General features: G+C 28.2%; 14 protein-coding genes and 1 long non-coding RNA gene across 28 annotated transcripts; 9 read left to right on the plus strand and 6 right to left on the minus strand.

The window, feature by feature from the left end:
• The first annotated feature begins 10,329 nt into the window (after positions 1–10,329).
• LOC149055928 (uncharacterized) lies at positions 10,330–11,530 on the plus strand. The gene is made up of 2 exons (XM_089226974.1): positions 10,330–10,398; positions 10,703–11,530. Exons 1-2 carry the CDS (start codon positions 10,330–10,332, stop codon positions 11,099–11,101), a joined length of 468 nt encoding a protein of 155 aa, XP_089083100.1. The 3' UTR covers positions 11,102–11,530.
• An 11,781-nt stretch (positions 11,531–23,311) lies between these two features.
• Positions 23,312–61,409, minus strand: LOC149055929 (uncharacterized). The gene is made up of 3 exons (XR_016191395.1): positions 61,066–61,409; positions 23,626–23,718; positions 23,312–23,544 (listed from the first exon to the last, which is right to left on the minus strand). It is a non-coding gene; the product is annotated as an uncharacterized LOC149055929 (long non-coding RNA).
• On the plus strand, positions 59,910–121,604 carry LOC107163721 (serine/threonine-protein phosphatase 2B catalytic subunit 3-like). 3 transcript variants are annotated; one of them, XM_089225619.1, is made up of 16 exons: positions 59,910–60,077; positions 60,424–60,662; positions 101,115–101,318; positions 104,866–104,990; positions 107,617–107,728; positions 109,291–109,436; positions 109,541–109,680; positions 112,124–112,201; positions 112,287–112,380; positions 112,661–112,787; positions 112,842–112,922; positions 114,641–114,676; positions 119,338–119,413; positions 119,509–119,606; positions 119,706–119,971; positions 120,065–121,604. In XM_089225619.1, the coding sequence occupies exons 2-15, from the start codon at positions 60,614–60,616 to the stop codon at positions 119,954–119,956; spliced, it is 1,617 nt and encodes a 538-aa protein (XP_089081745.1). In that variant the 5' UTR covers positions 59,910–60,077; positions 60,424–60,613; the 3' UTR covers positions 119,957–119,971; positions 120,065–121,604. The 3 variants fall into 3 exon arrangements, with proteins under 3 accessions (XP_089081745.1, XP_089081746.1, XP_089081747.1); XM_089225620.1 differs by lacking the exon at positions 114,641–114,676 and having other exon boundaries at positions 59,911–60,077; positions 119,329–119,413; XM_089225621.1 differs by lacking the exon at positions 114,641–114,676 and having other exon boundaries at positions 59,916–60,077.
• A 2,088-nt stretch (positions 121,605–123,692) lies between these two features.
• On the plus strand, positions 123,693–129,384 carry LOC149055930 (uncharacterized). The gene is made up of 4 exons (XM_089227545.1): positions 123,693–124,051; positions 124,511–125,474; positions 125,551–126,194; positions 127,795–129,384. Exons 2-4 carry the CDS (start codon positions 124,526–124,528, stop codon positions 128,707–128,709), a joined length of 2,508 nt encoding a protein of 835 aa, XP_089083671.1. The 5' UTR covers positions 123,693–124,051; positions 124,511–124,525; the 3' UTR covers positions 128,710–129,384.
• An 841-nt stretch (positions 129,385–130,225) lies between these two features.
• Positions 130,226–144,034, minus strand: Ask1 (apoptotic signal-regulating kinase 1). 5 transcript variants are annotated; one of them, XM_089227542.1, is made up of 24 exons: positions 143,901–143,919; positions 143,082–143,179; positions 142,598–142,770; positions 142,314–142,508; positions 142,084–142,253; positions 141,811–141,979; positions 141,630–141,739; positions 141,260–141,543; positions 140,711–140,870; positions 140,489–140,648; positions 140,249–140,418; positions 140,001–140,184; positions 139,789–139,922; positions 138,699–138,826; positions 138,327–138,631; positions 138,021–138,256; positions 137,691–137,843; positions 136,539–136,628; positions 135,936–136,332; positions 134,397–134,502; positions 132,274–132,469; positions 130,985–131,240; positions 130,732–130,808; positions 130,226–130,668 (listed from the first exon to the last, which is right to left on the minus strand). In XM_089227542.1, the coding sequence occupies exons 2-24, from the start codon at positions 143,152–143,154 to the stop codon at positions 130,476–130,478; spliced, it is 4,119 nt and encodes a 1,372-aa protein (XP_089083668.1). In that variant the 5' UTR covers positions 143,155–143,179; positions 143,901–143,919; the 3' UTR covers positions 130,226–130,475. The 5 variants fall into 5 exon arrangements, with proteins under 5 accessions (XP_089083668.1, XP_089083670.1, XP_089083669.1 ...); XM_089227544.1 differs by lacking the exon at positions 143,082–143,179 and having other exon boundaries at positions 143,901–144,034; XM_089227543.1 differs by lacking the exons at positions 143,082–143,179; positions 143,901–143,919 and adding an exon at positions 143,935–143,954.
• A 1,166-nt stretch (positions 144,035–145,200) lies between these two features.
• Positions 145,201–152,551, plus strand: LOC107163697 (aldehyde dehydrogenase, mitochondrial-like). Of its 2 annotated transcripts, XM_089227547.1 has the most exons (12): positions 145,201–145,730; positions 145,859–145,950; positions 147,042–147,146; positions 147,343–147,610; positions 149,274–149,464; positions 149,553–149,666; positions 149,756–149,858; positions 149,930–150,114; positions 151,148–151,312; positions 151,520–151,677; positions 152,137–152,211; positions 152,367–152,551. In XM_089227547.1, the coding sequence occupies exons 2-12, from the start codon at positions 145,915–145,917 to the stop codon at positions 152,434–152,436; spliced, it is 1,470 nt and encodes a 489-aa protein (XP_089083673.1). In that variant the 5' UTR covers positions 145,201–145,730; positions 145,859–145,914; the 3' UTR covers positions 152,437–152,551. The 2 variants fall into 2 exon arrangements, with proteins under 2 accessions (XP_089083673.1, XP_089083672.1); XM_089227546.1 differs by having other exon boundaries at positions 145,201–145,950.
• Positions 152,552–161,652: 9,101 nt separating this feature from the next.
• Positions 161,653–170,978, plus strand: LOC107163716 (aldehyde dehydrogenase-like). Its single transcript, XM_089226137.1, has 11 exons — positions 161,653–161,721; positions 162,245–162,349; positions 162,900–163,167; positions 164,601–164,791; positions 164,873–164,986; positions 165,053–165,155; positions 165,242–165,426; positions 165,585–165,749; positions 165,906–166,063; positions 170,176–170,250; positions 170,314–170,978. Exons 1-11 carry the CDS (start codon positions 161,686–161,688, stop codon positions 170,369–170,371), a joined length of 1,458 nt encoding a protein of 485 aa, XP_089082263.1. The 5' UTR covers positions 161,653–161,685; the 3' UTR covers positions 170,372–170,978.
• Positions 170,979–171,859: 881 nt separating this feature from the next.
• On the minus strand, positions 171,860–173,053 carry LOC107163713 (uncharacterized). The gene is made up of 3 exons (XM_015511254.2): positions 172,722–173,053; positions 172,104–172,257; positions 171,860–172,034 (listed from the first exon to the last, which is right to left on the minus strand). The coding sequence occupies exons 1-3, from the start codon at positions 172,847–172,849 to the stop codon at positions 171,966–171,968; spliced, it is 351 nt and encodes a 116-aa protein (XP_015366740.1). The 5' UTR covers positions 172,850–173,053; the 3' UTR covers positions 171,860–171,965.
• Positions 173,054–175,051: 1,998 nt separating this feature from the next.
• On the plus strand, positions 175,052–178,405 carry LOC107163701 (putative phosphatase phospho2). Of its 3 annotated transcripts, XM_089225802.1 has the most exons (3): positions 175,074–175,476; positions 176,195–176,363; positions 176,561–176,649. In XM_089225802.1, the coding sequence occupies exons 1-3, from the start codon at positions 175,405–175,407 to the stop codon at positions 176,644–176,646; spliced, it is 327 nt and encodes a 108-aa protein (XP_089081928.1). In that variant the 5' UTR covers positions 175,074–175,404; the 3' UTR covers positions 176,647–176,649. The 3 variants fall into 3 exon arrangements, with proteins under 3 accessions (XP_015366727.1, XP_089081928.1, XP_015366728.1); XM_015511241.2 differs by lacking the exons at positions 176,195–176,363; positions 176,561–176,649 and adding an exon at positions 177,525–178,405 and having other exon boundaries at positions 175,052–175,476; XM_015511242.2 differs by lacking the exons at positions 175,074–175,476; positions 176,195–176,363 and adding an exon at positions 177,525–178,405 and having other exon boundaries at positions 176,565–176,704.
• Positions 176,649–177,131, plus strand: LOC107163702 (transmembrane protein 203). Its single transcript, XM_015511243.2, has one exon. The coding sequence runs from the start codon at positions 176,649–176,651 to the stop codon at positions 177,072–177,074; it is 426 nt and encodes a 141-aa protein (XP_015366729.1). The 3' UTR covers positions 177,075–177,131.
• Positions 178,406–178,856: 451 nt separating the features above from the next.
• LOC107163706 (dnaJ homolog subfamily C member 11) lies at positions 178,857–184,648 on the minus strand. The gene is made up of 12 exons (XM_015511248.2): positions 184,371–184,648; positions 184,163–184,292; positions 183,973–184,105; positions 183,797–183,910; positions 183,608–183,738; positions 183,402–183,498; positions 183,038–183,340; positions 182,848–182,964; positions 182,580–182,771; positions 182,261–182,516; positions 180,515–180,647; positions 178,857–179,065 (listed from the first exon to the last, which is right to left on the minus strand). Exons 1-12 carry the CDS (start codon positions 184,437–184,439, stop codon positions 179,031–179,033), a joined length of 1,710 nt encoding a protein of 569 aa, XP_015366734.1. The 5' UTR covers positions 184,440–184,648; the 3' UTR covers positions 178,857–179,030.
• Positions 184,649–188,833: 4,185 nt separating this feature from the next.
• LOC107163725 (tyrosine-protein phosphatase non-receptor type 11-like) lies at positions 188,834–194,591 on the plus strand. The gene is made up of 13 exons (XM_015511281.2): positions 188,834–189,330; positions 189,464–189,531; positions 189,601–189,723; positions 189,794–190,151; positions 190,477–190,653; positions 191,943–192,096; positions 192,161–192,240; positions 192,301–192,456; positions 192,519–192,686; positions 193,083–193,278; positions 193,338–193,489; positions 193,569–193,861; positions 194,043–194,591. Exons 2-13 carry the CDS (start codon positions 189,521–189,523, stop codon positions 194,161–194,163), a joined length of 1,989 nt encoding a protein of 662 aa, XP_015366767.1. The 5' UTR covers positions 188,834–189,330; positions 189,464–189,520; the 3' UTR covers positions 194,164–194,591.
• Positions 194,592–195,586: 995 nt separating this feature from the next.
• Lnpk (zinc-ribbon metal-binding protein lunapark) lies at positions 195,587–199,617 on the minus strand. The gene is made up of 9 exons (XM_015511246.2): positions 199,239–199,617; positions 198,532–198,573; positions 198,259–198,437; positions 197,999–198,197; positions 197,813–197,936; positions 197,586–197,747; positions 197,098–197,307; positions 196,940–197,032; positions 195,587–196,033 (listed from the first exon to the last, which is right to left on the minus strand). Exons 1-9 carry the CDS (start codon positions 199,263–199,265, stop codon positions 195,987–195,989), a joined length of 1,083 nt encoding a protein of 360 aa, XP_015366732.1. The 5' UTR covers positions 199,266–199,617; the 3' UTR covers positions 195,587–195,986.
• A 2,299-nt stretch (positions 199,618–201,916) lies between these two features.
• On the plus strand, positions 201,917–207,584 carry snz (sorting nexin snazarus). The gene is made up of 17 exons (XM_015511282.2): positions 201,917–202,273; positions 202,331–202,439; positions 202,505–202,617; positions 202,704–203,002; positions 203,088–203,260; positions 203,335–203,448; positions 203,507–203,630; positions 203,714–203,872; positions 204,332–204,468; positions 204,540–204,665; positions 204,770–204,947; positions 205,003–205,098; positions 205,160–205,302; positions 205,361–205,738; positions 206,660–206,874; positions 206,948–207,060; positions 207,125–207,584. Exons 1-17 carry the CDS (start codon positions 202,173–202,175, stop codon positions 207,319–207,321), a joined length of 2,775 nt encoding a protein of 924 aa, XP_015366768.1. The 5' UTR covers positions 201,917–202,172; the 3' UTR covers positions 207,322–207,584.
• On the minus strand, positions 207,549–238,262 carry LOC107163717 (uncharacterized). 5 transcript variants are annotated; one of them, XM_015511265.2, is made up of 16 exons: positions 238,054–238,262; positions 218,254–218,343; positions 214,586–216,523; positions 214,321–214,508; positions 214,059–214,261; positions 213,883–213,998; positions 213,715–213,818; positions 213,526–213,543; positions 212,156–213,457; positions 211,876–212,088; positions 211,666–211,795; positions 210,653–210,776; positions 210,490–210,585; positions 210,103–210,417; positions 209,947–210,035; positions 207,549–208,606 (listed from the first exon to the last, which is right to left on the minus strand). In XM_015511265.2, exons 2-16 carry the CDS (start codon positions 218,303–218,305, stop codon positions 208,368–208,370), a joined length of 5,127 nt encoding a protein of 1,708 aa, XP_015366751.2. In that variant the 5' UTR covers positions 218,306–218,343; positions 238,054–238,262; the 3' UTR covers positions 207,549–208,367. The 5 variants fall into 5 exon arrangements, with proteins under 5 accessions (XP_015366751.2, XP_015366752.2, XP_015366750.2 ...); XM_015511266.2 differs by lacking the exon at positions 238,054–238,262 and adding an exon at positions 224,976–225,626 and having other exon boundaries at positions 213,526–213,540; XM_015511264.2 differs by lacking the exon at positions 238,054–238,262 and adding an exon at positions 224,976–225,626.
• Positions 238,263–241,408: the final 3,146 nt, after the last annotated feature.

Raw genomic sequence — 241,408 nt, forward strand, 5'->3', positions numbered from 1 at the left:
CTATAACCTATTTTACTTTTTTAATAATTCAAATTTCAAAAGATCATCACTTCGTCGCATGGCACGGATTGTAAATAATAAATTGAAAATACGTGGACACGATAAGACTGTTGGCAACGTTGTCTGTAAAAATCAAAAACTATTAATCCATCATCAGCTACTCAAGTATAAACGGACGGATGTAAGTACAAATAAAAGTAGGAAAACACAAAACAGTAAATATTATAATAACATTATAAATACTGTAGATATTTTTTAACTACAACATAATTGATTTGATATAATATTTCATGAAAAAAATATTGAATTAGATTTAATTCAAATAAAGTACTATGATAGAAAACTAAAAGATAACATCCACAACTGTTTTCGATAAAACAACGGTCAAACTACTCGTATTAAAATACGTGATAATATTGTTGTCTGTTGGCAGTTCTTAATTGTATTATATATTTAAATTACATGACATAGAGATTAGTCTATAAAGAGATATTAATGTTTTTGTTACCTCTACTTTGATGCAAGGAAAAAAATTATAAAAATCATTTTAATGACCTATCCCGGGAAACATTAATTTAGTATCAAAAATCAATGCAGATTTAAACCAGGCATATCATTTGAACGAGAGGTTTTCATAGTGGAGTTACGATGGACTTGATTATAGAAAAAAGCTTTGACAGCTTTTGAGATATTGGTAATTATTTTTATTCAATCAACATTATCGATCTTATAAAAATTTGCATGATTTTGAAGTGTGAAAGTTTAAAAACTAAATTGGATTAGGTATTAAGAATAATGCTTTTGGTGTGCCTCATGGAAGTGTAATAAGTCTGTTTTTTTTAAATATTAAACATAAACAGAATATTTTGTTATTTAAAAATTGATGAGAATATAATAACGTACCTACGCTGATGATATTTGCATATTTATTTTCTGACCCCTATTTTAGGATTCTGTCCATCAAAAGTCAGAAAATGAACTAAAAAAAGTTGTTGGTCTATAATTAAGCTTAAGGAAATTACAATTCAATTATGTAAATAAATTATTTTTATGGCCCTTATTATACCCTATAGCGTGTAAATCTATGTGTATTACATTTGATGAAAACTTAAATTGGGATTTACACTTATAGATAATATAGCTATGTGTTTAATTGGACATCAGTAAATTATATTTATATCTGTATAAATTATGTTACCTTCCGGAAAACCTACGGACGGATCAGTAAAATAACAAATTATAGTGATTTTTTCTTACATGGACAAAATTGTAATTCTATATAATATATAAAGGAATCTGTCCTCCGGAGGGATCACCGTAGAGCTCAGACCACAGGGCAGATCAAGATATCGAGTTTTGCTCTACCCAAATTTCAGCATATGCCAGGTGTTTCACCTTTCCATTCGAGAGCGTTACAAAATTTACAATTTTAGTTCATAGTGCCAATGTAATTTTTATAATCAATTGTGGGATCATATGCATGACCAGTTAATTTGATAATTTCCCATTTGCGCAATGGATATTCGGACCGAAAAATGGTTTTCACGTTTTTTTTTAGCTTACTTGACTTGGTTGCTTCGAGGTCTATCTGTACATCTAGCTCGGCAACGCTTCTTACCTTTATTAATAAAATTGTCTGTGACACTAACATTATTACAAATAGACAAACCGCTGTCTGAAGTAAAAATTATATTTTCTGTAACATTAGGAATATTAGAAATAGATAAATAAGGGAAATATATTGGAAAATATTGCAAGCTGCAAACAATTCACCCTAACCTCCGTAGACAGTAGGATGTTCCATATCACGAACATAATCCTCAGCAATGGAAAAGTTATCACCATATGAATAATAAAACACACTAACAAATGTATTCAAATTATCAGAGACATACGCAACAATTGTATTTCGGATCTTCTGACATCTTTCTCGAGTCTTATATAGATGTTCTTGAATGGAAAAGGCAGACACCATCACTGATAATTGGTACAACTATTTGAGATGTCAACATTCCATTCACAGTAATTTCTTTAATAGATGACATTTTTTTTTAAAGGAAAGTGAAAAAAATAACTGAATAATAAATAATATCTTATGCCCATATTATATTGTCAATGACATCCTCTAATCAATAATAATAATAATAATAATAATTTAATAATATAAATAAATAAATATAATATTAATAATATTATATAATATTGCTCGATAGATGACGCCACTGTTGTATACTTACAACCACTTAATTTTACTTTTAGGGATTGAATTTCCAAAAATCCTTTTTTGAAGCCCGAAATATTAGAATATTAATCCATCTTGAAAACTTCAAGCAGATCTCCCTGTGGTTTGGGCTCTACAGTGATCCCTCTGGAGGACAAATTCCTTCATATATATATATATAGAATATAGATAGATAGCCGTTACTAAATTTCTTTTTTTATAGAATAGCTTTATATAGCCAAAATTATAAAATATAATACATTAATACAATACAGGAAATTATACCCTATCAATACAATCTATTTTGCAATCAACAACGACTGTAACCAATGGCAAACCTATGAATATAAAAATATTTAATTTTTGAAAGCTGAACAAAATTCATGACGTAGTTGAAAAACTCATATAATTATAACTATACATTTTCCAGAACGAGTCTCAAGGAATCTATTGACAGATATTTCATTAAAAACGGGCCAGTAGTTTTTAAATCTATAAAAAATGAACAACAAACAAACATTAATTGTCTATTAGTATTTAAAAGTTACTAATTATCATAAATTATAAAATTATATTTCACCTAAATAATTTGTATATCAATAATTATTTGGTACTTACTACTTATGCATATATATATATATATATATATATATTAATATCAAATATGTTTTAATACTTTCTGTTATCACGAGCTCTAAGCATGAAATACTTTTTTATAGTTACTTCTTTGACTTCAACACAACAAGTGCTAGAAAAAATAAAAAGAATATTAAAGATATATTTTAGTTTAATTATTTGTAATTTATTGTATTTATTTTTGTTTCAATAAAAAAATGCATAAATTATGGAGCTTTTCAGCATCATCACTAAATATTGTTCGTTCACTTCTCACAAAACTTTTATTATAATATTATAATAGTGAAATTAATCATATTAAATACACGTACATCCTGTACAGGTGTGCCAGTGTAACGATAGGTCAACGGAAGCCTCCTCTTCATCGCGTCAATAATAATGACATGCATCTATACGGCAGCTGGTGGTGGAAATACCTCTAATTACACATTATGTTACTACAGGCTACTACTACACATAAAAACAATGTAGTTAGGTACCTATTAAATATTTATATAATACGATGCGACGATATATATTGGGTGATCAATTTAATGTATAAGACACACACTATTTCATAAACTATTAATGTTCTAGAAGATAATTTTTTTAAAGTTTATATTAAAAGTTATTAAAAACAACATTTTTTAATATTTTATATTAAAGTAGTTATTAAAATTTTAATGACAACATTCATTTTTAATTTCTAATTTCAAAGCACAATATTTTTTGATTACTTTAATATATAAAAATCGAATTTAGAACTTTAAGCTGCTTATGAGTTAAAAGTATTTAAAGTGTAAATGAACCTAGTGGTGTGGTACAGAGGTACACCGCAAAATGTTGGTCCACAATTTCGTTTGTATAAACTTTTAATACCTACTTGTCTGAAGAACTGTCTGAAATTTGGTTTTATTTTATATCAAAATACTTTAAATAATATTTTGCTTCGTAAAATGGTACTAAAAATATATGCTGTAATTCAAAACGCTAAAAAACTTTTTAAAATATAATTTTTTTTTTTTAAATTAGTACATTCTAAAATAATGAATGACTTCCATAGTTATGTTGAATCTATAACACAATATACTCATCAGCTTCTAATATATAATCATCAAATTGATTTGGATTCAAATTGAATCGAAGAAGTATAATATTACCTATATTTTTATTTTATTTTCAAACATGAAAATAATATCATTGGATGATAAAAAAACCTAATATATCATTTGAAGATAAATCGTCATTATACGTTTGACATTTTTAATGATACCAAAAAATTTCAAAATTTGAATTCCTCATAAAAAAATTGTTCATGAATTTCGAATTTTTTAATTTCAATTCAAATAAATTGTAATTTATAAGTTTTTACTAAGAAAAATTGTATTATCTATATGTTGAAAAAAATAATTAATACTTTCATTAATCCACTTGGACATTTGGAATCTAAAAATTAACTATGAAATGATATAGAACAAAACAAATTCTCTTCTTTTATGAAAATTATTTGATTTCTTATCCATAAACTATAGTATACCAATTAGCAACGATTGTCTGAAATGGTACTAATTTAGACGTGTAGTGTAATTTTTAGTTACTTTTTAAATTACTCAGTATCAACCTATATTTAAAATTTTGATTATTTTAAATTTCATTAAAGGTGTCTGTATTAAAAACTTAAATAATTGAATATTTTACGTCCTCTTACACACCAATAAATGTTTATTTTAAAATCAAGTTGTTAAATTTATTCATTTTGGTCATATATAGATCGCTGCATGCTGTACAGATTTAACGAATAGTTAATATTATGATTGGTTTTCATGTATGCGTCGATGAGTGAGCGTTTTTGTTGTATCAAAAAATTACAGAACACAAATTGATGTACATAGCGAGCTCATCTTGTGGGATAAATAATAGAAAACTAAACAAAACAAAAATTAAAACAATAAATGATATCATAAAATTAAAATAATCAATTATTCTTCACTTTAACCATCGAGTTTATATATACCTATAGATATAATATATATTTACCAATCACATTACCTAGACTACCTATACAATTATATTTTAAACATGATCGATTTTAAGCGGCTGTATTTTTCATTTTGTCATTAATAATTTATGTCCACATAGACTTGTATATTTCATATGATCATGATGGTATACATAATTAAATTAGCGAAACATTTTTTTAATTATGATGGGAAAATGCTTGATATTATTTATTAATTACACGCAGTACCTTTAATTTATTTAAAATTTAAAACGTACCTATAACAACGAAAAGTGTCACTTTGAGTAATTTATGATGATCAGATAAATGTACAACACACAAGGATATCAATTGATCGCCTAAAAACGTAAGTATACGTACAATACGTACATGCTATTTTTTGTCATTTAACAATTTATTTGTTTATTATTATTCAAAACCGTAACCATAAAGACATCTGAATACAATTGAAAATTCCGTGCCATTAAGGCTAACTAATAATAGTATTTACGTAACAACACTTTATGCATAAAATTCACTTTTAACCTAGTTTCCTTAGATTTGTATAATAATATTTAATAGTATTCGTTATGATTTTAATAAACGAAATAACGATTATGTTGGTAGTCACTAAGTTTCAGTTTTATGGTTGGTCGGCTTGATTTCGTTCAATAGGTATCCATGCAGAGAAATTCTATTAAGAGTTTATAAGATATAACTAATAATAGTCTAGAAATTATCTGAACTCTCATATTTTTCGTTATTAATTAAAAAAAAAAAGTTTATAGGTAAAGACACATTTGAATCTTAGCCAAATTTCTTAGTCCAGAAGATGTTCGCATATCTGTAATATTTTGAATTATTACGCATATTCTAGCATTTTTAATAAGTATAATGCATATATTAAAACCATAGTGTTAAAATACTATATATTCGCAAAAAAAAAATAAATTCACGTTTTTTGGCTATACTGGAAAGAGTTTCACCTAAACGGGTACTGAAAAATCTGTCAGAAAGATAAGATTAAATGATCAGGAAGTATACAAGATATAGGATTTTTTTCAATTTGAATAGGAGCCCGTCGTGACCCGGCCCTATCAAATATCTGAGAGATATCGAGAAAAGCACATGGGCAGAATAATTTTTTTTCTAGTGCATATGAAATTGCATCTAGGTACAACTCTATGAACTTGGTGGATTTTTGAGTGAGTAGATCGAAATCCAAACTGAAAGTCAGGAAGAATGGAATTTTCTGTTAAGCACAATAGAATTCGCTTAAGTATAAGTCTTTCGAGGATTTTAGCAAAAAAAGGTGATAGGCTAATGGGTCGGTATGAGGAGATGGAATCAGGAGGTTTATTAGGCTTAGGAACAAGAATAATAATCTAGAAAGTAGGAAAATATGAGAGTCTGAGAACGGAGTTAAATAAATGTGTGAGGTGGATAATCGCTTTTTTTGGTAGGCATCTGGAAACTTCAGCAGTGATTTGATCGAACTCGGAGGATTTTTTGAGAGGGTATTAACTTTATTCGGTGTGAAGTGTTTGACAGGGTGAACTACTAGAAGTGGGGAGTCTAGAAACTCTTCCACAGTTCTGATGTTATTAAGAGAATATATCAGGATGCGGCTTGAAAATATCTGCAGACAGATGGAGTTTAAACAGTTTAACAAAACAGCCATAATTTTTTTTTTATTGACACGTTTGAAGTTTTAGTTGTGCATATATTTTTTGTTGCTCTCCAAAGGATTACCATAATTTGGAAAGAAAATAAGAACCTAAAAATAAAATAATAATACTCAAAAGAAATTAATTTCTTACTACAATTTATAATATCAAATATATATTACATATAATAGGCTCATAAATTGTTGAAAATTTTTAAATTGAAAAAATCAAAAGATTTAGCATAGGAATTATAATAATTTCTTTTTTTTATATAATATAATGGTCTAACTTTATGTAGTAATCGATTAACTGTAGCAGTTGAAGCTATGAGCACTACATATGTTTATTTTTAAATATGATTTAAAGAAGAAATTATGAAATTTACTATCTATCTATGTGATAAATATATTATATGAGGTAAGGAATAAAAACATTATTAGGTTTGTGAGATTAAGAAGTCACTAATTATTAATTAATGACACTTGGCTTGGATTGATACATTAGAGAATTAAGTTAGAAGATCGATATACCATTTTCTTTAGTATGCAGTATTAAATCTTGAGAATTAATCATCTGGTCTTAATACGATTTCGCTAAGTTAACCTTTTACTGAGGTTGACACCTAAATATTTTATATTGTCGAAACAGGGATGGAATATGTATATTATTTACGGTAATGTTATGACTAAGCCAATGGTCTTAAGGCGTAGGTCATATAAATGGATTTGTACTGCAGATGAAAAAAAAATGTGAGCAAAGAGGTGGTGAAAAATCTCGACAAAGTGTGTAAAGCATTACAATTATTGAATCAGCAGTAACGCGGTGACCGTACTCATGTCAACAGCGGCTGTCGTCGGCAATGTGTTGATAAGTCTACAGTAGTCGTAACCGATTCACACCGCGTTAATATGTACAAAAATGATAACGTTTTTATCACGAATTATAATTTGTCACTACTCAAATCGAAGCCGTTCAATCACACATAAGGCGAACGAGATCCAGTGAATAAAGTAAAATTTGAACTTGATAATTAACGGAATTCGGATGGACATTTTGATAAAGATTAATTTTATAATGAGATAAATATTGAAAAATTAGTTTTTTGAATGTGACAATTAATAAAACTATAATTATATAATTACAAATTATAATAATATTTTAAGATTACTTTCAAAGGGATAAGAATTAAAAAGTAATCATGAAATAAGGTAATAACACACCAGTGACAGACTTGTACCTAAATTGCCTATACAACACGCCGTGTGACTATGTCATAATATTTTGATAGCTGGTTTTTGGAATTACCATTTTTCCGAATAAATTGTTCTATATTTTTAAATGCTTTCGATTATATTTGGTGTAAATTAACAAATTTTTATAAGTATAGAGATTAAAATGCTATATAGTGTAGCCTATGTAATGTAGGTAAAAATAACGATGATAAATCGATAGCCAATGTAGTAAATTTTTCACGAAATAAAGCATACACGATTAGTCATTACTCAATAATTGTATTAAATTTAAATTGTTTTAACATTTTCTTAAGCATTTGATGAGAGTGATATACAATTTTCGATCAATAAAATATAACTACAAGAGGTAATCAATATAAATATTACATACTTCATGAAATGGTCTTTTGGGAAAATAGATCGATATTTTAGCTTTCGTGAAAAAGTTCATTGGGGAATACAGATTTGGGTAAACGTCCAGGTACATCATATTACATTATTTAAATGAAATATATTTTTGACAAAATACTGGTATTGAATCATCCAATATCCAGTTAAAACCTTTTACGAATTATTTATATTATAATACAATCGTACATAATATTTCCGTTTGTTTTTCTATTTCGATTCTTATTAACCAATACATTGTATTGTAATATATCATATATGTTACAGTTAAAACCTGAAATCCGTCAAACCAAGATTTATCTAAGCAACAATATTAAATTTAACAACCTTTTTTCGTCAAAACTGATATGACTATAGTTAAAACTAGAATAAACCAGAACCCTCAACGTTGGAGCTATTTTTATTTAAAAACTAGAAGAATTTAATGAAAATAAATATAAGAATAAATATTTATAGTTATAGTTTATTAGTTTTAACAAGAGACAAAAAAGGAAATAATTATATACATAGATAAGTCATAGAAATTTATTGATTTTTGAAACAAATAACCGAACTTAATGATTTGTTTCGCAGGACAAACTATCATGGAATTTAGAGTAATACTATTTTTTTACGTGCTGTTTTGCATGCAAACAAAGTTCTTTCCTGAATCTGAAGTCTTATTTTTGCATATTTTCGATAAATATTATAGGACTAATATTTACACATAATCTATCTTATTAGATTTTTTTTTACTTTCTTTTTCAAATAAGGAATTTTTCAAAAATACAAAAAAAAAATAATAACAATGATATAAACGTTTATTCATAAATCATAACAATTGAATTAAAAAAACTATAATTTCTATATTGTGACATGTATTGCAATATTGCATGATTTTCACGGAATACGGTTTTGTATGTCTTGTCATCGTGACGTTTTTTTGTTTTAATGAAAAAGTAATTGATATTTTTAATGGATAGTTGGTGCACAGTTCTAAATGTGTATTGTTTTTAGAGACGATAATATATAAGTCCCAAAGTCTAGTTAGCACATGGTAAGATATTATTAGTTTAGTAAAAATGTATTTTTATTGAAATGTATGCGCTATCAAACTAAAGAATTGTGAAATCGAAAGTACATATAAATTAAAATAATACGAGAACACCTACTCACAAGCACCGAAATAATTTGTCTGTTTTCTTGTTAAAATAACTCAGGCATACTAAGTGAACGATTACTATAATTGACAAATACAACTTAACATACTGTTGTATCTTTTCATACATTTATTTTGGTATTTCCGTTAGATTGATAGTTTTTACCATTTTACCAAGAATTTCAATAGAATATTAAAAAGAATTATATATTACGATCAAACGGCGTCCTAGCTAGACAATTTAGCTACATAATATCCGCAGATCAATATTGCTATTGAATAATATATTTTGATCATGATTCATGATAATATTAGAAAGTGGAAGGTTAACCTAGGTATAACGAAATAAATAAATTAACATTAGAAGTCTAGAAAAAGTAGAAAACTATCATTGATGAATATATTGTAAAAATTAAAGCAACAAAAATAAAGTTCAAATATTACTTGTATAATTTTAATACAATATTTATATAAATTGTAAATATATAAAAATATGTTTATAATATAATAGTAAAATTGTATCGTGTGTTTAGTTATATTTTATACATATGGTTTGTCTACCTGGTATAGAGTGCTAAATATATTTCATATATATATTATATATATATCTCGTATAATTGATATCCGCAAGTTCGGATCAATGGAATAATATCACAATAACTTTTCCCTGGGTCTCCATATGATTTTTTCCCCATGATACCTAGTAAGCTTTTGATATTATTCAAAAAGCATCTATAATTTTAAACGAGCCGCTAAACCACCGATATACAGCTGGGTTGTTAAATAATATATAAAAATAAACACAATATTTTCAATATGCTGGCTTCAGTTATAGTTGACATGACAGCGAATATCAACTAACAATTGTATAATTAAAACAATTTGCCTTAAATTATCTAAAGTTATCGGTCATTATATTATATTCGACAAGCTTACATTGCAGACGTCCATTATTCATTACCACAGACTTATTATAATTTCAAAAAATGATCGTTCTTCTGTATGCGTTATTCAATATTAAAGAACTAATCAACATATTTACTCCGATAATGAGTAGCGGAAAAACAAGTGTTGAAATAGAAAATAAATCACAAATGGACGAGACACTCGTCAAAGTGGTAACTAAAAATTACAATATATATTTAAATTATTATATTTACAATATAATACTGCAGTCCTCGATGGAGGGGGGTAATGGCTTACTACTAAACCTAATTTATTAAACCACATTTCCAATCGGTATATTTATATTACTAAATGTAAAAAAAATAAATTTAATTAAATACATTGGTCCACAGTGAAAAAATATGTTCTAGCTATTTGATAATTTATAAACTTTGAAAAAAGTACATTTTACTGAATATAATATAGTATAATAAATTTTTATTGTGAAAGCAAAATAATGTGTGATTATCCTTGTAGTGTGATGAAAAACCCGTGGTTGAGACGAAAGATATTGGCACGCAGATGGAAAGACCGCATGAAAGGGCATCTGAAAGACAGTTTGAGACGCCGTCAGAATGTCCGACGGAAACGTCACTGGAGACGCCGGTTTTGTCAGCACCACACCAATATTATGTGGGGCCTGCAATGTTTTCTTCTCAACCTTTACCTCCATCTGCTGACCATGTGATTGCCTCTGGTTTTTCATTCCCTCCACCACCGCTGCCGGTGTATTATTATGTGGGACCGGCACTATTTCACACTTCGCAGCCACCGCCGCTGCCATGCTGTGTGGCATCGTCAAGATTTTGCTTTTCAGCAATGTTTTATTTGCCTCCACCTCCATTCGTGGAGGATGGCCAGATGCTGATTGACTGAAGTCGTTGTTGTCGCATTGTTTGTAAGATATGGCCGCATGTCTTGTACCTGCAAAGACCGTCTAATATGTTCTTAGCCACTAGAATTATCAAATATGTACGGTTTGTTAGCCTTGCAAGAGGAAGGGACGATTGTATAAAATAATATGTTAATTAATATGATGTATAAAATATTGTTCATAATTTAAATGAAAATTAATGTATATTATGTACATAATAACCATGTAAAAATTGTATAATATGTATATCTCATTAATAGCTACATGATAATAGAATTTATCGTTGCATGACAACAAAACACCCAGGGAATACTTGCATTATAAAAACAATAATACAATATTATCCCAATAAACTGAAAGTATTCAATGTTAATATTTTTTTATCCTTTAAACTCTTTTTGCTTATTAATTGTATATTTTTGTGCGAGACACGCAATTACCAAAATTTAATCGCACAAGTATGTAATGAACTAATGACCTAAAGAGCCTTTAACAATACTTAGCACCCTCGGCTATTATGTCCCCGTCCATCATTATTTTATCATTTTTAGGTGCCTATGGAAGAATAAAAAAAAAAAGGCGAGGGCCTCGCGGCAGCGTTCGCTGCCTCGCTGCCCTGGCCAGGCTGACACTGCTTGCAAGTATATTTTTATTACACTTTTTTGCCAACGAAAAACCTTTATAGAACCAATCATACTAGGAGCGCCATAAGTGCAAATACCAAAACAATATTCCAAGGATAAATTTAATAATTTAAGATAAGAATCAATAATATTAAACGCATCGAGACCAGTTGTCGTTTAATTCATTTCTTTGCAAAAAAAAAAAATTGTTATATAATATTATCATTATTAATAAAACTTTCAGTTTCAGCCTCACTACCAAACATAATACGCACTATTTCTGAACAGGCTGGAAGTATTAAAGATTCACCTATTGTACCTATGTGGTTTTTTATTTTCGACTATTAATTCTACCACTTTATAACTAGCTTTTTCTTAAAAAAATAAAAAAATTTATTTCAAATAATTTCACGGCACCCTAAATAAATTTCGCGGCACCCTGGTTGGGAATCTTTGCGATTAGCCAATAGGCATGGGTAATGTTTATATTACTCGATTTTTGTACTCAGCCCTAATATGTATAAGTCGAATAAGTATATAAATTAGTAATAGATTCGTTATTACTGTGTCAATATTATGTTCATTACAATATAGAATGAAATTCTTTTGATTTTAGATTCTGAGAGGAACGATGAATGCATTATAATTGTCAAATTATATGGATATACTAGAGCATAAATATCACAATTAACGAGGCACAATAATAATTGATATCTGTAAAGCAACTTTTTATTAGTTTTCGCAGTTATTAACAAAAATATTGAGCATTTTCTGGAAGTAATTATTTTTTTTTACAAAAATGTAGAAAAAGTCATGTATGGGAGGAAATAAATTAACATGGAGCTAGAATAAGACTGCGTGGTTATAGCCACTAAGTGTTGTTTTATGGAAAATAAATGAAAAAGTCATTAATATTCTGTCTAGGATTATCCGAACATGCTTTTTAGTTTTATACAATATATTGTATCATATTTATTATTTATAAATAATTATATTGTATATTTACAAATTGTATTTCTAAACCAGAGCTTGACTGAAAAAGTTTTGTTTTGATTATTGGGAGATCAAGTTTTCGTAAAAATGAAAAAAAAAGATTTATTTAAATAACAATGATCCCATACCAAGCAAGTTATGTAACCAACTATAAATTAGATTTTTATCACCATTCGTAAATGTCAAAATATTTGTATCGTCATTTTTCATCAAATCCCATGTTTATTTATTACATTTGTAAATAAAAATATATTACCTACACTCTACTGTATGAAATTTAAACCTTGGTAATAATTTATAAAAATGTAATTCATGCTGCTTTTACCAAACGTTATAGCATTAAATTTAAACACAGAGTAGTTCAGTAATAGAATCATAAACGAGAGCCGCTTGAACTTTGACAAGTTAATCTCATAATAATTACGTCAGTATAGGTACTAGAGTTTGATTTTAGAATATTTTGGAGTTAAATTTCTAAATACTTACATTATTTTATTTCACATAAATGCTACTTATAGTTACTGAAGTGACTTAATATAACACGACTATAATAGGTATGTAAAGATTGTAAGTTATTGTTATGCAAGTTTTATGTTCGAAAATATACGTGAGCAAACTGTAAAAAAATTTTGTTATCATTTGGGCTAACAAAATTGAAAATATAAATTATCCTGTAACATATACTTACTTACCTTTTGGCTTTTATACTATAGTCGTGCACTCATTTCTCATAATATATTTACTTTGATAATTTATAAATTATATTTAATATTAAATATAAAAATTAAATAGTTAATAATATTTTGCAAATAAGACAGACTAAATTATAAGTAGGTATTTCAAGAATTTCAAAAAAGTAAAATTATTATCTATATCATAATTTAAATACATTCCACTATAAAAATATTAATAATAACTCTAATAATTATTGTATAATACAAAAATTATTATTTTTGATTCTTAATATAACATACCTATATGGTAGCTTCGTAATGGATACAATGATATTTATTAAATTTAAATGATGTTTAGATAATTAAGTGTACCTAATACATATTAACATATTTTTGGAAGAGACGTATTTTAATAAAGTTATTTATTTATTTATAAAAGTTTTACATTTTTATAAGATATTATCAATTCATGCATAGCAATATTAAAAATTAATGACTCAACTTTATATTTTATTTCTTGAAATAAATATATAACAACTACTGTAAATAGCAAATTTCGGTACATTAACCAAATATAATATGCATAAATATGTATCTAAATAAAGGACTAAAATCAACTTATTTTACTTGTCACAAGATAAAAAATGATATGTCAAATGAAAGGTTCAAAGCAGAATAATATTATGCAAATCATTTCAAAACGTTGTTGGTAATGGTTTCATTTAGTGACTTAGACAAAATGTATTTAAGAAGAATATTATATATATAGCATAATAATGATAAATATAATTCATGTATTTGATACTTACATATTACGTAGGGTGCGTTTATTTATAAAAAAACATTTATGTATAACATTTTAGTTTTGAAAACAATAAACTTAAATTATATTATATTTACGATTTAAATTAACCATAATATTATCTCTATAATATACATATATCATTAAATAGATAATTGACGTTATATTTTACACTTTGAAAATTATCATATTATACATCAATAATAATCAAAACATTATAATAAAACATTGTCTACATAATTATTATTTTAAAAAGTCCTTAAGATAGTTCTATACTATAGAATTCTCTAAAATCTATAGAATCTATAGAGTATTTGAAAATTGTATATTGGAATTATAGAAATGTATAAAATTAATGAAAAAATTGTTTGGTTTTTCGTTAATTATTTTCATAAAAACAGACAGCTTTCTATTTGATCTCGATCCAAAATAAATTTTATTTTTATCTTTGTTTATAAAAATAATAAATTATGGTATTTTCATCTACTTTTCTTCTAATTTAAATTGAAAAACTTCATTTTTTACACACAAAAAAAAAAACAATCACGGCAATTGGTAAGTTTTTCTTTTGTAATCATCTGCAATGAAGTGAATTTATAACGGGATTTAAAACTTTAAAACTCAAAGGCTAAAAAATGTTCCTTAACTTTTCGCTTTTTGTTAAATAGTTTTTACTCTTTTTATCGAGAGTTAACATATTAAAATGAAATTATGAGAGTTGTAATACAAAAGCACTCCTGGAAAATATGATCTATCTATCTCTCCATTACTTCAGCCAACTTTTTGCGTATAACACATTAAATAATTTGATTTAATTTTTAATATTTAACTATCTATTTTGTTTATTATTATTTTTATTGTTAATACTCTGCATCGCCGATGAACTTTATGAATCTTTAGAGAACATGATTTGAAACCTAGAGTAAAAATCAATATATCTAAAATATATCTCATCCAATAAAGTTGATATAATATGGACAAACTATGAACACACTAACCAGAAAAGAAAAATTAGACGTAAACCGTCTCAGAAATCAGAATAGACCATATCAGATTAACCCACGGTTACCTGATGAAGAAAGAAAATCCTCTAAGATGCCCGGAATTATCTTCAGACGATTAAACACATCTTAACCAAATTCAGGAACAGTAGGTACAAACAACGACGTCAGAATTATAACTTAACAAACCGTCTATATGAAAATCTAAGCTCCGGTACTCCTAATGTACTAAAATTCTTAAACTATACCCACACAAATTTAAAATCGTATATCATATTCATCATTATATTTATCTATTTTTATTTTTAAGTTTAATTTTTAGGTATATTAAGTTCATTGTTTTCTCTAAATGTTAGGTTGTTAAGTGATTCCTCAATAATTGTAAATAAACTAAGATTTCTGTAGCCAATGGCCTAAGTCGTTGTGGCAATTTTCAAATAATAATAAAAAAATATAAATAGAGACATATACGACTCATAATGTGAAATTATACGTTCATATATGTAATTCATAAATGAGTTCAAATGCGTATACGAGAAAGGTTAAAGAGTCACGACCCTTTTTTTTTAAAATTAATTTTATGAAATGTTTATTCATACAAGTTAAATGGTATTATTATTTAAATTCATAAATAAATTAGTTATTTCATTAAAACACATAATTATCATAAATTTCTTATGTTATAATACCAGTAGAAATATACAAATTGTATAGGTACTATATAAATATAAATATATTATAATATCCTAAAACACTGCATAAAACTTGTTTTATGCCCACATCAAAGATCTTAAAGCATTTTTTGTGAATTTTTATGGTGCTTTTTATAAGGTAATATTTTATAAGAATAGATTAAATTAAAACTTAAGACCCTAAAAAGTAAAAATGTAATACAATAGGTAATGAATAATAATGTATTCGTAATAAATTATTATGGAAATTACTATGGTAGGTTGAAAACAAATGCGGTTGTCGTCTTCGCAATTTCACAACATTCAGACAAACGAAATTTCCAACATGCGCAGTAAGATATATACAATATACATGCCTGACCAATAATATGCTTACCTCCATTTATAGATCCTAATAGGTAATCAATTTTTTTAAATTTCTTAAATTTGTTCGTATACTTAAGCACTCTATTTTTAAATACTTAGATTTGTATATTATTTAAGAAGTGCCCTGAGGAGATTCTAATAAGAATCAGCTTTTTCTCCTAAAAATTCTTAGGTCCGTTTCGCCAGCACTGCCACTTTCGAATCTAAATACCAAACCATGATAGTATTTTGTACTTTTTTTTTTGAACAATTTTGTACAACCCCTCAAACACGAGAAAACCCGCGTTTTACTATGCGCGTGTATATAGAATGTAATGTTCTACGTAAAAGTATTCACCGCAATATATATCAATTTATTTAGCTTACAAAATAATATGTACAATGTTAATTATTAATTTTATAAAATATATTTTAAACTTTTAAAAAATAAATATTAAAATTGTGTTACCTTTTTTTATAAACCTTTTAGTTATTAAAATTAATATTGTATTCTTGATATTATTAAAGTGTATAAATTATAACCTCTACATTATTTTGAGTTGGTTTTGGCTGACTTATACTATCTTTTAGGTCATCATAAACTTCCCAATAATTATTTTTTCTACACGCAAATGCCTTGTAGTGACCACTTGCAACTCTGAGACCTGTTCGTAAACCACTATTAAAGATTATAAAATAAATAATAAAAAATTATTTAACCTACTATTATTTTCCAGGACAATCTGATCTCTAAATTCCATTATTTCAATACCTATAAGATCATTAATAGCTTTAGGTTTCCTTCCTCTAGTTTCATCCGCCATTTGTAATAGAAGGAACCTGTTATTTTGAATTAACAAAATACAAATATATTACTGTATAATAAGGTTATAAGATTAATACACAAATAATAAATAATTCTTACTTACCTTACATATTATATAATCTAATAAAAGTTAAACAATACTACGGTTATAATTATTTCAGTAGGCAGCATAATAGTAGCAAGTATAAACAGTGTTCAAATACTTCAAAGTAGTCAGTTTGAATCACACTATTCGAATGCCATCACAATATTAATTTTCAATTTTAGAAATGACCATCTATAACAATCTAACCATAAATAATACAACGTACACGCGCAAACCAGATCCTGGGGTTTTTCTGATTTTACTTATTGTTTTTTGCATTTAAGCCACCATATATCTACTATAGACAGCAGGTATGGTACGGGGGAAAGGAAAACTCGGCTAAACTCAGGTTTTTCTTTACCGCCTTCGTTGGTTATTATCAACTTATTGTCAGCCGTCCCTTTATTTTCGTTCTACAGTAATAGTACTGAACAGGTAGTGCTGCAGTGCTGGCAGTACTGGCGAAACGGACCTAAAATTCTTAACTGATGCGTGGTGACTTATTTAAACATTATCATTCCTTCTTAAATATAAGGTTGGAAACAATGTTTAAAGGTATTTTTTAAATTGTATGTAACATTATTGTTATTAATTTACTCTACCTGGTGCAGTTAATTGTGTTCTTCTAATGAATTTTTCTTGTTTTTCAGGTCGTTCAAATTTTAAATCCATGTAATCTATTTAATGATAAATTCTTTTTGTAGTTAAAGTAATGATATTGTTAAAAATATATAGTTATACCTGTGCATATATAATGATATGACAAATAAATGTATGCTTAATTGTATGTAATTTTTTGTAATAATGTTTACCACTTGCCCCTTTTCTACCTCGACCACTCACTCTAACACAGTCTCCCATCAGTCAATTTCTTTATAGGTCTACTTAAAACTCAATTTATTTGTACTTATAGATTGGTGGTGGAGGTTGGCATAAAGAAGTTATGTAAACGTTCTTGAATAAGTTATATTTTTAGTTGTCAATTTGGTTTGCAATGTATATTAACTTGTTTTTGTATAAAACAAAAAAGTATTTTACATTTATTTTATAGGTGTCAAGTATTCATATTTTCTAATTAGAAGAACATAAATTGTCAAAGTTAATTAAGAAATTACGTGAACTCGTGAACAAATTAGTGATTTTAATTAATATTTCTCGTAAAACACCCCAGAGAAGCAGTTTTGTGTTCATTATACTATTATTCATTATTTATGTTAACAACTTGGTTAACATGCATATAGAATACACAGGTAGATATTATGTACTAATAATTCAATAGTTTTGTACACATCATAGTTATCATATAATATTAGAGAATAATAAATAACAAACTATAATCAATACTTTAGATAATATTATATTAGTATTATAGGTATTCTGATTATAATATTTTTATTTCTGAAAATATGACTATTTACAGTTAGTCCTTGAATGTAAGTACATTTTCTATGTCATTGCCCATTGGCTTATATATTACATATTATAGGTGCTATTTAGGGCCGTAGATAAGAATTTTCTATGGGAAGGGTCCATACCTCTTCCATACTGCCTCTTAAAAGAATTTCCTGGCAACCACAAAGTAAAATATCAATTTATTGGTCTAATTTATATAATTTGAAATTTAATATTATTGGAAATTTAGATAATTTTTACTCTCATACTGATTATGCAATTATTAATTTTACTCCAAAAGTTCACAGACATAAGTTACACCTTACCCTGCTTGGTTCAGTAAAAAATCAAAAATTTTAATTCAGGGGAAAAAAATGCACAGTATATTTTCAAAATCTTACAAACACCCACGACTTATCTTAATTTTTAAAATATTCGTAACAAATGTAAAACTACTAGATATCGGGATTATAATTAATTTATTAATAAAACTAAAAGTTTAATCAAAGTCAACGTTAAATTATTTTGCAATTTTTATAATTTGAGAAATCTACTAAGCAGGTACCTACTTCCAGGTCTTATAAATATTATAAGTTATAATAATGTTGAATCTAATACTGGGATTAATTTTTTTTTTTTTATTGATCGCAAAAAATAACATCGGCAACAAAGGCCATTAGTTACAAAGAGGTTATTATACTAATTAAGTGCTAATAATAATAATAATTTTTTTTTTATATAAGATTGAAAAGTTTTGTTTGTTTAATAAACTTAATTAAATCAATGTTTTTTTTATGGTTGGGTCCAAGTGAGTCGTCTAGGTTGTAGGATATCTTGTGCTCGGCCCGTTCTTGATTGAACATTAAACAGTCGGTTATTAGGTGTTTGACTGTTAACAAGGTTCCGCAGGTTTGACAGATGGGGGATCCTCTCTTGTCATCAGGAAGCCGTGAGTAATTCTGGTGTGACCAGTACGGAGTCTGTTGAGAACCGTATCTTCTTTACGGTTGAGGTAAGGATTAGTCCAACGATGTATGTCTCTTTTTATTTCATTTAATTTTGTGTTTTGTATGTTCCATATGTTTTGCCATTAATATTTTGTACGTTCATTTATGAGATTTTTCGCGTCGTCGTTTGAAATTTTATTAATTAAGACGGTTTCTTTGTTGTTGTTGCGGCGTGTTCATCGGCTATTTCATTGCCTATTATACCCGAGTGGCCAGGTATCCACATGATGAGGATATTTTTACCCAGACTGGAAGCTAGGTTGAGGTTGTTCAGAATTTTGGATGCAATATCACCGGGATTGAAAAGGTTCTGCAGACTTTTTATAGTGCTCAATGAATCGCTGAGAATGATGAATTTCGAATGAGCTTCTTGTAATCTAGTTTCAATAGCCATAAGGATGGCTATAGCTTGGGATTTAATTTGTTAACTTATTTAAGCAACATTTTTCTTATGTTAATAAATTAAATAAGCCAACTAATTACAAAGTTAATAATTATTATAATATTTCTGAAAACTCCTTACTTTCTATTCATTTAATAACTTTTGCACTTATGGAGATGTTTAATGAATTATGGTTTATAAAATTTAATTACTCCACAGGTCCTGATAATATTTCCCCAAATTTCTTAAAGAAACAGCATTTATTTTGTCACCAATTATAACCTTTTTGTTTAATAAGTCAATACAAACAGGTATATTTCCCAACAAATGGAAGTATTTTTTCATTTCACCTATATTTAAAAAGGAGACAAATCTCAAGTCACAATAATTATCGACCAATGTCTAAGATTTCTACACTTCCTACACTATTTTCTAAACTTGTTAACAAAATTATTTACCGCTTTGTGATCAAATTATTATTAATGAACAACATGGTTTTCGTCCAAAGCGTTCAAAAATTACTAATTAATGTATATTTAAACAATCAATTTTAAATTCATTCGTTGATAATGCTCAAATTGGCGTAATTTATACAGATTTTAAAAAGGCATTCGATAAGGTAAACCATTCATTATTAATTTACAAACTAAAATTATATGGGTTTAGAGATCCTATACTTTCTTGGTTTAACTAATTTCTAACAGATCGTATCCAAGTTGTTAAATATTAAAATTTTATATCTAATTCAATAAATGTATTATCAGGTGTTCCCCAAGGAGATCGCTTATCTCCATTACTTTTTATTTTTTCATTAACGATATTAATGAAGTCCTAAATCACTCAAAATGTCTATTATTTGCTGATGTCACTAAAATATTTTAAAAAAATCAAATTTATTGATGATTCGTTGGAACTTCAAGCCGACTTAGTTAATTTATATAAATGGTGCATCAATAATATAATGTCTTTATACATTGATAAATGCTCCATTATATCATACTCTTTAAAAAATATATATATATATCTTTTTTAATTATGTTTTACATAATACAAATCTAACACATAAGTATATCATTAAAGACCCGGAAGTTTCATTTGACACAAAATTATCTTTTAGCAATCATGTGGATTTTATTCGTAATAAATCTATTATTGGGATTATTAAAACGTATGTGAAGTGATTTTAACAATAGTTCATCTTTAAAAATATTAAATTATTCACTAATAATACACTCCCATATTGACTATGCCTCTTTACTTTGACACTCAAATAGTATTTGTCAAAATCAGATAGTCTATCTAGTATATAAAATAATTTTTTGAGATATCTATCTTTTAAATGTCATTTTGAAAGACGCCCTCATTCAGGGTACCTATATTTGGAGCCGGAGTGGCGCAGTGGTCACGCAGTTGACTACGACTCACTCAATCATCGGTTCGATTCATAGCAAAGTGCAAAAAAAAATTGTGTGGTTTTACGCGATCATCAAATCCCCCACGCTGTCGTTCGATTGCGTCATCTGGTTTCCAACTAGGTCCCACTCCACTGGGAGTGAAGACCGCACATGTCTTCTCTTGGATAAGAGTAGTAATATCATGCATATAGTGATATATACATAGATAAATAGATCACATGATCTCCCTACTACCCACTTGTGATAAGCATTGACGAAGACCTAAACGTAACTCAATACGTTGGTAGTACGTTACCCTCATTCAAGTTTAATATAAATACATCACATAGATAATAAAAGAATAGACATGACATATTAAATGTATACAATGTAATGGGTCGCAGCCTCTAATGTGGAAAAGAGAAAAAAGTCTCTCATTTCCACAAGTGGTCGTTTATTATGTTATATATGTATATTATATATGTTTAAGTGTTTAACATCTCAAAAAATTGTTCAATCAATTCCCATGTGATAAGTTTGCATAGCCAATCCACCATTTCACATTTATATAGTTAGATGATACATCTCGCCTAGAACAACACTATAAGTGTGAAGTCATTACGCGTATAACGAGATTTTGGCTGCACAACATCGTTTGAAATTAATGTTTGGTAACCGGATCGTGTATTGTATGGTATAAACTCTCATTTTTACTGTAAGTAAATGTACTTGGTATTCTACCAACTGTCGTTCAGGGCAACAACGACACATTGTTTGAAATTTTTGGAAATATATAGAAAAAGGAGTTACATATCACCGGCGGCGGTGAGACTCGTCGCGACGGTCGTGATGTTCGTTCACGCATAATATGTGACGCTCACGTGAATGCCCATGAGGCAGACATGACGTATCTAGTGTACCGTGCCACAATGTCCACAGCATAGGTGTTGATAAGTGACAACAGAACGGGAAAATCGAATAAAAGGCGGTAAACTTAATTTGTGCTGAAAAATATAATATATTTGTTTGTGCCGGTTGATCGCGTTAAAAAAAAATATTTATATTGTATTATTATGTCTACACGACTCACGATACAAGATATTTCAAAAATTTTTAAATTAAACACCAAATTTTTCTATACTATAGCGATTTCTCATACTTGGCTGTTTATTAAGGAACAAATGTTCACAATATCGTAAATAACTGTTAATAATAATAATAATTTTTAGATTCTGAACGAAGTGATGAACGTATTGATTTTACAATGATGTGTGTTTTTTTTTGTGTCTGTGCACAGCATAACTAGGTAGTCGAAATAATGCTTCAATTTCAAACTTTGAGGGTGGTTTCCGATGTAAAAGTGAATATTATAGAAGTCAAAAGTAAATATTTTCCAACAGTTTTTAAAAAAATGGAGAAAAACAAAAAAAAAAAATGACCGAAAAACTGGAATTTTTACGCAAAACCAGTTTTCGACCAAATCGATTTTTTTATATGGTTGTAATTCAAAAACTAATCGCTGTAAATACTTGAAATTTTCACCAAATGTTCATGTTAGTGTTATATATATACAATTTAATTTTCAACAAGTTTTGACTTTTTTTGGGTTATTTATAGACCACTGAAATTTTCGATTTTTTTGAGAATTTTTTTTTTTGAAGTGTCGGTAAAAAAATGTTGGACGACCAAAAAAACTTGAAAGTTTAATACAAGGTTCCTTATAAGTTGTTCTTATTGTAACTAAAGAAAAATTAAAAATCGTTAGTCACAATTTTTTTTTATAAGCGTTTATAGTTCAAATTTTTACGAAATCTGTCGAAAACGCGAAAATTTGCAAGTAATTTTGAAGTTTAAAAATCATAAAATTGTTTGTGTTCATAAATAAGGATTAAAAATACAACACTAAGTTTTCCGTAAGTTTTCCTTCAAGTAGCTATAGAGAAAATTTGAAGCGTCATTATAGGAAAAATGTTTTGAGCGTTTAAGTTTTTTTTTTTTTTATTAATAAAAGTCCCGCCATCTAGGCAATTGGCTACTATAGATTTATGGAGTTACATTGGAATGAAGTTGCTTAATATTAATATACAATTATTTTATAGATGATTGATTAAATTAGAATTGATAATGAATAAAATCGTGTTCTGGATGTTAGCTGGCTGAAGGGCTTCGGCGAGAATGGATGGTACTCCTGCTTCCCGTTTAAGAATCTTTATTTTTGTAAAATGTATACTGTAATTATAGTTTATATTAGAATTTTGATAATAATTAATATTGATTTAGTAAAACTGTAGATAGATTAATTTAACTCACGCAAATAATAATAACGCGACGTTGGTAAGCTCAGTTGGTTGATATTCAATAGGTTCACAGGTTCACTGTTAGTTCAGAAGGACTATAAGGGGTCTATAAAACAAACAAAATCTCTATCAGAAACATACAAAATCCGATTTTAAAAACGTCCAAATAAGATATTAGTCATATGATTATAGGATAGCAATGCGGCCACACCACTTGCTACTTTAATAGTTTAATGTTTGATCCACATGTATTATGTAATAATAGGAATTATTCATGTTTTTTTTTTTTTAAAGATATATGCAATATATTTATTAGTGAATCATCATACATATCGTTTGGTAGGTAACTTCTGAAATAATGTATTTATATACTATTATTATTATGCATAACTGCTATATAAAGTATATTGTATTCTTCATGACCTATTTCTCCATTAACATTTTATTATTAGAGGTAAGTGTAAATAATAAATTCAACAATCTGTTATTACTTTATCAGTGGCCAGTGCTATGTCTTAAGACATCAGTGGTGGGAAAATACATTAAACAAATTAAAAACAATGCAATTAAATATAAAATCATGTTATAATATAAGCCGAACAGTTATTATTTTATAAGTAACTCAATTATACAAGATAAATTGTGTACCGTATCTCTTAAATTCTTGGGTAATGACCCATCCAAGAACAGGCAACTTGAAGAGGAAATGAACACCAGCAAAAGATGACTATTCTGTCTTCTCTTCCACAATAAAGATAGAACATAAACATTGAGTTAACAATTTTAACACTGGTATCGCAGTCTAATCTCACCCCTGGATAATATAATGTTAGTGGTGCGAGGAGAGAAGGTAAAATTATTCTGGGCTTAAAATTTTGCATGACACCTGTTACACTGATAATATGTACAACAATCAAACTTAATAATTTTGAAGTATTAAGGACGCAATGCAGTTGTTCAAACTTCAAAGATAGACTCTAAAATAGTAAAAACTTTTATTCAATGAACATCAATATTATATTATATCTTCACAATAATAGTTGAAAAAATATTACTACGATTATCTTATAAAATGTAAATACAATATTATGTATTGTAAGTACTTATATTTTTCAATCTGTCTAATCTATTTACATCACAATATTGGTTTGTTCAAAAAACTAATTGGCTACTTATCTATATTATAATTACAGTACCTATTAATGTCTAATTTACAGTTAAAATGAAAATAATCTATTTATATCGTATTATTTAAATCAACAATGCCTGATCATGAATGATGAAAGTTAATTTTGATAATTTATTTTTATTTAGAGCATTATTAAAATGTAAAATGTACATTGATATATTGATTTATAGTTAATAAAACTGTTAATTCGCAATTAAAGAATATTTTGACAAATAGTTAGAACGGTTGATGTGCACAATTAACTAAAATTTAAATTTCCAAATAGGAAATATATAAATTTAACTTACTCGACATTACCAATCTATTAAGTTAATTATTAATTATTTATTGCGTTAATAATCCATCTTTAATCAAATTAAATTCGTTTGAAAATAATAAAAATGTACTTTAAAAGGTACACGGTACCGAGCGAATAAAGTATATCAGTGACCGGTGATGCAACTGGAAAAGTCTAGCCTAGCTGGAAATGAACGTCCACGTGCTATTGAAAAACCAGTCAATGATTTTTGCAAATTATATTGTAGTGCTTTTATTACACACACCAATGACAAATGAAAACATTTTTAAGTATATACATATGAATATTTAATTGATAACATTGACATGACACTTTTTACTCAAATGCATTATAATATTCTGTATGCATACAAATGTACCACGAGTATAAATTCTTAATATATTCACTATAAATTTAAAATGATTGGGTTAATTAGTAATTACAGACAATACTTTATCGGATGTTTATAAAAAATAACTAAAAATATTATGTACTGAATGATTTTCTATGAATAAATAAGGGCCATCATGTAATTAAAACAATGAGTATAATTAAAAAACGTCAAATATCAAAAAAATATTAATTATTATTATTTGTAACTGTATATGAAACACAATTAGAGATTAAGTGTAAGATCAGTGGCTTAATATTTTAACTTTGCACTACAAACCGAGTAAACAAGAACTTATTATGCTAATTATTACGGTTAAAATATGTCTTTGTAAATAATCTTATGTTTATTAAAATTGAACAGTTGACAGCGAGTGAGAATTATTATTTAATGGTATACTAAAATTGCTCCAAGTATACAATATTAATTAATAAACTATATAGGTACCTAATTACAAATATTTTAAAATACGTTCTTATAGTATTAATATTAGTTGTAATATTACAACGCTGAAAACATTAAAATGAATCAGTATTTAAAATATTAGTTTATTATTGGAGTATAATATAGAAACCAATAATTTCACTATAAAACTTTTTCCAATACATTATTTTATACATACTTAGGAAATTTATTTGTTGCTATATTTGTTTCATTCAAATTTTTATCAAGTTTAATTGAACAACAAAAATTATCAATTACATTATAATATCGTAATATAATATGTTAATTACAAAATTTAGTCAATCGAAATGTCATAATTATTAATTATGAAAAGTGAAATTTGTAGTCATAATATTACATAAATATAAATAACATATTATTGGAAACAATGTAAATTAAGGTATTGACGAAAATGACTAGTCAATAACGATATTTCCGATAAAATTAGACACGATATTGATTTCCATTATTTTCAGACAATGATGCATTTAGAAATATTTTCTTGGTAATGAAAATAATTATGATCATTTTCAAACATAATTTATAAAAAATTTAAATCAACTATTCGTTTGCTGAATTAAAAATGCCTTTGTGCTGTAAATTCGATTTATTGATTTATCTATCAGTAATAAAAATAATGTACTTTCTGGCTCTAATAAACTGATGGTGGTAAATGAGGTAAGTACAATATGTCTATCGCAGATATCTGTCATTTATATAGTAGGTATATAATATAAATCGCGATAACTTATTTGGTATAGTAATTAATTAAATAATAATATTTGTATTTACACACGCCTACTGGCACATTGCATAACTACATATATCTAGTATCTACTTATAGTACCTACCTTCAAAAGGCACAGTAATACAGTACATTAAATCGTGAAAACAAATGATTCAATTAATTTTATTTATGTAATATTATGTATAATTTATCTCATATTATTAAATTTCTGACCCAATTTATCTATAAAAAAACCATCAACATTGTCCATCAATAATAGACATTAACGTAATTTCCTAGTTATATAGTAATAAATGTGTTGACAAAATATTTGATTTTCACAACATTGCTTTTGTTATCAATATTATTTAGTTATTACTTAATGCTTAAGTATTTACATCATTGACTGTAACATAGTAACATATATAATGGTATTATACATGATATTATTAACACAACATTAGAATATTTAGCATAATATACCCAAACTTTAAGCATGTTATAATAAATACATACAGAATGTTCTCAGATTTTACGTAAGAACTTTGAAAAATAACAATTCATGTTAGTGAATATATTTAACGTTTTGAAAATGAAAAATTTTCAAGGACACTTTTACGGTATCGACTACCGTTATTACTATATTCAAAAGCCCATCAATTATTATTTCAATGAAAAATGTATTCCCCTAAGACTTTTTGTCCTCCAAATTCCCTATTTCAATATAATATGCTGTTTCACGGTTTTTGAGATTTTCTGATGGCGGGGGGTGTACAATATTCTCATGGTACGTAGGTATCTATTGCAATATATTTAAAATGAAATTAGATAGCTATAACGAGTGCCCTCAAAAACGTCAAAAATAGCTTTTTGATTTCGCTCACTAACACAAGATCATCTTCAACGAAACCCTGAATCACCCTGTATATTATTACTATCATGCGTCAATAATATTCAATTGACGTCATCGTGAAAAAATACAAGAACATACTCGTATTTTGATTATCTAAAGAGATATATTGCGATGTACAATATACCTACATAATATAATAACAACTGTGATATTCCCCATCGTCTTTCATCAACATATTATATACGTATCGTTCGTATAATATGATAATATGTACTTGTACTTATGTGCTCATATTATGTATGTATATTTGTTGAGTATAATATAATTTAATATTATAATAGGTCGTACCAACCAATACGACAAAATAATATAAATTTTACTATCATAATTCATAAGTGTGTGTGTACACATATACAGTGAAACCTCTGAATAGCGGACACTCTCGGTTGCCAAAATTTTGTCCGATATTTAGAGGAAAACATTTTTTTAATAAATAAATAAATTCAATAATTTTATTTAATATTATTTTTGCATTAACTAAACACATGATAATACTAACATTTATGAAGAAAAAAAACCAGTAATCTACCGACATTTTTATTTTATTACATTAATTAAATGCATCTCAAAAAAATAAAAAATAACATTTCTGAAAAAAAATTAGTAATATCAATGTCATAAAAGTGTCTGTTATTTAGAGTGTCCTGTATGGCTGTATTTAGAGGTTTTCCTATACATAAATAGTGAAAATGTCCACGTCCCCGAAAAAAACGTCCGCTATTTGGAGGGGGTCCGTTATTTAGAGGTGTCCGTCAAGGAAGGTTTCACTGTATATGGTATATGCGATAGCGATTCGAGCTATTGAGAATTGCTCACTGGATCGTTCAAAAGCACGATACACTCGTCAGAGAAGGTGGAATAATAATTATATTACTGAAATGTATTAATATATATATATAATCTGCCTTTAATAAGGTGTGTCGATTTAAGCGTGTTGCGTTGAGAACAAGACCGGTGTGTCGATTTTGGTTTCAAAGGTCTAATCTATATAACTATGTGGTGTATATATATATAATCTAACGTTTCTCTAAAATAACCTCCGCATGACGTGCATTTCTCTTTTCCTCGACATCTTTCTCGTCCTCACACACACACACACACCCACGCGCGCGTGTGTTCGGTCGTATAATAATATATATAATATTGGTTTCGGCTTGGCGTGGGGAATACTCACTGGGGACATGGGTTTTTGTAGAAATAGTGCCCCTGGGTTGTGTGCTGGCGTTTCGGTTTACCAGTATATATAAGCATTTATATATATATTTATTTATTTGTGTGTACCTTTGCTAGCATATCATATACGTGGCATGCTATATAGCTGCATGAGGAGCATATTATATACGCACTATTGGTTCGAAGTGGAATGTAACAAATAAATATATATGATAAAAAATAAAAAATCGTTTCCATGTTATGGGTAGTTCACTAGTACGTACTGTTGTGTATTTACTGTTGATGGGGTTATGGAGACGGGTGGCTCCACTTGACCTTTTTTTATGATTTTTTGCACTCCTTGAAAATATTTGTTCATAGAAGATTATTTATATAATTCAGAAAATAAACACGTATCTATAGTAATTATTGGGATTGTTTTAGATGGCTAATAATAAATATTTTATCAAATAACTACAATAATTAAGAGTCATTAATAATTTAATCTTAATGCTCAAATGCCTAATTTGGATTTTATTATTTCTTAGTCAACAAATAAGGGAAAAAATTATAAATTATTTATACAATTCATATACATGTGAACTTAAGGGTACTTAATTTATTTACTTTTATTGATCTCAAGAACACAGCATCTGTAAACATTAGTTATGGTAATATTACAGTTGGTACAGGTGGGTTTATAGGGATTATGCATAATAGTAGGGTGGCAGTATTATATATAATTATGATAATTAAAGTATTCACAATATTTATAAATAATATTTAAAAATAAATTACTTTGGTATATGAATTAAGAACATAAATTTTCGACGAATGGGAAATTCGAAATTTTTCAGTCATTCAATTTTTTAATAATAAAAAATTAGATAAATTATTAAAATTATTTCACCAATAACTATTCTGTTTCGGAAATAATAATAATAATAATAATAACAATAATTTATTTACGAAAATAAATTTTAGTAGTGCACATATTATGGGTTACAACTTAAAAGTAATGTGAATATAAATAACATAAAACGGAATATAATAGAGAAAAGAACAAAACAAAAAAGAAAGAAAGTATATAATATATACAAATATTAAGTATTAAATAACTATTTAGGCATTTTAACTAAAGACATTGTATAAAAATAACATGATATGAATAAATAGTTATATTGTGCGTATATTGGTTTATAAATGTAGGTAGAACTCGGTAGAAGAAATAGAAGGGGGAAAATATGATAGTAGAAAGCAGAGAAATAGAAGAGAATAAGAGATAATTATATCAAATATTAGAAAAATTAAATAAGGTAGTATTAAATAAATCTAAGTCTTTAGTTGAATTATCTGCAGACATAAGTACCTATATTTAAAAAAAAAATATTATAAGATGTATAAATATTTTATTTATAAGCTTTTCCATACATATACATCATAAAACCTAATAAAATATCATAAGGCATTATATGATTATAAGATTACCGTTTCTTACAGATTGGAACCAATTTGAACAGTTGTATAATATAATGATAAGTAATTATTATCAGAAATAAATTCAATATTACCCAATTAAATAGGTTGAGCTTAATTTAATGTAACCAGAATATTAAAATGTCTAATGTCAAATGAAGTCATTGATGAGTTAAGTCTATAAAATATCAAGTTAGACTTTGAGTACAAAATACATTAAAGTCATACTAAATACGTTTATATATAACAGTATTATGGCAATGAGTATAGTATAAATTGCTTTAGTAAAAGATAATTTATCTGCCCATTTGTCAGGTAATGGCCGGCGTACGATTTCCGCAATGTGTTTTGTGTTATATATTTATCACAATTTAAAGTTTATAGTCATGGGGAGAGCAGAATCACACTCAAATCTTTGAACTCTGGATAAATACATATTACATTTTTACCTCTGCCAATAAACAATCCCAAATATACCACTACTCTGTACTACTATTCCATTTTAAGCAATAAAAAAAGTACTTAAATATAATAAAAGTTGTACAAAAAATCAGTTGTGTATGATTTCAAAGGTAATCCTCAATAATTTCTTGACACAAACGATTTGACCTTAGTTCCTTGATGTACGTTTGAAAATAATTAATTAACATCACACTACCACTGTAGGTATTATTTAATCCAAATCCAAACACCAAGCTACAATTACAGTTTAACATTTAGAACTATTCGTGTCTTATATAAGTAAATTGAGCCTCGAGTGACTTCAGATTTAAATCTACCTACCAATGATGAAACCCATGAAACGTACAGTATTTAGAGCCACACGTAAAACAATAACCATAAAATATCGTTTTATGGGTGGTATTGTTGTACTAAGTATTGAAATATTATTAAAGTACATCTTAATAATTGGTACCGTAATTATACGACTAGATGCAAGTGGTTTACAAATGAGTGATGGGCCTAAAATTTATCATATAGGTACATTTAAAAAAATATATATATAATTTTAACCATGAAAATATTAAAATAATTAATAACCACGTTAAATTTTAGAATATTATATTGTATAGGTACACGAAAAATAAATATACTTTAATATTCATTTTCTGCAAGATTTCTCAATAACAATGATAATTATGCGGAAGAAGAACCAGATCAATACTCAAATTGTGGAGTAGCTATAACAGTCAAACACATCATGCTTAATATTCGCAGCTAAGCAGCTACACCGGACCAAATATACAAAGTATTGGAACCTGTCCAAAAAAACATCAAAAAATTCTAAAATTCTAGATAATTACTAAATTGTATAATTCTTCTTTATTTATTTATTGTTTGGTTTTTCCCTATCTTCCTATATATACTTAACACATTTTTTATTCGAAGTATCACACATTTTAATATCATAATGCAAATGTATATATTAATATTTTAAATATCGTAAGCTAATAACCATACATTTAATTAAATGTATTCAAATATTGTGGAGTGGATAAAAAAAAGCGGGTAAGTGCAGGATGTCGCTCTACTGTACATTAGGTGGTGGGGTGGACCTCTGACTATAGGGTAGGTTAGATTTGAATTCAATGATAGGTATCATTGTATACGAAAAACGATTCTGAACGGAGATGATTTGTCAGTCTAGGATATATGATATATTATAATATTTAAATATTGTCATATATTCTATTTTGAAACAAATATTTTATTTTCCAATTAGGATGCATTTTGCATAAGGCATGGATAATCAATTTTTCCAAAAACATTGCATGTAGTTATCTGCATAATTCATAATACCTTATATTATCATAGATACATATACCTGTCCTGGTTTGAGGATAAATCATCGTTATCGTTACGCGATTTCATAAACATTTAAAACTTAAATGTCCAATACTTTCTCAGTAGGTGTCTACTATCTACCTACTTTTTTTCATAGTTACACGTCTACCGCCAAATTTTAGCTTACAGACAACTCTTTCACATCGCTACTGTGGGTTTGTGAAACATTTAAAAACGCGACATTGTCATCTGCACATGCGTATTAGTATTATCAAAATGAAAAATTTGACGAAAGAAAGCGACTATCACTTACAGTATAAATCACAATTTTTTCCCCGGGTAATTTCAGCTATCTAAAAAATATACTGCTAGAATAATCAAGGATTTTGTATTAATTGATTATATTGATTCACCGTTAATGGAATTAAGTAAAAATGACAAACTTGGTATAATTTTAATACTTTATAGTTAAATCATACACTTACGTACAAACAGCACGAGGTCAGCTATCTACCGCAAGTAGATTGCCTACCTGATAATATTATACTTCTGTGAATTAGAATTTTTATTCCAGGTAATGGAAAAGTTAAGATATGTTTTGAACACCATAGGTACACTGATTATTAAATAACGAATTGAACACAGTTTGAGTCATATAGATTTAGTACATTTAACGGGCAACGAATTGCACGGGATCAGCTAGTGTTATATATAATTCACGAAATGTACGAGTAATAGTAAATAGTATAATATCTCGTATAATATAAAGCCTATAAGAGCTAGGCACCAACAAACCTTTAATTTTATATCATATACTTTATTAATCGATAAGTCTTGAAAAAACAATATAATACCATACAAATCAATATGATTAATTCTTCTTTAAAACCCATATTATCGTGGGCTTTATGATCCAAAGCAAGGAATACCTAGGTAATCATTAACTTATCTGCAGTTAGCAGATTTACAACGTAGTTCATAAATTATAGAATTACATTTTTAACCAAAAACCAAAGTCTTCACTGTTTATCTCCACTTATCCACTTAACTATTTACTTGTTACAAGTACAACTTATACAACCCATTTTCAATGTCTTAAGGACTTAAAAAAAATTAAAATTCTTTACTATTTCACTGCAAAATATTATCGTCAAAACCGTAACTGGAACATTTTCATCCTGGTGTATTCACTATTAATCTACTAGCGAACAAAAACATATATATATATACATAAAAACATTAAGGTCCGTGCGCGTGGGGGGAGGTCAACCCCCCTCCCCCGCGAAGACCAAAAAAATCGTGTTTCTCATTTTTAATTATTTACCTATAGGTATGTAATATATTATAATCTTATTTGTAATAAATAATAATGCATAACATATAATAGTATAATACTATAATATAATATAGTGTTGTCTTCATGTTTGTTGTTTATCGACTTTCGTCGTTGCTGATATCGATAAAATATAATGACAATACAATGTATGAAAAACACTTTTAATATGGGGAATGTAAGTTCCCACACGAGATATAGCAGGTAAAAATTACCCCTGGATATTCGTACGTAAGTTCCCACACGACAAAAATTCCCTTGCACGTAAGTTCCTACACGAAAAAAAATTATACCAAACACCAAGGCTGGGCAAAGAAAAGTAACTTAACTTAATTTAAAGTTAAAATTTTCGTATTTTCAAAATAAAAATTTTAGACACATAATAATGTTTATAATTTTAACTTTTAATTCGTTAATGCTCAGCCTTGCCAAACACAAACTTCCTTCCCACTTTATTCAGATTTAGGACTGACAAATAACTTATATAACTTTTATAACTTAAAAATAATTATACACAGTATCATACTATATGGCTATGTGAAGTGTTTGAGCTTTCGCAATAAACCAAATAAAATTTGATTTTTTTTCTATTACCTATTATTATTATTTTATACCTAAAAAAATTTAATTGGATTTTTTTTATCTAATACAAAAACAAAACAAATTTTAAGTTGTCATTCCTAAGACTTAATAACTTAACTTTTTCCGTGTGGGAACTTACGTACGGCCGTAATTTTTGTCGAGTGGGAACTTACATATGTACTCGCTTACCTGCTATGTTTCGTGTGGGAACTTACCAAGCCCCTTTAATATAGGTACTTATAAATAATAAATATAAATATGTTATAATAATATTTGCTAATTATTGATGTATCTATTATTAAATCTTTTTTTTAAACACCCCCACTGGCCCCACTCACTCCATTATGAAATCCTATGCACGAACCTGTAACCATTTCATATAAATTATTACTTATTGCATGTAGGTACCTACTCGTATATTATTATTTATTTTTCATGCAATTTTTAAGCTTAGAACAAAAAATATATTGTCTACGTCATATGTTTGAAACAGACATTTTCTTAAGGCACGTTGCGAAGATAGAGAATTATAAGAATATGAAAATTAAAACAAAATTAGTGTAATTCCTATACATTTATACTAAAAACTGAAGCGTTTGCCAAAAGGAATAAATACTAAGAACAATTTTCAAGAATACGTGACTACAAGCCTTTTTACTCGAATGATTTAAGTCCGACTTTATCATACAAGAATATTCATTTTAAGACCATTTTTTCAATAAAATCAAAAATAAGTTTCGTTTAAATATTCTGAAATGTATGCTCCTATACCTGAATAAATGCTAATTTTTCGTTTTAATTAAACTTTTTAAATATAATACAATTTATACGTTACGAGATTCTTTTTGAATTGAATTCCCTGGACAGATAAGTTCATTAAACCATATCTCTTTACACCTCAATTGTGACATTTAAACATACAAATATATAACATATATAATTAGTAAGTCCTATAAGACTGTAAACGTAAAGTTATAACTTGTGAACCAATTTAATGTAAATTTGATATATATTGTGATTTGTGATTTGACTAATATAATATATTATAATTATTGATTGTGATGTTGTAGTTAAAAAAACATATAATGAAAGAAATTTTCTGGCTGTTTATAAGTACATATAGCATTATGCTTTTTCTATATCAACGACTATGTACACATAAACTAAATATAAATATATTTAGAAGCAAGTGATATTTAATATCAAATTCTCTAAAAGTTTCAATTTCAAATGTGATTTCAGAAACATGTGTTCATCATATATGTGCACTTACACATCACCATATTATAAGTAAATTAATTAATAAAATTAAAAATAATAGCTAAATAGAGAAGAAATTTAAAAAATAAGAGCTCGTTTAAGAAGAGTAAGTTAAATAAGACGAGTTTCAGTGTGGGCTCTAGCTTGATAGAGAAAAACACAAGAGTAAACACAAATATCTTTTCAAGCATTCACATTTTCTTTTACTGTTACGAGTTATTACTATAAATACAAATTGTCCCACTCATCACTTGATCGGTTAATGTGCATACTGTGTTTTAATAATTTATTTGATATCTCAGACATTTCAGTAAAACAAACTTTATGAAAGTTCACAATTTTGTCCGTGAAACAAACTTAAAAGCACATGACGACTACGAGACTACGTGACAACTACGGGCGATTACTTTGAAGGGACTTCAGTAATGATAATATTTACAATATCAACACACCTGTGAGGATGTAGTTATCCAAAGGATAACTATAATACAAGAATCAATAATGTCCAAACTATTGAAACTTAGACGATATCCAATTAATTCCAAATAAATATAAAACATATAATTATTAAAATATAATATACGCATACAGTTATATTATGATGTTGTTGAGTGTTGACACAATCAATATAAGTAACTATATAATATAAAAAAAACTTCCTACATTTTCCACCAATAAGGAACAAGGAATATGTGTGCAAAATTTGGTATCAAATTGTTCACTAGTTCCAAGTCTAAAGGCGAGTGTATGGCCGTATTGGTATACAAAGTAACATTTATTTCGGGTTTCTATAATTCAGAACACCTTATTTCCCCATTGTTTCCTTCCATTCATCCGTTAGTTATAATATTCATATAAATATTTTAATACTGCAATTGAATAAATTAGTACTTTCATAGCGGTTCTCTTTAATGTAAATTCACACTAGCCACTTTTTTAATACATCAAAATATGAGTTTTTAATTTAAATTTATATTAGATAATATTTAAAAAAAATAGGTAATGAAATATAAATGTTGCCAAATTATATTTAAATTGCACATGGAATTATAGTTAATTTCGTCGTATTAAAATACGTTTAAAAATAGGAAATTTAGCAAGTATTTAAATAATATATATAAATATTATCTGAATTACCCGTCGTTGCCAGGTTTATTAATTGTTGTTATCTGGTAAGATTAAATATTGTCTAGTTAAAAATATTTAAATAAGATAGTTTAAAAAAATATGTCATATTATATTAATTGTTTATTAAGCTGATTTTTATCGTTAATATAATATTTCTCTACCAACTACATTAGCTGTAATTCCTGTTAGTGTCAAAATAACTAAACTCGTGGGCGTACCTACTGACTCTGGAGCATGCCACATACAATTGGCCATGTGAAAAACAATCTTCTCTTATATCGATCCCTGCAAATTTCAAGGTTTGCCCTTATGATTTGTTTATTGTCATGGCAAAACATACTTTTACAGGAAACCGCATTCTCTTGAATTAGAAAGGATAATCTAATGGTATCATTGGTATGCGAAGAAAGAACTGATTCACCTTTTGCCGATCCAGTCATGATAATAGCTTCAATCAAATTCTTTGTTAGACCAATAATCAGTAGACGTGTCCCATTGCACTATTTTGGTAGACTGATATTTCTGAGAAGCATTATAGGACAACCAATTTTCAATATTAATAAATGCAGTGGAAATCCAGGAGGGTTGAGTGAATTGAGAAATTTAACTGGATAATTAACTGCATCATCTACTTCTAGTACTGAATTCACTGATCTGTATTCCATATCTTTTGCTTTGAAAGAGTCCAATAATATTTTGTTTATGTCTCCTGTTGTATAATTTTCTGATGTCAATATGACCCTCTCACATAACCAGTCCATTGATATATCTTTTATGTTTTCGATGCCTGGATATATTTTGTCTGTGAGTTCCTTTATAGTTTTTACAACAGTACCTAATCCGGTGGACAAAGTAATTTTTTCTTCATATTCCTGATATTTTCCATCTCCTATTTTTAAGAGTAACTCTGAAAACTGCTTAGCAGTCCTGTCTCCTTTTAAATGTATAGTGTACACGTATATTTATGGTCAAAGAAACTTTTTCTATTAGAGGCCACAATATGAAGACTTGATGAAGGCTACAATTTTATTAGCTCGAGTTCCTCTTGGTACGACTGGTAGAGTTTGTCGAAAATCTCCAGCCAGCCGTACCGTGACTCCTCCCATCAATAAATTCGAATTTTTTAGATGCTTCAGACAGTTGTTCAAAGCTTCAAATCATTTCTTATGAGACATTGGACTTTCATCCCAAACCATGAGCTTAAATTTTTTCAGAACTTTCTACAAATTTGATTGTTTATTAATATTGCACATTGTGGTCTCGATGGTGTTCAAATTGAGTGGCAACTTGAAAGCAGAATGATCAGTTTTTCCTCCATGTAAATGGCAAACTTGCCCTTGGAAAAATGTTATACATCCTTCTTCAAGAACTTGTTTAGCAAAAATGATGTCATTTGAAAACAACCATTATATTTCCTTGTACAATTAATCTAGTGATCCTAATCAGGATGGTCACCCATGAGTAAACTGCGTAACAGTTCTGGTTGCTGTTACAAGATATCGAGTTTTGCTCTACCCAAATTTCAGCACATGCCAGGTGTTTCGCCTTTCCATTTGAGAGCATTACAAAATTTACAATTTTAGTTCAGAGTGCCAACGTAATTTTTATAATCAATTGTGGGATCATATGCATGACTAGTTAATTTAATAATTTTCCATTTGCGCAATGGATTTTCAGACCGAAAAATGTTTTTCACGTCTTTTTTTTAGCTTCCTAGACTTGGTTGCTTCGAGGTCTATCTGTACATCTAACTCGGCAACGCTTCTTACCTTTATTAATAAAATTGTCTGTGACTCTAACATTATTACAAATATACAAATCACTCTCTGAAGTAAAAATTACATTTTCTGTAAAATTAGGAATATTAGAAATAGATAAATAAACATTAAAATGCCCACTATTAATATTTCCAGTTAGACGCAATCTTTTTACTGGTAATATATCTACACCAAATTGGCATAATGATTATTATTATAATAAATTTCAAATATATATGGGAAAATATTTCCAGCTGCAAACAATTCGCAGAAACTACCGTAGACAGTAGAATTTTCCATATCACGAAAATAATCCTTAGCAGTAGAAAAGCTATCACCATTCACCATATGAATAGTAAGAAATATTAACAATTAGATTCCAATTATCAGAGACATACGCAACAATTTTATTTCGGATCCCCTGGCATCTTTCTTGAGTCTTAAAGAAATGAAAGGAAATTGAATGGGAAAGGCAGGCACTTGATAATTGGTACACCTATTTGAGATGTCAACATTCCATTCACAGTAATTTCTTTGATAGATGACATTTTTTTTTAAAGGAAAGTGAAAAAAATAACTGAATAATAAATAATATCTTATGCCCATATTATACTGCCAATAACAACCTCTAATCAATAATAATAATATTATTAATTATAACAATAATAATAATAATTGAATAATATATAAATAAATAAATAATATAATATGAATAACATTAGATATTGCTTGATAGATGACACCATTGTTGTATACTTACAACCACTTAATTTACCTTTAGGGGTTTATTTCACAAAAATATTTTCTTAAAGCCCGATGAAATTATAATATTAATCCATCCTGAAAATTTCAAGCAATGTGGTTTGGGCTCTACAATGATCCATCTGGAGGACAAATTCCTTTATATATATAGAAGATATAGATGGATAAATAAAAGTAGAATAAAGAATGCTTCACTCAAATTTGATTTTAATTTTAATGCTGATGTATGCTATAATCTTTACAGTCATAAAAAAAACAATAGTGGACAACTTATGTTTATACTTCATATTTATAATTTTTTTTTTCCATTTGATGGTGTAAGTAGGTATGGGAAGGATTTATGGTAGGTAAATCTCTCCCTATAGTCTTCTGTTCCTTAAAAAAAAAATGGAATTTCATTTATTTACTAAACATTTTATTTTCACCCATAAAAAATCGTTATGGTCTGACATAAAAATTGTCTTTCTTTTCTTAAAACTAATATTTATATATGAATTTTAAGACGTATTTTATGTGATTGTTAATTTTTAAACGAATATCGCACATGTCACAAGCCATATACCAGGTTTATTATTATTATAATAATCATTAGTCAATTCTAGAACAAAGATAACATACAGGTAGGGAGTAAAATGTGGCAACTATTATTATACTTTATACATATTCATCAACAATTATTCAAGTATTTAAATTTAAAATAAATGGTATTTCTTACACTAAAATACGAGTACCTACTTTAATTTAAATTATACAGATTAGAAGATAAATTGGCAACGGGCACGTTTGTAATGTGATATTTGGGTAAATATTATGTAGATATCTCGTATAATAAATTGTTATTGTTTTACTAAACACACAATGAAAAGCATGTGGTCTTTACATAGCTAACATTATTATAATACTGAGTTTACGTTTCAAACTTATTATAAGTCTTCGGGCACAGTATTGTTTTATATCCCTTCACTGTTATTTTCTAATTCCAACATAGGTATAAAATAGAATAAATTACTTTAAAATTATGTATTTTAGTTACAAGATACATCATGTTACAAATGTAACAGAGTTAACTCATTTGTAAAATTTATAATGCACCTATATAGGTATACCTTACTTTAATTAGTCTTGTATACATATAATATACAACTTGTGAGAACATAATATGTATGTCATTCTGATTTAATCTGTTTATTGAACATGAAAACGGTCATCCGAAAATATTTACCAACATACGTATATAATGCAAAAAGTGTATATTTATTTTGATTTAAATTTTTTTCACTCATATTAGTAGGTATTTAATTTTAGACTTAATTATAAAACAAAAAAATATCGGTCCTCAGTATTTTTTATCTATAAAGTTAAGGTAATTAAAAATATTATATTAAGAACATAGTATAAAATTAAATTTAAATAATTTTTATTTAAAAAAAAATTTACGGGTAAAAATTAGGGTAAATTAAAAAAAGTGTTTAACAAATTACATAAATATGATGCGCTCCTCGGGTTAATATTTGAATAAAAATCATAGAAATAATTAGATAATATATTAATAACATAAAGTTTGTGGAATTTATACAGTAATAATGTGTTTCAGTGTAAAAATGTATGAAATAATTAAATAATGAGTTAATATGACTTCTATACATCAAATGTTGTCAGGACGTGTGCAAAAATAATTTGATTATTATTTATTATACTTATTTACCAGAGAGTTAAAAAAAACTTAACATTGACCTCTATATTTGTTTCATTTATCACAAATTAGATAGTTAGTAACATATTGTAGTAATTACTTTTTTTTTCGTACACGATACACTGATAAATACTAGTAAATGTAGTAAATATTTTCTTTTGATGAACTTTAATTACTTAAGTATAAATATGTTCATCGAACAAAATTATTTTAATAATAATATTAAATAACATTAAAAAAGTTACATTTTCATAACATTATTGCCAGAAAATCACTGAAGCTAGCTGGTTAACTAAATTAGAAGATTTAAATATAGGTACTACTAAATAAATGAAATTATAGTTAATATTGTTATATTATTATTAAGTGAAATCTTGAGAGTAAAGGCATTGGTTTTATGTTGAAAACATTAAACGCATATTCGTACTAATCAATTTATTGTACCCAATATCTATCATGTAAAATTATAAATGCTCTTCACATGCATAACATAACGTAAACTCGAGTAAATATTAAATAGTCATAATGGTTGAATATACAAGTAAATACAGACATAGACATAGGTATATTATATTTATAATAGAAAAATATTATCTTCAATAAATATACCATCGTTATTATTTTGTATGGCGTAGCATACTCATGTAAAGTAATGTATATATAATATACAGGGTGATTCTTTTATCATGAACCACTCATTATTTCAAAAAGTATTAATGATTTTGAAAATAATTGTTCACACAAATAACGTTTTTATTAAAAAATTATATTTTTAAATAATTTTTATGCTTATAATTTTTTAAATTTTTTTATTTTTTGAAAGACAACCTAGAGTTTTAATTTCATATTCCAAAGCATAATATTTTTCTCAGTATTTTGATACGTAAAAATCGAATTTTGGACGAGTAGTTTTTGAGTTATAAGTATTTAAAGTTTAGAGAAGTGGTGTGGAGTGGTACGGGGTTACCCCGCAAAATGTTTGTCTACTACTCCACTTTGTAAAAGAATATTTTCAAAAACATTGATACTTTTTGAAATAATGAGTGGTTCACGATAAAAAAATCACTCTGTATACTATATAATATTAAGTAGTTAAAATTATGCTAACCCATTTATCAAAATATAACTTTCCTTCAATATAAGTAAATGCATATGGTGATATATATATATATGTTAGCGGCAATGTGTATAATATTGGTATTTTATAAAATGTCTAGGAATTATATATAACACCAACTACAGCTGGCAATTTATAAAAATTTTTTAATTACCTAAGCATTATATGAAATGCCAAACTATGTATAGGTAATATATTAAATCCATATTATCAGTACCTATTGATATTTGACAATGTAACTTCACCTAAAATAAATCCATTAGTAATCTGTAATATCAATAAATTTAATGAAGTAGAATTCCTGGACAAGGCTTTATTAAATGTTCATGTTCAACAAGATGTCAAAATAACAGATGTATAAGCGTTTAAAAAATAAAATTCATTGTAATTCAAAATGTCATCCTAATTTACAGTGTTGCAATAAATAAATTTAACCAATTTTTATTAATTTAAACATATGAAATTATTAATATATATTTTTTTTTTTTTGTAATAATAGAATCCTATTATTAACATTTATTTTGTTTTTTGTCTTAACAAAGTTTAAAATAAATTTAAAAAAGTATATTCTATTTATTCTTAATTACGTTCTACATAGATTTTTGTATTTTATAGAATAATATGATAGTAATAATAATTAATAACTGCATGTTAGTACACTACCCATACAATTTACAAATTATTATTTTTTTTCATTTTTATGCATTATATTCTGTAATATTAAATTCATACCTACTTTGTAATAAATATTTTTTTGTGAGCTAATAAAATTAATAATTGTCTTAATTATTATAGAAGGAAATTTATTTTTTTGGATTATTTCACTATTCTACAGATTACCAATTTGTGTTTGTCATTTTATGAAATGCCTAGTTATTATACAGAATATTTAGGAAATGTGTATAACAAAAAAAATTATTATACACTTTTTAAAAACCACCTGGTATTATATAGAATTCCTAGGCATTTTATATATTAAATATGTTATACACATTGCCGCTAACATATATATATATAGCGAGGTATTTTATGCCTCAGATACATATTTTATACACAAATATAACCAGTTTTATCGTTTAATTTTAGAGTAAATTTATCTTTATCTTAATAATAATAATGTTTATGTAATTAATAATTATTATGTTTTCTATAGGAGTTCGTCCATCGTATAATATACAAATATAACTATAATGTGCATTATTTTTAAGAGGATGCCACATCCGCATATTGTGTTGTCTCCATCTTTCAAACGTACAATAATAACTCTGTAAATTCTAAAATTATAATGAAATGATCTGTTATAAAGGTAAGATTATTATCTAAGGCATCTTGGAGCCTTGTATTGATATTTTTACTAAGAAGTAAATTATGATTTTATTTAAATTGTAATTTTTTTGTAAAAATCATTAAATACAATAAAATACTCCAAGATGTCCCAAAATTATAATCTTACCTTTAAATGCTGTCATAAGTCTCAGTTTTAAAACAGAGTAAAATGGATTGTTCTTAACTTACCATGTTGTAAATTTATAAAACGGAAATAACAGCATACTCGTACATGCGTATGTGGTGTCTTCTTAACCAGATTTCAATAAATTTAACGACCAAGTGAATAAGGGACATCTATACAGAATTTAAAATTGAAAAAAATTACTTGTTAAACGGTATACAGTTAATTTTGAACGATAGTTATTCTTAATCATTTGTAGTTTTCGAAATTTTGTCCCCAGGGATCCCAACAAAGTGTCAGTTTCTCGAGGTTATAGTTCTCATTAATCTTGCACAGGCAGTTTGTTTGTTTTTAGCGTCATTCTGTTGTAGTATACAATGATCGTTTATGAAACTATACCAAACTTATCGTTCAAAATATGGTTTTTAAAGTTTAAAAATATGTTATTTTTACAAAGACTAATAATGTTATGATAAATTATGTATGATGTATGTACCTGACTACCTACTTTTCCATCGTATATCTCTATATATTTTTGTTATTTGGTTTATTATTTGATATACATTATATCATTATAACTTCCTTCATTTATCTAAATAATAATATTTTCATTTTCATCTACGAAACTTAATGAAGATAACGATTTAATTAATTACATATATAACATAAATAGTTATTTTATTTTATTTTAATCACACAAATGAATTTGTAAAACTATAAAACTCTTATATGCAGACGCGTATTTTAAAATATAGAATACCTGAACACATATAATAATATATTATTCATTTTAACTCTAATATAGCTAGAGATACCTATATCTTTATACATTAACAATTTGTAAACTGAAATTGTATTTTTGATTCATATTTTAAACTACACCAAAACTGAACCCTTAGGATAGCAATCAAAAGTTAAACTCATTTTGTTGTATACAAATAATTTTATACGGAAAATCAACAAAATATGTTTAAATCGCTTGAAGAGAAAAAGAAATTGAATTCGCTTTATAATAAAATTGGTTATTATAAAGTTACTAAGTTAAAAATATTATGTACTTGCGTATATCTATACTATATAATTCAGTTGGGCAAATATTTTTGAACTGCGTATTAACAGCCTCAGACCTGCCTGTGAATCACTCGTATAAACAACTACGAGAAAGGCGATCTTGAAATTTTATTTTTTCGTATAATATCATTTAATATCATCAAAAAATTTTTGAATTTTTGAACCAACGATTCAATAATAATAAATTCAAACAAATTGTTGAAAAACCACTTAACCAGTAGATATATAATAAATTTATAAATAATAAATTATATTTAATTGTCTTTAGATACCTAGTTAATCAGTAGTTATGTATAATAATCACTACTTAGCCAGATAATAATCCAAACCCTTTGTGCACCTTATTGGCAAGCGGATATTGTACAGCAGTCAGAGATTGTATTATAGACTTTAGTACATTTAATATATTAATTATTATTAACTCTGCTTTTGAAACGCTTTGTCCCGAGAACGAAGATGTATTGTTTTCTATTTCGGTCAAAAATTGCACGAGGTCGATCTATTATCTTCCTGGGATAAGCCAGGGTATATTCTTTTATATAATGCTGTTAGTTGTAAACTACAGCACAACTTAACTTTTTATTCCACTCAGAATTTAAATACGTCTATATAGCGAACTAAAAATTAAAAAATACATATTTTATTTGTATAGAGTCAAAAACTATTTATCAAGCAATAACTTTATATTGTATTGTTCATATAAGATATTTAAAATCAAATATTACATTTTTTAAATAGCCATGACCATTAGTGTATAAGCAGTAATCACTAGTTCAAGTAAAAAATACGATCGCTTTTGCTCATTGTTTTTAATCTTAACTCTTTGTTATTATTTTTAATTAAGAGTTTTAAGAGTTGCAATACCTATACTTGTAAGAATTGAGAAACAAAAAGAAAACGTTAAGAGATTGAGACAAAAGAAATATGCGTTACCGAGAAAAAATAAATATTTCATAACTGCAATCTAAATGGGTTCTTATATTTTGGAATAAAACCAGAACTCTTAACACTTTCAACATAGAATAAACATTAATAAAATAAAAAAATAAAATTTTTGTTTAATAAAATGGAAACATGAAAATGTCTTATTTATTTACAAAAAATATACTATACATATTGTCTTTCTTTTTGTCATTGTTACTATTACGTTTTCAATATTCACTACCATGTATGAATTTTTTTTTATTATCTTAATCGCTTTTAAATAAGATATCAATTGTAGTGAAATATACGGAAATATACATTGTTTAGATTACTTACTGTTATACAGTAATTATTTCATATTAGATAATACCAATGGTCGAATTGTTATTATAAGTAAATATTATAATCTTGATATTTACTGCATAATACCATAATGTATGTTTATATTCCTGTCAAAACGTAGACGGATATAAAGAAAAAATAATTTGTTTTATATATCTACACAATTTATGATATCATATTATATGATATATATATATTATATATATCCCAATTTTATTAGAATTTAAATTTTCACCAAATGCATATAATATTATAAGAGTTAAAATGTTATTATCTTTGTATTTTAAATATTCATGCGCATATCTTTAATCACATATTCTTAAATATAGGTCCTCCCATAATCAATGAAAACTTTTTTTTCTCTTCAGCCTGGTTTGGCAACACAAAAAATGTTCGGTGAAATGTTTAATATCGTATAACCTGTCTTATGCACGAAGGCATGTGGTGTGTAATCGTATATAGTTTGATGAGGGACAATTTTGATTTGGAGAACTGAGTACGGGAAATCCCTAAATAAAAATGACGGTTTGGAATCTAAAAGGTCGACAACGGTGAAATTTACATGCCACCTGTGGGACAAATAACATATCTGAATTCTTTATCAGTTTTAGTGCACTGTGCGCACATAATATATTTAAAAGTACTATACACTCCACCGAATGAGACATGAATTAATAATTACGCAGTTTTCCTTATCTGTAGCTGATTTTATCTTAAATTGCATAATATATGACTCATTATAATAATACAATTTCAGTTTTATAGGTCAAAAATAAATACTTTATGCATATAAAATCCAAACAAGTACAGGACAAATCTAATAAATCATCTATTTATAAATTTTACAAAACTTTAATTTACCTAGTATACCTAAGTACAATCAACGTGGCTGTGAATCGATGGAGAAAATATACAAGTAAAATATATTTGAAGAAAAAAATAATTAATACCTTTAAAAACTTTAAAAACTTTATTGTCCTTATTGGACGGAAAAGAGAAAAAGTAATAATATTAGTAAATTATTTATGGTTTTCGAAAACTTATTGGAACTGCTTTACATATACTTTAGTACCAAGTTAAATAACGTCATCTGCAGTTTGTTAAATTATTGAAAGACTTCATCGATACTTCACCTTACTCAAATCATGCGTATACATATATCTTTATATTTCATTTTATTCCTATCAACTTTGTACTCTACAGAGAACAAACATCAGTTACACACGATTTAATATAATATGAAAGAGTAAGTATTTATAGTAATGTTATTTGCCTAAAATATTCTAAAATATTAAAATATTTAGAGCATATTTAATGTAAAAAAAAAAAAAAACGACCATGCAAGGATAAAATCAAATCACATTGTAATACCATTTTTGACTTATAATACGAAAAACGAAATTGATCATAAAATTCATTTAAACATGTATATAGTACGTATACATTCGATATTCGTTAGAATTTCAATAAAACAACTCTGTACATATCATGTATTATGTATATAGTACACATTACGCATTAATATTTGATTTATGTAACCCAAACATTTTCCTATCAAAATCAATTTCTGTTTGGTATTTTTATAATATTATATATATTATATGATAATATACAATAATATTATGTAATCCATACCCTAGGCTGATGCTGATTTTTCAGCAATTCTATAAGATTTATATTTTGGTTAGGTTATAACCATAACTATAATTATGCTTTTTCACTAGGACTAGATAATCTACTGTTAGGTAGCAGTGGTATAGACATGGGAAGGATCAAAAAATAAAACGACACAGCTTAATGGAAGGGTAAAATTGGAAAATCCCCCTCCATCTAAGACCGGTATTTATCGAAATATTCATGTATAAATATTTTCACAAATTTTAAATTAGTAAATATGAAGACTCGGTCTACGGTGTATGATGACAGTTCTCGTTTATATAAAAATTCATTAAAAATAGTACAACCACGCTATCGGCTTGAAATTTTCAAAGTTTATTGCAAATGTTGTAATCTATAAGCAGTATAAGGTATGGTAGTTTCTTGTACAAGGATCAAAAACTCTGTAGTCACTGAGTGGACGGGTGAAGTTCCACAGATTACGTGGAGTCACCCAGCAGTTATGCAAATTTCACTTTTATAAATGAATTAAAAATCGTAGAACATCGCTATTGACTTGATACCTTCACAGTTTGATTAGGCATGTAATGGACATCAGCCCTAACAATTTTATTTTATGTTTAAGACCTGAAAAGCCTATAGTACAATAGAAGACGACTGGATTTTGATCAAGTACGAGATATCATCCGACCAATTATTGTAAATTTTACGCTTAAAAATGTATTTCAAATGCAAAAATTGTGCGATTGTTTTGAAACTTGCACCATTAGATTACACATATTTTTAGCTAATATCCTGTTAATTTAATGTATAAGGATAAAACATCTTGTCATCAAACACAAATATATAATAATGTAACAAATTATTATATTATAATGCATCCTACATAATTTAAGCAAAAACAAAAAAAGCAAATGAAAGTGGATCTGACCTCCATGTACCCCTTGTATACGCCACTGTTAGGTAGGTAATCTATTTAAAAGTGATTGATTATAAAGTGTGTTGCATCAAAAAAAAAAAAATAATAATAATAAATAAAAATAATACTCCACACAAAAAACTGTCAAGCTTTGTAGTATTTTTGGATTTTGATAACTATTTTATTATCTGAACATAGACTTCTTACAGGTTGCATTGATTCCGATTTTTACTTTATTTTATTCCAAATATTGGTATAAAACAATTTGTAAAAAATCTTAATGTTATCTTATTTTTAAATATATTGAAAAACGGATTTCAATTTGGCCTGTAGAATATTACCCCATAATTTTTTTTTTTTTTAAATGATCAAATTGATAGATACTACATGTCAGAATGACATTATTCCCGCAGAATGTATTATTGTGAATAAGATTAAATACACACCATGCGCCTTAACCATAAAATTCTTATTTAAATTATATATTTCATTTGAGTCAGTAAATAAAACATACAAAGTGTAAATAATTTCTATTGGAATTAAAGCGATAAATTTTAATATTTAAGATTTAAATGTTCGACCTGATGTTTTATCCCCATGGGCCATAACCGCTATATCATAAATGTTTGATTGAAAACCCAAAACCATATTTCGGACAACTTCTCAGACAGCTGTTTGGGAATTAGATACTTTTTATGTGACTAGTAGCGCATACTTTAATACATGTATTTATATTGCGATTGTAATTATAAAATAAACTTTTACTTCTCTGCCCGTATTTTAAGTTCATACAAAATGTTATCAAACATTCAACAATACTTATTTACATGATTCATCAAAAATAATTTTAAATTCTTTTACAATATGTTTAATATATCGCTCATTATAATATTTACATTTATCATGTTTAAAAAGTAGGTAAAGTGGTTACCTACTTATTTATGATGTAATTAAACTTAAACATAAAAATGTTAAAATAAATTGTATGTGGCTTATTAAAAAATATTGTATAATAGTGATATTTTTTCTAATTATTTTCGTGCACCTACCAATACTGGAATTCATTTATTATTCATAAAATAATTATTATAATTTATAATTAATGTAAAGCCTTATATACTTTAAACATACCATTCGTTTTTATAGTTACCTAAACAATGATTAATTACATTTTAAAAATGAATCTATTTTTTAATTAATTTCATTCACTTCAAAAGTTATTACGCTGAGCAATTGAATTTAAAACGCGAGTTCATACTCGTTACGCGATTAGGTTACCTTTTGGCCAAACTATTGTAGTTTTTGAGTAGGGTACAATAAGTTGAGCGTTAATTTCACAAATTGGTGTTCTATAAAAAAATAAGAAATTAAAGAATGCTCGAATGCATTTAAAACCTATACACATTAATAAAATAAGTGATACCTAAAAATTATATACATTAATATAACTATATGTTAGGAGCTTCTTGCAATGGGTAGCCAGCTAGGAATACCTACCATATTTTTTCATGAACAATTAGTATTGGATAGTATATTATTTGTTCTATATATTTAGATACTTTAAACATATAAGTGATAAATAAATAAATAAATAATATAATTCAAAAATATTAATGAGCTTTTTTAAATTTATTTATTTAACGTAAATATAGTAAAAGTAATAAGTATTTATGCTTTTGTTATTCAAATAATCTTTACGGTAACAAATATAAAATACGTACTTAATTACAACATTTAGTTTATAACTAACTACTTATCAATTATTATTACTTTATAAGTCTTGAATATTTCATACCGAATAAAAATATTTATAACTATAACTATGATTATTAGTCGATTTATGAATAATTTTAAACAGAAAATAGTCTTGATTTGAGAAAATATTTTCTCAGTTATTAAGGACTTAAGGTTTTTAGATTTTTTTTTTTTTATCTGATATAAAAACGCTTTGAAGTTTGTACCCATCAAATTAAAATAGTTATTATTTATTCAATTTTGATTGATTATAAACATTCAAATTTAATTTAATTATAACAATGCACAATATTTAATTTGTTTTATTGAGTATCTAGTGTAGTAAAACATGATTCTAAAAAAATGTAAAGTTTGGTTTATTAAATCGTGTTTATCTTGATCCTTTGATCAATTTAATGTTTAAAATCAAATAAATTATGAATAGTTAAATTAAAGTGATAATTGTCTTGAAACTTTTTAAACGTTGAGATAAATTGACTTTTTCTTACAAAAAATTTAAGTGTAATAAATAAAAAATTGACTAGTCATTTTATTAAATAATAAATTACTACTATTCACTATATCTATAGATGTTATATAAGGACAACCCTTTATTTGAATTCTGAGATAATATTGTTTATTATTTCGATTATTTGATGCATCATGATTCATATTATGAGGATTTAATTAAAGATTAATAACTGTTAAATCATTGTATTTTTGAAACGATTTGAATACAATATTCATTTATTATACCTTTTAATCGTGTATAGTGGTGACTCGATCATACTAAATATGACTATTCAGTATTCATATATCCTTTCAGTATAGTATAATATACCTATATTATGACAATGACAGTATGCACTTACAAAAAATATTTTTAATTTTTATTGAGTTACTTATGTTAGTTATGTTATTAGTTAGTTATGAGTGACTTATATATGATGCACATTTTAAATATTCTACTTTAACTTAAAAATACATGCATTATAATATTGAAATTTAAAATTATATAATGTGGTTATAATATATACATATAATATTTTTGGAAAAAAATAGTTCAACCTATTAAAACTAGTTATAGAAAAATAAATTAGTTGTAGTTATATGATTGTCTTATAAAATATCCTCACCTTAGAGGCAGATACCTACTGGCTTCTAACATTACTAATATATATTTTACCATTATATATATATATATATATATATATATATATTAAGAGGGAGACCAAACTTTTCTTTATACTTTATACTTATGCAATTGTTATTTGATGAAACTATAAGACAATAAGACATAATATTATAATATAATAGGTATTTAATACACATATTATACATGAATACAACTCAATATTACGATAAGTCGGCTGTATCAAATAGTATGTAGTATGCCATTATGTAGCTACCTATTATCTACGTTATATATAGTAAATTTGTTAACTTTATAGGTTAATACTTATGAGTAACTTATGTAAAATATGTCAACCTTATAAATAGTTAATATATCATATAATACGAATTTTTATATATATAAATAAGAGAACTTTAAAATTTTTATACCTACTGGCTACAGAAAACAAAAAATTACGTGTAAATAGCAAAAAACAAACATTAAATTAGCATGATCCTTATGAACAAATAATATTAGTAACAAACAACCTTGTTGGTATTAGAAACGAAAATTTGTCAATTTATAGATAAGGAATAACACTATAGCCTATAGGATGTAGATATTTAATATGTTTAAAGTTTAAATGATAATAAATAACATTGTTGATTCACACTGATTCGTTTATTGAATCTATTATAACTACTTGTATATTTTAATTCATTTCTTAAACATATAAGGTAAATCTACAGTTAAATATTTACTTTTACCATAATATACTTGAGCAGTTCAATTGTTGATTATATACTTCACGTATAGTTATAAGTTTTGAAAATATTTTAAATAAAATAAATAAATTATATCAGTATCTTAAGTAAATATAATATGTGCTACTTAGTCAACTATTTTTATTATATTTGTTTTATATAGAATATTAATAAAAGTAAAATCTAATTTTATTATAAAGTATATTATATTATTATATAATTTCAATTGTTAAGTATTTATACTTTTAGTATTTAAAAAAAAAAAATAAATGCGCAAAAAAAAAAATACCACATTAATTTTTCATATCCGTACAAAATACCGAATACATAAAAGCATATAATAACATACATGACTATATGGGTGTTGTCAACAATCAGTAAAATAAGAATGTGATAGGTATTCAATTACAGTGCTTAACTACTTTAATATTAAAGTTATTAGATTATATTATTATACAATAATACATGTCTACAGCTTAGTATACAAGTTATTCATTTGATTTGTGTTTTAAAATAATTTTAAGTTGAAATCATAATTTTAATTAATCCAGTTTTTTGATAATTTATGTAAATATCTTTATAAATTATTTCCTATTTTTAATGCATTATTTAATTCATTATAATACGACATAATACATTATCTTTAAACTAAAGTTTGAGTAGTTATCGATATGTATATTTATAAAAGTTATTATTTTTACGAATTATGTATATAAGTATAGGTAATATATATACAGTGTGGACCACCACATTTTCCCGTGTTAGACTTATCAGAAAACAGAAAAATACGGTGACCTACTCTGTATTATATAGATAATTTATTGGTACTTTGTGTAGTTTTTATTTACTATTAGTCATCGTTTAGATATAGTACTCAAGTACAGCTTGTTTACTAAATATGTTCTTTTAAAAAATGTAGATAATCTATAGGTAGGTATTAGGTTTAGGTACTAAGTTTGGGTGAGTAAAAAGAAAAAAATCGTGCAATTTATATTTAGTTATATACCTATATGAAACTGAAGAGGTATTACACAATATAGACAATGATGAAAGACAAAGACAAAATAAACTTACAAGCCGAGTTATAAGAGGCTTGAGGTTATTATAGCTATATATATATATATATATATATATGATTCGAAAGGTACCTATATAGTAGAAAGACCAGAGTTAGTTGTCACAGTTTTTTATTTGTAAACACAATAGTTTTATTTTTCAAGTAGCATTTGCCATATTATTCAAAATGTCATCTTTAGAATATCCTATAAGAAAATAAAACACAAATATTAAGTAAAAATAGATTTTTATTTTTATTTTTTAAATATAGAATTTTTAACCCTTCGTCTTGACAATAGGGTTGGTTGTCACACCATATATGGGTTAGTTCAGATAGTTGTAACAGGTAAATCAAAATAATATGATTAACATCAAAGTTAAACTTTTGGTTTTAACGTTAAATTTGAATCAAATTTTATACTGTTCAATGCAAATAAACTGAATCCATAAATAATAAACAATAAGTTAATATAATGTAACAAATTTAAATAATATTATGTTCAAACCTTTTAAACATAAGTGACAACCTCATTATTTGTGGAAACAAACCTCGTTAGTCATCATTCTACTATAGTTGATAACAATTTAACTTTATTATTTATCATTGAGTGCAGTCGAAAATGACACACCAAGATATATAGGTATAAATATACTGTTGTAATTTACTTACACATCATAGGTGTAACTACGGGTTAGTGGGTTAGATCAGTTTTGACTAAAGGACTTATTTTGTACTAAGAATTTTTTTCATACATATCATTTGGCCTGTCCTAATAAAATTATCTAGTTTCGTTTATGTACTTACATGTAATTTAGTTAATAATAATAAATAACGATAGCTGTACAATATATTATAAAATGCAAGTATCAAAAGTTTTTACGTAATTACGTTAAATACGTTTTAATTACGACTTTTTACTCAATAACTTATAATATTGTAACACCTAACCCCGATCTTCTAAATATGTAAACATGATTTATATAATTTATAGTTACTTATGAACTGTGTAACATTAATTTCGTTAAAGCAGAATAAACTCTGAAGTCTTATTATTAATGAAAGTTAAATGTTAAGCAGAACTAATAATGTTTTAAGTTGTAACTTATACTACTATTTGGGAAACCTGTTGTATTTACTATTTAGCTAAGACAGCGAGAAGTTTAATGTTCTTTTATAATTTTAACCGTAGGGAGCTTCAAGATGCATACAGTTCAAAAACTATGAAGTTATAGTTTACATAAATTTATTAATATGCATAGATAAATAAGATACAACACAATGTGGTTTCAAAAGATTTACATATCATAGTCATCCCGAGTTCATTAGTGTGCTAGATGTAGTTGACAAAGAACTTCCTATACTGAACTTGACATGGTGTATGATGTGTCTCTTTCATATAATAGTTAATTATATCATGGGTGTGTGACGTGTGCATTGTGTATATGAACGGAAACTCCGAATTTCTATAATATGTTCAGTAATCACTAAGCATTATGAACTATAAGTACCTACCTGTGTTTATAGTTTAATAAAATATTCGACATCCTGGTCACACCACTACACCAGGTAGATAAATTAAATGTAATTTTAAAATATAATCTACAACTAATGGCCCAGTAGCCGGTGTATATACGTTCAATAAAAATTAAAAATAAATTAAATGTAAATCAAAATTTTCAATGACCCTGTGCAAAATATAGCGAATAATAATATTATAATAATAATAATAAAATATTATAAATAAATAACAAAATTATTTTATTAATTATAAAAGAATTGTATAAGATATTTAATTTAAATTGATGTTTATAATATCTTATAGACATAATATAAATAATATATTATCAATTAATAGGATTCTACCCGTGCGTTTGTTGTCTCGTCTTAAATACGTATACGACATGGCAAATTTTCGTTCATTAGTTTCAACATGGGTGTTGTTAGTTTTGTTAATAGAGTACGTTAAACTATTATCAAATTTGTAGATAAGAACAGTATCTATGCTTAAGACATCGGCAATTGTATTATATTTTCATTAACAAGCAAGATGGGTATGTGGAATATCAAAAATTAATACCTTGCTAAAAAACCCATACCTGGCTTTAAAATTAAAATATCGAATAAAAACCGACACTCAAGCACTAATAATTTTTTTACATAAAAGTTTTATGGTGAGTCAATTTCCTCTAATATCAAAACTAACAACACCCTATTGAAACTAGTGAACGGAAATTTGATATGTCGTACGTATTTTAGATCGAGTAGCAGATTTGATCTAATTGGTACTTTGATAAAATACATCAAATTTACAAAATTTGAAAATCTTTTTTAGTTAAAAATGTATGAAATGTTCAATTTTTATAACTAAGGCTAGATAATTAACTACATATAATGTTTTTTCATAAGTAAGTCCTACTGAAATTTAAAAATTCTAAAAAAATAGTAGGAACACCTTTTTAGACATTTTGCCGTAATTTAAAAATATTATTAATAGGTAATTTTAATGTATATTATTAAATTTCATAGTTACATACAAAAAAGGTAGGTATATCAAAATGCAAAGTTTTCAACCAAAATTAATTAGCATTACTAAATAATAAATATTAATTGTAAAATATAAATTATAAATATATCATAAAATATACTTAGTCATGTAAGCTGACAACCCGTCTTCGCTCAGAATCGTTTCTCAAATGCAATGAATTATCATTGAATTCGAATTTAATATTACACAAATAACATTGACTTACTCAACTCCATAATGGCGAGATACACAGGTATACTCGATACTATTACAGTACAGCAGAGCGGTTATCTATACTTTCCCCTTTGGCCTTTTTTCTTTAAAAACACAATAAATATAAATTTTTTTTTAGTGATCTGTATAGAGTTTATACCAACGTAAAAAATTCTGTAAGTCTACACGGGCCTGGTAACGTCTTCTTATTTTAATAGAACAATATAATTATTTCTCATGCTATACACATCACCTACAATCTATGATAAAAATATGATAGTGGCTTTTTAATTTTCGTTTATTGTCACAAAAATACCACTACCATTTGCAATATTATATGTAAAATGTACTTATTTATAGTTACGTTATTTGAATATAAAACATTTTTTATTGAATTTTTTAACAAAAACAATAAATATGACTCCATGTCCCGATGTATAATATGATTTATTGCAAGCATAATCTATGCGCCCAATAGTGACATATATTTATATGTTTTTAGTGTTTTTACTCATGCTCATATTTTTCATGATTTATGTATCATTTTTATTTAATCCATTGAAGATAGAACGATCAAGTATATACCAATGTACTTCGTGAAATTTCGTATTTTAGTTAGTAATTATTATTTTTGTATAAAATAAAGTTCAATAACTATTTATCGCTGAATTTGTTTATTGCTCTAGTCTAGGCTAATGTTTTAACCAAATCATTATTATAACAGTTATATAAATTTAGTAATATATTTATTAGAGCATGAATTTATATGCATTTGCATATTTTTTCTAGATGATCATAATATGATAGGCTAATACGATGATATGAATGAGCTTTGAGCACATTAGGTATGTCTCGCATGGTATATAATAAAATTGTTCTTAAAATACAGTGCCTAAATTTTCAATTTTCAATTTTTTTTTATTTCCAGGCATTTTAATGCGATTTTACCGATTCTCGTTCCTATAGATTTTATTAATATGTTTATTTTATTGGTAAAATTTAAAAAAAAAAAAATTATATAAGTACGTCATTCGGGAAACATTTTTCAAATAATTTCCGTTAAACGTTCTACAGATAAAATGTATAACGTTAGTCAGAGGTGGTATAGGTATAATAATTAATAAGTAAAATATCTTTTTTTGTAAACGGCAATGCATTTTATGCATATTTTTACTTTTGAATGCATATAATTGGTTGGTTTTTAGTGCATATTATATATTATAAATTTGTGGACTCTATATATAGTTGTTATTATATTTGTATTATTTAATATCCTTGGTTTAAAAAATTTAAAAATGTTAATTGGTAAATTAATTATACAACAATCATATTATAGATAACAAAATATTAATAAATTAAATATAAACAAAACACAAAATTACAAAAATTCAAGGTCATATATCAACGTTCTTATCATATTTCAAACTCCGTATTGTTCTAAAACAAAAGGATCATTCGATAAGTTTGAACGGAAAGTCGGGATGTGAAAGGTCTCAGAGGATCTAGTATGGGTGGAACTCTAAGGCTTATACGCTCAAAGATTCGAGGTACATAAATCTTACCCTGAATTAATTTTAATAAAAAGTTATGATCGGCCTTTGACGCCTGTTATATACCTACATTATACATAGGTACCATACATAACCATGTGTTACCATACATTTTACTAAATAACGTATGTATATTTAATCAATGGTAATACCTACTTATAAATTATATATATATATATATATATATATATCAAGCGACAGAAGCCCCCTTGATAATTTGACATATTTTCGGCACTGCGAATGTAGTTAATTATACAATATATACGATGTACAGTGTTAAAATATAGTGATTACAATTAATGGGGGATGACATTGTTAAACTATACTGCAGATCCCATTATTACCAGAACCCTCTTTTTGGACAATTCGTTCCGTTTCTCTTGACATAAACTTTTCACCAATTATTGCAGATGACAGTTAGGGGACTATACTAGAAAGTTGTTCGTCTCACAACAGACTTATCGCTCTTAATTTTCGTATAACTGATAGTGTTGACACACACGTTTATATTTTATAAAAGTAACACACAATAATGATACCCATTCCAGCAGGTCGTCAGGAGGATATGGGGTGAAAGATATAATTTTGAGTATTCAAAGTGAAATTAAACGACTAGATTTTTCTATCATAGTCAGCGGTTGAGTTATTATATAATACATATTAATAAACTATTATTGGATTACTTTATAGGGTTAGATGATTTTTTATATGAAATTAATAATAACTAATTGATGTATGAATTATTAATATCAGAGTTTTTACATATACAGTTTTACACATATATATTATCTAAATTATTTCTTAGTTAAGAATAATAATTAGTTAAACCTTATTAAATAATTTTCTAATTTATTTTTATAGTACAGTACTATTAGTTTAGTTTTGTATAATGTTATTAAAAATGTATGTATAGACTGTATAGTGTTAAATTGTGTAAGCTCGATATTGAAAATAATTAGTCTACGTGGCCGTGGGGCGTGTATAATAATGACCCAAGGTTATGTGGGACATATACCTAATAATAGGGTCATGTAATATTTTGTTTTTAGGGTGTGTTTTTTAGATATTAGAAAAATGAATGTTATAAATGTATTTTCTGAACACTACTCGACTATAACGCCATAATGGACGCATTCTTCCATTACGTCATCCAATTTTTTTTTCTTGTAATCGCTTACCAAATATTCCGACTTTTTATTGCAGTTATATTTAATTTTATAGATTGTGCATTTTGCGCAAATCGAATTCATAATTTATTTTTAATTTTTAATAATACCCCCGAATTGTATCAGAATTCTATATGATGAATAATTACGGGACATATATGATTTTACAAAAAAATTGTTTTTATCACAATTTGACTATATTTTAAATCTCCTGTAACAGTTTTATACTAAAATAAGTTTTACTTACACTTAAGTATAGTTGAATATGTAAAATAAGATTTAGGTATATTAAAAATACAATATAATATTATAATAGGGCAATGAATTATAAGTATTAAAAGTATATCGTCTTGAGTTCCCTTGCATATAATAATATAATATTAAGTAGGTTTTTCAGTTAGATGCTGTACATTGTCACGTGACAATAACCAATTTTTTTTTATCAGGTACCTACTTAAAACGGAGAATGTATATGTTAGGAAGGCACGTGTAATATAAAAGAAAAACTATATATTTTATAGATTCGTTGCTCGTATATTATGTATAATAATAAAAAAGATTATTGGACGATGTAAAAAAAATGCAATATTTTTTGATCAATTTAGAGTATATAGAACACTGAAATGCGTTCTGCACTTATAAAAGGATATAAAATATTGATATTGCGCATGTATATAGTATAATCGTAATACAGCTGCAGCTGGTTATCAAATTATTTAGGTGCGACGATAAATTTAAAAAAAAATAAAAACGAACGCTTCGTAGTTGGAACTCTCGACGAGCGAAAGAGACGCGTTAGTACCTACTACCTATTGGTATAACGGTGGTCATGCGGTGTGGTTCGCGGGGGGCCTCGGGAGAGAACGATTTTTGTTTCGAACTGTCCCGACAACACGCGCGCAGCGTTCAAGCAGCACGTCGGCGACGAGCGCGCTGTTTATATGCATGCGCGCGCGCGCGCGCGCGTATTTTCCAACGACGATTGAGAATCCTGGTGTCGTTCGGGACCGGGCGAACTAGAGGGCGCTGATGCGGAGCAAGCGTGATGCGCAAGCGCACATCACTGCCATAACGATTTTATAACAAACCCGGCGCGCCGCGGTGACTGTCGGGTCGGCGGTGGTCGAATTAGGGGCGGGCGTGGTGCGGAGTTGCGCCTCGAAGTGGAGGGACGGTGGAGGCGGTGTTTTTTTATCATTATATCCATTCGCTTTCACCCTCCGCCCTCCCCGCACGGTCGCCTCTCGCCCATTTCTCACTCAGTTCCATAGTTCCATGGCCGCTTGCCCACTTCTCTCTCGCTCCCTTTTCACATACATTCACAAACACACACACACACACACACACGGTCTCGTATTCGTTTGCCCTCAACAGCGGTGCGTGCGCGTGCATACTTATGCGTGACGATATATTATAATAAAAATAATAAAATATCGAGATACGCATAATACTATAATAATAATATAATTGATTAAAATATAATATAATTATCGTAAAATAACGAGTGACAACGCCGCAGTGTTGTGCGTGTCCAGTCTATACGTATATTATAATAATACCATCGTCGTAAAAGACACACTAGACGGCGGGCGTGAACTTTATATAATAATATTGTAAATAATAATAATAATATTGTTTTTTTCACGCGGTACACGTCGTCGAACAGTGCAAGCTCACCCGATAATGACGACGACGACGACGATGGCCATCGTCACGGAGCGCGCGCTGGCCGCCGGGTCATCATCGTCATCATCATCATCCGTACGCGTACAATAGTTGACCGAAAAAAGAAATCGTCCGACGTCGCCGTCACCGCTGCCGCCGCCGCCGCGTCGCGCGCGCCTGCTGCCACCGCCGTCGACGCCGCCGCCGCCGTCGCCGCTGCTGTTGCTGCTGTGGCCGTCGCAGCAGTAGTAGTACACACGGACGAATCCATCACGGTGCCCCGCGATTATGCGGCCTGCTAGCGACGGACGATACGTGTGAACCTTAAATTGATAAAAAAAAAAAAAAAGAGGAGAGGAAATCGGCCGGGTGCGTGCAATCATTATATTTTCAGTTTTTTTTTTTCTAAACATTTTTTATTTTGTCTTTTTCGTTTCTTTTTCTTACCTATATGTATATTTATAATATATTAATGTTCTTCCCTCCCTCTCGCCATCATTCAACCCTCGCTTCACACCCCGCCCATCCATTTTTTTATGAGATATTGTTATTATCAACAACACATATAACAATGATATTATACAGTTTCTTTCGGCATATTTTTTTCGTAATTCATTTCTTCAAAATATATAATTATATTTGATAAATTATTGTTGTTGTTGTTGACGTAGTTTTTTATTTTTTTTTTCTGTTCTATTTTCATGGCCATAAATAGATAAAAAAAATTACTCGTTACGCGTTTAATGGTATACACGGTGTGACGACGACGACCCGTGGACGCGACACACAAGGCAGAAACAACGACCGGGTACGTGTCGAAGACGACGAGCGTCGAACAATCAGCACCAACAAAATCGGCGTAGCACCACATCATCGTGGCGAACGAGGATCGCGTCAGTCCAACAATGTCGAACAACAGCCAGAAGCTGCCGACCACCGAGCGTGTTATAAAAAGTGAGTTGTCCGATAAATGATAATATTATTGCGAAATAATAACATTATAGCGTAATAATTTAGTAATAATAATGCACATAACCCATAATAATATATTATTGCGTTTTCGATGTTTGCTTTTTTCTACATTTCGTTCTCGTTTTAACGATCGTCCTTTTTTTTTACTACCACCCTCGCTACCACGATCGCTGTTATACACTCGCCCGAATGTCTGTTTCAACTTTAAATATCGGTGCGTGGGTGCTGCCGATTGACAAGTTTTTCGCATTATCAACATAATATTATTATCATTATAGTTGTTTTTGTTGTTGTTATGTTACAGCAAAATATTCTCGTCACTTACCATTTTTGCTTATATAATAATAATATATTATATCACGAAATAATTTGACCGTAGACTTACTGGTTACTCTGATAACGGAACGGTGGCTGTTGCACCAGCTGCTGTTATAATAATTATATTATGTGTTTGTAGCTCCTTTCCGCCGTCATCGTCTGCATATGACACGTTCTCCTCCTACTGCTAAAAGACGTGACTCCCCCTACGATCCTCCCCACCAACAACTCCCGTCGAAATCGGGTCGACCGTTCTCGCGGACGGACGATGATGACAATTTTAATAATTCACGTGCATGGTGTGTATTATAATAAAGAACGCCGAAGCTCGATCAAAACATACAATATCGAAATCACGGAAAAAATAATGATTAGCGTTAAATCGTATCGCCACACGCCTCACGATGTGTGTGGAAGTAACGAGCGTTAATTCATTATAATATTGCGTTCTCAACGAAAACAATACTTACGTCACGGCGGCGGCCGTGTAGCACGGGCATAATATACGCATAAACGTTTCTAATGAATTTTCCTATAGATTAGAAAAATTGGCGGCGGCGGCGCATAATAAACACGCCCGGGCCATCTACGGGAGTGGGAAAGGTTACCGCCGCGTTTGCCCTGGAAATGCGTTATCACAGTTTTTTCACGTCCATTCTATATATATATATTAGGTATAACAGTAATATACGTAGAGGTACAGTAGGTACACATCATAATATATAGTATATACCTAGGTTCCGGCTTCTATATTACTGCCGGTTGATCGATTTTAACCCTTTAGTAATATTATCGGTGCTGCGGAGGAGCGACCGCGACGGTGAACTCGATAAATCCATTTTTTTTTTTTATAATCATTTTTCATCGATTTTGACGATGTCAGCCCAGATGTTTCCAAATATCTCCGTCAAATCACCAATAATATTATTCAATCATATAATATACAATATTAATGATACACGCCATTTACTCGGTACCCGTTATTTATAAAGGATAATAATAATACATAGTAAATTGTTATATTTTTATACGAACAACAATAACATGTGCATCAATCTGAATTTTTAACACACTTGAAAATAACCGAATGTAACACATATTTATATAATATACGATAATATTATGTATGCTATTTAAACGCGGTAATTTGTTTACCCACGCATTTTTTATGTGGACAACGATTTTATTATTAATTCCAATCGATCCTTTCACAATGTTCTATAGATCCTGCGCGTGATGATAGTATAGCGTACATTCCACGAATTTAAAACATTTTAATGACCTTATTATTTTATAGAATTATTATTGATAAGCACCTATAATAATTACTGTTAATTTTGTACGGATATAAAACACAATATTTTATTACTGTATTTTTTTGTTATTTTCAAAGCTAAATCAACATAATATACATAATTACAAAATTTAAACAATATTTTAATATTAAAATATTTATAATATATTGACATGCTGTACAGTGTACAGTGTACATGTAATAACCTGACTACTAAGCAACTAATGGTATAGTTTTATAACTTAATCAGTGTTTATCGATTATTATAAAAAATAATACTTTTAATATTATTGTGATAAAGTCAAAACAATCTTTTATTAATTCTGAATCGTTAATTCGATATCGCATTATTCTAACCCAACTTTACCGTCGTATACAGAGACCCGTTCGGTTGTTCTCAAAAAAATATGGGTATTTTAATATGAATCTATACATAATAATATCGTTTTCGAATGTAAAATATTATTCTATGTATATAGGTACATACACATACATAGACAGAGATAGGGGGTTCTGGGGGGGGGGGGCTAAGCCCCTCAAAAATATTGAAAGTCCCTTAAAATTATTGAACATTTTTCAATGTTCCCACTTCTTATTTTATAAGGAAAGATTTAAGCCAACTTACTCTAAAATATAATCAAATCTCTGCCTATGTACCTATGTACGCATGTTAAAGTATTGATTTTGAAATTAATTAGGTCAGAAAAGAGTCTGAAGTAAAAATGTAAATTTCGTCACACAGCGCTGACATTGCGGAATTATAAATTTGTAGTTGAACGTGTTGGCTGTTTGTTAGGGACAGTCTCGCGCGCGCGTGTGTGCTTGTGTGTGTATACAGAGATATTTCAATGGCCGTAAAAGAGAAACACGAAGAACAAGTGTACGTTTAGAAAGAAGGTCGTGTAAATGGGAAACAAGCGCGGGTGGGAAACATACACACTCACGCGCCACTAACGTAGAGCGTAGTTTCAATAGATAATAACCAATAGGTATTATCCTGCCAGTATATAATAATATAATATACCTCCTTACTCCTTACTCCTAAAATAAACTATAGACGACGGCGAAAATTAAAATTAGTATTATATTGTACGCGCACTTGTTTGATTTTTACACGTCTATATGATATTTCGGTTCCTTGAGAGGAGCTGAAGCATAATATGTACTTATATAAGGTCTATATCGTATATTGACTATAATAATATAGTAAATGTATTATATGTATTTTGTGCATATACCTATCAATAGAAAAAAATATATAACACAAATAATAATTTATGACGTAATATTTAAAAGAATAATGTAAAAATTTAAAAAGCCTGAAACCATCCCTACTCGATTTTTTTTATTCTGAACAGCATACAAGTTCAACTTGTGTCAAGAGTAACGACAGTTCGACCAAAAAAAAATTTTTCAAAACCAAGTAGGTATATTCCCTATCAACTCTTTCTGTTCTTCTATTATTCCGCAGGAATATCGCAAATGTTCCTCAATGTTATTATTGCTCTACAAAGTAATAAAAAACATTATCGACATCGATTATTTTTTTTTGATTTTCTCTTAACAGTTATAACTTAAAATTAATGCGTATTTAAATTTTTGATGAAAACTTCCATGGAATTTGAATAATTAAGAAGAGAAATAATCAGTTTCTAAAAGTCGACGCATTAAACCCACCCCCTTTCATTCTGATACAATCTCAATATATTCATAATATGCAGTCTTTGACTGATGAACTTCGTCAATTCTGATTTATATCATTATAAATCAATATCAGGTGTATACTTGTATACAGTTATTTGCACTTAACTTCATTTTTTTTCTATTGCAAAATATTATTGTGATATAACTATAATTAATTTCATAAAAAAAGTTTCATGTTTTTCATATTCGAAAATGTAAAAACATTTGTTAAAAATATTGCTATAGATATTAAAATAATTATTTTGAACTCTTGGCATCGTAAATTAAAGCTTAAATGAAGAGATTTGAGTCAAAATTTGTAGTTTCTATAACTAGGTATAGTTTTAGATTTATTATGTTTAGAATAAGCCATTTTTTTTTTTTTTATTATTCTATAAGAGTACCTACCTAATAGTGTAACATCTGTTGTTTCAGTCACTAAAGAAAAACTACAGGATCTTTGCACATTTTTCGTTTATAGCCAAACTTTTCAAATTAGGTAAACAAAACATATATTAAAATTTACTAACGAAGTGTTAAACAAATGCTCTATGTATAGACCGTTTCAGTGTTTTATATATTTGTAACAATAATACTTGTTTAAATTACCAATAAATTAGTATATTAGTATTATTGTAGTATATTATATACATAACTTTTGACGTAGTTTCTTTATTAATTTATATACTATTAATATATCTATCGATAAAAATCTATCTAAACTTAATATATCAACACTTTATTAGTAATATTTTTGCAATGGGCTATAACCATCTTAAGCTGAATGGTTTAGCAACAACATTTTTAGATAATCGATGATCAGACTAGGTATAGTATGAATGCATGATATGGATAGATAAAATCAATACATTTTACACTGACGTCACATTAACAATTGTATATTGTTTATATTTCGTGACTATTTAAAATTACACTATAAAATAGCTTAATTTAACTCAATGGTATTTTAGTTTTTTATAAAACTGTTGGTTGAATTGGTATTACGGTATATGGGTATATTTGGTATATAGTATATACCTACTACATTGACTCCCTTATAGCTATATATTGTCTGATGTTTTTTCACATACAATAATATTATTAACAAATATTGTATACATTCCCCATATTCTTATATTTTGGTTAAATATTTTTTTTTTTTATACATAAATATATAAATTATTATTTGTTAAAGAAATGGAATATATACTTTTACGTGTAACTGATTTACATAATCCTAATAATTATTTTTCTAGGCATTACTATAAAACATTTTTGCGTACCTATTAAGTATTTTTGTATAGGGATTTTAAATGTTTTCTGATATTATAAAATCTTATAACATGTTTATGCATCTGTCTATTTTCATCTAGTACTCTGTCAGATATTGGCAATATGGTATATAGAATCGATTTCTGTAACAAGATAATGGTTGCACCTAATATTTATTTAAACCGTATTACCTATACAATTTTATTTATCTGTTTTACAAAACAAAACTCTCTTTCGATAGGTACTTGCTAAGAGAGAGTTAAAACAAATATTAATTATTAATAATACTAATAACTCGACTAATAATTAATAAAAATTTATTAAAAAGTATTTTGTCGCTTATTTTTATTTTTTTTAATTATTTTCAAAAACGTTTGACACAAACATAAATAATTTTATATTTAGCTCATACGTTTGATAAATACTAAATATTGTATGTTATTTACACATAAATTATTTTTATTAGCAGTTTTTAGACTTCATATTTTTTTTTTAAATGACATGTTTAGCCTACCGTGATGACGACTTGTTTCATCACACTCACGTTTAAACTTCGTCACGATAATATAACCAATAATGAAAATATATTTATACATTTGAGTGTTCGTTATGCGTACAAAATGTCAGAGACTTTGGTCTTTGGATCAAAGTAAACCATATTTTTAAGTTTCGTTAAACAAATTCAAGGATTAAAACTGAAGCAATTAAGTAAACATTAGTTTACTTTATTGGTTGTACAGGCTTAAAAAGGGGTGCAGAGGTCACTTACTTGACTACAAAAACAATGAAATACCAGTAGAAGTTTTCAACATAGGGAACAACTCAAGTACTAAACAGTACGTGTCATAGACTTGATTTTTTTTAGCCCGTCACAAAATCAATACATCCAGCTGTGTCCTGCCACCGTGTATCTGAGCCATTATATGTTTCTGAAAATAATTCATTTTATTGATTAAATTAATTTGACTAATTATTTTTTGATAGGATTTTAATCATTGCTTGTATATACACACTCACGCAGTTCTTTGAAATTCAATCGTTTTAATCAAAAAGAAAGATCTCATATTTCTTAATTTCATCACAACTAATTTTATCGAATTTATATGGAAAGACAATTTAATAGCACATCGAATAAAAAAAATATAGATATTTTTTTATCTCACAAATAATTACGAAAAAATCGCTTATTATCTATGAATATTATATAAACTCGTTTATTAATTATAATAACATCATATTATATATTACCTATACATTATACACTATATCATTTATCAATTTAAACTCCACTCAACTAGAATAGTAAGGACTTTATATATGGTTTTATTCACATATTTTCAATAGAATACAAAAAATACAATAGTAATATCTAAATATTGCTATCACCAAAACCATAGAGAAATTCGCAATTTTATTTCCAACAATTTTTTTAGGTTCATTCTCGACAATCGAGTTGCATATGATTTGAATACTTCCTAAAATGTTATCCAGAATACCTTATGTACAATCGAGTTTCATTGTAAGTCGTATAATAATAAATGTATATAAGATTATTATCGTTACACTTTCGATCACAATAAAGCTTACCAAGTAAACAACTACCCACCCAATTTAAGAGCTCAAAACGAAAATCTAATAACCAATGCTATATTCATTTCTTTTCTTCTCTGCCGTTCACACTTCATTAACATTATAATAATAATTACGCCATTATAATAATATGTACAATCGCGAATACGGACGAATTCTCCTACTGTTGTATATTGTTATGTACTCGTACATAAATATTATATATTTTATAAAACAGGTATATAGGTACGCGTTTTCGTAATGCAAACAGTGTATTTCCTTGTTAACAGCGCCAGTAAATATATAACTTGCATGTCTCTGTAGGCCAATATAACTGCTGCTAATGCGCGACGCCGACGTTCACTAAGTGTACATAAAGGGAGTGTGGCGAAATAGGTCACTGTTTCAGTATAAAAAAAAAAGAACGATAGTGAAAAAAAGCAAAATATATAATATTAATAAATGAATGCCAAATAACAAACCAATTATCATTGCCCATTTAAAGTACATTAAAATGTATTACATACACACACACCACTCGGTCGCCACTTTGACACCTTGCTGCAATGATATTATAATTCTGTATGAAATAGTATGAAATATTAATATATAGTAATATAATCGGGTGGTCCTAAAGTCCTAGGGTCTACACTGGCATGATAAATTATAACATGTATTAAAATATAATAAGATTATTTATCTTCGATTCGTCGTCGTCGTAATATTCCGCATTCCGCATTGCGGTACACGAATCTAAATCGCGTAATAATAATAATAATAACATATATTGTATGGCTTTTATATGGTTTTGTTTTTATCGTTATTACTATTATTATTAAGTTTTAGCGTTTGCTCGGTACCTATATGTGTAATATACTTATTAAACGCGTATCGCGGGGGTCCACGCTATTATCATTTAACAGTATTATTTTATTACGCAAATTCCCTCTCGCATAAGCGCATCCCGCTATTGCTGTAAGTATTGTGTAAAAGAAATTACAATACCGTATCGATATAATAATAATATCATGTACGATCCTAAAATGTTATCAGTATCTTAAAATTAAATGGTACTTTTGATGCAAATGTTTTCTCATTTTTATACGATTCGACTCTTCGATGATTCCCGCCGCTTCAAATCATAAAATTTGATACATTTATGTTACATATTTTAAAGATGTGCATGATGATTTCAGATTTCTTATTACTATGCAGATATTACTTTCATTTATAACAGGCTTTTTGCTATATTTTAACTTAAAATATTCTAGGTGTTTCTGAAAGATATAAATTATATTTTATTCAGTAGAACCTATATATGTCGTCATTTCAGTGTAATGAGTTCAATTTTTATGACTTATTGGTCTTTAATTTTGTTCAACGTATCCTATATTTGATTGTAAAAATGTAATTCTAACTACTCATATTTTCTGTAATTCCTAACTGTATTAATTAGATATTATATGACCATTTACATATTTGCATTAAATTTTAAAATATGTTAAAATTTTTGAAAAATTATGTTTATTTTGACTCCACTTTATACCAATTAATTTTCTCATTTAACAAGGCTTATTTCAAATAAATGTTTTGATGTTAAAATATATTTTTTTAAAATCAAGTACACCTTTTTAACAATGCCATGTGTGTTATTGTTCTACGCTTTACCTAATATGACCGAGTTTAGGACAGACTAAAACGTGTTTAAAATATATAATCTGTAGCAATTAGTAATAATACATATCTGTAAAAGTATTCAGTAATAATACCATATTATTACTTCCATGACTTATAAAAATATGGAATATATTTAGATTTTTAACTGTAATAACAGACACTAGGTATAACTTTTGACTAAATTAATTATGATGATTATACTATATATTTGTTAAAACGATTGCAAAATAATTATTTTAACAATATAGACTCATACCTATAGTTTAAACTCAATTTTTATCAACTTAAAATACCGTTTGTTTTTATTTAATAATTATTTTTAATTTTAAATTTGTCTTTTAATGTTAATTGTTATTAATTTCAATAGTGCGGTGATGTATTTTATTGAATGTAATTTATACATTTTCAAAAATATATTTTTTCCCTTTACTGAGATTTTAAATTTAAATTATAATAATATATAATTTAAATATTGGAATTTGGCTTATATTTTATAATACAACGAAGTGGTTGGGCCATTTCCAATTTTTTTTCTAAGCGCCAGTAATACAGTTCACGTATCACCATATAACATGCCTACATGTATTTGTAAGTTGTTAGGTATATATCATTTAAATATGGTTCTGGCAATAATATAAATTAAATAAATTAGTCTGCAAATTTTGGTTAACTTGTAAAATCTCGGATAACACCAGGTGTTAAAAAACAATAACACAGTTTGTACCTTGCACTCGATCATATATATTTGACTTATGATCATAACTAATTTTAAAAGTAGAAAATACAAAAAGTAAAAAAAAATTTTTTGAATATAATATATTATATCTATTATGTTTATTAGGCTTACAAAAAATATAATACTATTGTTATTCATTTTAACTATTTCTAATTATTGATAGTTTAGAATATGGTTAGATTTAGGTAACTGTACTTTAGTTTTAACTTTTAACACACATTGAAATAAATATTATACTTATAATACAGTATAGAGTAAAACAAATACAATTTGTTTAAATTATAAATTTGTTCAACGAAATTACAGCCAAGAATTTGGTTCATTTGCAGAAATATCTCTACTCAAACGAATTTTTTTTTTTGAAATTTTTTGTTAGTTGCACACCAAATCTATATTTAACACGGTGACCTCGGTAAAATATTATATATGTACTTCTCAAGATTCATTATGAATAAATTCGAATTTCTCTTGAATTTTAAATGCTTGATATTAAGTAAAAATTTCATATAGCTACTTATTATAAGTATAATACTGAGAAATGAGTTTTCAATTGTCATGTTCATAAATATCATAGAACGTATACATTTATAACGATAAAATATATATATATATATTATTATAAATCGTACACAGATTGATTCTTTGAATATAAAATACTCATCATTTCAAAAACTTTTATTGCCTATAACTTAATATCCATATATAATTATTAAGTATACATTATTGATTTTATGTTTCTTAAACAGATTTTTTATACATGTTTTTCAATTATTTTCATCCTAGTTTAATTAATGGTTTATTTACTGATTTTAATGATTGTAGTGTACATATATTTATATAAGTAAACTATTTTATACTATTGTTTACGGAACAAACAATGTATATTGTTTATACAATGATTTGTATTTTTTTAATTTAGTTTAAAATTTTAATACTTATATTATAATTTTGGGTAGAATGCTAAAACCAAATTCTTATAATTTTCCAAAAAACATATAAAAAACTAAAAAAGCAAAGGAAAATAACGAATTTGATTTCAATTTACTGAGGTACTGTTAAGTACCTAATTTTCTGTGGATTTATATAAACTAATAATCATCAATAAGTTTTAAAAAATATAGCACTTTATTATGAAATACATTATCGTTTCAAGCTTTCAAAAAATAATATAAACTTTTTTTATTTCCGATGTTCAAGTTATTTACAGAATTTAATATTCACCATTCTCGTTAATTTTAATTTTTTTACCATCAAATATAATTTTTAACATTTCTGTCGGTCAATAAACCATGTAGAAATTATTTTTAACAAGATTTTTAAATTCACTTATTTATCTTTAAAATAAGATATTTTTACATTATTTTAAATTTGTGCAGATCTTTTATGATTTGTATTTCTACGCAGACATTGTGTTATGTATACATTGGCCTCGATGTCTAAACCCCGTATTATACTAAGTCTTACATAAGACGACCTAAGTTTATCTTTTCGATCACGTTTAAAATTCAAAAATTTTTTTTTATTGTTTAGAATAAGGCTCCGACATCGGAGGTCATTAGCCTGAAAAGGTAAAAATTCAAAATTATAGACGATACTATTATAGTTTAATTTTACCGTTTGATTTTTAGATCTCAAATACCTTTATGATTATTTATTATTTATTTATTAATTATTAATTATTTATTTATTTATTACTCATTGTAATTATTATAATATATACGAGTAAGCCCATTATACTATCGCGTACGAGTGTCGAGTGTAAACAATATACATTATGTTTTTGTCACTGATGCGTATGATATCTGATATGGAAGAAAGGATATATTTTTAACAAAGTTGTGTCAATAGTTGTGTTGTAATTTTTTTCGTTGATATCTGAACTCTCGCAACGAAGTTTAAGTGCTTGGTGAGCAACCTTTGTAATTGACCGCGTTTTGTGAGTGCGCATCTGCGGATGTATACACATTAATGTTTGTTACTATTCGTTAATCGTATAATATAATATGAGTACTGCATCAAGGCATTGTTTGATGTGGTTTTCTTATTGTCTCGAGTTGTCGGATGTGACATAGAATGTGTGGCGTCTTATCGATTATATTTCATACGTGCGTGGCATACATTTATTAGCATATTATTATACGTATATAGAGGTACCTCTTATAGTGGAAATGATAGAGTGTGAAGTGTTTTATAATAAAAATGTATTTTAGGTTCGAAAAAGATACGTGAACTTGATTGTTTTCCTTACTCATCGTGTGCCTCGTTAATTACGCTTAATTTTGTATGTACCTATCAACAATCGAGTTCTTTCTATCGCATTCCCGTGGATGAAAAAAAAATCCAATATTCGTATACCACAGTATAATATATACCTGTATAATCTTTATACCTATTTAACTGCAAGCATAATATTATGCATGCGCGTGTATGGCTGGCACCCAGTGCCAACTAAACAAATAACTATTCATTGCTATTTGAACAGGTTAGTGCACTCCTTTTCGGTTATGTTTACACATGAACGATAAAATCGATATGAGCAAACTTCATCAATGCCTTATGGCAAAACGAGGTTTGGGGATCAATCTAAGTGTTGATACAATATATACGGTTTGGGGGCGTTACTCTATGTCTGATATATTCTGTTTGTCTTCAACAGTTGAAATTATTATATTTTATTCATACCGAAAACATGGTGTTATTTCTATAAAACTGCATTTGCTTCATATAATTTATATAAAAAAGTTTTTCTGGTCTCCTATATGCGTATGCGTATTATAATATATTTATACACACACGTGTTTGTTGGCTGCATGATGTATAAAAAGATGGGAAAACAAGGTGATCCAACCCCGGTATATTAATCGTGTAAAAATATAATATTGCCATATTTGAATAAAAACAATATTGTTATATTTTATTATTATTATACTTATCTGCATCATCTGCATTATCTGCCATCATTTTTATTCCGATGTTTTTAATTCATCTTATTTTCTTATATACTTTTCCAACTCGCTGTGCAATGTGACTACTTGGGTGGGTTTAGCTTGACGAAACTTAAACAAATCGTAGTCTCAAAGCCAAAACCGTCGGACCACTGCATCAACGAGGAGGATGAAAAACATCCCGTAAAAAAAAAATACGCGTATAAAACTTTGTCTCGCGCAGCTTCAGCGTATCAATGGACCTAAATACACACACAGATGTTTGTATAATATAGGTCGTCGTCGTATACGCGTGGCACGCCCTGTGAAAATACCGTCCGACCACACGAAATCATGATGATGGAGCAATAGAGCATAATAATAATATGATGTATGGTATACAGTTGAATGTAAATCGAAACGTTTGCCATCTATGATTTTTTTCGTATACCTTGCATGACATCACAATATAGTTCTTCCTTCTCCCGCGTAGTGGGATATTTTAACTACATAGCTACAATAAATAATATGATCCGATCGTCCAAATTTTATTTAAATGTGCAATATGGAACTAAAAAACTTTTTTCAACGAGTAGGTATAAAATCTAATTATCGATTATAATTAGCCATTTTTAAAGACAGTGCATGCCCACTGCCCATATCAGACGCCCGTGCCACTGTTAAACATATATGCTCTATGGTGTTATACCATACCTACTAATAACGAAATGAACGGTTAGGATGTTATGATATTTTTCTCTCTTGTTCCAAAAAACTTTAACTATAATATGCGTGCAGCTTTCTAAAAATCGAATTAACGCGAATTTTAGGCGATAACATAAGTATGTATTGTTGTCATGGCACAATATTAGTGTCGATAATATTCCGATTTATTATTTTTTTTATCGACCAAACTTTTTAATTTACAGTTCATAATGTTGTTTAGGTATAAATTAAGTTAAATATTTATTAGACTATTACTTTGTATTGTTTTTATTGTTCAATTATGATAATTTTCTTAAAAATAACTAACTAGTAACACATGACAATGATTAATATAATAATGCTTTTAGTATAATTACCTATATTTTTTGATTAAGTATTATTACAAGTCACTCAAAAGTGCTGTTTAATATTTTAAACAAAGTTATTAATTAAGTTTATTGATTTAAAAAACACTTAAATACTGCGTTAATATTATATATATATATATATATATAATATTATAAAACTGTTGATCTGTATACCTATCACATCTGACTATTGCTTTACTTTGGTAAGAAGTTTGGTTAATAATTAAGTGTTGGTAATATTTCTTTTTATCTAATATAAGAATATCGTTAACATATAAAATAATTAACATATTTTCCACATACAATATTCAAACAAATATAAATAAAACTTTTAGCTTATGAGCAAAATATATTTAAGTATCTTGCTGATTGGTTAGTAAATTATTATAACTGTTCCCGAAACTATTACGAATGTAAGATAATCAAATCTCAAATTTCAATTTCATATTAAACTGATCTAAAAACATTTTTTGGAACATACGTAACATGTATTGTAGTGTTCACATTCAATAAAAAAAATTTAAGTTCTACTTATCTAACAAAATTAAAAATGTATGAATATAATGAAAAATATGAAAAATATGAAAAATATGTATTTAGTTAATCATATTATATATTTGATGTTTTTTTACGAACAAAAAATACTGTTTTTTTTTTTTTTTTTTGATTAATTACCTTGTGTAGTATCTATAGCAACACGAAAAGCACACATAATATAATATAAGCTTTAAAGTATTTGGGTTAGGTAAAGATATTTTGTATGAAATTTATTAATTCCGTGTTTAATAAGTATTAGAAAAAAATGTACCTATTTGAATAATGCTACTTTCACAGAACTAGCTGGTTACAACTTGAACTTACACATAATAAGTTGCGTGCTAAGAGTTTTTTTTAACTACTGAACTTTCCTTGATCGTGATTTTTAAAATTAATCACGCGATTTAAAACACCAAAATAATTGTCCAGTCGCTTGAGTTAAAAATTTGATTCTAATGAGTTATTATATTTAAATACTTTTCTTTTAAAAATATTTAAAATAATAATATCATATTATAATTATATTGACATTACTAATCACAATTCGAAATTGACCTCTATTGACCTTTTATCAACTTCGTTTATTAACCGATCGCAATACATGACAATGTAATTGCCTTAAATGACTTAAATTGAAGAATATTAGCTCAAAAATAAAAATGTGATACCATTGTGTGATAATTCGTTGCATTTACGTTACATCATTTATTGAATACCAACTCTTCGATACCTACCGGCGTGTTTTCTATTGTCAACACAATTTTTTTAATTTATAAGGAAAAAATACTTCTTTAATGAATTGTCTTTTTTCATGTAAAAATATTTAAATTTGAACAATTTTTTTTTTTGTCTCTGATTTAAAATAAGTGAATTAAAATTTTAATTTTGGGTGCATTATAATAAACCTGTTGACAATATGGCACAAAACAATCACATTGATATTATTACGTTTTTTTCCGTTTCATAGAGATCCATTTTGGATAGATTGCATAGGATTTAATTATATTAGTCGCTAAAATATCTATATAAAAACATTTTGAAAAATATGATGGAAGTAGTTCGAAGGAGAACGGATTCTAAAAATAAAAATTGCATAAGACACATAATAATAATATTTTATTAACGGAATAAAATTCCAATTTACAATAAAATAATAATGAGATAGTAAGTATCACTATAAGTAATAGTGAGATATACTAAAAATTAATACATATTATAATATAGAAAAAACAAAAATATATTTATAATATATACTTGTATTTTGAAAAGAAATGCGTAAGAAAATAATAAGGGGGGAAATTTAATTTTTGTTTTTCTTATCTATCTAGTTAACATAAAACAACTCCAAATGTAATTAAAAACTTCAGACTATATTATTAATCTAATTTGATTTGATGATTTCTTTTAATATCTTAAAGTTTTTAATTTGTTTACAAACAACGGCTGGGTATAATCGGTTTTGACTAAAATACTGAATTAAAATATCTCATAAGTGAGTATATAGACATTTTCAATCTGTTTATTCTAATTAATTTTAACTTTAATAAGTTTTATACCTATCGAGTTAATGAAATGTCTAAAATCACCGAATAGTGGTATATGTCAGTTAATGAAATGAGTTTTTCAAACGTCCAATCTAAATCTGGGTATATTATGATGGCCTTTCAAAATAATTAAGCCCCCTACTCCCTGCTCTAATACCATAAAATCTACTTTAAAGGGAACTCACACAAATTATACGATGATTAAAGCTGCAGTTGACTAAATTACCAACGTTCTGGGTGACTGTTTTTGGTTAGCGTGGCAAATAACAATATATATGTGAATGTGACATAAGCCGATGAATTTAGTGGTTCGTGTTAATTTTCTATGGATTTATAATGAAAAGTACTGATATTATATTTGGTGTCCTGAACAAAATTAAACAAAATAGTGTGAATAATACGTACTCGTGTCTAATTTAATTCGACAAAATACACCTATATAGTATATAGGTAGGTATAAATTATGAATAGCTAAGTTTTAGAAGTAGATAGATACTTAAGTACTTAGGTAAGACACAAAATAGATATATAGGTAGGTAAATTAAATGTTGAACACTAAAATAAATAAAACTCATCGCTTCATCGGTCAGGCACATCGCATGCATGTGATTGAGATTCTATGAGATGACTGCAATGTAGTTGGTATAACTACTTACATAAAAGGTGTGGAGAAATGTTTGTCGAGTGATCTAACCATTTTGGATAAAAAAATTTAAATTATTATAAGTTATTAAAACGGATTCCTAAACTCTTATTATAATTGTCGAAACTAGTTGTTAACAAAGTTTCCAAAAAAAAATCTTATTATTGTATACTATATATCTGCATAGTACCTATCTAAAACATAGTATTACTACCTTCCACGTCTAAATACATTTTTATAAAACCGTTCATGTAATGTATTTAGGACGGAAAAGGGTTGTTATTAACTGAATAGTCAATTTCTTGTCGTGCAAATGACTGCAGGTCGAATATCGACATTATATTATTATACTGTATATTATAATATCATTAAGATTTTATACTTCACCGCCGAATATTTCGTACGGTGTGTTCCAATGCCTAAAGGCTATACGCACAATGTATATACCTAGTTAATTGTTTGGCTTTGATTTAATACCTAAACTGCTGCAGTAATATTATGTTATATTATACTGGTATCGTACTTATATTATATTATTATTATATACAAATAATAAGGTTATGGTCAAATAACATTACGTATGTAATATTAAGTGTTATATATTGTATATGTTTTCTGCGAATACCATGTTGAGACTATTTCGTCATTTACCTGTTGAACGGGTTGACCGAAAGTCAGATATATATCAGTTAAATGTGCGTGTACAGTGTGTATAATGTGTATGTACGACAAGGCTTACATGCCTATGTGACCACGATTATCTATTTATATGGATATCCAATACACGAAATCAAAATGAAACGTTGTATAGAGAATGTTATAATCATAATAATAATAACATGTATAGACGAGGCCTATTTCTGTTGTTAACCGATCGTGCAATAAGGAAAATCAATAAAAATTCATCCATGTCCAACGGCGTGGCACGGGCCAATATTTATCTGCACACTGCAATTGGTGTTTTGATATTGGTGCACCAAACCTTGTCTGCAAGGAAAAGATGACCTGTCTTAAAACTGTTTAGTATGTAAAATACATGTACAAAAATAATAGGTACTATTTATAGACTTAAAAACTTGCGTTTAGTATATAATAAAATGTATTACGAAAAAATATTATAATTTAAGTACCCCCTTTATTTTTTAAGACAAAATGTTTGTATATATTCAGTGTATACATCTATACATATAGCAATGCAGTATATATTATGTCTATTATAACAAAATAATTACCTTGTATGTTATTTATGCAATTACCTATTTATTTATCATGTGCTAGACTGCCAGGACTTTTTTCCTACAAATTAATAATTTTTGTGCTTCACAAGTATTATATATAATGTAATATGCTCTATAATTATTCTACATTTTATACAAGATACAGTATTGTTCAGTAATACTGTTTATAGCTATAAGAAATAGTAGCGTTGGGGACAAAGACGAACCTTGAGGTACCCCATTTAGTTGTTCATATTCTACTGACAAGAGGTTGTTAATTTTAACTAGGAAGATTCGAGTGTCAAGAAAGATGCGTATAAACTTCAACGATTATCATAACAAAAGTAATGGTGGTTAAAATTTTCTCAAAATAATTTATTATTGTGTGTAATATATTATAGACTTTTTTTTTCAGTTTCATCTTAATTTGGTATTTTAAAATATATTTTTTTTAGACGGATATCAGAACATTTACAACATTGGTCTGTATCCGTCATAATTTTGAAATTGCTAATATTTATAAAATTACAAAAATGTTTAAATTAGTATAGGTATTTAGTATTGTTGTAGTATACATTTTAATGTCAACTTTTTAAAATATTGTTACATCAGTGTAGTGCATTAAAAGGTATAAATGTATATATTATTATGCTTCGTGATAAAAAAGTCTTCTTGCTTGTTGATGTAAATTTTATACAATTTTAATGATTTAAAAAAATTATTGGCCTTAACATATGTCTCCGCCTCAAGACATTTACAATTCACCACTCTTAAAATGCGCTTGAATCTCATTTCACAAATATATTAACCCTCATCTTAAACTTCGAACTTAAAATTCTTATTATAATACTTAACTATCGATTATTTATCGCAGTATTGACGAAATGAAAAGTCCGAACCGCTATCAATGTAATTTAAGACATTTAATGTTAACATTTTTGTATCTCAATTTAATTGTTATTGGTCGTGGGTACATAGTGACATACGATAGGCAATCTATAAAATGTTATAATAGTGACCAGTAAGATTGTATTTCTTCCTATAATCTATATATGTAGGTACATGTTGCAGTATAAAATATATCTATAGTAAATATTTGCTTTGTTGTTCAATTCAAATATTCGGAAACGTCATGATTTGTTTTATCGGAGTTTCACTGTTTAGTGTCCTCAAATTAATTAATTCTATCAGGTTTTTGGTTGGCGTAATTAGCACTATGTTCACATATTTTCGTATTATCATGATTAATAATAATCTATACTACAATACAGCTGACGCATCTATTATCTATATATTTTACAGATACGTCTATAGGAATAAATATGCAATATATGTATACTGTATAGACAACCAATGAGGCAGGTATTTTCTCTTGAAAAGTTTCGTCCCTTTACAGGATGATATTATGTTACGCCGAATTTATCAAATAATCAACGCCATCGCTGAATACGTGAAATTTGATTGATATCAAATCGCCAGTTTCAGTGGAACACAATTTATTACATTATGACAATTGACAGTACCTTTAGACAATAGGCGTTACGCAAATATTGTTATATTGATCGACGTGTATAGTAAATAATAACATAATAATAATATGTGGAACTATCGCCATATGCAGCCGGAGCGGTGAGGATCACGTGATGATTGTACTCCGCGCGAGACGAAAACAAAATATTATACTTAATAGACCCGAGTTTCTTCTTTTTCTCATTCTCACACATCGGATAAGATTCCATCGACTCCGCGTCTCGACCGTAAATATATAACACGCACTAAAGCCACGCGATAACGTAATAATGTTTTTCAAAAAAAAATAAAACTCACTTACAAAGCGAAGCTCTATAATTTATGCTACGACCCGAGCTATGCGGAAATCGCACCACCGTCGTCGTTGTTTCATTTGGTGACGGTAACTCGAGCACGCGCACACATACATAAACATACATTATAATACTATATTCGTAGGCTTTGCACACACACACACTCACACCTCTTCACCCACCTTGCGAGCGAGCACCACCTCTTGAACCCGCTCCAAATCCCTTATATCACCCTCCGCACCGCACCTATAGTCAAATTTTCCGGCGAATGGAGTTTTTGCGATACGCACGTTGCAGGTATATAACCATATGGTTGTGTTACCATATATTATTATTATTATTATTATTCCATCGTCGTATATAACCGTATAGGAACCGGTGTGTACTGGTGGGCTATAATTTTATACCATCTACTTTCGGTGTGATCTCCGCATTCGTGTCGCGTAATTATCTTCAGCACCAACGAGATGGGTGTCCAGACACCTCGCGCACTTTCAATGCTGTTATAACGTATCATACAAATAACGTTTGTGTTTATTGTTGATAACTGCAAAAATGGTGTACGGCAGTGGGGTCAAACCCTGTGTTAAAGTCTAACCATGGCCTGAAATATTTTGAAAATTTAGGATAGGCCCGTTTCATATAGACCACATTTCTTTCAGCATTCTATGGTACGCTATTTTTGCCAATGTTAAGATGAAATATTTTTTGTCCTACTAGATTTTTAGGACTTTGGCGCCACTTGTGTAAGGTATTTACCTTAAACTGCAGAACATATTGATATATATCATAGTATTGAGGAGTGAAAACTCGTGTGACCGATACAGAAATTAGATTTTAATAATCCGCGGTTGTCCTCGTGACGACCGATAGAGCTGATAATAAAAAGAAAATTAATGGAAAGGGCGGCGGCAACGGAACACTCGCACGTATTTTGTAATCCCGGGTTGACCTCGTTCGTAGCGCTCGCGATTATTATCCGGTAAGTGGTGGTGGTGGTATGGATAGTCAGCCGGCTTAATAATATAATATTATTTTGGGCGGAAGGGTTATTGTCTTTGCGACCGGCCCGCTCCAAATCCCGACGCGGAAACGTATTATGAAAAGAAAAGAAACGGTACAATTATTATATTGTTGTGATGTATAATTATCGCGTACCACGACAGCGATATGTTTAATAATATTATTATCACAGCGATCGACATTTGTCGAGATGTTTATATAATAATATAATATACACTTGGCTCGCGGTGGTGCCGGCCCGCAGAGATGACGCCGACCGAGTGTGGTGTATAAACGCCGTGTGTTGTAGTAAGCGCGCGCGCGCATGAAGCTGACAATCGATACCGCCGCAGTGGTGCCGGCGACAGCGATGGTGGCTCGGGTGGTGGTGCGGTGGCGGAGTGGCATCGACGGCGGCGGCGGGCCGGGTCAACCGCCATGGCAACAGGTACGACCGAGTTCTCCCGAACGACACGCGACGACGAGCGTTTGGACCGCTGCCAAGCGGATACCGCGGCTTAATGGATATTTCGCAAAGGCCGCCTGCCCCAGTGTAACATCCCATCCTTTAAAATAATAATAATAATAATATACCTTTGCGTATCCTCAATACATCCATTCTGTACGATCTGTTAGAGAGCAGCTTTTTCCACCCTATGTATTATAATATATATATATATATACGAATAAACGTAATTAATAATGCACCCTAAACTCTACGGTATAGAGAGTAATTACGTGACTATACCCCCCCCCCCCCACACACACACAAAACAAGGGGTTGAAAACAAGTATTGAACTTCACATCTCGTATACGTATATGGTATAAAATATGACTGACTATATACATAACTTGTAATTCGTATTAATCGTATAGTTACGTACTATAATGATACGATGATATAGGTATATATATATATATTATGTAGTTTGTTACGTTTGTTTTTGTACATTTTCTTACAAACGGTTAACTGATATTATAATATTAGTACTAATAATGTTATATTATTATCATATTAAACATTTTGATCTAGTGATCAATCCGTTACATATATGGGTGAGTATTCCGAGGAATAAAAAATATTTTCCATAGCCAGCCACCAACAATCTTATTGTGCACATAAAACAAAAAGAAAGATTCGTTGTTTTTTCGACGTTTCCGAGTGATTTAACCAGCTCGACAATGTCGTGTAAAATATATTATGTAAGTACCAGCTATACCGTTCTTCTGCCGTATAAGTACAATATATTATAGCAGCTGGTATATACACGGTTCTCCTGAGAAAGATTGAACGTGCTTATTTATTTTTCATGAGAAAAATCAATACAATGCACTAAATTTCTTCTAACGTTGGAAATATATTAAATCTACCATTATACCTATACACAGCCGACGACTGTAATTTCGATTTACATAAACATTACATTATTTCCTGCGCATACACAAGAATCCGCCTCGTTATTCATACGCACCATTATAATACCTGATATCAATAATAAATTTATAATTAATATACGAAGTTGAACGATATATCATTAAACGGATTTTTTTCCTCCATAATTTCGTCCGTTTAATGCTAATGCACGTTTTTTATAGTACTAATAAATTACCAAAGTTTCAAAAGTGGTTGATATATCCCATCCCGACAACTAGTTATTAATAAACCCATAAATCAAGTTGTGATCATTTTCCAGTAAAATATTTAAAAAATGTGATTATTATTGCAATAGTAATAATTATACGCTTTCATAATCATATACTTTTTGGGTCTTAATTTTCTAAAAGTTTAAAGTTTTAAGATGATTTATATTCAAAATTAATTATTTTTATTACAGGTTTGCGAATTATATTAATACTCAAATAGTATACTAATGTATAACATTTAGTTTTCGATTATGATATCATTAATAATTTGACTATAATTAATATATTAGTAGATTATTAGTAATAACGTGGAAATAAATTATTATTATTTTGTCACTGGGACTTGTTCTCTAAAAATTATATTACTTCACTGGAATGCCGGCAGAAAAGTATGAAACAAAATGAAATAGAAAATTTAATTTAATAATTTATATTGTTTTGTGTTCGTAATCGGATATAAAAAGAGAATTACAAGAGATTATAATCTCGTGTTTGCGGCTTTGAGCAATTATTGTTTGCTAATGTCAATTATGCTCAATGGTATTTAACTTTCAATCACCAGTTGCACACGACGAACTTCTACAAATATTACAAAACAATTTAATAGAACATAATATTCGTAAAGAAAAAACAACGACCATTATTTTGTAATTTGTTCAATTTACTATGTATATGTTAGAATTTACTCAGATACACCAATGTATAAGATAAGAATGTATATAAAGCACGTTATTATTAATAATTACAGTTATTAATTTGGTAATTTTAAGACACGCTCAAAACAAAAAAGGTTGCTTGTAACTTATAAAATTATGTGTAATAATGATTAATATTAATAATGGTTACATTATACGACTTTATAATACTGAATATTGGAGATTAAAATACATTAAGACTGTAGCAGTAAGAAACTGAAAATATAAATATTAAATAAGAATAAATTACACTTTATCTTGAACACGAAAAAAATGATTTTTAACAATAATAGGCACGTCTCTAGGCGTTATTACAGTCGATTAAAATTATCGATAAAATACTTAATACCAGAAGTAATGTTAAAATATATTATATAAAAGAATAAAAACGATATCCTGGTATTAAGTTTATTTTGCATAGTAATTATTATAGAAGCTTAATTAAAAATATTTATCGTGATTTACCAGATAAATTAATAGATTCGTCACGAGTGCACGGTGGTGACCGACATAACATTGGTAATTATAGTTTATACATCATTTATAAAACATAGTGATCTATTATTATTTTTTATTAAACGTGGTGCTTTTTCGTCATAAACAATTATTAATTTTCTCAGTTTTGGCTTAATGTGATATTTTAAACAATCCAGTTGTTTAACAAAATACAACAACCCCTACGTATATTTTATTCTGTTCAATGAAATATTTTCTTCGGTGCCCACGTGATCTGTACATCGTGCGACGTGCATGATGCTTTTATCACAGTTATCACATTTTGTCTATTCACTGACGCAACTAAAAAATAATTTAGAGAGGGTTATAACTTCCAACACCCAACGTGGTTGCGCCACTGTTTCTATTTATTGTAATTAATATCAAGTGCCTTTACGGTTGTTACATTGTTGTACGATTATTATATCATATTATTGTTTTCGACTTATTGACAATGCGTGTACAATAATTGACGTCGTTCGCGGTCCTCTCGGTGGGGTGGTGACCGATTTTCGCGTGCACGCACATGTTTTATTTAGGTAGTAATATTATAATAATAATAGGCAAACATTGTCCCACCGAGCCCTAAGATTGAAATAGCAACCATCGTGTCGTAATATAGGGCCACCTCCCCCAAGAATTCACCGACACCTCTAGCAGCTTCTACATGATATATTATGTCCAAATTAAACGTTATAGTTTACACAGAGTGAATACATTTTACCTAGGTATATAATATTATGTTCCCTCATCACGAAACTGACGGAATAAAAAATGTGACTTGCTGCATGGAAGCATGTATATGTATATACCAAGTGTAGGTTATTGGTGTAGTGTGTTATTTCGCGACATTCTAATATTAATAATTTTACTGCAGATGTGCGACACAAAAGTTATTTGATAAACCGTTTTAGAATTTTGGGATTAACATAGTGAAATATGGCTTGTTCAGTCGTGCTTGAAATCAACGCTTTTGTATGATATTATGTGAAACGTCCAAGTTTTCAAATCTAAAACCTTATGCGATCATCACGCCTCACAGCTAAAGTACTGGATTTTACACGTTTTATAATAATATAATATATAAATATCTGTAGGTATATGTATGGTACATGATATCGATTCGGAACGACAACAACAATGTGAATAATATGTAATGTGACAGTCTGCTGATGATATGATGGTTTTTCTCGGTCACCAGCCTGAGAGGGTACCGCGTACTTGTCGCGTGACGCAACAGAGAGAGAGAGAGAGAGAGGGGGTGAGAGAGCAATATCGTTTTGACAACGATCACGCCAAAACTTGATTATTAGCTTACGCGATTGCAGCAGCAAATTGTGCGGCAAACTGAAATCCCGTAGCTCAGTGTTGGGAAAATGTAATATTCTTATAATATTAATAAATAAAACCCGTCACTATGTGCACGTACTGTCGTGCAGTCCTTTATAGGAAAACGTTTTAAACAGATCGAAAAGTTTGAAGAGCTTCGTGCGGCACGATCGTGCGTACACACGAATCCAGGGACCAAAATTGTATGCAATATATATACATATATGTGTGTGTGTGTATAGTAAATATTGTACTTACATGGTGCAATATGAAATTTGGAATCGTTAATTCTGAAAACTAGGTAAAACCTGCGTATATATATTTTTTAATTATGCATTTTACTCTAATGTTTTAATTTTATATCATTATTAACAAATTTTAAGTATATAAATATTTATTAAAATATTCACATTTTGGAGTAGAACAATCTTTTCCATTTCTACCGTATAGACTTTAATTGTGTTTTTTTCAAATACCTAAATTTCATAAAGGTACCGATCATAGTTTTGGAACGCTTCATTTTCTATAATTTTAAGCCTTAAATAATACAACAACGTATATTGGCTCATAGTATAACGCAGTAATGTTATGGTGCTATCCTAACTATATATGTGAACCGAACGAAGTTATTTACCAGCCAACGACCATTGCCCAATTCAGTGTATATATATATAATCGGCTGACCAAACAGCTTTTTATTTATTTAAATTAGATATTTAGCCGATGGTCTTGAACAACTTCTATGCGTTAGTAACGATAATAATAAATGCGCAGGCACGTCTTTTTGCGGCCCGCGGGTACCACCGGTTTTTTATCTTATTTTTTTTTTCGTTTGCATATTTATGTATTAGTACCTACATTGAAAACGATGAACAACTCTAAAATGTTATGCGTCAGTTTTAGTGTTATAAAATTTTGTATAGGAATACACATTATAATATGTTTAATATAATTAAATAACATATTACTCGTTCAAAAGTCAAACACGAGAACAAATTACTTTAAAAATGTATCAGTATATATAGGTACATTTGTATTTACGGCTGTCATTCAGCATAGTCATTACCGATTTTACAAACGGTTTAAACACATATTAAAACAGCTGTGTGCAAAATTAAAATATAATAATAATATATATTATATATTAATAGGGGCAGCTCGTTCGTCGTCATGGTTCATCTATTTTTTTACAGAAAAAAAAGTGATTTCGCAATTCCTTCCCCTGTCGTATCTTTATTCATATACTATTTATCCTGAAACCTGGCACGAGAATTTGATTTAAAAACTATTTAAAACCTGTGAACGTATTTACAATTTTGAATAACTATAATAAATTGAAATCTTCGTAACATTAAATTAAATTTTTACTAAAGCTGTATAAGAACAAAAATATATGATTATTAGATAATATTTTGTTTTTTCATCAGCTACAGCATGCTCAATGCATACAGACATAACAATAATAGAGTTTGCCACCCGCTTGTGTATACACTGTACGCTCGTATTGAAATTGTTCAGATCCAACATGCAAGTTCGAAACTTGGACTGTATATGTACGCTAGTGGACTGCATTATAGGAAAAAAATTTAAAGCGATTTCTGTATAGTTCCGTATAGTAATCGTATAACCGACATCCACTCTTCGTAGACCACCATTATAAAATATATATGAGTTCGTGTGTGAGTGTGACTTGTGTACATCATCATAGAGTCCATGAAATTTATCGTAGGAAATAAACCAATTAAACGATTAGCTTTTTTCAAGGGATTATGGTTATTTCACCGGACATAGATGTACAAATTCAAAAGTATAACAATATAATATAAGTCAACAACAAACTAACAAGTTGTATAATATCAATGCCACCATATTGTATTTACATATTATTATTATTATTATTAACGCACACGTATAGTTGGTAGGTACTCTTCCTAATTTATCCACAATTGTTCTATTAACTGCGGTGTACATTGTGCAATGTGTACGCATTATTCACAATTTCAACGGGACAGTGGTGTCCTTTCTTTTTCTTTGAATTTAAACAAAATGTAGTAAATATATTACATTGTCCCCTTTATAGTATACAAAATAAATTATAATTGTATTATTATTACACGCATTTTTTATAGTCGTTAAATGTGTACAACTTAAACTCAACTGTATAATAGGCCGTAAAATAAAAACACTCGTGTAATGTTTTTAATTCTACGATTACATCATATTCATAAAACCTATTAACTATTAGGTATCGCATACATAGTATTAGCTTTCATTACAATATTAAACTTGAGAGACGAATATTGCATTAAAAATATATCAAAATTTCGTTTTCCAATGGTTTGACAAACGTTGCCAAGTAAATATTTTTATAGTCCGAAATTTATATTATAGTGTCTCAACGTATGTCCTACATATTTATTATTTACACTCTTTATTTTTGTTCAGCAGATTTTGTTCTTAATAACATTATAGTTTATCAAAAAACCTGCATTATATTTTAATGGTGACATAAAAATCTATGCAACTGCAGATTTGTACCTATATATATATACCTATATCACTCACCAATTTAATTTGAATATTGTGATTGCAAGGGTTTGGATTTATATTTAGACACACGTATGGCTTATATATATACTCAAATACAATATAATAATAATAAAATACAAAATACATAGCGCTTCTATAATACAAGTATACATATAATCCTTATACTACAGCCTATGAGAGATTGATTAAAATCGTTTCTTTGATTGTTTAATATACAGACACAACATCTAAATTAACCAATGATGATCAAAATTCTCAGCCAATCTATTTATTCAAATAATTTCCGTCATCCCCTTGTATTGAACGATTTCATATCATGTTCACCTGTCCACAGCTATACCACCTTCATGTACATAATATATTAAACAAAAGTAATAATCAAATGCGTTTCTCTACAAATGTAACAATACACAAATAATTTTTCCATTACGATTTTTAATTAATTTCGTTTTTAATACACGTAGGCATATTTAACATTATTTTTTTATAAACGTTAGTCTATTCAATTTTTTTAAAACAAAATAATTAATAAAATGTATACTTTTTTGTGATGAGTTCTGTGTAAATCAAATTTCCCGAGAAATAAATAATTTTACCGTTTTTTTTATAAAAATGCAATCTGCAACGTACCATATTATTTGGTTCGCCATAGCTTTTAACGTTTTGAATTTTTGCTATACATATAAATACTTCCTTTTTTATTTCAATTATAATTGAACTGAAACATTTTAAACTATATATGTTTTTTATCAATTATAATTTATAATTTATGATTTATATAAATATTATATAATATATTATCTATGATGTATATATATATAATATTAAGTTTGAAAGTATACCTATAGCCTTTTGTTTTTAGTTGCTCTCTCAAAAGTGAAAAGGTTGAATTTTTTTTGAAGATTATAAATGAGTCAGTAATAGTACTTTGGTTTTATATTTTATTGAAATGCAGTAAACTTTCCTGTGTAAAAAATGACTGGGTGACTTCGAGAGGTTAGTTCTATACTTTCAAAAGACAAAAAATAATTCTATACGATATTGTGTGTAAATATTCACATTATTATAGGTATTCAAATTAATTTACAATTATTACAGATGTTTATAACACTTCAAAATCAGTTTCTAATGTCTCAAGTGACTTCTCCTTTTTACTTCGTACTTACTGTGTAGGTAAGGTGTATTATACTACCTATTAAATTCAAAATAAAAACTTCGAGGAAAGTTCGAAATTTGTTTTGCGGGTAATATACACGCACTTTAAGCGTGTATATTACCTACCAACCCAATAAGTTTTTTTTGTATTTATATATTGTTTGATTAAAACGTTTAATATTATAGAATCTATGTTTTATTCTTAGTAGATAATAAAGTGATGGAAGAAAATTATTACTCCTATATATGTGGCATGATTATCCTGCTCTACACACGTATTATGATATCTTCCACCACCATTTTTGTAATATGAATTTTTGCTCACACCTGGCTACACATAATATTATACGCTCTTTTGAAATATAATATCATATTATTAGAGAGCCACCCTAGAGTTAACGCTGCAGGAAAAATAATATATAGATATGGTCGAAGCGAGGTAGAAAAACGACGACGAACCTTGTCCCCAGGAAAAAAGTGTTTGTTTTCCAATTGTATTCCAAATCATAATAAGCTCATATATTCATACTAAAGTGTATATACTATACAAGATAAATAAGATGTGGGTATATAATATAATAATATATATTATTTTATATTATCATATACAGGGTGTCTCGCGAGGATTTACCCATTGCGATATCTTACGAAATAATGGAGATATCAAAATTATGGTTTTATAATAAGATTCACTACAGGGATAAACAACTACGATTATTTCATTTTTAAATTTTTTTTAATGTTTTTGTACAAAATGAAAAAAATATATTTTTTTATTTAATTATTTTCAAAAAATTGAAAGATGGCCATTTTGTAGAGTTTATTTTTCTGAAAATATTAACGTTTCAAAATGTTATTTCATTAATTTCCTGATTTTTTATATTTTTTTCTAGTTTTGAAGAAATAAAATATGATTATAATTTATAACTATATTATAGGAACACGGAAAGTATTTGTCCAGTTTATGGGAATGCGCGCGGCGCGGCGGGTCACATGTTTGATAACATTTTGGTGTTAAATAATTAACAATTTTTCTCGAAACTAAAAAAAAAAATATTAAAAATCAGGAAAATAATGAAAATAAAATTTTGAAACGTCAATATTTTCAGAGAAATAAACTCTACAAAATGGCTATCTTAATTTTTTTTGGAAATAAATAAAAAAATATATTTTTTAACTTCTTTACCAAAACGTTAAAATATGAAATAATTGTAGTTCCTGTGAGTCTTATTATAAAACCAGAATTTCGAAATCGCCATTATTTCGGGAGATATCGCAACGGCCAACGGGTAAATCCTCACAGGACACCCTGTATATAATATGAATACCATCTCCTTTGCGCACTCGTCCGTCTTTATAGTATTATAGTTGGTATAAACATAATATATACATAGTGCAGTGTATAGAATCGGCGGCGGGCGGGCGGGCGTCAACTTGACGGTCACCAATACACACTCACACACATGCGAAATAAAACGCAGATACACTTATACACACCAAACAACACGCACACACACACACATACTCGGATACTCACACGACGCTCATATGATGTGTGCGCACGCGTACAAGGGACTCGGGCAGGCCCTGCTTGCTATATTAGCGAAAACAGAAATGGCCCGACAGCCAGGCGCCCACTCTCGCAGTCTCTAATTTCAATGTGCTTTTTTCATCTCTCTTTATTTTTCTCTCTTACTTGGCATTTTTCATCTGTATCCCTCTCTACTATCAACCGACGACGGCATCCGACCGTGCATTATACTTATATATATATAAAGCCACGTGTATACCGCACAAATCCCGTGCCAATGCGACACGCGTGCACACATAATAATGATTACATATATATATATATATATATATATATATATATATATATATATATAATATATATATGTATTATACATTGTAATACAAAATAGCTCACCTTTGGGCAACACGATCGGATAAAAATTTTTTTTTTATCAAATCAATCCGAGTATATTGTATATCGGTATGTATTATATGTACATTTTGAATTACCTATATAGGCATAACCCGAAATACGAGTGTTTAGAAAGCGGATAGTACAGCGTAAGACTGTTTCAGTAACTTCCCCGACTTAAGAAGAGGACTCAGGCATCTATGATTTTGTAAAAAAAAAAAAGTCTTAAGAAAATATTATATCGTTCTAACGAACTTGAAATCTAGTCACGAAGTTTTAATGCTCTAGTCGGTTTCCGATAGAAGTACATAATAATTAAATAATTATATATTTTCAGAGATTTGATTTCTCGCTTGGGTTGCTGCAGTGATGACTGACAATCATCAAACTACGCACCCTATCGTTGAAAAACCACAGTACCTATTATAATATACTTGTAATATATTACATTTATATTTATATAGGTACCATTTTTGATGATATATATTTAATAATATTATTATATAATACCGACACACTTCGCGGCGGCTGTAAATCATAGTATTTATATATATATATATATATGTTTACAGCCTGTCCGCTATCCGCTATCCTTATGCGAATACTACATAATACGTATATACTATAGTCACTAATACATTGTACATAAATGCATCAGCTGCGGAGTAAGTATATCAATATATATACTGCTGCGAAAGCTGTACAGAGTAGGTACTTAATTATACATGCGAGTGCGCGAATTACAGCGAGCAAAGTTGAGCTTACGCGCCCGCTGCCCCGAACATGAAACGCGATCAAGACGACTACCGTGTTATATATAGGTACCTACGCTATATAGATAGTACTACCTGTGTATATTGGGGTAACAGTTGTATATATATAAAAGCACCTCAAACGTCCTAAATAAACCATTTTGCGAAGGAGCTCTTTCACCGCCACCGGCGGCGGTGCACGTTAATTTTGTTCGAACTTAGGTGAATAATTGATACGCGACGGCCATATTTACAACCAACAGGTTCGTATATTATGTATATGAATACAAAGTATATCGTAAATAATTTATAAAATAAAAATAACGCGGCTTTTAATATTATTATGGGACTCGCTCGTTCTACGCACCGCGGCTAGGCTATACCACTACCCTGGTTATATTAGCGAAACGAGTGCATATAAATTTAGTAGTCAGTTTTTATTTATTTTTCGCGTGTGGGTGTTGTTGTTGACCCATTAAAATTAATACGGTTTTGTGAAAACCGAAGAAACGCGCGCGGAGCGTTGCTTGGTAAAATGTTTTACGATTCTTTTTTATACCAAGAGTTTGCTTTAGTCATGTTTTATGCAATGTGTTCTGGAAACGAGATACGAACAAAATAAAACTTGCGCCGAGTTTCTCGCGTGAGAATAATATAGTTTCCAAACTAATTTGTATGTTTTTGTTTTCGACACATCAACTTATGATTATACTCTTGACTCTTCATAACTCACGAGACATGAGTATCCCGATATTGCCTATTGGCTATTATATATCATGTATTCCGACCTAAAATTTATATAAGGTAGTTATTATATCATAAGAAAATTATCTTGAATCGTTTTTTTGCCATAATACCGTAATATAAAAAAAACCAAATCTGACAACCGTTTATAATGTGATGTCTTTCTATTGGTGGGTATATTGTTAGTATTTTGTTTAAATCAATATATATTTTTTACTGCTGAGATAATCTGTTTTTTTTTTTTATGTAGAAACTATAAAATATCGATGAGCGACGAGCGTAGGTAATTTTCATACTACCATGACGTGAGGAGGGGTGGTTAAACGATTAGAGGGTTGGATAAATTAACGGTTACCATCGTCACCGGTGACTTGGGTTATCGCCTCTAGGGAGAAAGGGATGATGGTTAATAGTGTAATGTAGGTACCTACCGGTGAGGGTAACTGACAGAATAGGCTTTTATATATAATATATATATATACACAACATGACTATATTTCTGCAGACGCGATGCTGTGGTATTTAGGTGTGGGGAAGGGAGGGAGAGGGAGAAAACGTGCGATTAACGTAGTCTAATAAATTAAATTTGTTAAATTATGTGTATGATCGATACACTGTGTGTATTGCGGTATATTGTTATTATTCCATCCACGGAACGCTTCTGCTGTGCACCAATATATCTACTATAAATATTATGCATCGCAATATATTATAACGCTGCTGGAAACACACAGATGGGGAAAATTGTGTCCTCTGCCGTAGAAGGTAACCCTCAGTTAATGGCTGCGGTGTCTAGAGGTTACAGCCGTGTGCCCTTATAGATTATGCATAGTCACTTGTAAAGAATATTTTAAATCAATAAAACACATTAAGTACAGACGAATAGTACTCAAGCTTAGCAATGGTAAATAGTACTAAATACCTACTTTGATCACATTTTTAAATTATAATGTGCGAATTGTATCTATAAAATGTTCATACAGAGCACACATACTCGTAAACGCATCTATACGTAAATGCAAATATTATACTAAAAGAAAACATAAATAAATAGTTTTAAAACCTCTAAGATATTGGTTGTATCATCACTTTCACTTGTATTTATCACTTACTTGCACGTATAATAAAATAACTATAACAAGTTCATTGTACAACCTTAATGTTATAATATCATTTTTCTATAGATATTAATTTCTGGGGTATTTTGTCCTGGATATTTTCTCTGTCTCGGTTCACGACGGTCGCCTTATATTATTAATATTCATGACTCTATACCCTTATCAACGACTTTATTAGGATTATTATGATGGCACGCAAGTTGTCCGCATCCGGCTGTGAAATTGGTCCTCAATCACCCCGACATCGTGTATTCGATCAATATTAATTCGCACTCAGACAACATATTATAATACAATATTTAAAGTTATTATAGGTACACAATAATTAACAATGCCTACAATATATAAAGTTTTCGCGGTATTATAATGCATATTAGTCGTTCATAAATACACGCCTATGCCCTATTGTAATATAAACGTTAACTAAGTTTATGATATTATGTACAACTTGTATAATGTGTACGAATAGGTAGGTACACCGGAATATGCGTGACAAAGGCGACTGACAAATGGGATACGGTATCTGACGCAGCCGACCCAATGTCTTTGTGCAGAAACGGATAACTGGGTGAAGATAAAGCGCAGTGGACTTTGTGCGGAAAATGGTTTACGGACGACGAGAGAGTGCGTGCGGCGTTAAGTCGGAAAGACCGTGTGGTTAGAGTGTGTGTGTGTTTACCGATTATATGACGAGTCGACGCACGCACAAAAACTTATATTTCGTTCTCGCGATATATTATATTATACTGGCAGAGCACGCTCTCATATGTGTATATACATATAAACATAAAATAGAAATGTATACAACAAAAAATGTAGGTATATGCCATACAGCTGTACTGATGTGTGTGTGTGTGTGTGCGTGATGTAAGAAAGCGACCGGTTAATATTATGTGGCGGGTACATATACACACTTGTTTAGCTACATTCGCCCACCTCCTCTGTGGCTCGAGCCAAATTGTATTATTATTTTAAAATTTGGAAACAATGATAAATCATCATCAACGTTGAACCAAAAACTGACGGTTCTCCACGTTTCAGACGAAACACCAGAATGTTTAGTTGTAAATTTGACATTTTCCCCAACGCCGGAAAATTAGAAAAAAGACACAACTACATAATAATATATAGTATAAAGGTCTATCGCTCCTATAGCGCAACCGTACAACGGGACGGATCCAGGTCAGATTTTTTCGTCCGGTTCACCCGCGCACTTCCGCTTACACTTACAGAACGGAACAGTTTTAAGTATTTGATTAACTTCTATACTGTTTTACGCTATTTAGTTTTTAATTATTCTATAGTATTACGTTGACGTATCTCATATTAAACAACAATAAAAATAATAAATCGTGTATTATCCTACACGTATATAGACATCGTATTAGACCGTTTCTCGAGAGCTATTATTTACATAATTTCGTATTTTCGATTGGCGATTTATGCATACAAGTCCCGGTGACTAAAATAACACTGCGATAATTTGTTCATTGGATCATTGCGCTGCATATTATTTTCCTTTCCACATGTTATGTTTTGTCCGTGTCCAACGAAACGGTTAATGAAATCTGTCGTTATGTGCGTGAGAGTAAACCCGCATGATAATATACGCAACATCCGACTCGGGTAAAAATAAATACTGCTATTAATTTGGCTTGTGATCGTGCGAAACGAATGATTAACGACCACCACCGCCTCGCCGGTGATCGGTCACAATAACCGTCGCCGTCGCTGTGTATCCGCACAGCTATAAACTTCAAAGAAGTCTCCTCCCGCGGTCTACCTTTGTTTTTTTTCTCACTTATTTTCTAAATTTTTCCGTGTTATGTCTGTGTAGAGTGCAGAGTAAAGTCGTACGGACGCAAACAAACATTTATGTATAAATGTATAATCAAATTTAAAAGTCTGTGTCTAGTCTCTAGTGTTTATCCAGTGCTACCCACTTGCTCATTGTTTTCTTTTCACAAATGTACGACATACCAAATTTTCGTTTACTAGCTTCAATAATGTGCCGTTATTTTTCATATTAGAGTGAATTAACGGTTTTTTTTTTACCACTTACATAAGAAAATTATCTGTGCTTATAAAGCATCGACTTCTATTCGATGTATTGATAATTTTCAAGCGAGATATGATAATTTTTAATTGTTGATATTTCACATACACATATGAAAATTACTACATCGAAAAGATGGCCGAACCTCAAGCACAGATAATGTTTTAACCTAAAACTTTGATAAAAGTACACTATTGAAACCGGTGAACGCACATTTGGTATGCCGTACGTGTGTAAGACGGAGATAACAAATTTCCGTGTAGCGTCCAGTTAATTATTAAAATATATACCTCTTCTATACTGTATATTATAGGTATGTCGTTAAGACAATGGTAGTTCTACGCGGTGGTACTCGCATAATAGGCAATTAATTAAGTGCTTGAATAGTGTATACACAACCATTTTATTATATCTTTATATTTGAGTCCAGGCGCGAAGCTAGACATTTCTAAGGGGAGGGGAGGGGTGTTATTCAAAATTAATTGAAAAAATTATAAACACAAAGTTGATAACTTTACGTAGGTATACGATAGTTCATCATATAATCAAATAATCAATAATTAAGAAGTTGTAAACGTTTTCTTACACGCTGCATAAAAAAATATATTAAATCGTGCATGAAACGAGTAATCGATAAAACGTCACAGAACGGTCTAAAATAGTAATTAATGCCGGATCCCGGCTTTAGTGCTTTACATTATTGGTATCGTAATATAAACTGATATACTTCATTTTGATAAATAAGTATAAATCGCGATTTAAGATAATTCGTGCTTATGATGCATCTTTATCTTGATAAAAAAAATATTAAGATACCACGGCTGAGTAGGGGGGGGGGGTGTTATTACACCTGTAAAACCCCCCCTGGCTACGCGCCTACAATAATCGAAACTTCGAAACATTTCGCCACGCGTTCCTCTACGGCTACAGTGTATAATAGGTCGGTTATAGCACTTTTTGTGATTCGATGACTACATATACGACGTTATTTATACGGCTTTTCCGGTCGTCCGCACAAGTATATTCCACGGTCGTATTCGGCAATGATGATAATAATTTAAATATTTTAATAGTCACCGTGAAGAAAATACGCGTTTTCGCCAAAAGTGACAGAAATGTTTTCCTTCTATACTGTACATATTTTTTCAGCGCGGTATAGATAGTGTGAGGGGTTAAATGCATCACTGTCGAGTACGATCGCAGTGTCTGCCACTAAAAAATAAATCGATCGTTTAAACGTGGGTATATTACATTATAATATTATGTATATTGTTGAATAAATTCTGCATAAACGACGCCAATATTATACGTATATATACCTACCGTATAAAATGTTGATATGTCAACTACTATATATACCTATGCGCGTTTATTCGAATAACATATATAAATTATTTATCGATTTATATTTGTTCGCGTTTTGAACTCGTCTGTGACTTAATATAATATACAACGTATATTCCCCATTCCGATTGACGCCATCTATGCATATAATATTATATTGCACGGTAAAAAATTCACCGGGAGGATTTCTATACATATAAATGAACATGCTGCACCCAGTGAGTGTAATAATATTATAATAATGCATTCAGAGTTCAGACACATACGAATTGTGAAAAAGACTCAAACCGTGCTGCAGGATATGGTGTGCAATGTACTCGTATAAAGGAAAATGCTGTTAAAAAGTGGAAGTTTTCAATACATAAAAATGTATGTATATAGTTGGAGATTATGGGTCTCGTGAGGTTTTTTTGGCGTTACGCCATCGCCACTGGTCTGACGTGAAAAACGCGTAAACAACACTTGGCGTATATATACATATTATGTATACACTGTGGTTATATATGTACGTCTGAGTTATGTACCGCCTAAGAAAATATTTCGCGCGAAGTTTGCGGCTGCATACAAAAGTTTTCAGACACAATATAATGTATAATATTATAATATAATAATAAAATGACTTGTTCACTGTCGAGAACAGCAGAATATTATAAATGAATTTCGCGCGCGTGTTTAACAATAGCCCCGCGATACAGAATATTATTGGCATAATTATTATTGTATTATTCAAGCGTTGTGTCGCATTATTGTTTACAAAAATATTATATACCATGAAGTAGACTGCTATGGAACAGTAAATTTTACATTATTCCGAACACCCCGGGTGGTTTGATTTTATTTGATTTCAGTATCGCATTTGTACGGTTATGGAAATATCGCTAATCGTTTCGTATACGACTGAACATGTTATGAACATTTTTGAAATCCTCACTTATAGAACATAGAAAATAGTCGAAATATTATGAAGAGAGAGAAATAAAATTTATTGTTGCGACCTTCCAAAAACAATATCTGTAAGGACCAGGAATCGCTGTTTTCGTCTTATAACATTTTCAATTTTTATTTCTTGAAATCATATTTTTAATCCATGGTTAATAATGTAATAATTATTCGAGGTACACTAAAAATCGGCTTTGACAATATTTCTCATTTTTTCATTTCATGATATGTGAATTTATTTTAAAGTTGATTACGATAAAATGTGCCTAATGTTTTTAGATTTAGTTTAATACTGTCCTAAGGTTTTCAAGACTTTGAATTTGAATACAAGACCATCCACTAGCCACTTCACATAATATTACTACCATTACTATAATATCAGGTATAATATTCAATAAATAATGGAAATGTGGCACTTAAAATAACGTCACAATTATCACTATGAACACACAATAGCTTCAGTGGTTTATGAAGTTGTAATACATATTATTATTATGCAGTTAGCCGTGTTCTCCTAAGTACCGTTTTCTGAATGCAATTATACTTTATAATCTTTGTGATATGTATAACATCAATGAATACGTTTTTAAATTTAAAGCGATAACATTATACAACACTAAAAATGGGTTACGTCAAGTGCGGCGTCCTACACACCCTGGCGATCACGTCGTGTACTGCTCGTTCATGTAATATAATTTTATTATTTAATTTTATATTCTCGTTTAAATGCTCTCATTAATTCCGCCATTGTGGCTGTTTACTTTTTTTTACATATTATACCGGAGACATAGTAACAGAGTTGCTATAATACAATTTCTGCTGCGTCAAAGTTCTTATAACTTTTATAAAAATAAAGCCCCCATTATATGTTCTCTTCCACTCCGCGTAAATCATCGTGTGTGTACTTACATTTTATATGTTACATAATACAGCGTTGTTTAGCGCATTTTTTCTTCGCAGAAAGGGTCTACGGCATAATAATTTACGACTCATTTCCTTTATATTTAATCGACACCGGGATGGCGTGTGCCCAGTTGTTCTGGCACAAGGTTTTCCCGTGCCCGCCATTCCATCGTTTTTCCTTTTGGCCTTTACCGCAAGAACTTGTGGTAAACCGTAAGATTTTTATTATAAACGAGTTGTTTTTTTTTCTTTTTGGAGGACACCATGGCTCCCGTGAGCTTATTGATTTTTTTTAATTATATTTTACCGCAAGATAGCAGATAGGGGATCGGAAAATCGCCGGGCACGCAATATGGGCAATGAGACCACCCCTGTACAAATAACGTTAAATCAAAAAGCACGAAGTGCTTTAATACATCGAGCAACCTATTCTAGTGTAATTTTATGTTTTTCAACTTTTAATATTCAATGACTAGCGAATTAACATAAACAAGTGCAAATTGTTTTCATAATGCATTTATTTTTTGAAAAAACCAACTTCACATGTATAATATCATGTATTTGTTGACTTTTTTAATTATATGGGTTAGGTACTTACACTTTCTATACCTTTTTACATTTTAATAAACTTTAATTTTCTAATAATAAATTGCAATATGTAAACTAAAAGTTAAATTACATTCCTAACTTAGTTATCAATAATCAATAAAATTTATCATACAGACAAAAGTTGTGGTACCTTATGGAATTATTTCTGTATTGATATTACAAATCATAATTCTACAACAGATTCTTTAAATTGAAATATGTTTTTAATATTAGTTTATTCTCTTTATTAAGACTTGTATGAGGCTTACTAAATTTTAGCTATCCTTCTACATTTTTACACAATTTTTCAAAACAAACATTAGATAACATTTTGATTCTACTTTGATTGTATAACTCAATCGGAGACTTGTCAATTATTTAATTGGAAATACTTTTAACTCAGAACTTTGAATCATATATATATAGTATATTGCATATACATAAAAAGTAGCTAATAAGTAAGAAAATGTATAAATAATATATGCATTACTAAGATTTCAATAAACTTTGTCACAAAACTTTTTGAATTTTATAAAGTATAATGTACCTGTGGTTTTAATAGTAGTACTTTGGTAGCAAATGAAGTAGTGATGTATTGTTACAATAGCATTTTCAAAAGAAAATCGTACGCAAACACAAATGTAAAATGTTTTTACGTATACCATACATACTTAGTAACTAAATTTAATTTCTTCGTGAAAGTAAGTATACCTACATCATACATTTTATGTTCTTGTATTACTGAAGAACAATGTCAATTGTCTTTGTCTCTCTGCGGAACTATTGCCGCTTTTACTGCTTTTTCATTCCAATTAACCGTATACTTTATTTAAAAAATAATCTATTGACGAGAATCAAGCGTACCCCTATTATATCGTTGTTTGATATTAATATTATGTTCTATTGTTTAAATGTTATGGGTACTGTTGGTTAAATAATTTAAAAAAAGTGTTTTGTTATAGTTGTTTTATTTTATTCATAATTGATCATTTGGATCTGGCCTGTACTATTTAATAAATAAATAATTAATACATTGTTCATTGTAAATGCATTTGGTACCTTGATACAATTTATTTTAACGGTAACCTAGCTCGATGTTATACAGGGTTTCATTTTTCAGACGACAACCTTAGTACACAATATATTAACACATGAATTAAAAGTACAGTAAAAAATAATCAGGTCGGCGAATAGTTTGATAAAATAGATTAGACAAATGTGTACTGAAAACTACTAACGGTGATGTTCCCATCGGCAGCACGCTCGGCAAGTCCCAATAACATAAGCTTTAATATATAAGAAAGTGTGAGGTAGGTATATAAAGTTTTATCGCGAGGCATTTGTTTACCAAATAGTAATTATTATTATAGCCGTGCACAACAATTATATGTATGTATAATACAATATAATATTCGTATATGTCTGTGTCGTAAAACCTTCCACCTCCTCTGCACCTCCGCACACAATGTTAATCAATCTTGCTCGCGATGATTTACGTGTAATAACAACGAGTACGTCATATTATCATAAAATATTATATTATTATTCTCATATATATTACCATAAAACATTTTATAGTATATTACAATAATAAACATGGCTTGCTTGCGGGTCAGTTGGCAAACCAGCCGTCTCTCGTGTCCCATGCACTGGCCAAGTTCTAAATATATAATCAAACCATAGATGTTTGTCACATTAGGGCTGGCTAGCACATGGTGTATTTTCTAAAGAATAATGAAAACCTTGAAACATTCATAATATTATAATGGTGGTCCAGCCGAATCAATGATACGACGACATATCGATGATGAGTCCGCTGTATGTTATTATGATCGCTTTTTAGTATAAGAATCAACTTTTACTATACCTATTATGTTTCCTATAGGCATCATCTGGTGTTCCTAAAAGTTCATTGGCCTTAAATGTAATCCGTTATTACGAAATGTACCAACATATTATATTATATCGTAATTTCCTATACGTCTATTAGTGCTGCTAGCTATCAAACATTAACAATTTTATTTTAATACATTCTATTTATTTCAAAACATTAAGTGCCTATTGCTACCTTAATGAACGAAAGATGTCTAGAATTCAGATTTACATTATATCTTAATTCAATTTAAATTTTTTTATTTTTAGAGTCAGAGTCGTTATTTCAGTTTGTTTGGCGTTTTTCGTTTTTTAAAATATACCTATTGGCTATATTTTTTATAAAGGTTTAAATATTATAGTTTTGGCGAAATGAATCAAAACATAAAATAAATTATAAAAATCGAAAAAAATTTACTTTAGAACGTTCAAATTATTTTTGTAGAAATAGAAAACGAAATCCAGTCATTACAATATAATACGTATATTATCTATACTATTTATAATAGCAAATCGTTCATAGCCGATGTTTGAATGTATTCTATATGCGTTGTTCTTCCGATAGATGGAACCAAATCGTTTAATCATCGTTTGTAATTGAATCGATCGTATAATTAAATTTGTACATATATATATATATATATTATCTATTTATTTAATTTAACGAATATAATATACTAAGAAAAACTTACGTGTATGGCTAACTAAGGACACTAAGATGGTAATAATATATTGTCACATAAATATAACTAATTAAAAAATACTTATTGTATATTATGTATATTGCTCACTTACTAAAAAGTACGTACAAACTGAAAATAGCATATTGCAAGTACCAACAGATATCATCATAAAATTACTAATATTAATAGAATTGTAATGACTATAAGTCTATAAATCATAATTGCATATCTAACTATTCTAACTCTTATTGATTAAGAACTACTCGAAACTATATAGTAAAGTAAATAATATTATTCCATTAATATAACCATTACCTATTTTGTTTATAGGCGTACCATTTCCGCCAGGCCGGAAGTTGACCACTGCCGAAATATGGGACTCGAGGACAAACAAACCTCGACCAGACATATTGAAACAGCACTTCATACTCGAGGGTCGGATAGACGAAGCAGCCGCGTTGCGCATCGTCAACGAAGGTGCATCACTACTCAGATCCGAAAAAACCATGATAGACATCGAAGCTCCTGTTACCGGTGGGTGCAAATGAACTGTATAATATATTATTGTGAGACGTCGTAAATCAAATGTAACTTTTTGGTCGTTTAAACTATAAATATTAAATACGAGTGTCTAGTCACATTGCAGATTTTCAGCGATAGACGATAGTACCTAATCCTTTATTATATCAAAAACACAAAAGTTGATCGGAATAATAATAAATAATCTGTATTCTAAAATGATATCATCCCGTATCCCGTAGGAAAAAAATATCATCGCAGATTTCGAGCTTGCACAAACCAGGGATGTACCTACCTATAACTATTAGTATAATTATAGTTAAAATTGGTAAATGAAACATATTGACATGATTTATTGTAGCTGAATCATTATGATAAGATTAATATTGAAATTTGAAAGGCACCATTAGAAAAAATAGAAAAAAATTTTTAATTTTGAAACTTGCAGAGATAAAGCAACAGAGACCGAGAGAGGAAAAAATAATTTCAAAATTTAAAATCAAGTCTAATGAGAGGAGAAAGTAGAGAAATTGATCAGCAAATGATGCAATTGAAATTAATGAAATTAACTATTATTTTTTAGTTTTTTTATTGTATAATGTTCTAAATATATATATATATATATATAATACGTTCATATAGTCTATATATCCTATATTGTATTAAGAAAAATGAATCTGAAAGGAACACATTTTCAGCTAGTAAACAGGTGAGTTGAAAACAATCTGTGCTTTTAACTGACGTGCACTATTTCTGCATGTTCTTTTCCTGTTCATGGCTATCTCGGAAATTACCAGAAAATCTATATCAAGTCTATTTTAAAGACAGTCTATGACTTTCGTATTCGACACGATTTATAATTTCTTTAATAACTCTCCAAATCGAAAATAATTTCTTCTAACCTAACTGTAACCCATGAAGTGGCTTGACATTAAATAAACGACCGCGTTCGAAATTTTAAAATATATTATTCCCTGCAGAGCCACCCAGTATACCTTCATATATTATTCCTGCAAGGTTATCCTGCTACCAGAATACGTCTTATTCGTGTTTTATACGTTAGTAAATCGCGTTATATAAATTTCGTCTATCATTTGTATATTATATTGAAGTAGGTCGTTTGTTAGTCGCGCCACTGATATATACACACGCACATGTGACAATGACTGCTACAAATCCCGAGAATAATGCTATTGTTTTTGACAATGCATTTAATAATATCCTATATGCACGATTTTGTTTTCTAAGCACGTTTCATTTAGTGTTTAACTATTAGGTTTAGCTGTTTAACTATTGGATACGATATTGGCTCAAATAACTTTTAATACGCGTCACACACTAAACTTCCTAAATCCTTTTTTTTTTATCTAATTATATGCGAGTTGTTTTCAGTAAATTTGGTGATTTTTTCTACAATCGCTCGAAGTTTAAAATTTAAGCCTAATATAATATATCAGTAAAGTACAAATATATATATAATTAAGTTGAAATGTTTGACTTTAAAAAATCTTGAAAAATTATTTTATACATACTCGTACATGTATATTGTATATTCTGTACTATATAATATGCCTCAACAATACAAAATGACTCATAGGCATGCTCACCCCCATTTTTCCTTTAATAATAAAATTATTTAGATAAAAATTTTTATTTTTATTTTTGAAATTTCTAAGTACACTCTATGAAACTTGTAAACTATTAAAGTAATAACCTAATACCTAATTGAAGCTGTACAATTAATTAATAAAAAAATATATATAATATACTTAAAGATAATTTTTTTAATTCTTTAATTTTTTTTTAGTACTTAAGAAATAAACTGTGTTATCAAATTTCTGTTTACAATTAAGTCCTCCCTTTTCAAATATAAATTATTTACCAAATCAGAATCAAAGATCAAACAAGAATTATTGAGTTATTTAACTTTCTGTATTAAGGATAATTAGTTTATAATAATAGGTTTGGAAGATATGAGGGCTCTATGGTGATTTAAAAATGTTGGTGATTAGTGTTTATGTGTTATGTTTATCAACATTAACAATTTGTAAAAATGGTCCGATTATATTATAAATACTAGATTCAATATTACATCTATTTAATACTTTTTTAAAACCACTTTTAAGAACTATTATCTTTAGGATAAACATTTTAATTGCTGAGAAACTAATTGTTTGAATTTTGAATTGGGTACATCAAAATTTTCAAAAACAATATCCACTTAATAATTAACAGTAAAAAAAGGAGGGTTCATCTTTGAAAAACTTAAGTTGTTAAAAAATTTCAAGAATTTCAAAATATATATTTAAAGATTTCAAATCAGATTTTTAATAATTGCATTGTAAAATAAAATAAAATTTTGAGCGTGCTTAGTGAATCGCCATGTATTTTATAGTATAATAATACAATAATATCATATTTTTCCTTATCGCTACCAGTAAAAGTTTTAAAACATTCAATAACAAAAAACTTAATATTAAATTATTAAAAAACAAACATTAATTTAATCACATGTTTGAAATAAATACTTTAAATAAATATCAATTCATTGTTGGATTTTAAATTGACTGTCTTGTTTGTATTTTTTTTTAACTCCGAGAGGCAATTAGTTAAGTTTTTATGTAACTGAACATATTAAATCGATTATAATTATTTAAATCATTAAGTTTTTGAAACATCAACTAAATTAAGTTTATAATTTTTTGGATAAAATTTAGATAATATGTATCCTTGTAGAATAGAAAACCAAATATTAAAACAAATATATAATGTGCGTGCTTTATTTTTTATTAAAAAAAAATGTATTAACTTAATTAAGAACAAATCAATTATTTATGTACATTAAATATTAATATGAATTAAAGATGTTTAAATTACAAAGTACATTTATTATTTTCATTTTAATGTCAACTAAATCTAATAAAAATACTTCCGAGGTTAAATCATTTATTTATTTTTTTTTTTAATACACTTACAAATTTAAATCGTTGTTTGAATAAAAAATGTTAAAGTTTTATCTCGGGGGTTTTTTTATACAATATTGCTTGTATAATATTTTGAGTATTTTAAGACTAATTTATTGTACAAACTACAAAGTGATAGATGTCTGGTATAGATGACTATTATAAAAATGTTATAACTGCAGAATGTTATGAAACTGTTAAAAAATATCTGTGCGTCTTTTTAGATAATATAAACATTGTATTTTCATAATTAATCATTAACTGTTTGATATAAATAGTGTTAGTACTTTTTTCATACTGCTGTAATTACTATTAAATCCTTTAAAAGTTCAAATTACTTAATTACAAAATCAAATCGACAATGAGGATATACCTACCTATAATATAGTACCTATTATTGTGAACAGAAAACAATAATTATTAATGATTTTATTTTTATACGGAGAAGTAGGTACGCATAATAGTATGAAATAACCCCCCCCCCCCCCACAAAAAAAAAAAAATCAATTGGTAACAATTACTTTTTATGTACTATGTACTGTTCTTTGACATTAATGTTATTGTAATTTTTTTTCTGATTTTTTGATTTTAAATTTTAGTTTGTGGCGATATTCACGGCCAGTTTTACGATCTAATGAAGTTATTTGAAGTCGGCGGTCCTCCTGCGACAACAAAGTACCTATTTCTGGGTGACTACGTGGACAGAGGGTATTTCAGTATAGAGGTAATTTATTAATGTTACATAATATTATATTTAATTGGTATAGCAATAGATTACATTCTTACTTTAATTGCTTTTCTTTCCATTTCAACTCAATGCATGCTGCTTTTATCATAATTTATCATTTTAAAATTTTGTATACAATAATAATCATATAGATTTTTTATATGTTTATAAAGGTACAAAATATTTAAGGTTTCTTGCGTATAATTCATATATTATAATCGTTAACAAAGAAAGTGCATCGTACACATCAAACCAATAATTTAGTCAGGACTTAAAACTTTAAAGGCTTTAGAAAGAAACTGTTTGGGAATTCGGGATTTCCATATTTTTATACCCGTGGCGTGTGTTAAGAACGAGTTAGGTTTTGAAAAAAAAAAATAGGAATTCATCTCAATCTTAAATATTTTATAGAACAATGATATGCAACCGGGAATGTTCGAATTGCACTTGGATTTAAAAAAGGTAATGGTCGAATTGCACTCGGGTAAAAAATTGTTAGTAATCGAACTGCACTTGGACTTGTGTTAATTGTTGTCGATATTATAATTTTTTTATTTTATAATTATTTTAAAAAAGATTCAATCTTAGGTTATTAGCCTAATTTTTTTTTTTTTTTTGATCATTTTTTTTGTAGTAATGACAAACTGTATTCAAAAATTCTAGCTAGGTAATACGCTTATTAGTATACAATAAGTCAATATATTTTTCAATATTATTTTTTTTTCTGGTACCGTGTTGTTGCTTGGTCTTGTGTCAGTGTTCTGCATTAAAATATAAGTATCGATTTTAATTGTGTTAAAATATCAATAAAAACAAATACATTTGGGCATGGTGATGAAAATGATTTACTGAAATTTTTTAAGGGGTTTTCAGTTTTTCACTATACACGTTCTACTCGTTACAAATTTCCAAGTTTTTTTTTCCATTTTAACTCTTTTTTTAGCACGAGTGCAATTTGGCCATTACCTTTTTTCAATCCAAGTGCAATTCGACCATTTATTTGTAAGTAATAAGTGCAATTCGACTATCCCGATGCAACCAACGCTTGCATGATAATTTATTTTGCAAGTTGAGCAGTTTTATAATTTTTCAAACAGTTATCATTCATTTGTATGTTTTTTGAACTACCATATAAAATAGCTAAATTTCCATAAAATCAGATATTTAATGTTCTAATCAAACTAATTAATAAGGTACAATAGGTACATCCTAAATTATTCTCATACAGTCCATCAGTGACGCGGATTTTTTTCTTGCATAATAAGTGTTTAAAAATATATCAGCAAAATTATTATATATTCACACCACACCTGTACATGTTTTGGTTAAGAGGCAACGAAGTGCATTAAGAAACCAAATTTAAATTCCCTCAAACACTGTACCGTTGTACAGAACACATAAAAATAAAAATGGAGCATATTAAACAGAGATAAATAAATAATTATACTTATTAAATCTACAGATTATCACTGTTTTACCTAATATCATTTAACGTCATAAAACCGATATAAATATGTCAATCTATAATAATACTATCAGAGTTCAACCTTATTATAAAATTCGTATATGTACAATACTACAATATGAATAATAATAATAATAATAGTAATTGTATATTATTCAATTATATTGTTTACTTGTACACATATATTAGGTACATTCAGTATTTTTGCGTTAGTATAATACAATTAAGTTTCATTAAATTACAAGTTTAAGTGTTTACTGCATAGTATAATAAGTGAGAGACGAGAGTAAGACATTTAATTAAACATCGGTTTTAATATTAATTATTTTAAAATTAACCTATATCACCGAAAATATTAATTTTAATTTATTTTTAATGATCATTATATTTTTATTTTTATCATAAAAACAATAAAAACGTATGACCTTAGAGTTTTAAATTTAGGACAAAGTTGTTGAAGTTTAAATGTTTTCCTATACCGATATATTATGTAAAAAGATCCGAAAATGCTTTCAAATATTTCACTATTGAGCAAATAAAAGTTAAGCTATTTATTAATCTTAACTGTATCAAAATAATATTTTCTCAAATGTACTACTCTCAATAAATCAATATTTGTATAGAAATAAACACAAAAATAATATTATGTTATGTATCATTTTCAGTGTATTGTGTGTAATATATTTTAAACCTCTCAGGAATATAAAAATAGTAAAAATACACAACGTTTGCTGAAAAATAGTTAGAAAATGTAAAATCATATACAAAAAAAATATGGAGGAAAATTGTATTTTGACTCGTGAGATTTCAAAACTAATCTTTATCTTATAATATTGTCCTCGACAAATCTAGTACACAGACAAATAAACTTGCAAATACAACTTTCTCTCTACAATAATAATAATAATAACAATGCTATTATTAATCATTATGTTTATGTATTATATATTATGAAATTGTGTACAATACCAAGAATTAAGATTTGTATTGTTGTTTCTGAGGGCAGGTAATCAACCTACCCCAACTTCTCGTAAAATTAATTATAATAATGGTATCTACATACCTATATTATAATTCCACTGCAATTTACCTGCACCTGCGTTTGTTATTTTCTAAGTAGTTATATATATTGTTTATAAATGATTATTTTGTTTGTAGTGTGTGCTTTACTTGTGGGCTTTGAAGTTGTGCCATCCCACTACGTTGTTTCTATTAAGAGGAAACCACGAATGTAGACATCTAACCGAATACTTCACGTTTAAACAAGAATGTAAGTAAATCAAATTAATGCAACTGATTTTATCTGAATTAATTTAATAATCGATGTATCACCTACGCAATATAATATTGTACGACTCCATTGGTATTTTCATATAATATATAGAAACTGCGACAATATGTATGACTATATGCAATAACTAATTAACGTTTAAATATTGTTATCTTCAACATATCCAATATTCGTGTAGGTATATTATTATTCTAATTTCATGAAATCATAATTACTTATTTTTTTCAACTACTTTGTCACTTAATAATAATGCAATTATTTTGAAATGAACAAATCCGTCTTGTACATTTACTTTATAATAGTTATTCAGTCAGTTAAAATACTACTTACGTAAAATTGCATTATTTAATTTCTTAATATTCTGTAAATTAAAATAACCCTCTATGAGTACCAAAATAATAGAAATAAAAATAAAAATAATACATATGAATACAATTCTTGATTAGATATCTAAAAACAAAAGAAATATTTAATTTTTAAAATTTTTTTTTGATACAATTACAAATTAATTTACTCAATTAAGATTTTCATCCAAATATGAATATTGTATGGACAATAAAATTATATGGTTAACAAAATATAATATCATACCTTGGTATATATAGTTAATTTCAAACAGTGAGATACTACTTTTTTGATGGATGAGTAAAATTCTTACATTAACAGACCTATTACACTGAATTAAAATTAATATTTAACGTATAAACGAAAATAGCCTATATCTATTTTATAATTTATTGCTATGTAAATAGGTGTTAAAAGTTTTGATTGTTTTATAAATATATATGTGAAAGATACAATACGTTAAATAAAAATATCTTTGGGTGCCTATTTATTGCATCACATAAAATAATTGTTTTTGCCATTTTTTTTCTGCACTATCACTTTATAGGTATTTAAGTATTTTCTTAACGACAATATTATAAAGAAATTCTCTAAGTTCAATATGTATTATTTTTTTTTTTTTCATATATTAGATGACCTATGCAGTGTATATAAAACTACGACTTAAGGGACATATACAAATAGTGATATCGGTAGTATTACTCACGTATATATTATTGACGACGAAATTCCCCAGCGATTTCCACTACTTTTCCTTGGTATATTGTAAATACAAATATTTAATTTACTTCGCCTCAGGTTTAATACGATTCAAAGATTTATTAGAATTTAAAAATTGAATTGGTGGTATCCGAACAGACGAACGGATAAACATTCGATAAATATATGACTTTTCTTCAGCTAAACCTGTACGGTTCTACATAATATGTCGTATATATTATATATCATGCATTCATGCATAAAGGCTAAAAAATATAATAATTTACTGAATAATTCAGTCCATAAGAGTCCGCTACCGACGCGCGACGGCGACGTTGATCAAATATTAACTAGACCTGTACTTATACCTATAGGTTTATCATCATTATTATATTGTATATAGCTGATTGTGATGCCAAAATAAAATATTTACTAGTGGTTTTTATTCCAGCTCTGCGTATACTATACCAGATTTTTAATCTTATTAACTTTTCCAGGTAAAATAAAATATTCTGAGCGAGTTTATGACGCCTGTATGGAGGCTTTTGATTGTCTACCGCTCGCTGCGCTCATGAATCAACAATTCCTTTGTGTTCACGGCGGACTCTCGCCAGAAATACATAATCTGGACGATATCAGAAGGGTAAGTCGGCACTGAAATTAAGTGTATTTTGACGTATAATTATTTACGTTTTTCTATTGTTCATATATCATTATTATTATACGGCGTTTTCTTTATTTGACCAGTTGGACCGATTCAAAGAGCCTCCAGCTTTTGGTCCCATGTGTGATCTTCTTTGGTCAGATCCTCTAGAAGATTTCGGCAGCGAAAAGAACGCTGAACATTTCAGTCACAATAGCGTTAGAGGCTGTTCGTATTTTTACAGGTACATATACAATATTATGCATACTCCAGAGTCTCAAGACTCTTTATAAAGTACTATAGACTCTGTGTTAACAAGTCTTGCAAAATTACTCGCGTTTTAATATTAAACAATTTTATATAAAAATAAAAATATTTTGATTATTTTTTACATGAAATCATTGAGTATCAATTTTCGAGATTTTTTATTTTTTAAGTGCAAGAGTTTCATCGGATTTTATGTGTTAAATTAAAGTTATTAAATCAATGTAACAATGCACAAAGCTGCAAGTATATGAGAATATAAATGATTAAAAATATTATTTACCATACTCAAAAAGTCCAAACATCTAATGTTTCGAATTTTTGGCAACTTTCAAAATATTAAACTATACATATACAATCGCATTTTTTTGAATCGTATAAGATTATACGTGTACACATTGACAACGAAAAAAATATTTTCAAACTTTTTCCAACAGTTGTTAGAATTTACGATGCATTGATGGACACTTAATCTAATTTTTTTTTTCAATTTTTTTGTTAAATCCTTTAACCTTTGTTAAATACTGTGAACATTTTCCAATTAAAATACAGTTTATAAAAGACATAAAAGACACTTATGTAACATTTTTAATGCGCTTAACTGTTTTCCTACTCAAAGAAAAAACCACAATCCTAAAAACTCTATCGTTTACGCAAAAATATACGCAATTATCCAAATGTGCCAAATATTTTATAATACTTTTCTTATAACATAAATATAAATCTTTCATATAAAACGAGAAAATAAATATAAAATTAAGATTTTATATCACCAATACAATACGAATAGCTTTAATCTTTATACCAGAATATGAAAAAACATCATTATGTTACGAAATTCAAAACATTTACAGTTATATACAACCAAAGAAACAACTTACCTTAGTACTAAGGTCATAGATTAAGATACATTCTCGCTGTCCTTGTATCTTATTTCTGAGTGTAATTTGAAATTACCATATGCCATAAGGTACGTTCGTCAAATATTTGAATCCATCTATAATAAATCAATATTTTGTAGTAATCAATTTAAATATTTCATAAAACATACTTAAGAACATTTTTTTTTTAATGGTTCATCACTTTTTTTGTATACAAGCAAGTGATTCTATTTCAAAGAGCACTTATCATAAATTTTAATAGATTCAAAAATATTTCTTTTATGTAATATGAAGTCATGAAAAAAAAATGATTTTTCTAAAACAATTATATTTTATAATAGTATTTTTATCATAATTATGTTTTTACTTTTTAATGACCACTTGCATTTTTGATAGTATATGTCAATGAAAAATATTTTTTAGAGTACTTCGATACATAATAATTTAATTTTTTGACAGTAAATAATAGTTTATGAGTTAAAATATACCTAGCTATATAAGTGGAGTAGTAGATAACATTTTTCGTGATATGCCTTGTCTTACCCAACTGCCCATCTAAGCATTTAATAACAATACTACCTCATCAACTATATTCATTCAAAATTTGGTTTTTATGTATTAAAATAAGTACTCTGAAGACTTTTGAATATGCCATTTAAAATTAATGTTATCATAAAAAAAACTTTTAAAAAAATTAAAGAATAGTAAAATAGAACTTTTAGAAAAATTATGTTTTTAATGGGTTGCAGTTGAATAAAAAAAAACAATTATTAGTTTTTAAAATATTGGTATTCTTCGATAAAATAACTACCCCATATATCCTCGTATATTATGTAATAATACTTATTAACTTACATGTTATTTCTTAAAATCATAGAAACATAAGTGATACATATTTTAAATTCAGTAACTATTTTATTTTTATAAACTGAAATGTATTACTAATAATCCACCAGTTATCGTAATTTATAGTATTTTATAACAATTAACATATAAATAAATGAATCACGAATTTTATTTAATAACCAAAAATGTGTCCATAAACTCATCAGTTATACAGCCATGTAATTATTTTGATTTCATACATGTAAAAATAAATAATTAGGAAAATATGTTTAACTGATAATTAATGAAACACTCAAATGAAAATTATCTTTTTATTTAACTAAGCAAGTCCACCATGAATATGAAACATTAAAAAAAATATGACAGCTAGATACCAATAAAAAAATAAAAATTTTACTTTTAATATTTTTTAATGGATGCACATAAATCATGCATTTAGGTTAAAAACTTTAATAAATACAGCAATAAACCAAATTTGATGAATTAAAAGGTAGGTACTATAAGGCTACGGTTAAAGAGCTTAAATAATAGGTGGGGATTATCAAAAAATAAATAAAACTGTTGAGGTTGAAGGGGACAAAACCTAGATGTATCATGTAATGTAACATGAGAATATAAATTAAAAAGTATGGTTATAAGAATTTATTTAATTCAACTAATCTAATTTGTAAATATTTTTATCAATTAAAATTTCAGTTATGCAGCATGCTGTGATTTTCTTCAGAGCAACAATTTACTATCCATCATAAGAGCACACGAAGCTCAAGACGCAGGGTGTGTTTCGAACATATCGTTAATGATTATTATAAGTCAACTTTTTTAGTTTTTTTTTTTAACAATTTGTGCTTATTTGATTTAGATACCGAATGTATAGAAAAAGTCAAACGACCGGTTTTCCATCTTTAATCACGATATTCTCCGCACCCAACTACTTAGATGTATACAATAACAAAGTAAGGAAATAACATAATTTTAGTGTTATTGATATATATATATATATATATATATATATATATCATAGGCGCAAATAGACAAATTATTTTGGGAGGACTAAAGCCCCTCCTATAATGTTTTCTAAAAATTACTAATTACTGACTTTTGAACTGGGGGACTTGGCAAAAATATGGGGGAACTTAGTCCCCCCAAGCCCCCATCTATTTGCGCCAATTATATATATGTTGCTGTATTATGTTTATATATTTGTTATATTATTACTTTATAAAAACTTTATAGGCTGCCGTTTTAAAATATGAAAATAATGTTATGAACATCAGACAATTCAACTGTTCACCACACCCTTACTGGTTGCCAAATTTCATGGATGTGTTTACTTGGTCTTTGCCATTCGTCGGCGAAAAAGGTATTTTAATCATTTTGATATCACATCAACATATTTAAATGTTTTTTTTTTTAGTTACCGAGATGTTAGTGAACCTATTGAATATTTGTTCGGACGATGAATTAATGACCGAAGGTGAAGATACACTCGAAGACGGTATGTACTATCATTTTACACATAATTCTATTATGTATGCACCAAACATATGTTTCAAATTACTTTTTTTTACGAGTACAGATATAATAATATTTTACTGCCTTCTCGATCGATGCTCGAGCTTCTATGATTAGCAACACTGATCGAGAAAGCATTTTTCACAGTAGGACAGTTTATATTTTTATTTAAATTTTTATATTAAATACTATATTAATATATAGCCAAATTTTAGCTTTAAATTTATTCTCATCCTATATTATTAATTTAATATTGTATTGAATAATAACTTTTTATTCATTTATTTGTATACTTTGCTTTTTTTTATTTATCTTAATTTATGCTTCTCTGGGATTACAGCTGATGGTAAGAAATATCTATATTACATTATTAATATTGGTTTAGTTTAAGTAGAGGACAAAACACTAAATAATGTCGCTAGAAAAATTGACTGCTCCCTACGTAGATATTCAAAACTCCTACCTCAATATTTTTATTTTTATTTTTTTTTTACTTCCCTTTATTTGTTGACTTTTGAGTTGCTACCATTTATGGATTTTTATACAACAAACCTTCTAACTCACTTGAATGTTTATTTTTTTATTTTATTCTTTTGCTCTTTGTACTTGCCCTACGATAGTAAAAATAAAGAAAAAATAAAGTCATAGCCAATTGTATGACAAAAATAATTAAAAAACGTAAACGTGATGAATTTCATTATAAAAAAATAAACAGTACAATAATTTTGAATTTATTGACCTTTCGTACATTGGCTCATTTCAAAACCATCAATATTTAATTGGCAGCGATTAAAATAACAAATAGTTGAACAGTTAGTTTCAATTAAACTAAACGAAACCATGATAGACGAGTACAAGTATATTTAGATCTGAAAATTTACATGTACTCAACGTATGACATTTTATTTTATTAGTCACACCCAACCTCTGTATTTAATCCTTTTTTGATTATCGTTTAATTTAACAAAAAATTTATATTTAGTTAAAGTTATAAATTATGTAGATTATGGATCATATTTATCACATAACAAATAAAATATTTTATATTCAAAATCTAAAACAAAATTTAATAATTTTTTTCCCTGTGTAAAGGCATAATTTTTAAAATAATTAATAATGTAAAACTGCAGTTTAATAAATTGATTCGGTAAACTTTTTATTAAACTTAAGTTCAATTATTTTGAATAAATTACCTACATCATTGAAATGCAAACATATTTTTTATGATAAAAGAATAAGGCCGAATTAATGTTGTTTGGGAGTAAAAAATTTGTATAAACTGAGTTCTGAATTTTTAATACTCCTTTTTGTAGATTTGTTTTTTAATCAAAAGTTGATAATTTTTCAATTTCAAAATCTATCTATTTAATCATATAATTGTATACCTATTTATTATTTATGTACATTATAATTTTATTGTGATGTTCAACCTATGGAAACTATAAGAAAAAAATTGAAAACAATGATAAATAACATTTTCACCTTATTCTATCTTTCTTCATCTTTATTCTCTGACCTTAAAATGTTAACTACAATTTTTATTTAATTGAGAATTAAGTAATTAGATGTATAGGCTATTGTACTTACTTACTTTACTTATTCTTGGACGCACTCTTTCAATCTTCTATATATTTTGTTTTCTTTTGTTTTTCTGTTTATATTTTTAAAATCTTTCGCTCTCTGTGACCGACCGATCGACAGCCATTGTTGTTAAACCGATAGTTCCGAAAATGCCCGGTAAGTTTTCTTCCCGAAATTGTTTTTTCTGTTTTATTTTAATTTTCAAACATATCAACATAACTTACAATTTTGCTGTTTTTATTTCCACTTTTCTTTTTAGCAGCCCTTAGATATTTTTTTTCGTTGTTGTTGTTGTTGTTTTTATTTTTTTATTGATATTATTTTTATTTTTATTTTTTATTAATTATAATTATTTTCGTATTTAACACTTAATATTATATTAATATATATGTTGACATTAATTTTTTCAATTTTTTTTTTTTATATTTCCGAGTGTTATTAATTCGCTTGAATGTTGGTATACTAATTAATTTAATAAATAATAATAATAAAAGAGAGTTCAGCAGACGATTATAGGAATTTTTTATTCAGCTATTATAACATAGGTACCTAGCTATGACATTATTATATTACATATTAGTAGTCATCTCTCGTTTTCAGTACCTATTACATCTATATAATATAATAAATTATATTATACTCGCATACATGCAATTATTCTGAATAGACATTACGCGTTTTTGATTCTAAAAACGTAGGAAATATTTATTCTTCTGTGGTATTTCCCTTGAATCGATTAACATCCTGAAAAAGGATCAGTCAAGCTTGCAGAACTGCGGATGTAATAAAACACCTAACATATATCCTCCTACCTGCTATAGATACCTTCATAAACATTTTACGTCATATTTTATGACCGATCGCTTCGTTTAAAAATAAGTAAAGCTGTTACAATATACATAGTCCCCATCTCCGACATCACCACCTACTATTTAGGTTTCCTATAGAATTTTATTTTATCTAATAATTAAAATTAAATTAAAAAAGTATTTACGTTTGTTTAGAAATTTGTCAAAAACCAAAGTTGTTATACCAATTTATACCCGTAGAACTATAATTTCAAATCTCCGACCCACTCCGATGTCGTTTAAATCTAAGTATATAATATAATATACAGACACATATACTGACACAATAACGCGTATTTAGTTATTTATTTCACTGACGTTTATTACATGTATATTTATATTACACTTTTCGGTACCGAAATACTTTTCAATACTGGAGGTAACGGCACTATAATATTGTATATAAATCGACATTCGACTTGTCCGATGAACACGAGCTATACAAATAAATTATGATTATTAATAGTTTTGCATATTATTACCTATACACACTTCACTCATCTATTCGTTTGGCATTACACCAGTATGATAATATTATACATCGGAAAACTTGTTTAAAAAAGTAATATACATACACTTTTAAATAACAAACCATAAGATTGTTATTTTAGGCCTGGAAAATTGCACTCGTTTTTAGCTTAAGAAATGCATATATTTATTATATAAGCCCTATATAATATTTATATAATGTTACGTTATCGTTTCATTGTAGGTTGCAGGTAAAGTATTTTTAATTAAACGAAATTAAATTTTAAATAAATTATTCATTCAACTGAACGATTTATTAATGTCGATGATTGATCACACCAAGCAAACAAACAAAAATACAAAATATTAATATAATGTAGGTACATATTGACCTACGTATTGTTGGATAAACATAATAATACGTGATTTCATCTTATAAAACGGTTCTTGAGCTTACGCAGTATTCATATGTTATAATATGTATAGGTACTATTATATTTACTAGTTTACCGATTATTATCGATCAATTACGTTGAAGTAAAATCACTTCGTTCAGAATCTAAAAATGTATAGTTTCAGTTTTTATTTTTTTATTTGAAGTAGACTTTTGTTGAATAATTTCTGCCATATGGACACGTTTTATCGTAATTTATTAGAAATGTATAGCTGTGACTAACACACGCATTACGCCGTTACCTATAATATATAAGCAATATAACCTACCAAATACTATCACGTTATGAAGAAAAACATTGCCATTTGTCCATGTACTTGAATATTATAATATAACAATTAATAGGCTTGCTCGTGGATAAATTTAGTAAGCACAAAATTAACCCACCTCCTTAAATTATAAATAATTTCTTTGGAATATTTCGAAATCATTTATACATCAAATATTTAAAAACTTGCCTAAAATAAGAATATTGAAAATTTTAGACTTATATAAGTCGTATTAACATATACTTTTACATTTATACTTTATATTCCAAACACCAAAATAAAACCTCACTGAGAAAAGTAGTGCAGGATATACTAACCTGCAATAACTACGACTGTTGTTAGCATACTCTATTTAACAAAATATACAGTTGTAACTTTGTAAGTTGTTAAACGTCGTATGTAATATAGAAGTATTTTTGTTGTTTTTATATTATATGATTACATTTATTAGAGAAAGAATTTTTATGACATAAAATAACGACCAAAATACCAAAAACATTTAAATGATTAAATTTAATGAGGCAAAAAAATATTACTTCAATTTTTTTTTTTTTTTTTTTTTGATATAGGTACATTAATTTTGCTTGTAATAAAGAAGGTAATACATTAAATAAATACATTTAAAAACAAATCTATATCTTCAAATAAGAGAATGTGACGATTTTTGATTAATTAATATTCCTATGAAATTTAGCTTAATGCATAAAATTTACATTCAAAACATAAAGAAAGAAAAATGTAAAATAAAAATTATATAGGTAGGTAATTAATTACTCTACTTGTATAAGGGTTTATAATCAATGAAAATAAATTAGTTGTTATTACTGTAGGTATAGAACTTATAGAAAATAAATGAATGTCGTAAAAATTCTATCTCTAATTATTACAATATCTACCTATTTAATTTTTCGCCAATTAATTTCATATTGCTGTACAATAAATATATAGATGCATCATATAATACCTATAATAATATTATATAATATATTTATTGATTAGGTAACTACTTACGAGGGTAGAGTTGCGTTATTTTTAATATTAAAATATATTTTGTGTATTTCCACAAAGCCTTTCTTTATACCATAACTTCAACTCCCCGCCAGCCACCCTAAACACACACTCGTTGGTAATTTGATTTACAATTATTATAATTTTAATTTTTTTTTTTCTGTTTTCGTTTTGATGTACAATTTTATTTGATGCGGACATACGGACTTGTTTGACGGCACATCAAAAATATTATTATGACAACATTGCATATATTTCACTTGTTTTTTCACGTCTTTACATTTGGTAAGTATACGACGATATCTCGCTTTTTTATTTTCCACTTATATTGTATATATATTGGCATGTATTGTGCTCGTCGTGTTATGTATATCTTTTTAAATAACCACCTAAGTGGCTAGGCTATATGCATACATACATGCATTGCAGTATTTTATTAGTGCTGTATGTCAAAGCTTTTACATAATATTATGCGAAGAAACAATATAACTGTACCTAGGTACCTACTTTTATAGATACAGCATGTTGATGTGATGAATTTACTTCGTTAGCTATAAATTAAAGGGTACCAAATACATCATGAAGATAAATTATAAATTATGCACACACACGACACATACTCACAAACACATTTTATCTTGTGAGACGTTTTGGTACCATTATTTTTAGCTATTAAAAATGATTGAATTTTTAACAAATGTGTTTTCATTTGTTTTTCCAACATTCGTAGCCTATAAAAAGAAAACGGCAACTCTTTCATTAAATTATATTATAATCATAATTTAGTATAAGAAAATATCATTTAAAAATGCAGTCTACATTTCGTATCCTGAACCTGATCTGACATATTGCTGAACAAACGCCTGTAATAGATATTCTTCACCTGCATGTACATCGTATTCTGGTTTTTATATTATACCTACCTATCTAATATTTTCAATTTAGGTATCCTATATTTATAGGAGAGTATATTTTTATATTGTTATGTGATCCTGTTGTGACAAGTGTACAGTCTACCTATGTAATGTGGTGTTATAAGTTATAATATAATTTATGAACAGAAAAAAGTCCTGATACTTAGATAAATTAATTAATACGTTTTAATGGATTTCAGTATAGATTTTTATAAGCTTCCAAGGAGACTTAAAACTTTTTAATGTAGGTATTTAAAAAATATCGTATTGTATTAAGTATGAAAAAATGTGTTCACAATCGAATCAGAATATTTTTTCACTATTATCAATTATAGACAATATTATAAACTTCTTAATATATTTTTTTAAATTTTGTATGATTATTATCAATAGTTTTTACTAGAAATTCGGGTTAAAAAAAATAAATACACCAGAAAAATAGGTAGGTACGCTATTAAATTAAAAATTGTTTTCCATATCCCCCTATCTTATGAATATTGAAACATTTTGTTTATTTTTAAAATCCATAGATTATTATGAATTATGATTATTAAACTGTTTTCAATTTTTATGTTCTTGTTGTTCACATTTTATAAAGAATAATTGTAAACAATTTTATATCTTTTTATTAGGTACTTATTAGATATCCAAATACATCTTAAAATCAGATTTTCTCAGGACATTTTTTTGGACAGTTTTCGACGTTTCTTAGATACCTAGCATTGGTTTTTAAAAATATTTTATTTTTCAATATTTAATTTTATAATTTTTATTTTGTTTTGTGTTTTTTAACCCTTCTTTTTAATTTGTTTTATTTATATTAAGATAAATATTTTTTTTTCAACAGTTAATGCAGCCAATTTGAGAAAAGAAGTTATCAGAAATAAAATAAGAGCAATTGGAAAAATGGCAAGAGTCTTCTCGGTTTTGAGGTAAAAATATTCTATAACGGTTTTTAATAGGTATCTACATTAATTTGTATAATATAAAATCAATGATAAAACCTATAATTTCAATGTACCTTTAGGGAAGAAAGTGAGAGTGTATTGCAGCTAAAGGGATTGACTCCAACTGGTGCTCTCCCTCTCGGAGCACTATCTGGTGGCAAGACGTCGTTAAAAAATGGTAAAAGATTTTTTTGTATAATATACATATTTTTAATAACCATATCTAAAATCAACTAGGCATTTGTCTTGATTTATCTATGTTTTACTAATATTTTAGCACTACAAGGTTTCTCGCCTAACCATAAAATTACTTCTTTTGCTGAGGCAAAAGGTCTTGATGCAATTAATGAAAGAATGCCTCCACGCAAAGACACACCACCATCTAACCAGTGCTCGCCATCTAACATAGCTACATCATCAACTACACCTGCAGTGACACCTGTAACAGAAGAGAAATCGCCAACTCCATCAACCACTCAGAAACCAACATCATCGGAACAACCATTACCAAATACCACTCATTCATGATTGCCATATGTTTAGGTGAATCATTTAATTAATATTTCATCTTCTTAAAAAATATATAATTATTAAATTATCTAATTGAAATTAAAAAAAATTTCCTTCTATTTTAAGATTTCAGATTACCTAGCTATACCAGGATCTATGTACTGTTATCTCCTTACTACAGTCTACAGTTTATTCAATTCAACAACTACTACAATTATTGTAATAATTTATCATATTCATTTCAATGATACATTTTTAATTAAAATATTTGGCACCTTAAAAAAAAGTTCCTGGGGACAACTATGTCAATATAAATAATATATATATAATATAATTTTCTTTTTTTTTTTTGTAAATTATTGTCTTATATTTCTATGATTTTAATTTGCTGTTTTTGTTATTATTTTGTTTCTTTTTTTGTATGGTTATTTCAAATCTTAAACCTCAGTTTAAAATAAGAATGGTCAGGTATCTATTGGACTATACTTGTGCATCGCTTGTTTTATAAATATCTAAAGCATAATATCTTTTGCTATACGATCTCTTCATTTTACTGTACACTCTTTTCATAATGTCAAAATATCGTTTAATTAATGAGTATATTATATTTATTATTATTAACTAATAATTATATTAATTTTCCCATTTAATTTTTTACCTCAATATAAATCAAAGATATTTTTGACATATATCACATTATCATTATATTACGTATCAATTGCAATGTGCAGTAAAATGTGATGCGTCACATTAGCCTATGTATTATGCTAAATATTTTGCCATTAATTTTGTCAAATCTAAAAACCAAAAAAATACATATAATTAATTTAGTATAGGTATATCTTTATTATTTATACTATATACATACATTAATATTTATAAATATTTCTTTATTAATACTATTTTGTATATATTATAATATTTAAATAAAACCATTATATTAATATATCTACGATAAAATGAATTTTATATTTAGGTCCTGCAAATTTAAACATTTGTCTTAATTTTTTTTCTTTATAGTTTAAATTAATTAAATATTATTGATTGAAAAAACTTGTTAACAATATTCACTCAATTTGAATTACATTATTATCATAGCTACTAGATTTTAATTATTATATAAAAAAAAATTAATAGATCATTTTTACTGTTCAATCTTTATTTTGGGAAGATTAAAATATTGTCCTTGTTTTATTTCTATTATAAAACAAAACTATTGCTTATTGTGCAGGAATAATTAACGCTCATTAATTATATATTTTTTCCACATTATTTATTTGAATTTGTTATCCATTTCCATCTTTAGTAATATTATTGCACGTGTTATCTGCAGTTGTAACAAATACAAAATAGAAAAAAAAATGATGTCAATCACAATTTTTTTCCTATCATTATAATATCACTAATCTTTTATTATAAGACTGTTAATTTATTCGTATAAAGACTATATGGATAAAAAGTAAAATTATTAATTATTATATTTAGCGAATTATAAAAACCAAACCCTCCCTATCAAAAAAATGTATGTAATTTTTTTTCTATTGTGTGACCACCAAAAATTCTTTTATACATAATATAAATAATTTAAGACAAAAATACCCTGTTAATTCTTCTATGTTTATTTGTTTTCAGAAGTTAAATAAAAATTTATACAACTTGACTTTGAGGTGACTTGCTTTTATTAGATCCTTTTAAATGTTGGAACTGGTTCAATTTTGTCATATTTTGTTTAAACTGGGTATAATATTATGTATGATCAAAAAATATAAATATATAATAACATCAATAAAATATAAATTTAATTGATACAGTTATATGGTCTAATGGGCATTCATTATATCATAGAGTGTCTGAGTGTTTTATTTTACAACTAAAGTGGTAGTAATAAAAAATTAACAATAGGTATGAATTTTAATATCGTGAAAAATATTTTATTGATATATTGTTACATATCATCTGATTATGTTTCAAACGTTCGTTAACTTTGATACATAATTTTATTTGGTTTTTACTAATAAAGCTTATTTACCTACCTACTCATTGGACCATGACATCCTTATGACCTTACTTATTCTTATACTATTTATAAGTTATGAATGCAGTAAAACCTCTTTTAACGGACTCCTCTCAACTTCCAAATAACAGACGGAATTTTGGGAACGGTGAAGTGTGAACTTACTGTATTTGCCTCTTAATAGCGGACGAAATTTAAGCGACCGAGAGTACTGTTCAGTATTTAGAGGTTTCACTGTATAAAATACTACACTGACTATTATAGTGAATACAAGAAAGTAATTGAATAAGTTGAAATAATTAAGAAAGTAATTAAGGGTACCTACTTAAATTTTATCGACATTTATAGTATACAAAACTAAAAAAATGGGGGTAAGTCGTGGATGTCGCTCTGCTGTACAGTAGGTTACAAGTGGGTAACTGTAATGGATGGAATTAAATTTGAATCCAATGATATTATATCATTGTATACGAAAAACGATTCTGAGCGAAAACGGTTTATCTGTCTAGGATATATTATAGATTTTTAAAAATTTTCAAATCTTAGAATTAAAAAGAAAAACTTTTATGAATTTCTATCTAAGATAATTTGAACATTGCCGTAATTTTTACGTATTTTGACAAAATTCAAACTTTGAATGCTTATAAAAAAAATTGTGACTATAAATTTCTTTTATTTTTCAACTACTATTGTAACAATATGTTAAGAGCCTTGTATTAAATTTTCAAGCTTTTCTGCCTAACAAATAAATTTTTATCTATATTAGTTTAAAAAAACTAATAATGTTCGAAAATTTCAAATGCCTATGAATAATTCAACTTAAGTCGAAAATTTTTGAAAATTGCATGGTGGATAGAATATACTTATATAAACATTCGGTGAAAATTTCATGTATCTATGGCCATTAGTTTTAAAGTTACATCAAAAACCAAAATCGATTTTGTCGAAAAATGAGCGTGCGTAAAAATTCCCTTTAAATTTTAGTTTGTTTTGCTCGATTATTCAGAAAAGTATTAAGAATTTTTCACTTTTGGACCCCCCAAACTACTAGTCACTTTCTGATCGAACGAGGTACTGAAGTCAAAAATCGAAGCACTTTTACTGCGCCAAAACGTGATGACAGACAAAAAAAAACACACACACATCATGGTAAAATCAAAAATCAATACATTCATCGCTCCGCTCAGAATCTAAAATTGAAAATTGAAAATGTCTCTAAAAAACTTCAAAATAATTGAAATATTTTGAAAATGCTATCAAGTATAGGAAATGCCAGTATAAACATTCAGCGCGGTAGTATGTGTTAGACTCGGTCGTGATAATGTTTGATTGAGATTTTGAGAAATGAATTGATAATTGATTGTTATATTGAATATTGATTATTAATGAATTATTGTGATCGCACCATAGAATAAAATAATAAATATGGCGAATTCGGGTTAGGTTTGATGAAATCCAAGAAATCCGTAGATAATATACCTACTGTTCAATTATAGCGTTGACCGAAGTGGAAAATCCTCTGACCATAATATATGTCTGCGTTTAATGTAAAAATAGGTACTACGCAGAAATATTATGCATTGTTATCTATGGTTAAATTACTTTTCAAACGGTAACGTATTTAAACGGTATCACCGCAACGACATCCAAAACACTGCCGGCCGGTTGGTCGCACTGCGCTTACGCTGCGTGTTGCCATATATTGGTTCGGCTCTTTCCTACATTGTTTTCGCCCCATTTTGTAACGACTGATTAGTGAATGTTATGTTTTGCAGGTAATTTGAATTTTTGAAATTTCATCACATATTTATATTTCATATTTTTTTTTTTTTTTATTATCCAGTTATCCACTTATTCAACTTACACCAAATACCAATATCGGTTCATTGTTCGGTATCCCGCGTTTTTAGTTTTTACGTTTAACTTTTTTGCAGTCGTCCGTCGCTGAAACTTGTTTTGTGTTTCTGTTTTCTTCTTTGTAAACTGCTGTATAGGATATTTTTCCTTAACCTAGTGATTAAGTAGGTTTATAAAGAAATTGAATAACAATTTCTTTAACATTTGAAGATAAATCTATAAAAAAAATTGTGATTATATAGGTAAGTGCTTATTTTTGATATTTTTCAATTACTGTAAGAATAACCCCAGAATAACTTATATATAAAGAAATTTATCATAGCCATTATAGATTCTAAATGGAGTGATGAATGTAATAATTTTATAGTGATATATTTTTTTTTTTTTTTTTGTTAGTATAAAAACACTGATTTTCAACTTTAATATCTTTTCTGGTAGGAAAGTAAATCTTATTAGTACTTTTAAGAAGTCAACATTCAAATCTACAGTAGTTTTCTAAATAATTTAGAAAAATAACACTATTTAGGAAAACAGTAAATTTTAAACAAAACCGATTTTTGACTAAATTTATTTTCTTAAATTAATCGAATTAAAAATTAACAGATAATCCCCAAATGTCTATACATATAGTTTATACAGTATATATATTTTATTTTTGATTAATTTAACTTGTTTAACCGTTTTTAATTTTAATTTTTTAGTTATACCAATTCAAGATGAACAACCAAACAAGTTCAACTGATTCAACATTTAAAATGCCTATGGCACCTCCAATTTATCCCTCTCAATCAGAAGCATTGCTTTTTCAAGACATTATAGAGGAGAAAACTATTGCACTTCACAGTATATTGAATGATTTTTTGAAGGTGCATCCTTATCGTAAATTTGATATTGAATTTAATATGTTTTTAAAACGTGTAAAACGTATTATAATTGATGGGCATCGTACTGGTTCTAATGTCTCTCGGATTGCCAATTCATCACATATTGCTCCACTTTACTCTAGGCCATCAGCAAGTTTCAATTACAGGCCATCTACAAGTTTTAATTATAGACCACCAACAACTATGTCTATGGTTAGCTCTAACGACCATAGTGCATTGAGGTTACCAGAAAACAATTTTCATTCCATTGAACCTATCGAACATTCAAATCCATTTAAACCACCAGATTGTATTCAACCTAGAGTGGTATTATCTCGTATTGAACAGTCAAATTGTATATCTCATGAGTCACCTTCTACAAGTTCCACAGTTATTAAAGTAAGCCAAAATAATAATGTAACTGTTGAAAAAGATGATACTCATAAAATTCCTCAACAATCTACATCTTTATCAATAAATCAACCAACTGCACGTAATACATATTCTGATGTAACATTTGAAGAGAATAATTCAATATCTGAATCGCATAAAAATGAAAACATAAATGATGATAATAATTCAATAGAATCACTTCTTGAAGGTGTTGGATTCAAAATTATTGTTGGATTAACAGAAAATAAAAATGAAACCGCACAAAAGAGTAATGCAAGTCAACATCATAATAATCAATTAAGTGTATTAGAAAATGTTGAAAAATTCTTATCCATGTGGTCTTTAAATATGAAACTAATCAAATCATCTGAACAATCAAATATTTCAAAATATGTTTTAATTCTAACTGGTAATTTAATATATTATTTTATTTGATGTATTTATAATTTCTTAATATAATTTAACCAAAATTATTTGTATTTTAGGAAATTTGTTGGGTGAAGATAAGCAGACAGTTGTAGAAAAGCGTCATGATGCTGGCATTTTAGAAGGCAGAAAAGAAAATAGCTTAGTCAAAACCAAAAATGGACTATATCGTTTGGTTGGCAATATCATTGGTGGATCACCTAACGAACTATATCAAACATGCTTATCTAACAATGGCATTCCACGGACATGGAGAAAAATTGTGAAACAACTAACTGGGGTTGAAAATAAAACAAAACAAATGTTTGATTTTTCAATAAGTTCCCCCGCAGGTCCAATTGGTAGATCAATAAAACCTGCTGTGAATCTTGATGCAAGTATGACCAGAAAAGGAACAACTTATAGTAAAAATATTACTCTTGCAAATCACAATACAAATATAAAAAGAAAATTGTCAGAATATGGAGAAACTGAACATAAAAAAATTAAACATCGTAAATTCTGTGAACATACACCATTGTTACTAGCATCCACACCAAAAAAACCCAAAAAACAACCCACTATGTTTGAAACTCCAAGTCAAATTTTGAGAAAGAAGATAAGTCAGAATCTAAGCAATAATCCAAACAAACGGCCAAAGCTGAATAATATTAACGATTCTATCCAAATAAACAAAAAAAGACAATCTCAGTCAAAAGAACAGGTATAATTATACAAATACATTTATATAACATACATCAATTAAGTGTCTGTAATATCAACAGCATAACAACATAAATGGTTACTGCAGTGTTAATCTTTTTACATTTTTGCTGAATTAATCATGAGTCCCCGCCACATTTAACTAGTTTTTATAACTAAATAAAATGTATAATAATGCTTTAATAATGTATGGTTCCACTAGTTATATGTGTACTGCTTATGTATTCCTCTAATGCTACTTGCAGGATATCTTGTTGTCATTAACTCAAAATCTTATTCCTGTCAATTATTGGCAAAATCAAATATATTATGTAACAGATTGAACAAACAAACATTGATGTTAAAAAAAATATATTTTAATGTACAACAACATTTTTTTAATTTTTAATTTGCATCTATCATCTTGAATTTCAAAAACATTGTGTGAGTATCTTTTTAAAATGCAATTTTGAAAATCCATTTCTTAGTGCATCTTTACGTTGTGATATAAAGGTACCTTATCAATTTTAAGTTAAGCTTAAGGTTTAAGAAACAACAATTAATATTACATTATGTTAATCAAAAGCATGCACATAATTATTTTACATTTTCTAAAAACAAAATTTTTAAAGATTATAAATATCACCCCAATTGAAAATAATAGTTCAATAGTGTATAAAAAATGTAAGGCACAAAACTGATGGTTGTAACCTGTTGAATATGTAAGAATGAATATAATTGTATGGGCGAGAACCATTTTGACAAAAGCCATTTCAGTCGTTTTAAAATTAGGTTTGGGTATGGTTTAAACAATATACCATTTTTTAATAGACTGTAAAGTCAGACAAAGTTTTTAAAAATTCATATTAAATACAGTTATAATATAATATTTAAAATTATTGGTGCTGATTCGGTATGCGCTCTACCAACAAGTTTCTGTTTTGGTGTGCGCTCTACTGAAAAGTGTCTTAGTTGTTATATTTATATTTTTTTATATTACTTTATTGATAACTGCTTACAGACAAGTGACAGAGTCGGTTATTTTATATTTTATTAATGATTCTTTATAGACTAGTGTCTGAGTCTGTATGATCTACAGTCGTTATACGTCGTTTTGACTGAGATTTATTTTATATTCATTCAAATTTAAGGTACCAAAAGATCATTAGAATTTAGAGATAATCGTTATTATTAACAGTTGAAATACCCAACATATTATATAAAACCGAGGCAGATAACGCACATTATACAGTAATTGCAGTCCAATATCCGCATACCGAAGGTAGAGCGAGTGTAGAACACAAAAACCGGTAGAGTGCATACCGAATTAGCACCAAATTATCATTATATGTCATTAATTTTTATTTTACTTGACAAAAAATATGAAACCTCTTAGACAAGGGTTATTATAGACATTAGTACTTGAGTACTAAGATTTGAGCTATGTATTCTTCTGTGGCCATCTCTCAACTGAGTGTTTCAAATATATTATTGATATTTGGGTAAATAAATCTTATCTTATAAATCCCTATTTAATTATTTCTAGTCAAAACAACTACTATTTGTCTAACACATTTTTAATAGTTTTATTCACTAATCATTCCATTATTTTAAAATTACAGACAAACCTATTTTTGAAGCCAAAAATACCTGAAAAAACATTGATAAGTAATAACAGTACAAAACATACCAACCAAACCTCAATAAATAACACAAAAAATAGTAATGAAAACAGTTATAGTAGCAGTGGTAAAAAATCAAAAAATAATACACTAGAAAACTTATCTGTGACAAAAAACGATACCAAGCAACAATCTAAAATAAAAACTACCATAAACTCTACCAATAATAGTGCAGACAAATCTAAACTTAAAACAAGTTTACTTTCCAAATCTAAAGAAAATGTTAAAGCCATAAAACAAACAACACCACAAGTACCTAAAAATAAAACTGCTACAAAACATGTAAGCATCGTTAAAGAAATTAAAAAAAAAAAAATATCAGCTTCAGAAATTTCACTCAATAAAAGCAAAAACAAAAGCATAAGTACAATCAGATCCAAGACGAAAAAATGTGATAAAGGTTTGAATAGTGTTGTACATAAAAAGTTGGAAGAAGATAAATCTAAAACAAAACAAGTGCATTGCCCAAACAGCTCATCGACAGAAGTGGACCTTTTTGGTTGTGTAGACCATGCTGATTATGGTAATGTAAGTGATTATAATGTTATGGCATCTCCGGGCAAATTAAGTGTAGTGTCAGGTAATGATCAATCCAGGAGTGTGACGCCTCCATTGTTCAGTTATCAATGGAATTCAACAGCTAAATCTCTAGCCATTAGTGAACCACCAACTCCACTGAGTAAATCAATTGAGGCCAAAGCTTTAAAAAGAGTCAAAGCTCCCAAAATTACACTTGAAGATGAAATTAAATTCAACAAAAAACAAAATAAAAAACAATCAATTGATTTCAAAACAGCTTCAAATAAAATAAACAAAATGTTAGAATTTGGAAATGATGAAGATGAAGAAGATTAACCACTGTTTTTTGTATTTTTTTAAACATTTCTTTTTATTTACTAATTTTCATAATCATTTAGCATGATTTATCATTTATTCAACTTATTATTAATTACATTCATTGTCTTTATTAAGAATAGCTAATTTATACATTTTTTAGAGATTTTATACCTTGTTATTTAAATACATTTGTATTATTCCCTTTCATTATTTTTTTATAAAAAATATTTTTAGAATAATTTTGTTCCTAAGTGGTGTGGTAGGAATATCAAGTTGTGATGTGTTTTCTTATAATATAAGGGATCTAAACAAACATCTATGTACAATTTTTGGGATTTGATCGTTAATTTACTTAGGGTTTAGTCTTTAGTATAATACTTAAATTGGTAAACATATCTAATATTTTTTGCATTTAGTTTATTACTTATTACCTTCCAATGTTTTAAATGTTCATAATTGAAATTGTTTTGTTTACTTGGACATTTTTAATTCATGTCTTTTAATGCATAAATTCATAGCCCTCTTAAGAGGTGAAATAGCTGGTTTGGACATAGTTGTTAAGATTAATTTAATGTTATGATAGTATGTATGGTCAAGTGGCCTATTTATTTATATATATTTTTTTTTCAATAATTTTTTAGAATATTAGAAAGAAGATAACAATCGTGAAAATAAATTAACTTATATACAATAGTATGTAGTTTAGTAGTTATTATCTATGTTCTCATTATATAAATGTATTGATAATATGTTTTATAACTCAAATATTTTATAAAGGTATATACCAATAACAAAATATGTTAGTAAAATCAAATTATCTAAATATTATTTTCTATTCAGTGTTCTAAGTTATGGAGTTATATGCAATATGGAAACAGTTAAATTATATCAATACCAAAGTTAATAATAAGTAACCCCATTTATAGATCAAAATTTTCTTTGTGTTAGTAATACAAAATATCCTTATAAATAAGTCTATTTTTCTTAAAAATATTTTATAAGTTCTATGGTTAAATTTTAGTCATTCTATAATCACGTACAGTGTTCTAGATTTGTACAAAAAACATTGAATTTCAATGTTTGTATATTTTTCATATATTGGACAATAGTTCAAACAAATATTTATATATTATATAATCATGAATAAAAAAAAACTTTTCAATTTAAGGTTATCAATTGCTTAGAGAATAAACACAATGTAAAATCATCTGAATGACAAATACATAATAAATATACTTTTTTTTACTTTTGTCATACTTATAATTATACATTTTTAAAACACCCTTGAACAAAATCATAATTACATCACTGAACTACAGTCAAGTCTCAGTAATTCAAATCTCAAGGGGAACAAACATAAAATTGACTTTTTAATTTTTATTATTTGAGTTATCCCAAACACACTTCAAGAGACGAAGAAAATTTAGTTTTTATACAGTCATTTAAAATAAATTACCTGTGTCACTGAAGTTGATGATTGAAGTATTTTATTTTTGTCTGATATTCTAATTAAAGATGTAAAATTTAACACACATTTAAATAACAAAAAATACTATATTGTTTATATTAATATAATAATAATAAGGACATTGCACATAGTGGTTATAATAATATTATGTATATAATTAGAATAAATTATTCCATTAACAATTTTCAATTTGTTATTATGTAAACTCTGTAATAAATATACAAAAAAAAAACATTACCTATTTATTCATATTTTTATTTGAATAAATGGTGATGGGTAACTTATAAGTGTAACATATGGAGCATTATTATTACTGCTATACATAGTTATTGTTAATGTGATTGTTCATATGGCGACTTGAGTGCAGTGCATCAAAGGTATAATTATTGTTGTTAGTAGATGACTGTGAAAGAGACTGCGGTGAGACAGACATTGTCCCACCAGATGACAGCAAGTTATTTTCTCTGTGCCGCACAATTTCTTTCCACAGTCTCAACTCAATACCACGTCTAAACGATACAAATGTAACAGTGTTAGAACAATTAATTACAATCAGTCGCAGTATTACTCACTTCAATCCAAGATCTCTTAAATCTTCTCTTGTGACGTCAAGTTGTATTTGGTTTAACAGAAATTGTTCGTTGACTAACTAAAAAAGAAAAACGATTGGAGACAAAATTCACTAATGGTTCAGGATAATAATTTATTAACTGTATTATACAGACAAATGCAAAATTCTAAATTTCAACATTGCTTTACTTTTGGCATACAAATGATGTCAGTACTTTATGTGATCCTAAAAATTCTAATTATTTGTAAACTTACTATTTTTATTGAATGTTCGTCGATACCAATGTCGCGAAGCCATTTGATTAGATCTTTGGAACAGCCGTCCGCACTATTTTCATAGTCAAAATCTCTGAACTCTCGAGAACAATTCCGACAGGAGCTGCAACAGTAATCGTCGCGAATGGCAGCGTTCTGTTCAGCAGTCCATTTCAACATGGACATCAGGTCTTTTTGATCTTCCACAATTTTTTTCAGTAAACCGTTTTGACAATCCAACACTTCTTCCAGAAATCTATTAAAATCGAAATTTTCATATACAGTAAAATATATTAAAATAATATCAAGAGGACGCCGCATTTACAGGAATTGAACGGGTTTTGAGATTTGCGTCACCCTTTATGAGCAGTTTCACTTTTGTCGGGAATTCGAGAAACTTTTAAATACTAAGTTTATTAAGTAACTCGTGTAATAAAAAATAAAAGTTATGGTTTTGAACGACAATAACAAAGAACTAACCATTACATTATTCAATCATCAATAATAACTATACAATATGTGCATAATATATTTTATGAAAAGATGTATTCAAATGCTATTTTACTATTAAATAGGTACTAATATCACATAAAAATAAATTGAATTAGCATAATAATTAATAATTATTATGCGTTTAATAGCTGCATCAGCTGCATACAATAGGTATCACTAATTATATGTATATATATAAAATATATATAGAAAGGCAAAATGTGTCACTCTTTTGAACGGGAAAATTGTGGTCAAACTCACACACACAAAATGTACATAACATGTAAATAACATACAAACCTCAGATAACCCATGTTAGCTATACGTGCAAAAAAAAAAAAAAACAATCGTTATTTTAAAATTATTTTCATATGTTTCGTAATTACTAGTATAATATTATGATATTGATAACGTCACTTTAGACGTAATTTCACAAAATACACCATTATTATAGCATACCCAGTGGTGACGTGTATAGCTACTTTATGAAGCAACCAAGCACGGATTACGGGGTGTTCAGGGGGCACGGCCTCGAGCATATTAATTTCGGGGGCCTTTTATCCCGAAATATTTTTTTTATGCGTTTAAAATAATTTTCAATCTGCTAAATGACCACATTACAGAGAGGAACAACTACTGGTAAGTGGCTACTAATTTTAAATAGTCACTTCACTGAAAAAAGTTTACACTGCTACTACCACAAATTGCGCCTTGCGCACAAGGCACTTAATAAGGAATAGCTTATATAAGTAGGTATTTAATTACATTTGAATAATTAGACGAGGAAGACGAATTACCTGTGGTTTTCAGACTGAAACATAATCGCACGTCTACTCTTCGTTGACGGCCCGTCTAGGTAACAGCTGTCGTCGGTCTTGTGAGATTTTATAGACGAACCGAACGACGGTGAGCTGTTCTTCGTATCGTCCGTGATGGCGGACAAGACGCTACCATCTAGCTTGGTATCTTTTGCCGCCAGGTTGTCTTCGAACTCTACAAAAAAAGAACCTAATATAAAACTTCGACGAAGGGACCAAAGAGGCCATAGTTAGGTCCAGTGTTGGTGAGTTGCGGCCCAATCCCTAAATAAAATACGAGTTACGGTCAGGTCGTCAGGGTTTATGAGAGGTACGTACGAATTGCGGTCATACAATAATGTATATATTAAATACTATATGTCTATATATAGTATATAAACATTACAATATTACCTTTTTTCTAACATTAATTGTCGTAAAAAAATAAAAGTATTCGTAAATTTTTTTGTATTATAAGCATAGGCGCAAATAGAAGGGAGCTTAGGGGATATTAGCACCCCCAATTTTAAAATTAGCACCCTCAAATAATGATCGTGCTTATGTATCAAAAACTTCTTTCAAAAAAAAACTAAAATGACAAAATGTATAGCATAAGCACCCGTAGTTTTTTTTTATTGAAATTGCTCCTATGATGGTTATAACGTTATAAGAATACCATAGTGTATAATATAACACTATTATACTAAAAATTACTATATAAACAAAACAAACTTATACGAACAATGATTTCGGACTGAATACGCATTGATAATTTTCATTTTGCCATTTTAAATTATCCGATTATCCAAGTCAATGCAAGTCATACGATAAAACGATCTATATTATCTTTATCATATTATACAAAAATACCTATAACTTCCCATACGTATTGAACATTTCGTTTATCGCTATATATATCCAACACCGCATTGGCCAGGGACATGGGTAATAGGTATATATAATATATAGGTAATTATAATTACTCGGCCGTAACTAACCTATATCTAAAATATTATTAGGCCGGAATTCAGCGGTTTCCAACACAGGGAACGACAAGTCGGGTCGCAACTCACACGCAGCCGTTAGGTCGAAACACGGAAATAATTAAGTACACAAAAAAATGTAATATTTCAATAAGCTATTTTTTCTTTAAAGTTAACCGTCGGTCAAAGTTCATACAGACTAGAGGATATTAGCTAGCACCCCGAATCCCGTGATTATAACTTATAGTACTATTACCATCACATTTTCAAAATAATTACATTTATTAAAAATTCAAAAACAGTTTTATATTTATTTAATTATTTATAATATAATATCATAATAATTGTGAAATTATGATATTAACGGGAAATAATAAATTGTTAAACATATAGGTATGTAAATATTAAAATTCGGAGTATCTATAATCTACGCAGACCGACCGCAACACGACACTACAGGTATATAGTTTTATTTAATTAGACCCGCAGTGAGTAATATATAGTAATAAATGGGATTAAAATAATTTTTAGAGAGCGATCTAGTCATTGATAAAGACATAATTTTAAATAAGTTTGCTGAAAATAAGCGCACATTGCCTTTACATTTTTAATAAATAAATAATAATAATAAAATGTTTAATTGTGTTTGTTTAATTTTAATTTTATATTTTTATTTATATAATGTATAGCATAGTACTATTGGGGTGTGTGAGGGGCGAAGCCCCTCACGAGTTAGGTCTGTTTCCTCAAAAATTTTTAGTGCTTAAGCCCCCCTAATGTTTTTTGGTGATTTGCGCCTATGGGTATAACAAGTCTGGACCAAGTGAAAAGAGTAATAGTGTAACAGAGAAAAGTATTGTTAATTGTTATCATATAAAAATTATAATTTTCGTATTTGACCACCATGATAATAGTTGAAAGAGGCCTAGAATTCTGAATACAAGTAACACATTAAAAAAATACAACTATTCAGTGACATTTTTTAACGCTCTAGTATTATAAATATTAAATAGTATGGTGTTTAATATTTAAAGATGGAACATAAATATGTTTTTGACATTTTCAACATCCAAGTTTCAAGTTTCGTAGTTTTCCCCCTAGGCGGAAGGTAGGTTAAGTGCGTCAAAGCATAATAAATACCAGGCTTAAGGACGGAAATGACGGCATCCACGGCACTGCTCACCAACGTGTCGAGTGTAAACATCCAATGGGGCTTAATATTGTGTAGCCGCAATACAGACTTGGCCTGAAACAAAGACATAGGTATAGAATAATCTCCATTATTTGTGGTTTGTACTAATGTTACCAGTACATAATATTAATAATAATTAATAACGTAAACAATTATAGGAACATAATATATAGACGCATAACATCCTTAATTGTATTACGTCATTGAGACAACTGTGTAAGTTAGTGAAGTTTGGCTATCTTGTCGCATGTGTCTATATGGGCTGAAACATTACGACTGCAGTATGCGCTGTACTGTTTTTACCTCTCAACAACTATATTTTCCGATTTTCGACAATATCATATTCTCGTAATAAGTGGATGATGTAAAAATTGTAAAAGTGATTTATTGACCAAAAATAATCCTCATAAAGTAATATATTATTAAAAATAATGTTATTTAATATAAATAATAATTATATAACTATATAAATATAATATTATCGACGCGTCACTTTTTATTCAAACCTATCCACTACATTTCAATGAGATACCTGTAATAGTTACTATATTATTATATTATACCTTGTAAGTAAGTCTGGAGTTGTACCCCACATATTTTCCACAATTTTTAGCCTCAAAGGGCGCCACAATCTTTCAATCCTTTGGGCAAACATTTAAAAACGTGACGTGAAAATATAAAACCATGTGTGAACCCATGAATTATAGACCAATGATTGAATACACGACCAAAAATTATATCATGCAGTAAAAGAGTGTTAATCTTCATTACCATTAAATCGCAATAATAAAGATATAAATTGGGTAGAGAATATACGACAAGCATTGAACCTACATGGCTGTATCAGTGAATATGTTGCCATATAGATTATAGGTACAGTAGGGACCAAACTGAAAGTTATTGTGGGCTGTGGAAGCTTTTAATGAAACACTTATAGAATACCGACTATATATAATAGCCGTGCAGAAACACAGAGAATGACACTTTATATAATTTTTATAAATATTATAAAATAACTTTCTTTGAATTTCATTTTCATATCCTACAGGACTACAACAATCAGGGTCCCTACAAGAGAGGATTGTTGGACCTAGAATACAGAGCTCGGCTATTTTAAGGACCCGTGGAACCAATGAAATGAAATTTTGAAATTTTAATAGGAATACTTATTTTTATATTAAATAATACTAAAGAATAATATTTTATGATAAATTTGTTTAGCCATTTTGATATTATAAGACACTAGATATTTTTTCTATGGATAAAGTATGGATAGTTTGATATGAAAGCCATATCTACGGCCACTATATAGTTCTAGGTTATAACATCCGGTCCTGCACCATAGCGCTCATATACATATAATATATGTACATAAAATTGTAAGACAGTCTATATCCTCGCGGGAACTTCTCTAGTCACTGAATGATGATCCTTCGCAATAGTAGTAATGATTATATAGATATATACATGTAAAATATTATAGTTACCGCGTCCTTAAACAAGCACAATGATATGTGCAACTGGTGCACGGCGACCGCGTCAAAGTTCAGTTGCTCCTTGAGGCTGTATATGGTCTGCTCAACGACGTCTCTATTTTGGTCTGTGATGTAATCTCGAAGACCTTTCATTAACACCTCCAGGTGCTCACCGGTCAACTTGGGCTGCCCAAATTCCCGGCGAATAAACTGAAGCCATACCTTGCCCAACGTGGCCTGATCTTGGGCCAACACTCGGGCCAGCGTTGTCCTCCGCTGCGAGTCTTTTTTCAGCCTGTAGAACCCATCGTGTTCCGCCTCTGCTGTGCTACCCGCCGTGCCCATGTCAATTTCAGGCGACGCCAACGCACCCGAAGACTGTCGCCTGTTATATTGTTGACCATCGAGACTATATATGGATTTGACCAGGAAAAAAAACGCAATCGCACGGGGTGTTATTAATCGATATAAGTTGATTGTCAAATATATTATACATACACCGCGGTTTGCAGGTGCTGTATAGATTATTAATATTAAATAGTTAAATGCTCTGATGTGTAAATTATATTATTAAAGTATTATATTTGTTTATTGTAACTATTTAGTAAAATATACCTGTTGTAAGAGTACTGCATGTTTGGTAAGCTGATGGAAGAAAGGAACTGGTCTTGTTTGATCTTTTCGGGTTGGGATATTGTTAACCAGCTGTATACAAACACACTCCAATGTAAGCGCCCTCACTAAGTAACACATTAGTAGCATAAATCTGAAGCATTTTTTTTTTTGCATTTGTCATTAGCAACGTTATATAATGCAAATTTTAATTAACATATTATTTGCTAATGCTAGTCAATAAGGATTTAACTGTTTAAAGAATTGATATTTGCTTAAAAAACAGTGCAAAGGCCAGATAATAAATGTGAGGTTTTAATACATTTATAATAATATGCTTTAAAATTACAAACATAAACTAGTTTAAAATAGAAAATATATTCACAATTAGTTGTATTGAATGTACCTGTAAATTTGTATTAGAGATTATTTCTCAAAAACAAATTTTCGTGTACTTTAAAAACTGTCATTTATCACATTTATCGATTGTTCAATCAACTAACAAATAAACATAATACCTAAAACCACAAATATACATTTAAATCACAAAACATTTAATTTGTAATAAATAAATATAATTCCTGTAATTAATATTTGACACATGTATAACGCACAGTATACATGTTTATGGGAAAATTCTAAAAAAATAGTTAACAACATCAAAATTGTTTTTAAACAAAAGTATAAATATTAAATAATTGCCTTTGTATAATAATAAACAGATCAGAGCCGCGTTTAAGGAGGGCAATTGCCCCGGGGCAGCAAATTTTGGAGGATCAACATAAAATACAAAATTAAGAATGACATATTTTAATTTGTCCTGGGGCGGCAACATAGCGTAACAAAGCACAGATACAGATAATCCATTATAAAATAATTTACGATATTAATATTGAATTGAATTGAAATAAATGCATAAGTATTTAATTTGTTCATAATTATATTTTCTATAGTTAATCAAGTTTTAGGTAAACACTAAATATTAAAGGATTAATATAAACTATGGTATTAAAAACAATCATTAAATTATAAGAAAAACATGCTTAAAACCTCAACCTTTCAAATAATTTTAGAGTATTAATATTTAGTAATACAATTAAATAATATTGAAACTGGATTACAGAGCATTATATACAAATAACTTAATAGTATTACCTGTCTTCTTTTAATAAATGTTGTTTACTAGGATTTTTGTTGATATTTTCTTGATTACTTGAAACTGTAGTTTTTACGCCTTTTTCTACTGGTACAGATACACTGCGATTGAACTCAAGAGGCGCTATTAATGCTTTAGATGTTTTCTTTTTCCTTAAACCAACATTATCATTATGATAACAAACTAATATATTTAAATTTAATTGTAAAATTCATTAAATTCTACATTATAATTGATAAAATTAAGAATTGGCTATACCAGTATTGAAATTTAAAAGAAATTTATGAAATATAAAAAATCTATTTATAAATATAATTCATTTAGCATACTCGTTCATAAATACATCTTCTAATAAATCAGTAGCTGTAGCTCGTTTGTCAGGATCAACAGTAAAACATCTAAGTATAAAATTGCTAGCTCGGTCACTGAGTTCAACCGGTATTTCTGGATGTGTTTTATAAAAACCAACTTTAAATACAGCTGCTACTGCTGATCCGAGTTCTGTAAATGGTGGTTCACCAGTTGCCATTTCTACAACTGTACACCCTAATGACCATATGTCAGCCTACATAAATTCAAAATTATTAAGATTTTCAATTTGATTAATATAACTTTTAATAATAACTTTAACATACTGGAGCGCCATATTCTCTTTGTCCTTTGTCTATTACTTCAGGAGCCATATACTGCAATGTACCAGTGAATGTTCCAGTACTAGGACACAATCCAGCAAGGCGTTTAGAAGTTCCAAAATCAGATATTTTTACTACGCCACTATATGTATTAACCAAGACATTATCACCTTTAATATCACGGTGTACAATTTTTTGATCATGTAAATATTTCAATCCTTCAAGAATTTGTTTAGTATAAAATGCAATAGTAGGCTCGTTTCCTTTTAATGGTCCCCACTTTGAACGTAGCAAAGCAGAAAGACTTCCTAAAAACCAATGATTTTTCATTAAACATTTACCCGAATTATAAAAAAATTAAATATTGAAACTAACCTCCAGGTACTTGTTCCATAATTATCTTAAAAAAACCATCTTCAGATATTGATCCTAGATACCGAACAATATTTCGATGATAAAGTTGGGAATGAAGTTTTATTTCTTCATGTAGTGGCTGAACATAACTTGAAAAATAATTTACTGACATTAAAAAAATTTGAATATTCATTTAACAAAAATTTGAATTAAGAGGAAGCCACACCCGCATGTGTTGTCTCCGTCGTACAAGTGCGTAGCATAGTAAATTTTACGCTCAGCAGATCACGTTTATCTCCATTAATTTAAAATTTAGAGTGAATTGACCTATTATAAAAATTAAAGGCAAGATTTTTCGTTGACATCTCATGGGCTTTTTATTATATTTTAATTTTAAAGCAAGTTATGAGTATTTTTAGATATAAAAACAATTTACAATTTTAAAATACTCATAATTCGCTTTAAAATTAAAATATAATAAAAATCCCATAAGATGTCCACAGTAATAATCTTGCCTTTAATTTTTATAATAGGTCAATTCACTCTAAATTTTAAATTAACGGAGATAAACGTGATCTGCTGAGCGTAAAATTTACTATGCTACGCACTTGTACGACGGAGACAACACATGCGGGTATGGTGTCCTCTTAAGAGGATGTCAGCGCACTATTTGATTTCTCTGTCTGGCTCACTCGTAACATAAACAAAACGCATATACGCAGAATCATTTTTTCTATATCTTGAAGTAATTTTAGAGTAAAACCTCCCATTACAAAAAAGATAGAAAATAATACTTTTGAGGGAATGACATATCGATTTGTCTAAATATTGTCTCTAAATAATTTAAACATTATTTAAATGTACAGTATTTTTTTGTTTATTTTGAAAGTCGAATACAAAGTCAAATATCAATAAAATATAAAATCAATATGTCATTCCCTCAAAAATATTATTTTTTATCTTTTTTGTAATGGAAGGTTTTACTCTAAAATTACTTAAAGACATAGAAAAAATGATTCTTCGTAAATGCGTTTTGTCTATGTTACGTGTGGGTCAGAGAGAGAAAACAAATAATGCGCAGACATCCTCTTAATGTCAAGTAAATAAATACCCTATATTTCTCTCGGGTATTTCTTTAACTGCAATTCGCACTTGTGTGTTGAGATCAAGAGCTGCATAAACAATACCATAAGTTCCTTTACCAAGAATTTTTTTAGTCTGTGAATCATTCAGTTCATATTCAAACTAGAAAAACGACAAATTTAAGAATTAATGTTAATATAATGAGATATTTATCATTAACAATAGAAAACGAAAATCTACATTGATTTGTTCCTCAGCTGAATCTTCATCTAAGTTAGTCATCATCCCTTCTTCACCTTCTGTCATTTTTTTGACGAGATCATAAAACCTTTGACGATATTGAGAAGATGGAAAATACATTTGAAAATCATCAGAATTCGCATGAACATATAAAAATAGACACCTATCATCGATTTTGCATAAACTATAAGTAAATAAAAATATTATTAATATTATAAAGTAATTCATTAACAAATAAGTAAATATACCTAACACCCCTTATCATACTAGCAACAAACAACCACTTATGTACTTGTTTACAAGTATTTCTAGTACATTTTAAACACTGATTGCATAGGAAGATAGATTTTTCTTCAGCACCAAGGTTCACCACAACATAACTAGGCATATATACTTTTAATTGTTCTAAAACTAAAATCTGAAATTCAAAATTATTTGTATTTACAACTTATGGCAATATTAAAGATTTAATTTTTTTTTTAACTCACAGGAAAACGAATGCTATCGGCAATTTCTGTTTTTGTGGCCTCTACAAAATATTCCATCCAAAACTTAAAGATGTCTTTTTCGAGTGTGTATTCAATTTCTTCACTTTTTTTCCTGAACTTATCAATTAGTTCAATATTTCCTACTGTTGACTTTAAGTACCTAAAACATAGTGTACATTGAGACTTACATATTTGTATACAATCTAAATATAATAAACTTACCATATTGATGGTTTTAGTTTAAACATACATTCAGCTGCTTGAATTGCTTTACTATAGTCTTCTGCTAATACACTTATTTCAAAAAATGTTGCCACATCCCAGTACTCATTAATAGATGATAAACTTCCTTTTTTCCCAATCAAATTGTTTAAAACCATACCTATTAATACATTTATAAAAAAATTAATATTGTCTTATTATTATTATTATTATTATTATTGTTGTTACTAGATTAATTAAATATCATTAATGACAATATATAAATTTTATGGGTTGATAATTATTATTTTATAATAATTGAATTTAAATAAAATGTTGGGATTAGTTGATTTTGATTTTAAACGATAGAACATATTATATTGAATTATGCCATGTGTATTTGTAATTAAAAATATCAAATACTTATGTTATGTTCAACCTAAGTTTTAAAAATATATATTCAATCGCATTCTTAGAAAAACGCAGTATGGGAAAGTACATTCCAGGAATTTTTATACCGTGTTTTTCATCAGAGGATTTTTATTCCCCAATTTATTCATCTTAACATACCAATGTGTTGAAGTTCATCAGACTTGGAAAATTCATTTCCAGCAACAAGTAATAATGTGGCTAAATTAATTCCAGCATATTCATTTGGTTGTACTTCAAATCCCTTACGGTACCAATGTATAGCATGTTCAAGGGCAGCTTTGTCTTCAAATGATGATTCAACAAATTTATCTTTATAAATGCGACCGCAAAGACAAACCATATCAGGTATTTGATTTTCTTTCTTTTGCAATGCTAATTCAATAACTTGCAATGCTTTTTTTCGATCTCCAGGTTTGTTACGTCTAAACATATCATAATATTGTAAATACAAATAAACAAAATTAAATAAAGTCATTGTATAATAATGTTAAACATTTATTTTAGTTACCTATTTAAAGCAAAAGGATATAAATATCGCAATGCTGGTGTTTGTACATAATTTTTTTTGTTGGGAATAGTTTGTATATCTTCAACAAGTTGAACCATTGCATCATAGTCCTAATATAAAATTAAATTTTAAAATATTGGACAAGTTATTTATAATTGAATCTGCTAATTTATTTAACTACCTGTACATCTCTAAATGATATCAACATAGTATGAACTACATCACCAGAAAGAACATGTGGATCATCTAGTCGTTTTCTCATTATAAGCAATTTTTTACGTAATTCTTCACCAGAGTAATTATCCCTTGCTTTTCTTAAATCTGATAAAAATTTCTCTTTAATATGAACTCTATATCAAACCAAAATAACAACTTGTGGTTAATAACATATTATTATTGTAACAAGTAAAAAACAATTTTGTTTATAATAATGATTTTTATTAAATAATCATACTTGGTCTGAATTTCAACATCTTGTAACAACTTTTTTAATTTTACTGTAACTGGTACTCTAGGTTCAAAAGCAGATCCACCACTCTCGTCTTGAAATGAAGTATTGGTAGTGAGACAAGTTCCACAATCTGCTAATTTATATGAAAGAAATGTATATGAACCACATGACAACTAGAAAAAATGAAAAAATGTACAGAATTCATTAAAATATGTACAAAAAATATTACAAACCTTTACTCGTAATGTAACTTCAGTATCTAGATCATTAAATAACATAATGTTTTGTTTCATTCCAAAACTCTCACGTAAACCCAAATGATAAAACAATGAGCTTTGTTGATATTGTATTGACAAATCAACAATGGCTACATCTGCGTTATAAAAAGTATCCAACTCCGCAGTTTCTCCAAAATCTAATTTCTCAAACTACAATTATTAATAAAATAAAATGATGTTAAAATGATTCCATAAAAGGGAAGTAAGAGTAACAAATTATAAATAATAATAAGTATTACCGAAATAATAAATAAGTTAGCATTAACAATCATAGATGCTTGTTTCACTTCCTCCAAAGCTCTTTTACGATGTGCCAAATTACTAGACTGGACGACATCAATGATACATACTATATCCATTCTGGTACGATTTGAAATGTCACTAGAAACACTAGCACTATGCGCCAAATTTCCTATTATTCAAAAGTACGTAAGAAATTAATTTCTACATTCTTGACAGACATAAAAAAAAATTCTCATTTTAATGGTATAAATATATAATACCTATTTACTATTGTACCTGTATGTGGATGTTAATTGAACAAACAATTATTACACACACAAAGTCTATATTTGTTTATTAAATTAAGTAAATGCATATACTTAATAATAGGTTCATACCGTGATATTTTAAACTTCAGCGGTAAATATTTATTACTTCATAAGTAATTAATGGTGTATAATATAGGTAGGTATATACCTAGTAATAAAAAAAAAATCTTACCAGAAGAATCAACATCTAGCTTAGTACTAGAGCCAAACATGTTGTTCTTTCTTTCATGAATACATTCAATCATATTTTGATAATACTTAGCTTTAAAACTATAAAAAAGTTAATAACTGAAAACATAAGACTTTTAAATACATACATTTAAATGTATGAATACAAATAATAACAAAATTGTTCAAATATTAAATTATTTCTCAATAAGTTGAGCTTCAGTTGATTACAATTACAAAACACTAAAATACTAAATAGTAAATAGTAAATACAAATTTACAAACTTCTGAGATAATTATTGTTAAAACTTATAGACAAAACAGAATGAAAATTCAAGGTTTCCAATGTTGCCAAATGTGCATGTAAATAAAAATAATTATTTTAAAATTTTTGATAAATTTTTTATTTAATTCGTTAACGATATGGTTAACACCATGATCTAAGGCATTAAATTTTATATAGAATTGACGTATCTTATAATCAAGTTATAAAAATCGTGTTTTGATCATTATATGATTTATTATGAATTGTGGGCTGTAAAATATTCAAATATCTATATTGCATAATACGTCATTTCAAATTTTATAAAACCCGGCAATTTAATTTAAAATTAAGTCATATCCATGCAGAATATAATTATGTCATATTTTCTTGAATTTCAATCACGGACTGGATATAATCTGCGATTTCAATATTTATACACATTACACGTCTTTATGTATAAAAAATATGTTATATTTGATAACCAAGTACCAATAATGAACAAAATATTTTTTTTTTAAACATAATAATCGTATTAAAATATTAAATTTTAAAGCTTACCTATTATTAATTTAATTAAAACCAAAATACCTACATAGTTACTATACAGTTCGTACTTAAGAGGACGTTTCACACGTATGTGTTGTCTCCGTCTTACAAGTGCGTAACATTGCAAAAACGGTTTTGCGCGGGAAAGAACCGAGAAAGATACAGTTATAACTAAGAAACAAAATTTTCACCACATAAAAAAGAGAATTTTGTCTGTGCAATATCGTTTTTATTTTTTCGATATCAGAACTACAAAAAAAGTTATTCATGCTTAAAAAACGCAAAATTAATGTATTATAAAACAATAAGAATTTTTTTCGTATAAGTGATATCGAAAAAATAAAAACGACATTGCACAGACAAAATTCTCGTTTTTATGTGATGAAAATTTCGTTTCTTAGTTATAACTGTATCTTTCTCGGTTCTTTCCCGCGCGAAACAGTTTTTGCAATGTTACACACTTTTAAGACAGAGACAACACATGCGGGTGAAACGTCCTCTGAACACAATAATTTAAACCAAACGACCTAACCTGTTGCATGTACAAACTACAAGGCTTATTAATATGGCGATTGGCGGGAAGATTTAGAATAATAATTATAAATGGGTTATAACCATAAGGTATAAGGAAAGGACCTTATAGTATAGACAATCTACTATACTGCAGCATGATCTTAAAATATGTCTTCCAAGATCATAGAACGGCTTTAGGATATAAGGTTTAATATTTAATAAACAACGGTTATTAGTTTATCATCAATGGCTGCAACAACGATCTTATAGCAAAACTGATTTCTTATAAATTCAGAACCTAATTGGCTTGCTGAACTTACAAGCATAGAGATTTTTCTAAAAATTAATGTTTGAATTTATTGTTATGTCAAAAAAATACTTATTAAAATTAGCGACACCAGATTTTATATTTCAGCAGTTCAGCTTTTGCCATTTAAAAATAAAATTGAAAGATAAATAACTTATATTTTCAATTTTGTTATAATATTATCAATAACAATAAGGACTACTATTTTTTTTTTTTTATAGAGTAACTAATTAATAATAGTACATTCATATTTAATAGTTGTTAGTGTTGTTACCACAATACGTCGGACCAAGATATATTTATCTTAATAAATAATAATTCTTAGTCCGTAGTTATAATTTTTCTAAAGTACCTAAATAGTAATACGTATTCGCCATTTAGCTTGAAAATGTTAATCAACTTATTATATGTTCATGGTTGGTACTACGAGTGCGTCTTATCAGTATCACAGTATCATGGCAGTTTGCTTATCAGTTATCATAAACCTATAATGGCCATAATATAATAACAACTTTTATTTAAATTATTATTATTTATTTTTAATATTAATTAATAATTTGTAGTGTACACAGTACACTGTACATTGTACATACTACATAGGACACTTCATCATGTTTTTCGGCTTGGATTGAAGGTCGGTCGACCGGTTTAATATTTTAATAAGCCATTTACTATTAAGCTGTAAGGTGCTGTACGCATGTCTGATAACTGATTATTTTAAATTCTAATTACATATAAGTTTTACTTTGGTATGAACTATAGTAATAATGCAATATTCTGTATATTACTCTGTATACCTACAGTATTGAGATTGACTATTGAGTTGCGGGATTTATATTGTATATTGATTTTATATACGTAAAGGATTTATTTTATTAGTATATGTTATATCTATGTTAATATTATGTTGGGTATACAACTAAATGTAAATTATTTGTTATTTTGTTTAAGTAATTAATCATGTTAATTGCTTCAGAAGCTAAGTGCCGATATCTACGTCAGGGCTGCCCCAGTCATTTCACGTATGACTTTATCTTAGTGTTGTTTTGTTCAACGACAGTAAAATTTACTTTATAATTTTTTAAATTTAAAAAAAATATCTAATATTATATTATTTATATATCCTAACATTTTATTTATAAATTTCCAGTTTATTTAAATAGTTATATATACATAATTTACATACCTACACAGCTATATCTAGAAATGGCAAATCCAAGTGTTGAAGTCTTATATAATCAGGTACCTATATTTTATAATATTAAAATTTTCAAATCAGTTAAATCAAAAATATGTTCAAATTCACAATAATATGTAATAGAATCTACAATCTACTGCACATTAGGTACATACTTTTATTTTGAAAAGTTTCTGTTTATTTATTATTCTATATATTAATAACTTATCAATTGTTATTTGAATTATTCTGATAAATTTACAAGTTATTACATAGTATATACCTATTTGAATGTTTACTAAAAATTTAAAATTCAATTTGAAAAATATAATTTATTAGTGGTACGTATGACATTATCCAGAGGCGGTTTGAATGTATTATACTTAGTGGTGCAAGACAATACATATACACCCCCCCCCCCTTCATCATAGAAATTACAAATAAATATTTTTTTATAAGTTTATAGTTTATAAGGCCCTTATATTTCTTAACTCTACGCTTTCTCAGTTTCAGCCACGATTATCATTTATCAAATGTCATTGATTAGGTACTTTATTACTTTATTCATTTATTGAACATTAAAATTAAACATTTCGGTCAGCACATGCTCAACCAAGACCACCCACCCCCCCAACATTGGTGGTGCAGTGCACCAAAAACAGTATACTCAAACCGCTTCTGACATTATCTATATAACTACTTATGTAAGTAGCTATTTGCATTTTTCCAGTCCTGTATAGTAACTAAGACATCTTTGTAACATTTATTGATCACTTTTTACAATTATAGTCAATGGTTGACTTGGAGGGACTGAGTACCTCAACTAATTTTTTGGATAGTCTAGCGTACCCCTACTTCTTTTTTATAGGGGAACGCATGGGATAGATCGTTATGTAAACTTTTAACCCCCCTCTGCCGTGATTATGTAAGTTTTATTAAAATGCTAGGGATGCTACATTTTAAAAGTAGTTAGAGTACCTCTACTACTTTATTTCCAAGTCAACCTCTGATTATAGTATGAATGTAGATTTATATAATCTGCATATCATATATATATATAACTAAATGTTTAACATCTAGTATAATCGTATGGTGATTCCATCATTCTACTAATGTTCAAATAATATTTATAAGAGTTTTAATGTTTATTTTTCAGATATTTATAAACAATAATTTTGTAAACTCATTAAGTAGAAAAACATTTGCAACTATCAATCCTGCAAATAAAAAAAAAATTATTGATGTTGCCGAAGCAGATAAAGTAAGAATATAATGTTATTGTTATATAGTAAAATAACACTTCAAAATAAAACAACAATAAAAAGTATGTTAATATAGAACAGCAAACAAATAATATGTGATACCTTTTATATCATTTAAATAACATCTTAATTGTAAATGTTTATGTGTTTAATTAATTTTAAATAAAATTAATGTAAATAACTATTTTTTTGTAGGATGATGTTGATTTGGCAGTTAATGCTGCAAAAACGGCATTTAAACCTGATTCTGAATGGCGTAAAATGGACGCATCTGCTCGAGGCAAATTGATGTATAAGTTATCTGAGTTAATAGATAAACACAAAATTCATTTAGCAAATTTAGAGTCTTTGGACAATGGTAAACCTTATAGTGATTCATTATTGGACATAGATATGGCTATTTCTACTCTTCAATATTATGCTGGATTTGCTGACAAAATTCATGGAACAACTATTCCAGCAGGTATTTATTATTATAGTAAATAAATTACTAAGTATTTTGTGAAAATTCTATTTACAAATTTTTGGAATCAATATGACTGTACCTATCTTATATTTGATTTTTAACTTTTAAGTATATAAAGCTAAATTAGCATTTAAACAAATGTATTAGAATAGCATTTTTTTTTAAATTTAAATTTTAAGTATGATTAAATTATAATAACTTTAATGGCTTAATGCTTTATACACTTACAAGCTACAAAGGTTATGCACCCTAAAGTACTCAAAATATTTTTGTATTTAATAAGCACTAACAAATTTTATAAAACTGAATTGAGTCCCAATCACTAATATGTTAGCAACATGTAGTTACATGACATAATGTATTTAAATATTAATACTTTGACATGTACATTGATACTTTGACTATACTTAATATTTGCTTATTTATTGTTCAACCTTGAAAGATTAGATTATAGTGCCTCTCCAGACCTTTAATGTAGCTGATTTGTCCTTTATTATTATTTTTGCTGATTGGTTCATGTAGATATTATGTAGGCATCAGCTTCTGATACCTAAAGTCAATTACTAGATATTTTCTGAAAATCTGCCAAACAAAAACTAAAAAAATATTATAAATGTATCTTTATCTACTTTGTTATTCTATGGGTCGGGCCACACATAGCAGTCGAGCTGCAGCGGTTCAACCGCTCACCAAATTTAAATTGTTTTATTTTAAATGCAACCACCCGATACGCGATCACACTTACGCGGTTCAGCCGCGGAAATTGCTGTGGTCGAAAAATCGACCGCAACATGTCGCGGTTGACCCACGTGCGGTTTGACCGCCCAAATGATCAAAACACATTGTTTTGAATTAGTCCGTTCACACATAGTCGCGGTTCATTTTTTCAAAGATCATTTGCATTAAAAAAAGAATTCCAATAGTGGGGCCTAAGGTTTCTAGTAACTTTCATAACCTAAAATTACACTGTTTTTTTATTTGTAAAAAACTGATGTTTTAAAATATAATTTTATTTTTTTTTATCAAATCTATATACATGAATATCTGGTGTATTTTCTTTTGGAACAGCGTATAGAAATATGTTGGTATATAAAGTAAGTATGTAATAATATAATAACATTTTAAAATGCCTCACATAATAAAGATAATATACTTACTACTTAGATATAACTAATTTTTCATTATGAGCATGTCAACTGTAGTATATGGTACTATTAATTACTAAGCTTTAAAATATAATAATTTTTCAATCACCCAATACTTTGGTATAACCGCACGCGGTTTGACCGCGCATATGTGAACGATAATCTGGCAGTTGAACCGCTGCGGCTCGACCGCTATGTGTGGCCCGAGCCTATTAGTATTCTCAGAAGTAGAATTGCTTTCCTCGTTTCCCAAATCCTTTAAAAGCTATACTGGTTATACCTGAGTTGATCTTTAATCTTATTTTAAATCCTCAAACATTTTATTTTCATTATAATTAAGTGAGCAATGAGTGGAAGTCATTTGTATTTATTTTCTGTAGCTTTTTTTTTGATATTGAGAAAATAATGCTTCTTTTAAATAGCTGCTTTTGAAGGCTGATCAATTGAACTACATTCGGTGCCATTGATTTTAATAGTTATTATTTATTAACTTATTTTAACACATATCTTTATAGATGGACCATATTTTGCATTCACTAAACATCAACCTGTTGGAGTAGTTGGACAAATTATACCTTGGAACTATCCAATTTTAATGTTGGCATGGAAATGGGGACCGGCTCTTGCTACTGGATGTACAATTGTATTTAAACCAGCTGAACAAACCCCTCTCACTGCCTTGCATGTAGCTGCGCTATCAAAAGAAGTAAAATAAAATTTAAAAAAAAAAGCATTACAGTACATTATATATTTATGTATTTATGTAAAATAATATACTTATATTTTTTCTATAGGCAGGATTTCCTGATGGAGTCATTAATGTTGTACCTGGTTATGGTCCAACTGCAGGTCAAGCTATAGCTAGCCATCAGGAAATAAATAAAGTGGCATTTACTGGATCAACAGAAGTAAATACTAAATACTAAACAAATTAACATGATTATTTTTTTATATGATGTCAATTTAACAAAATTTGTTAATGTATGTCAAAAATAAGGTTGGAAAATTAATCATGGAAGAAGCAGCCAAATCTAATTTAAAACGTGTATCATTAGAGTTAGGTGGCAAGAGTCCTCTTGTAATATTCAATGATTTTGATGGTAATTTTTTTCTTCTGAAAATGTTGACTGTAACTATTTTAATATTGTATTTGTCTTTTATTTAAACACAGTTGACGAAGCTGCTAAGATTGCTCATGATGCTGTGTTTGCCAACATGGGTCAGAATTGCTGTGCTGGTTCTAGAACATTTGTTCAAGAAGGTATTTATGAAAAATTTGTTGAAAAAGCCGCCAGTTTGGCATCACAAAAGAAAGTTGGAGATCAATTTGATGCTGATACGCAACTAGGGCCTCTGGTAAGATTTTAATGTGTACTTTTATTGCACAGCATATTTCATTTATGTTTGATATGAACTCTGAATTTCATATTATGACTTAGTAAAGGCATATTAAAATATTCTTTAATACTTAATACTACATAAATATGAATATTAAATATATTGATGTTTCTTAGAGCATGAATTATATCGCTAATATTTGTACATATTTTAAAATTTGAGTAAAAATTAAAATAAATTATGTATTTTAAAATAGTTCCATAAAAGTTGCATATTTCATAAATATTAAATAATATAATTAACTTTTTTCTCATAATGTGATCAATTTTTTTGATTGTAAAGGCTTAAGAGAACGCTACATGTTTTATGTCTCTATCTTCAAAGTGCGTAACATAGCAAATTTACGTGTAGCAATTTAAATTTAGGTCACGTTTAACTCCGTTAGTTTAAAAATTAGAGTAAATTGACCTCTTATGAAACTTGATGGTAAGAACAATATTTATGTTTGTATGTGGGTTTCTTACAATAAATAGTTTTAAGTGGGTTATAAGTATTTTTATATATGCATAACTTGCTACAAAATTGAAAAAAAAACTTACATACAAACACAGATAATGCTCTTAACATTGAAGTTTCAAAATAGGTTGATTTACTCTAATTTTTAAACTAATGGAGCTAACTGTGATCTGCTGAGCATAAATTTAGTATGATATACACTTGTGAGACGTAGACAACATAATAAATAGTGTAGCTTTTTCTTAATGATATTCGAACATTGAATCATCACACAATCTACCAAATAATTTTATTGTTTTCTGAATATTTCATATAATACTATATTTATTATTTGTCATTTTGATTATTTCATAACTAATCAATAAATATACTTAAAAATAAATTATAATTAGTACATTTTTAAAAACCTAACACATAAACTAATAATTTTTATAAAAATTCTGGCACTAATATTATGACACAAATTATCATTATATGATATAATATATAATATGTTATAATATTATTATAATATAATTATAAATTATGTTTTTAGGTAAGCGAAGAGCAATACAATAAAGTCTTAAATATGATTGAATCTGGCAAATTAGAAGGAGCCAAAGTAGAGGCCGGTGGGTGTAAAGTAGGTGATACAGGATATTTTGTGTATCCCACTGTATTCTCAAATGTGACTGATAACATGAAAATTGCTAGAGAAGAAGTAAATATACAATTATATGTACTAATTTTCATAATGGAAGATTTAAATTTAGTTATATTTAGTTATTACTCAATACTGTGGCAAAAATTAAATTCTATTATCTAGTATGTACTATTAACTTGTTAACTTGTATATATTATGTTTACATACATTATATATTATGAAAAAATATAATTTTTGATATATGTTGCATTAATTTTTTTTTAGATTTTTGGGCCAGTTCAGCAGATAATTAAATTTAAAACTTTGGATGAAGTGATAAAACGTGCAAATGACACTAAATATGGACTAGCTGCTGGAGTATTAACTAACAATTTGGATACTGCTATGGAGTACATGGAAAATGTTAATGCTGGTTCAGTTTGGTAAATGAATTAAGTTTTTAATTCTACTTTCATATTTTTAAATTTTCAAATGTATCAACATAAAATAAATAATGAAGATCTTTAGATGTCTGGTAGTGGTACCAGACAGTGGCGCCCAGACAGGTTAGCAAGGAATGCAAGTGCATGTGTTCTCGAGGGGGGTGGGTGTGTACTACTGAAGATTTCACAGGGAAATTAAAAAATTTATAACATAAACTATAGTCTATATTAATTGATTTCTTTGAATTACAATGAAAAATAAGTGAAAATATTTGTTATAAATAAAAAATTGGGTGGGTGGGTGGCTAACTTTGTTTAGCTGCATGTGCTCTTAAAATAGGTACCTCTGTGCGCCACTGGTACCAGATATAATTCCAAATTCCAAAATATAAATTTACAGCATAGATATTTTTCATTAAATAACCTAACTTATAATTATTGTTTATTATTTTCTATTAGGGTTAATTGTTATGATGCTGTTAATGCCCAGTGTCCATTTGGAGGATTTAAGCAGTCTGGACAAGGAAGAGAATTGTAAGATATTTATATTATATTATAGTTTAGAATTTTAGATTTTAGATTTTGATTACAGGCTATTTAGTTTTATAATAATATATATATTTTTTTTTTTAAGCACATAACTTAAACATATTCCTTTTACTTAATTGTTATTAATTTATTGTTTACAGAGGAGAAGAAGGTCTAAAAGAATACTTGGAATTAAAATCAGTCGCAATCAGAAAGAATTATATTTTTTAATGCTTTTAAAAAGATTAGGTGATATTAATATGGTGAATTATTACTCTTATTTATAATTTGATTCAAATGTGTAATGTGTTTAAAATATTACAAATATACGATTTCATACCGCTCGCGCATGCAGTACACACAATATATTATAATAAGGAGGTGGTCATAATATAAATGATGCATTGTTCAGTAGACGGCGTCACCACACAATAATAAGCGCTGTGCCCTGTTCGCGTCGTCATTAATGATAAAGTATAAAGTCTTTGTCGTTGCCGACATACACTCGAGCACGGCGCTTACCAGTGGCGTATACAAGGGATGACGTGGGGGTCAGATCCCATGCCATTGACTTTTTTTTGGTTTTGTTTACTTTCTGTAGGATGCGCTATAATGCAATGTTTTGTCATATTATTATCTATCGAGCTATTGAATTTTGACAAATTCGTCAATACTGAATACCGTTATGATTTTATTTTCGTTTATTTTTAATAAACTATGAGAGTATGATATCATCATCACTACAGGTTGTCAGGTTCAGTTCAAAGTTTTAACTTTATGGAATATTGGAGTGGATAATCTTCCATATTGTGTTTGATGACAGGATTTTTTATCCTAAAACATGAAAATATCAAGGGTGGTAGCCTAGAAAATTTGTAATCTAATGATACAAGTTTCATAACGATTGCACAATTTTTACATTTTAAATCAATTTTTAAGCATAAAATTTTCGATAAATGCCGGGTGATTCCTCGTACTTAGTTAAACACTTAAACCCCGACCGTCTTCTATTGTACTACGGACTTAACAAATATAAAATATAAAAAATTGTCAGGACTGATCGCTCACAAAACGCCTAATCTAACTGCGGAGGTATCAAGTCGTTAGCGTTATTCTACGATTTCTAATTAATTTATTAAAATGAAATTTAAATAACTGCCGGGTAGTACGTAATCTGTGAAACTCCAACCGTCCACTTGGTACACTCAATCACGTGAATAGCAACCGTAGCACCGTGCCACCATAGATAAAATGATTTGCCTAATAAATAACCACGGAAAAGATAACCCTATAATAAAAATGATTTGTAAGTAACAAAGTATAAATTTGTAATACAATGTCAATTTTATAGTCGTTTACTTAAATTAAAATAAATTTTTTTTTTTAATGTATCCACTTCAATTTGGTTAGTATTTAACTGTTCGCATAAGATTTTTAATCGTTTTTTGACGGTTTTCGATTTGGAGCATTTTGTTTTGGACTCTCCTATGTTTTGCAGAAATTTTGGACGGTCTACCGACCATTCATTTTTTATTTTGGTTATTAACGTCCAAACCCATGGGTGTTTTCCTCCAACTAAATGGCAAAATCGATTGTTCCAAGATTCACAAACATTGTTGGTTCGGTGAACATTCCAGGGTGAACATCGCTGGAAAACGTCGAACGCTTAAACTTAGAGTGTTTTGTTTATTTATTCGACGTATTGTTCCACTCACGTAGGTTTCGTCAAAATATTGAAACAACTCCTCGGCACCAAGAGGAATAATTTATTTTAAATAGTCAACACCTTCTTATAACCTATTTATTGGCAAAAAAACCAAGTCATCTAACATACCACATAATTTATTTATTACTGCCTTTCGAAGTCTATTTTTATATTTTGCGGATCTGAAAAAAGATCGAGAAAAAGATAGTTCTTTTCTCAGACTGATAAAATAGCTTTGAACATTATTTCGTTAGTAGATTGATTTTTTTTTCAAGTAAACAGTAAAGAACAGTAAAAAATTTACTATATTTTTCAATTCGTATGATGTAGAGTTGCGAGAAATGTTTCGGGGCTAAACCAAAATTTCCATCTGCATACCAGGTATTTGCATATTATGTTAATAACTTCAAGTTGTTTAACGTACTAAAAATTATTACCCTCTCATTATTTTCACTGTGGTTATCAAATAGCACTGAACTGTATACTAGTATACAGTTCAGTGTCAAATAGTTAACATTTTTCATTTTCAAAACACCTTTCACCTACGTTAAGGTACGGTTTGGCTAGAGCGACAGCGACTGCGACTGAATAATAATCGCGATCGCGGTCGCGGTCGCAAATCGCCAACATGGTTTATTTACAGCGATAGCGACCGCTTCTAAATGAAAAATTCTGTCATAGAGGGGATGATAATTGATAACAGAAATAATTTAATCAATAATCATAGCCGAATACTTATATGAGAATTTATGTTTGACTTAATAAATTCGACTATTTAAGTTTTGTATCGAAGTATAAAATAATACTAAGAAAACCTAACAGATTTTTAATAGGAAGATTTGGTCATTTAAAGCGAATTATTTTTTTTTCTCCAGATACTACCATATTTGTGAGTGAGATTCGTTTTAGGTGATTTTTCTAAACATTTGTCTTAAGTTTAGCAAGTATTTTTTTCAATGAATGAGCTAAGCTATTGTACGTTTGCTTGTCTTTTTTAATGAGGGGGGCAGCAGGTAAATATTTTTTTTCATGTGCTAAAGTTTTTTCAACAAATACTAAGGGTTATAAAATTAAATAAAATTTAAATATTTTCATAATTTTCGTATCATATAACTATTATAGCTATATATAGCTATTATTATATTATATAAAGTATACAAGTTCTTATATTCTAAAATTTCTGAAATTTTTCTGTGGGGGTTATTAGGCCCACCTTGCCGCCGTACTGTTTTCAATCCGAATATATGTGGAGCGACCGCGATTTGACCGCTCTTGTAGCGACCGAAGTTATAATCGCCGCGACCGATCCAAAATCGCCGGTCGCGGTCGCCGTAGGTAAACCGGGTACATTTAATTTCATTAATGCAGTAAAATCGCGGTCGCGGTCGTAGTACGGTCGCGGTCGCTGTCGCTCTAGCCAAACCGTACCTTTACAATATATATTATATTTTATTATATAATAATAGGGCTTACGATTTCCTACTGGTATTAAAAGGACACGTGTATTTAAAATCGTATATTTCTTACATATTCACTTATACTCTTATAATATGGATCACGTGTAAATATAATTACACGGGTTTTTATTAATTTAAATTGCCCTTCTGGCTCTCGAAATATCTAGACTATCCATAACTATTCAAAAAGAAGTTAAACCAAATGCTTAGCGAATTATATAATATACAAAAGAACACTGTGGTACCGAATATTATAGAGAAATGAACACACAAAAAATTGACGAACTTCATAAATTACCGCAGTACTGTTAGTAGTACCATTGATTATTAATACCAGTATTTAGTACCTTTTTTATCCGTTATAATACGTCACTGTACCTAGTTATTGCACAGAATAGATTAAATGGTTATTGTATAATATGGTATATCTGATCGATATGACAGACAGACCGTGCTCTTAATTGTTTTTATGGTAGGTATACAATAATTTATCATTGAATTAAAAATTAATATTATTTGTGGGAGCATAACAATTTTAGATAAGAGGACAATAGGTATTTTATACATTTTGTATTGATTTGAGATTAATTTGCAAAAACTCTTATTATGGGGTTATTTTTTCGGGGTCTAAATTTCCGGCGTTATTTTTTCGCGGTACCAGATAAAATATACCACTAAAAGCCAAAAAACGGTATTATTCGTAAGTGGGTCGTCATTATGTAATAAACTAATAACTAATAATACATTTGGTACTGTGATGGAAAAACCATATACACCAATATACAAAAAATTAGTATTTCGTTGTATATTGTAATTAATATTTAATATTATAGGTTAATAAAGTTCCGAATGATGTAGGTATTACATGGTTTCACATTTCCAAGAGGAGAAAGAAGTAACAGATAAAAATGTCAACAATTATAAAGTTATTCAGAAAACCGGAAGACAATACGGCCGTAGGATGTGCTTCATAACTATTAACTACCTTCTTATTTTTTGATATATATTTTTTGGACTGCCAAAAATAATATTAATTTTTTAATTTTCAAATAAATTTTTTGTGATCCAACAATTATTCTTAAAAAATTTATCAATTTTTAAGTTTTTTATTTTCAGTATTAAAAAATAAAAAATGTATTCTAAAAATGTAGCGCAAGTGACTATGGATTATATTTAAAAGAAATTTAAAAAAAATATTGATTAGAAATTAGAACAAAAGTTATTTCATTTTTCAGAATGTCAGATCTCTTTGAGACACCCTGTATAATACCTAAATACGTATAAGAACTAATTTAGTTAAATATTTGTAGTATTCTGCCCATGCGCGCACCCAGAATTTTTGTTTGGGAGGCTCAATAATTACACACAAGTAAACAATTAAAACTAATTTTTAAATAATCATTTTTATTTATTATATCACCATACAATGTTATATATTATATTATGACGGTGAAGCAAAAAGTTTTTGAGGACTGGGCGGTTAATTGATTGTTGAAATTTTTGGTTTAACACTAATATCATTAAGAAGAGTACTACTAGTACCAACTTCAGGTTTCTTTCGTTTTTGAGCTTTTTTTTACACATAAACACATTCAATACAGCTATCACAAAGAAAAAATCGAACTGACTGAATTATCTAAACTTTAAACATTCTAAACGAGTTTTTCATGCCACGACAGATAGGCGAAAGTCATAACACTCATAACTATCATTGTTATCGTAGTTACTAACGAAAGTCGATCTTATACATAATCACTAGTCACTACACTCTAATATCTATAAATCTAAAATTAACTTTCAACGATTAATATTATTAATAAATATTCTGTGTATTAAATAAGAAATCGGCGATTCCCACTAACCTTATCGCGTAATATTGAACTATTATTATATATTATGTGTGTATCTAACATAATAAAATTTGAAAATATAACATTATCATTTATCATTATTGTTATACTATTATATTATATTTTGCTATAATAATGTATAATTTAATGAAAAAAATATTTAGGGGGAGGCTTAAGTCCCAAAGCCTCCCCTCCCCCTTTGGTGCGCCACTGCTTCTGCCATTTAGTTACTATATCACCCTGGACGGTTTTTTAAAATCCATTCTAAGTTCACTCGTTCCGTTTGGACCATCGACCATCAGAAGGATACTCCCACGTTTATTAATCCATTTGCATTTTATATAAGAACATTAAGAACTAGCTTCCTACTTATATTAGATTTGTTAGTAATAATATTAATATGTTCGCTATCAGCTTATAACGTGTAAGTATTTTTTTGAGTAGTATATAGTAATATGAAATCTATAAATTAATCAAGAAAAATATTACCTTGTACTTAGATAGTGAATTGTGGATTTATTTCCATTAATTAATGTACCTAATTAAAATTGTATTTTAACTCGTCTTAATCTTAAAGATAATGGTTTTATGAAAATCCGTCAAGATTAAAAGACGAAAATAACTTTAAACAACAAATTATTACAATCATTTATCATACCTAATATTTGTGCATTACTATACAGTATACGCTAACAGATTATAAAGACACTCGATTATTCCTCGAAATATTCAATATAAATTATACCTAATGTTTTATTATTTAAATATGTAATATATCTATATAGTGCATATATTTATATATTAGCTTAACATAATGTTTGATAAATTACTATGCATAAGTTATGCAGCATAACTATCAAGACATTCAAGACCAAGAAATTCGTCGATCCACTATATAAGACCGTGACATTACTGTCTTTACTATCAAGTCAAGCTCATTGGTTTTGATGTTTGATACTTTGATCTCACATTATAATGCAATTAAAATAATGTAATATAGAAATCTGACTGCAAGAATTAGTTTGTTTTTATTGTAATCAATATTAACTAATCACCAAATGAATGTAGGTATTGCTTAAAATTTTAGATATAGTCAAATATCTATTTACCTACTCATTTTCAATAAAATACCGAATTATAGGTATAGGGTCAGACAAAAAAAAAACGAATAGGTAAGAAATGTTTAAGTTAATTGCACTATGTATGTGTACTTATAAAAGTTAATATTACATAAATTTAATGGCTAAACATTGGATAACATATTTTTATAACCGTACGGTATACACAATATTATACATATACTGTACTATATACGTATATACTGATTATCACTAAATCACTTAATAATCAAAGGTAGGTAGTCATTAACTTGTTAAAAAGTTCATCATTATCGTGTAGTTAAGTTAATTTTTTATTCGTATCATCTTGTTAATATGTTTTCTAATTATATATTATTACACCTGATATTTGTAGTATTAAACGTCTTGATGATAAATGTTTGTGTAAATCAAAATACTAGAGCACTTTATTCATTAGGTATTGCCTAAAAATATCGTAGCTTGAAAATAATTGTATTTTCCTATTTAACTTTAAAATTATCGAATTAAATTTTTTCTCTGTTAACTTTTAACAGGAGGTAATTTACTGATTTAACTTAATTTTTTACTGCAGTCAATTATTTTCACTAACTCGCCCATTGTTCAACAACCTTATATTGTTAATAAATAATAATGAATGTGTTAGTTGAATGTGCTGATTAAATTTCTGAAATCGATAATTATTTAATGTTTAATTGTACTTACGATTTTTTTCTCTTAGCTATTCGCTTGCGCTCTAAATTAAAACGGGGCAAACTCAAATTGGGTCCTGAGATAATTGATTGCAATAAAATACGGGTAATAATTTGATAATAATCTAATTATTGGGCTCGAATGTAGGAAAAAAATTCCAGGGAAAAATAATCCACAGAAAATAGAGCCACGGGAAAAATAATTTAATATATATCAATTAAAATTAAAGTATTAAATTAATGTTTACACATTATTGGTCATATAATAATATTTTAGGGCTCGGAAGTTGATGCATTTTGCATTTTTTTTTGGAACTTTTTAGACGATACTCTTACTGGCTACAAATGTGTTTCATAAGCATGTGAATCTGAATAACTAATTTTTATTTTGCATTTTTTGGTGTTTATTACTTTTTAAGTAATTTTTTGACATTTTTAGGTCATTTTCCCACATTTTTAGTCATTTTTACTGATTTCACACTAGTTCATTTCTTATAATAGTTTCTTGTCGACGATTATTACGCCGATAACTTAAAACTTGGATATTACCACAGGCTAAGATTAGTACTTATCCAATTTCATCTCGACGATTACATTTGTCGTTGTTAACAATTTCAAAAATTTTAAATGGTGAAGAAGCTTCAAGTGAGTGTTTTCCGGATGATTTCAGTGCTGATTATTTGGTACATTTCAGATTTGCCCCAATCACTTCAGTAGACATAGAGAGAAGTTTTTCCAATTATAAATATTTATTAACAAATAATCGTCGTTCATTTACTTTCGATAACATAAAATATGCTCTAATTGTACAATGCAATGATTTTAATTTTTAAATAATATGTATGCTTTGATAAAATTATAAAACAAATATTTTTTTTTTATTAATATATTAAATATTTTTAAGGACATTTTTATGTCATATTTTGAATTTTATAGTAAAATAGAGTAAAATATTTTTAAAAAATGTATTTTTATTAATATAAAACTAATATTTGTAATTTTTTAGGACATTTTTCGCCATTTTTATGTTATATTTGCATTTTTTTAGGGCATTTTTTATTGTTTTTAAGGTCATCAACTTCCGAGCCCTAACTCATATTGTATACATATAATATATATTATATATTATACATATAATTATTAATACACAGGTTATATGTTATCATTTATTATTCATAGTAATAAATATATTTTAGATTCTAAACAGCAATGAATGTATTGATTTTATTAAACAAAAAGTTTAAATTAAAAATATATATAGGTAGGTATATAAATTTATTTATTTCAAGATAGCATGTATTTCATACTGCAATATGTACATTTAAAAAAAAGAATAACCCTATACAAAGTATATACATTATACTTATACATATCTAGGGTGTAAGACATAAATCAATTGATTTCAAGATAATATCCACAAAATATTGTATTATAATATTTATTCAATGTATATTATAATATTAACAATTTTATATATGATCAACTGTGTTAACAATTTTAAATTAATTAACATATAACCTGTGTATTAATAATTATATATATATATATATATATATGTATACAATATGACCAATGTTTAAAAAATTTTAATGATAGGTACTTTTAATTTTTGGTATATTTAATTATAATTATTTTTTATATATTTGACCAATAATGTGTAAACAATTTTTAAATAATACCTAATTTAATACCTTAATTTTAATTGTTATAGGTATATTTAATTATTGTAATTTGACTTTTTTTTCTGACTACCATTGGGCTCACAGTCGCAACAGGTGTGATCGTTATAAAATGTAACATTGCATCTTAATAATAATAATAATAATAATTTACGGTTATTCGACATCCCTGACAACCTGTACGAACCAATTGGTCCACTTTCTAACTATCAAAAGATAATTTGATATCAGCCGTGCGTCAGTAGAGAGTGTTTAGTGTTGGTGGTGCAACAATCACCAAAAAAAGAACTAATACCTATGACTGATAAGCATTTCGAACAAATTATGTTCTTAAAATGCAACACACAAATGTTCGATTAATATTATATATTAATATATTAAGAATGATTCAGAATTAAATTGATTTTTTTGTTTTGTATTTGAAAATTATGTCAAATACTTTTAAAAGTATTACTCAAATACTTTACTATAGATAGTATTTGGGTGGTATTTTAAATACTTTATTTTATAAGTATTTGAGTAATTACTTAAATACTTTTTAAAAGTATTTTTTACAACACTGCCTAGTGCCTATCATGTCATATAAATGTTGGTAATTGTTTGTATGGTGTAGCTATAAAAAATAATATAAAGTAATAGTTATTTATAATACGATGTTAAATGTTAATATATATGATATCCCCACCATTGTTTGAGAGAATGAAATGAGTATGACAATGATTATGAATTATGGTATACACAAATATGCAGTTATACCTTATATACCTATGTATGTTTGACGTACCAATATTTATTATGTATACCTCTGTGGATACTGCAACACATTCATATTATATTAGATTTATTTACTGTCCGCTTTATGGTAATTTAGCAGGTACCTATAGTCAAAAGTTACAAGTGTAGTAAAATTCTGTCATAAGCTCTTTAGTAAACGATTGAAACATTATAAGAATTTATTTCGTTTAAGGTTCATTTAATCAAATTAATAAATTATATAAAGATGGCAAACCCAAATGTGAAAATTCAATATAACCAGGTAATTACTTACCTACCTACTTTATAATCCATAATTGCATACAGATATTTATTATCTATAATATATTATACCTACTATAAAGTTACCTAAATTTTTTTAGACTTTCAATTTCATATTTGATTGGAATAACATTTTTTTTTATTAATATTTTAATAAAGCATTTTGACTTATTGGTTAATTCTAAATTATAACTCACTAGGTAAGTTTCAAAATTCTAAAAATAATAATAAGGTTTTTACTTTTAATTGTAAATTTACTAGTTATTTTGAAAAGTACCTATTGAGAAATGTTTAACACCTAAAGTATTAACCAGCTCTAATTTGCTTTTAAAAACTACCATCAGTGTTTAAATTAAAGCATTTTACTGACAAAATTTAACGAAATTGAATAAAAATAATTTTAAAATCAATATTCTATACATTCATCCCTCCTCTTAAAATCTAAAGTTTTATATATTTTTGTGACTTATTTATACTTCACAAATAAATTATAACTTTAATTGAGTATTTCTTCATTGTTTTAGATATTTATTAACAACAGTTTCGTAAACTCAGTTAGTGGAAAAACGTTTTCTACTATCAATCCGGCTAATAAAAAAACAATCATCAATGTTGCTGAAGGAGATAAAGTAAGATATATATTACATGAAATTAGTGTTTGTAATATATTGGTCATACAACATTTACTTTAATATAAGTAAAGTACAATTTGGTATTATTAGTTTATTAAATTAATAGATAAGTGGATTAGTTAATTAATGTGTTTGAGTTAAATTATGTCTCAATGATTTTCTAACAATTATAAATCTTTAACGAGTGTAAATAGTTTTGATATTTGTGTCAATCACTTATTAGTCAATTAAAGATAGTACACTATCAATTTCGCTTATTATTACTACTTAATTATGACATTAAAAAAAAAAATAATGGAACTAGGTCTTTATTGAATGGATTAGATCATATTATATTGTATTGTGTACCTACTTTATATAGTTACTACTATAATTAGTCTTTACCAGTCTTCTGTGAATATCTATTAAAAATATAATAAATACAAAAAAATTTTTGATTCTGTATAAATTAATTACAACTTTATATTTAGGTACACTTATGGATATGTATATTAATAAATTAAATGAAAGTTAAAAACAATATTTAAATTACCATGTTTTACTATAGGAAGATGTTAATTTGGCTGTTAATGCAGCAAAGGCTGCATTTCAACCAAATTCTGAATGGCGTACAATGGACGCATCTGCGCGAGGCAAATTGATCTATAAGTTTGCAGAATTGATTGAAAAAAACAAAATTAATTTGGCAAATTTAGAATCATTAGACAATGGAAAACCTTATAATAGTTCTTTATTAGACGTACAGTTGGCTGTTTCAACTCTTCAATACTATGCTGGATTTGCTGATAAAATTCATGGGAAAACTATACCATCAGGTAGATAGTTATTTATATAAATAAGTGAAGCAAGAATATTTTATTTTTAGGGGTAATAATTGGAGGGATGACTTACAAACTTTGAATTTATGGACGAATCTTTTCTAATACAGTAAATCCTTATTAATATTGTATCGCGATTACTTCGTAGAATTTTAAATCCTCATGTTCTGTTTAACAATGCAAAAGTTTCAGTATAACCTTGTTGGGTTTATTATACTTAATATGAAATATTGTATTCAACCTTACACATAGTTCATATGGGCTTTTAGAATATAAAGTTTTATTCAGGGCTATTATTGATTTTATTGATATGCCTTATGCCTATCATATGATTTTAATAGGTGCATGAATATATACAGAACTTTATACAATCTAAAATACAATATATTTTTGTTTAAATTATTATATAGTTAATATTAAAAAACGTTATTATTTTATAATTTATAAGTTATAACTTAATAAGTACCTATTTAAAGTCTTGATAAACAAAGTGAAGTGATATATGGTTACTCTGCAACATTTGGGTTGTTTTTTTTTTTATAAATAAATGTATTTACAATCTGTAATATAATAAAACAATAAGTTAATTTGAGATATTTTTTTACAAGGTTCTATGGCTTGAGTGAATAGTCCATTGACACTACACCCAACTGGCTTTTTATTTTTTTTTATTCAGTGAAGTAAATCACGAGGCCAATTTCGTTTTAGTTGATGGGGAGGGTTATCCGGGAGAGTCTTAGAGGAGAGGTTTGAAATGTACGGGTTTGGATGATTATTTGTTTTAGAATGAAATTTTTTATATTGTGTTGAAACGAGAGTGTGAAGAGTTGGAATGACCAGGTCTTTATGGATTGTATGATTACTAACATACCAAGATGCATTTGTCAAAAGACGGAGACTAATCGACTGAAAGGATTGGAGAAGATTTAGGTCTGAGTTTTTGGTTGAGCCCCAGATTTGAATACCGTATGTCAATGCAGGACAAATGAATTGTTTGTATACAAGAGTTTTGTCAATTGGGTTGTTTAAACTATAAATACTTATAAAGTTATAACTCAAATAATACATAGAGTATTACTTTTAAGTAACACTCATCCTAAATTTAATTCTTATTTGTTGAAATATTCTGCTTTTTAAGATGGAATTAAAACAATAATTATTTTCAAAAACATAAATACTTTTTGAATAATGAGTGTCCAATGTTATAAGAATCACCATGTATATTTTATTCTTTAAGAGGACTTTTAAAAAAAGTAGTTGAACACTTTAATATATGTATATGAATATAGAGTTCAAAACACAAACATAAAGTCTACATGGAAACTATCTGATGTTATTCTATGCTATATTGTGATTTCAGATTTCTAAAGATTAAAAATGTTCACTTGTACTTATATTTGTTATTATTTGATAAAATATTACCTTTATAGATGGGCCATATTTTACTTTCACCAAATGTCAACCTGTCGGAGTAGTTGGATCAATTATACCTTGGAACTATCCAATTGCTATAGCCACAATAAAATTGGGACCAGCACTTGCTACTGGATGTACTGTTGTATTAAAGCCAGCTGAACAAACTCCTCTTACTGCTCTGTATCTGGCTGCATTATCTAAAGAGGTAACATTTTAAATATATACATAAATAAATACAATATCATAATATTTAGCATAGATAATGTGCAACATTTTAATCTTTTAGGTGGGATTTCCTGATGGAGTCATTAACGTTGTACCTGGGTATGGTCCAACTGCAGGTAAAGCTATAGCTAGCCATCCGGATGTAAATAAAGTGACCTTTACTGGATCAACAGAAGTAAACATTCATTGTTAAATAACTGTTTTCATAATTTAAATTTAATATATTTTTGTTAAAAATAAGGTTGGAAAATTAATTATGGAAGAAGCTGCCAAGTCTAATTTAAAACGTGTATCATTAGAATTAGGTGGTAAAAGTCCTCTTGTAATATTCGATGATTTTGATGGTAAATATTTTGAAAATTTTTTTGTGAATTTTTTATTTTTAACTAAACTACACACATACGGTATTCTATATTATTTATATACACAGTTGACGAGGCTGTTAAGATTGCTCATGATTCAATATTTGTCAACATGGGTCAAAATTGTTGTGCTGCTTCTAGAACATTTGTTCAAGAAAACATTTATGATGAATTTGTTAAGAAAGCCGCAAAATTAGCATCTAATAAGAAAGTTGGCGACCAATTTGATGTTGATACACAAATATGGCCTTTAGTAAGGTTTTAAAATATTAACAAATTAACAACTAAATATAAAACATTTGATGTAGGTATGTTTACTATACATACTGTTTGTCAACCTTCAATTACCTAATTTAATAAATTATATTATAAAATTATACCAAATATTATTTTACTTAATCACATTCTCAGGTAAGTGAAGAACAATACAACAAAGTTTTGAGTTATATTGAATCTGGTAAAAAAGAAGGTGCCAAATTAGAAGCTGGTGGATCCAAAGTTGGTGACACAGGTTATTATGTGTACCCTACTGTATTCTCAAACGTAACTGACAATATGAAAATTGCCAGAGAAGAAGTAAATATACAATTTTATAAATCTACTGATTTTAATGATTTTTCAGAATATATGATATTATTTTATCAACTAATGTACCAAGTATAATTTTTACAATATTAAGTAGGTACATCTTATAAAAAGGATAATGTGTTAGTAATCTTTGCATTTTTTCAGATATTTGGACCGGTTCAGCAGATTATTAAATTCAAAACATTAGATGAAGTGATAAACCGAGCTAATGACACTAAATATGGATTAGCTGCTGGAATACTAACTAAGAATATGGATATTGCAATGAAGTATATGGACAATATTAATGCTGGTGCAGTCTGGTAATTATTTATAGTAAATAGTGTTTTTTGTTTTTTGTTGTCTCATTACCCGTGGCAAAAATATAGTCTAAAATCTTTAAAATCTTGGTGGGGGGGGGGACTTGAAATATAAATTGACATAATATAATTTATTATACTTATAAATTTGAGTTTAAGGAAATATTTAGCGGTCTTCAGAAGTTTGTTTTTGGTGCCTTCCTCCCCCTCATTTATAATTACAGTATAGTATATGGTTGTAATTCAAAAACTAATCACTGTAAATACTTGAAATTTTCACCAAATTTTTATGTCAGTGTTATCTATATACAGTTAAATTTTAAAAATTTTTGACTTTTTTTGAGTTATTTATAGACCACTGAAATTTTCAATTTTTTTTAGAATTTTTTTTTGAAGTGTCGGTAAAAAAATGTTGGATGACCAAAAAAACTTGAAAATTTAATACAAGGTTCCTTATGAGTTGTTCTTATTGTAGCTAAAAAAAATAAAAATCGTAAGACAATTTTTTTTAATAAGCGTTTATACGAGTAGTTCAAAATTTTACGAAATCTGTCAAAAACGCGAAAATTTGCAAGTAAGTTTGAAGTTGAAAAATCATAAAATTTTTTGTGTTTATAACTAAGGATTAAAAATGCAACACTAAGTTTTCCTTCAAGTAGCTATAGAGAAAACTCGAAGCATCATTATAGGAAAAATTTTAAGTGCGTTTGAATTTTAAATTTTTATGAATTAGCGTAACGATTTATCCTGAAACGATTTTAAATATTTGTTATTGTTCAAAAAGTATAAGTCGTAGATACTTGAAAATTTTATCAGTTATTTAGATTGGCATTTTCTTTACATGATTTAATTTTCAAAATATTTTGACTTTTTTTGAGATATTTATAGACGACTGAAATTTTCAATTTGTCTGAAAATTTTTTTTTGAAGTGTCGGTAAAAAGTTTTAAATTACCAAAAAAAACTTGAAAATTTAATACAAGGTTCCTTATGAGTTGTTCTTATTGGAGCTAAAAAAAATTAAAAATCGTTAGTCACAATTTTTTTTTAATACGTAAAAATTACGGCAATTTTCAAATTATCTTAGATAGAAATTCATAAAAGTTTTTCTTTTTAGATCTAAGATTTTAAAATTTAATACAAGGCTCCTAACATATTTTTACAATAGCAGTTGAAAAATAAGAGAAATATATAGTCACAAATTTTTTTTATAAGCATTTACAGTTCAAATATTGACTAAATACGTAAAAATTACGGCAATGTTCAAATTATCTTAGATAGAAATTCATAAAAGTTTTTCTTTTTAATTCTAAGATTTGAGAATTTAATACAAGGCTCATAATATATTTTTACAATAGCAGTTGAAAAATAAAAGAAATATATAGCCACAATTTGTTTTACATGCATTCAAATTTTAATTTTGACCACATACCTACGTAAAAATCACAAAAATTTGTAAATTATTTTATCCTAGAAATTCATAAAAAATTTTCCTTTTATATTATCTAAGATTTGAAAATTTAATACAAGGTTCCTAAAATACTTTTACAATAGCAGTTAAAAAATAAAAGAAATGCATAGTCACATTTTTTTTTACAAGCATTTAAATTTTGACAACACACGTTAAAATCACGAAAATTCGCAAATTATTTTAAGCTAGAAATTCATAAAAACTTTTCTTTTTAAATCTAAGATTTAAAAATTTTTAATAATCTATAATATATTCTAGACAGATAAACCGTCTTCGCTCAGAATCATTTTTCGTATACAGTGATATAATATTATTGGATTCAAATTTAATTCCATCCATTACAGTAACCCACTTGTAACCTACTGTACATCAGAGCGACATCCACGACTTAGTCGACTTACCCGCCTTTGGTATAATAGGTTAGGTTATAAATCATTATGTTATTTTCTCATTACCAAGAATCAATATTAACAGGTAATATAGGTAATATAGGAATATATATTTGTTTATTGGTAACATTTATTTATTGGCTTAAGAACTTTGATTTTAAATTTCCTACACCAAATTTTGAAATTAGTTAACTGGACTTGGTATATTTATTTAAAATTGTGTATACAGTAGTAAAATTATTTGTGAAAAAGTATACTTTTTGGGTTTCAAAGAAGTTTCATTTTTAATCATAATTCACATTTATTACAAAAAAAATCTGTTAATGTATTGATATAAATATTATGTAAGTAGGTGAGTAGGTTTTAGTCTACTAATATTTTACATGGTTTATACTGCAATTACATATTTATTGTGTTGGCATTTTTACAACTTTCAATAATATTGAACTATTAAAATAAATATATATATATATATACTTTACGCTATAATATTAATAATCGAAAATAATAAGTAAAACACCTGGTTATTTCAAAACATTTAAATATTTAGAAAAAATTGTAGTTACCGTACATAAACTTTGTAAGTGTGCGTATACGAAGACGCTTTATTTAATAATAATAATTAGCTGTAATAATAAAGTGATAAATGTGTCAACACATAAATCAGGTTGTTATAGCAACCATTTATAAACAAAATTTCCATCATAAATATCAAAATCCCCGTTTAAGCAACTCTTTAAAATGCGAATTTTGAAAAATCCTTTCTTAGTGCGCCTCTACATTGCAAAGAAACCTGTATACAAGATTTTAAGTCTTTAGACCCATCGGTTTGGTCTGGGCGTTGATGAATCACCCAGGACAAGTCTCTTTATATATATGAAATCTGATCTATCTTAAATCTATATATCTATCTAGTTCTAAAAGACTATAAGTTAATAGTTTGGGATAAATTTACAATAGTGGCTTTGAAGCTTTCAATAGAACATTAAAAGATATAAGAGGATATAATATAGTTTGATGGGTGGACTCACTGTGCTGTTAGCAGGAGATTTTCAGCAAACATTACCCGTTATACCTAGGGGTACAAGGGCTGATCAAGTAAAGTCATGTCTAAAAGCTTCGTATTTGTGGCCACACATCCAGAAAGTTGCACTTCATAAAAATATGAGGGTCCATTTGAAAGGTGACACATCTGCTGGAATTTTCGCTGAAATGTTACTTAAAATAGGAGACTGAAATTTCTCATCATTGGAAGTTGAGATAACTATTCCCTCAAATTTGAGTACAGTTGTTAGCTCTTTATCAGAACTAATTTCCAGAATTCCAGGATTTACCCAGATATAATAAATATCAAGATGAAATCCATCGAAGGGTTGTACGAGTGAGCCATCTTAACTCCTAAGAACGATAAGGCAGCCGAAATCAATGAAATTCTAATCAACGAATTTAATGAAAAAGCTGTTGAATATAAATCTTTTGATTCAGTGATCTATTCGGATGTTGCTGTCCTTTACCCTTTAGAATTTCTTAATACTCTGAATCCTTCTGGTCTTCCATCACATAAACTTATCCTTAAAATTGGAGCACATATAATGTTGTTAAGAATCTTAACCCACCTAAATTGTGTAATGGAACTAGATTGCAAGTTTAAGCTCTGCACAAAAATATAATAGAAGCTATAGTTATTACTGGGTGTGCTAGAGGAGATATAGTTTTAATCCCGAGAATAGTGTTGATTCCAACTGATGATCCATTTGAGTTTATAAGAATACAATTCCCACTCAAAGTTTGCTTTGCTGTCTCAAGGAAAATCATTGAGCATGGTAGGGGTTGATTTGAGAGAAGAATGTTTTTCACATGGACAGTTCTATGTTGCATGTTCTAGAGTTATCTCTGCCAGTAGTTTGGTTATCTAGCCCCAAAAGGCAGTACCAAAAATACTGTTTATAAAGAGGTATTGAGACGAAAAAAATATGTTAATTTTTTTGGTTTAGATAACACCATAATGTATATATTAATGTTACAATGACATTGTAAAACCTAATTAGTTTTAAGAGTTTACAGAAATTTCTATACAATGCATGGGCAATCTAGGATCAACATATCTAAAAGCAGCCTGTAATAAATATAAAAATTGATAAAATAAAAGTAATAGTAGGTAACACAAAAAACTGTACACGGGCGAAGCCGAGTTATTCAGCTAGTATATATTATATATGTATAAAGAAGTTTTTAAATGTTCATAATAAATTGCAGGATTAACAGTTACCTTGTCTTCTCGGCACAAATCACATTTGGTGGATTTAATCAATCTGGAATTGGTAGAGAATTGTAAGAATTTTAAATTCTAATTTTTTTTATATGACAAATATTAAACCATTGTTGTGTTCATAGAGGAGAAGATGGTTTAAAAGAATACTTGGAAATCAAAACTGTCTCCATTAGACAATAAATTTCATACAATATTACAAGCAAACACAAAATATATTGTATACAATATACATTAGTATGTAATTTAAATATTCCTTTATTTTATTAATAAAATAAAATGTCTTTTTAATGTTTAATTAAACCAACAAACCCTTTGATATTTTAAAAATATGTGTATTGTTTATTAGCTTATAACTGAAGTACTGATATTACCTATATTTTAAATAATAATTAAATAATGTAATACTGAGATATTATTTGAAAATAACCAACCAAATATATAAGAAATTACTATTTGGAACCATAGACCCTAGTGACAGGGGATGCCTACTGCCAACTCATATAGTTTTCCTCTATTAAAAGCTGACTAGGAAACTATTGGTTACACACTCCAAAATTAATAATGATATGCTTTTTAGAGAAACTCAAAAAAATATATATAAAAAATTAAAATTAATTAGATTTCATTGTAAATTTGTCTTAATTTTGATCTTGATTAAATCTTTATGTTTAATGACAAATAGGTAATTAGATTACAACATATTATTATACAGTGGAACATAAATTTTAACTAATAAATTGTTAAATGTATTTTTATTTGATTAAATTTGTTAATTTATGACTGGTAATGTGTATATTTTATTTTATTTTATTAAATATACGGGATAAGTCCTTTGAACATATAAACACATTATGCATATATAGCTACACATTAATTGTACAATTTATGATATAATAATAAAATTAAGAGCTAGACAGTAAATCACAGGCATAGAAGAAACAAAGGGTCAACATTAGCATTTGACATCATATGTGTAATAGGTTCATTTTTAAGGTAATTAGTGAAAGGAACATAAAAAGGAGAAATAGATCGGTAATGATGTTGAGGTACTCTAAAACAAATTAAGGAAAGTAAAATGGGAGAGTCAATATTACCTTGTATCTAACTATTCAGGAACTTAATGCCCCAGATCCGTCTAGGCTCAGCCATATTATAGCCATATATTGAATTTATGGTGAAGCTAATGTATACCTGAGCTCACCTGTATAGGGGTAACATCTCTATCTCAACCTTGGTCAGTTGTTCTCCTCGATGATCAGTAATACGGGTTATGAATTATTAACTAAAATGTATAGCATTTAAGTTAAATATACTAATTAAGTTATTAATCCAATTTATATACTTATACAATGATAAAAAGCCTTTAAACCATTACAACATATTTGAATACTGATTATGCTTGAAATGCGTGTTTATTATGAACATTTTATAAATAATATAAATATTATTACTGACCTGTATCATATAATATATTATTATCATTTACCAATAATATTAACATATAAAATATACCTAATAGTCTTTTAAAATTTGTATTGGTTTATGCATAACATTCTGCACCACATTATCTTATTTTTAAAATTTGAGTGCTATATTAAATGTGTACAGAACGTTTTTAAGGTATAATTAGAATATAGCAATAAGTAATAATGTAAAAACATACAACAATTATTAACGATCAATGTAAATTTATTAGTGGATTATTCACTTTTCATAGATTATTTTTCTGGATTATATATATACTACATTTAACTAAATAAATAATAACATATAATTATTCAATTGGCGGTACTCCCAATTCTTCATCAGTCCATTCTGAGGAATCAGGATACGGAAAATCTCCCTAAAAAGATACAAACCAGGTATAAAAATATATTATAAAATAACACCATGTCACATTAGATATACATACAAGCAAATGTTCAGGTTCAGAGTAACATTTATACAAAACAAAAGCCAAAACTACTCCCATTGAAACATCGGCAATAGTATTATTCCTCTTATCTTTTGCAGTGAATGGTATTTGATCGCGGTAATGGAAATCATAGTTCAAATCTAATACATAGCTAAAAAAAAATCAGTAAATATACATTATTCACATGATAATTGCTTGTTAGAACTTAAAATAATAATGAAGTATTGCAATTTATAAAATAATACATTTAACAATTTATTCAGTACCTACAAACATTTTAAAAATATACCTATATACAATTGTATGTATATTTTTGATGATTTAAATAAGTTATTTTACTTAACTCAATGGTATTGAGAATGTAATATATTATTTTTATCTTCAAAACAGAGGAGAACATTTAATCATTTTGAGATTATAGCACTGCATTTAAGTTTAATTGATAGATTTAAATATTAAGATTATTTTTAACAACTCATTTCAAACATAATGGGTAGTTGTTTTGGGAAAGATTTTGCTACAAAGCCATCTAGGATGTATTGGGGCTTTCCAGATAGAACGTTTTTTACAAATCAAATGTGTTGCGGTCATGAGTAAAATTAAGGTTGTACATACTCGGAGTTCAGTGATTCTCTTGGAGCAACTGACTTAGTCCGTGCTGATGACACATGCAGAGGTCGAATCTGTTTAAATAAGCACACATTCCTGGGAATGGTTTTTTTTAACAAACTTAAACCGCTCATTTGAGTTGTGATGGTCGCGACTGAAAGAATCAAAATGAACGAATCTGTCGAGTGACTGAATCGCGACCGAATGATGTACTTAAAATATTCGGTCAAAATGTCAAATCATTAATCAAATAACGATCTTTACTTCTTTAGATCTTTAGAAGGTTTTTAATGAAACTTTCCTTTCGGTCCTGATGGCTGATACGGATGGCACAGAATACAGATTATATAATCTGTGGTAGTATCAAAGAACAAACAAGGAGACGTATATTATCAGGGGGGAAAAGTACGAATATAGCTCGCGCTCTATCTATGTTCATATTCATGAACCATTTAATATTAAAAAAATTATGAACTTTCCCTCCAATTTATAAATGTCAATAATTAGTCAATGAATGAATAAATAAAAAATAATTAGTCCACGGACTAAAATATAGTAGTTCAATCATAAAATATCATATTTAACTAGTATATTAAATCGTATGATACATATTTAAATATTTTGTTCATTCAATAAGCGTAAATGTTCAATTCTTGGATGTAAAAGTGGAGAAAATGAGAAAAAATAACACTATTCAAAGTGAATAGTTATAATACAATAGCTTGGGAATCAGCAGAAAGTAATACAATAAACAACCAATTCAAGTCCTTAAACTATATTTGTTCTGAATATTTTTTCTGATTATTCAATACCATCTGATGTTGCTGAAGTATGTAAAATATAAATTATAATATATAATTGTAATGAAGTGAAATAATAAATACAATTGTTTATAATATTTAACTATCTAATACAATGTTTATACATTCAATTTATTTTTTAAAAGGGATTTGTTAAAAGGAAAATATATAAGTTAAAAAAGGGGACAAATTCGAGTTTGGTCCCAGATTTAAAAAACAGCATGAGTTGGGTCCCGGTATATATTATGGAGTACCTACATTATAGTTGTATCCCGGTATATTTTTTTGGAGTATATGAGTTCGGTCCCGATATATTTTATGCAAAGGTGGGCAAGTTAATGAAAATAATTAACTAAAATAAATTAAAATTGATGTTAAGATATAAAATAAAATAAACTTAACTCAGTAAAACATTGTATTAATTTTTTTTCAAGTCATAATATTCATAAGTCATAAATTGAACGAGTATTTTGGTTTGTATTAACATTTACCAAGTTAAACTTTACTGTTGTAAGCATAAAACTTATTATTAATTAAGTACTCGACGATCATTTACAGTCCTGTTTATCTTATTCCGTGAGTAGTGACGACTATATAATCGCAGAATCACTTTGCCATCTTCTACCCAGTCACGACACCGGCAGACGACGACATACATATTGTAATGATCCTCATTATTGTTATTTTAATATGTAAAACAATTGATATATGTAGTTATGTATTTATATTCACTGACATTCATCGACTTTGAAATAACCAGATTATAGGAAATAGCGTTATCAAAGGTGAAAACTGGAAATAGCATACACCTTTGATTAGACGGACGTCATGATTACAATAGGACTCCACGTAGCATAAATAGGGAAGTCATAGAGTAAGTCGGGGAGTCGATTACTAGATACGAGACGACAATGTACTTGTAATATAGTGATTAGCTGTTATTAATAAAATACTTTATGTTAATGTAAATCCGTGTATCTTTATTATACCTCCAATACAAATTCGAGTGCTGAAGCGGACACGTTACAGCAATATACAGCCACTAACAGTTTGCTAACGTTCTTACGGACTGAATCAGTAGATTCGATTCGATTCAAATTATTCGGATCGTTCAAATGATCTGAATTGCCCACCTCTACCGCTCATAATTTCGAGTGATGAATGTCAATAATGGTCAGACACGCGTACTTATAAATTTCAGACGACTAGAAACAAACCTACTACCCCGTATCCGTGTGTTAAAATTTTATGATTTGTACTGACTGTAATTGGTCAGCAGTCGCCAGTCAGTACTACAGAAATATACTATACTTATAATATCTGTAGTCAGTCCTCAGAAGTTCTTTTATAAAAAAAAAAATAAAAATAGTTCGCTTGTTCAATAGAGTATTATCTGTGGTATTAGTGGTATTACTTTATGGCATGATAAAATATTTTATCAAGCTTTATGGCTTGTTCTCTAAACGTTATCATCTTATCAATAATTAGTGATGCGATTAAATACATTTTAAACAGCTGTGAATCAAAAAGCATGCAAGGTTTTGATATGGGTATTATTGGTAGCGTCAACTACTAGTAAATCGTCGAATCGTGAATCGTGATTCGTGATCTGAATTCTGAATCTGAGTATCAAACGATCAGCCCGAGAATCAGTCAGTATTTAGTATTTACTACCTATATTTAATCTTTCCTTATTTGTGGACTTGATATACGACTATACGAGTAAACCACTGTAAAACCAACTATCGCCATTTAACATTCAAGACTCCAGTGAATAGTGATACCACAAATCAACATTAATTTAACGGCAAACCTTAAGAGTTATGATTAAATTGAATAAATAGTAAATTCTAGAACAGTAGAACCTAATATTCTTAAAATAATTTTCCATGTCCTCTTTATCAACATTAGAATCAGTTTTGGTGAAAGAACTATTTGTTTCATCAAAAACACCCGTTCAGGTAATTATATATTATAATGTATAGTATGTATTTAGGTACTTAGTAGTCAATATGTAAAGTCATGAAGAACATTATTACTAACACTCATGCTTGAAAATCAACAACCAACACATGACCATTGTGCATTAGATAGATGAATATTTTATTTTTGAAGACTTTAATGTGTATTTGACTAGAGCTTAGATAGTATTGAATTCTAAATCAACAATTATTACCAATACTTTTGTTTTATTTTTTGGACATTAAAATTACACTTGATCTTTCATATTATTATATTTAGCCACTTATATGCTCACTACCTGAAAAGTAAATTCATGAAATATTTTTTTTTAATTTTAAACAAATATTAATAACACATTTGTTTAAATATTAGTTTGATAAAACAATTATTAACCTAATAAAATATTGTATATTCGTATCAGTTTATATATCCCTTTTTAGTTGCAATACTGTTTAATTTTGTGAAATCCATAATTGTAAACAATAGTTATAACTAATGTGCTTATACTATCATGGTAATTTATTGTTAAAGTTATAATTATTTACTTGTTAAAATTATGTGTGCATAATAAATCAATATAATAAAATAGTGTCAATTTAAAATATTAAATTAGAATACAAAAATTCATGTTAATCATTATTTTTACATAACATTTTTTTATCAACTTTAAATTATTTTACATATTTGGCTTTAGTTATTAAATTTAAAATTTTTTAGTGTCATTTAACACGAGCTGTCAAACATCTAGAGTTAGATAATTCAGTTTTAATATTAAATGGTCTTGGAAAAGCCATCAACACAACAATTGATGTTGCGTTGAAGCTTCAAGAAAAATTTCACAACACAATCAAATTGGATATACAAACATCTACAGCTGATATAAAAGGTATGTTATAAAACATATTGTGTGAAAAAATAACATTTTATATGGTTTTCCATAATTACTCTGTTAAGCTTGAAAAAATGCAGATTCTCCAATTAAATTGCGGTTCACTTGTGACAGGGTGCTAAAGAACCGAGGCATGTTCTCTTGCTAAACAGAGTATATTTATTTTATATTGTTAAATAATTTTTTGTTTTTAGATATTTTAGAGCCACTTAATGAAGATGATGATTATGAAACGAGAACACGTTCCCTATCTTCAATACATATAAAAATAACCAAGTAAAAATGTTATTCGCATTGCAAGAGCTGGTGAGATGGTTGGGGCTGACAGTCTTCGAAATGTTAGTGCATCTTATTGCCCTGTTGGTTTTTACAGTTTTTTTGGCACTACGGTTAGATGATGTCGCTTTTGCATCAACTATACCAGGTTCCTATGATATATGGATAGTGTTTTCGCCCTTATTTATAGCAGACGCGCTATGCACATATTTTAATGTCATTGTTTTGATACGTCTCTACATTGAAGGTCACATCAAAGAAGCTGTTACAAGAACTGTTTGGTCATCAGCCTTATTATTTGTTTGGTCTTTATTTAAAGTGTTACTTTGCAGAAGACTAGCAGGACTTTCAAATCTAGATTATTCAGAAATTATGTCCCCCATATTCATTGTATTACAACTCATTGCGATACGTGCATGTCAGCTACACTAATTAAATAAAAAAAATGCTCTTGTAAATTTAAAATATAAATAAACACAATTTTTTTTACGTTACTCTTGTTGTTTTTTCACATAATATTATTCATGGGCGTCCCCTGGGAAGGGCAAAACAGAGCATTCTCTCTTAGAATTTAAAACTTGTTTTCTAAAGCATTATCTGTAATGTGCCAATTTTGTAAACATTGATAACTTTTAAAATGTAAGCATTAAGTATATAAAAATATCTAATTTATTTTTTAAATTAATTTTACTCTCCTCCCCTTCAGAAAAATGTATGGAGACGCTCATGGTATTATAAATCCCTATCATGTTCTTCTTTTTAGTTATGTGGTTAAAGAATTTTCTAGTAACATCACTACTATAACTTATTCATAACACCCACCTTATATTATAATTTTATGTTTAAAAATAATTTTAAATGACATGTCTAATATTATTTTAGGAACTTGAAAATATGTTGGCAGTTTTTGATTTCGATCACACAATAGTTGATGGCAATTCTGATGTAGTTGCTATAGATTTAATAAATCCAACCAGTCTTGTTCCAAACAGAAAAGATTTCCCAAATAATTGGACTCAATATATGCAAAGAGTTTTTGATATAATAAAAACTATTGAAATTCCAGCTGAACAAATAATAGATGTTGTATCCTTAATGAGGCCCAATGATGGTATGCCAAAGTTAATAAGAACGCTTTATGAAAACAATGTTGATATCATAGTGGCATCCGATTCAAATTCATTGTTTATTGACAATTGGTTAAAACACAATAAATTATCAGATATAGTTTCATCCATTTACACAAATCCAGCTTTAATTGTAAATAGTGCCATTAAAATTGAACCTTATACTTTTCAACACAAATGCAATTGGTGTACCACAAATATGTGTAAAGGAGCTATTGTGGAGGAATATGCATTAAATACAAATAAAAAATACGATAAAATATTATATTTCGGCGATGGTAAAAACGATTTATGCCCAGTTTTGAAATTGACTAAAAATGATATTGCCTTTCCAAGGTTGGGTTACATTTTGGAAAAATTGCTGAAGTCACATATAACTCCAGCAAAAGTGATACCATGGAGTACAGGTGAATATATTTATGAGTTCTTAAAGTCTTCTAAGCTTATTTCAGCTTAGTTAAATATGGAAGATTGTTTTCTAATAATTATTAGCATAGTTAACTCTTACAAGTATTTGTTATGTTGTATAAATCATAAATATTGTATTTACAATTTAATTTGATGTAAAATACTCATTTATTCAGTTAACTATCATTCATCAGATCAATAAATATTTTTGCACTAAAAATCATAAAACTACCTATATTATTTTTATAAATAATAAATATACCAGTGTAAAATGTTATTTAAAAAGTGTAGAGTCCAATCTTTTGTTTTTTAGTATGGATCTGAAATACACTTGAAGTAGACAAATTAATGGGAGATATAACTTTTCTATCAAATAGATTAAGCTGATCACTGATCACATAACAGTATACAAGAGTAAATATGTTATTCACTAGACTACCACAATATTGGTAGATAGTTTAGTTTCTTCAATGAACAATTAATTTTTTAATTATGGTAATACATTTTATTAAAATTATTTTTAACTTTCTTATGATCAAATTGAGTAAACTTAACTGCTCTTTTAGTAACAATACACTTAAATTATAGTAATTTTTTTGTTAATAAATTTAAATGATGTATTTAATTGTTAATGATAGTTAAACAGTTTAAAGTAACCAACTAAATAAAATGTAATCTATTGATTGGTAAACAAATCAAATATATATTTTTAAAAAAATTGTAAATTTTAAATTGTACAATTTTATTCATTATTATCTACCAATAAACATACCAAATTTTAACAATATATTCAACACAAAAAGTGAATAATAATGGTTTATCAAACTAAATTTTAACTTATTTGATTCTTCAATCAAGATGGCGGTGTAGCAGTTCTAACCAGTACAGCTAAAAATAAAAATTATTTATTAGTATTAAAATTATTTGAATTATACATGATATAATTACTTTAACAAATTTAGTTATTATCTAGGACATAAAAATATTTATTTATTTTTAGAATGTTTACTATTTAGGGTCCACTATGATTAATAAAATATAGAATAACACAAAAATTATTAAATTTATCATTATAAAACTTTAAATGTCTTACTGCAATCACTATACTTCAATACTTACTATTTTGATAGTTGATAAATTAATACTTAAAAATTTCTTAAATACCTATGGTGAATTCAGAAAAGAGAGAATTATTGTTATAGATATAGAAGATAAATGTAACCTATTTCTTGTAATTATTATTTACCTATATATTCGCTTCATGCATGAATTAAAAAAAAAAAATTATGTTATGTTGGAATTAATTAAGTAATTTATATAATAACATTTCACGTGTAAATGAGAATTTCTCAACCTTAAAACTAATATTTTTTATCAATTAATAACAAAAAATATATTTTAAATCATTTATTTTTAAGAATAAAACAGCATACAATTTTTGTATTTGTATTGTAAAAGTTTGTATGAAAAAATGTGCCATATATATGGATACGCAGATAAAATATACCAGAACAGCTAAATTTTTGCTTTTTTTGAAAATAAAATTTTTATATGAACAAAATATGGTGTAACAGACTTTTTTTTTGTTATGAGTTAAACAATACAATTAAAAAATTAATACTACAGATGTCAGACAAAAATTAAAAATAATATTTTAGCAATAACACATATGTCAATAGATAATATATATCCATAAAATCAAACTAGCACTATGTCAAATTTCCATTAACATACTCACCGTAAAAATGTATTTTAGATTCAAATATTAATACATTAGAAAGTACTTTATTTAATTAATTTATCTTATTTATAAATAAAAAATAAATCTGACTTCTATTGGGATGTAGATCAAATATTTTAGATTCTAAATACATTTAGAGCTAGCTATTAATATAATCTTTAAAAATTATATTATTATTATTATTATAATTGATTGTATTATATGTAAAACATATTTATTTTAGTAAATTTGTAACAAAAATATAAACATCTAGTACCAAATTTAATTTTAAAAATATAGAAGTTAATTAAACTAAAATGCTAAAATGCTGATTTGAAATAATTATAATTTATTTCATATTTTTTGTTAGTAAGATAATTTTATTTACATTAAAGAATGGAAATACCGAAATAAAAAATAATTGTAGGTTTTTTAAAACAAAAATATTAAATTTTTATAAGGTCAAATATATTATAAGTTTTACTAGGAGTGTTTTCATCTTAACTTATCAATAAGCAATATTCATTTGGAATAATGTTTGATTATAAAATATGTATGTTATTATAATAATGGAAGGGGGGTTTCAAATTAATTAATGAACACCAATTTATACTTACAATGAGGTCTTGGTATTCGTAAAGCTTCATTATCATTAATTTTTACTTCATAGTTTTGATCTCTGTGTGTGTATTCAATATATAATACTTTATCTTCTCCAATACACGGGTCATAAAATCCAGGTAACTGACACTAAAAAATATTTTATATAAAATTGTATACAATATAGGTTAGTATTAGTTTTTATTATTAATAATTTATCATCAAAAAGTGACCAAGAGAAAATTGTTATAATTAATTTTAAATTAAAATTTTATAACATCATAATCTAAATTTTCTTCACTAGTCACCTTTTCATGTTTAGAATTATTTTATTTTAACTATGCAAAAATTGAAGTAAGTGTAATGATTAAACAATTTTGAAGTAATACAAATTTAAAATTTGAAAATAAAATCTTAAAAATGTTTTCTTGGTTACTACTTTTTGCATGTTATACAGGGCATCCCGCAAGGATTTACCCATTGCAATATACACAAAATAATGGAAATATCAAAATTCTGGTTTTATAATAAGAGTCTAAATAAAGTAAAAAAATATTTATGTATATACAGAGTGTCTCATGAGTAACCAATTGCGACATCTCTCGAAATAATAGTGATATTCTGGTTTTGTAATAAGATTCACAGGGATAAGAACAACAATTTTATCATTTTTAAAATTTTTAAAATTTATTTTAATGTTTTTGTAAAAAAATTAAAAAATATATTTTTTTATTTAATTATTTTCAAAAAAAATTAAGATAGCCATTTTGTAGTTTATTTTTCTGAAAATATTGACGTTTCAAAATTTAATTTTCATTAATTTCCTGATTTATAATATTTTTTCCAGCTTTGAAGAAATAAAATATGATTATAACTTATAAGTTTATAATTATTAGGAACACTGAAAGTATTCGGCCGGCTGTATGGGAATGCAAGTGGCGCAGCGAGTCACATGTTTGATAACATTAGGGTGTTAAAAAATTAGCAATTTTTCTCAAAACTGAAAAAAAAATTAAAAATCAGGAAATTAATGAAAATAAAATATTGAAATTTCAATATTTTCAGAAAAATAAATTCTACAAAATTGATATAGTCAATTTTTTTGGAAATAATTAAATAAAAAAATATATTTTTAACTTTTTTACAAAACAAAATATGAAATAATAGTAGTTTTTATCCCAGTGAATCTTATTACAAAACCAGAATATTGCCATTATTTCGAGAGATGTCACAATTGGTTACTCATGGGACACTCTGTATATACATAAGTATTTTTTTACTTTATTTGGAAAATTTAATACTTGGAATGGGATCAGTTAATATAAGTATTATATTAAACTAATTAAATAAGATATACTCGTCAGTAAATTTTATAATTTTGTAATATACTTATCACAGAGAAAGATAGAGAATTTTGTATAATATACTTTATACATATACAGATATACTATATCTAAATTGGTTATGACATTTCTTGTAATTCTGACTTCATAGATTGAAATAGCAACATATTCATTTAATTTACTACTAAAAAGTAAAATTATTTAATTTGACATTGGTCGACTGTTGAGATATTTTTTCAAATTCAGTATTATTTAAGTTGCTACTGTTTTAATAATTTATGAAATAGTTATGACAGACCAACAAACAAGAAAATGTAATCAATAGTATATTGAGTTAATGTTAATGTACCTATGCATGATAAAAATAATTTATTATTTGGATGGTCAAATATTATTTTTAATAAATATTTCAATAATTACTTTTGTAGTGGAGTGGAGTATTAATTGTGAATCCTTAACTAAACACTGTAATGGGACTGTTACATCAATAATGTTTGGTTGTAATGTATCATTATTGTCAAACGATTCCCCGGATTGATTTATTAATTCAGCATTACCATATTTAGCAAATACAATAATTAATCCACGTTTTTCAGTCTCTTCCCTCACTATTCTTTCCATTGTAGCCATCATTAAATTGATGGCTGACAGTGCTTCTTGACGCAGTTCTGCCATTCTAACAGCATAAATATAATTAATATACATTTTAAAAAGACAATAAAATAATTTTACATCCAACCTTTTTTTATTAATTTCACGTTGTTTATTAATTTCTCTATTTTTATAATCCTTCATTATTGGATCCAAAATAACATTTTTTGCTACAAACCAAGAAACAATAGGTACAAAAGTTGCATAAAATATTGGAGGTGCAATTACATCATGACTTAGAAGAATTGGAAAAATATATGTTTGACTAGCTCTTACAAACCTAAAATCAGTTTAAATTTAAACATTTACTAGATATAATAAAAAATCATTCTAATATTAATAAACTAATAGTTTACTTTAATTTAAGCGTAACTCCATTTATTACATCAATTTGAACAGTAGCTGCGAATGTGTTTAATTTAGATACTTTTTTTTCAACACCATATTCAAGTTTTGAATTCAAGACACCAGCTCTGAAAATAAAATAAAAGAAAACAATTAAATTAATATTGTACTTTGTACTAGACATGTATATCTTATGAATACCTTGCATAAATTCTTAGTAACAAGTCTTGTTCAATAAATTTCCAAGTATATAACATACTTATAGCTGGAGCAAGACCAATTTCTAGCTTACACATACAGTAACTTCTTTCAGTATTATGCTCTACTTCAGTTGATAAACTAGTATGTTTAATTGATGTTAAACGGCCACCAAGAGATATATAACCAGTAGTTCGAGGGCCTAAACTTGTGCCTAACAATACTCGGCCAACAGGTCTTAACATGCCACTCGATATATCATTTAAACTTCCTTCAACTGTTCCAAATATTGTTTTTGTTATCATTCTAAAGTCAATGTAATGTATAATAAGCAGCATCAGAATAATTATAAATAAATTATAGTTACTTGAATATTTTAGCACCCACATGTAGGCCATTTCCAGCAGTAACATCATATTTAACCCATCCATTGGTACTCAAAAGCCTTTTATAGCTACTGGATACTAAAGTCATTTAAAATAATTAACTTTTCAGATCTGTTTTTATATATCTACTAGACATTAAATATATATATATATATATATATATATATATATATATTTGATTGTATACCTGAACCTGAACGCGATGATAAATTTCCACTAAGCACAATTGTGTCACGTAAAGTAATTGGTGCTTCGGTAGACATTGACATAGTCATTGACGATACCTCAATGGCAGGTATATAAAGATAACTATCATCCCTAAATTAATAAAGTAATTAGTCAAAACATTTATTAGGAGAGTAAGAAAAAACATTACTCATTATCAAAATCTATGTATTGGTTGGGTTCAAATATATCAGTAGCATCAATTTTAGCAGTAAATACACCTCTAGCATTTGTTCGAAGTCGTAGCATTCTTTCTTCTCGATCCCTGATAGAGAATTAAATTAATTATGTTATGTTCATTGTTATATTTATGTTTTTGTTTTCTACCTTGCTAACGCTTCGTATTCTTCTCGAATTTCTTGTGGGGTTTTGGTACGATGAACAATTTCCCATCCTTCAGTTTTTAAACCTTTTACCCCGACACAGTCGTAGATTGCCCTTTGATGAGGGTCTTTTAAAACTAGAAAAAATTCACATTTTTTTAAAATTAAGTTAAACCAACATAATGGTTATATACCTTCATAAGCCTTTTGAGTTTTGTTAAATAACACTTCAGCCTGTTTTTTCTTGTCTTCCTCCACATGTTTATCAGGATGATAGATCTTACTTAATCGTCGATAAGCATACGTAATCTCTTCTGGTGTTGCCTAAAATATTCAGTATTACAATTATCGTCACATCTAATAAAAAGCTGAGAAATATATCTGTATTTATTATTGACTAACAGACTTGGGCAGGTTCAATACAGAGTAATAGTCTTCTTCTAAAAGATCGTTTTCTGAATTTGAGTCCATGATAGTCACGATTGAAGATTGTGGTACAAGCGACACTAACGTTGTCCAGAAATATCAATAATCATATTTCTAAAACTATAATAGATATTAGATTAAATGAATCCTATTTACCAAAACCAAATAGTTTACTAAAGAAACACAACAATCAAAAAAAATAATAAATAACAATAAACTTAAGAACTGTATTACTATATAGTTATTACTTTACACTATTATATAAATTTTTTTTTCAAATGATAACAGTTTTCTAATCGTTTTTCTTCGGTCTCGGGTCTTGTCCATTTAATCTTGAGTTTAAGGTTATCATGGAACAATAAAAATAAACATTTAGGCGGACATTCGTGTGTTCCTAAATTCATCACCCAATCCAGCAGCTTATCCAGCGGATTGATTAGAATTTAGGTACACATTATTTTTCTATTGTGCTTAAACCACGAACTTAAACTACAGAATAGATGAAATGGTTAAACTTAATGTTATGGTAAACTTAACTTATGGTTAATGCTTAAACTTAGACTTATGGTTAACCTACGTAACCATGCCCTAATCATAATAATGAGTGATTATGATAACAATCAGTTATCAAATTTATCAGTTAGATAATTATTATATATTAAATATTTAAAATATTAATAAAATAATCAATAATAGTTTATTAATTGCCGATTTTTTAATTATTCTTAAAATGGGCAATAGTACGCCCTTATTTGTTTTGTTTTTTGGTTTAAAACATGTTCATGAAAGAAATAAGTCTTTAGATAAACAAAATAAAATTCTTCATCATCGCTTGTCGATTTTAAATTCTAAAATACGTATAACTAATTTTATGTTAGTCTCAGATATGTATGACCATTTGGATTTTAAAAGTCATTTTAGGCTTACAAGGAGTTCAATTGAAGTAAGTAGAATAGTTATGGCCATAATGAGTTTGAATTAAATTGTATACTAATATAATTTTGTTATTTAAATATAAGGTTTTAATGTGTGAAGTAAAACCATTTTATTTTCTACGCATGACCAAAGTGGGAAAATAAATTTTTTTATTTGAGCACGCCTCAAACGCTACATACAAAACGCGAGTCAAACTCAATTGTGATGGAATTACTGTAGGTATCTATGTCCTATGGTAAAAACTAAAAATAGAATAATACACAAAATAAAATTGAAATCAAAAAATTATCAGTAATGAAAATTTGGCGCGTAAATTCTTATCAAATCAATCTGGTTTGTTACCTTAGATCATATACTAGTATATGATCTAAGTTTGTTACTATCCAGCCGGAAATTTTATGATTCCTGATAAAGCAATCCGATTGATTACCTCCCCTACAGCGGATTGAAAAACTGCTGTATGCCTGTATCTAGGAACAACTAATTCCAGCGGATTAACAATCTGCTGAGTTTCGGAACATAAGGAAATATAAGTAGCTTATAGCATAGACATAATTATTAATAGTGAAAGGAAAATTGTTTATGCATTTTCGTGATTTTTACGTATTTAGTCAAAATTTGAAATTTAAATGCTTAGAAAAAAAAAATTGTGACTATATATTTATTTTATTTTTCAATTGCTATTGTAAAAATATATTATGAGCCTTGTATTCAATTTTCAAATCTTAGATATAAAAAGAAAATTTTTATGAATTTCTAGCATAAAATAATTTACGAATTTTCGTGATTTTTACATAATATGTTGTCAAAATTCAAACTTTGAATGCTTATAAAAAAAAATCATGCCTATGTATTTTTAATATTTTTTAACTGCTGTTGTTACTATGTGTTAGAAGCCTTGTATTAAATTTTCAAGCATTTCTACCGAACAAATAAATTTTAATCGATATTTATACAAAAAAAAAAACTAAAAAAGTTGGAAAATTAAAATTTCAGTAAACAGCTCAAAACAAATTTAAATATTTTTAAAATTTAATCAAATATAGAAAATACCTATATAAACATTCAGTCTAAATTTCAAGTGTCTGCGGTCATTTGTTTTAGAGTTACACCAAAAGAAGGAAATCGCTAAAAGTGAAAATCCAATGTTGTAAAAATTTAAATATCAAATGCTCATGAAAATTTAAGTTGAATTTCCGGTGGACTTTTATTTGTGATAAAGATTGAAAAACTTGTAAGGAATCTAGTATTAAATTTTCAAATCTTAGATATAAAAGGAAAATTTTTTATGAATTTCTAGCATAAAATAATTTGTGAATTTTCGTGATTTTTACGTATTTTGTCAAAATTCAAACTTTGGATGCTTATAAAAAAAATTGTGACTGTATTTTTTTTATTTTTCAACTGCTATTGTAACAATATGTTAAGAGCCTTGTATTACATTTTCAAGCTTTTCTGCCTAACAAATAAATTTTTATCGATATTAATTTTAAAAAAAACTAATAATGATCGAAAATTCTTAAAAATTGCATGGTGGATAGAATATACTTATATAAACATTCGGTGAAAATTGTATGTATCTATAATAATAAATTAATAAAAAAAATAATATATAATAATAACCTATGGTCATTTGTTTTTAAGTTACATCAAAAACCAAAATCGATTTTGTCGAAAAATGAGTGTGCGTAAAATTTCCCGTTTTTCCCTTAATTTTTAGATTGTTTTTCTCGATTATTTAGAAAAGTATTAAGAATTTTTCACTTTTGACCTCCCAAAGTACCAACTAGATTCATTTTCTGATCGAACGAGGTACTGAAGTCAAAAATCGAAGCACTTTTACTGCCCCAAAACGTGATGACAGACACAAAAAAAAACACACACATCATGATAAAATCAATATATTCATCGCTCCGCTCAGAATCTAAAAAAATATATCATATAATTTGAAAAAGAAACAGCTTTTAAGGAAATCACCTATCGGTGACACCTACTAACTTTTAGTTGGATTTACGATTACTTAAGTAGATCGCGATTCCAATTACATTTAAGCCTGCGTGGGGGGTTGCCTTGGATATACAGTGAAATCATGTCTTTAATGAGAGGATTACTGGAGTTGAATTTGGAGTGGAAACGGTGGTATTGAATTTTGGCGTAGTCAGTGACATTTATTACTTTGAGCCTTGAGGTCGTTAGGTTAGGAGCGCCGGAGCACCAGTTATAGAGCGTAGGGCAATATTTTGGAAAGATTGGATGGGGCGAATGTTTGAGGGTTTGGCCATCCCCCATATTTGAATACCATATGACTAGACAGGTTACATATATATATTATATACAGTAACATTTTGGTTTTTAGATTAAAAATATTTTTTGAAATAAATAAGTGACGGAACAAGTGTTTCTCGGAACAAATACGTATATAGTTACATTTTTGATATTATAATCGAATTTGATCAAATTAACTTTGAAAAAACGTTTTTGTGGTACAAATGGTAGTGATCCGCGACATATTGCATACCATTGATAGAGTTAAGTGTTGTTGCATACCCATAGACATAATATATCCTTCGACCATATAAGCTATATTAGCTTATATGATGGTCGAAGAATAAATCAATTGTACCCAGTTGTACATGTTTAGATTTTAAAAAATATCATTGGCCATGTAAACATGTGTGTGCATTATTTATTTATGTACCAGGATGTTCGTTTGAAGATTTACCACAAAAATTTCAAAATAATGTTTTCATATCATCTGATCCTCGGTATTCGATTACTAATAATACAGATCATGAAATCAAAATTCAAAACAGTGTCACAGTTTTAAATGAAAATAATGAAAATGTCATTACCTCTATTAATCCAATGATTAATAGAACCAATGAAAATATTTCAAATATACCAGCCCAATGTCGAGAATTACTTAAGAAAATGATTGATTTAACTTACATCATAGACGAAAAACAACATCCAGAATTGTCAAAAGAACTAGATACTTTAAATAATGTCCATAATAAAATGAGTGAAATGGTTATAAAGCATAATGGTTTAACACTGCTACCTAAAAAACGTAGTTCAACAGTATTATTAGATTTACCGAAAACCCATAAAAGACCTAAGACCTAAATCAAAAGACTAATTAAACCTAACCTAATTTGTATTTATTATTGTGATTTTTTATTTTATATTTATTATTATACTTAATTGAGTTAATTAACGAATTAGAACCACTGAGAAGTGAGAACTAAGATTATAATTATAATTATAGTTGGTGACACTATCATATTATTGTGATAACACTGATAAAATAAAAATGATAACACTTTGGTGCTGTAATCGACTGTATATTCGCTTATCAGTGAGTAACGCAATCAGTGATAACAAATCCGGATATAAAATCTTACTATATATATATAATTCCGTGAGCGCAATCGTCTGGCGGCGCGGCGCCGTAGCGGAGACCTTGGGCTGCAGTTCCTTCCGCAGTTCCGCTGTGGGTTGTTATCAATGTTATCTAATTTCGAAACTTTGCGAAGTTAACTATTGACTCGCAAAATACCACTACCACTTTACTAAGTACAATGCCATAATAACAATATACGTATTATTTATTATTATTATTATTATTGTTATTTTCATAATCATTTTCGTCGTAAGCTCGTAAAGTCGTAACAGTTTTTCTTTTCGCAAACTCGTTTGAATAGTGTTTGTTTTATTTATTAAAGTAATAATAACAATACTCTACTCACAGGTTTTAAAATTGTCACTAAATACACGGTTCGCTTGTACTTTGTTTTTGACATCTTGCAATCGTTTCCTAGTTAATTATGCGTATTATACGAGACGATTGTTCTGTCGTTGTTATTGCGATGGTCATCTCCAATGAAGGACACACGGCGCATTAATATTCCAAATGTGTAGGAAATCGTTTCTGGTTCACGCATTATTCCGATCAATTTGACAAAACCACCAAAGTGCCTTCTGTAGGCTATGAGATTATGTAAGTACTTATGGAAAACCTTTTTTTAGAAAAACTAAATTCGTTCCAGAAAATAATTCCTAGTTACAGGAAATATTGTCGTGATACGTATTTGTGTAATTGTTATGATTTATTTTTAAATTTCTTTTTGCAGTACGTAAAGTAAAAATCCGAATTTTTGCACATTGTGCTTCTGTAGTAACTCTTCACAATGTCCAGAAGGTTAGACTTACTTTTTTACTGCTTCATTATTATTCATTTATTTTACTGTTCTATTATTATTTTAATCAGATGGTTCCACTCCCATTTAAATGGCATGGACACTCAACGTATACTTTTAGATGAAGGTGTTGAAGGTTCATTTTTGGTCCGGAAATCATACAGCAGAAAAGGACAATTTGTCTTATCTGTTAGGTAAATTCAAATATAAAATATTTTTATTTTTGACACGTTTTTGAGATCATTATTTTATTTTTTGTCATAGGCATGGCAATAAGGTTAACCATATAAAAATTCATAATGATGGCGAGCTTTTTGATCTCAATGGTGGTGAAAAATTTAATACACTTACAAATCTTGTTGAACATTATATGACACATCCACGAGTACTCAAAGAACAAGGTGGCATACCACTACCTCTATTAATACCAATTGGTTCACCTGAACCAACCAATGAAAGATGGTTTCATGGTCAAATGTCAAGAAAAGAAGCAGAGTATTTGATTTTAGAAAAAGGACGTCCTGGTAGCTACTTAGTACGAGAATCACAATCTGATCCTGGAAATTATGTATTAACTGTTAATGTTGATGATAAAGTGGCTGAAATTAAAATAAGATTTAATGTAAGTATTAAAATGTAATAATTTGTATGTAGAATTCTTGAATATGTGGATCATTGATAATGTAAATTATCTACTAAATAACTATTAATTATTATTTATATTCAGTACAGAAACTAACTGACAAATACAAATAATGACATTTAATGGACTTAGTTATTTTTGTCTTAAAGATTGATTATTTATTAATTTAAACTTAGACAATATTTAATCTACTATAAGTTATTTTAGTCACTATAAAATAAATTATAATTATAATATGGTGTTTATTTTATTTTAAAATAAATTGTTTAACCGTATTAAAAATATATTGGTATAAAATGTTAAGGGAGAAAAGTATGATATTGGTGGTGGAGAAGAATTCTTGTCGCTGAATGATTTGATGAAATACTACAGCTTTAATCCGATGGTTGATCATAATGGATCTGTTATGCATTTGATGAATCCAGTAAATGTAACAAGAATTAGTATTGCTGGAATAGTTGACCGTGTATTTAAACTGAAGGTGAGTTATATTGTGATTCGAGGTGATTGTACTCATTTTACTTAGAATGCAACCTCTTAATTTTTTTATTTTTCTTTGATTCTCCATAAAATATTTTGTTTGAATAAAGATAAGTTATCAAGTTTTTAATTTTTTTAATATCATACCTATTTATTTTAGATTATTTTAACATTTATTAGAATTTTAATATTATTATTATTAAAATAATTTAATAACCTTCTAAATAGATAGAGTGTTTTCACACAGAATTGTTTTTTCATTGTATACAAAATAAATCATTGTATTCAAATTTAACACTCCCATTACTGTGAGTCTGTGACTTGAATGTAGTGATGCTATATTATGTCTTGGCTTGGCCGATATATTGGTTTAATATATTGTGTTATGGGATGCTCGGTTATCCCGGAATTAAACTTTAATAATTTGTCTTTTACTATACATTTCTAGTAGAAAAATAAAATTATTTTTGTATATTTCTATGAGATAATTTAGTTGATAATTTGATGAACTGTTGACTTCTTGCGTTATTTTCTCAGCATTATGATGTCTAGAGTTTGGGTGTTGTAGGTATTTCCTCTTTTTATATTGGTCTAACATGAATTTACATTAGCAATACATTTATTTCATATTACGTAATGTTAATACTCAAAACATTTTACTTTTTTAGCCATTTTTAAAATTTTTTTTGGTTTTATTTTATTTAATTGTATTTCTTAAGTTTTTTCGTAACTGTATTGTATTCATTTTTACTGTCATATTATCTGATAAGATATATGTATATTGAATAAAATAAATAAATGTAAGTTATCAAATTATGAGTTAAGAATAAAAAAAATTAGTGCTTTGGTTGTCAAGGTTTTATTGCTTTTTTAAAATGTTTTTTGTGCTAGAACATCCAAACTTTATTGATGACCAATATTGAGGAATACATATATTGTTTTCCTGTTACATTATTTGTTACTAATTTATAATTTTGTTTGTTACTCATTTCAATTTGTAACGTTGAGATAGTTTTTACCTTTATAAATGTATGTAGTCAAGTGTTACCATTGTGCATGCTATTCCAGTTTATAAATATATAATACTAAAACTGTTAGTATACCGTAGAGCAGTGGTAAGATTTTTCCATGAAATTTATATGAACTGACTTGATTTAAGTTATATAAAATATGGTGACCCTAACTCATTGATGAGTTACACAATGTACATATTGTACTGGAGAGGGGTTGTCTACTTGACGTCTTTTTAATAATAATTAATTATAAATACATGTTAATCTTGTGTTATAGCATCAGAAATATCAACATTATGCTTTTGGTACTGGTGGGTTTTGGGAAGAATTTGATGTATTACAACAATGGGAAACTAAACGAGAATCAACAAAAGATATTGGTTTTTTAATTGAAAATAAATCCAAGAATCGATATCGTAACATTTTACCATGTATGTTAATGTTATTTAAAAGTCATAATAATGATTTGCTTATTTTTTTTTATAACTGTTTTAGATGACCATTCTAGAATTGTATTAAAATGTTGTGATAAAAGTTCACCGGGTGCAGACTATATCAATGCAAACATGATAAAAGTAATTATTTTACTTTTCCTTAAATAGATTAAAACTAATAATACGTTAATAATTTTGAAGCTTGAGCCATTTGTTTTGGCTGAAAAATATGAAACACGTAATTACATTGTCACTCAAGGTTGTCTACATAATACAGTTGATGACTTTTGGAAAATGATTTGGCAAGAAGATTCTCGCATAATTGTTATGATAACAAAACTATTTGAAAAGTCTAAAGTATGTTAAAGTAATATTTTTAAGTTATTTATAAACTATTAAAACCAATTTTTATTTTTTAGGAGAAATGTTTTAAGTATTGGCCAGATCTAGGTCATTCATGTGAGTACAGCAAAATCACTGTTGAAAATCTTGGAGAGTATGCCCATCAACAAGATATGGTTGTGAGAATGTTTAATATTAGTCTTTCAAACTACAGACATAGAAGAGTACTCCAATACCATTATACGGTAATAAATATTACATGTTAATAATTCTCTGTACAGATGATGATGCCTTACTATTAATAAGCACTTTAAATTTTAACAGTAGAGGCTTTGATAAGGTTTTTACATTAGGAAGTTAACTGTTTTGTTTTACCAGAAGGTAGCTTAACTAAAGATAAGTAATTCTCAATTTAAGATCATGAACAAGCCATTATACCATTTGTTTATATGTGAGAAAAATACTTTTAAATTCCTAGAAAAAATTTACAATAAATTTAATATTTAATTTGGTGGTTGTCGCTTAAAGAATGAAAATCATAGCCATGATGTTGTCTTATCTTATCACCTACTACACTTGCCTTTCTAATATAACATTTTTATTTAAATTATTTCTTTCTAAAAATAAACAATTTTTGTTAGGGATGGCCGGATCATGGAGTTCCTTCTGATGCAGGGTCGCTTCTTGACTTGCAATTTGTAGTTAATGCTCGCCAGTTTGAAATAGAAGCTCACTCAGATGTTACACATCCTCTAACTGTACATTGTAGTGCTGGAATTGGAAGGACTGGTACATTTGTTGTTCTTGACATTCTTATTGGTTTAATAAACCGAAAAGGTAAGTATTAAAACTTATAAACAACAGTAAAATGTATTATGATTATTTATTTATGTAAGGTCTTGATTGTGAGTTGGATATTCAACGCACCACTCATCTGGTAAGATCTTTTCGTCCTGGACTTGTACAATCTGAAGCACAATATCAGTTCATATATACAGCTATAAATCACTATGTACAATCAGTATGTTCAAGAATATCTGCTGAAAAGGTTAGTAATTAAATAAATAATTTTTTTTCTCTTGTTGAACTAAATTAGGAGTTTTTTTTTTTAATTTTGTTATTTTCAGAAAATTGAAATGTTTGGTCGAGAATACTTGAACATAAAATATACAGATGAACTAGCGACAGTTGTAGGTGAAGAAAATGTGCCAACCTTAAACCCTTGTACAGCTCAGAGGGTCTTAAAAAATGCTATTACATGCAACACCTATCCTACTACCGATTCACCTTTAGTTTCTCCTACTCTAGACAAATCAAATGTTGTTGAACTCCTTGGCTATGACCCCGGAAAACCAAATACTCCAACACCGGCTATAGTGACTACGGCAGATTCGTGTCCTAATTCACCTACTTCTAACGTGTAAGTATGTTTGGGTTAGTTTTATATTAGTTATTAAAATGCGTATGTGTTTCCACCATTTTGATACCAAAATTAAACTTTTTAAATTTGTATTCAATAGAAAACTAGTATAAAATTGATTTACAGTTATAAGTATTTTCATTTTGTTTTATGTTTTAATAACTAGTTTTTTCTGTTTTAGATTTGAATTACATTCCTATGAAAACATTACATCACCTTTACCATCTAGTGAATGCGATATTGGACCTCCACCTATGGAAGCTCCTCCACCACCCCCACAGTCACCTATTATGATATTATAATTTTAACTTTACCCCAGTCTAAATATGTAGACAACTATTTTACATTTCATTACATTTTCTTCAGTCATTGTATCTCATATTTTGTATTTGATAATACATTTGTTTTTAATAACACATAATTTTTAAATGTTAATTTAATTATGAATATTGATATTTTAATTAACAAAATGTAGTTTACTAAACATTCCTGGTTTTGGGCCAATTTAGAATAATAACTACTAAATATTGACATAAATTTGATATAATTAAAGTTTGGCTACCATAGTTACATGCCAAATCAGTTTGTTAAATTAATTAATTTATTGTTACTCATATTCTTGTATTATTTATTTATATTGTTAATAAATATAGAAACATTATTGTAAAATGTTATTACTTATATCATTATTAAGTTTTTAAATAATAAATAAATATAATTTAAATTTTTATTAATTTTATTTTTTATGTTTAGTTATTTATTTAAAAATAAATGATTATTTTTTATTAAATTAAATAAGATAATTTATTTAAAATGTATTGTATGCATTCATGTCCATGCTATAACTCCTAGAAGTCTAGGCTGATTTCTATTCTATATTTAAAAAAATCAATCAAATATTACAAAACAAATAATACAGCTACTCACCTTAGTTATTTGTAATGACAATCAGACAATACAGTTTAAACATTATGTATTCAGTTAATTTGAGTTCAAAGTGTTAGTGGTTATTTGAAGAGGTTTTAAATTGAAATATTGAATTATAATACTTTAGTTTATATAAATACAATATCATAGTACACATAATGATGTCCACCAGTTACAATGATTGTTTTTGTGTGTACAAACTAATCTTACTTAAGTTTCAATTTTTAACTTCAGTATTATTTCTGATGCAAAATGCATTTAGTTTGTAATTGTAGCGTATGAGAGGTTTTAAATTTTAAATTCTCAGTAGTTAACAAAAGCACTGGGAATAACAAACAGAAAAAAAAATTTTTTAATGCACAAAATTTCCACTAATTATTTATATTAGTACGGTATGTTCTTTACACCTTAATACCTAATAATACATTTTCAATCAAATATATCAGTTAGTAATATTATAGGAAGACAGATTGTCTTCACTCAGAATTACTTTTCATATACAAGGAATTTTTCATTGAATTAAAATGTAACACACTAGCTACAGTGACTTTTTAGACAACTATTGTATAAATGAATGTCAGAGCATTATCTACTTATTTGCTTTTTAATTGCTAATATTCTAGGATACTGAAATTAAAAATCTTAGATATCGGAAGTTACAGCATAATTTATCCATTTAAACATACTATAGTGATGGATCAACTATGATTAACAAACCGACCACTAGTAAAATTCTGTTGTAGCTTAGCTCATATGTATACATAAAATAATTTATTAAGTATTAACCAATACAAAATATAGAATTAACTAATATATTCATATTTATCAGTCGGTAATAAAAAAATAAACATGTGTATTACATCAACCAGAAGATATACATTTTATGATAGATACATACAAATTTCCTTAAAAGCAAAGTATTAATAAATACTTCTAAAACACATTGTATTTTAACAAACACTTAAGTTATAATTGATTACATCATAAAAATATAATACTAAAATACCCTGTATACATTATTAAGTTGTGAACAAATGTTATGTTAGAGAATTAGTTACGAATTAGTATTAATAAATATTCCCATATTATTATGGAGTTAATTGCAATTTCTATTTAATATTAAGTTTAAAACAACAACAAATATTAAATTAATTATGACACCATTCTACAACCCCTTCCCCACAATGGTTGGTTTATTTTATTGTGATTGCAGTAATGATTCTTCAGCTACTGGTGTAGAGTCATCTAAAACATTTAATACAAATAAAAATACATAAATAATATAAACCATGAAGAAGTAGATGGGTTAATTAAACTATTTGAACTACCAGTTAAAATTTCATTCGGCACTACTTAACTAAATAAAATGCACACAAAATTGTGTGATGTGGATCAAGTATACAAACAGTTATGATGTTAATTTACTACACAAACAAGAACAAGTATTGACCGCAAAGAAAGAAATGATCGCCTAAACACAACACCTTAAGAGGACATGATATCCGTATGTGTTGTCTCCTTCTTACAAGCGCATCCATTGCAAAAACTGTTTGGCACGGGATACAACCACTCAGTCTGTACTCTTAGTAGAAACATAAAAAGTAAACACAATATAGAAGAGATAATATTTTCTGTGTCGTACCGTTTTTATTGGATTGATATCTTTAATGAGAGAAAAGCTATAATACTTTTAAAAATCTGATAATTTTAAGTTTTTCAAACTTCAATAACTTTTGATATATTGGTCTTATCGAAAAATAAAAACGCTATAACACAGTTAAAAGTTAAAATCCTCCTTTTTTCATGGTGAAAATTTGGTTTATTAATTATAACTGTAGATTTCTAGGTTCTTTCCCGCGCGAAACAAATTTGGCCATGTTAAGCACTTGTAAGACAGATACAACACATGTGGATATTACATCATCTTAAGAGTAAATTGTTTGTGTAGCTTTATTGTAATATACAATTACCTATAGAACAAAATTATTATGAAAATAAAAATGATAGTTTTAGAAATAGATGCATCTTAATGCCACTGACGATATAATATTTTAACCAAAAAAATTTGATTATGCTATTTATTTGGGAGTGAAGTACCTCCTAAAATTGAGTCTATGGGCGTGAATTCTCTTTAGTTAACTATTTGCTTACCTTTTAACACTACTTGGTCTCCAGTTTTAGAATTTGAATTATGTGATGATGATGGTGGATCCACCAACTCTTCAATTGTTGGACCTGAATCTTCTGGATTAGCAAAATACATTATATGTTTTATAAAATATAACAGAGCATATTATTTTAAGTCTTACTAATTATTAAATCTTTATGTTGATGCTCAGAATGCTCACTCTCGTTTGTGTCTGAATCACTTTTTGATATCTCATCAGTTATTTCTTCAATAGTTTCAGTAGATGTAACACAGCCATTTTGCATTATTGCATTGTTGTCATAACTAATTGCTAATTGAGGTTTAGGTTTAAGAGATGGATTCCATTGAGAACAATATGCACATCTGTATGCTAAAATACAAACATTATCCAAGAAAGAATCATAATATACAATTTTTTTATCAACTAGTAATAAATGCATTTGAATTTATACAATAAAAATAAAATCGGATAGAAAAAACACAATTCATGTAAACAATGATAATACAGTAAAACTGGTGTTAACAAAGTTTCTGTTATAGACAGAATTCAGTATTTTTTTAAATCAAATTCACATAAGCATCTATTTAGCGAAACTATTGAATTTTCATGCAAATCTTAATGTAAATATTTATCATTATTATTCATACCTAAGAAGTCAAACTCTTCTTTACGAGCCATTCCATTATGAGAACCACATGTTCTACAAATTAATGCATATCGATTTTGAGGTCCATCACCAAGAACTTTATCAGCTAAACGATCAAATATTGTACGGTCCCTTGAAAGTAGTGGTCTTGGAAGAGCTAACCCTGAGTAAAATAGTTTTAATTTAATAATTAAAAAATATGTAACACTACAATTAAATAATGCTCACTTGGCTTAACTGTCGAAGACATTATTGATGGTGGATGACCCACATTTGATGCGGTAATCAATGGTCTACCAGAAGAAGCATATGGTGGCTTATTGCTCGTAGATGAAAGTGCTCTTTGGGTAATCTAAATCCAAAATGCTATCTAACATAATGAATATGAATAAAATGAAATTTAGATATACTTACAAAATGTTGAGAAGTCATGGATTGAAGTTGATGAGGAGCATATTTTTCTAAAATTTCTTTTGCTACTTTAAATGTTTCTTTTTCCATTACCTCATCAAGAAGTTTTTTCTTTACAGATTTTAATTCTGTTAATTTTTTTTTATATGTCACTATTTTTCGATTATAATACCAAACATCAAATTTATAATAGTATAGAGCTCTGAAACAATAACTAATATTAAAATCTACCATACATAAAAATTAACTAAATTATATCATACATGATTGGATATGCTGCAAAAACAGCCATGATATAGTTATTTTTAAGCCGTTCATCAGATATTAAACCAAAATAATAAATTATATAAACAAATCCATACATGAGAACTGAATGGAATACTATTTTATAATAATTTATCGGTGAAGTATTTGAAGTCATGTTTTCGATGTACATAATTTCCTGAAACAATGTTTTAACAGTATGAATATTAAATAAACAGTTTGATTCGTATTTATAGTATTAAATAATACAAATTATTTCAATATTAACTTACATCTTCTAATGATTCCAAAACTGCTTTTGTATCTTTTTTTTTCTATATAAAAAAACAAACATTTATGAAACATTATAAGTCATAAAAGAATAACATGTACATTTTATTGATAGAACCAATGAATTTATAAAATAACCATGCTTTTCTTTTCTTTTTCGTTATTTTTTAGAAGACTCAAAAATATTTATAGACTTCAAAGATAATAAAAAAAAGAATAAAATATAGGTAAGTAAGGTTATATGATACAAGTATATTATTCAAAATGATCCCAATAATTCATTTATTTTTATCTATAAACCAGAAGTATAGGTAAATTGTTATACGTACCAAGTTAATAGTGTTATTTAATTTTTGATTTTCATATATTATACTACCTATACATCATTGAAGTGGTAACAAATCATCATAATTAATTAATAAATTTACTAAATCAAAGTATGTTTTTGACTAAAATTTATGAGATATTAGTGGGAAAAACATTTTAGGATCAAGTATCAACAGAATTTAATTGAAGAAAGAAGAAACACCTGTGGCAAAAAATCCAGCATAAAATTTTTAAATTAAACTTTGTGTAACACAAATGAAATTATTAGTAAGAATAATTTGATGGTATTACCTACATATATATTACTATTAAGTTGATTCAAAATAAGTATTTTAATGTGTTTAATAATATTATTAGCCAGTTGAATATTTTCAAGACTTACTCTAAATCGTGAGAGTATGCTGCCCATCGTAGGCGATTAAGTATTACACCAAATACGCCATTTTGACATTGAACGTAGGCTTAAGACTTTTATTAGTTTTCTATGCTAAGGCTAATTGCTAAAGCCTGTGAGAACTGAGCACGTCCAGGCACAACGACAGTCGTCAGTCTGTCGCTATAAATATAGTCATATCGCAACCGCCAACCGTAATATGGTTACTCTTTACAAACAACTGACAAAAATCCAGACGACCAACAGCAGCAAAGCGTAGTGAACAAGTGGAAATGGAATATGAAAAAACTTAAGAGTAGGTAGTAATAATGAATAATAAGTAATGACGTTTATAGTGCTTATACTTTATCGTTGATTTGGAACCAAAAAGCAAAATGTAAAACCGTAAAATGATAAGTACGATCAGCTAACGATAACGAACGTCATGTAAATAAATCAAAGACATTATAGATCATCAGCCGGAGCCCGGGCCACTGAGGTTATCAGTAATTTGATTGTGGAATATGTACCACTAATCAGTCCACTACTCCACTATCGTGGTTTGCAGTTAAGTACTAGCTGCATTATTGGCAATAATTGCATAAAATAAAATAATAAAGTTTTACGATTATCCGATTATGATTTATGACGCTGAATGCTTATGATTAAGTGAGTTCATGTTCATCATAAATTATGATACAAATAATATCATAATATTATTTTATTTTGTGCCTTATGGGGAAATCACATAAATATTATTTACAGATTTCCATACTTATATTCTATTCATAACGTGTAAAATGTATGTTATTTTCATAGACATAAATCAAAATTAATCATTTTATAAAATACAGTTGATATAAAATGCGTTTTCGTGGAGGTAAGGAAAGAAAAGATTGAATGGTTACTTACAATTTGACTATAATTTTATGTCAATGCTGTTTACTAAAATGTGAATAACTGTTTTACTGTTGTTAGTTCCTATACTTTATATGCAATATTATAACCACAGATAATAAATTATTTAATTATATATTTGCTATCTTTATTTGTGTTTATAACAATAATACAACATACTATAGTAAGTCAAGGTGGATTGATCTAGTATTAGGTTTATCTTTTCTCTATTTTATGGTGTCTATAAATTATCATATTATAACTATTAATGTCTTAAGTATCCTAGACTATTATTTGGTCATGTCCTAGACTCTAGAGCTTTAATTACCAAATAAATGATAAGGACTGAATCATGTATCATGATCAAATTAATATAATAGGTTGTCAAGGTAAACTTTTATTTTCAAAATAAATGCTTATGAAATATAGAGCTCAAAAAAGTAAACTTTTTTTTAAAAAGGTAGAAAAACTTGGAGTCTACTTAAAATACACCAACCTTGAAAATAAAATTAAAAAACTTAATTTTTAACCAAAAAATAATTATCAAATATTTGCGATCTTGATGAGTTTTGTCAAACTTCTACCAATCATAAGAAAATTACTATAATACTATTGTCTATGGACATACAATCAACTTGTTTTTATTACACTAGTACACAACTATTCATTTATGAGAAATCTAATACTACATTTTCAAGATTTTACACCATAAATGTATAATAATTATTAAAAAGAAAACAATGTCAGTTTTGTACTTATGTATTATATAGACAATATTTAGGTACTTCATAATAATGAATATAATGGAAAAATGCTTTTATTCCTACAATACTTATTGAACGTAAATAATTCCACAATTTAAAAATATTTTATAATTTCACGGATCTTGCACTGGTTTATTGATTCAATATTTATTTTATTAGACATTTAAAAAAAAAACAAAATTATGATTTAAAAATACATTAATAAATACAATTATTTTATTTAGATTAACAATCTTAAATAAAACACAAGTTAAGTTATAATAAACTTAATAACAACACAGACTGTACACTATAATAGACCACAAACGGCATACTTATAAATATTATGTAATATTTAATTAAGTTGTCAGCAACCAAGAAAAAAAAATCAAAAATTATACTTTATTTTTCTCTTTCTTTTTTGAAGAGGAATTTTAGACCCTCGCTTTGTTCGAAATAAAATTCTTATAGGTTACAATAAATTGTATTTCAAAGGTGTTTTGTTTTTTAGAATTTAAAGTCCGCTTCCTGAAAAAAAAACTAGTTTTAGTATTTTATATATCTGTGATTATGTCAAAATAAGAATATACCTAAATATGATATTTAGATATTTTTTTCATGGTGGTCATTACTCAATATGTATACATTGCACATTGCATGCCTCACCCAATAAATGAGTTGAAATCATCAACCCGTGATCACAAATTATATCATTTTTTTATTTTAAATAATCTTTGCCGTGATCGTGAATATACGAGGTTGTTCATCATAGACATTTAAATTTCGTGCCATTTATAAATTATAATTATGTATTCATATTTATTTATAAATTATTAAATTATTGTCCATGAGAATGAGACCATGATGTTTATGCTCGACGTGGTTACGTACTTCATGATAAAAGCTGCTTCATGCTCGGCAGTTGGTACTCCTCTCGAACAACTATTCGCGGGCTGTTAATTATAATCTTATCTATTTTCTTCGCTTTTACAGCTGCGGCTGCCCACTGTCGTTAATCGGAATATTTGATTTGTCTGAAATTTCGTAAGACAATTCTGACTCTTCCATAGTTCCATATACAAATGATACACAAGTCGTGTCCGTGACGATTTGAATATTGGCTTTCAATAACGTCGAAATGAACGAATGGTCTGTTATTCATCACTTACTGATTTAGCCCACTCAAATATTGATACTCTCATGCCAGAGTTGTTACTGTCAATAAATCGTCATCCGATCTGGCGATTTACACGACAATGATCTCCATGAACTGCTTCGAGTGGACTAAATAAGGTCGACAACCATGATCTGTTGGATCTTAATGTTGGTTGCGCTTTGCGTGACAACTTTCGGTTTGTGGTTGACTACAATCGTTGTTTCCATTCTCTTGGCGTTTTTCTTGAGGTAATTCTGATTACGCTGCCATTAATGTATAGTAATTTTTATTGGTTTTCTATTTAGTGTGATATGTTTTGCTTACATTACTGTCGAAGAAGAAGCAGCTCTGTACATGGAATCATTGAAAAGAGACTCTGAGTACACAGTCTACAGTCTGTTTGATCCCAAATCTGTAATTTTTCCATATTTAAATGCTCTTTTTTGATTTTTTAATGCAATGTTTTTCATGTATTTAAGATTTCTAATAAAGAAATAAACGAAGATGATGTGAACTTGACTGGTTCCGAGTATATAGATCACCAGCTGTCAGATATTATGGACTACATACTAAGGGACTATGTCTATCCATGGTATAAATAAATTTTATTTTTAATTATTAAGTATGGTCTATCAGATAATGTATATTATATATAATTGTATTTATAATTGATCCAAGGTATGACAAATTAAGTGATGATGAAGATTTTCCTATTCAAATACACAAATCAACTAGTTATTTGATCAGTTGTATGGCTAAACGATTACAACAGGTTGATTTTTTGCAATTTGTATGCACAAACTTGTCGGAAGAAGTAGCCAAACATATTCGTATCTATAGAAAATCATTGAAAGCTACAACCACGAAAAATTTTGAAGAAATTGATTTTGAAACTATATTTTTCCAACATGAACAAGATGTAGACCGCTTAGGTACATCACATGCAAACGTGTGCTTGGATGAAAACTATGAAAAAAGTAATATTATAGAGAGAAATATTCAATCATAATAATGTCTTATGTAACGTGTAGCATTAATTGATTTGGTATATCATTATTATAGAATGGCTGAGGGATATATCGGAAGCCCTAATGTATCATGTTACTCATGAAAATGATTTTAAGTGTCGAACTATACGCATATTGATTCGTGAAATAATATCAAATAAACTATTTTTAACAACTATAAACATGCTTAGTAATCCAGATTATGTTAATCAATTAATTATATGGCTGGTAAATAACTGATAAGTAACTTCAATTAATTTTTATTGAAGATTTAATGTCGCATATTTTTGTTATACTATTAGTGCAGCGACTATCCAGTAACTAATGAGACATTTCTTACAGTATTAAGATCAACTAAATCAAATCAACAATTAAATGCTGTGCACAGTTTAGTCAAAAAAGAAATTATGAATTTGGTATGTTTTAATAATAGTGTTATTATTACCTCAATATTAAACATAACAAATACTTTAGCGATCAAGAGATTCAGGTGAATCAGATAGCAGAGCAAAACAACAACTGAGCAGTCTTTTATTCTTATCTGATTTAATTAAGTCAATTGTTAATAGTATTCCTCAACAATCAGACAAATCTATAGGTAACATATTTGCTTATAATATTATATTTGTATGTATCTTTGTGAATAAGTCCTTCCATAAATTAGTTTAATTATTTTTTTAGATTTTTTATTGTCATTTGAACATTCCATGTCCTCTCCAAAGAATGATTCATTATCTTTAAAGTGGATTCTAGAAAGTAAAACTGCTTTGCCATACTTTATTGATTATTTGACTACAATAAATTGTGATAGTTTTATATCATTTTATATTAATATTGATGGTGAGTTTTTAGTATATATATATATATTTTTTTTTTTATTAGCTATTACTGCTATTAGTATATAACTATGATAGCTCAACATTTACAAATTATACATAATACATTACATTTTAATATTATATACCTAACAAAGCCAACATCTGATATAATGAAAATTACTGATTTAATGGCGGTAGTGGATTTTGTGTTGAGTATGGAGTAGATATTAAGGGAGATATTAAGAGTTTTAAGTATGCTAAATGAAATAATGTGTTAAGTTTGAAGGGCAGGGCAGTTAAATAGAATATAGGATAAGTCACAGATACATCAATTTAGGTGAAGTATGCAGAATGGCTATAATCCTCTATTCTATTTATCTAATCTATAATCCTTATAAATATAAGGGCTTAAAATCATTAAGGCCAAGTTTGAAGGAATATATTTTGTTATGTTATTGAATTGGTGTAAAATGTAATATAGGTTGGAAACAATTTGTGCATGAGCAGATGCAAAATGTTAGTGGAGATCCTAGTCAATATTCATCATCTGATCTAGCAACAGTGGATCATATAAGAGACGAAGCGAAAAAGTTGTACTCTTTGTACATTGGTCAAAAAGTAAAATTCAGATCAATTATAATTTTATAATTTCAGCAATTATAAAAATATCTTTATGTTTTTATAATTAGCCCGATATTCAAAATGAACTTGGAGATGATATAGTAAAATCTTTAGCGAAAAAAATTCAAGTTGATTCAGTAGATGAAACATGGTTTGATGAAGTTCAAAATGCATTGTATAAGACACTTTTAAAGGTATTTGCTATTATAAATATAACAGTCGACAATAGATTTGTTGTCGTAGTTATTTTTATTTTTAATAGATTAAAACTAATTAAAATATTAAACATTTTAATTAGCCTGAAAAAGGAATTATATCTGGTTTCGGCAAGCATGAATGTTGTTCAAGGTTAATAACTGATTTGGAAATGAAATCATTTGGTTCAGAGGATATTTTTGAACCAGAAATAGCTATGCCAGCTTCTGATTTTTTAATACCAATGGATGCTGTGCAGCAACTTTTTAAAGGAACTGGAGGTAAGTTATGTTTTTTTTTTATTCTATAGTATTATTTATGTCATTTATTTTTCAGATAAAGTAAGTGATTTCCTATCGGGCAGCAAAGCCTTAAGTCCTGGTCAATCAGAATATGACAAATCAATATTGTCAGCGGACATAATTGAAACTGGTTAGTATTAAAACAATAACTAAATACACTTTGAAGTTTTGACAAATCCATTACTTTTTAGGACTTGTGCATGAGGGTGGAAAGACATTTGGTGTTTATGCTGTTTCGATTACTAGAGTTTATATGTCTGGAAAAGAAGAGAACTGGCATGTTTATAAACGATATTCTGATTTTTATGATCTCTACCAAAGAGTAAAAGATAAGGTAAAGTTGTTAGCAAATTATTATTTGAAATTAATAATAATTTATATTATTCTTATAGTATTCAGAACTGGGTAAATTATCATTCCCAGCCAAAAAAACCTTTCATAATGCAGACAGACGGGTTTTAGAAAAGCGAATGATGATGCTTAATCAGTTCATACATAATCTATTGAAATCGTCAACTGTTGCTAATTATCCTGGGATACAAACTATGGTTGAACAGTTTCTCGAACAAAGACCTGAAGATAAGAAAGCATTGTTATCTGGTCATCTTGTCAAGACTGTTGATAATCTCTTGTTCAACCCGTTGAAGGTTGTTGGAAACGTTGTGAAAACAGTACCTGATAATATATTTAATACAGTTGATGGCGTTATGGACAATATCAGTAAAGTTCTTGGTCCATCCAAACCTGTTAATAGAATGTTGGTTGAGGAAGTAAGTAAAACAAAAAAAAAGGGTACTGTTCTGCTCTACAGTAAGCATCTAAAGGGTCACTTTGATGGATGTGTTAAATTTGAATTAAATAATATACCACTGTTTACAAAAATTAATTCTGAGCAGCGATGGTTTCTTAGCTTATATCCTAAGCAGTGTTGGGTAGATTACTTTTAAAAAGTAATAAAGTTACATTATTCGTTACTCCAATAAAATTGTAATGAAATTACTTTACTTTTCAAATTGAAAATTTTTTAGAACAAATTTCCCCTGAAACATTAAATAATCGCTCTACAGAAACACTGGATGGTAAAGCTGTGTTGTATTTAATAAAAATATTCTTTACTAATGTCATTGAATTCAAAATAGTGAGATCAGCTCTATAAGGAGCTTTAATAAATATAATATATAGTATATTACTATACTAGATTGGTAAATATAATAATACCCGTATTATAGACATATTTTTTTTTTCAATTCGCAAAAGGTAGGTATTTAATAATTCAAAACTGTAACACGTTATTCAATAGAAATTACTTATCAAAAGTAATTTCCAATACATTTTCGTTACTTGTAAATAATTCTAATGAAATTACGTAACTAGTTACAAGCTAAGTAACGCGTTACTTTTGTTACGTTTCTACCCAACACTGATCCTAAGTATATTTCATAATATGTTATTAGATTCATAATGAATGTATTGATTTTACAATTTGATAAAATACTGAGAATTTGTAATTGTGACCTCCTAAAAGTACCAGACCAGTTCACCACACTCAAAGTTAAATATAGAAGTATTTTTTTTACTTTAAATTGTGTACACTAACTTAAAAGAATATAGATACATAATTGTAAATACAATGTATTCATAGCTCAGAATCCAAAAACATAAAAATATTTTATGACTCAATTTGTTTGTAGGATGATGACAATATGCCTATGCGTGCAGTGTTGCTGTTATTAACTGAAGTGTTTGAAGTAGATGAACAACAACAATGGCTTCGGAAACGATTTGTCATGTTGCTACAACATATTATTAGGGCTTCATTCGGTCATGTAGTTAACAGAAGATTCAAAGAGTATGTGGCGACTGTTACTGACCCTTATAGGGTGTCATTGTTGATTGCTGCAATCAAGTATATATTGTTTAACTAATAATATTTGTATGATCACATACTTTTTTAATGACTATTCCAATATCCCATGTAGAAATTCATTGTGGCCAGATGGTGTACGTGCTACAGAAGTACAATTTCGAGATGCAGAAGTACAGCTTAGAACACTTGTGGCTGCTAAATGTGCACTTATGTCTTCTGTTTCTGGTAAATCAGTAATAAAAATTGTTGACTTAATGTATTAATATTTTTTTAATATACATATATTTAGATGAATTGAAGCATTTAATGGGCAGCGATGTTACAAGACGTGGAATTTATTTAGCTGTTGTAATGCTCCAGCATAAAACCCTTAACAAACGTTTAGCTTATGTTTTGATAAGTTCGTGTTTCTTGTTAATTTTTCCAAATTTTAGTGGCCTTATTGATAAACTACACAAAAACCCTCCAATATTAAGCCGAAATTAATTAAAAATTAACTTCCGATAATTTTTATATACAATTTTGTGTACACTTAAATATACTATACAATATATGTATGCAAGTCAACAAGACAAAACTCAGGTAATTTGCAATGAAATGTTTAAATGGAATTAAGTGTATAAACATACACACAAGATAGCTGTAATATATTTATTATTTTTATTGAACTTCAGTCATAAAAACCTAGAGAAGGGAAAAAATAAATTGTCAAACAATTTTTACATAATATATTTCAAATCTAGTACAAATTTGTTTTCTTTTTTCTTATTAATGATATTTGTCTAGATGATAACAATTTTTTTATTTTAAGTATTAACTATTTATTATTATCAAAATAATAATTACATATAACATAGTTACCCAATTATACATTATAATTTTAAAACTAAAATACAAAAGTCATAAGTGGAAAGTGACAGATGAAAATATTGTTCTATCCTTGACAAGTTATAAGTGACTTTGTAAAATGATATGTTACAACAAAACGTGTAAATAAAAATATTATTTATATAATACAAAGGCACATCAGTTACACAATTTGTAGTAATAGATTAAGTATAATACATTATTATCACTAAAGAAATAATAAATTAATTAGAAGTTAAATACAGGAAAAAAAACTATAATCATGGAGTTAAAATAGTTTTTTTAAGCTCATTAGGTACAATAACTTTTGCTTTGTTAAAATCATGATAAAAATGAACAACGCTATTCAGTCTAAAATTGCCTAAAAAAATGAAAGCATTTAGGTAAAAATAAAAAACCTTAGAATAAAAACAACAAAACAAAAAAAAATAATGTCTTTATAGGGAATATTTTAATGAACATAATTTACGAGTAGTTATAACCTGTAATATCAATTATTTACAACAAAAATTAAAAATATACTACCTTTATATATAATATCATATTAGTTATATTTGATAAGAAATGAAATAAACAAGTTACGGGTGAATTGAACACAGTTTGGCAATCCATTAACATGGAAATATTACACAAGGTGACCAGAAGGGCAGTGACAAACAGTGAAATCAATTGGGCGAGGGTTGGTGGTCACCAGAAAATGTGTAATGTTTCAATCTGGATTTAATTTCTAGGTCACGCAATGCTTGTTTTGCACGTGCCCGCACTTCTTCACTGCAAGTACTATTAAACTTTTTTAGACCCCTACGGTTCATTGTACCCAGTGCAAACATGGGCTGCACATTGTCAGAAGGTTCGGGTGTTTCTTCCAGTACAGTTGACTGCAATGACTGTGGTGTTGAATCGGCTGTAACATAAATTATTATTTTGTTTTATCATTAGAATAATCCAGGCCAGAACGGCAGATAGAAAAGGGAATAGCACGGAAATAATAAAATTATGAGACATTAAGTACTGTATAAAACAAGGAACTAAATGCAGGTTTAGCTTCCAAACAATTTTTGGAAATTTTAAATTTTTTGTTTTTCCATGAATAATATGACGGCACCTTCAAAATCGTATTTTTAAAGTTTAAAATACTTGAAATTTTTGAATTAATTTTATCATTAATGTGTTTGTTTTTAAACATTTTTATGAAATCTGAAACTACCTATCATTCTTGCTGTTTAATGTTTATGTTAATTGTTGAGAGGACGTAATACCAGCATGCGTTGACTCCGTCTTGCAAGTGCATAAAATAGCAAATTTTACGCTCAGCAGATCACGTTTAGCTCATTAGCTCCGTTAGTTAAAATATTAGAGTGACTTGACCTGTTATTAAGTTTAAAGGTAAGAGTGTTATTTAGACGATCGCATTTGCTTAAAACTATATTAAAATTTTGAAGTAAATTATAAGTATTTCAAAGTTATACTTTATATTTTGTACATCTTGGAATACTTATAATAAAATATAGTAAAAAGCCCTCGAGGTCGTTTAAATAATAGTCTTACCTTATACGAGGTCAATTCACTCTTATTTTTAAGTTAAAGGAGCTAAACGTGATCTGCTGAGCGTAAAATTTGGTATGTTACGCACTTGTAAGACGGAGAGTGTGGGTATCATATCCTCTAAATAATGTATATAAAAAAATAAAATCTCTCGTAATCGGGTAAGTGGGAATATGTAGATGGTTTGGTATATTTATAGAAATTAAAAATAGCGTTATAACATTTTATTTGCAATAAAGTTATAGATTTTGAACGGAGCGATGAATGTATTCGATTATTTTTAGATAAGTGTGTACACGATAAGTTTTTTTTGTTATATAAATGTCAATAAAGTTTTATTCCCTACTAAAATTTCCCCACAAGTTGACATAATAGCAGTTGGAAAATATTAAAAATAAATATAGGTCTAAAATGTACGTTGTTATATTATTTTAAGTGTCATACTATACTCTGTTCAAAATGAGATCGGTACAGATGCCATCTACTGCGCATGGGCGTGCCTGTGTGCTGTGGTACGTCCCGAGGAGGTCTGCGCGCCGCCCACGAAAACCGGTTGCCACCGTGTACCGATCTCATTTTAAAAGAGCGTACGTACACGCGGATAAAAATACATCAAAAACAATGCGTATAGATGTAGTGAAATTGCCTATACAACGCGCCTGGTAATAAAATGTTATGAATTTTCAGAAATTTACTCACGTTGAACAGCCGTCTCCACATGGTTCGATTTCTGCGGGCTATTGTGCGCTCGACTAATGTGCTTATTTCTAGTACTCGTAGTTTCGAACCTGAGTAATTAAGTCCAATTAAATACGATCCCACGTTAAACGTGTTTTAAAAATGTCTAATGCTTACCCAATGTCACAGATTGGACACTTGTAAATGTTGGACGAACAGTCATCGCGAACCAAAGGTGTTAGCCGTTTGGCAGCTACCGACAATGCCGCCAAACGCGCATTCAGTTGGAGGGCATGAGCCGTATTTGATCTTCTAGATTGAGCTCTGGCACCAGACCCATTGTTGTTACGTCCAATTACTTTGCGTAAATCTTTAGCAAGAGCAGAGTTGGCAACACTACTTGATACAGTTGTGCCCTTCTCATTGTTGCGTAGAGCACAAAGTTTTCCCAACAAAGTTATTGCACCACCACTCCAGGTTTTACCAGCACAACTGAAATTAAATGGTTTAAAAATTAATGTTTATAATATTAGCATATTATAATTTTACAATAAGTGTTATTACGGTTTTTGTGTAGAAGAAATCAGATTTTTCAAGGCTTGGTCCAATATTTCACCCAACTTGCTAACCATTTTATTTTTCAACTCCTTTCCATTTTCACTAATTTAAACAGATTTTTTAAATTAATTGTTTTTATTTTACAAGCTAGTCACAAGTATATACTCACCTATTTGGAGCATCATCAAATTCGTGGTCTTTTGCCATGTGCTCGTCGAGTTCGTCTGCTCCTCCTTCCATTATGAGCTTACAAACCCAACAAACGAGTAGATAATCAGATTTAATGACATTAACTAAAAAATAAGAATATTCATCAAAAATATTATCCACGGTTTTTATGCTATTCATTTTTAATTTTTCCAATAATTATAGCAATTTAATATATACATTAAAATGTACTTGTGTAATAAAAAATAATTACTATATCTATTGGAAACATTAAGACAATTTTTTAGATATTAACTTACAATTTTTTTTCATCCAAATCAAGACATGATTAACAAACAATTTTAAATTTTGTAAAAACAAATATATAAAAATATATTAAAATTGACCTAAGTCCGCTTATATAGATTATAACAGATGGCAAACCACAACATTATTTCAAAAAAAAAAAAAAAATTAAGTCATATATTGTATCAATCTCACCATGGGGTCCAGCCTATTTAACAAGGAATCACTCATTTTGCTACGTTTTATCACATACTATCCTGTATGGTAACAATCTCTTTATAAACAAAATGCTTTGCCAGTTTAATAAATAACTTTAGTTTTTTGGCTATCATTTTTAAATTAAATTTAATGTATTCCTCTACTTAATGTATAAGTGATTGTGAACTTTATGTACTCCATTTTACCTACTGTTACACTTCTTATTATTACTATATAACATATTAATTGTTCAGCATAAAAAATGCCACATAGTGTCAAAATAATTACTGATTTTTTTGGAAAATTGATTAAATTAAGGTAGTCGTGACGAGTCGGCGGTAGTCGCGATTACGCACAAGTACCATTTTTTATTATATTTATCAAAGTATCTTAATGTTATCCTAAATAAAATATTCAGAATTTTTATCATTATTTGTTCTAATAGGAACTTAATACGTACTATATGTTGACACAAAACTATTTAAATTTACATTAACCAAATACTTTTATATTAAAATATCTGTCACTTACCTAATTCTGGATCTTCGATATTATGGACATCAAGTGAATGAATACGAAATGCTGCAACACCTTTATAACATTGATCACATACTTTGCATTTGAAATTCAATTCACTATTGACTTGAGTATCTGTTTGTTCCTGCATAATAAATATTTGTACCAGTTACTTTATTGACCTACATTGTATTAAATACAAAAAAAAAAAAACAATTTATTTACTTGATTGATATTGGTATTCTCTCCACAGTCCATATCTAATAGATTTAAACTATTTTCACTAGTTACATTTTGACTTTCTTCAGATGAGTTGGAACCAAAATTTTGCAGTATAGCCATTTCTTCATCAGTGGCTCCCATTGCACGTTGTAACTCTGTCCATGAATAATCATTTACTTCTGTACTTGCAACATTACAGTCAGGACCTTCCAATATCTATTCAAATAATACAGTTATCAAATATAATACATACAATACTTAAATTTAATCAAAATTAACTAACCTGATTTACTGAGCTCAAGATTGATCCTAAACTAATTGCAGAAGGTAAGTCAAAAAAAGAATCAGACTGTGAATGCCAACGTGGTTCTGCTACTTCTTCAGGTTCTTTTAACTCTGTCGTATCAGCACTAATTGGAGCGGTGGCTTTATTTTCTTCTTTAACATTCCCCATTAAGGATTCATTCTCAATAGGTTTTCTTAATTCCTGAGGTGTAAATTGTACAGTATTATCATTTTTGATAATTTCTTGAGGTAAGACCTTATCATCCGAAACTATACGATTATTTGAATCCGAATACTCAGACTTTGGTAATAATAAAGGCGTATCATCAACTTTACTTGAAGTAGGTTGTTGTTTTTTATTATCAGTCTTTAAATTACGCTTTCGTTTTCTTGATCCAAAAAAAACCCCTGGTTTTCTTCTGTTTCTAGCTTTTGGTTTAAAAGGATTCACTTTAACTGTTTTTTGTTTTGAAGGAACTTCAGATGAAGAGACTTCTTGACTAGACTCAAAGTCAACAAAACTATTAGACAATTCATTATTACTTGCTAAAGAATCATCTTTAACCAAAGGTAATATTTCATTGGACATAGATTCTTCAATAAAATTTTTCTTTCTATTACGTGTTTGTATTTTAGAAACAAAATTTTCATCAATAGTTTTCTTTTCGAGGACTTTAGCTGTTTTTTTTGATAAAGCCTGTTTTTTGGATTTACTAATAGGGATGGCTTGCACTGGACTCTTTGTGCTATTTTCAATTTTAGGTTTTTTTGATGGGACTGGGACTACTTTTTCAGGTATGGATGGAATTTCTCTTTTCCTCCGCAACCTATTATCTTTTATCAATCCAACCTCTATTTCATTCATTAATTTTTTGCCTTTATTTTTTACAGCCACAGGAATAGGAATTGGCTCTTCTGTGTTGTCATTATCTTCTTTGACTTTTGAATCAAGAATTTCATTATGGTCGTGCTTGGCAATTTTCTCAGCTAATTGCTTAAAGTCATAAATAGGTCTTTTACGTTTCTTAGGCAAAATAACAGGGATGGGTGCTGGTGAAGCCATTAAAGTTTCTTTCATAGCAGCAATTATTTCTTCAGTTTCAGTCTTACTACTGGGAAGTGAATGTTCAGCTGACTTTGGCGGAGCACGCATGATGTTAAGACTACGTAAGAAATCTGGTGCGTCAGAAATAAGCATATCTGTTTCAGTTACAACTGGCAATGGCTTTTTAACCTTCTTATTAAATAATGTGGTTGAACTTGAAACAGTCGGATTACGGCTGCTCATATCGATAGGAACCTGAAAATGTAGAAACTTTTGATTATAAATCAATATTTAACTACCAACATTTTTGTGTCTTAATATACCTTTGAGCATACAGACTTCTTGGTGTTTCAGAGCAGCGTGTAAATTTTTAAGTATATATTATAAATCATTATAACTAACCACTACCAAAAATGTAATTACAAATAGATATAGAAAAAACTAACAAAAATCTGTCTATCATAATGATACATAGTCTATGAACTTTTATTTATTAATAATATTTTACTTACGCTATTTATTGTTGCTTGATTATTCCCATTGGGAGCCTCAAATACTAAACGTCTTGTAACTCTTTTAGGAGGCAAATCTGCAATCATACGACTGACACTTTCAGCTGTAAAAAAAAATAAGATTAAACAATAAAATTATAAAACAGTAAAAGAATATTGATAACTTACCATCACCAGGTTTAGTTTTTACAACTGGTAAAGGTGGTGTAGGAGGAGTTCGTTTAAGACCATGTCTAGCCCTACCATTCTTACGTCTTCGGAAATTAAAAGGCCGCCAATTTTTTCTATTACATAAGACATCAAAATTAATTTTTTTTTAATGAGTAAAATAAAAAAGACTTTACCTGGACTTTTTGCTATTAGGTGATTTGGTTGTATGGACCATTGTCTTGAGCCACTCAGTATCACCACCACAATCTAATAAATGTCTATGAAGCTGAGCAATATCATTTTCCATTTTTCCACACTTTGTACATTGTGGCAAACTAGTTTGTTGTTCCTCACATTCAGACAACAACCCTACTCTGCTCAGATTTCTTTCTGGTCGCTTCAAAATTAATAATTAAATTAATGATTGTGATTTATAAAGTTAAATCACAAAATTACCCATTTTTGAGATGGAAGCTGATCTAATGGTATATCATAATGATGACAAACCACATTAGGATGTACATTCCATTTATGATAGAAAATATCCCAAATATTGGAACATGTAGCTGGACATGCTGAACAAATATAACTACGTGGATACAACCATTCCCCACTGAATCCTTCGAGTTTTTTTCTTTCATCATCTGCATAAATGATAACAATTTTTTTAAATAATTTAAAATTATGATTGCAAAAATAAATCATAACTAATTTTACATACCATGGGAACTTGGAAAACCATACGAAGAAGCTGCATCAACCTCTAATGAACTCATATCATCTTCTATTGGAGATGAACTAGGATTCAATGAAGGTACCATACGCCTGATGCGGGTTTGAATCTCAAGGTTCATGTAAGAAATATCAAACGGTACTCCTTGCTTTGTGACTAGCTCATTTTTATTATTCAAAAAAACATATTGAGTTCCATTTGCTGATAAATCTTGAATCTCGTCTTTTAATTCTTTTTCTTGAGTTTTCACAAGTTTTTTGGACAAAATTATTTTATTAGAAGGCTGTAATAACTTTTTAGATTTTTTGTATTCCAATTTTTTACCATGTCCTAAACTCATGTGTCGTGCTAAGTTTGGTTGTTGAGTAAATCCTTTTTTACAGTCTGGGCAGTAAAATGGATATCTTTTGGATTCTTCTTTCTTTTTTTGATCTTCTCTAATTGGATCTTCATTTTTTTTTAATTCCTCTTTTTTTGGCTCTTCGTTTTTTTTGAACTCCTCTGTTTTTGATTCTTCATTTTTCTTGGACTCCTCTTTTTTTTGTTCTTCATTTTTCTTTAACTCCTCTTTTTTTGGTTCTTCGTTCGATATTTCATTTTTTACGTTAACATTAATAGGTTCATTTATTTTCAATTCTATTATTTCGATTTTTGGAGCTTCTTCTTTCAAATGCTCTTTTTTCACATTATTATCTGATTCTAATTTTATGCATAAGTTATTTAAACAAATAGTCTTATGGTTTTTGGCTAACTCTCTAGATATAAATCGTTCTTTGCATTCAGCACAACCATAGTACATGTCTTCATGAGAGGTACACATATGTTTGTGTAATGTGTACAAATCAAAAAAGTTTAGTTGACAGTACGTACATATATGACTTCTTCTTTTGGGTGGGTGCATCTTAGACATATGACTTTTTCGATCTTCTTCATTTTCAATTTTTTTATCACAATACAAGCATAATTCACAAACTTTGGTAACAACATCAGGTATTTTTTTCAAAGCTGTAGATTGTAAAGCAGGAGGATGATTCATCACATGATGCCGTAAATCTATAGCTGTACCAAATGATATACAGCACTTATGACAATGGTAATAACCAACATAACTTTTTGTATTCCTCCACTTTTCTATCATTTTTTCAAGTCTTTCACCTTTAAAACCAGCTATTTGCAAGTCACGAGATGTCAAAAAATGATAGTTAATATGTGCCTTTAAGTAATGTTTTTTTAGAGCACCTCTTCGTTGATATATGCCTGAACATACATTACATGAGTATAATTTTTGTCCATTACTTGTTACACTTATCTGTGATTGGTCAATTGAAAACACATAATTTTTTAGGTTTGTTTTCTCATTAAAAAATAGATTTTGAGATTTTTGTTTTTGAGTTACTTTCATTTCAAGAACAACAGAAGGCTCTGGTATTTTCCTATTATTGAACACATTGGTTTTTGGTAGAACTATGAGACTGGTAGCTGGGGAGTTAGTTTGGAAACTATTTGTTGGAATGCATGAAACAGAAGCACTTTGAGATGATGAAACTGGTATAAGACTCAGTGTTGTTTCATTTCCGATCTCTTCCATTTCAATATCCGTTCCAAGACGTTTAAGTCTTTGGAAAACATCCAATGGTCTATCGTGTATTGGATGAACAACAGGGTAACGTTGGATCGTTACTTCAGAAGTAAGTGGAAACAATGCTGGAGGAGCGCGTAAGTTTTTCTTTTCTGAATTTGACAATGGCGCAGGATTCAATAAATTTTGTAATATAGATAAACGACTTTCTTCAGAAACCATATCTGGGAAAGTATTATCTGTTGAACATTGTTTTGCTAAATGGAGTTTGTTCACTACAGCATTCAGTCTGCCACCTCCCATTTTTTTACTTACGGTAGGAGGCATATTATTATGTATCACAGAACCTGAAAAATTTACAAAATATATAATAAAACTACTTGGTTTGAAATAAGAATTTTTTCTCTCAATATTTATAATAATTATGGTTAATCAAAGATTAAAAAACTTAACTTTAAAAATACTTATAATTTATATAGGTATATATATTAGTGCATCAAGTAATCAATGAAAGTCTAATATGAAATTTAAATGTGCTTTAATAAATAAAAAAGATTCAGTACTATTGATTTAAAATCTTCCAATAATATTTAACACAGTTAATCAAACAATAGAAATGTTAAGTGGTAAATACTGAATGTAATAATAATAATAATAAAATTCCACTATATATTCTTTTATTTTTACTCTACACATAAATAATGTAACTAAAGTTTCCATCATATTCCATATTTTTGTATGACCCTATGTATTTCAGTATTGAAACACCTTATAAGACAATATTCATTTTTCTTAAAGTTAAATTTAAATTTTTTGTATAGAAACCCTTAAATCATGATATGATGTAGAATCACAATAAATTAAATATTTATTTAAACATTTTGTTGATATAATTGTTAAAAATCTTAACAATTAATCAATAATAAATATTTTTACTTAACAATATAAAGTAAGGAAGTCATTAAACAACATAATGCTGTAAATTATATTGTTTATAAATGAATAATAAATTAAAACCAATTAATACCTAATCAATATTTATAATTGTGAAAAAATTAAATTAAAATTAAAATCTAGATAAAACGAGTCTTAAGTTATAATTAATACATTTTCTATGAATTAACTAAAATAATAGTTATTATTTTAGTTACCAATAATATTGTAATAAAGTAAATATTTTTGTAAAAATATATCAAATAACCATAAAATAATAATATAAAATGTGTAATGCTTTTCGAGCAAAAATTGATACAATTAGTTTGAAGACACAGAAACATTGGATATTTAAAACAATATTATTAACATAATTTGGTAATTTAATTAAAAAATAAAGATTTGTTTAACGCAAATTTAAGTTTATGATGGAAACAGTAGATACTCAATCTTTACATATAATGATTTTTCAATAATTTTTAACAAGAAAATTGTATTTTATTTTATTTTAATGTAAAACCAAACGTTGCTTAAATATTAGCACAATATTCTGTATTCACTATCAATAGTTAATCTAACAAATCATTTTTCAACCTTGGACAATACCTCATACACAACCCCGGTAAGTACTAAGGAGTAAAGAGTTCTATGTAAAAACTATAAGATTTTGAATAAAATAAAATGGAAAAATTTTAAAAACTTTTAGGCCTTACCAAAATAAGATTATAAATAATTTTTAAGAAAGTATTATTAGTTATTACTACCGATGCTATAATAGTTATCAATGTTATCACTATATTTCTTACTTAGATCACAGAAATACATTACAGATGAAATACTATGCATACATAAACCTTTTACTTATTGACCAGGCCACCCGATACCAAATATAATGATAGTCGCATGCCGATTGCCGACATGGTGCAGTGATGCAGCTTATATTTTAATATATACGCATAATAATAAATAGTAACATATCAGAGTAACTCAGTTACCGAAAAGCGCCACCTATTTTTACACGGTGGAAATGTAAAGAGGGCCGATCTATTAGTAAAAGGTCTATGCATGTATATGATCGAAGGATTGATAATACTATAATTAATGATAAGTTCAGTGTAGATAGGTATGAACTATGAGTACTAACCACCATGAGGAAATGACATGTTCCGATGGTGGTGAAAACTGCTTCCCAACATATTATATTTTTATGGAATTGTTGAACATGTACGTAAATCTAAAACATAAAATAAACACGTACGTTAGTGGTGAGTTGGTAAATTGTTAATAGGTATACATTGTTATATAAATACCATATTAATAAAAACATTAAAAATTATAATAAGATGAATAAAATAAAGTGTTTTAATAATAATAAATATGAGATAGGTCTTCACAAACACGCAAAGGGGAATAATTAGTTAAAAATAAGAAAAATATTTTAATTTAAATTTTATATTAAAAACAGATCGATTAATTGTTACAACATTAACGAGGCATTGGTATAATGTTTAAAAAAATCTCAATAAACAACCCTTATAGACTATGATAAAATATACCGTATCAATACGGAAATCAATTTTTGTTTCTGAAATAACACCATGATAGTAAATTAACAGTAAGTATAAGCATTTCATACACGCGACTGACAACGGAGAAGCAGTTTCATAGGGGTTTGAGTGGAGAGAAAGTCGGAGAATGTCACGACAATGCAACGAAGTCATAGTTATTTTTTGAGTTTTTTCCATTTCTGTTACAAGATGACATTCGTCAGGTTCAAAATGTTAAATTTATACAAGACTCTGCTCTGATGGAGGACAAAAAATTCATAAAAAAAAAACTTGAATATTTTTCAAAGGTCAACCAATGAACCGACACATACGTTTATAAAATATAAAACTAAGTATAATTCATAAAACCTTCCCCCATTGAAATTATTTTTTCTATCATTTCCGAATCAAGCAAATATAATGATGTTATAAATTATATTGAATATATAATCCGATCTCGTAATATTTATTTTAATGTCTGCAACATTGACTATATAGGTGCGCAATCATGAACGTGAATCACGTGTTTCTAACACGTGACCTAGATTTGCGCAAGTCGGAAACACAGCATCACTGAATTGGTTCTTGGGAATTGGGGCCGTTTCGCTGCCGCCGATCATCCCGTGACGTAAAATATTACTCAACCCTTATTTATACGAAAGACAAAAACATGTGCTTACAATTTCCGAGTAGGTATTACACATCTACACGTTAATATTCATAGCCTAAAATAATAGAAAATTAATAACGAAATAAACGTCTAAAAAACTTTCATCGTAAAATATTTGTTCAGCTCATGTGCTGATATGCTGAATATTGTATATTTTTTAAAGGAGGATAAGGTAAGAGTGTAAGAGCGAAGATACATACTATCATATTATTATATATGCGACACTTTCGTCATTCACACTGACCGTCCATATATTATATTAAACAAAATTGATTTGCGGCAACCCCTCTGCATGTGTTATCGGCAGTTGTCTGTATTCAGTTTTCAATTTTAATTCTTAGGGAGTAAAGTAGACAATCAAACTTCAAAATCAAACTGCAGCATTCATAATTGAATGTGCTTATCGCTTATCCTACAAATAGTACAAATACCTGAATCACCTTCTCGTAAAACCAAAATAGTTCGAATTATAGATTATATATAGATGTAGCACCTTGCATTTCGCTGAATATAAAGAAACCTTTTTTATATTTTGCTACTTAAATAGATATAATATTTTGATTACGTCAAAAAATAAATAAATAACGAACTAAAATAATGTTGTGTATCAAAGAGAATATATGTATAGTTTTTGAAATATGTTAACAATTCAATAAAAAAAATCTGAAAATGTTTTATTTTGTAAATATTTTTGGTAGGTCATATAGATGTTTATTAAGTTTTGAAATTTTGTTATTAGTTAAAACTTTTTTAGCAAGATTACGAATATTAACTTACGTGCGTACGACTCTCGAATTTGCTACTGATATGATATGGTAACAATATTTTTGAAGTCAAAAATAAATTTAATTAATAATAAAATGATTATTTGTTACAAAAAAATTTAAAAAAATGGTATTCGTAAAAAGCTTAGTAAATTATATACAATTTCATTAAAATCGGGTAATTATAATATGTGTGTGAAGGTATACAATTTGTTTTTTGTACAAATCGTTTTTTTTAAAGTTGTAATTTGTTTTATAAATCGAAGTTTTCTGCGGAACAATTATTAATAAATTTTTATTGACGAGTTACAAAACAGTCAGCTTTTAAGTTCAATATAAATCAATAAAAGTAAATAAAAAACCTAACTTAACGTCAACTTGCTAAAATAGTGACAGTAAATTATAATTGTGTATCAAGTGATCGAAATATTTTATTTTATTTCTACAAATCAATGAATTAAAATAAAGAAAACAAAAGTTGCTGCTGGTAAAAATTATGTTTTTTTAAGTGAAATATGAAAAAGTTGTATATTAACTGTTCAAAATAATAAAAATGAATAATAGAATAGTTGTTAATCATTTCAATAAATAGTAAATACTTAAAGCATTTAAAGATATTATAATAAAACAAATGATTCGATGATTTGTTCTAAACACAAAAGGCCTTTTTCTTTATAACATAAATAGTGCACCTGGTCGACTGTCCACGATCACGAAGGTCATTGTTACGCAATAATACTAGTTTTCTGTATATCCCATATTAATAGGTTAGGTACCTTCATTTTATTTAATAAAATATACCTAGTCACATCGAAAAAATAACATAGATACATTTTTATAAAGCACGGGTTGAATGAAATACATTTACAATTATTTCAGTGGACATTTTCTATGAATACGAATATATCAAACACTAAATATTATATTATGTATAATAATAATTAAATGATATACATTACAATTGTATTTATTGTATTTATACACCCAATGTGTTTTAAATAAATTCTTTGAATTTTGAAATTTTAATATTTTAATAAATAATTCATATCATAGTCTTAATTATTTTGAGTGGAAATAACGGAATATGACCCACGTCCCACACAATTTAAATAAATGAAATAAAATAAAAAATTCAACTGCTTTAACTTTGCTATTTTTATTACATAACATAAAATATCAAACTTTTTTCCAGCACGGTGTATTATTTTGTTTTATTATTTAACATCGTAATATGTTGGTTTATATATTTAAAAATAAATAAATAAAGCAAGTACTATTTGAAATGTATAAAAATAAATTATTTCCGAAAATTAAACTTTTTATTTTATTTTAAAAGATGGTGGTTATTAGGTGGCTATATTTGTATAAGGAATTTCAAATTTCAAGATTATTACTGTCTATTATATATTTGTAACGAAAAATAGCTGTTAAGAAAATTAATGAAAACTTTTAAAAGGTATTTACTACATTTTAAATATAAACAAAATCTTAATGCTCAAACATAAAAAAATATGTATTTGTGGAAATCAATGATAATAAGTCCCTAGAATTTTTCTTGGAATGCGTATTTAGTACTTCTAAAAAAAGGGTTCTTTATGTTATGATAATGAGCTGAACATTACGAAACGCTATCATAATAGAGTTATTATTTTCTTTATCATAAAATTAAAACAATACAAAAATGTTAAAAGTTAATATTCATTTAATATAATATTTCATACAGACAATAATGACGGGGAGAGGGAGGAAGGTCCGGATCGGGAATTCGGGAATTCAAAATTATAATTAGGTGAATAAAAATTAACTATTAAAATACGTTATACTACAAATAAATTGCATGTTTTCATTAATAAATAGGTATGTATCAATGTATCATTCATATTAGAAAAGTTATGTAGGTAACGTAAAAATTAATGGTATTAAAACTTAATTGATTTTAAGAATTCAGTTACCAGAGTTACCTAATTTATTTTCAATAGAATCAACGTCTATGAAATAGATACCTAATAAGAAAATAATATTGTAATAATATGTAATAGCCAATAGGTACCTAAACCGGCGATATCAATTTAATTAATTTCAATACCATTAAAAATTAATCTAATATGTAATAAAAATAAATAATATAAATTGATCCATACACCTAATTTACTTAGAAAAAAATAAAAAAATATTTGAGTCAACCATGATAATCAATATGACTGTGCCTAGTAAATACATATCATAGATTAAGATATATAATATTTTATGGTAATATAAATATGATTAATTAAAATTGCAAGGTATATTATTTCCCGCACCTGACATTATTACTTTAGCTAGGTTGGTATCTCAAAATAGTTGTTATTTTATTGGTTGAGTTGAGTTTCTATATTATTAAATTCAATATAATTATGTAGGAATCTACCTATATTAATAAGAATTAATAATTTACTTTAAAATAAAGGTAGTTTATCAGAATAGTATTTAAAAAAAATAAAATAAACTTACATTAATATAACTAAGAACCATTGAATGATTTAAGTGGTGATTTTAAGGGGTAGGAAATTCCATTTGGGACTTAGGGTTGATTCTTTTTAATATATAAATATTAAAATAATAAATAAATTATGTCAATTAATAATGGTAAATATTATAGAATTTTTAAAAAATAACAATAATATTACCTCTGTAATAGGTACGCTTGGCTTGGATAGTCTTTCGCAAGACAATGAAAGCAATTATTCCTATACATTTCCCTGTTCCACAGTACTAACATTTTCCCTAACCCTTGAAGTTTTTCCAAAATCTATCGACTGAATCTACCTAAGTCAACTGTATTCATTTTTGGTGTTTATATATGGTACCTAGGTATATTTAAATTCTAAATATTATAGAGCATTTCTTAATATTTTTAGGCGTATGCACCCCTATACAAACACTATATGAAGCCACAGACCTTCTAAGTAAGCGATTAAACAAATATATATCAATAGTTAATTGTTATACCTACAGATATTTATTTATTTTAAGTGGCTCAATTATTTTCATAGTTTTAATTTTATTAAAATTTGCACATTTTTTTATACAAAAGTTTATTTTTGTAAATTATATACACTATGCATAACCAGAAAGATTAATAATATTGCAGACCACTGATATGAGTGTTGAGGATCCTCAGGACCGTTAGTTAAGAATTGATAATTAATGAGATCAAACTACTAATTTTTATTTTTGTAAAATTAAAATTAATAATTATTTTTGAAAGTCATACTTAAGTAGTAAGATAGTTAGCAAAGACACTAGTACCAGGTACCACAACTCAGCATACTTACTAAGTATTTAAACAATAAAAACATTTTAATTTTTTTACTCTGGATATTTTAATAGCAATGTACAAATATTTTAATACCTAGACAATAAGACAATTATCATTGATTCGCTGAATGCATGCAGTGTACTTACTGAAATGTTTTAGAATTATAATTAGTTAATAATATCATACAATTTCAATGAATATAAGGATGAAATACAAATAAGGATAGTAGAAGGCAAAATGAATGTGGAGTTTAAAGGTTAATTTATAATAGTGTATTACTCCACCACTTTAAATTGGTCATTTCTCATGGGATACATTTTTAAGATATCATGATTTAATAGAGGTAATGTTGAATTTAGTATCCCTTAATATTTACCAAATATAAAATGAAAATTTTAAATCAATTTAAAAAAAAGGTTTACTTAGGTATCTTATACATACCACTAACAGATAAAATAATAGTTTACTGCCTTGATAAGTAGAATATTTTATACTTTAATTAAAAATAATAATAATGTATAAGTTATGAATCTCTTCATGATTTTATTTAAAGTGACAGCTTAATATTTAATACAATTGAATGGAGGAAAATAATATAAACATGAATAGATACTAATTGTATTATTTTATATTTAAATGGAAGGCATATTTGTATAATTGAATTTTCTTTGTGCAATAATTCATCATTTAACCATTATCTTAAACAAATAACATGTATAAAACATACTTGGTACTTTGAACTTTAAAACAAACAAACACAAGTCATAGACTGTAAAAATTACTGACATCCATCTATAACACAATTCAAAATTTTTTATATTAAATAGTAATTAAAATAATGTAGGTAGAGGAATTATTTAACTAGTTAATGTAACTGAAGAGCTTAAAAGTCATGAATATAGAAGATTATTAGATATTAATTACAACACAATACTACTAGCAAAAATAGCCACTATTATTGTAATAATAGCAAATTAGAAATTTTTATTCATATAGAATTTGTGCCTATTTAGCTAAATACAAGTCAAAACCTAATTTAGATTAGCAATAAGGTATGAGAAAGGCACATTTAACGCAAATACATTAATTACTACAGTGCTGAACAGTGGTCAAATGGTGATAGAAAAATTGAAAGCAAGAGACTGCTCCTGACAAAAGCTTAGAGAAAATGGAGAATGCCTTATCGGTGTCCTACCCCCTCCCCCCAATAACGCAATTAATAGACATGGCAAATTTGGCACAAGATTTCTCTGTTCATTGTATACCGAAATACAATTAAGTCATACACCAGTACACCACCATGATAGTACAACTGTAAATTAACGTTATAGTTACAGGATTATATATTACACGAGCGCGTAAGTTAATGTATCCTTGAGGAAACAACCATGAGAGATCAGTGATTACACGAAAGCGCACGAGCGAGTCAAGTGGCGATGACGTTAACGCGAAAAGAAAACAACTAAATTCCATACCTACCCATTTTTACGAACAAAGTGAACAATGTGAACAAAAAAACGATCATCAGCAACCGGACGAAAAAGAATTAAGTCGATATTAAAAACAGTTAAGAGTTGAGAGTTTTACCTGAAAACCTCGTCGGACTGTTCGCGGGGCGCGGAGTGTCGTGTGTCAGCTTTGGACCGCGCGACCACCACCGCACCAACAGCAGCAGTAATGGAACAACAACAATGACGATGTTATCACCATTTTTTGCACACCGTTATCATCTCTGTCGGCCCGGAACCATAGCTAAGTCACCTAGTCATCGCAAACGATGATACGACTTACGTTGTGGCCTTGTGGGTCGGGGTCAAGTCCAACTTTTAGCGCGGGTTGGTTGCTAGTTAAGTTACAAACGGTTTATGAGAGGGGTGTCGGAAAAGATCACGATCTGGGGTGGTTACGTGTCCGAGGGGGTTGTGGGGACGACAGCACACGGTTTCTTTCTCCGGTACGGGACAATGTGTACGGGGCGTTGAAATCATACGCAGAGGCTGGCGCTCCTCGGCCGTCGCGTGAACCGTACGACGGCGGCGAGGGATGGTTTTACGCCGAGCGGGCGACAGTGGCGGCAGTGCAGGCGGACGACAATACGCCTCGCGGACGGCCGCCGTGGACGTCGGCGTACATGGACATAACACACGCTCACTCACTTACGCACAAGGTACATGGCGTCGTTAAGATATTCGGACGTCCGTTGTAATAAAATCACCACGTCGGGGGATCACGACGAAAAAAAAAAAAATTAGAAAAATAAATAAATTTTCGCGCACACGCACAGAAACGCACACGCAAACACACACACAAACACGAACGAGCGCCGCGCGCGCGCAAGGGGAGAGTACGATGTGCAGTATATTATGTGCGGTGCGGAACGGCCGCGCGAACGGGAAACGCGTATATACGAAAAAATATATATAATGATACGATGTCGTTTATGCGAGCACAGGCGGAGAAGCCGGGGCCGCGATACGTGGTGGAGTGCGGCGGCGGCAGCGGCGACGACTACGTCGACGGCGGCGGTGACGGTGCGTGCGTGTATGCTACGTGAAGGGGGCGCGGGCGCGGCGTGCGTGTGTTTGTGTGAGTGTGTATGTGTGCGCGCGCGGCCCGAGGTAGGGGAAAGGACCCGCCTTGACGCGTTGGAACACCGACAAACCGACGACGATGGACGGTACGTCGTACAATAATAATATCATATTATTATATTATTTTATTATAATTTGATATTATAATAGTTTCATAAAAAAAGTTGCTGTTAATTCCCCTCCCTCCACGGTGAACACCCTCTCACAGCGTTCCGTATAGTGAAAATGTTGGCGCGGGTATTTTTTAATTTTTTACGATTGTTCGGGCGCACCGGCTATGCAACAAATTCGTAGCGTTTCGAACTCGACGGTCGGAGACGCACGAATCCCACCGGTCTGGTAGGCGATCGGGTGCCCTCAAAAATGATCGGTCGTGTGGGCTTCGAATTGCACAACGTTTGTCAAAGTACGAGTCGTGTAATAGTGGTGATGGAACCGGGAGGGTGGCAGAGTACCGAGTAGAGGAGTTGGTTGGTAGGTGTAATTGTCATCGGTGTCTAGGTAGCCGAAGTATATTGCATTTTTAATACTAAACGTGGTCCGCGTACGCCCCACGGTATGGTTAACCTTATTTCAATAATTCCAATTTCCTTCTTCCGATCTCGTTGTGGCAACTATATAGTATATGCATGATGCACGACACGGCGGATACGTTTTCCGACCAACCGTATCACTCACGCAGTCGGGTGACGCTGCGCGCACGGTTTGGCAACGTTGCTAGCTGCCGAACTCGCGGAGGAGCCGCGGAGGAGAAGTAGGAAGAGGTTGAGAAAAACGATGATAACATCCCGTTCGAGTACATTTTAACGCGTACAAAACAAAAAATCTGGTTAAAAAAATGTGTGCGTGTCTGTATACATTCGTTTACCCTGACCAGATAGTGTATTGACTATATTGACCATCATTAACTCCTTTAATATCGTGTACAATATGCACGATATTAGTTTCTTCACAACTGTGAAATGGGTAGGGAGAGAAGAAGGTTTTGAACCGTTATTATTTTGGTTACGAATGGTTATAATGTAAATTGTTTCAGTGCAAAATCATGTCACGCAGTTTTTTGGGGGCTATACATGTCATATATTATTCACAAATCATATGATTTTTCATTTATACGCGATGGACGGTGTTAAAAAATCAAAAAGTAAAATCACCGATTGATCGGCGAAAGGAAACTTCTGCAATTTTGTAGTAAGGCGCACTACGGTATATAAGATAACTACTATATCTAGTATCTACTTATATATTCGAGCACCGGGCACACCGGTGTAGGTACATTGGAAAGCGGCGTCCTACATTTACTTCCCCTCCCTTCCCACCGCCGCTACAAGATAACCTACCCTTTATTCTTAAGGGAAACGTGTTTCCAAACGCAGCACGAATCACGAACCGACCCGAAATAGAAAAGAAAATGTTTGCGAACGTATTTACTACATACTGCGTGTGATTTTTTTTACAGAGGACCAACAATAATTACAATTGTACAAGCGGTAAGACATTATTTTCACGATGGCCTCGGAATTGGAGATTAGATAAGCTAACGGTCGAGTACAGCCGTACAGGGTAACAAAATTAAAATTCTTATTAAACCGATCGTGTTTATCCTACAAACAGTACTAGGTTATTTAATAATTTATTAATTTGTTACACTGATTAAGTGTTTATTCTTATAATGCGCTTCCAATAAAAAATCGGTAAAGTGTAAACGGATACTTGTTCGTATAAAAAGTAACAACACCTGGTTCTAGGATATATAAACAAAAAAAATATTATTGAATGTAAGCTCAACTATATACCTAAATGTTTATTAAAAATTCATACAAAAAGTATAAATAATGAGAACAGATGTAAATATTTTTATTATGTGTATATCATATTAGTAATAACGATAGATAATAAACAGTGCATACCTACATACATGATTGACTGAGAATACGTCATTGTATTTATATTCATTATATGAGTTACGTATCACACGATATATTAAATATTAATATTATGATTTATGAATTTCCTGAGAAGTTAGGTCAATATTATAAGTCCTTAAGTGTGTGTACTGTATCTTGTATATACTATATAATATACTACCTTTGCAGTCCATAATGAGTAAAAAATATATAAGTCAAGTCTATATTTTGTGTTGTGTATGCATCACTATTATTCATTTTATTAATTAAAATACTCAAATTAATTATGCTTATAGTTTCTAGTTGAATATAACATATTATTCATATTGTCATTTATATTTTATATTAAAAATATTACGCACTTATAATAATAATAATTATAATATTGTACATAATATTAAATTTACTATCTCAAAAATGAAGGTATACAATCTTCAAACTGGAATTTCATTTTGTTAGACCCTGTATGTCATTACTTTATACCAGACATCCAACGTTATACTATAATAGGTATTTAATAGTCATAAGTATAATTAAAATAACTAACGGAAATAAAAAATGCATTTTCATATACCTACCTAAACGTTTTAGAGAACTAGAGTTGTTATGAGAAATATTAATTAAAGCTTCAACAATTACATTAGTTCAGTTGGGATTAAAAGATAAACTGCATTAAAAAAAAAACAAACAAAATGGTAGACAGACTAATTTGTTTATTTACGAAAACGCGACTGGTCAAATGTTAATATAAAATAAAAATATACAAATTTAATCACTCAAACCTTTTCAAATGTAATATACTATTATTATTCTCAACTACCTATAACCATTTTTAGTTAACTTCATTGCATATTTATGATTAGGTATTTTTACATTTACAGAATACTATGATTTACTCCTCAATGTACCTTTTCTTAATGTTTTTAGATTAATGATACCATAGACAGATGGTCTTGCTAGAAGCATGCATGTATTATTTTCTACTATTCAAAAATATGCTTAATATAAGGCAAATAAAAGGTCACGTATAAACAATTTATCAGCGTTTTATCTTTAAGTTTACAAATCCGTTTAATTTGATAAAAATTATACTGATATACATAAAAATTAATCATATAATATCAACATAAAAAGAAGATACAAAGAAAACTACGGAACTAGCAGTGTGCGGTACATTAAAATATTAAAGTTTTTAAAAAATATTTTCTTCGTTCAAATGCAATGTATTACACACGAGCCACGAAGATTATTGGTCATTGGGTGATAAAATAATATGACTAACATTTTGATGTAATCTGTAGTGTTATGACAAAGAATAATGAACGATTTTCAATTCGTTTGTTTACGAGAAAACTTCGAATTTCAAAGATAATAATTAATATAATTATTTACACACTAGATTATAAAGTATTGTTAAAGTTGCAGTTTGCAATAAATTTAATGATATTGTAATAATTAACGATAATTTAAAATATCATTAACTTAATGTTTGATAATTACTCAACCTTTACAGAATATTATATATTTGATATATATAATATGTCACCTATAATCACACATTATTATAAAGTAGTGGCGTAGCCAGAATATATATTTATTTTTTTGGTGGCGGATGCTGATAATGCAGTAATTTTCATAAGACCATCATAGCAATACTTTTTGTAATTTTATAAACAATTTCAGGGGGAGGGCTAGAGACCCACAGCAACAACTGGCTACGCCACTGTGAACGTGTTATACTATACCTATATTTAATCATAAAACATGAACATATTATAGTCTATAGGTATGAATGTATGATTGTATGAACATCAATTACATAAATTTCGAAGATCTAACTGCACAATGTTTGTGTAAGGAAAGAACTTTTATTTTTACAGCGTAGGTAAATACAACTTTGCTCGTTCTATATGTTATACTTATTATGGACCATTCAATTAAAATACTGTAAGTCACCCCTTTTTCACAGTTGGACGTATAAGTTTTACAGTTGGAATCTGCTTATATACGGTATAAACGATTTTTAAGCAGAATATATTTTTTTTATTTAAAAAAAACGTGTGGTTCATTTACAACGTGTCACTCGTACTATATATCCAATATATTACAATGATTGAAGTAAAAGGAGTGCATATAATGCAATTTATTCATTTAAAATTAATTTTGATCAGTCTTAAAAATATGTAAATTTAGCTGTTAAACTGTTAAATAATTTTTAGCATTTCTGAACTGTTATAAGCCTATCGGTAAGAAATGTATATAGATAACATAATTATATAATACAATACTATGCTTACAGAATGCTCTTAATTGTAATTAGAATAAGTTTACATAAAAAGCCAGTAAAACTTTAATTATAATAATAATAAAAAAACAACTGTTGATTACATTTTTATGTAATCATCAAACGACAATGAAATTAGATTAATTGGCGTGCAATTTTTAATTATAATCAAATCAAGAACCTATTTGCATTAAAAATTATTAGTGTTTTAAATTATACAATTGAAGACTTGAAGTTTGTTATTAACGAGTATAATAACAGGTATGCCCAAAAGTTTAAATGAATCTATCTACATTGGTATAGTAGATAAACTGTTGGAGATTGTTTACAAACCCCTCCCCTCTATTGTGCGTTTGATTATATCCGTGAATCTCAAAAATTGTAATACAGAACCAATTGACATCAAATTTTAAGATAAATCTTGAGACTCTACGAATGTTTATACCTTCGTTTTTCAATCTTTATAAGTTGCTATGGATCACACAGAAAATGTTATATTGTCTCATAAATACCGTATACTTTTTGGTTTATTTTATAGGGTTGCATTGATTCATTGGTTACAGAAATAAGAAAATGTTGTATTATAATTATATATGATTGAAGTTTACATACACAAGCGTCAAGCACTATACTCATCAGACTTTGACTTAAATTTTAGAGACTGATCTCATAGGTATTAGGAAAGTGTAGAGTAGTTTTAACTACGTTCAAAAATAAATCTGATTGTCCATTTGTGTCGAATTAGTTCACAAAGCGAGGTGTGACTCAGTGCCGTAACTAGGAATTGGCAAGGTGGGCGGTGGCCAAGGGCGCAGTTTAAAATGATCGCGCTAGGGGTGCAATTTTTATTTCATATAAATACTAAAAATTCATTATTAATTCATAACATTGGTTGCCAAGGGCGCACATAAAGTTAGTTACGGTACTGGTGTGACTCCGATTTTCCCATGAACTAGTAAAACCGAGACCACTATACCATTATTGCTTGTATACTGTATAGTGCCGTATTTTATATTTTGTTTATTTTTTCTTAGCCGAAGCTGGGATTATAGTTATAGTACCTAATATAATATAATATATGCAATATATTTTTTTTAAATAGATCAATTAGATAATATACCTACCTACCTTACTAAGAGTAATCCAAATAAATTATCAAATATCGTAAGAATTAGAGGCTTAAACCCACCCTATCTTCTAAAAATGGCAAGTACTTAAACAAAATGATCAATTATAATATTTTATAATTGAAATAAGGAAATTTTATCCAACATACATACATTGAAATAAAGTAATGTAGTAAATAGGTAAAATGAAAACCTACTCGATGATGAGGTAAATTTATAAAAACAAATACTAATTATAAGAAACAGTTTGAATATTAAGAGTACTTTATATTTTGAGTACTCATATATTAAAACTATTAAATACATACTTGCAAATATTTTGAATAGTTTAACAAAGGTTAATTAACTTAAATTTTAAACAAATTAAGTATTCTATATATTGTATACTATATCTATTGATAGTATTATGTTGATTTGCTATTATAAATAAAATGAGGTAAACCTTCGAAGAGTTATGTTTTAATTATGAGCCGTACAATTTTCTTGTCATATAGATATACTATAACTGTTGAGGTATCATAGTTTTAAACTAATAAAATAACCTCAACTATGATGATGCCCATTAATTCTTATTTCTTATTTTACAATCTTAAAACCTTTTAAAGCCAATTGCTCACGGAAATTTAAGTATGGTTATTTAAAAAAAAAAAGGCTCTGAAGGAGGATATACCCCTCCCCATAATTACGCCCTTAATAGTTGAATCAAATGTTTTTTTACTAATTGATTTGATGAAGCTAGTGGTTAGGGGAGTTAGGAGCTATATATAATACATAATAACTAAGCTCGATGTTTATTTTTGTAATTATTTCTATCAGTTAATTTTTATTTATTCTATTGAGTGTTGACAGTAGTTTTTTAAGATTTTTCAATAATGTGATATTATAATACACAAGGACTAACTTTAGCGTAATATTAAATATCTATTTAATATTTGATTTTATACCCATTGGAAAAGACGAACATATAATATACATGTACTACTGCTATTCAAGTGTGAATACCAGGTAACAGGTGTAAACGATAACGAGTATCCAACGTTCAGTGGTGTCAGTTCTGAATAAATACTAATGGTATATAAATATAATATACACATGCATTATTTGAATTCTTAAATTTACGATTAATTTCGGTCAATATTCTTATTGTTAAAATAAATAACAATGTTATAAATAAAAATAAGAGAAGAAATAATTGATTAATTTAGCGAAGAGTGTATTTTATTAAACATATTATTATTATAGTATGACTATTATGATAATAGTGTGTAATTCAAAGGTCGATTTCTACACAATTGGACAATTTCTATTGTAAAGTGTTTATTTAAATATCAAAAAAGATGATACGTATTATAAACTATAATATTTAAGTTTGATAATACGTAAATTTTGCTGTTGTATTAAAAACAAAAATTGGTATTCGAAATAGGAACATACATTTTGTATATTTTCTTTATTATACCTGTATGTGTAGAGTCCACTGTAGACGTCTGATAGAGGTCCTAGTAGAGGCTATTTATATTTAAAGATAAAATTAAGATAATTTTTACCAATTTCATAATGCTAGTCGCTATAGTAGAGAATGACTATTTGCAAGTAGATGTAGATAAATGATAACTAGTTCGCAACTTTATGCTGTCTAAAAATTATTTTACATTATAATTTGGTTATAATTTTTTTTTTTTTAAATAAATTAAATCAAACTCTCGTTAGCATTTTAAAATTCAATTAATTAAATAACTATTTTTTTTCTATTTTTTAATGACAGTCGATATTTTAACATTTATGCTACAAAAATATATTTATTTATTTTTGTATAGAAAATTGAACTAACAATTAGGTAATTATTAATGATCATGAATAAAGTTTAAATAAGTAATGTATGGTATCCCTTTGATAACTACAGCCAATAGATTCCCTGGCCCCATTTTTAGAGGAGGTGGATTTTGAAACATAATATGCAAAGCTTATAAAAATGTATACCAATATTTGTCAAAGCTAATTAAATATACGCAACTATATGAATCACAAAGCATCAGCATTAAAATCTCGCAAAAATATACCCTAGCTACAACTTACTACTTCATTTTACTAGTTTGAACTTAAAATAGGTAAATAAATGATTAAATTGTTGGTTCTAAATTTGATTTTAATAAATACCGAATATTTTCAAACATAATATATAACTATGAATAGGTAAAGGTAAAGGAATTTCTCTGTACATTTTCATATCAATTAATGTTTATTGAATATATTGTATTCCATGCCGTAAAAGTGGTTTACTAAACTGTTAGATTATAATTTATGATAAAAAATGGATACAAACAAGTCGTAGAAAAGAAATACGAAAATTTAATATAATAAATAACAATTCACGGCTTATAAATTACAGGTAGTTTTTAAAGTTAAGAAATATTTTCCAGACATCATTAATTAAGTCAGTTGTTCTAATGAGAATTTCATATAACAAAAATGGTAGACATTTTATAAGAGTCATATTACATCTTTACGATTCACAGTACTGTATGAAAATATCCACACTTTTTATGTACACACATTTCGAAAATTGCGATCTATTAATTTTTACTTACCATTATATTAAATCAAATACAAACATGGTTGAATTTAATTTAAAGAAAACTATGTATGTTTAAAGACTGTAATTTCAAGTAAACTTGTACTAGTGACTAAACCTAACTGAAAGTAGTCATTTTTTAAGAATTAATGGTCACAAACGTGAAAATGTCTAGGGTATTAACTTTTAAAAAAGATAAAAGGAAGTTTTAAAGATGTATACGTTACAGAAAACAAAACTAAATAATCACAACCAGGTCAGGTATTTATAATCAAAAAAATATTTAAATAAATATAAAATAAGTAACTAAAAATACGTCGATGAAGAACATCGAATTAGATAATAATCAAGCGCGGACATTTTCTCATCGATCTGGTGGGAAACTTGTTTTTATAATATATATTAAAACACCATGGAAGATCAACAATAATAATAAAGTATTATTTTGTAAAATATATAATATATACGGCGGGACAAATTAGTATAACACGTTGGTCTTATGCTCTTTTAAATGTACCTATTTCGTCTACGGAAACACGCGGGGAAGTAGGCGTGGTGTACCCCCCCGATGCAGTATTGCAGTTATGATGACCTATTAGACCTAAATCGTTTGTTCGGCATAAAATCGTAACCGACAACAATAATAATGCGTATCGATCAACCGCGAATGCATCATGTCGTGGCGTAAAACTCCCTGCGATCAGTGACAGTAAGTTTAGTGTCAGCGGAAATACGAAACCTATGGTTAAAATGGTTACGGAAGCCCAACCGACCATGGTATTTGCGTTGGGACTCTTTGTCGTGTGTTACCAACGATTAAACATACCTAGCTAAGTAGTGGCACGTATTTAAAATGAACGGTTAATATACACGAAGTACCGAACAATAACGGAAAACTGCGACGGCGGACTCAATCAAAAAACGTCTTTGTCGCGCATCGGTCACCATTCGTCACTCGTGGACACCACCACCTTGATTTTCGAGCGATAAAAAATATATATTTCGACGGCCCGAGGGACCTAGCTGAATAACCGATCAATTAATCCAGTCGCGAAGCATAATATAGTCATAATAATATATTAATATATAACCTAACAAACGAGCAAATTACGGTTAACGACGACGATAATAATAATATTACTAGTGTTACATTATTTCGCGCGATTGACGACCGCGACCTTGTTGTCGTGTGTAGTCTTTCTCCTTGACATAGTATATACCTACCATACCTATACAGCAGCTATGGTGGCGGACATGGGGTATCATTGCTAGTCGGGCGGACCCGAACGCCAGTGAAAACGGCGTTACCATGATCATATTGTTGTTAGCGGGTATGATGTTTCGATTAAAAAAATTGATACTTTAATAGTAGAAAACCAGATGATTTATACTTTACAATTTCTATTATTTGTTACAAACCGTACGTTTTGTCTAAGCTCAGAAGAGACGGTGGAATCAGCGACGACGACGACGACGACGACGACAACCAAGAGCAATTTTATTATTATAATAATAGCAAGTCGCAAGATAAAAACTACGAATAACCTTGAAAATCACACTCGGTTATAAAAACATTATACACTTTACGGTACACACACTCACGCTCACACACATACCAGAAGTCGGGCGTTCCACCAAAAGTCTTCAAATGGCTGGTATTATAATCATTTGTGTACAGTCACATCAACGACACGAATAGCGCGAAATGTGGGCGGCGCGCAACAACGGTTCACAGTGCTCTGTGTTCGCGGTACATTTCACTATCATCGATCCTGCGTGGCAGTAAAATATAATAGTGTGCCGTGGACGATAATTGTTATATAAATATATGTGCATATGTGCATATATATTTCACAAATCAGAATACCACTATCGGCGGCGCATTGATAAGCCACCATACACAGTAGTGTTAATCTTAATAGTCGTCGACGTCGTAGTTTTATAAGTAGTAGTAGCAGTAGTAGTAAAATATGGCATTAGTGTACCGTCTACGTCGATACGTCATTTGTACATTTACTACATTTTATCCGCGTACATACGCAAGTATAATATTAACAAAGACTACGTATTTGGCATGACGACGTTGCGATGACAAAACGATAGAGTGCGCTGGGCGTCTACGAATACTCACCGTCCGCCTTGCGTAAACGTCGCCGTCACCGCGGTCGGCTAAAAAACGTTGCGTCTAATCGGTTCTTAATCATCATTATCGTTGTAAAAGCGCGAAACTTGTTTACGCGGCATGGTCTGTCGGCCGCGTGGTTGTCGAAGTTCCCACGGGCACGGTGAGGTGGCGGCGCGCGCGCAACAGCCGAACGAGGTAGCGGGACGCTACCGCCGATACTACCCCGCTAGCAAATTTTAATCTGATAACATAAATTGACAAGTCCGAGCGAGACGCGAAAAACGTACCGAAAATATTATAGACGAGTGAACGACGATAATGTGAAGGTGGACAATTAAGTACGATCCCATCAGAATGAGTGTGATATTCTCGCGAACCAACCACCGGTACGCGCGTAGGGGGTGCAGGGATGGCACGGAAAAAGTTCACGTATCGTTGTTGTATGCTGTTATTGTTTGACATGTCGTTACTATAGGTTTTAGGCAAGCAACTGTTTACCCAGCAGGCGTCGCCGGAAATGTCTCTCCGACAATAGTGATGATATCCAAAAGTAGATCGCTGGGATCCATGGCCGAGAAAAACATCACAGTCGTCTCGCGACGCACGATCTGCGGGATAATGATGCAGTGACTACTTAAAAATATGATAAAAATATAATACGCGTGAAATCGGATACTCCCAATGGTCAGGTAAAAGTCGATAAAATGACAGACGGCGACGACTTGGCTGGCGTCGTGGGTGCGTTACTCCACGGTGTGGGTGCATATAGCATATAATATTCATCGTTCACGGCGGCGGCGTAGGTGACGTAAGCCTCATCCGCGACGCCCCTACTACGTAATCTCGGAGCACGCACACACGCGTCATATTTATTAAAATGTATTCGTGCATACATAAATGCATATGCAATTATAATAAATTAACACTCGTGGCCGGATAAATCAAACGTTCAGCGTCGAGGGGTGCGAGATCAAAGCCGGAGATTGAGGATAGCGACGAGAGTTTGAGAGAGAACACGAAAAAACTTCCCGAGACACCAACTATAGGACCACTACACAAAAATTAATATTATTGTGACATTATATCGCCATATCGGGGTAGGCACAAAAACTCGGTAAATAAAATTAGGTTATGCAGACAGATTCGGACGAACATTGACATCGTTATACATCAATTCCGTTCAAGGTCATGATAAAATGTATAATATACAGCGGGCAGGCACCGACCGCCGTCGTCGTCAAAGACTCGGTGTCAACGACACTCGGGAAAATTTCGATACTATATATTCACAAAGAGGGATCATAATATGCGCGTATATACCGTGTACACACACACTCATGATAGGCCTAAAATCTAGATGGGCGTCCATCGTGTTGAAGTGCAATGTTGTGGTGTATGAAAACCACACTCACACTAATACGCACACACACACACACCGCTTGACATACATATCATACACATTTAGGGTATATATGTGACTTACGAGTATGATGGGAATGAGCAAGCGCGTGTGTATAGGTACTATATAAATATATATCGACCCCGTCGTTGAACTCGGTACTCATACCCACCGTGTTCTAGTCGTAAGACAGGACGTCACCGACAGTAACCAATAATTTATGCACAACAAACGATATCTGAATACGTACTATATACTATAATATAGAAACTATTGTGTAGTACCTAATAGACAATTTTATAGTGCAGAAAGACGAAACTACAAACCCTAAAACATCACGGGGTCGACGGCGGCTCGTTAAACTTTCCAACCTGAAGTTCCCCTCCCCCTGACACGTTTAGCGACCATATTCAACACTACCACCCCGCTCCGATCTATCCATCAATTTCATTCGGTGCTTCCGCACGCGTAAACTCCACTCACTTGGAGTGTGTACTACACTGGTACGCCGTTGAGATAGATATGATAGGTACCTACTATTTCTTACTAACGTCGTCGGATATTTCACGTTAATGCGTAATGTGTGTTTGTAATGATATCATATTATAATTTATGTTGCATGTACCTATTTTATTATAAAATTATTTGTGTTATACTTACGACAAGCGCGACGACGATGACGACGTGTGCGTTGGGGGGGAGTAAAAAAACTGCGCGACGACGACCCCCCCGGCGAAAAGAGCAGCGTACACACTACGGCTGTCGGTCGACAATAACGCCGATGTGCCGAATTCGTTGCCGCGACGCACATACAAAAACGTGAGAGTCAGTCGAACAGCAATGGCTTCCCTCACGCGCTCGGGTCGGTGGCGGTGTCGGTGTCGGTGACGACTGGGCGGCGGCGGCTGTGGTGGCGGGTGCCGCGGCTGCAGCGGAGGAGGGCGCGCGCGTGTACCGTCCGTGTTGGTCGTCGTCGACAACACCGCAGAGACATCTGTTGGAATGGCCTGGAAGGCCGGCCGGGACAACAGATGGCGTCAGAGAAGCAATATCTTTATTCGTCATCCGGCTATACCGATGAGTGTACACTTTCATCGGTATAGGTGGGTGGAAGACGGGTCATTTGTCAACAGTTTCACCATGAAAACTATTATTATATTCCTACGTTTCAATGCGAAGGACCTTAATCATTTTATGATGTCCAAGAAAAGAATCCGAGAAATACATTCATAATATAACTATATAACAATATATTTTTATAATGATATTTTTCTATTATAATATATTGTGTTGTATAGTATAATATATAGGTAAGTTATTACATAGACATAACGTTACATTATAATATTTAGAAATATCTCACTTATAAATATCTAACCAAGGATTTAAAATTTGATTTTAAAAATATTTATATATAGTACACAATATAGTCTAGCAATATCAAAATGTATTTAATATCCGTAGATATATATAGCTTCCGTACTTCCCAAGGCAAGGAATATCTTATTTTTAAACAATAAAAAATGTATATTATAAAAAAGCAAGTGTTGCAATATTACTCATGGATGGAGTGAAACTTTTCACAGATGGTATGAAAAATGGTTATCATCCATCACAGTCAAACATTAAGTCTATATGGATACATCAAAATTTTAAAATTAAATTAATTCACTATCATTATACAAATATTGAAATATAAGACAAATAGGTTTTTATTTATAACCATGAAAAATGTAATGTTGAATAAGACACGCTTGTTATGCTTTTTGGTCGCTACGGATGATCCCATAAATCCGACTGGCGATTATGCAAACGTACCCTTTTTTTATATATACATATATTTACAATCTGTAATAATATAATAAAATAATAAGTAAATTTTATATTTTTTTTTTGCAAACGTACCTAAAGAAGTTTTATTAAAAAAAAACAAAATAAAATAGAATTAGAATTTAAATGTCAGTCGTGGAAGTAGTTTATGGAACTACTGTAGTCTATTCCAAGAATACTTGAGTAATATAAGTTGACCAAAATGCATCTTACCTTGACGCATCGATCGTTACGTAAATGCGTAATTCTCGGGAACAAGTTATTCGAATCGGAAACTAGCGATGAGTGCAATTATACGTATAAGACATGTTTCGCTAGAATTTTATATTTTAGTCATTGCACTATATTATGCACAAAAATGTGTAGGTATAAACATAGGCGAAGCCAGCGGGGTAGAAACGATTCGACCATTTAATACAATGAAAACTTTAGTTCGAAAACAGAAAATGGATGATAATATTATAATAAGTGTTTGATAGACAATTAATTTCGAATCAATTATTTAAAATATTACTGTATATATTTTATGGTGGAATGTAACATTAACTGTTTACAGATGAGCAGAAATATTATTATTTATTAGTTATTATTTAGTGATATAATAATATAATATGTTATATTATTATATAATTAAACAGGTGTTAAACCTATATATTTTTATCTAACAATAATATTATAATGACCCTGAATTGCCTATCTAAAGCGCCGTCTTTAAATTTATGTATGTATTTATATTTATTATTAAAGTTTAAATATCGGTTAGGTTAATCGTAAATACTAAAATACAACGCTGTAACGATATAACACCAGATAAATGTATATTAAGGTTATTGAATTGTGCATTTTTTATGGTTGCATTTGCTGAATGCTTGTTATCTTGGACTATAGGTATTTAAATGAATTATTGATTATTATTAAAAAAGTAGGTACTTATTAAAAATTAAATTCCCAGTTTTTAGATCAAAATAAACAATTTAATTACTTCATCTATAGTGGTATAAAAACTAAAAATTAAATAGTATCATTATTTAAAAAAAAAAATGAATTTATATATGTCGGTAAAAATGAATGAGTAGAACGCAGTTTCATGCAAATGTATATTATTAATTTCATTTTTATATTTTTGTTTTTTGTTAGCTATATCAAAATATATATGTATATTTTAATCTCTTTATATGAATTTTTTTTATTACTTAAAAAAAATATGCATGCATTTTAGGAATATGGGTTTGATAGATGATAATTGATAAGCACCTAATAATACTAATATTATCATTTATTTTAATTTACGATATCTACCAGCGATTGTCCTAAATTAATTAATCATTCTATAATATTATCTCAATGACACAATTATATTACTTTAGCGTGCACAAGACTGTGGTCTGTTAGTTATAAGTGAACTAACATTTTAACAATACTGAAATCTGGAATAGATAGGTACTTATGTACAATTTTACTCATCCACAATTTTGCACTTTTTCTGATTCATATTTCATAGAACATAGAATAGGTACCTATTTGTCTTTTGCATAATACAAAATATACATTCACGACATACCAATTATCAATAACTAGTTGTGAGATTTTTGTACAAATTGTATTTATCTATAATCACAATGATTAGTAAAATCAATTAAATTATCATATATTAAAATAACAATTCAGATCACAAGTACCTAGAAAGAACTTATTTTTCATCGTGGTTTAGACAGTATAAGCTATAATATGATAAAATAGTAATTCTTTTAAGTTATAAAAATATTATTGTTTCAGTCTGTATGATCGAATGTGGAAATGGACTATAATAGCCAATATAGGTCTATAATATATCAGTGGTTCTCAACCTTTTTGCTGTCGCGGACCACCTAGATAGCTTTTGGAAGTAGGGTTACGGACTACTTTGGATTTTGGTTCAAAAAATAAAAAAGTTATCCTTTAATTATTTAGTTTTGCATGCAGATTAGTGTATTAAATTTAATAAAAAGTTAAAATCATAACCTATATTATGTATAAATATTGTAAATAAAATATAAAAATACCGGTGTATCATTTAATATATAATACATAATAAGTACAATTTAATGTAAAAAACAATATTTAATGTAATATAACTTTGTCCAATATACTAACATGGACTGGTTCCTTTTTTTGTTGTGGACTGGAGTGGGACGTTGGTCCGCGG

Source organism: Diuraphis noxia, unplaced genomic scaffold (genome assembly GCF_037042655.1).
Source record: "Diuraphis noxia isolate RWA-SAM2 unplaced genomic scaffold, SU_Dnox_SAM2 contig0004, whole genome shotgun sequence".
NCBI lineage: Eukaryota > Metazoa > Arthropoda > Insecta > Hemiptera > Aphididae > Diuraphis > Diuraphis noxia.

Excerpts from the sequence above, each read along its gene's own strand:
- LOC149055928 (XM_089226974.1), top strand. The coding sequence starts at position 10,330 with ATGAGTAGCGGAAAAACAAGTGTTGAAATAGAAAATAAATCACAAATG. Across the intron at positions 10,399-10,702 it reads ACGAGACACTCGTCAAAGTG|TGTGATGAAAAACCCGTGGT; the intron begins GTAACTAAAAAT and ends TTATCCTTGTAG.
- LOC107163721 (XM_089225619.1), top strand. The coding sequence starts at position 60,614 with ATGTCGAACAACAGCCAGAAGCTGCCGACCACCGAGCGTGTTATAAAA. Across the intron at positions 60,663-101,114 it reads CACCGAGCGTGTTATAAAAA|GCGTACCATTTCCGCCAGGC; the intron begins GTGAGTTGTCCG and ends TTTTGTTTATAG. Across the intron at positions 119,414-119,508 it reads AGAGTCTTCTCGGTTTTGAG|GGAAGAAAGTGAGAGTGTAT; the intron begins GTAAAAATATTC and ends ATGTACCTTTAG.
- LOC149055930 (XM_089227545.1), top strand. The coding sequence starts at position 124,526 with ATGAACAACCAAACAAGTTCAACTGATTCAACATTTAAAATGCCTATG. Across the intron at positions 125,475-125,550 it reads ATATGTTTTAATTCTAACTG|GAAATTTGTTGGGTGAAGAT; the intron begins GTAATTTAATAT and ends TTTGTATTTTAG. Across the intron at positions 126,195-127,794 it reads AATCTCAGTCAAAAGAACAG|ACAAACCTATTTTTGAAGCC; the intron begins GTATAATTATAC and ends TTAAAATTACAG.
- Ask1 (XM_089227542.1), bottom strand. The coding sequence starts at position 143,154 with ATGATTGAATGTATTCATGAAAGAAAGAACAACATGTTTGGCTCTAGT. Across the intron at positions 132,470-134,396 it reads CATTTCCGTCCTTAAGCCTG|AGTTCGAAGACAACCTGGCG; the intron begins GTATTTATTATG and ends CTTTTTTTGTAG. Across the intron at positions 130,669-130,731 it reads TTAAGAGATCTTGGATTGAA|ACGTGGTATTGAGTTGAGAC; the intron begins GTGAGTAATACT and ends TGTATCGTTTAG.
- LOC107163697 (XM_089227546.1), top strand. The coding sequence starts at position 145,915 with ATGGCAAATCCAAGTGTTGAAGTCTTATATAATCAG. Across the intron at positions 147,611-149,273 it reads TGGAACAACTATTCCAGCAG|ATGGACCATATTTTGCATTC; the intron begins GTATTTATTATT and ends ATATCTTTATAG. Across the intron at positions 152,212-152,366 it reads TCTGGACAAGGAAGAGAATT|AGGAGAAGAAGGTCTAAAAG; the intron begins GTAAGATATTTA and ends TATTGTTTACAG.
- LOC107163716 (XM_089226137.1), top strand. The coding sequence starts at position 161,686 with ATGGCAAACCCAAATGTGAAAATTCAATATAACCAG. Across the intron at positions 164,792-164,872 it reads TGGCTGCATTATCTAAAGAG|GTGGGATTTCCTGATGGAGT; the intron begins GTAACATTTTAA and ends TTAATCTTTTAG. Across the intron at positions 166,064-170,175 it reads ATTAATGCTGGTGCAGTCTG|GATTAACAGTTACCTTGTCT; the intron begins GTAATTATTTAT and ends AATAAATTGCAG.
- LOC107163713 (XM_015511254.2), bottom strand. The coding sequence starts at position 172,849 with ATGAGCGGTTTAAGTTTGTTAAAAAAAACCATTCCCAGGAATGTGTGC. Across the intron at positions 172,258-172,721 it reads AGAGAATCACTGAACTCCGA|CTATGTATTAGATTTGAACT; the intron begins GTATGTACAACC and ends ATTTTTTTTTAG. Across the intron at positions 172,035-172,103 it reads CTGAACCTGAACATTTGCTT|GGAGATTTTCCGTATCCTGA; the intron begins GTATGTATATCT and ends GTATCTTTTTAG.
- LOC107163701 (XM_015511241.2), top strand. The coding sequence starts at position 175,405 with ATGTCCTCTTTATCAACATTAGAATCAGTTTTGGTGAAAGAACTATTT. Across the intron at positions 175,477-177,524 it reads CATCAAAAACACCCGTTCAG|GAACTTGAAAATATGTTGGC; the intron begins GTAATTATATAT and ends ATATTATTTTAG.
- LOC107163702 (XM_015511243.2), top strand. The coding sequence starts at position 176,649 with ATGTTATTCGCATTGCAAGAGCTGGTGAGATGGTTGGGGCTGACAGTC.
- LOC107163706 (XM_015511248.2), bottom strand. The coding sequence starts at position 184,439 with ATGGACTCAAATTCAGAAAACGATCTTTTAGAAGAAGACTATTACTCT. Across the intron at positions 183,739-183,796 it reads TACATAGATTTTGATAATGA|GGATGATAGTTATCTTTATA; the intron begins GTAATGTTTTTT and ends TTATTAATTTAG. Across the intron at positions 179,066-180,514 it reads ACGAATACCAAGACCTCATT|CTGTACTGGTTAGAACTGCT; the intron begins GTAAGTATAAAT and ends TTTTATTTTTAG.
- LOC107163725 (XM_015511281.2), top strand. Across the intron at positions 189,724-189,793 it reads CAATTTGTCTTATCTGTTAG|GCATGGCAATAAGGTTAACC; the intron begins GTAAATTCAAAT and ends TTTTTGTCATAG. Across the intron at positions 192,687-193,082 it reads TACTCCAATACCATTATACG|GGATGGCCGGATCATGGAGT; the intron begins GTAATAAATATT and ends AATTTTTGTTAG.
- Lnpk (XM_015511246.2), bottom strand. The coding sequence starts at position 199,265 with ATGGGCAGCATACTCTCACGATTTAGA. Across the intron at positions 197,308-197,585 it reads AGAAGAGTTTGACTTCTTAG|CATACAGATGTGCATATTGT; the intron begins GTATGAATAATA and ends TTTGTATTTTAG. Across the intron at positions 197,033-197,097 it reads ACATAAAGATTTAATAATTA|AAGATTCAGGTCCAACAATT; the intron begins GTAAGACTTAAA and ends TTGCTAATCCAG.
- snz (XM_015511282.2), top strand. The coding sequence starts at position 202,173 with ATGATCTGTTGGATCTTAATGTTGGTTGCGCTTTGCGTGACAACTTTC. Across the intron at positions 202,618-202,703 it reads AGGGACTATGTCTATCCATG|GTATGACAAATTAAGTGATG; the intron begins GTATAAATAAAT and ends AATTGATCCAAG. Across the intron at positions 205,099-205,159 it reads AGCGGACATAATTGAAACTG|GACTTGTGCATGAGGGTGGA; the intron begins GTTAGTATTAAA and ends ATTACTTTTTAG.
- LOC107163717 (XM_015511265.2), bottom strand. The coding sequence starts at position 218,305 with ATGTTGGGAAGCAGTTTTCACCACCATCGGAACATGTCATTTCCTCAT. Across the intron at positions 211,796-211,875 it reads AGAATACCAATATCAATCAA|GAACAAACAGATACTCAAGT; the intron begins GTAAATAAATTG and ends TTTATTATGCAG. Across the intron at positions 210,777-211,665 it reads TATCGAAGATCCAGAATTAG|TTAATGTCATTAAATCTGAT; the intron begins GTAAGTGACAGA and ends CTTATTTTTTAG.